At 42.3% G+C, this 206,589-nt stretch overlaps 1 protein-coding gene across 2 annotated transcripts; it reads right to left on the bottom strand.

Annotated features, from left to right (window-relative positions):
* Window positions 1–43,585: 43,585 nt before the first annotated feature.
* On the bottom strand, window positions 43,586–172,545 carry RASAL2 (RAS protein activator like 2). 2 transcript variants are annotated; one of them, XM_050900562.1, is made up of 19 exons: window positions 171,906–172,545; window positions 148,023–148,150; window positions 138,818–138,944; window positions 98,815–98,921; window positions 85,877–85,986; window positions 75,519–75,672; window positions 73,845–73,943; window positions 72,483–73,037; window positions 69,980–70,124; window positions 66,535–66,679; window positions 65,410–65,646; window positions 64,500–64,701; window positions 61,584–61,783; window positions 59,752–60,613; window positions 55,262–55,396; window positions 53,687–53,889; window positions 53,102–53,189; window positions 50,334–50,364; window positions 43,586–48,288 (listed from the first exon to the last, which is right to left on the bottom strand). In XM_050900562.1, the coding sequence occupies exons 1-19, from the start codon at window positions 172,543–172,545 to the stop codon at window positions 48,146–48,148; spliced, it is 4,311 nt and encodes a 1,436-aa protein (XP_050756519.1). In that variant the 3' UTR covers window positions 43,586–48,145. The 2 variants fall into 2 exon arrangements, with proteins under 2 accessions (XP_050756519.1, XP_050756520.1); XM_050900563.1 differs by lacking the exons at window positions 138,818–138,944; window positions 148,023–148,150; window positions 171,906–172,545 and having other exon boundaries at window positions 61,584–61,762; window positions 98,815–98,905.
* Between the last annotated feature and the right edge of the window lie 34,044 nt (window positions 172,546–206,589).

Below are 206,589 nucleotides of genomic sequence, written 5' to 3'. Positions count from 1 at the left end.
TCCTTATCAATTCAACTCTTTTAATATTCAAAGATACATCAAGCAGAACATTAGCACACTAAGACTTCATTAGCTTTCTGAAGTCTTAAACACATTTATTACAAACACAGCCAATTTTAAAATCAAAGTTTACACAAGTAACTGAAGTTAACGAATTAGCCCTGTATCTTCATTCTTGTTCACTGGTGCTGAGCAGCATCAAGATCAATAAAATATCTAAACATTGGGATTTTCAATCTACACAGTCACCAGCAAGATACAAGTGTGGAAGGGAAAAGATATCTCAAAAAATTCTGCACAAAGGCAGGTTTCAGAGGGGAAAAAAAAACCCGATAGTAAACAGGATAACCTCATGAAGAGGTTTTGGGGTTTTTTTCCCCCATCAGACTGCGGAATCAAACGTTTCTCATCAAAAACCAGCAAACTAACTTACAAGGTAGAATATTTCACAAGGGGGCTAACAGACTCCAAGTGACTGCTGTACATCTTCCACATGTATTTGCAAGTGACTGTTTGTCCCCCATCTCAGCCATGCCACACTAGCACTTCAGTGCAGAACACATCTCCAGCCTTGTTGGGAGGAATATTTAATTTCAGACTAGCAGGAGTGCTTCTTTACATACAGTCCAAACTCTAAATACAAATGTCACCAGAGGGCACTCTTTCAATTCAAGTGACCTCGCTTTAGCAAACTTCTGAGCAAGACTGCAGACAACCCACACGCAGGGATGCGTAGAGGCTGTACAAAGCAGTAATAGTTTTGCTTCTGCAAGAGATTTCCCTTTAAAAAACCAAACAAACAAAAAAAAACCCCTACCAAACACTAAATGAAATTTAATTACTTATCCCAGAAACGTGAAATATTTTTCAGAGTAACCAGAGGCACCACTAGTAAAGACCACAAGCAAGTATCAACTTCTGTACTGTGTTATACTGTGGTACTTGATGGTACCAATTCACTCAAGCAGTTCTGGCATCCATGTGGATCATATCAATTTACAGAAGCAGGGCCCAAGCCAGTACAGCTCATGTAGAGGTGCTTATGGAAGTCCTCTAGCTATATTATCACAGATACTAAACCTCACAATAATACATGAAAAAAATGCATCTATGTTGTCAAGAGAAAGCTCTAGAAAACTATATTTTTCTACTCCTCACTGTTCTGTATTTCATGTTGTTTAAGAAGGCCAAAAATTAAACCATTTGCATGAAGATAATACAAAAGTATCAGCAGTGTCAGTAATTTTCAACCTTTGGTCCATGCATTATTTCTAATGGTCTGCTGAGACCTAACAAGGATTAAAAAAAAAAACAACTGGCAAGTTGAAGTTCATTAAACAAGAATGTGCACAACCACTAAAAAACACAATAGGTCTATATATCAAAAAAGGTCACAAACCACTGTTTTATGTGAATAGAAAGTTAAGCCCATTTTGCTTAGAAACAAAACACCACCACAATACTACTAAAACCAAGTCAGCTGCAGAGGCAGGCAGCAATAAAAAAAAAGAGAAAATAATCATTGCGCATCCTATGACATTTTCCAGTCTTGAAACTCAAAAATCATAGGCATACAAAACGTTTGATTGCCTGCTTATCCACCTATCCCTTTTGAAAAGAAATAGCCTCCATCTCTTCCAGCTATCTGTGACAGCAAAGCCCCTTAGTTTAGCATAGGAACAGAAGGGGGATGGGGTCGCAAATAAGACCTGTGCAAAGGCACCTTTTGTCAGTATAGGGATCTCTCAAACAGATAAACATACCCACAGAATTTCACCAGGCCAGTAACTACTATTAAACACACAGGGACAAGTTACTTCAAACTCTTACCTATCATCACCACTCATTTTGGTTTAAAATATATCTATATAATTGCTTTTCCAGCACCTGCCGCCAGAAAAGAAATATGCCAAACACTCCTGATGTCAAATAAACAGCATCTATTTGTCCACACTCTAAAGCAGATCCCTGTCTACTGCAAGGCAATGCACTCTTGGTGCTCTGAACTTACCCCGTTTTACGTAAAAGAAACGCTATGTCGTGTTGATACCCTGAATACCCCTCCCCCCGCCCGTGTGCTCTGACCCAGCCCGCGGTCGTGCTGCCCTACACCTCATGTCAAGGTAACCTGGCCCCACTCCACGGGAAGGTGCCGCAGCCCCCCCGGGGAAGGGCTGACTGGATAGCGGTATCTCACAGCTACAGCCACCGCACCACCCACCTCCGCCCCGGCCTCCTTCAGGCCCCACCGCGGCGCAGAACCCGGTGACCCACGCGGCAACACGGCTCTGCCCATCCACACACACACACAAACAACCCCCTCGCCGGGTCTGCGACTACTCCCCCGTACCCCCGGGGCCTCTCCAGACAGCAGAGGGGGACAGCTTCCCCCCCCCATCCAGGCCACAACCTGCTCTCCGACCCCTCACGCAGGTAGCGGGCGGGGGGGTCGGAGTAAACGAACGGAGGCGCGCTCCGGGCTCGCTCCACAGCCACGCATCCCTCCATCTTGCAGCAAGGCCAGGGGGCCCCGGGCAGCGCCGTCGCCCTACACACGCACACACCCCGCACACACTGACGGGGGAGAGGGCGCTACCGAGGCGCCGGCCCGGGTCCGCGGCGGGAGGGCGCCCCGTTCCCCGCCGCCACGGCCTCAGCCGCCCCCCGCGGCGCCCGTATGAGGAGGCGGGCGACAGGTGGCCGGCGGAGCGCGCGGCTCCGTGAGGAGCCGGCCCGCGGCGGGGTGACGGGTGGGGGCCGGGACCCTCCCCGGATCTGGGAGGGGACCGGGCGCCTCCAATCCCCGGCCGGCAGCCCTTCAGGGCCCGGCGTGCGAGCCGGGGTTAAGCCTCCTTTCTCTCCTCCTCCGAGGAGCCGGACAATAAGCCCCGCCGCGGCTCCCGCGGAGGCGGGCGCCGGCCGCGCGGCTCCCTCCTCCTCCTCCTCCTCCTCTTCTTCTTCCGCGCGACAGCCCGGCTCACCTGCGAGACGGGGGGGGGAGGACACACGGATGAGCGGGGGCGGGCAAGGACGGGGAAGCCGCTCCAGCTGACTGGAGGGGCTGCCGGGCTCCCCTCCGCCGGCGGCCGCTCAGCGCCGCTCACCGCCTCCGGGCTGCGCTGGCGCGGGGGAGCCGGCAGCGCCGCCACACGCACGCACACACTCACTCACACACACACACATACACGCGGAGGGGGGGGGGGGGGGGGGGGTGGGAGGACGAGGAGGGGGTCGCCCGCCGCCACCACCTGCGCATGCGCACCGACCCCCCCGCCTTGGCGCGCCGCCTCCTCTGTGGCGGAGCGCCAGTGCTGGGCGCGGACTGCGCAAGCGCCGCCCGACTGGTGTGCTGCGCTGGGCCGGGCGCGCGCCGCGCCCCCTCACCCGCCGCCGCGCGACGCCGCCCAGCCGTCCAACGGCCGCCCGAGGCGCGCGGAGGGGGCGTGCCCCAACGCCCGCGCGGGTTGCCCTAGCGACGAGGCGGGCGCGCGGGGCGGCCTCGCTCTGAGGAGCTCCCCTCCCTCTCTCCCTCCCTCACCTCAGCCCGGCGCCAGGGGACGGCGCTGCCTCTCGGCGGGCGGCGGCCCCGGGCTCTGCCCCCCTCACGGGGCCTCTCGAGGCGCGGGCGGCCCCGCTGCGCCCTCGTCCTGCCGGCTCACCGGCCCCCTCCCCCGCTTCCCCTTGCCGACGGCTGTCCCAAGCGCTGGGGGCGGGCGGCACCCATCCGCCCCCACCGCCGGTGACAACGAGGGGGAATCGGAGGCACGGAAAGACGAACAGCTCTCCGGGAGGCGCCGCTCCCCTTCTTAGGAAGGACGATTGGGGCAAGGAAAGGGACTGGCTCAAAAAAAAAAAAAAAAAGCGTTACGTTGGTAAGAAATCCATTCACTTAGAAGGAACGCAGTGCAAGGACTTTTCTAGATTTTTCTCTGCTCCCACAGTCGTTAGGAAATGATTAGCTTACAAGAGGAAAGCAAGGCCTTCAAGGTGTTTGCATCACTTCAGGAGTGAAAGCTCTCAGAAAACCACCAGATTTTGCAAGAATTGCCATGAAGTCGCAAGAGTTGGCAATGCTGCTGTCATGGAGACAGGACTTGGCATCGCCCGCTTTTCCATTTACACCCCCTGCCAGGGAGGCTCCAGCCCGAGTGAGTTATTACAATAATTAATAGCTAGCATTTAAACATATTCAGAATGCTTTACAAATAATACCTAAGCTCATTAACTTGTGAATTGGCTTGTTTTCATCCTGTCATGGAATTAAGATAGTTACTGCTTCCTTCACATCCTTGGGAGATGGAGTCAGTCATTTGTTTGTATACTGGATAACCCATTGCTGCCATCCAATATATAGCCACCTGCTATGTATTTTTAATGCAATATATAGCCACCTGCTAGGCATAGTGCCTGATTTTTAATAGAGTTGCAGACTGGTGAGAATATAGGTACCAGGATCCAGAGCATATTTAAGAGGCCCAGATTAAATGAGTACAGCAGGGTGGAAAGATGGTACTAGCTTTAAAAACCGTGACAGGGAAATAAGGCAGGAAGGATTTGAGAAACCGTAGGCACAAGTTTGACAGTGAAGCAGAAAGGCATTACCTTTAGGTACAGTGCCATTTTCCCAATTTTAATAAAGCTTTGTGCCTAGAAAGAGAACATTCTTTCCTCTTGTTTTCTTTACCACAGTAATCTGGCATAGTGTCAAACTCATTCTGAACCAGGATAAATGAAAACAGAATGCCAAATGCCACCCTTCTGCAAGGGTTTCAGCAGGTGAGTCAGTGAATGGAAAGAATGTTTCACCAGATTTGGAACCACAACAACTTTTAACACAGAAATAAGAAAATATAGGAAGAAGAGAAAAAAAAAAGGAAGTAAAGACACCTCAGAAGGGGGAAGCAAAGGTAAATTTTTTGTAAGCTACTCTTCACTAAAGCAGGAGACAAAGTACTTTATCTCATAAAACAAGCTTCTCAGCATTAGTTAAGTGGTGGATATAAGGGTTAGGTGACAAATTTTGAAAGACATTTTACAATTCTCTCGTTAAATGCTTCCAGAAAAACTACATAGTGGGTTGTGAGGAAGAAGCAATGTCATGGACCAAAAACTAAGAGAGATGAAACAGGAGAACACCTAGTCATTCATAATCACGGTGAAAAGCCAAGAGAGTAAGCTCCTTTTAAGCTTCTGTTGTAAAGACACTTAAAAATAATCTAGAAAAAGGGCTGTACAGAAGGAGACAACATTTGTAGAGGACACAAAATTACTCACAATTGTGGGGCAGATTGTGAAGATACTCAGAGTGACCCAGCTGTGTAGGAAGACAATATAGCAACATTCAATATTGATAAATAGTCATCAATACAACACAGTACATACTGGAGGAAAGAAATCTGGTTATACATTGTAGAGGGGTCTAAAACAAAGCTAGTAGTCTAAGAAATACGCAGGCATCCTAGGCAGTAGTTCAGTAGAAATCTCTCCTCGGTATATGAACACAGTCATGCACGCAACATGTCAAGATACAAAATGGAGAAACCCAGAAAATGTTGGCTGTCTTGCCATCATTTCATATCAAAAAGAGTTTTAAAGAATGAGTGGGAAGGAGAATGTACATTAAACTGTGAAACTGAAATGCCCAATTCCACTTAAGTGCTGAAATGCCACAGTTTTACACTAGAGCCCCATGTTTAGTTGCTTTTCCCCTATGATTCTGAAATCTTTTCCAAGATACCACCTTCCAATATTCAGTTGCCCACTCTATACACATAGCTGATGTTCCTTCCTATTTTATAGGTACAGATTTTCCCCATTATCCTAAATATTCAATTTAAAATTCGTTATTAGTTCAATATTGCAGCTGTGCTGTTAAATATTCAAATCACAGGAAGCATCAAAAAGGGAGGAAATGACTAGATGAAATTATGTGGCAAAATAGTTGGTTATAATGAAGAAAGCTGCTGTCAAAAGTAACAGGAAACCGCTGTCACTTGTGAGTGGCAGACTGCGAGGGAATGGGTGCAGAGGGCCAAACCTGAACAAACATGGTTACATGAATCATTCCAAATGAGCGTGGCTGAAAATCTTACAGCCCACAGGACATCACGCTTGCCATCACCACTTTGACCTGAGAGAACAAATTTAGAAATGGTATTCATCTAGCCATCCTGCAGATAAGTATGCTTCTGAATAATTATTTACTATGGATCTCAGAAGTTATTTTTCAGACATACTTATCCCAGATTTTAGTAGCAACCATTATTTGTGTAATTCGCTGCCCAACAAAGAAGCTACACTTCTCTGCAAGAGTGTAACTAGCTTCACCGTACATAGGAACCCCTCAGACTATACAGGATATAACATTTCCTTTTGAAAGCAACAGCTTGCATCTTCAGCATTATCTACCAACTGAGAGGATGGAAATTTATCCGTATATTTCTAATTTCACAGATCAAAAACTCTTTTCCATGAGGCAACATAAAATGTGTATGCTTCCATAGACAAACTGCAATGTGTTTGCAGGAGTAGCTATAATGAAATGTTGAGACTGCAATCCAAAGCACTTGCTATTGTAAAATCTAAGTCTATAAAAATGCCAGCAGAGTACAGTCACTGTTTATTATACTTTCATTAACAGAAGATAGCATAAGCATTTTAGATTTAAAAAATTTATAATGTAAGTTACTTTAAAGTAATCAGCTTTGCTTGCAGAGATTACAATACAAATTATTCTAAAAATTTTAAGGAAAAAAGAGAAATAGTATTTGATTATGACTGAACATATCAAGCTGCATACAAAGCTCTGGGATTAAAACTATACATTAGTTTTAATGTAAAATTTTAAAATCAAATTAGTTTTGTTGCCTTTCAGCCAAGCTTCCTGAGTACTGCAGAAAAGATACTTCTTAATCTTGTTTTGGTAATGATCTGAAAGAGTATAGCTTACATTTTGGTACCTAGGTAGCACTTCATTAATTACTAATTACTTGGCACAAAGTAAAGTTCTTCTAACATTTCCTGAATCTAGAAACAGTTATTATCATAAAAAGTCATTAGTTAAAATCAGTTTGATATGAGATGTCCCAACTGGATAACTGCTAAAGCTTATAGTTCCCTAAGGAATGAGACTATAGTAGAAAATATTTTCTTTATGTAATCTGTAAGAGCTATTTTCTATTCTTACTCTTTGACTAAGTTATTCTGTGAGTCTAGCTGCACTTAATTCACACAGTACATCAGGGTGAGAGACACTAAAGAAATGTAAAGTATTGCTAAATTTACTTGTCAATTTATGAGAATAAAATTGTATAATTTTTTGTTGAAACTGTAATCATATCTCAAGACTGCATCACAGTGCTGAAGCACAGTTGCGGTACCTGCCACCTTAATTTTGTTATTTCTTGATTTTGGAGTGCTTACCTGTACAGGTCTGACTTTATAAATGCAGTGCTTTACATTGTGCAATTAATATCCGGGTTCTAGTAAGGTAAGTAGTCTGTGACATTTGCACCTACATATTCCTGCATTTTTGATCTGTGATTCTCTGTGGTGTCCTTGCCTTTGTTATAAGTAAAATAGGAGTCAGAACCGGATAAATATAACATTGCTGTAACTATCACCATCTTCCTCTTTCCTTTTGGAGGATGTTTATGCTTAATACATAATACACACATACTATCTTCTGCCCTTTAATAAGGCGGATGAGCTTCCTGCTTCAATCATAACAAAATGGAATTTTCAGTTGGTTCAGTTAAACTTGAAACTAAGCATAAAAAATATTCTAATGGATAAAAATGTCCGTACCAGAGAAATCTAGTTCAAATAGACACTAGACACCCTACATGTTTAGAGTTTACAGTTGGAGGAAGAAAACGTTACCAAGAATGTGGTACTGAAGAGTGGATGTATGCTTCACAGCTGCTCTAATTCAATATGTTCAACTGATGTGCTAATATTTGCTCCTAAAGGTATTGTGATTAATGCTAGAACACCTCCTTAGGTATACACATCTACTTGTTTCTCAGTTCCAGTAACAATGAAGGGGTGAGTTGGAATTACAACAACATAATAGCAGTCTGAACTGGTTCTGGGTTTTTCTTAATATTTTTAAGATCACAACTATTTAAAGAGTGTATCCAAGCAGCAGCTTCTGAATTCATCCAAACATACATGTAAATATATATATACACACATATAAATAAAGTGTGTGTGTGTGTGTATATACACACACACACACACACACACTTTAAGAGGACTTCCTCTTTACATCTTCAAAGCTTTGTTTCCCCAAGGTCAACAAAGGTTCTTCCACATGTCTCAGCAGCGAGGAAGCTGCGCACAGATAACATGTTATTTCCTCACTGTCTCTCACGCAACCTACAGATTTTTCCACAGGAAGAGAATACTGTTCTTTACTGTGTTGCCTTCCTACGTTCCAGATGTACGAAAGTCAGAAACATGCTTTATGTTAGAGCCCTAAGAGGAGCCGTTTGTGACAGGGACAATGCTGATAGTACCGGGGAGGGAGCTAGAGGCGAAGAACGGATTGGCAGCACGGAGGCTGAATACAGATGTCCTTCTTTTTCTGCTTTCCTAGTACCCCTGTACATCACAGGAGACAGTACATCATTAGAGACAGTACTTGTAAACTGCTTAATAGAAAGCAAACACCATTTTTTATGCTGTATAAATATCTATCTACTTTGGAAGATATCTTTATTTTCCATAAAGAATGGAGATGCTGGGATGCCTACATGATTTATGCACAGTATGGAAGTAGCACAAACGTGATGATTTACAACAGCTTTTAATGACCATCTGAAGGGGAAAGATCCCAAATATGGACAACAGCAACTGTTAATTGAAACTAGTAATATTTCATCTATGTAAACAAAGTAATGATCACGTCTGCCACAAGACTTCAAGAGATTTATCTTCCAGGCTCCCTAATATGGTTACATCTGTCCCCTGCTTAAATCCTATGTTCTTGCCATCTGCTCCAACACGCTTTTTTCAACCTCAAGCAGTGATTAAACAGCTATTTGGAGAATAAAAAAAGTCTTTTTCAATTTTTGAGCAAAATGTTTAACAACTGGAAAAAAGTTAAAAAAACAGAACCACACCCCCCTTGGCTCTCCATTGTTTCTGTGATATGAAATGTTACTAGTGAGATGCTCAACTTAAGTTTCCAGGAAACTTTACATTTGACCATACAACAGGGAACATTGCACCCACAGATTCAATGTAGTTTCATTATAGAGTGTAATAAATTGGGAGCAGATTAAGTTAATACCATTCAGTTAATCAGTCAAATTGTCATTAAGAGGTAACGTTATATGGGCATATCAGGAAGCGTTGTGCTTTAAAAAGGAAACTTCCTGGAATTCTGTAGTTGCGCCGCGGGAAGCCTAGCCAGTTATACTCCTTTGAGATGTGCTGTGTACTTACCTCTCCATGTCCAGACATGGAGGAGGGGGAAGGACAGAGCCATAGCTTGCTCTCTTTTCTGTATGAAGAGAACCAAAGAAGAGCAACTTTGCAGATCCTGTGCTCCTGCTTTCTGGGCAAGACTACAGCCTGCCTGGTCTTCATGTGGGTCACATTAATTAGGGAAGCACTTTACTCTGCATCCATCATTCACTGTAGTCACAGAATGGTCAGTCACAATCCATCTCTTAGTGCTTATTGGGAGCCTTGAAATCCTTGAAAGGTATTAAGAGATGTACTGAGCATCTTGTTACTTGCTACGTTAGAGGTACAATGCAATGATAATACTGTCATAAACATGCTAAAAAATTACCTCATCCCTTCTCTAGGAGTTTCCTCAAAAAAAAATTTTTTTTTTTAGACTGTTTCTTCCTCCTATATAGAAGAAATTATGGATTTCACCTCATCATTCCTCTGAGCTTCATAGGAAGTAACTGGACTTGGTACCTATGCTTTTTAGTCTTTGCTCTTTTGGCTGGTTTACTATGCTTCTGCAATACTCTGCAATTATAATTGCTACTGCTTGCAAAGATGGGAAAACAGAATTTTTTGCACTGCTTGTAAAACACTATGAAGTATTTTCAGAAATAATGCAGAACAAAGTAAATCTATGATGTCTTTTTTATCCACAGCTAATAATCCTTGTCTGAAAATAATGTCTACTAGTATAAATAGGTGCAGCTCCATTGAAGGCCTTGCCATCCATTACTGAAGAGCTTTCCTATGAAGGATGTGGATAGTCAGACGGTTCAGCTTTAGATTTAATAAATACCATTGCTTAAATTACTAAAACAGATAAAATACATTGTTTTATAGCCAGTATTTTCAGAATCATTTATATAAGTGCCTTGGGAATACTTTTGGGATAAGCAGAGCAGCAAGCCATCATCTGTTGTAGTCTATATGTCTTGCTCTGTAAGTCTTATCTGCTGGTAATCTCTTTGGTATCATGCTACTGCATGTAAAGTGGCTTGTCGGGAGCTGGAATTAGCTGGAATAAGTACTCTGATGTTACGCTCCATACCTGCTTAAATGAAAATTAGGAAGCCAAGTTATAATATAGTTTTAGTTACTCATTTAGTTACTCATTTTGAAGTGAACAGAAAAGACAGAGATAACGTCTCAGGTACTCCATGTTTTCCAGGTACTGCATTTTTTCCTGTGTATCTCAAGCATTATCAGGATGGTTGAGTTCAGTTACAGAGACAGGACATCTAGAAAATGCTGAATGTTAGGACTTAGCAAACACTATTCAAGATCATTTACATTAAAAGAGACAAAACAACATTTAGAACAACATCTACATAAGGTTTCAATAGTCTCTACTAGAACTGAGAAACCCATGTATGAAATTAATCCAGGTTTCTAGATCCAAATTCTCTCTTAAGCTGTGAAACAGTTTTCATACCAATATAAATATTATGGGGAATTTAGAGACTTTTCAAAATTTCATTTTAAACAGAAAAGATAATCATGACATTTTCACAGCCTTATAATATCCATGCTGAAAAATCACTTCAGCTTTCATCAGAATAGCTTCTGTTAAATGAAAAAAGAAAAAAAAAAAAGTATTTTTAAAGTAAATAAGAAGTCAGTCTGTATGGAGGCAAGGCCTGTTTCTTGATAAAAATCATCTGACGTGGAGCACTTAGACTGGAAGGTCTAGTGTTTATAAATGTGTCTCAGCTGGAGACAGCTGCTGAACTTCTGAAATTTTAAAGAGATTTTTCCTGTATACTCTGGAAAGGCTTCAAAGTACACTCAGCAAGCAAATTCCAAAAATACAATGGGTGTATTTCAGCCAGTGTTCACCTAAACTTTTACTGCAGTCTGATTGATTCTGTGGCCAAAACTGACATCTATAAGCTAATTTTCATTTGCATATCATCCTTTCCCACTGATATTCTTGGGAAGTTGTCATTTAAAGATTGAAATCTGAGTCTTACACATTTAAACCAGATGCATGCTAAATATGTGAGAGGATGAAATCTCTGTTTCCAGAGTTTTCTTTTATTTTTCAAAAGAGGAGCCATATATCATGAGGACAAGGAACCCAATCCATGATACTATTTTATAAAGAGAGCTTCTGACTGTTAGGATTAAGTTTGTGCTTAATACTTTCTATAAATATGTAGTGGTAAATTCTAAAAAGGTAAAAACATTAGGGGCAAACGTTCAACACTGCTAAAAGCTAGAAGTTTGTCGCTTTACAGTATCCTCTCCAGCTACTGCTCTATGCCACATAAGATCAGAAAAAACACATACACGAGACTCAGAGGAGTATTATACCTTGAAAATTACTCATCCATTATAAATTATCCTTTGGGCTGCATGAGAAAATACTTTGCCACCGATGATTCTAACATAATGTAGAATTGGAGTATTTTATTCTATACTACAGTTTATGACATCGCTTTTGCCAACACACTATCTGAACGCTTCTCAGCACATTACGAACAGCAACTAAAATTGGACAGATTTATTGTGTTGTTCTCTCCCTGGAGGAGAAGTGTAAATAAGCTATATTGTTTTGCTACACTTTGTGTTTTAGATATATCTACAGATACTTTTAGTTTTCACTGGACAAGACAAAATTGAAGAGGTACATATTGAACTTGAGTCAGAAATCAGAGAATTTCCCAATGGTCTTTAATTCTTACAGGGAGCCTTTCCAAGGTCTCACCCTGGCTGCCTCTGTCTCCTGCATAGAGGAAATGTACCTATATAGCAGAAAGCTCCTTTGCGTCTAATGAGCGTGGTACATTTTGCTTCCAGGACTGAGGTTCTCACACAGAAATACTGAGCTTAGATCACTGAGTAACCTCAGCTAAGGACTAATACTTTGAACATGATGTAATACTCTGCAGAAAGGCAATGCAGAAAAAGTTTGATGTGCTCCTCAGTGCTTACTTTGCCCATGTCACATCTTTTTTTTTTTAAATAGTTCACATTTAAGAGCCACTATTCATTACAATGTTGCTTGTCGTAAGTAACAGTCCCCATTCTCTCAGCCTGATAATTTACAAGATAAGGTTCAAGTCTCCCTCGCAGAAAGAAGGCTGCCAGAATTGAATGCATGTTATTCCCAAATAGTTATACACATATGATAATTTATGAACCCTGGATAGCATTTGGATACCAATTAGCCAATGGGGCTAGAAATAGCCGGGTAAAGAGATGAGTTTGGGACTGTCCATGCAGGTCAAGGCATGATGTTGAGGACAAAAAGAGGTACCAGAAAACAGCGCAAGAGCCAAGACAGGGATACTGCTTTGGCAAATGTGTTTGTATAACGATAGGGGAATAAAGGTGAAGGAACAGGAGATGCCTTCGCCTGCATGGAAACCACTACAGTTGCTCATACCAGGACAATCATGACTTCTGCGTACTATCCAAACAAACTGAATTTGGGAACGTCTGTCTAAATCAACAGCAGCTCAGGTGGGTTTTATGGAGATAAAAGAAATATGATGAAATGCAGAATTGGTGGCAGGAGCGGATTTTAGAAGACGGACTTAAAATCAAGCAATTTGCTCAATTATGGGCATATTCCAATACAAGTAGAATAGGATACTAGCACTATATAACTAAACAAAGCATATGGAAAACACAGAAAATATAGTATTTTCAGCAACAGGTCCTTAGCTTAAATTCTATTTTGCATTTTGGCTTCTGGCTTAAAAAAAGAGGATTAGGAAGAACCACCTAAAAGAACCAGAAGAGAAGACTCTAAAACAAGAGAAACTAAAAATAGTGTGTTTAAGTACTTTGATCTACAGATGAGAATTAGAGACAGATTTCTTATCTGCATTATCATCATCACCCAGTGAAACCAGTAGGCCAAGGCACTCGTACGTACATAAATTTATAGAGAGTGACAGTTTCTGCTCCAAAGATCAAAAAGTGCACAATGTTTTCAACAGCACACAGTATTACAGATCTCCTGTAGCAGCATAGTGGCCTTGCTGAGGGAAGAGGGGGCACCAAGGCCTTCGGGCAGAATTTACTCCCCAGCCTGGCACACCATCACAATTCCCTCAATCAGGGCCGTGTTCTCCTGGCTCCAGCTTTGCTCTGCTCTCTGCAGGTAAGCATGGGAGCACAGCTCCCGGCACGACCTCTGCTTCTGTGGCAGCTTCCCAGCTTGACTGAGGCTGAGACCAGCAGCTGGGTGAAGACTTCTGTCCTACCTCTTGGGAAGAGAGGGGCCAGGCAGTGCAAGTCCTAAGGAAACTTCTCTACATCTTTACACAGCAGGGAGGCTTAGCTGAAGCTGGGAAGCAAATGAAACATATCTTACACCCTGTGACATACTATGAGAAAGAGAGAACACCTTGTCAAATGAAGAGACAGTAGAAGTTTGCATTAACTCTCTTTAGCTGCATATTAATGCAATGTGCTACTTTGGCTCTGGAACTCTGTGCTAGAGAACAAATGCTTCAGCAAATGAAACAAATAGCTTAGAAGATTTTTTTAAGGATTAGACATGTACATGTATAATAGCAACATGCTGACAGGGAGAACAACTGCAAGCATTAGTGTTGGTGATGCTTCACAGCATAAAAACTGATCACTGGAGAAATTTCTCTCCATCTATTTTGCATAAAGTTCAGGTACATTATGCCTTCTGCTGTAGCAGTTAATATAGGCTACTGTTGGAGGTAGAGAAGATCCTCAAGACCAACAGTCCTTGGTTCTATTCTTTGGTTTTTTATTACCAGTTATTTATAATATATTATTAAAAAGTCAGACTGTACCAATTTTGTTTTGAGGCAGAGGGAACAAGCACATGCATATGTGAAATTTATGTCACTGTATTTGGAAAAAGAACATTAAGAAAGGATCTTAAGAAAAAGGTCTTCTGTTTCTCCCTTGTATCCTCTAATTCCATTTGAATTAAGTGCTTATGGTTTGGATGCATACAGGTAGGAAACATCTGTCAAGACTTTTCCATTTCAATCTAATCAATTTCTTCTGTTGGTTTCTTTCTATTAAGTAACTGGAGACAGGTATGTAAACCAATTGCTGCACAATGAGCCATGAGAAAAGGCAGCAGGTTGGATGGATGCTTGTAAGGCAGGAGGTTTGAAGTATACTGCCAAGATACTACCCAGTTTACAGCTCTTATCTGTCAAAAGCAGCAGAACAGAATGAGGGCAATTAGACTTACTAGCTGGTCTACAGATCTGTAAGAATAAAGGGAATAAAAACGCCAGTGTGCGATAAAGCAGGCAACACTTGCAAAAAAATAACAGAATATGCACAATAGCTCAAGAAACATCCTTAAGAAAAAAAGTAATTAACTTTATAATTCTGTTTTTATTAGGAAGAATGTAAAGGGAGAGAACCACCAGCAGCTGTGTGGAATAGAGCTAGCTTTTCAGGAAAATACACAGGGCCAGATCTTGTCTTCTCCCTTCTTCACATGTTTTCTGCTCTTCAGGCCCATGGAAATACGCCAGGAAAAATTAATCGGCAGAGGACTGTATTATCTCTTCTGCATAGTTCCCATGTCGTGTCTCAGAGAAAGACCATGCAGCTAGGGAGCTGGCTGGAAAACCTGCCTGCCTGGGGAAAACTGTCCTTGACTCCCACAGATCCCAGAGGATATGCCACATTTCAGTGGGACATCTCTTTCTTGTTGATCTGAGACCGTCTGAAGAATTCTGTCACTGAGATTTCCTTCTATAGATGAAAAGCAGGGGCTGATTTGGGTGTCAGGGTTTTTACATACTGTGGAAGTTCTGGGCAGAAGGATGAATGCTGATATAACAACAGCTTGCTTAAACTGAGAAGTACTGATGGGTCACTGATTGAATGCTAGGTCATTAAGTCTGCAGCTGCCTCAGAAATATTGTAGAAGAGGATTTGATCTTGGAAAAAGGAAACAGAGACAGTATAAAGTCCTGGCTTGCTCCCACACAACCCACCCCCTCCCCTACCACTTACCCTTCCCCTACCTTTCATTTTAGAGATTCCAGGCTCTTGGTACCCAGGGACGACGAATGATGTCTTTAAAAGTAGCTGATCCCCTGCTTTAATATATTATGAACATAAAGCTATGATCCAGCCTGCTGATTTACAGAAGAAATATCAAACAACCAACCTTCATTTCAGTTTCCCATTAAGTAATGCACATCCTTCTCCTTCTTGTCCAGTGGAAAATCCCATGAAGCAGGAAAAAACCATTTGGTCTGGAGTTTGCACAGATAAATTACTTAAAGTGCCTCTCCAGTTGGGGTCTGTGAGGCATGTGGAAGGGTCATAGCCTTCGTGTCCTCAGCCCCTCGAGTCCTCGGGGGAATTCTGCATCACTTCCATTAAGTGTCATTGGAGTCCTCTCCCCTCCTCCATCATTTCCTGCTCCCTTTGCTCTCTCTACCACTCCTGCAGCAGGGCTCACTAAGAAACTGTTCTGCCGTTAGCTCCCTCCCATATGGCTACGCACTAATCCCCCCTTCCCACACACATTCATGCAAAGAGGGGAGAAACTATAGATGTGGAAGAAATGCTTCACTGAGCAGCAGTGTCTGCTATCCAGATTATGTGTGGCAATTAAAAGGTGCAAAAGAATCACGGTAAACAGTATTGCTGTTTTCCTCCCCATTCTTTGCAACATCTGCAGAGCTCCCAAATATCCTGAATTTGCAAAGAAAGAGTTTTTTGGGGAGCCTTAGAATTGGGAGACAGCTTGCAATCACCTTTCCTCTCCACTTACAATGTCAAGGTATTTTCCACAGGATTTTTAATTATTATTTTTGCTCCCTTGTCTATTCTGTTTGGTCAAAAGAAAAATCAACCCTGGAACTTACGGAAGAGCAAGAGAGGATAGGAAAGAAAAAACCACATTGAAATTGAATGAGATTTGGGAGACAAACTTTTTGAAAAAGCTCTGCTCCTGTCTATTTACATTGAAGCTTTTTTTTGCATCCTAAGAAACCACGTCAAGAAACATACCATTTGTCAGGTGCTTGCGATAGCGGGCTGTCAGCTCACTGCCTAGCAACTCACTCACACTGTGTAGGGATATCTTGGCATTACATACACTGCCACATCTCATTGCCTAATACTTGCCTCGATGCCGTCTCACTTGCTAAGAGCATGGTACCTGAGGTTCCTCACTTGGGAAATACCGAGCTGCCCTTCTGTGTCACCTGGCCCAGTGAGCTCACCTAATGACACCAATAGGAAAAGCAATATAATGGTTTATCTAGGTAGCAGATTTACTATACTACAGAAGTCACAATGTATTTACACAGAATTTTATGTTAAGTAGAAACTCAGCATTGGTGTAGCATGAACATCAGGCTCCTTGAAATGTCAATAGGCATTTTACAACTTATTTCTCAAAACCAGTTAGTGATTCCCTGTGAAAGAAAGCTATAGTCTTTAAACTAGGGAAAACCCCCAAGCATATAAATAGAAACCTTTTGCTTGACCTACACAACAGCAGCTTGGTAGTGTGATTTGGTGATTAAATGAGCTGAGTAACATTTAGACTCAAGAGTTCCTGGGTAGGAAATCTGAGGTTCCAGCCTCATCAGTGACAGCATGTCACATAGGGGATTTGGGGCCTCAAATGACTGTCAGATGCTATTGATTGTCATCTTGCAGGTCATGGCTTCCCCCTCCCAGGGCATCCGGTTCTCCAGAACCTCTGTTGTAATACAGTGGAATAGGAGGAACAAAACTGAGGATCAGAATCCTGTATTAAAAACCTTTAGGAACACATAAGAAAACCTTGACTTGAACTCAGTAAATAACAGCCAGATCTCAGAGGTCACGAGAATGCCGATTTTGCAGGTGAAGGTCTTTGAAAAACCCACTGTGCTGTTTTCAACACAGCTGTGTTAGGGCCTTTTATTCCCAGAATACAAGCATCTCAGTGAGATTTGTAACTGTGACAGACACCTAATGCTTTTTTACTTAGGTCAAGAGTTTTGAACCACAGGCTTTAATATAATACTGAAGAGATTACTTTAATAAAAAGCGTACTAAGTGAAATAGAGGTCTTCTCTCAACTGCCTCTTTCACCAAACATAAAAATCAAGAAATATACTCTAAGCTTGTGGATTTTATGTATGTATACAACTTGGAATTGTCTCAGTGCATGTACATTTTTAATTGACTACACATTTCTATACAACTGTATGGGAAACAGACAAAAATACAGAACCTTTCGAAAATGTAGGTCTTAATGCAGACCGTACCTAGGGGTGGTATTGCATACAAAAAAATGGGAAACAAAATCTCTGGTTAAATGAGTCTGACGGAAAAAAGCATCACAGAGAGTTAAAAATGATAAATGATTATGGAGGTAGAGTAGTCCTGACACACAGGAGGTGAGTCCGTTCAGAGCCAAAGAGCCTAGCAATCCCTGAAACCTCTCTGCTGTTCACCTCAGTCACAAGCACAGTGGTTTTGCTGCTACGGCACAACTGGCTCCACACACATACTAGACAAAAGAGGCAAACTGATGTAGTTAATGCCCGCAAAGTTCTATACACGACCCTCAGACGTGATCAATAACTTTTCATCAATCAAAAAATTAAAACTCCTCCCAAAGAACACATGAAATCATTCTCAGTGATTTTTCTGCTAGTTTGCGTATCGGGAACAGTAGCAGTAGTGATCAGGACATAAAGTATCTCTGACTAAGAGACAAATCTTGCACATCAGAGCAGAAGACTGTCTGAAATAAGTTCCTCCGTTGTAGCCAACATACTGTATACTGCAATGGGACATGGAAAGCTAGATAATTTTTTAGGAAGCCAAAATCTATAGAATCTTAATTAGAAGGAATCTTCCTCCCCATTAATTCTTTTGGAATTACCCAAATATGTGCATAAATTCTTATTTATTTTCTCAATAAGCTGTCTTTAATACAAGTATTCTGATGAATGCCATGTGCACAAACAGATTTTCCATAGGAAAACTATGTTATTGATAATTATAACTTTTGTATTAATCAATACAGTAAAACAAGTTAGTCAGTGAAGGTGGTTTAATCTAAACCATTTCATTTAAGTTTGTAACAAGGCAAGTGCGTGTGCTTGGCTAGTTATCATGTCTTAGCTGAGGCTATGGTAACAGTTTAAAAAAAAATACTAACAGGACCCTTGTGAGTATGACTCTGGAAATCAGTACCCTAATTCTGTTAGAAAATGTACATAAATACCTTCTGATCAAAAAATAAAGCCAGATAATATAAGAATTTTCATTTTTAAACAGAGAAGAAACTTGCTATGATGCTATTTTTATCAGCATGACCCTTCACTTGCCTCAGGAAGGTTTCAGTAAGAACCAAAACACTGTCAGAAGTGCATACCTTACCGCATTTGATGTACTCGGCACATTAGCAGCTCTGTAAACTCTAACTTCTGCATCATTTTCCTGAAGCCTACTTATCCCAGAGTGTGTTAAAAGCATTTGAAGGGATGCAGGAAATGATTACAATAAGTGTGATTCTTACGCTTAACTACATACTAAATGTAGTAGTGCATATTTTATAGTCTTTGGAGTGTGCTGCATTTAATACTTAAGTTACTTACTTGCTTTTTTATTGCAATACTTCTAGACATAAACTAATGTTAATCATTGCATCTTTCAATACGTTATAAGTACATTCGTATAGACGGCAGCTGTATAGTATGTATTGTATTCTGGAAGACACGTGGACATATGCATCACCATTTGCAGTTCGCTCTGTAAGCCATCACCAATATGTTATTTTTTATCAGCTTTATTTTCAACTAGGGATTCGGTGGTACAAATAAGGGAGGGAGACAGACAGACATACTTGAAACACTCAAATAAAGGCTGAAGAATTATCCATGAAAATGTATAACATTTGCCAGAGAATAAATGCAGATGGTACTTGGACTCCAAACAACAAAACTGTCTCACAGATCATCATCGTTGTGCTGACCCAATTAATTTTCCAATTCCATAGAAGTTGATAGTTTTTGAGCTTGTTAGTTAAAGGCCATCAGAGTTGGTACGTCTCAAATCTGACCCAGCAACTGCATTTCAGCGGGCAGCCCATCATGCTGTCCCTTCAGTGTCCCTCTTCTCTCCGCTCAGAGGAGTGGGCTGGGCATTGAGGAAGAATTTTCCACCTCAGAACCCTTTGGCATTGCAGTGCCTTGCTGCTGAGCAAAATCAGAGCACAGCAAAGTCCAGTGGCAGCTCAGCGTGCTTGTCTAGACACCCCAGGCTCATCACCCAGACCCTGCCATGCTGCCCAGTCTATCCCCACAGAGAACAGATAGGTCTCTCAGCGATTACTTGATTCCTTGTGTCCCAGACAGCAGATGGGACCCAAGGAGCAAATTAAAGTTGCTTTAGCTGCAGTGGCCCCAGGGGATCTGCAGAACACAGCAGTGCTCCAGCCATGCCCTTTTCTGTGTCCGAGGAGAAATGAGGGTAATTCCCAGCTGTCTACACAGCTGTACCCTTTCCAGGGCTCTCCTGACACCTGGGAAATCTTTCTACAGCCAAACAGCTTTAGAACTGCTTGGCTTTGTCCTGTAACACGAGAGGGTCTCAGGGCAGGATTACCCCCGCTGAGCTCTACGTCCCACGTGTCATCTTTGCATGTGGCCAGCTGCTAGCCTGGCTGAAGTGGAAATGGAAAACATCTACACATGCTGACAAAGAATCAAGGCTGGGATGTCTGCTGTGGTCTGGACAGCAGTGTCAGCGTGACTCTACTTAGGACTGGCAGAGGAGTGATAGCCCAGGCCTGTGCTAAAATGCTGTGCTAGTGTGTAAGAGATCAGACAAAGGTTTATTCCTGAGCACAGGCTAATGTGTAAACACCAAGCTTCGGAGGCGAGTCTGGGCTTAAATGCAGGCCCAGACCTGTGCTTGGCAGAGTGTAAACCCAGTTACGTGACTTCAGCAGGGCCAGGATGTGGCCATTAAGGCTACAAAAAAACCCTGTAAAAATACCCGGCAACCTCTGGCTTCTTATTTTAGCATTACCAAAAAGAAAGAGGCAGTACATGTCTTTGACAGCTTTTGTAGCTTTTGTTTTGTGAAGCTGTAAAATTTTCCAAGATTTCCACAAAACGGTATCAAGAAAGAGGAATATGAATATTCTTAAGTCATGCAACAGTAAGGACCCATACTCCTTGCAGTTTTACCAAGTAAGCTCGCAACTGAAGTCCAGTGCCCTTGCCTACTCCGATTGCTAACACAGCTAACAGTTCAAATTTGGAAGGAATTTCCTACTGGTTTTATCTTCCAAACTCTGAGTCCTCATGTAGGTTACTATGCTTCATCTAGCTCAGGTTTCAGAGATAATTGACTCTTAAAGATTTCCCAGGATCCACTCAGTTCTTGAAGAATCCACACAACTGGGACTACATCACGTTTAACTTACAGGGAAGGGTACAGAGGGGATTTTCTACTATGTGGGTCACTCCTGTGAGTTTTCCAGTTTGGGTTACCCCAGATTTCAATGATTGCTTGCTTATTATAGAGAAAAGTGCAATCATGAATAATAGTTACAAAAAGTTCCTTTATCTAGTTTCTCCTGTATTTTTAAATCAAAATAAAAGCTTCACAAAGTTCAGATTCAAATAGCTGGAATCTATAAAAACAGAAAAATGTCAGAGCATCTCTAAACCTGATCCAGAAGTGGTCTTCCCTGGAATTTTGGCCATGACCACTTGGCTCAAAATCATGACAGGTGGTGGATCTGATGGCTTCTGACAGTGGATAATCTCTAACTCTTAAAAGGACAAGGATTTCTTAATTGCATAAATCTTTTTTTGAAAAATAAACTATAAATGTTTTAAACAAAAGTTAGATGAAACAAAGCAACGAAGAAGGAAATACAGAATCATAACACAGCAAGATTAGGCCTTCAGATGATCTTAAAGCTGTATGGTAATACAAGGGCTTTAACCCGGCTGTATCATATTAGCCCCTTTTTAACTCTGCTACGCAATTGCAGTTACAAATAGCCTTAGAAGACGTGCTGATGCTCAAGGAACAAACTGGATTTTTGATTCGTAAAAAAGGATGTTTGTTTGGCTAGTTCTGTATTTGCCATGCACTCTAATCTGGACCCGTTGCTTACAGGAGATAAAAATAATTTCAGATAAAAGTTGCATAACCCAAAAAGGTCTGTGTTTGCATAGAGGAATTATCAGTTCACTAATGTGAAGTGAAATTAACAATTTGTCTTAATTATTTGCTGGCTTTTTTACATTTTAGAACATGTGAACAGAGCGCGCTTGTTTATCCAACCTGAGGTAACGCCAGCAGTCACCTCCTGAATATAAGAGGTCTAAACTGCTGGCTGCATGCCCTTTATGTGACAGAGAGAAGTCTGACACCAGAAAAATATCACAGGAGAGATGAAAGAGGAATTTGATAAGACGGGTTATCTAGAAGTAATGAGACTTTAAGATGGATAATACCTCAGTCCAATTTTCTCATTTATAGAAGTTATTGTGCAATTTTAAAAGCATACATTTATGTTCCTTATACATTCATATCTTACAACTACTCACTTTTTCACTTTTCTTAATAAAAAGGGTTAAGGTTGCCAGGGATGTTTAAAGTACCACGTACAATGCCACATTTCCTGTTGACTCACATCCTGCCACATACAGACATAAGGACAAACTGTTACTGCGGCTGCAAGCTGGACACGGCTAAGAACAGAGCACATTTGGTAGCTGCGGCAATCCCATACAGAAGTATTTAACAAGAACTAAGAGAACGACAGCGTTTCTGGTTAAAAACACATACCAGAGTACGAAGGCAGAATGTAAGGGTAGCTAAACAGAGTGAAAAAGTTTTCTTTGCAATGGAAGTAAAAAAAAAATCGTAACACATGGAAAGGGATCAGTACAAGGGGTTCAGTGTCACGCCTGCCAAAAGTAAGCAATTTGCAGTAATGCATTGCACTCACTACAAATTGGAAAGGAATTTAAGACCAAAACAAATGCATGAACATACAGTCAGAAAATGCTCTATTTATGGTAGATAGATAGCATTTTTTTCTTGGGTATCCTAAAATGTTTACAAAGTAGAAGAGTAAAAAAAAAAAAAGCTTTACAACCATGTAAATAAATGAACAGGAATGAACTGAAATACAGCTACTGTAATGGAATGCAGAGTAATTATATCAAGGGTATAAAAATATTACTGGGGGCCTACTTTAAAACAAAAGAAGCCCTAATACTCTTGCAAATGTGAGCGTGTGGCAAGCCGCGCTCCTAAGAGCAGATGTACCTCCACAGGATCTGTAACAGCAGAACAAAAACTCCCATAAGGGCTCAAGTTAAAAAGCACTCCCCAGATAAATATGATCAAATTGGTATACAAACCTACCTACAGAAGAGGATGCAGAAGATAATCCTAAGGAATTTGATTAAGTGCTTAAGAGCCTATAATGCATTCAGGAAGTAATACACTACATTATTACAGGTACCAGTGTATTTATGTGTTATGTAAACCCTGTCGGCACTGAAAGTTAACTGAAGGAGTGAGGGTGACCAAACGCTAAAATGAGACTTTATTGAGACAATACTGATATGGACTGGATGAATTAACTGTTTGGTTCCTGTAATAAAACATATAAAAAATGTTCATAGTTCCACTACGATAAAACCAGCCAGTACTGAGTGTTCCTTCATGGGGCCAATTGAGAATACTGATATTTCTAGATGGAGTGTCATTCTGGTACATCCTTCTTGACAGAGAAGCTATAAAAGTAACTTTCTAGAAACTTTAAAAAAGGCATCTCAGAATCATAAATTGCATACAATAGTTCTGAAATAACAGTATGGTTTAAAAAATAAAAACAACCCTAAGATCTCTAGCAATGTAAACACACACGTGTTGGGAACCATCCAGCAGGACTCCTGCCCACCAGCATCTGTGTAAAACTGAGGTTTCTATAACGTAGAAGACGACTTCCTACTGTTCAGAAGAACTGAGGCTGTAAAAGCACATATCAGCTGTGAAATACAGGAGCTTCTAATGGCTTATACTTCCCCATACTAAAATCCAAAAGCTGCAGGAAAAGATGGTTTTTTTAGAAATATGACTCAATACTATTATATCTTTCCGGAACAGAAGGCGATATGATGAACTCAAATATGAAATATAGAATGACTCAAGCTTATCAGAGCCGGGGAAGATAACTCCTGATGCAGTTATGGATTGCACTATTTTAGGTGATGGGGTAGAGGGAAAACCCTCCATGGTGTGCTCTTTTATGCCAGGAAAAATGTCCCCTCCCCTGTAAGGGAAAGACGATAGGAGTTGGCCTACCTTCTTAACTTGGTCTGTCTCCACACTCCATTTGCATTTGAGATCTCTAGTTACAGTCATTGTACCATCCTCTTTTTATTTAAAAAATAAAAATTCACTACACTTGTACCACTCCCAACACCAGCCTTTGTTTGGCTAAATATTCACCCTGCACGCACTCAAATACATACAAACTTCACCTTGCTGGGATACTTTGGGATTAAAAAAAAAATGTGACTCATCAACACCTGATGTCCGTAAAAACTAATCCAACTGATCAGAAGATGAGTCTACTGTGTCCTGTAAGGTGCTCCCAAATACTCTTCCAGAGATGGACATGCTGCTCTTGTTGTAGAGATGAATGCAGAGTGAGGAAGGCATGCGGCTTCTATTTTGGTAATAAGTGGTTTGGTAATACGTGGTTTGACGGCTTATTTTTCAGACCACAAGAGCCCCACTGGCCACAAAGCTCGAAAGGAACAGTTGCAAAGGTCCTTGAGCTATCCAGGAAAAAAGAAAAAAAAAAAAAAAAGACATAAGGCAGAGCAATTAATTGGCTGCTATATACATATTGTACTGCTATAGCCTGAAAAGTAATTGAGCAGTTTGACTTAAGAACATAGGTGTTTAATTTTAAAAGCGGTCTTTCCTTGGCTAGAATTGTAATGGCATATTTTTACAAATAGAAGTTTTGCCTTTTAACATTATTACCGTTGAGAGATGCCAAACACACACACCCTATGTCACAACTCTTCTTTTCAACTTGGCTTCAAATTTTAAATAGTATTCTTAAATATCAACAGTAATAATGCTCCGTTGAAAGCAATTTTAGAGACCCATGAGCCACATTGTCAGCCTGAAGGGAGATGAGGGAATTAAAAACTGAAAGAGAGAAATATTCCAGTAATAAAAGCTACAGTAGAATAGACAGCACAGAGCGCAGCGCTCCAACTCTTTGTAGAGCTGTATCTGTCATAGCCTATTCAATTGTATATCAGCACAAACTCTCTGTAGCGCTAACACACCCTTGTTGTCTCACAGAGTATGTGAGTATGTCTCTCACATACTTTCTTTTTCTTCAGTACTGAAAGTGCAGAAAAACAAATTTTGAGAAATAGTGTTTTAGGATGCTGGCTCTGGAAAATTACTGTCAGAAACTAAACAAATCCATGCCAGAACACAGCCCTGTGGAATTACAATACCTCTCAGCCAAAAGGAGAGAATAAAGACGACCCTTCAAATCACCGCAGAAAGATTGCCAGCACAGGTACTCACCAACCAATTGACACTCCTGCGGAGTGTTTGTGGAAAGCATCAGTGATCTGTCGGGCCTAGAGCAATCATCTGTAATAAAGCTCATCTGTTATGGGTACCTACTTGTGTTGCATAGCTAGGCAGAGAGAGCATTTTCTTCTTGCTAAAAATACTTCCTTCCCCTCTCTAAAATGACAAAAGTATAACTTTGCCTGACCTATTTTTCGTCCTTATTCATTCTGTGGAAATCTTGCAAAATTGACACCTAATTTCCAGGTGCTGTTGCTTAGCTTCCTAAATTATTAACGAGTGTAATAATTATCCCTTTTCATCATCACATGGGACAGGGAATAGATACAAAGATTACAATCACATCACCACCCTCATATCTGAGCATGTTTACGATATCAGAAGATCCCTCTACCAGTTGCAATCAATAAGCTGTATTACACATGCATTTTATGTCATGGTCTAACGATATATTATGCTGGTCTACTGTAATTACATCAGCAGCGCCCCAGGGTAGAGCACAAAAAGTACAGGGGAAATACGGACCAAAATCAGGGATGTCCGACTTGTTCACTGTATTCAAGAGTGGTGCCAGGTGGAGCCAGAAGCCTTCAGTGGTTGGGGTACACTGTGTGTGCTGGTTCTGACATGGGTTTTCAAAGAAGAGAAGAAATGAGAGGAGCAGAGAGGAGGTGAGACTGGCAGTGGGGTGTGTCAGGGAACTACTGAATGACAGGAAAACTTCAGACATCTTGAAAATGTTCAGAATGACTTCAAAAGTGAAAACAAGGGATATTTCTATGCCACAGCATCTTCACAGCTGTACCTGTACCAGCAGAGCTGTGTCAGCAGGGCTTCCTGTTAGCAACATGGCCAACAGGAAGAGCTTTTCTGCCAAATGAGCTGTCCCATCTCCCAAGGCCAATGACAGACAGCCTCATCTAGCCCTTCTGGCTGAGCCGACTGAAGATGTTCCGCTTCACCGTTGTCCATCCTGGGAGTTACCGCCCCGCAGCTGGGCCCACAAAAGAAATCCTGTGAGCATTCTCTCACACTTTGGACAAAGCTGGATGAGTTAGCACTAACCACTTTCATCAGTGCTTTAAATCACTCCACGGACCTCGCCTGAAGTGGGTAGGGCACAATCCCTTCTGCCCGCACATAAAGGGGGCTGCAGCCTCCCTCCAGGAGAAGAGCAGTAACAAGCCACAAGAGGAGAGTAAGGTCTTCCATGGTCACAGCTGTTTGCAGTGTGAATGTCTCTTCATGGCCTGAACAACGTAAATCCAGGTAACAAAAGCACATGCTGGTCAACAGTGGTACCTCTACACCTATAACTTTTTCTGGCACAGCTATATCAGCAGACCTACATAGTGCTAGAGCTTGAAGCCACAGCCACTGGAGCGGGTTTTGCTCTCAGAGCTGTGAGGCATAGAGACGTCCAGCCACCATAGCTAAATCCAACAGGGATCATTAAATGGAGCTCCTGACCACCAGGATTCACATCTCGGGAAGCTCAGCTCGCTAGCGTTATAAGCTGCTTGTCTAGGTGGTGATCTGTGGCACGCACAGAACAGAGACACAGCCCACCGTGCCGCCTTTGCTGTACATGGGCCACCCTCCAGGAGAGGGGCACGGAGGGCAGGTCGGGGCAAAAAGCTCTTAAACGGCCATCACACAGATGGCCAGACTTCAAGAGACTAGGCGCTGGTCTGAGCCAGCTGTGGGAAAACAGGGCAGTTAGCAAAACACTGAGAAGAGAAACAGCATGAGATAAGGGGAGTCTGGTTGCAGGTGGAAAACAGGGAACTGGAGCCCAACTAAGGAGGACGGGACAGAGAACGAGTAATGAGCACCAAGTGATCTGGACAACTGCTTGCACCCTCCTGCTGCCCTACCCATCTGCTTGGAATTTGCTTTCAAAACAAGTCCTGTTTTCCTTATGTCTGTCCTGATCCAAGCTCCCATCTTGTCCTTTAGGGATCCGGTGCTGTCACTCAAAATCATTTAGAGCAGAAAAGCCGAACTGAGAAACAAAGAAAACTTATTGTTTATCATACACATTCTTCACCCTGATAAGTTTCTTTCAGCTGTAGTTTCCCATCACTTATTCAGGTCAGAGCCTTCTGGCTGGTTTATTACAGGCATTTAAAGACAACAATGATTTTATATGACTGTCTGACTGCGTTACAAATTCATCACAAGTCCTGGCTGTGTCTGACATTTAGGTCCAAACAACTGCATACTGTTGGAGAACCCCCACCCCCCATGAAATACATTCACCGACCTCCCCTTCCAGAAGAATGAGGTCATCAGTATAATGAGCTCTCCAAATCGATCTGTAAACAGCCTGGTTCACGATTTTTCTCTACGAAAGAGAAGTTACGAAAGGAGCCGTTTGAACAAAAAGGGCTTCAGCTCCACCCAGTGGTACTGAGAAGATTTCCAAACCATTCCTCTGCCCATGCGCTGGGTACCTCGTACCAGGCAGGTACACACCACTATTTTTTTTTTAAGCTGAGGCACTAGAGACGTCTGCTTGGACACTGCTGTCTTACAGCTCGAGCTGTTACAGGTCTGAACAGTGTTGTTTCCTTAGTAGGCTGTGCCTTCAAAAGCTGGGGATTAATCGTTACTCTGAGATTATAGACATCAGCCGTCACCATCCTCTTTGGCATTTGCAAATTTTGAACATTTCACTAACCGTCTTCCAAATGACCAGCTGGCTGGGCATAGCACCATGACCTCTTCTCTCTCTGCAGTGATTCTGGGAGTGATTAAGATGTAAAACTGCTCTTTTCTAACGCCTGTGCCTGCCTTTTAACCAATTTTTTTATTTCTCTGATGAGGCACCACTTTCTGACGTAACTCTTGAAACTACTTTTAGGATTGGGGATGCTTTTAAGGAAGGTTTTTCTTGTCCAAGTTTTCAAGAACAGAATGGCTCTCTAAATGAACTTTCCAGTTGGAATGACAAGGACCTTGAGAAATTCAAAGCCAGCTCCAGCTCTGTCGGTTGGCCAATAATTAAATAGTTCACATCTGACCTAATTAATGCTCAAATACACATCAGCAAACTCTCAGGCTCTAAGGCATAACTTTGTGACAAGTGAGGGTCAGGCAGATACCATCACCTCACCCACCCCCAAAAAAACCCTCATTATCACCATCAGTTAGATGGGTTACGCTTTTTGGGTGGCACTGAAACTCCACTTTGTGACTCTCTGGGGAGCAGGTTCTGGATTAGATGGACTCAAGTCCTGTGTATAACTGTAAAACGTTAGAAACCTTTATTCTATTTCCCATCGCTGTTCCTGTCCTTCCTACCTGCCCCAGGTGCTCTTTCTTAACTTTTTGGAAGGCGTGTCTCATTTTTACCTCTTTATTACCCCCATGTCAGTATCATTGTTGTGGTTATATTTACATTTCAAAGTGTTGAGCCTGTAGCATTTGTGCATGGGTTTTGAGATTATAATTAGATGCAGCACCTCATTTTCAGCTAAATGGTCCAAAACAGATGCAAAGTCTGAAATATATTTTAAACCAACGTGTGCTGCGTGTAAGCAAAACTGGTTTTTTTTTCTGTCTGAAAAGCTTCCAGACCTATTCACTTCAAGCATTCCCTTGTGTGCTTTGTCTCTCACCTACGTACAGAGGCCCGTGTTTATTTTCATTTTAATAACATTTTCACCACAAAACTGGTATGAGATGTTTAGCTATCAAACTATATCTCATTCATCAATTAAGGTTTGAAAATTATACACGAACAACATGAAGAAAATTCAGCCGGCCTTTCTTCTCCCACGCAAAATCTAACTTGTAAAACCAGTATTTCACAACGTTTTACAGCAGCTCATCAGTGACAAAACCAGATAAAGCTAGTTTTATATGCAATAACAATTGGTACAATGCATTGAGTAAAGCACTATGACGGTTTTACTTACAGGAGAAAGGGAAGTAGCCAATTCAGGCAGGCTCTAGCACACACGTATGAACGCCAGTCTGTGAAGCGGCAGGGAGGTGGAGAAAAGGGGGGTTGTGCAGGACAGGCGAAACGAGGCTTCCTGAGGGAACCTAAAAGAGAAGGCTGTGCTCCGGCTGCAGCCATGCCCCCCATCCCCATGTTGCTTCTGCTACCAGGAACACCAGAGGGAAGAGGCAGAACTGCCTTGATTTGAATTCAGCAGGCATTTTATCATCAAAATTACTCAAAATTTGACCCCTTGCTAGCACAAACCTGTAATGCCAAGGGAGTTTGGGAACCCTGCCCTTTGAAATAACACTCGATCGTCAAAGAAATCCATTTTCTTTGCCCAAGCAGCCTGACTTCTTCAGCTCTCACACTTGCACTCTGAGGCCCAGCTATGTGACACCATGCTGTCAACAGTGCCTTCTGCCCTCGTGCAAAGCCTTCTTTCATTCCTAACAGCTACATTCACGTGTGCAATAAAGCCAGGAGAGTTAGCTTAGGTGTACCTTTCCTGAGCAATTCGGTACGTCTTCTTTCGAACCTCTGCCCCGGCTGAATCCAATAACCAGCTGCATGGGTGTGACTTCCAACACCTGACCTAACCGGGTAGCCGGGCAAGCAGCTGCTCGAATATTGCTTGGGGGAATCGAATGTGTGCCTTCTCACTGATCTCTCCCTTCTGCATAATTTAGAGAGGCAGCGTCCCTAACCCTAACCCTTCTCTGCAGATACAATCAGTTGCCCATCAGTTTGGGGATAAAGAAAAACCAAGATCACTTTCTGCATGTTAATCGGATGCCTCGAGTGTACTGTGCACAAAGCCAGCAGCATCTCTGATGAAATGTAACCCCGTCCTGCCTCCGTCTGTGCCCACCTCCCTACCTTTTGAGCAGTGCTGTTGGTGGTTTAGGAGATTCCTGTGAATTTAGAGTATTTTTATAATGCAGGAATTTTATTTTTATGGAAGGTTTTTTTCCCCCCATGTTGTGTAAGGAAAACAAAACCTAGAAGAGATACGGCAGGCAAATTTCTAAGAAAAAGGATTCTCTTTACAGCCAGAACAGTTATTATTTCAGTCTTCCCTTTTCTGTGTCATATAGCAAAGCCAGAAGATAAATATTTTGGTTTTTGCCCTTCTGTCACTAGCACAAGCACCTTGTTTCTCACCTTTGAGTAAATCTTTGGCCAAATACAGCCTGATGACACAGCTCCAAATATTCCTTTAACACTCGGGAGAATTTTCAGGGAGAAAAAGACATTCAGAGCCCCTCACCTTCCAAAGATGACCAAAACCACAGTTCATATTTTACTTAAGTTCTATCAGGTAGATTAAACCCTGGATAGAAACAAGCATCAAGCTGCCAAGCAGATTACTATTAGACCACAACAAACAAACAAGGAAAAAAACCAAACCTCCGGCTTTTACCAAAGTCAGCAGTAAAGCTGAGGGGCAGAAATGCTTTGATACTTTCATGAAACATTAACCTTCAAACATAATTACTACAGGCACTGAGATTGCACCTGAAGGCTGCACTGTTGGGGAGAATTGCTGTAAAACTGGCCTGCAGGGCAAGAACGTGGCAGGTAAACAAAAAGTAATGTCTGTGCAGAGATAATGGGATACAGGTCAGCGCATAAAAAGCGTAGCTGTAGGGGATGGAAGTGTTGGTACTGACAGGAGATTTTTGCCACTCTCCACGTACCAGCAAAGGTGACGGTGACTTGTTTGACATTGCGTGAACAGTAATCTTTGAAAACAGACACTACTGAAGCATAATAAGCTGGACGGGGGAGCATGAAACCAATGCTGTTCCCGCTAAAATCTTGTTGTAATGTTGAAACCATTTTAATATCTGGGGGGGGGGGGGGGGGGGAAATTAAGCTAGATTTACTCTGAACAGTTAAACATCTACATTCTACCTTGAGATCTGAGATAAAAGGAGCAGACATCTCAGTCTGCAAGATTTCCAGCCCTATTTTGCAGATCCATGAGTTAAGGAAGAGACAAAAGGTAGGCATCCAAAATCTTGTGTGGTTATATGGTGCCAATCTCCTGCCTGTATTATCCGGTGTCTGTAAAAGACACTGACGGAGATTGTGTGCTGTTTCTTCTGAAAATACGACATGGGGAGGACAAGAGAGGACAACAGAAGCTAAACATCACCTTTGGGTGGCTCTGATTTCTGGACCACTGCATTATTCAGTGTGATGCCCTTCCCGATGCTGGTATACTTCTATGTGTATCAGGTCAGTATCTAGCCCAAAGTGATTTCTCCTCCTTCAAGTGTCTGGGGCAGAGAGATCTATTTAAAGTCCCTGCACTTCCCTACTCAGCCTGACCTTTAAAATAACTCTATCAATCAGCTCAAGTGTGTCCAGAAGGTGTATGCAAATATAAAAGATGTAATTGTTAAAGCTCACATTTCAGGGAATGCAAATGAGAGAGGTGGAAGGGGGCCAGGTCTGTTTGGGGTGTGATTTGCAGAAGCAACTGAACTGGAAGATGCCAGTGTTGGCAGGCACAGGAGATACGGTACAGAACAAGTTCTGAACTGCAGCGATTTCCACCAGAGCTCTTCTTGGCCTTCCAACCTTTCTCTGCCTGGGCTAAGTTTTGGGGTGTGTGTCAGGGATTAAGGGCCCTGGCCCATACCACTTAAGAGCACAATCTATTTAAAAATTCAGTTCCTAAATCTTCTTAGCGAAAAATCACAACTTACGGTGCATCATCTCTTCCCCAGCTTACATTATTTGAATCAGTTTCTAAATACAGGAAGGGAAGAAGCAGTAATTTAACCAGTGCTGATGATTTCTAACCTGCTGTAAGGAAAGACGCAGCGTGGGCCGAACCTTCCCTCCCAACTGCCAGCAGTCCCACTATCCCATTTGGAATTTGCTGCCCTCTACATTGTCTTTACTGCCCCAGAGCGGAAACACGCGTGGAGGGCCAGGCCGTAAGGTCGCTGCACTCCATACAGAGCAAGGAGAGCTGCGAGACACCAGAGCACCATCTCTGAAAATAAGCCTTGGGCCAGGCCAGAGAGTCTGACACAGAGGGACTTCAGCTTGTAGCTGGGATGTCTGAGGACACGGATGCAGCACCGGACAAATAAAAGTGTCGGGAAACACTGACCTGCTGTGCAATCTTGAGCAGGTCACGTTGCCTCCTTGACTCGGTTTCCCCCACTGTAAAAGAGAAGCAGTGTGGCTAGCTAAAGCTCCTTCCCAGATTACCTGGTGAATACATTGCTCTGGAAACGGGAAGACTATATGAGCACACAGAACTGCTTTTAGTGTTTTAGAGATAACGTTACAAAACCAGCTTTCTCCAATGCTCCATTGAACTAAACATAAAGGATTTCTGCTCATGACAGCCGAAGCTGTGTGTTCAAGGCTGCAAGGATATCACTTTGGATTTGCTTACGTCATCTCAGAAATCTGCATGCTCTGGTGACTATGATAAATTTGTGCTTTAAAACCACTAATGCTCCAGTCAGAGCTGAGCTCAGGGGATTTTACAGCACTATTCTTGTCTGCCTTCATCTCTTCCGGCTCCAGATACCCGTGCTCGACAAGAGAGGCACCAGCAGGAAAGACTGCGACTCAGGAAGGTGCATGTCTTACCTGATTTCTTACCTCCACAATTTGCAGCATACAATCATGAACAAAAGTTTTGCTTCTGTGTTGATTTTCTGTTCCTGGCAAACTGGGTGCCTCAGGAGGGAGCGAATATGCCAGATTCTGAAGTGGACGTCATTGCATTGTACCTTAGCATAAAGTAAAGGTAAGCCCCACAAAGCCTCTGCTGGGAACATACTATTAAAATCCTCAGACGCAGATAAACTTCCTTCATTTGGGATTGGATTTGTCCTGCTTGCCTAGCACACATTTTGGACTGAGCTTCACAGGATCCTGCCCTCTTTGAATAACGCACTGAAATGTGCCGATGACGTTCCCAGGGCAATTAGCACCCTCCAAAATGTTGCTCGAGGTGGGACAAAAGCCACAAAAGTCTCTTTTTAGCCCTGTTTCCAGCGAGCAAAAATGTGACTGCGTAGTTCATTCTCCTCAGGATTTCTGTTGACTTGGAGCACATCGGAGAAATTAAAATACCCGATATGGGTAACAAATTTCCGTCCCTGCAAAGGAGATGCAAATTGCATAGTGTTCCCATGGCTCCAGTATGGTTTGCATGGTTGCATGCAGAACAGCCTTGCTATGCCTACTGTTTGGCTGGCTGATAGGCCAGGTGGGATTCCATCATGCATTTCTACACAGTGAATCATTAATTATAACATCCAAACCCAATCACAGTATTCTTACGGTATGTACTTTCAATAGTTTCCTTCCTTTTCCCCCACCTGAAGCCCTGTTCTTTTTTATCCAGCCCATTCAGTTAATTTTGCAAGATCTTCTGGTCCTCCCATGTCTGAAGATGGCTCCCAAATTTGCATCCTAAGCAGTCTTGTTAGCGCATTCGTGCTGTTCATCCCGAGGTCAAAATAAATGCTAAACAAGATCTCGGAACTGCAGTTCACGACAATTTACTACCCTCCTTTTTAGGCAGATTCTTACTCACCTTCCAGTCTGGTAGTAATCTTCTGACCTCCATTTTAAGCACCAGCTTTCCATGTGTTACCCAATATTTGTCCAAAGCTCAGATCGGTAGATCTGCTGCATACCCCTTATGGGGAAAGCCCCCAACTTCCGAACAAGAGGTATTACCGCCCCTCGTTCACAGAAACACATGGTTCTTTACTCATAGGCTCAACGTTTAGTCTTAACGTGTTTGTTGGGTTGAAAATTTGTCATAGGAAAGTAGGTTACATGGTGAAGAACCTTCAGAAATAGTGTGCGGAGGCTACAGACACAAATATTATCGCCTCTTCTACCTCCCAGTTCTTGAAAATTTTTCCTGAGTTCCAGAGTGATGGCCCTAAGGGCCCAGTAGAGGAGGTAGGCTTTCTCAAAGCAAAAGAGGAAGAGTTTGCATTTATCACTAGTCTATTAATGTGGATCCTTCACATTATCATCTCAGTTGCTGAGATCTGCAGTCTTGGTTTAGTCAGTCAAAGCAAGAGAAGTCAATGTAGGCCAAAAGTTAATTAAAAAAAAGAAAGAAAAAAAGACATGTATAGCCCAGTATTTACAAGGCATTCTAGAAATGCAATGCTACTCGTGTGCACTGAACAGCAAACCCTCATGTTTTTTATGACAGCGGTGTGAGGGTGGGAGGGGTGAAGCGGAGAGGGTCAGGCAAAGCAGTTGCCTGCATTTCACTACAACAACGTGCTTCTGTGTGGAAGGCAGCAGCAGCCAACTTACCAAACCTGTAGGATTACAGCGGGATCTAGGCACACACCTTGGGAGTCCAGTACAACTTCTGCAGTGTCAGCAAGAAAGGAGGATACCGAGCAGCCAGGGCAAACATGCTGCGTCCCTGGGACAAATACTGGTACACTTTGTGGGTCAGCTCTCCAGCCCAGCAAGCATGCCTGGGAGGTGCTGCATCATCCAGGAGACCATCTAAACAGAAATTTTCAAGCCCATTCAAAATTCCTCCCCAGTGATATGAAGCAGAAATTAAAGACTGCTGTTGCTCTCTCTGCAGCCTGCAGCAGTACGGCCTTTTATTGCGCTTGGATTCTGGACTTTGGCATTGGGAAGATCTTCTGCAAGCATCACTCCCCCTCATCTCCCAACAGCAAGAAAATCTTTCTTCCTTATGTACCCACTGTCTGCACAGTTTTTCTAGGAGATCTGGTAACACGTTTGTTCTTTGCGCAGATGCACCGCTGGGAAGCTCTATTTCTTTGGATCTTTTTCCCTAACAGTTTCACACAGGTCCTGTTCACATTTTTCCATTTGTCCTTATTCCTGAGAGATCTCCTCACTGAAAAGAGGACTTTTCAGGACAAACGTCACTGAAGAGCTGGGGAGTAGAAGTGAAGTGGGAGGAAAGGTGTGGGAAAAGGGAGGTCAATTTGAATATCGGGTATCTATTGACTCCTAAACAGCCCAAGCTGAGAGTGACTGGAAACCACAGCATTATATGGTGGTTGTTTGACAGCCCAAGAACAATCCTTCACCATGGTTCCTACTAGATGGACCTCCCCTACACAAAGGCCTGCTGCTGCTGTGGGCTATTTTGCTCTCCATAAGAGCAAGGATTGAAATGCCCTTTAATTCTCAGCATGGTTGGTCCAACTCATCCACACTGATATGAGGAAAGCCTATTATTATTGCTGTGCATGCAGTCCTCGTTTTAAGCTATTTATTTACAACATCAGTGCATTATTGCACAGCTATTAATCATTAGCTAATTTTTCCTAATAAATATCACTTCTGTAAGAGAGAAATATTTCAGACCAGTCTGCGGCTAGGAAGGCCAGATTTGTTATTTAGCTAGCCAGCATCTGCTTTGTCCTCCTTTTTATGTTCCTAGTACTTCAGTAGGACATAAACTAGAGGGCAGTGTGTGTGGGAAGTCTACGTGGACTTTGTCACAGTGACAGATGCGGTCTCAGAGAGGACGGGAGTGAGTTAGCAGGGATGGCCTAAGGCTTTCAGGAAAGATGAGCATTTTACAGACAGCAGTTCCAAGCGTATTGAATTGCAAATGTTATCCCTGAACCAGTTTGCTGGTAACGCTTGTAGCTCTCGTAGCATCTGCACAAGTGTATTTGCCCAAGATACTCAACATACTTGTTTTTCATGCTGATAAGGGAGCAGTGGTTAAAGAAACACTTGTAGCAATGTGTGTTCGTGTCATGCATGAGTAGGATTCATTTATCAAATTCATTCCAGTCTCACTCTAGTAGAGGCCCATCCGATAGCTGTGGCCCTTGTAAGCCAAAAAACGCAGTGGGAACCTGGAGAAATGAGGAAAGAATGCCCATACAGCCTGGTACCAGTGTGGTATGTACTCAGCCAGCCACTTACCTGTGTATTAAAGAGACTAAAATGAAATTAAAAACTTGCAAGTTGCATGCGGAGTCTTGACAACGAAAATGCCAATCCTCACATGGAGGAACTACAGTTAGGTTGATATAACAACTCCAAGACTCCTGACTCACCAGATTTTCTCCCTCCAGCTGCTGGGGTGACCTTTCCCACGGGGAAGGCAGCCAGCTTGCCACAAACCGGGCTGGGGCCACTTGTAAGTTAAGCAGATCCACATCATTGGACTCCTCCATGTTCGTTATCAGCTGATACAAGACTTTCGGGCTGCCATTCTGATAAGCCCACCAGAATGGGCTCTTTATGATGACGCACATCCCATCTCTGACCAAAGTCAACTGCAAATGTTGTACTGGAAGGTATAAAAACTTCACTGTCAATATACATTTTCAAACTATTTAATTGCATCCTGCTTTGTGTTTGTGGGGTCAGCACCCAAAGTACTGATTTGCTGATGCCCCGAAGACTGTGGGACAATAAAAGCCCTTTCCCCTTATGCCAAAAAGCATAATGAACATATCTGGAGCAAAAGCTGCTTTTACTGTTTAGGATCAGGAAGAGGCTAGGTTAGCATTTATTTCCCCAACCTGGAAGGGCATGTTTTGATGGGGAGCAGGAGCATGACATATTGCCCTGGTTTCGGCTGGGATAGAGTTAATGCTCTTCTTAGTAGCTGGTGCAGTGCTGTGTTTTGGATTTAGTGTGAGAATGATGTTGATAACACGCTAATGTTTTAGTTGTTGCTAAGTAGCGCTTATCTTAAGCCAAGGACTTTTCAGTTTCCCATGCTCTGCCAGCAAGCAGGTGTGCAAGAAGCTGGGAGGGAGCAGAGCCGGGGCAGCTGACCCAAACTAGCCAAAGGGATATTCCATACCATAGAGTGTCATGCCCAGTATATAAACTGGGGGGAGTTGGCTGGGAGGCGCGGATCGTGGCTCTGGCATTGGTCAGCACGTGGTGAGCAACTGCATTGTGCATCACTTTTTTTTTCTTTCCTTTTTTTCCCCTCTTCTTTTTTTTGTTATATTCCTTTTCATTATTATTATATTTCATTATTGTTAGTATTATATTTTACTTTAGTTATTAAACCGTTCTTATCTCAACCCACGAGTTTTACCTTTTTTCCCCGATTCTCCTCCCCATCCCAGTGGGAGTGGGGGGGAGTGAGGGAGTGGCTGTGTGGTGCTTAGCTGCTGGCTGGGGTTAAACCATGACACATACATACCACAGGCTTGTCCCAGTTAGAGAGAATAAATCTCTATCAGCATAGTCCTGCATCTGGGCAAACTGCAGGGAAAGGTGTGAATACAGGAAAGCTGCACAGAGCAAAATCACCAAGGAAACACCCGTCCAAGTCTTAGTCTCCAGAACAGTGAGACTGAAACCAGCCAAATACTCAGATCCTAAAGAGACTTAAATCCATCTGAAATCAGATGCCTGAGTATTTTTTACCTAAGGACTAGCCAAGCTCCTTACCAAGGGGACAAACCTCAGTGGCCCTATGGGCACAATCTCATTTCTGATCTTTCGTCTTTGAACACAAGAGCTGCTACCGGGGGCAAGCAGACACCCTCAGTGTGAGGGGCCTGCCCGTAGCTGCCAGGGCAGGCAGCGTGTGGGTCCCCGAATGATGGGGCATACGTGTTCCCGTCAGCTCACTTCTATTCTGGGCAGCCACAAACGGCTCTTCCTTCTTCACCCAGCTCCTTTACTCCTCCTCTCGGCACCTCTGTGACTGACTGCAGCTCCCTGCTGCAGACGCAAGCAGCTGAAGAGCATGGCATCTGGGAGGGAGGCAGCTGACTTCCACCCCACTCTGCCAGTGCAGCTCATTCCTGGCCCACGGCATTGCAGCCACTCCTGGCCCGGGCTGAGCCGGCAGAGATCACAGCAGCCGTGCTAGCCACTGAAGCTGGGTGACATGACACAAACATCTATGTAAGACAGGTCTGGGACTGCCACTCAGCTTCTTTTAGGAATGGCTGTAATCTGCATTCAGGGTCCCAGCAGTTAGTGGCTAATACGATAATTTCAGTAGTTTGAATGGCATTTGAAAAGCCACTATCAGCACTATAGGCATAAATGGCTCTTTTTACCCAGGATTTCTGATCTCGAGATAACTGATACTTGCTCTTCATAGACTCCTCTGGTGCTGATCCGTCTGAGCAGCTAACACAGGCGTTCCAGCCAACGCTCACCTTCTGTCCCTAACCAGAACAGGAAATGCTTCGCATACAGGTGGGAGCATTAACGCCTGTGATATAACGCTAACTCTCTAGAGGACAGTCGTTACGGCAAAAAACCCGAGTCTAGCCCTTCAGGAAAATTTCCCAGCAGCTGTTAGACCACCAACGCATCGGCAGAAATCTCATAAAAACACGTCAGCCGTGACTGAACAGAGCATTGCTGTGCACGCAACAGCGAACTGCGAGAGGGACCAAGGATACTGCCTCCTAGGTCTGTCCATCTTTCCCTTTTAGACACACAGCTTATTCCAGCATCACAGTTGTCAAGTCAGCAGTTGGGGCAGATGGACTTTCTGTTTTAAGCTCCCTATTTTGCCAAAGCCACAATCTGGAATCTGCCCGCAGGGAATGCATTTCTTTCAAGACAAAAAAAAAAAACGTTACTGAGGGAGTAGAAATCTCTCTGCCCTTCAGTCAACCCCAGAGAAGATGCTACGTATTTTATCAGCTTTTTTAGCCTTATTAGGTGCTGCAAGCAATGGCTTTCTAAATGCACCCCAGCAGAGCACAGATCCTGGCATAGCAGGGAGCTACCAGTCACAGTTTCCCAATGACGGAGAAAAATCTGAAAGGCGGTGCTCCACTTAATCCCAATTATAAGAGTCTTGATCAGGTTTAAGTTCTTCAGTGATTCCTGATCCTGAAAAACACCCAACAATATAAAATAAAATTTTGCAATGGCTTCTGGTACTAACAGGGAAAGGGAAGTCAGTCCTCCTCTTTCATTGCCTTCCCACCAGGGAAGTCCCGAGTCCTGAAAAGAGTCCTTTGAACGTGCTGAAGGAACTAGTGCACACAGAGGTATTACTGGAGAGCAAAGCTTTGAACAGTGAAACACAGACTATGTAACCACACCTGCAGTAAAGGGAAGAAGAGACACACATTCTAGGTGCGAGCCCAAGGGCAAAGCCCTGTGTCCAAAGGGGATGTACGCTCCCATGCATTTCAGCGAATTTGGAGGCCAAAGTAAATTCTCTGACTGTCATGAGAACTGAAATCCACCCAGCACCTTTTCAAGGCCTTTAGAAAGTAGGTTTTTAGTGGCCGTTGCTAGTTAGTGTCTCCAGTAAGGACAACTCCTCCTTACAGAGACAATGCTGGCTCTGCAAAACGACGTTCTGCACAGAAGTCAGCTGCTGAATGCGCACAGGGTGTCACAGTCAGGCTACCTGCCAGAGCAGGGGAGCGGCGCCTGCGGCTCTGTCAGGGAAGGCTTGCCCTCTAAGGAAGAAAGGGGAAAACAGCAGCCAGCGGCTTTCTCTTCCCTCCTTCCCAAATGCCGGGTCCCAGATCCGGAGAGGCTGACCCAAGTGCCCAGCCATGCTACTTCTACACAGACCTTTTCATGGAGACAAAAGCAGCTTCTCCGGATGGAAACTGCTTCTGCAGCCGCTGCTTCCTGGGTGGGGAAGAGTCAGTTGTTCTCCCCCATCTTGCCAAGGGCTCACAGAAATGTCTTAACCTTTAATGAGCTCTTGCCACCCTGTTATCCACACTGTGCGCTTGTATATGGGGTCTTGTTCAACCTCCCCTTTTCTACATCTCCCGAAGAGATGAACCTTGCCTTCTACCTCAGCTGACACAAAGAAGGGCTGTAACATCAGAAGCAGCACCGATGCTGAGCCTCCAGCCAGGAGTTTGCAGAGGTGCTAGGCTGTTTCAAGGCAACCATCTCCCAGGCAGGTATCTACCACAGCTCTACTCCGTTCAGCTTCCTTCCCCAACAAGTTTAGTTTGCACCTATAAATACAAAGCCAATATGTTTGCACAGACAGCCACCTCCGGGAGCCTTCTAGTGATTAACAAGTTACACGCTGGCATTGCACGTACTCCCAGGAGGAGAGTGGTCTTGTCCCTGCAAGATACCACATGCTGTGTGGTACTCTGCATTTGATTATGTTCATTAGTACTCATATTTGCTTGTCAATATACTGGGCCCATAATTCTGAAAATGGATTTTCTCTCATGTGACTCTGAAGACCAGGAGAATATAAAACAATAGTTAATTTCGGGAGGCAAGATGTAGCTCCCATCAACAGCACAGCCACTCCTACAGTAATAGTTCATAAATTGATAGATTCAGGTAGCGTCCAGCACAGCACCTGCACGTTGTCTGACTTACATGAGCTAAGTGAAGGGAGAGAAGCAACAAAAGGTAGGGATGAATAAGTGCAGCCTGCAACTTAGCTGTAACTCTTTCTCCTTCACTGCATGCAGGAATTCCTCCTTGCCAAGGAAAATAGGAACTGCCCTCAACATCTGTATCCTGCTGCAAATAGAAGCCTGGACAGCAGAGAAAAGGGGGTGAGAAATGTCATTCATCTCTGTGCAGATCACATTTCATTCTGCATCAGATTCTGTCATGGCTGTATCATCCTTCACTCCTGCTGTCAACACGAGGTATTTCTCCCTCATGACCCCTCTCTCCCCAATAGTAACACAACGGCCCTTGGGGTCATATTATAGCCTGAAAGCTGGAAGAACCTGGAGGGTGCGGGGAACATCGATCCCGAGCGCCCTGCTCCTGCCAGCTACCCTGAAGCCTGCAACATTGGTAACAATTTCCTCTATTTCAGCCAAGGCTGCTCTGCTACTGAGCTGGGCTAAGCGGGTGTACTGAAAAGTGGGTTCAGGTCCACAGAACTCACGTTTCCAGTCGCATCAGCAGGACTACACGTTCCCATGGAGCTGAGTAAGGACAAGGTATTCATACTCACTGCAGGAAGAACCAACGGGTAGCCAGGTTTCATGCCTACAACCAAGATATCTGATCTACCTCTCACAGCAAAAAGCTGGAATTTAATACATCTTCTGGAGACATAAGGATATTTAATCTGTGGGACCAGGGGAAAGGTGAAGGACAGCAACGTGAGATGGGTTCTAGTAAGAGCAAGGGCTCTCTTCTCATGAGACTCATATCTCAGCGTCAGCAAATTGGTATTCCACCTGCTAATGGATTTAAAGCAGCAGCTGCTGCTTACTTGAAGCAGCAGCACCCATTCTTGCACATAAGAAATCATTAAAGGTTTTACACTTGCATCCTTTGGGCAGGAGGACTCTTGGAGGGGAGCTTCTCCAAAGGAATTTCCCAGCTGGAGAGCGTGAACTGCAAGAGCGATGAGGACAGGCTCCAGAGCCCTGTGCGTTTTGTCCAGAATGGCTAGAAACGGCAGAAGAATTTGCACATTCACATACAGGAGTTTAACACAGTGGAAGTAAGGAGCACATCCAAGGTAAAGTGGAATTTAACATCCGCAGTAGGATAGAACACTGGAGTACCAGTTGCTTTGGAACAGTCACAGAAAAGCCCAGGCTTCCCAGGGTTTTAATTGTATTATCCCAGTGCCATCCTAACTGGCGTTTGTGCAGTGCTCCTGCTCTACCTCACTTTCCTCCCTCTGCTTCACTCAGCACAGCCTCCGGCTGTCTCCTGCTTCCCCCCAACCCTGCCTTCCCCTGCCCATCCCTCCCCTGTTTCGATTTCCCCCGTCTCCCCTTCCCAAAACCACGACAGCAAACTCGATGCTGAGATCGCTTTGCCCGCTAGGTCTACATCCCATCCTCTCCCTCTTCTCACCTGCCTCTGCCTTGCCTGTTCACATCTGGGCCGCTGGGCCTGCCCCCTGCCCCGGGCAGCGCTCAGCGTTGCCGCAGAGGAGCGGGCGACTCTGCTGGGCGAGCGCTCGGAACGGACGGGACACGGGTGTGGGAATTTACAGATCCGCCTCCTTCAGAGACGCCGCTTGCGCTGCCCTCGTGCCCAGAAGCATCAGGCACCCGCTGTTTTGGGTTCTGTACAAACATGCAGGAAGACAACTCTTGGCATGAAAAACTTACAGCCTAAGCAAGAACAAGGCGGAACACGCAGGGGACTTGAGCAGAACAAAGCGTAGGGCCAGGGTGGAGGCACTCAGCAACAACTAAAAGTTTGCTGTGTGTATTTTGCAGGCTTCAAAGCTATGGAAAAAAATAATCATGTGAAATGAAAATAAAAGGACTTTTAGCAAAACATCGCCTTGAGTATAGATTTTACACTCAGTAAGTTCAATATGAGAGGTTTTCCCACTCATTATATACAAGATTTCATACACATAATGAAGAATAAATATAAATTGCTTAGAATCCAGCACTTTATGTGAACCTGTAAATAAATGTTCCTCTGTATGTCCATGCCTCAAACACTGCAGCTTTGGGCTGGTGCATGACAACCTGTAAACTAGGAACTGACTGAACAAGAAAACTGGGCTGATCACATTCACCGGTCCGGCATGAGAGGAATAAACACATTACTTAATACAAGGTAACTCTCTTTTCACCGTGTCAGATGTTATTGTTATCGAAAAAAACCCATGCCTAAAAGAAGCAGAGAGCAATTCTCCATGTCTCCACAGCTTGTCGCTCTCTCACTCCACAACGCCAGATATTTCCCAGAGAGCGGACAGCTTCAGAAAGCGCAAGAGAGGTCACGGGGAGGCAGAGCTCCGGGACGCAGCCCCGGGAGCTGGGCTGGACACCCCAGCAAAACACCCAGCCACAGGAACAGGAGAAAGGAATTAATTCTGCTGCTCTGCTCGGCCACGGACCCCCTGGTTTCCTCAGGTAGCTCCAGGTGTCAAACGGGAGCTACTCTGTCCCAAACATTAAGTTACGCCGTGTAAGTTTCCCTCCACCCTCTGAAGTTACACAAAACACAAGTACAACCTGAGAGCAGAAAGAGCAGAATTTTAAATCAGCATAGGTTTACCGAGTCCAAACTGTTTAAAGTTAAAGTTTATTTGTATTCTGTGTAGGAATATCAATAAAAGACCTCAAATGTATCTATATCTGTACATATTACAAGAACCTTCAAAAATTATTCACAGAACAAAAATAAATCTTCTTTAGAACAAACCCAGGCAATGAAATGCAGAAATGGATCTCCGAGACCAAACAGTCCAGTGCTACTAGCATAAAAATACGCCTTGAAAGACAAGTTTATTACTTTTTAAGGTGTACTTTGTTGAAATAAAAAATAAATTATTTAGAGCTATCATTGTAAAACAGTTCTGTGTAGTAACACTCTTATTAAGGCCCTTGAGACAGAAAATCTATTTTTACAGGTAGGATTCCTGGCAGGCATGATCTGTAATGACATGCTCGCTCTCATGGGAGTCAACTTACTGTGGAGAAGGAAATACCTAAAAGCATCAGCCGAAATTTAACCCTTTTTGCTCTGTCACACCCAGCTGGATACCCGCGGCTGACCACGCTAAACACTGATGGAAATACATTTAATGGTTCAAGCCGGACGGGAATTGTTCACCAGGAACGACACAGACATTTTTGCAGAACACAAACAGAATTCATACATACACGGTGACCTTAGCAGATAAGTATTGCTGACACATTCCACAGGCACTGCTGTAAAACTGACAGACTTCATTCATTGAGTTTTCAGATGAAGTGAAAAGCTGGTGGGTTTAAGCAAGCATTAAAACATGAAATTAATATATCATGTAAAAAAAAAAAAAAAGCCTAAGCCAACCCAAAGCAATTGCAGGAACATAAAATAAAACCCATTTCTTGGACGACTTATTAGATGGATACAGAATTTATTACTGGATACACCTCATATTCTCTAACTAGCAAACATACGCATCCCTTTCCACGCTCCTCTGGATCCCCTGAGTTATGCCACTGGAGAGGAATGTTGCAAAATGTGTAGCTGTATGAATCTGTGCTTTTATGCATAGCTGCCCATTTCTGATACACCAGGGAAACAACAGCTGGTAATTCCTGGATGTGAAATCTGTCTGTTTCCCTTAAAAAAAGAAAAAGGGTCTGAATTCCTAGAGTTGCAAAGAATGGGCATTTACAGGCTGCCACTCCTAGGCCGTGCTCCCTCTCGTCTCCGTTAGTGCCTATCCCGTGTCATTCTTGTCACCTCTCTTCTTCACACACTCCGCAGACACCACGTGCAACATGGCAAAAGGCCACAGCCCTACAAAACGCTGCTCCATTTTCCTGCCCCGCCGTGCTGGCTGGGAGCTTTTGCTGAGAACTCGGAAGCCGAGGCTTTGCGGTTTGGGAAGAATCATCCTAGAACAGCGTTGAGTAATGTGGCCAGCAAGGACTGAGATGCCAGGATGGGGCAACTTTTCTGTTTCAGTCTTAGGAGTACAGGAGTATTACTCCCTACAGGCTATTAAATTTTTCCTGCACTACTTCAGCTGTTTCCAAATGAGAGCAGCAGTTCTTGCAAGAGCATTAGACACAGCATTTGCTGAAAGTACGAACCAAAACCTAATGTCTATAACGCTCATCATCAGACTTCGCACTATTTACTACTTCTCTCATTGCTGCAGAAACCCACTGGCTAACTAGTCTTAAACCAAATGTGATCAGGCCCAGTTAGAGCTCTTGCTCCAAAACAAGACAGACCTTTTGGCTGCCACGTGGTTTAGTGCCGCTTGAATTTTATCAGACTGGACAAAACAGAAGCTGGCATTTTCACATGTTGTCAGCTTGAGGCGGCTTGAAATTTCTCTAGAAAGCTGCCTGGTAACAAACTAGGAGAGACAGCTGCCTGCAGACCTCGGGAGCATAACGTTTTGTTCTGCAGCTCATCAATTTTAGTCTTGCAGCATTGTGAGTCTGCAACCTTCACCCCCTTTTGGGTCAACAGGCAGCTTCTCCTCTATGGCGGGAGTTAAGAGGAGTACACTTTGCACTTTAGGGTAGACACTGAAACAGAAGAGAAACAACCAGCCTAGCAACAAGCTGTGAGGATGATACTGATAGGTCAGACTCTTTTAGAACAGCAACTTTTTCCTACAAGCGTTCTACAAGCTTAAGAAATACAGAGGAGGAGGTACATTACTAGAATGATACATTACTGAAGACCTCACCAAAACATACCGATCTTGGGGGCAGGTATTATTTCCCCTCTAAAAATCAGGGCTGAAATGTTGCCCCTATTGCATTTCTCTGCAGAAACCAACGTGGACGTCTCGGAGTCTTCAGCATCAAAGCACAGCTCAGCCAGTGATCTTTGATAGATGACCAGAAAGCTGGGGAGCTCCGGTGAAATGCGTTTCCCGAATGAACGCTAGACTAATGCTACCAGAATGAGATACCTGCTTCTGCCTTGTTCTAGTCAATGTAATCCTACCACCACTTGCTCTCACGTCTCAGTCACAGAACACCCATCCTAGTTGGACTGTGTAGTAAGTGAGCAATGCACAAGCCCATCTGAAAAGGCTACTTCTGGGAAAAAATTTCCCACCATGCAGCTGCGTAATTACAGTACACGGCAAAGGGGAGATGCAGATCACACAAAAATACTCAACAAAAAGGGGGTTGCAAAGGTTTCTTGTAAAAGAGAGCTACTCACAAGACAGATTAATACAAACTCGATAAGACTGCCTACGGCTGTGATGCATGAGGGAAGAAGGAAAGAAGAAAGAACTTAAAGGCACAGTTTGAGGAAGAAAATATCAGAGGTCAGCAATGACCCAGAGCTGGAAGACGGTTTGGAAAGTATTGAAAAGAAACCAGTACTGAGCAAATGGAGAGGACAACCCTACGTGTGTCAGACAGTGCTGACTTCGCTATGGATACTCTGAGAATACAACAGGGATGCTCCTTGGCCTGTAGTACCAAGTCACATTTGAGCAGCCAGAGAAGCTTTGATCTGAAAGAACTAAGCATAAATATAAATTCCAACTCGCTGCAGACAAATCTTCTCTAGATGTAAATTAACAGCCAAGGCCTTGCTAGGAGAGATTCATACACATTTTTCTTATACATCCTACAGTGCAGGAGATGTGGTCTCTGTATTTATGCATAGTTAGTCATGTAACATACTTGTGTGATGATGTCTAACTGAAGTATCGTAACACAACAGTCGGGCAGAACAGTTAACATACTGCGCTCTGTCACAAGCTGCATTTGCCCACGGAGGCAAGATTAATTCATTTCCAAAGAACAAACAAACTTGACAACAGACACTGAATTTGGGTCCTCAGTATTGCCGATCCTTCATGTTCAAGGCAACATGGGTCACTTTCAGGAGGTCAAGAAATTGGCTTAGAAGCACCTACATTTTTAATGTAGTACAATTTTAGAGACTCAGAAACTAAGGCCAGAAAGGATAACTGGATCAGCTCTGACCTTCTCCATATCACAGGCTATACGGTTTCAGCCAGGTACCCCCATAGCCACCTCATTAACTTGTTCCTAGTTGCAGCCTGAACTGTTCGCTGAACACATCCCGCACCGAGGCACCCTCCCGAGGTTTTGTCTCGTTTTGAAGTCAACTCTTCCAATTTCTAATTTCCATAACATGTTTGAATGGTTAATCACACTCACTGTTATTAGTGTATTTCTGTAATTCAAAATTTCAATTGCTGTTGCAATAGTTTTATTTACTTTGAGAGTTTGGGGGCTAGAAACGTATACCAAAAAGTGACAGCAAAGATTCACACACTATTACTTGACTCTAGAATCTGGGGCTTTAAAAAAAACCTCTCAGACTAAATATGGTGGCATTTGATGAAATCATGAGAATTGACAATACTGTGTCATTTATTGTTAATCTTTTACAGTTTGTGAATGTCATTATCTTCCACGAGAAGGTCACTTTGTAATTATATACGCATTCACATACAGCCTGTAAGTATGCTTCTATGAAATGCAACTGAAAGTAATTGGAGATGAAAGCTTAGTCAAAACTCCTTAAGAAAAAACCAGTGTGTACACAACTTCAAAAAAACCCCTTTAAAGTATCCAGAGAAAGGAAAATTTCAGTGGTAATGGAAGATCTTTTAACACAAATGTGCAGAAAGCCTCTTTCATTGGAACTAGACTGGCTACGCTAGCGGCTGAAATAGTGAAATTGAACAAGAGTTAAAAAGTAGAAATCCTCTAGGAAAAAGGAAAGTTTGCATACGGAAGTCTACTTTGCTGGGCATGGGCACCCTTCGGTTAGCCCTTTCCTCAGAGCATTAACCTGACTGTTCCTGGTGGAGTGCAGAGAATGAATTCAGGGTGCCACTGCATGGTGCATGAAATAGGGACTGGATAGAAATCTTTTAAAAAAAAAGAAGTATTTACAGGTCTGTAAATTCTCAAAACAGAAAATATAAAACTGCATTAGAACCAGGGTAAAAAAGAAAGAATCCTACCTTGAAAAACTGCAGATTCCCTCTGTCTGTCTGATGGGAAGCCTGACTGTGTGCAAATGCAAGGGAACAAGCTTGCCGCTCCAAGTTTTTACCTTGCTCAAAACAAGGGACAGTTTTTTGCCGGAGTCCTACCGAAAGTAAGTACAGGATCCAGCAAGAGCCAATTTTCTTGCTAAAATGTTTGCTATCGAGTTTGCATTCAGTTAAAGAACAGCTAGAGAAGAGGGGAATAAAACCAGCAGATGAGTTTTCTTACAGAATTCATTTCACTACTATTTCACTCCACTCATGTACTTGTATCAGTCAGCCTGATATATACAGCTGCTGTCTAATGTAACCCACTGCTCATCTCTCTCTCTCTCACCCACAACACACATGCACTCACATTCCCCTCTTCCTCCTCCAAGGACTGCAGTGCTTTCAACAAGAGAAAAAAAAAAAAAAAAATAAAAATAGCAATAATTAAAAAAATCTACAGTATTCACTTCCTTTTGGTATATTACATCGGCATTTTCTGTACATGACCCAAGAGCTCCCTCTATTTACACAGTGATATGGAAGGACTTGTTCTCGGGAGCCCGGTTCTCCTGGCCTTGAGTGGGGAATTAAAGCCCACCTTTCAGAGTTCTTTCTCTTTTCCTTTTTATTAGCAGCATCATGTAAACCTGTAAGGGGAAGGGGGGGCTATTTTGAAGGTTTCTCGAGTCTGCTCCCTCTTGCCCTTCTCCTGGGGAGATGGCCGGCAGCATCCGCCCATTTAGCAGCTGCTGTTTTTGAATTCACCATTCTCCGTGATGGAAAGCTTGGTGGGATTGGTGGGGGAGATGCCATTGCGGACTTGCATGCTGTAGCGCTCCTTCACCTGCGTCAGGGCACTCATCAGCCGCGTGTTGGCAGAGTCCAGGGACACGATCCGCTTCTCCTGCAACAAACACCCCACAAAGTCAGAGCTCCTTCACAAGTGAAATGCCTTTGCCCCACAAGCCTGCTTTACGGGGAACTTCCAGGACGCGGGGCTGTGACTGCGTCTTCAGGTGATTTCTAGGCAGAGGCAGCTTGGCTAACATTCTCTGGTAAGATGGGATGTCTGCCTCTTTCTGTTTTCTCGGGGTAACGTGGCCCCTGCGTGCCACGGGCTTTTCACAGGCTGGTCTGGCCCTCCTGGCCTTTTTGCATGATGGAAGGTGACAGTGAGTCAAAGTTACATTGCTGAACTGGTCCAGTCACGGTGGCTTTATCCAGACAGCCTCCAACCCAGGCAGATGGAAATGCAGTATTTTGCCATGGGAGGCGGGGAAGGGTGTTGGTGTTAATAACAACAATAGCCAATTTATTTTTTAAAAAAAAATATAGTCAGAAAAACAGAAACAGGCAGCAGAAAATAAAAGTGGTGGAGGTTTCATCTGGCAGAGAAAAGTGCAAGTGGTATCTAACGGCCACTGTCTCTGTATTTTGGATGGAGTGTGCTCAGAATAAACTCATGGTATGCTTGAAATAAATAAAAAAAAGCAGATAATGGCAGCCTGCAGTCACCAGCAGGAGTGAGGGTGCAACAGCAACATAGAGAAGAAGCAGCCAAAAGCTAAAACTAAGGGGTTATTTGAGGTGAAGGGGAAGAGGGCAGTGTGGGTGGAGGGGGAGATGCCATCGACAGAACACAAAGAACAAACACTGAACACACTGCTCCTAGACCCATTCCAGCTCAGAGGGGCTCCCGGGCTCCGCCGAATCCAGGGTTCCCACATCCCAGTTTTGATTCTTCTGGCACAGAAAGTGCTAGCCTCCACTTTTAGCAGAAAGCTAAAGGATGTGTACTAAATTTATAAAAAATAAAAACCCCATCAACAAAACCCAGCCTACTAACAGCTAGATTATCTGCAGTGGGATAAAGCACTGGAGGGTCAAGCCAAAGAGTTGGTGGCACAATTAGAAATGACAATTTTCATCTTCCCTCAAGAAAAAATAATAATGTAGCCATACAAAACAGCAACAGAGATGGCAAAAGGTAAATAAGCTCTCCATGCTACCAGCTGATTGGCTTTTTTTTCTTTGAGAAGGAAAAATGTCTAATTTACTTGAATGAAAAAAGCTGCATGCAGGAACTCTTCCCAGTCCAGCCCACTGAGGAACAAAATGGAAGGAAAAATGATGCACAGAAGGCACAAACATTAAGGGATAGTTCAGACGTACTGCTCAGGAGACCTAAGTGCTACAACAGCCCCTTGAGATTTTGATCCCAGCACATCAGCTGTGTGGTACATCAGTAACCAAGTAATGTTTGCTTTTCTCAGTGGGTTTCCCCACAGGGATAAGTGTTAGGGTGCAAAAACAAAGCAGAATTTAAGTACTGCTTGTATCACAGCCCTGAAGAGACCAAGCTCTGTACAGCAGAGCAAATGGAGGAGGAGGAGGAGGCAGCACGAGAAATCAACAAACAGCAAGGCAGGCTATAGCCTGCCCTAGCACTTGCCCTGATCCAGTCAACGTAAGTAAGGAGAACGGACGATGGAGGAGTTAAAGGCCTTAGCCGTTCCTCCCATGCTGAAATAAATCCTGCAAAACACAACTGCCTTAGCCGAAATGTGTTCTTCAGCAAGTTAAAGCTCCTCCTCCTCGGACTAAATTTCACCTGGAATATATAATTTAAAATTCAAATTTCTTTCCAAAGAATATAGCTTTCCAAAGAGTTAAAAATGAAAGGCTGGTTATTTCCTGGCACTGATGAGTGCTCACTATGCCAGTTTGCAAAACAGCTGGAAATCTACACTTGGAAAATCAATCTTAAAAGCGTGAGCTTGGCAAGTAGAGGCACCTTCTCACTCAAAGGAAAATACAGTGTAACAAACATGTCTCTTAACACAGGTGAACTGGGCACAGGGAGTGGGAGGAGCTGGAATGGGTAGGAGGTCAGTGCACTGGGCCAGGACTGGGTACTGCTCAGCTAGAGAACTGATTGGGTTTACTTGCCTGTTTGAATTATCTCATCCCCATTTATGACCTGTAATTTAACACAGCGGAGACGTCACTTGCAATAGCAACTGGGCTAGTACTCTTTGCAGCTCCGCTGCTCCAAGGAGAGAGTTTAGCCAGACCTAGCCCCTGCTCAGCCAGGGAGGCTCAGAGCCAGCCTCTGGAACCACGGCGCACACGAGGCGCAGCCCAGAGCCAGCGCGAACAGCACGTATACTGAGAACAAGGCTGTCCTTGTGCATCGGTGCAGCATTGGGTGCTGCACCTGACCACAAGACAAAAGAGCAAATCCCGAAAAGCACCTTGTGCCGATGTAACTAAGCAGAAGAAGCCCGGGTTACTGCTGCTTCCTAGCAGCCATTTAACTCTTCAAACAGGTGTGATAAGCCAGGTTCCAACTCCACTCCATAAATCTCACATAAAAAAGACCTTTTCTTTTCTAGCCACTGCTATATCCCTTTGCCAAATGAATCCCAGACTAAGAAAAATCTTCCAAGCGCAACTTAGAGGGATTGCTACAGAACCCAGGAAACACTTGGGCTCCTCTGGTGTGACTGTTCTGAATCTTTCATCAGTGTCCTCTTCTGCTCAGGTACCCATGAAAGGGCAATGGCAACTAAGCTTCCCCCATGAACTGGTTGACACTGAAGCAGTTAAGGTTTGCTGATGACCTTGCTTGCCCAAGTAGCCAACAGCACTTCAGAAGAAAAAAACGTCAGATTAAAAGAGGAATCGTTAATGCTACTCTCTTGCTACTGTTTTTTCAACAATTTCCACTGCAGGTGATAAATGATGCATCATCCGATCAAGTGTGATCAAGGACCACACCTTTCCAGCCCTGAGGGTTTGAAGCTTCCACAAGTCAGCAGCAGTCTCTCCTGCCAGCTGGTGACACTGAGGGAATCAGACTGGTCCACCCTCCGCCTTGCTAGTCCATAACCTCACACCGAGGCTGAGAGCCTCCTGGCACAGACAGGTAACAAAGGGAAGGGCAAGTTTCTTATTCAGTCACAACCTCTCAAATCCTCCCCTCCAAAAATCGCTTTTTATGAGTTTGCTTAGTGCCCCTTTCACCTCCTTGAGGCAGATGAAAAAGGCATCACCTCCTTCAAAGACCAGGCTGCTGTTTGGATGAGCTGCCATTCCATCAGGGTGTAACAGCAAGATGCCCTGACTGTGCCTATCTCCAAAAAATGGCCCAGCATGTTCAACTTCTACTCCAGCTTCCACTTGCCATACTCCTTGATCAGACTGGAGGCTGCTGTACTGTTCCCGCACGACCAAGAAAATAAAAAAATACAGTGACTGACTACATTCCTGTTCATTCTCCAGCACTGCACTCTCCCACTTGGCATTTTGAGTGCAAGTCCTCACAGAAAGGATTTAATCTTGAGCTGTATCTAGAAGGGGTGACTACACTGATAACTCCATGTAAAGCACCTCGCACAATAGCTAGGAACTATATATGGTGTAATTCCAGTAGGATTTTCTTTTTATTCTGCAAGGCTAGGTAACAGAAGTGCCGTGCTATTGTACACAAGTGATTTGTTCAGATTAGATGGCACGGATCCAAAAATCCAGCTTTCATGAACAGTCTTTCTGAAGAACTGTGGGAAAACGGGCAGGGGCAGCAGGAAAAACAGAACTTTTCACATTATCAAAAAGAAATCGGCTATAAATATGCTCTTCGTGTTACCAGCCTTTTAAAAACACAGCTTTTTTCTACTTTATATTTTCCCTACAGCTCCCTGTGAGCTCAAACATTTCTATTATCGCTGGCCATTCAACAGGAAAAAAATGGGCAGGGTATGCCCTTTTGTGCTTACTTATGCCTATATTCTAATACACCAGTACCATCTTTAGCAACGTTCAACTGAGGCTCGCCCCTCTCGCCACTTTTTGTGTAGGGAAACAACTTTCTGAAATAACTTGGGTTATTCCTGAAACGGGTCATCTTCTTAAGATGATCTATTAAGGAAAGTTTACAGTTGGAACTACTGAAAAGCCCAGAGGCAGGAAAAATGTCCTCCAAATGCAAATATCACAAACATTAACACGGCAGGCAGATACCAAACCAGTCTCAGGTTCTGTTGTACAAGCTTTGCTCTCTGGGATCAGCACAGACACAGAAGAAAAGCTGAAATGATCCCACACAATACACCCCCATGCATCGCCCACTGGGTCCCACTTCCCACAGCTAACTTGTGCTGACTGAGGCAAGCACTGCAGGTTTGTGGCAAAGTGGGCATTTCTCCGGGACTGACGTGGACAGTCAGATGGGGTGAAATGCCACATACGACATTATACAGGGCAATGCTCCATTGCAAGCATTCTCTTTTCTGGACTCGAACGTTCAAAGCCATGCTTTCAGCTTGCATAGCTAAGATGCATGCACATGGCAATTAAACTATGCTGGTATCAGGCACAGCTCTTCCAGAGTTCCCAGGCCCACACTTGGAACAATGTCTACACAATGCACCCCTATTCCTTTACCCCCTTGGGATCTCACGAAGTAGAAAAGGTTTTGGAGAAGTGATCAGTCGTGTGATTTGTTGTCAGGCTATCTCAAAGCCTAATGTCAGACAGTACAGTCTTGATTAATTAAAAAACCCAATTCTCTCCTAGAAGGCAGTAAGTGACATGTGCAACACCATGCGCCAATACTGGCTTGGGAGTTAGATAACTATGCTGGGGCGGGAGGATAGGGGAGAATAATGGGTTCTACGCACAGAACACTTGGTTCTTGGAGATCCTGAGCTCCTTACCTGTGCATCAATAATCTTCTGCTTTGCATCGATGACAGCTTGCATCTCTGCATGATCCTTCTTCAGCTCCTCTTCAACTGCCATGAGTCTGATGAGCAAAGAGAGGTACAGATTAGGACTGTTTGATACTATTCCAGAGTGTTTCAGGTACTCTGGCCTGTTGGCTTGACTTCTCTGATTGTCCTGGCTCTGCAAGAGAAGAATTCTGCTGCACTCGGAAAAGCTTATCTATCCATCTGACACTCTCAACTGCCTAACCTTGTTATTCTCCAAATGGACGTTGCCAAAAATGCAACTGCTCGGAAAAACTACTGCCTTGAGTACAGATTCCAAACAAAGCAAAAAGACCTGTTATAAGTACAACAGAGACCAGGGTTAAAAATTCCTAAATCTTTTCCTTCACTCTCCTGGTAATCTGAGGCAAGTTTCCACGTCTGCATCCCTGTTTCTTCATCTCTAAGGCAGGATGGTATCAGTCCAGAGATGTCAAGAAGCCCATGCGACCACCTTCTTTAGTATCAAAGAGAACACATGACACAGGGGAGCTGCTTGTTCCACACAGTCCCAAACTTTCCAAAGCCTCACCTGCTGATGATACTTTTCATCTGGCTGTCCTTCTCCTCCTGTTGCCTGCGCAGTCTCTCCTCACTGTCTTCCAGCCTAGACTTGTACTCCATCAGCAGCTTCTGCATTTGCTGCTCTTGCACCAGCAGCCGCCGCTCATACTCCTCCAGCCGGCGACTTGACACCTTCAGGCGCTCCTTCAGCTTTGCTATCTCTTGTTCATACTGCAGGTAGAAGAAAAGAAGGAAAGAATCAGATGCAAAGGAAAAAAGGAACAGATCAGATCATTATAATCTGCTGCTGCTGTTCAGAGAAGGACATTGGTTTTTTCATGAAAAACAAATTGATAGAAGTAAAGCAAATGACAAGCAAACAACTGTGGGCAACCATAGACAAGGAGCACGTAGGCTCCCATTGAGCATTAAGCTATTCCCACACTGTAGGATGTCATTCTGTAGCAATTTAAGCAGTCAGAGGGCTCCAACGTGGCTCCTCAGCCCTGACCGGTAACATCCCCAGTTACTCCAGACTCAGGCAGTTCCCAGACAGAAGCCGCTAATAGTGCTCAACTGTAAAAATGTCCTGGGGTGACCACACTTACAAAACAGACCAGTATGGGACCCAAATAACTCATTCTTCAGGACGTAATCAAGGCCTGAAACTACATGTGAAGACAGAGCAAATCATTCACTACAGAACAGAGCCTGTAAGTTTACTCGGCTGAGATTTTGTTCTTCTGCTTACTGTCTCTGTGGACAATCACTTCTGCGATAGTGCAATGAATCTCAACATACCCACTTTGTTTTGGGTTCATTCACCTTTCCTAGTAATCCTATGTTCTTGCTTCTTGTCCACCAAATGTTCTCCTCCTCACTCCCTGCCTTCTCAAAATACCAAACCTCTTGCCAAACTTCATCATCATAGCAGCATATAGATGTAACTGTATTTGGAAAAATGGTATCTACCCCTGAAAATAAATATGCTTTAAAAAAAAGATCATGGACATTTCTGTGTAGCCCAGAAACACTGTACTACCTAGATGACAGGCATTTGCCTCAGGTGAAGCCCAAGACAAAATTTGAATGCAACTACTGATGAAGATTGAATTGCATTTACAGAGCCTTGTACAATCACTTAGCATATCCTAAGCTATACTCAGTTGGGTTAACTGGTTTTTTTAAACGGAGTTTAATGATCACTAAAAAGTTTTGCAAGCATAGAAAAATGGCAGTATGCTGTGGCTATAATGTTGTCATAAAAAATAGTGACTTGAGCAGGATCTAATACACTTAAGGCAGCGTGACTCACGATGCACGTAAGTGCCAAATACCAGCCTGTGATGTACAAACTCTTGGCTATGTCAGTTTGCACCCATTTGACATGCTACAGCCTGTACGTGGGTTAATCTATAGTACGCGATACTGTACTACGGATGTGTGTGACAGCATGTACAGCAGAAAGTTATGCCAATACAACCTGTGTTTGAAAGCATGACTCTGTCACAGCAGCGCCTGAAAGCCGTTCTGAACTCGGCTGTGAGGTGGACAGGACTCACTGGCAGCCCTACGAGTCGGCTGCATGCGGAATAAAATCTACCTTCTCAGCATGCTTGACTTCATCTGGATTCTGCTCTGCATCCTCCTCTACTTCTTCATACTGTCCGTTATTGAGAACCCATGCAGCTGTCCTTTCCACTGGTGACATTGTGGCAGAGTCCACAGGCGACTGAACCTGGAGCAGAGATACCGGTAAGCATTTTTCAGAGAAACTACATACAAAATGCAGTTTATTTGGAGGAGAAAAATGACCACGAATCTGTCGGTCTCAAAGGATCCCCAAAACCTCTCTTGCAGAGATACTTCATCCTCCCTTGACTTTGGACCCACAGCACTTACTTGAGTCCCTGTAACACCAAGGTACTTGAAAAATTTTTCTTCCCCTCCAAGTGAGCTTCTCTCTGGAAGAGTTCTTGTTTCCAAATGCTGTTCACATCCACCTTTCCCCTTTGCCAGATTTTCAGTAAGGCTTTCTCAACCTGTGATTTCTCTCACAAAGAAAACAGAGCGACGAAGCTCCGCTTGCAGCCTGTTCAGGTAAGACAGATTGGTTTCTTTGGAGTACTGAGGAGCTTAACTTGGGAGCAGCTTGCTCAGCCAGGCTGCAGACAGACTTTGCAACGGAGGATGGGGCTGCACGGCTTGGACACGAGACAGCACAGCAGTACTTAAAAGTGGCAAAGAGGTGTAACGTTATCACTGCAGTGATAGATTTAGATGGTCTATTGTAGCATACACACCCGACAAGGCTGTGAAAGGAAGCCAGGGCCAGCAGTGCTTACTAGGAGAACTGAAAAACATCATCAGAGGCTATCCCCTCTTTAAGGGAATTCGAAAAGGAAGCCAAGAAAAGAAACAAGAAACTCTCCGCCTGGCTGGGGAAAATACGACTTGCTACAAATTCCAAGCAATTTTCATGGACAAAGACAAGTTTATAAGCACAGGAATTAGCATAATTACCCCTGAAAGAGCAACACTGTCTTAACTTTTTGAGAAATGTGAAAGATCAACTCCTTCCCCGCCCCCAACTGTAGCTTCTTTTTGTGCTCAAGCAGCTCCTCAGCTCACTGCCTCGTTTCAGTATTGTACCAAAGTGAAATGTGCTCCCTGGCAGGGGGATTTTGAAGTCTCAGTTTCAGCAAGGAGCTCTTTATGGGGGAGTAACAGCTTCTTTACGTGAGTCAGGCGAGGGATCATGTCAACCTCCATTTGTTTCTCCTGTTCACGAGGACAGGGCTGGTGAGCGCTGCATACGTCCTACGCCAGCTCTGGCAAAAGGATCTGCCTTTAACGGCTCAGCTGTCCTGAGCAGCGATGAAGACTCCAGCACTGGAAGAAGCATCAGCAAGGATGGGTATGAAGGCAAAGGAAAGGAGCAGGAATTAGGCAAAAATCCCTGGATTTAGGCAGAGGCCTTTTCGCTAAAAGGAAGTCCTCACAGCAGAAAGGCTAATAGCCCCTTTCAAGTGCAGTGTGACAGCTTGGCAAAGCTCCTTAGTTAGATATTTTTGATGGTATTTGCTGTCAGGCAGCCATAGCAAGGGAGACTATGAACTGTGAGTGGCTCTGCCATCAACAGGCTCTTCTCAGAGATAAATACTTTGGCTCTAGGAATTGCTGGAGGAATTAGGAATAGCTATGGACGAACAGTGTCATGGTTCATTGGAGTTATGGACGACTAAGATAGCAGAAAAGTGACTATAAACTACATCACCAGCCTTGTAACAGGCTGCTGATCAGCAGCAAACCTTGCCAAACAACCTTGCAAGCTGTAGGACAGAATATTTTCAGCAGCCAAGCTCAGAAAGCCTACAAAGACGAAGTGGATGGCAAGCACTTCACATGCTAATGGGTTATGAGTTATACTCTAATACAGGGGAAAAAAGAAAAAGCCTGCTAGGAGCGTGTATTAATTCCCTCCCCTCTTTGCCTCTCTTCCAGAGGAACACACTGACATTTCTGTTCCCACCTACCTACTAAATGGAAATGGAAGGCAAAAAGTGACCTCTCCCACCAAACAAAGGGCCCAGCTCTATATTCAGAAACAAATGGGACTTGTAGAGAACAGAGTCTAATAATTATAACGCCCACAAAGCATGCCTAGAAAGAACATGCCCAGAAAGAACATGCCCAGCTTCTCTTTTCTCTTTTTCTTTTTTAAATAAGAACAGAATTCCACAACATGATTTGCAATTAAAAGGACACAATGGAATTTGCCTCAAAAAAATTTTGGCCACTTGATTTGGCACACTTCAAGACATTTCTCAAGGATGTGGGGAAGGAAAGAACAAATTGATTTCTCTGAATGAAGTAGGAGCAAGTACTCTAATGAATCCAGTGGAAACAATTAGTATGGAAAGTAGAGTGGAAAAATAAGTAGATGCATGTCGCCTACAAGAGAGGGGAAGGAGACTGCCCTGAAGCCAGTCATAGTCACAGGCATCTGTGAAGCTGAATATAAAAAGGAACTGGAGAAGAGGGAAAACTGAGACAGTCACTTCGATGCTAAACAAGCAAAGGGAACTGATTTACTCGGGGGCAGTCAGGTAATCAGCAATTTAAGATGAGAAGAGCCAGGGATTTGCAAACAGCTAACTGAACGTTTCTTCTTCTAACCCGTGTAAGGTGTATGCACAAAGACTGGAGACACATCATCTGTACTTCCTCCTCCTTATCCTAACACCTTCAAAGTAAAGCCTTCTTTGTGTATTTGTGTAGGCACTTCCCGTAACAAGCCCTGAGGAAAGGCACCAGCTCCCCAGGGATTTTGGCTAGGACGCTGCACAGAACCATATAACTCAGCAGGTCATACAATACAGGTTCACACTGAATGCCTGAGAACTGCAAAGGGAGTTTATCCTTCAAATTTTCCTTGTTACTGGCCTAAAAATTTCCTACCACCTCCACACTAGGCTTGGTTGTATTCAATATACCTGACCTATCAACCCCTCTATGCCCAAATGTAAAACACACACTCCAAAGGAGGACACAAACATATGCACTTCAAATAATATGCAATTACTTTTTTTGGTATTACTAACTTGGCATATTAAGCTTTGCTTTGTGATTCAGTGTTTCTGATCTCCTTGTACTTTAATGAACTTGAGGTATCAAAGTAGTTTTGAAGCCCTGATTGCTCCTGGGTTCCCAGGCATCATCCAGATTTTCCTCCTTTCAACTGCAACATTCAGGAGTTTGCCAAGAAAGCTACACCAACAGGGATACCAGTAAAACCTTTGGCAGAGTAGGAGCTCGGGCTGGCAACTAAGTTCTTCTGCCAACTTTACCTTACAAGCCAAAAGCCCTCCCCTGCACAACCGTGTCTTCACCAGCACTTTTGCCAACAGGGCTACGTCAGCAAGGAGGATCATAACCTCCTGCTCCTTGCGGATGTAGCTTCACCAGCAGCACGGTGCAGCCTCAGCCTCAGGGGCTGCAACTTTCTGGAGTGAAAGTCCTCACTCATGCCTGTATGCAGAGTAGCATCCTTCCTCGAAGGTCTTGTGGAAAGCAGGAGCTTCAAAAATTTCCTTCTCTACTAGGTAAAGTAAATCAAACATGACCATGTTTACCCTCACAGTGACCACAGAAGAAAACACTTAACCCCAAGGAATACTGCAGGTGTTGCCTTCAAGAGCCTCACCCTGCCCAGCTGATAAGACTGTATGCACTAATATGACATTTCTAAAACCAACCACCTTCCCTCTGACCTGCAGATCGAGACATTTTCTACCTTCGCTGTAGTGCCAAGAATTTAAATACTCATTTTCTCTTTAACATTAAACTAATTTAGGAAAAGATTTTCATACACAGCAAATCACAACAGGATTTTTTTTTTTTTTTTTTTAAGGTAAAGGAATGTTGGCTTTTTGACAGGAAAATCTTGATTTACAGTTGCCTATGAACAACTGATTAAGTGCACCAGGAGTTGGTACATATAAGCACTCCTTTCCAGAAAGTGTTTGCATTATTCATAGTTTGGGAAGATTAATGAAAAAGCAGTATTTATTTGGGGATCAGCAATAGGTTGTTGCATCATGGTGAAATATAGATTTCTCCACACTTAAGACAACTGTACTTATTTATGATTTTGGCAGCAGTTTATTCTATGATACTTTATCTTTGTTTATTTCTCTGTTTTAAGGTAGCTACGCTTTTAAATTAGCACCACAGGGCAAATGCAGTCTCACGTGGCAATCTTAACTACGATTTGGAACAGAGCTGCTTCTATTTTTTTTATTCAGGGAAATTTTCAAGTTTTGTTTCTTTCAGCAGGCTTGCTGCCACCTTAGTAAATGGGAAACATTTTTTTTTTTTAATTTAGTACAAAAGCATCCAAAAGTAATAGGTAAGCTAGGCTTGCCAAGCTTGTAAGGGTAACAAGCATGACTATTCCTTACATTTGCTAGTGGCCACTTGCTTAAGTGCCAGTACTCTTGATTCAACTCAATGGTCAAAAAGCTTTGAAGGTCAATGCAGCAATCAGCTAAACAGCAAAGCAGAAAGCGCCTGAAAAAAGGCTTTCCTTACCTGTTGCGTTTGTTGCCTCTGAATCGCCCTCACCTTTGGGACAGGGCTCTCCCTAGAGGACGAGGACTGCTGCCGGGACCGGCTCCCATTCTGAATGGGTTCAGTCACCATGGCCCCCGACACTCCCGACATGCTGCCCGTGCTCCGCAAGGAAGCGCTGTGCGGCAAGGACTGCGGTGCTTTGGCCCTGGCGCCCAGGCCAGCTTGGTCCATTTTGCGGATCTGTGCTTGGCTGCTGCTGTTCTGGCGGGGCAGCGCGATGGGGACATGCTTGTCTGGGACCGTGTGGCGTCGGGAGAAGTCCTCGCTCTGCGTGCTGCGCTTGGTGAAGTCCTCCATGCTGCTGTTGCTGGGTCCGCTAAGTTTGAAGTCTTCACTGTTGCTTCGGCTCCGGGAGCTGGCAGTGCTCAGGTTCTCCAGGCTGGAGTCCACAGAGGCCTTCGGCATCGGCGGGGTTGGGTTGTTGAGATGGTAAACCGGGTTCTGGAACGACAGAGGCTGGAGGCTGCCCTGTTGGTTCAAAGCTGGGTGCAGAGGCCTTCTCACCTGGGGAGCACTTTGGGGTGTGCTCTGAGTTTCCCACAGCTGTTTGATGTTTGCCACCTGTGTGATAGAGAGCTGGCTGCCGGCCAAGCGCAAAGGCACTTCGTGCATAATAGAAGCATGGTCACTGTGAGCCGTGTGAGGATCTTGGAGGTCCATGAGAGAGATGCTACGTCCATTGGGCAAGACACTTTCCCTTTCATCCTTATCCGAGTAAGTCATGCTCTGGGTGGATGCCTGCTGAACCAACAGTAAGGTCTTGCCCCTAAAATATCCATCTACGTTTTCCTGGGTTGGAGATTTCAGCTTATGCAAGTCACTGTGGAGTGGAAAGGAATTTGGTTAATTTTTAAGCAGCCAAAACCGTGAGAGATCTGTCCCAGAGAAGTCTTTCTACTTCATTTAACCTCCCCCCCAACTGAAAGCTTCAAGGAACCAGCTTTCCTTTTATGAGCTCTGTGTTCAAGTCAGAACACACTCTTCCTTAATTACCACTTATCTTTGAGAATTACGTTTGATTCAAGAAGTGCTTCATCTTTATTTTTTTCACAGGTGAAAAGCAAACCATTCCCGCCAAATCCTCCTCCCCCTAGATACTTCTGTCTCCAGCAAGACTTCAGAGCAGTTCAGATCCCATTTAACCCTTCGCCAGCATTATGTACTGTGGGGGTCTGAAAATTCAACAGGAGTTGTGTGAAGGCTCCTGTAGATCTAGATGTAAGCTCAGAGGGCAGACACTTCCACGTGACAAAACTGGCCCTCATACCTGACAGCACAGAAACTACTCTGAGACCACAGTATCCAAGCTCTTTGGCAGTCCGGCCCTGTCACAGCTTTTTGCTTCAGATTAACAGCTATTACAGTGTGAGAAATGCTGCACTAAACAGAGGAGGGACTGGTTTTGTTATTCCACTGGTAACAAGTTCCACCTACAGCCCAGTTTTTTCATTACCAGTAAATAAGCAGCCTGATGGCCAGAAGCAAACATTATGGCTGACTACGCATCCGGACACTCAGACTGGCAGTAAATTGCAAAACTGGTTTTTAGCAGCTGAAGTCATTGACTCCCAGAGACATGTTTGAGTCCTGGGTAAGTCAAGAGCTTCAGGTCTCCATTGCCACCTTGTGCACCTCTTACTGGGACTGTGTATTCCCCGTGACAGAGGCCCAAGCTCCCTGCTCCTACAGCTGGCCTGGGCAGACAGTTCAGGTAATGAAGCACTCTACTCTCAACAGGCTTAACCACCCCCTTATCCCACATCTTCCCTTGAGCTCAGGCTGTTACATACCCATCAGTGGGGTCCTCAAATATCTTCTGAAGCCCTGAGGAGAGACTGCCACTGACGTTTGGACTAGAGCTGTGCTCAGTGAAACGCCTCAGCTGCTGCTGTATCGGCGTAGGGTTGGTCATTGATTTGGTGATATCAGCAAGAATACGAGGAAGAGGTCCCAGTTTTGCCACGGTCGCCTGTAGGAAGGAATTTTCACCCTAATTGGACAACAAGCACCGCGACATCCGCCAGTTTTTTGATAACGATGCACAGAGGCGGAGGGGTGGAGGTGGAAGGAAGGAGGGTGGGTGGTTGTGTGCGGGTGTGCCAGGACCGTAATGCAGTGTTACGGAGCAGCGTAACCACGGCGACGAGATGGATGGAGGAGACGAAACGGGGTGCAGCAGACATTGAGGAAAGAAAAGGAAATAGAAAAGAAATTAGGATTGACCCCCAAAAATAAAAATCATGCTCAATAAAACAAAACTATTGCCATTCCAATGCAAAACTATCATGCAAAGCAAACTAAGTCCAGAGTGGGTGAGGTCACAGTGAAAACTACGGTATCTACTCATTAAAGGGCATTCAAAGACTACAGATTCAGCTAGTTGGGGGAACTTTCCAGGCAAAGGGTGTCATGTGGTAAAGGAAATGCATGCCAACAGACAAGGGGATGCGGCATTCAGGGGGATCATGAGAGAATCGCAAGGGTCAAGGCAGATGGGGAAAGGGAAGGTTTTCATTTCATAAGCCTTTGGCTTTTGGCATCCTACACTGACGCCATCTTCTGTAGCACCCTGTTATCAAAAATTAAGGTATTCTTCCCTACCTAAAAGTGAAAAAGAGCTGCATGAAAACATTAATGATCCTCATCCCAACATTATTACATCAGCCTGGGATTAAATGTGTAGCTTCTTGTTCAATTACATGTTAGGTCAGTGTTGGCCAGGCCTAGGATAAGAGCAGCTGACCTTCCAGCAAGGAAGGCTGCTCGTTCAGGCTCTTTCTCTTTCCCCCCCTATGGGTCACTGCTGGTTATATCATCTACAGGGCATCTTCAGGCTCTTGGGACTGCAGGAAGAAGGTGAAAGTGCTGGAGGTTCATAAGAAAGTAAAACTCCGCTACAAAGACAATGCTCTTTGCAAAGATATCCTTATTTTTCCTGTAAGCAGGTATTCAGTCAGTTTGGCTCCAGAGAAAGGTCTCTTTACAGACACTTTCGTATAGCACTTCTTCTGTGTCTGTTAAAATCTCTGAGGTGACTTCGCTCATCATTTCCCAGTCATTACCTACAGTAAAGCAGTATTGCATGTAACTTTACCCCTTAATTCTCTTTTTAGCAAACCACTATACCAGCTCCCAAGGGCCTTTTAGGATATATCCATGCATCTAACCTACAGAAAGGGCAAAGCAGATCTGCTTTGACAGTTTATCCAAGTCTGGCTCCTCCCTTTCCTCGCTGCCCAAGACATTTATGACTGTCGCATTCAGAGAGCAGCTCACAGTAACTAACACCAAGTCCAAAGATCCATTTGCAGTTCTAAAGACTGGAGCTGGGTTTCTCTTGACCTGACGCCTGACCAGCTTGGAGGGAGATGGCAGTGTTCCCTGCCCTGGTGGGTTTAGCCCAATTTGTAGAAATGGAGGATCTGGTCTTTTGAGTGCTCACTTTGCCTGTTTTCCTGAGGCTGCTGAACCGTCTGTACAGCTGACTTTGCTGCCTCCGACATTTTGAATGTACACTGTGTGCATGTATGAGGGAAATGGAAAAATAAGATCATAAATTATCATCAAACTAAGATTAACTAAGATTAATATGTACTGCCTTTTGAGTCAAGGACATTTCAATTTACTCTGATGCAACAAGCTCAGTTTTTTGTTTTCTGTTTTAAATAATGTACTGTGAGAAAATAGATGCCCAACAAATAACTATTTTGGCAAACCTTAATGCAATAAAAATATTAAGAGTGCATTGCAATTCACCTCACCTCTCCAGTTTCAAAAGAAAGAATAATATAAATGGAATATGGATAAAATAATGCACCTCTAAAAGTTGAAATATGGAACCGTTCCAAGCACTTGCAAAAAAACCATAATGACTCCCAGCTCAGCTTTTCTGGGTCTTCTCAACTACCTTTGCTATCAAGGTTTTAATGATTTTGGATCCTGCAAAGCCACATAACTAAGGAAGAGCAAACTACTGCCTTTTCTCCTTCTACAGCTAAATGGAAGCAATGCTTGCTGTCGGCGATATCTATTGCAATCAGCAGGACAGAACCTGGACAGTGCCTATGACCCCAGCACAATACATGGCAGAAAGCATCTTGCTTTTGTTACAGGATAAAACTGAGGGTGGATCCAGGTTTTTACATGGCATCCTCTTGTATACTAAAAACTAATCCAGAGACTACAGAAATGAGAACATCTCAGCAAGCTTTGGGTCAGGTCTTTAATGAGAAGAGTTCCGCCTGGCCAACACGTTACTCCATCAGAGCTGGGCAGGGTAGGGCCTGGTGTGCAGCAAAGCACCTCCATTAGCATCAGAAAGGGCACTGCAACATTTTCATTTTCTGCCCAAACACCCTCCCTTTTTTCCAGCTCACTTATGAGAAAGGACCGGCTGCTCAGGGAATTCCAGGTCTACTTTTAAGCGCTGCCCTCTCCACCACTGAACACCAGGCCTTACTTGAGGCTCTGCAAAGTGTTTGCACTACTGCTGAAGCCCAACCACTTCACATGCCCGGCTTCAGACCTTGCTCTGAAATCACGGAAAGAACAATTGTGAAATACCACTATCAAACATTCCTCTCAAAAGCTGTTGAATAAGTTCTCCCCAAAGCAGGCTTCAGCTGCTCCCTTGATGTTTCCTAGTGTTTACTGTTGCTACGATACAATCACCGGATTCACCCTCCCGGGCCTCCAGCCTGCTTTACCTTATCAAGTTGGGACACAACCTCCCATAAGAGGGAATGCAAAACTGAGAGCTCCCTGCCCAGGTCGATGTAGCCCTCAAATCCAGGCATGTTTGAGATGGTATCTGGATTAGAGATCTCCAGGAGAAAACGCTTCATTCCTCCCCACTCATGTTCCAAAAAGTCATTCATGAAGGCCATATACTCTTCCTTATTACCAAACCTGCAAGAAAGGGGAGGGGGGGAAACCCAGTCAATAACCTCCACACAAAATACCAGTACAAGTGCTTACAGACAATTACTTAAACGCTTAACTTTAGACCTGCCTTTCTGAAGATTTGGTCTGGGAGAAAAAAAAAAATAGACAATTTAAGAGATTCATTGCTTTCTTGGACTTGTTTAAAAACTAGTAATTCACTGTTCATATTATGATCAAGGGCTCAACACATCTCTCCCCCCTCCCTCCCACAGACACCCTTTCTCTTCTCCCCTTCTCTGCATCCCCTCCCCTGTAAGAGACATGCCGTGCTCTTTGTATCATTCAGCTGGGAATTTTGGAGGAAGAAAGGAGGAAAAATCACGATCCTTGGTGGGAAGAGGCTTTTTTTTTCTTTTGAAATAGCATACACACTGACATGCTAATGCATGGCTCTTCTCGGTTTTATACTGTGTCCCCTCTACTGAATTCAACACAGCCCAAATCTGCATGTGAAAAGGAGAATTTATCTAGCTCAACACTGAGGTGTCTCAAGGGGAACAGCGTTCACATATAAGTGAGAAGTTTCCTCCTTTTCTAAAGCTGACTTCAATTTGACAGAGAATCAGCTGCCTGCAAACATGACTACCAAGCAGGGCTCTCCTTGCTCCATAGTAACCTGCAGTGACTTGCACCCCTAGAGGCACAGATTTCAGTTTTATTGTCACCACCTACTTAGCAAAATTGGCGAGATTCTGAATGACTTTAGCTATAAGTGTGAGTGTGCGAGATGTCCGGTCATCAGGATACTCTTGCATGAGGCTAAAGAGGCTGGGGGACATGATAGCGGGGCACAGGAAGCGGAGGAAGAGGGAGGCACTGATCAGGCGTTCACTGATGTCCTGCTTGCCCCTGCTCAGGCACTGCTGCTTCCAAGATGCAAATACCTCCTTCAGCTCACGAGGGAATACACTGAAAAACAATAAACCAGGAAATAAAATCGCATAGGCAATGAGATGCAACAAGTTGAACTGGTGACCAATCGCCTGAAATAATTATCTATGAGAAAACATCATCAGCTCTTTTTTTCCCCCCTCCTTTTCTCTCTCTAGGCTAGGAGATGTCATTAGGCATCTATTCTTAGATCCCCATTTAATCTGGTGATGCTTAAGTAGTCTTTAAAGCATCCCTTGTTCATATATGTTAAGTGAAGCCATTTTCAGACACACTGATTTGCGAGCTAAGAACTACTTATCCATCGCTACCCTGGAGCAAACAGGGTGTTAGAATACTAAAAACAAACTGAACCGAACTGAACTCATCACCATAACTGAAATTTTTACTTTGCTTGTTAAGGTCTCTCAATATTTTCCACGTACTTCATCCTGAAGCAGAAGGGCCCTTCTTCTTTCGCTGCTACTCAGAAACCGAGATTAATAGAAATCTCTCTGCCAACGTTTCCTCCCTGTGATTTCCTGTTCAATTCTACAGATCTAAAGGGTCTGAAAGTTTTCTATAGACATCAAAACTTTCAGCTTTTTATTCCAAGTCCAAGCTAAGCTGTTATCTTCTCACTTTATTCAGCCACAGCTCAGTATGTGTTCCCCTGGCAGAGTATTTCAGCAGAAGCTCCTGTCAGGTATGGTGCGTGGGACTGGAACCCCTCAATTTGGGCACAAGTTCCACCTGCAATATGGTGTCACACGTAGGAAGGTAGTGAGGAAAGGAAACGAAGGCAGTCTCAGCAGATAGATGGGTCTATGCTATTTCCCTGTACAACTGCTGTTTTCTCATCTTCAGAGGAGGAATGGGCACCCTCTAAGCAAATGACCTAACAGGGGAGGAGGGGAGATGCCTCACCAGTAAGAATTGATAATCTTGCAGAAGGCCAGCTCACAACACATTTTCAGGTTGCTCTGATGATCTGTTAATTCACTGGATGAACATTTGCTGGGATCCACTTCACAGTTTTCATCTGACTCATACAAAGCCTTGATAAACTCCCCTGGACAAAGGGAAGAGGATGACAAACCAGGGTAGTTACATGAAAAGCCTCCTTGACACACCTTTAAATCCTGCTTATGTCTTTCCTTGGCAACTGCCTCTTCTGCTCCCTGTGTCTGCAATACAGCCTCCAGACACCAGATGTTGGGGACATGACTCCTCCCAGCTCTTTCAGAACAGAGTACTTGCTGTACCAGAGCAGGCGGCTGGTGCTCTGATGCTTCAGCCTTCCGTGCCCTCGCTGCCCCCAAAGATAGGTGCAGTAACAAGATGGCTTTGCTTGTAAACCCTGCAGACATTTCACTTATAGCCTAAAGAATAGGATTTGACTTTGTATTCAAATTGTATTATCAACTATAAAATTATCCAGAGTCTTAGAAATGAAGCTGTGCTATTTGTCTTCATAATTTCCCCAGGAAATGCACTTGACAATGCTATTTATTCTTATTATTTCTAAATTTACCATTTTTTTAAATTTTAAAAAGTGTCCACCTTGCTCTTGAATAAGAGTAATACCTGAGTGCTAGTTAGATACTGCTAATTTTCTCAACCTCTTTTATCAATACCTTACAACATTTTTATAGCCTGCATCTTTCAAAATCCTTTGCATTTCTGTCATCCTTCTCTTACGGCTTCACGACAGAAACTGGACACTTACAAAACGAGACGAAGTCTCTTTGTTTGACATATTGGAATGCCCTACTTACTAGTTTTCCTCCTATATATGCTAGCACACCAAGTGATTTTTAAACTGTTGTTGTTCACTAGGAAAAACTCTTTATTCACTGATTTAATGATTCAATGTCTTTTAAGTTCATCTCCTCAGATGATCTTGCTGGCTCTGAGCTAATGCCACAAGGCTTGTTTGCGCAAAACGGTTTTGGTTTTTTGTCTTTGTTTTTATAAAAACCCTTAAACACCTCCCAACCCCCCTCCCCAAATCTCAAGTCAGCAGTGTTCTTGCAAGCAAAGCAGGCAGCACATTTTCTTAAGCTTTTTTTTTTTGTTGGGGTCCAAAAAATTTCTGCTGAGGGCATCTAGATCACTTATTTGCAAAACTCTCGGCACCACTTCTGTTGAGCCAATTATCTTTTAACTGTTGTTTACTGGATAATATTTTTTTTTTCCTTAAACACATTTGAAACTTATTCTTCGTGGTCCACAAGACCCTGCCTTAATCATATATTAAGATGCTCTTACAGATGTATTAAATAGCTAACACCAAGCATAATGTTGTTAATCCTTTCAAAGAACATGGCATCTGAGCAAAATGACATTTAAAACTTGACAAAGAATTAGACGTGTATATTGTCAGGAGCAACCTTGCCCTGAGCTACAGACAAGCTGGATGACCTTAGGGGGATTTTCCATCTCTCATGTCTATGATTTACAATCTTATCACTCAGCTCTAAATGATGTATTAGAAGTCATTAATTTTAAAATATTTTTATGTAATTACTGCACATTAAGGGGCTTACAGTCAAATGTGATATACTGGTCCCACAGCTGATAGTTAATTCTGCTGAAAAGCATAGCACAAAGTAACATGCTGCTCATTTCTCCATACCAGGCGAGAGCCTAGGACTGTGACTTATGCTCAGTAGTTCCACCCATGAGAATAAGACTACCAGAACCGGCTCATTACACTTAAGAAATGCCCAAAATGCTTATAATCACAGACCTGACTATACTGACCCTTGGAGCACTAATTTAGCCAACTATCTCCTTGATGACTTGCCAGCGTCTGGGATTGCTGAGAACAAGCGAGTTGCTGGGAAAGCAAGCTGCTTTTTTTTTTTTTTTTTTCTTTTTTTTTTGTGAAAGGATGTGGTGTGGGACTTGGCTTTGGCCTGGTCTTGTTTCTCTTGTATCAATTTCCAAAGCTTTCTTCATCCAAGAAACAACAGGGGGATGGGTGGCTCATTGTGCAATCGTGGATAACAAAGACTGTGTGGAGTTGGCAAAAGCTAACTGTAGCAAGGCTGTGAGTTTCTTCGGAAGAGAGCATGCATGTTTTTGGTCCTCTTTATTGCAATATTAGTTGCGTGGACAGTAATTCCCAATGCAGCAGCTTATGACTAGACCAGAACCTTTTGATGGAGAGGTGACAATAATACAATTATCAGAATCCACTCTGGCACATAACTGTGGACATTAAGACCCCGCGGGGGGAATGGAGTAGGACATCACAGGTCGGCCAGGAAGTTTTAATGAGGTGGTGAATAAAGAGCATTTTGGATAAACACAGGCAGGAGGCTCCCTCGACAGTCTGCATCTTGATCTCCTGCCCTGTGCTGCTCAATAGCCCTGCAGCCTCAGTCCCCCCAGCCATGTTTGTCTAAGGATTTTTGTTGGGGCATGGTACCAGTTTAAAAGGTTAACACAAATGTTTATGAATTAATTGCTCATGGCAAAGATAAGGGCTGAGCAAGACCAAGGGTCGCTCTGGAATGTGCCAGCATTACTAATAGTTGCAGCTGAAGCATCTGGAAATGAATTTTCTTGTACTACCTGCAGTCAACCCAGGCACTAGGGTGGGCATCTCACGCTTACACTTGTTAACACCATAGCTAACATTTGCCATTAACTACAACGGCAAGAGAAAGAGACTGACTGGAGATACCCCAGCAATATGCACTCGTGGGTGAGAACTTTGGTTGTGAACCAGATACCCCTGAGTATATCTAACGCCCTAGGGTGGTGGCACTTCAGCCTAAAGTGAGTGCAGAAGCTTCTTTAGCATAAAAGTAGATTAGTGAAATATATGCTTCACATTCATAACCCTTTCTGAAATCTCCACCTAATTGTATTGCACATGATACCAGATTCACTCCTGGCACCACAACACAAGGTATTTGTCTCAATTTCTGCTGTTAAACTATGTGTCAAAATCCCTTTTTTAAGCCTGTTCGTATACCAGATGGAACAATCAACGTTGCCCACAAATAAACTGCAGTATTATACCTCTTCATCACAACTAGAGACACAAAAGACAGTTACCCAGAAAAACATAACGTGGTGATACAAACTTTAAGAGGGACTCAGCTATATCAAATCAAGTTTGCCTTGCCTTGGGTGCTACTCCTGCAGGCACCAAAGAGCATCTTCCTCTGTGTGGAGGATGCGCATCAAGAGTAAGACAGCATGTATTTTGCTATCTGAATACTAGGCACCTGGGCTCAGTGCTGAGGCAGTTCCTTCCCATCCCACATTCCTAGGTGCACGAGGCTTCAGTCACGTTGCAGACAGTTCAGGGTTAGCCCTTGCAATGAAAACAGGTGACATACAGGCACTTTCTTACCTAGTGCATCGTGAAGATACTTCTGCCCTACCAACTTTAGGTATTCCTCAATAGCTTTGGTAGCAAGTGTGTTCTCCCTGAAGATCAAGACATCGTGTTCCCCACAACGATCTACCTCAGACATCACCAAATCCGTTAAGAAGTCCTGAAGAAAAAGGTCAAATGGCAAGAGGTTATTTTAACCAGACTCAGTCATGCCAGGCTAACGGCAGAAGCCAAGAAGGAAGGATAAACAGAGGAGCCAGAGGATTACTGAAATCATTGCTCAGCTTGGGACAAGGGGTGCAGATGCTGCATGTAGTACGGGCTAAGGAGCTAGGGCTCCTCTTGGGTTTATTATACTTATAAAATGATATAGGTCACAAATTATAAAGGGAGAAGCAAAAGTCTCTAAAAGAAAACCTTTACAGCCAAGCTTGTGTTTCAGTTTAGATCCTGAACAGAACCTCTCACCGGTTTGTTTATCAGTGGCTTTGTCTGCTGAAAGAAACTGTGATATTATATTTATCTTTTAATACTGAATATTGCATACAAACTTGGATTTAAAAATCCAAAATGGAAGTTAGGCACAAGCTCTTACAGCTTGGTGAAATTTAAATAAGGAGAATGGCTTATATAAATTAAATTGACAAACCAAAAGTGGTTCAGGATTTGGGAAGAAAGTTAACATACTTGCTGTGGATCTATATGGCTTAACTTGAACTGTATTCAAATGCCCAGGCAGGAACTATCAGCAAGTCTTGATACAGTGAATAACCTCTTGATATAGGGTCTAATTCTACAGTAATACTTATTTCCTGAAGTGATAACTTTATGTGAGTCAAGGACACTCGGCATTTCACAAGAAAAACTCAGTATTTTGCAAGATCCAATTTCAGCCACCATAAAGTTCTCCAGGAAAGGAAGCATACTACTTTTTTTTTTTAACTGTTCAAAAAAAAAAAAAAAAAAAAAACAACCCCAAAACAAAACACCACCCTGAATAGGGCTGAGCAATAACTGTGACTTGCTGATTATGCTGCAAACAGCAGCATCCTCCAAACAGTTCGAAGACTGCTGTAGTAAGGTTTCATAACCCTATTGACTACAGAAGCCACAATGCACTGCTAGCATGAGTGTAAAATACATGGAACAAATTATATGTGATAAATACAGATCAAAAACACATTTAGTACTCTTGGTTTTCCGTCCATTATTGCTGTTTCTTTTCAGCAAAATCTGAGAGAATTATTTTCACCTGGTGCAAACACCCAGCTGCATCACCACCAACAGAGCGTGAACTGGAAACGTACCCTCTTGGCAGCTCTAGGTTATGGCAGCCTAAGCTGCTCAATGCTTCCAGTAAACAGAGGTTCAAATGTTCAGGCACTAGGAAGGCAAACTCGTAACAATAATTTATCTACCTGTTGCAGCTAGCACTGCAGGAATTCAGAGCCTGCTTTCCAGCAGGATTTCAACACAACAGGAGCTATCCCAGCTACCAGCTTCTCTGGATCAGACAACTTGCTAAGGAATGAGTTCCTATCACACACCGTCTCAGAGCACCAGTCTTTCAGAGACGTATGTCAAGGGGAGAACAGTAGAGAGTAGCATACGGTTATGCAAACATAAAAGGATCTTTTGGGAGCAGTTAAATTAAGCTGTCCCTTGGATGTCCCCGTTGCTTACGGCCGTCCTTCCACATCTCCAACCCTCTAACTTGTGTTTGGTTGTGCTTAACTTGCTCTAGCCGGCATTACTGGAAGATGCTGGCTACAGCTTGGTACTACTCACACACCCACTTGGCAGGCAGCATCCGGATAAATCAATGCTTGTTAATGCTTCTCAGAATTTCCCAAGACCTACAGGATATTCTCCTAAAATCTATTTGAAGAAACCAAGGCTTGCTCCAATTGCTGCCTCGCAGAGAACCATCAGCGTGCACCCAGAAGTCCTAATAACATCCTTGGGGCAGGTGGGATCACCATTAACTGAGTATAGATTCTCCAAATGGCTGTTCAAACACTGACCAAATCAATGTTAGCATTGATTAGCTGACTTAACACTGAATCATCAATGGCACCCTGCTGCTCATTGTATCAGAGACCTATTTATAGAAGCAATTCTCCTGTTTACTAGTCTCTTGCTTACTTATTTCTTATCCTGTATCATGATTTTAGAAATACAGAAAAGGCTCCTGAACACTCAAGTGCAGGCCCTAACTTTTCAGAGTAACATGAAGTTATATAGTCCTCCCGCTTATACTTTGTACACAGCATCTTTAATCTTTTTATCAGCGCTTAATCATTGTTGGTATCGTGCCTATCTACACACCTTCCTGGGAGATGCAATTGCCCAAGTCTTTTCAAATGCTTTTGAGACACTTTTCTCAGCCTTACCTCATCAGGCACTTTCTGCTGTTGCTTATGGTCATGCCAGCCCAGGCTTCCTACTTTCTAGCTGAAAAGATATCACCTATCAGCAGTGAGACAGAGCTGTTTTGACAGGAGCTGCCTGTTCTTACCTTAGCTCTCCCAGTGCTCTGAAGAATGTGCACCAAAGCACAAGCCATCTCTTCCTTATTCCTTACGCTGATCACAGGTTCCAGCACAGAGCACAGCATAGTGTAGTTGCTGGTAACAAACTCTGCAAATTCTTTGTATTGCTCCATGGGCAAGATGGTGATGGTCTGATAACGGGACTTTATCCGAATGGAAGGTCCCCCTGATTTCCCTTTGTTGGGTGTAGGTGTGCTAACTGGGTACCATTTTTCCACAAACTGGCGACCGGTTACACTGGCCATGGGAATGTTGACCAGGCCTACGTAATTGTTCTTGTCCTTTTTCTTCTTCTTCTCCACATCCTTGTAGATGTGAACTGTGATGCTGTGAAGAGGTGGGAGACCGTAGAACTCAAAGTGCTCTCCCCAGAAAATGTTATCTGCTTTTGTTTTGCTGGTGGTGCGGGCAAAGAGAGTGTCATCAAGGCACAGCTCACAGAAGTATTTCTTCTTGGGGGCCAGGTCCTTTGCCTCAATGATCCAGAGACGGAGCACATTTTCAGCTCGACGGCAGTTGTCCTGTGCAGAAGAAAGAGCTCAGCTTTGATTCAGAATCCCTAAAAATTGAACATTTTGTCTTCTAAAGCAGCAGCAAAGGGCTGCCTTTGGTGTCCAAGGCAGGGACAGAATCAGAATTCAGAATCAGATTCTCTGATCTTCAGAATCGATCTCTAGAAAATTGGACGTTTTCTAAAGTAGAGGCAAAGGGCTGTCTTTTGTATGTCAAAGGTGGGGACTAGAATATTTTTCTCTCCAAAAAGCTATATTTGAAATGGGTTAGAAAACAAACACTCTGCACAGGAGCCACTCAAAAGCCGCTAGACTGGCCTAACACACTGCATTGTTTACTCTTGTGAATAACTCCAAGAGCACTATTAGCCTGTCCCTCAAAGGTGGTATGCCAACTATGGATGTGACTTATCAGGTATTTCCAGCTGATCAATAACTTGACTCCCCTTCTCACTTTGGCTCAAATTTCTTTTGTTTTTTTTTCCCCAAACTGTGCCTCCACAGTAAAACATGAAACCTATGAAGCCATGTCCCATCCTTCTGAGGTGCATGGTATCAGAAAGATGTCTGAAACATCATAAGCAGGCACTGGGGCAGGGATCAGGAAGCATGCCGACATGTATTTATTCATTAAAGGTTTGACCTACTGCACTCACTAGAATAGTACACAGCAGCTTTTGATACACTGATGAGCGGACTTCTCCCCAGACTAAATTAATTGAGTATGCATCTGTGGGAAGCCCTGGTACACTGGCCTAAAATCCAATCATACCACCTCCATTCCCCTGGTAATCTTATTTCCGCAGTTCCTATTACCTTATTCGGCTGCACTGTTCTGCGTAGGTTTTCCATCCACTTGTCCCTCTCTGCTGCAGAGGAACAACTGAAGCATTTACTGCCACTGGAGTAGGTTACCTGGAACATATAAGCAACAAGCTGAGTTCAGGCAAGCCTAGGAGACACGTAAGAGGCTGCAAAAAGCAAGGAAGAAGATAAGCAATGCTTGAGCAACAAAGTAAATATGAAAAAGGCAGGAAAACAATATGGAAGCCTAGAAGGCAGAGAGATTAAAAGGCCCACAAAATGTAGAGAGGAAAAAAAAAAGTCAGTTCAAATTAATATAAAACTAAAGAAACATATGAGGAGCACCAGAGGCTCCTCTTAAATACTTTTAAACAAGGCTTTAATCAACTAGTTAATTTATTTTTTTTAAAAGACTTGTTAATTGATCCATAGTTATTAAATGCTTGCAGTTTTCCCTGTTAAGTCCCAGAGGCAGATGATTTGGTCACTAACAGCATAAAGACAGACAGAAGTAACAATGTATTAAAATAAGGCAAAACACACTGGAAATGGTGTCTTCAGTAAACACAAAATATTTCCAAGGGTCCATATATACAGCAACAGTCTAAAACAAACCGAAGGAGTTGTGCTCTGATCCGGCCCTGACACTCGATGCCATACACAACTCTGCTTTCACGCAGGAGGGAACCACTTTGGTTTTTTTCACTTTTACGTGGCCTGACAAGCTTCATTTACTGTTTCCATTCATTTGTGCACACAATTAAAAAGCAGTTTGAGGCAACAGCCTCAGCGCTAAGTTGTTGCCAGTTTTTTCACTCAACTCCCCAAACTTAAGCAAGCTGGAAAGTGCTTCCAACCAGAAGAACGAGACTGAAGTGAACAGGAGCAGTTCCTGGATACATCCCGTGGGAGAAGGGCCCGATATGCTGGTTTTCTGGCAGAGCAGTTTTCCAGGTTGTCAACAGATCTTTGTTCCAGAAGTTTAGACACATCTGACTAATCCTGCCGAAGACAGACTGTCACCCACCCCTGCCACGACAGATTACGATGGCCTTAGATGCATCCAAATAGCACACATGAATACGCTGTTGGTCCTGCAAGGTAAGGACTCTGCTCACACAACAGCCTGTTTCTGAAGCAAAGCTAGGAGCCATGTAGTGCTGTGCTGCAGCCTGTGCTGAAACAGCAAGAGGATCTTTGCATCCTGCTCCATGGTGCAACGGACATGTCCGCAGTTACTGAAGCTTCTCCTTTAGCAACTGGAGAACGGGCCGAGCTAATGGAAGGGGGCTCTGACTGGAAATCACATTTCTCAGTTACGGTATATTTTCTAAATTTAATTTTGGGTGAATTCGGAGAGGATGAATACACAGCTTATGAACAATAGTATGTTTCAACCATACATTTGCATGCAACCTACAAATGCCTAGATATTTATCAAATTAAAGAGATTTTTCAATTAAAAGATGCTGTAACTGAAAAAGATTTCTCTCCATTGAGTGATTGATGCCATTAGCCTCAAGGACTTTAAAATCGCATGCTGGTTAGACAGCCCCCACCCAAACCTCAGGATAGCAGCAGCTGCTGATCTGTTCTCCAATTACAAAGTCACAGAACAGCGTACTGCAAGGGTTCAGACCGACTGACAGCATATAATTGGTTGCGTGTTTGGAGAGCGTTCTTTACCTCAAAGCAGAAGTCTTGTCCAAGGATACTGCTGTGAAGTGGTTTGACAAAGACTTTTTCTTCTGACCCAAGATCCAGGGCCTCCACGGCGCTGCCTGGGCTCAGTAAAGACTCATGGGAACGGGACTCTTTCAGCTTTGGCAATCCACGTGACCTGTAGGAGAACAAGGGGGAAAGGAAACATTATTTTTCTCACAATTACCAAAAGAGTTGGCAAGATCCCAGAGAAAGCTGCAACTTGTTGGTGTTTATTCAGAACAACTTCTACAATTAGTCTGTAAACCTTATGAAAATAACATTAGGCCAGTAATCCCAGACTCCTAAAGAAATACCCAGCTACAGAAGCCTAAGAAATCCATTCCCACTGACGTAGAAATTGTAGCTGCTGAGCAATCAGTGAAAGAACAACAGCAAAACAAAAAGTTCAGAACTTAACTGCTGAAATTTAAGGAAAACCCATAGATAGGTTTGGATGTATTACTGAAAATATTTACTACTATCTAGATTACTAGATAAATGTTATGTATTAACAGCAAAAAGCACACCAATCTCTAAATCTCTAAAGCAATGCAGAATGATAGCTACTCTCATTAGAGCAGACGACCCTCCCGCAGTACACTTGATTTTTCTCAATATACAAAGCTTTTACACTAAAGTAAAATATGCAAATGCTCAAGTCAGTCACCTACATTTAAATTTTGCATTTTCTTCTTCAGCTGCTTCTTCCAGTTTTAACGGTTTCCAATTTTTTTGATACCTCCATTCTCTTTTAACTTCCCCTCGCTAACACATACTGTTTCTCTTTTTCAGTTTACTGTCCTGTAAATCCCTGAGCTCTACCAGAGCTGGCACCTCCCAAATTCACAGTACCTTTTTATCAAGGCAGTCTTCTCTCTGCCCCCACCAGTTCTTGAATACTTCTCAAAGACATATCCCTCCCTTCACTATGCCGTAGCTTTTTGCAACCAACAGCAGCATTATAAAATGTGCTCTAACACTTTCTGTATTCTCCCAATTCGATTTAATGCAACATTCGTGCATAGTAGGGAGCTCTGCTGTCAAACAGCACTGTAAAATGTGCTCCATTTATAGGTGACAGTGGCTTCACCTGTGCTCCTTCTGACTCCAAACTGACACCTGGACTATAAGCTTCTGCAATAAAGTCATACAATACTTTACACACAACTAGCATTTCTGCTTCAAAAGGTAAACACTACACGCACGTACATTTTTCCTCTAGCTGGAACTCAGTCAAAGCCTTCACAGATGACCAACAAGGAGGAAGAGCACAGAGTCCCAGCTTAGCAGAAAAGGAGCTGTTTACCTAGCAGGTCTAGATTTTGTTAAGATATTGAAGCTTGTGCTGGTCCCTATGTCTGTTCAGTGATCCATGAAAGTGTGTCCATAAATATGGCTCCACATCCAGCAAGTGTGACTGAGCACAAAGAACAGATGTGAAAATAGAAAGGCATCAGTTGTCTACACATTATGCAGAGAAAAGCAATGCTCTGAAATGATGCGTTCTCACCTGTGTTTGTCCTCACAGCATTTTCTCTTTTATTCAATTCCCAGTATCAAGGCTCAGTATCAAATGGAAAATGTTTAAAAAATGTATTTACGGAGGAGTGAAAAGCACAGCTACCTCTAACAGTTTCCTTAATTTTGAAAAATAAGTAGTTATTATACACTTCCCTCACATATCTTATACAAAAAAATCCTCATATTTTGTAACCTTAGCAAAATCAAATTCCTCCTACCCTTGAGCAATTCTATGGGGAAACAGGAGAAAACCCAAACATTTGGAAAAGGTGTCTTCAGTACTTCTAAGGCTGCTTAACAAAAACTTGGGTATCACGAAGGATCCATGTAAAGCAACAAGCAGAGTTCATCCGACTGCTCTTTTGTACAAAATCAAATGCTGAAGGTATTCTAGCAGATTCATGTACGATAAGATTTATTAAACAGTAAGGGAGAACTTTGTTCCCATTTAATATATTGAATGACCTAAGTGCAGGCAGCCAAACCCTTTCATCAGAGGGATATTACAAAGACACTGATTTCAAATGCAAAACAGCAGCACTGGTACAAATGCGTTGGCTGCACTGTGCATGCTTTGTTATAACAGGTTACAGCAGCAGCTGTACCAACACAAACCTAAAACCTCAGCCATGTATAATTGAACACTTGCTGCAGTTAAGGTAGGGCAAGTCTAAAATAAACACACCACAATACACCACTTTAATATCATCTCTGCAAAATCCTCTCTAATTTCTCCTCTCAAGAAAGCACTGCTGAGGTCACTTGGCTTCTGTCCCTATCCCAAACTCTCAGCAATTCCAGTCCTAACAAAGTACTTCGGTGCATGATGCAGGGGAGCTGGCTGAGAGCCTGCAGCCAACTCCCGCCTTAGCTCCTTGTCAGAGAAGGAAAGCACGGAGTGGTCACAAAGAGGGGGAAGAGGAGGGAAAGAAAAATAATTACCAAAGAAAGGAGAAAGAAAAAGAGATTTTACAAATCCCAGTTAAGCGGAGGCTGCACTTGGAGTAAGACAAACCAAGCACACCTACATGAAACAATTGTACAGCCACTTAGCAGTGCATCCCCAAATCATAGCGGTGCCACATGTCACAGCCCTTCCTTTCAAACTTCGTTCTCTGGGCTACATCTCGGACAATAAATCCTGCTGGAAGAGGAAAACAGGCATAAAAATCCAGGAGGAGTTCTTCCTCAAGCCTTAGGTTACAAATTTCAGACGAGCATCATGCCAGGCAGATACGCTGGGCCAAGCAGAAAAGTCACGGCCGCACCGGTAAAGAAATCTTTCTCCTCGTCAGCTGTGCTCCCACCCGGCCCCATGGGTGACACGAAGAGGCTCCCGGGTGCGCGTTGCCATGGTGCGGCCTCCTGTAAGGAGATTAGGGGGGGCCGGCAGCCGGGAGAGGCAGCAGGCACAGGGACGCTGCTCCGCAGACGTAGCAAAGGTGACCTTTCCAGAAAGAAAGAAGTCCCTCCTCTTCCTTCCCTACAACGAGTTTAATGAGACCCGGACAGTTAAAGATGGCGGGAGAGAGTAAAGCATCTTCCAAGAATGCCTCTGACCAGCCTTTGAGGACAGGGTGGGAGCAAAGGCAGGTACACACAGAAATTGTACTCCATGCCTCCGCATCCCATCTTGCGAGTTAAATCTTTTAGTAGCATCTATTCTGCTTCATTGCTCTTCTAACTAGTTTGCTTTGAACATTTTGTTTTGTTGCAGATCAGCTAGAGCATGGTTAGTTTTGTTCACTTGGGGTCCTGGGGCAGAGGAACGCCTATCTGTTCGAGCAATCCCTTGAAGTTACCATATTTAAAACAGCTCAATAAAATGATTAAGTGGCTTAGAATTGGCACTTTATCTTCCATAAACACCACAGCAATGTCGTAAAGTTGTTGGTTAGATGCAACCACACACATTTACAAACTCAAGTACGTGCATATGTAAGCACCATGGTATATATTTCATCTATTGATAGATCTGCAAAGCACATCATTGACTTGTGCCTAAATCAGCAGCATCCCAATCAATATAGGCCATAATTATATGGCAATAATAGTTCTCTGCTGCTGTAAAGCCTCATTTGATATTCTGAAGCTGTAAGTAACAATGAAGGAAAATTGCTCACTGACTTCCCTTTTGCACAGAGGCACAGTTAACAAAGCGATGCCACTAACTTACTTCCCAATGTCCAGCAAAGGGGCTGGATTAACAGGGTCTTTCCTGTATTAGGTAGGAAGCTACTGGTAAAATGAGTGTTGCTCACAGTCTCTGTTAAGAGAGAGGTAATCCCAGAGAAGCAGATTACTGTAAACAGGAAGATCGCACATGCAAAGGGTGGGGGAAGGGTTGTTTGTACAAATCTGTTTCTGTTAAACAGCTCCATTAACAACACAAATCCTGTTTTAAATTACAATTAACCTCCAATGATCAGCTTTTTTTTTTCCCTGTGCTGCTTTTTCTATCTACTTCTGCACACAACAAAAAAAATTGCAAAGGACAAAATATGAGTTCAGAGCAAATAGTGACCAACAGCATCGAACAATTCTCACATAGGTATTCTCCATAATTTCTTTCCAACAGGAAAAGCAGGTGGAGGAGGAGCATGTCAGGGAACATTTTAAACTTCTCGCCTCTTTTCACATGTTTTGGAGTACTGGTCTTCAGAGCTGCATAATTTCCTTCTAAATCAGAGCCCAGCCAATGCCCCAAACCACTGACCTGGCAGCAGCATGCGACTGCTACCGAAAAAGATCTCTTCAACAACACTATCTTGCTGGCCCAACCCCAAGCTGACCCTCTCTCCTTGCACACCATAATTCAGTAATTTTCCACCACAGGAACATCTCGGTTGTCAGCCGGGAACTAGAAAACTCTGGCTTTCAGTGGCCGCCCATGGCACACAGCAGCCTATTAGCCGACTTCTATTATATTCTACTGTCTCTAAGGCACGTAGGATAAAGGGTTAAAATCCTAATTGCTCTGGTTATGAAGCTCTCCTGCTGATTTTGACCTATTTAAAAGCCAACCTACAAAGCACAAAAGACTTTCAATTACTGAACTTACCAGGGAGAGCACTATATTGCTTGGAAAACAAGCCTGTGGACATCAATAATCCAAAAGAGAAAAAAAAAAAAAAGTATAGAAATGAACTATCAAGGAACAGAATCCCATAATCTGTTTCCTTTACCAAACTGATGTGAAGGCAAAGAATTCTGAAAAGCGTTTTTTGTTCAGCCCGAGCACCTGGCTAAAGCCATGTTTCCACTGGTCTTACGTGAAACCGTACGTCCGCATGCTTCAAATAATTCCAGCACAATACCCGTGTGTTTAGAGACACTCCCCAAGATCAGAAAGTTGAATTCAATACTTAGCCACTCGCAAAGTCACAGCAGAGAGCTTGGACTGTACTGCAGTGAACTTTCTGCTAAGCGCTGCTATTCGAAATCCCAGCCCTGCTGAACTGGACCCTAACGTCGGCAACATCATCTGCAATACAGGTGCGCTCTACCAGTGCTGCAGCATCAGGTTTCCCCGTGCAAGCGTTCATTTTGTAGGCACCACACCCCGCTTCGTGTTCCAACTGCCAATTAGCAGAACATCCTATTACTTGGTCAACAATTCTACAAGTCTAACCAGTTTCATTATTAATATTTTTTTTAAAATCAGAAACTTAGGGTACCTTATTTAGATGCAAGTTCTACTCAGCTGCAATTAAACGCTGGCTTTTTCTGAGCATATTGCTTTAGCCTTCCATTGAGATTCTGGTCTTTTCTTGCAAGGCCCTACCCAAAGCCTCATTGTTTGAATCCTGGCTTTGCGAAGCCCTTCCCTGCCTGCCTGCCCTCCCTACAGATCACAGCTTGTCTAACAGACACCTCATACGGTGCAGCCAAACAAGCTGCTGAATTTCACAGTGGTAGCGTTCTCCTCACTCTACTGTAACCGTGGTCTCTGCTATCAACATTTCAAATTCTTTTGTTTTGCTGGACCAGAGATGCTTAACCGATTCAGTTTCATTTCACCGCTAAGTCATTTATAGGGGAATGCTATGCGGAGGAGCCCGGGGTTTACAGAAAAGCATCAGCCATTAAGAAGTATGTTTTTATAAAGGGGTCAAGTGAGCTTGCAGGTGGGACAGAGCAGTCTAGCACCAAGGTGAAGGTTTCCGACAATACGCTTAACATTGAGATCTTGTTCAGTTTTCACTCAAAAACAAACAACTGCATGAGGATTGAAAAAACTGGCTGAAAGAAGTATGTTCACCAAAACAGGAGTGAGACATCTCTCCGGAAACAAACCGCTCCTCCCCTTTCCCCATACTCCAGTATGCAGATAGAAACACATACGCTGAATGAATACAAGCTCTGAGTGAGTCAAGCCTTAATAATGCATTGTGTAACACAGATTTTTATCCTTACATCTAAATCAGGACAAAAATCACCCACCTTTTTTTGAAAACCAGCATTAAATTAGAATGAACGAATACAAAAAACACGGCTAGATTTGCTTCTATTATTTATACGATCCGTGCTATTTTCATACTGTAAAGAAACCAGGAGGGAGGAGCAAGAACTTACCGAAAGTAGAAAAAGCTGTCGTTTGAGCAGCGATACCGTTTCACCATGAACCCCAGAGCCATGGCTACCCACTTCCCTGCAACCTGCCGGAGCCCATTCTGAGCAAGCACACAACGGATGCTGCGCTCGTCTACGACTATCTGATAATGCCATAAAATGACTTTTAGTAAAGCAGGAGGATTCCCACGTGGCAGTAAATCCCAACAGGGCAAAACCCTCCCAGCTGTCCGCAGAGCTTTATTGCAGTCGCTGAGACCATATGCAGCCAGTCTCAACCATCTTCGCTCCCTCACCATAAACAAAACTGAGGCGAGAACTGTCAGTCCATTTGGAAATACTCTCAAATTCCTGGCCGCAAACTGAAAATATTAATTTGGTCTCTCCTTTCAAATGTAATTTTCCTTAAGTCTTTTCTCATGCTTTTTTACATGCTTTATGTATTACTGACACTGAGAAAATGTTAGAGACAAATGTGTGGGTTGAAGAGCTCAAAGAATGCAGTGGGAAACAGGCTAGAAAAGCTGTGAAAGACGATATGGTAACATGGTGCCAGATAGCCTCATGGTGAGAGCTGTTGATAACCCGGAAAGATGCTGTCCTGGCCACACCTCTGAAGAGCTTCATTCACATCTGGCGTGTGTCACAACCGAGCAGAGTCTAAGCGTTCTCACATTAGTGCCGTGTGAAGACAAACCATGAGTTTTCAAGTAAAACAGACCGCCCAGCAAACAACCTGAACCTGGAGATGTATACAGATATATATGTGTGTGTGTATATATATGGTATATACAGGTATATAGGCATATATACTCCTGTATACAGGAGTATCAGAAGTGATACAGACTGAGAGGTTGTGGATTTCTGCAGGACACCTGGATGCTGACCCACGGTGGGCTCGTTTGTGGAGGGGCACTGCAGCTCTCTCCTCTCCCCATCCACTAACCCAGTCACGCTGAAACAAAGTTAAAAGCCAGAAAAAATAGGTTGGCCAGTTGCTTTCTGCTGAAACAGAAAATCTGATTACGAAAAAATCTGCAACTTATCTCCATCACTCCTTCCTACAGCATTCCTGAATCCTTTCTATTTTAAATCAACTCTGAACAGACAGCATCCATCCTCTGTCACCATCTGGCACAGCATGCAGTGTTACAGTATCCCAAATCTTGATGTACACCAGGATAACTAATCTTTCTTACTCCAGAATTTTATAGGTATTTATCTATAAACATCTCCTGTTTCTTAACAGGACCCAAACACCTCAAAAGCATGAGAAAGCAACATGACAGCAGCCTCTGTTTCCTTCTAATCCTTGCAGGGTTTTAATTTATAAAGCTATATAATACTTTCTTTGAAGGCAGGGCTCTTGTATTTGTCAGAGCAAGAAAAGGTAGATGCTATCAGTCAACCTGGCCCTGAAAACTTGTATAACACCATGACATCACCTCACATCACCTGCTTAAAATGGGAAAGGGCTGACTCACCAGGGTAGGACAAGAAAGTTTTTACTGCAACAGATCGAGACTCATACAGAAAGCAGGGAGAGCAGAAGGTGAGAGAATGGCAATTCCCTCTCATGAATTAAGAGTCAGCTGCTATGTGTTATCTTCTTTCAGGCAGAAACAGTTGTCGCTGATTTGTCCCATTGGAAAAAATCCCAAACAACAGCATAATTCTACACGCAAATCAATCTTTTTAGCCTCCTCTTTCCTCCAGCCCATCTCCTCCCAGTATATTAATCTGTTCCTCATCTTCAGTGCTTCATTCCCACATGGTTTCTGAGTTGTTTTTCCTGCTCTTCTGCCCACCAATTGCATTTTTCAGGCACCCTTAGATACAGAGTGAAACACATGGGAGGGAAGGGAGAAAATATTGGCAAGTTTCACTTTACAGTGGAACTGAATTTCCTTTATGGTTTTATTTATAAAATACCATTAGAAAAGTAATAGCTCTAACCGTAAACTTTCAAAGTCGGTATATTCAATTGGTGCACTGTCTGATTAGACCACAAATACAAAGAGAACTCCATTAAACCTTCAATCTTTCCAACAAAAGGTAACTACAAGGTTGAGTAGTGCTGTTACGCTTCCCTTCCAAAAAGAACTTATCAGCAATTTGTGACCCTCACCTGCAGCACAAGGCTTCCAACAGAGCTTGAGGTGAGGCTCATGCTTTTGAACAGCAATACTCATTTGTGCAAAGATTTATCTCCAAATAAGCTTAATCTCAGCTTGCTTTCCACATAGCTTGGCTACTCTCAGATGATCTCCCTTGCCTCCAAACTGTGCCCTCTGTTCACTTCAGCACATGTACCTCTGAAAGGAGGAAGATCACACAGACTGGTATCAAAAATGCTTTGTTCCACTAGTAGCAAATGATTGTATCAGGTCACAAAAACCCCCAAACACTGTCCCATCTCCTGCCCTACAGATGCAGGATGCATTGCTATAAGGCTAGTGTAGAAGGCCAAAGGAGGAGGGCGACCGGATGGAAAGTAAAGAGCAACCACTGGCTAGTCCCTGTCTAACATCCTGCACATCACTGGCTTTCCAGGGCTCTGTCCCCCAAACCTCTGCGTGGACTCTGCCACTGGAACTTCTCAGTTCATTTGCTCCTGGATCCTCCTTTTTAAATCCATGCCAAGGAGACTTAAGAGGACTGACAGAACAGACCAGCTGTGCCTAATGCCATCACCGCATGCAATGGATTTTATGCTTTGCAAGCCATCACAGAAAATCCACGTTTCATTCAAGTCTAGTTGACAATTGGTGCCCACACTGGCACGGAGTAGAGGGGGATCCGGTTTTAAAGAGAAGGCGGCTTTGGTGTGTATAATATCATGTCTTAAACCAAAGTTGTAGGGATTAATTATAGCTAAATTTATTGGCTTTCCCACAACGATAGCAATTCCCTTACACTGCAAAAGGAAGTATCATTCAGCATGCATATCAAGTTAGGGAAAGACAAATATATTATTTACGGCAAAGAGGTTTTTGCATTACAAAACTTCAAGCAAAGCTGGTTACAAATCAATGGCAAAAATAACAGGTACTTTATCACATGGTGGCATTATTTAACGTGCTTATGCTCACCGAGTTGCTTTTTATAGCCATGTTGCAACTCCCCGAAAATAGGGATTTATAACAAAACTTGACTCAAAAGAGACTGGGTGGACATTACTATGACTATGGGAACAACATCATCCAAATCGTTAGTCACATTTGGTAAGCAGCAGTCTTTTCTGTAATGCGTGAAGTTAACAAGACCTCTAACATCCGAAGCCTTGCTATCTCCATGATTTTATGGTGCTGCCTTTCAGATGGAGAAGATAGCACCATTGATTGAAGCAGCACAGCATGACAGATACAACTAATGAATTCAACTCAGCTAAAGGAGAAGGGAAAATGCACTAAACAATGTAAAAATCACAGAAGCCTGCCGTGGCCTTAAGTACAGGGCAACCTATTTTTCACTCAGTCTAGTTCTCCTGCTGGGCTACTGTGGAATGTAACACAGAGTAATGTTTAATAAAAACAATCAAGAGACTTTACAAGTAGTTAGGAAAAACTGTGTGTAAGAGCCTTTGCTTGCCTCATATACAATCCATTCCCAGCCTGAATCGCCAGCCAAAAACTAAACAAGCAAGAATATACCAAATGGAGCACTAAGATGGTCAGAAGTTACTGAGTTTTCTAGTTTTCTGAAAAACAGACCGTCTGTTCATTGTAGTAACACTGCAGTAACTACACAATCGACTGACATTAGCAAGGATTCTTAATGTTCCTGAACTACACCGCACATCTCTGGGCTTTGCCAGTGCTAGCTGAACTGATCTGCTCGCACCAACGCAATTCCTCGTATCAGCCACTGCACTGATCTGCAGATAAGTACTGCATGCATCAAGGCAAGTTTCTCTAAAGCTGATCAATCCAATGGTTTTGTATCATGAAATTTAAAGTCTGCAGCTGATTTGAACAGATGCAGAAAAAGGTATTTGAGTCCATATGCTTAACCTGAACTTTTCATCAGCTATTAAGAGCAGTGAAAGTTTTCAGTCCTGCGTCAGCAGTACATTGCATACTGACTTCTAACATACCAGAGTCAGCCCAAAAACCCACCCATCTGCCAGTTTAACAATAAATCCCCTTCCTTGCTCTCATTCTGAGCGCATACGCACGCTGCATCTAGATTTTGCGAAGTGCATCTGGAGGAGGAGAGATTGTTTTGGGAGATGCATTGAACCTTACCTGTCATCAGCACTGCGGAGAGATGGGAGACGGAAACTTGTGTTCCTGTCCAACTTTGACTGACTCTTTGTCCTCTTGATGGACCCTTTCAGACGTTTACTGAAGAAGCCCTAAAATGAGAAGTCGCAGAAGTGAAACAGGGAAACTGATGCCAGTAATAAATCAATCAATGCACTGTCAATGAGTCCAAACTCCACAGTGATTCCCGCTGACAATGATTACAGAACGTGATGTACTGGGATTCCTCTGAGCAGGAAGAAAGGCAGGGCTAGATTGTCAATGACAGTTCCAGTATGTGATAGTTTCAGATTGCAGTAATTAGCACTACTCACATTACAGGTGCACTTCAATGAATTCCAACTATTATACAAGAGACCCAAAGCCCACAATTATCATTTAATAAGGAGTAGTCTTAGATATCAGTATTTGTTCCTACTTCCCCTTTACATGCTATGTTTTTAATCCTTGGTCAGATTAAGAGTACAAGATGTCTTTTATTATGAGCTTCTACTGCACCCACAGTTGCACCCAAGTTTTCCTTTTTAATTTAGATATAGCACATTAAGCCTTACAATAATTTGTAATTTCAATAGTCTCACTAGCCAGAATTGAAAATTTCAAAAGATTTCACATACTAGTGACTTCAGATACCAGTTCTGGTATTGCTTTGAAGCAAAGCTCAACTCAAAAATCTACTTATGATCTAAAAATACTAAATCTTCAAGTAATCTGTCTTCTGAACTTCAATTGTTCACCAAACAATCGCTGACCAAAGACATGTTAGTTGGAGGGAGCCTCTGGGGATCATCTAGCCAGCCTCCTGCTCGATGTGGGTGTACTGCCAACACTAGGTCAGCCTAACTTTGACTTTGTCTAGCTAAGTCTTGAAAATCTCTGGTGATGGAGATTTTACCACCTCTCTGGGCAACTCAGTCCAGTGCTGCCTGACCCAGTGTGAAAAATTTTCCTTGTGTTCAACAAAAACCTCCCACGCAGCGATCTGCAGCTGCTGCCTCACTACAGCATCTGCCACTATGGGGAAAAGTTTGGCTCCATAGTCTTTTTAATTCCCCTCTCCATTGCAGGCGGCTGCCTTATATCACCCCTTAGCCTTTTCTTTCCCAGATAAACAAGTCCTCAACCTCTCCTCATAGTTCTCTCCTTGTTGATATCATCAAGAGCTACTGCTGTGTTACCAGTAGTGAAACACGAGCACATCTGACCACTGATACACAAAGCGGTGTGTGCATCTGTACTTGTGGGGAAATCACAGAAATATTTCAAGACCTGCACGTTTGATTTTCTCCTACAGGCCTTTAAATTACTTTGAGCATAATATGCATTTTAAATAAACAATATTCTGTCAAAATATTTCCAGGGCTTGCAGACATACGTGCACACACATTCTTTGGCATGATCAAAGCAAATACAGAGGTTCTTAATCCAATAGGATTAAGCAACATTTTACTGGCTGAATCTGTTCTGCTCCTTCATAGAACAGCTGCACAGAGCCACTGTACCCTGTGCACTGCTGTCGGGAGAGTTACCAAACACACATTCTTTCACCTCTTCAGGAAGAAAATGAGGTTCATCTACGATCAGACAGGGTGCTACATAATTTCATCTAGGCTCCCTTTCCCACAAAAGGTTGGATCTTTCGAGGTCCGTTCCAACCTGGGCTGCTCTATGATTCCACAGCATTCAAAGGAAAGGGCTATCACCCTCTTCTCATCAGTGGATGCCAGGTTAATTGTTGGAAAAGAAGTTGCTTCCAAACAGCAAAGCCCACATTTGGTCAGGTTCAAGACATACACTGCAAGCATCTCTCAATCAATTTTCCAGTCTCATATTTGCCTTTATCTTCCCATACTTTCAGTGCTCCTTTTGAAACAAAATGTATTCTCTTCCCTTTAAACGAGCACACCCTTCAACCTCCCTCTACTTTTCCTCATTCTGTTATTTTTGGTCCCTGTAGGCTCAGTTTGTCCCTCTTCTTCCACACAATTCACTGTATCCTAACCCTTCTTGAAACCACACCATTCCCCTCTCTGTACACACTGGTTAGGTGGGTTCTCTCTCTCCTCGCACTTGTTCTCACTCTGCTTCTTTCAATGAACGACCAAGTGAGTCCTGATCAGTTGTCACGTGTAAAAAAAAAAAAACAACAAAACACCAAATCCACACTTCCTCAGGCCCACGCCCATGACATCTTCAGCAAATACAGCAAGATGGCCTGTCTCCTCTCTTCCACTGAGATTCAGATGGTGATATATTACTGAAAGCCTATCCATACCTAATGCTGGCTGTAGGATCTTTCCAGCACATGCAGATCATCCTCTCCCAAATACTTGTGTAGGAAACAACCTGCTCACACACACAAGAGCCTGACACGTGCCTGTCCACAGGCAGCACAGAGAAATTGAGATGCCCTGTGGGATGGTGCTGCAGGGGACAAAGGAAGAGGGAATCTGTTTTCTGCATCTGAAGGTAGTGCTACCTTTAAGGCTGCCCTTCAATTTCTGAGGCTTACCAGCCAGCAGGCTCCTCAGGGGTGAAAGCTGCTATATTCTCCTGAAATAGGAAATTAAGTGAAAAAGAAAAGGCCTGATACCTAGATACTGCAAAAAAACCCCCACAAATCTACACAGCATGCTGGGGGAAAAGGTACTGTCAAAAGGGAAGAAGTGTTTTTAGCTGCGTGTGCCACAAACTCTACCCATGTTCCTGTACTTTTCTTGGTCCTGGTATTGAAAAAAGTGCCTTTGAAAAAACCCTGCAATCAATAGATGCTCTTGGGGTTCCCTTGGGGCCATTGCTGGAATTCAAGTAGAGGATGTATAGCACTTTCAAAGGTACTTTCATATTTTCTGACCTCTCAGCATAAAAGGTAACAAACCCAACTACAGGGATTCAGATCTGGTGGACCCTGGCTTCGTTCCAATACCTCTCAGGCTACTCAAATTGCAAACATGAAATAACGTGTTTTCCTCCCCTTAAGGGCAAATAAGACAAAGCTGACCCAATTCAGCAAGGGTCCAAAAGTATTTATATTGAATCATTCCAAATCTCACTCACAGAGGGATGGTGAATATTCATTTTCGTGTGCATGCACAGTTTTAAATTGGCATTGCTTTAACATTAGTGAAACATGTTCTTGGTTTAAATGAACATAATCTATTCCCTAATGAAATAAATATGCTATCTGAGGTTGAATAAGGCTATCCAGAGTTGACTATACAAAAAAAAACCCCAAAAACCTAGGGTAAGAACATACTTAAGGATAAAAATTATTCAAAAAAAGAGTGTACTTATTGGTCATCCTCAAAAGACTTGAAAACATTTGCAATATTTGCTCTCTGCACCTTGCTGGCAGTTCATGCAGGGCCAGTGCTTACAGATGGACAACCTGGGAGCAGCATGAAAAATTCACATGTGCCAGAACTGAGCAGTTTTTCGCCTTCCATTTGCCAAAGGAAATGCTTTTAAATACTGAATGCAGATATGAAAAAGATGTAGTGATGAAAAATAAACTTCTATCTGCAACAATACCATCTAACTGAAAGGTTTTTTTTTTCCTTTTCCTTCTATAAAGAAGAAATCCCTGCCAATGCTAATAACTGTAGCTTGTACCATTAAAAAAGACAAAACCACCCTTACTTCCTTTCTTCTTGTCTAGATATTTCTCTTAACTATGTATTTCAACACAAAGTACACTGCTGTTTGGTTCTTATACCTAAATGTAATGAAGCGTCTGAGCTTTGAGAACCATCATGGAACATTTTTAAAAACAGTGGTAAGTTTACTGCTTAAACAAACACCCTCAGACAAAAAGATGGAAACTTATTACCCAAACTGCCAGAAATTATGAGACTATGTTCTTAATAAAAAAAGTACAAAATAATTGGTAGGATAAATTAGCTAGGATGCAATTTGAAAAGATCAGTACCGAGTAAACGCAGTATTTTAAGAGGGGTTCAGTGAGAGAATAACGGTAGAAGAATTGTGCCTTAATCTCAGAGACAGATTTGATGGGCCACACCTAATAGGACAAAGCTCAGTACAAATTCCCTTCAGAACTACAGATTTAGGGGAACAGGGATGGAACAGAGATGGGGGGCGGGGGACAGCGTGTGTGCGCACAAGCACATACTCCATCAGGCATGTGGAAGAGGTTCAGAGAGGTTCATCATCTCAGCCAAAAGCATCAAACAGCGGGGTAAGAAATCCCAATTTCTAAAAATTATCTAAAAATAATTCAATCCCACTGAGAATTCTATTCATCTCATTTGGAAGTTAAGCAACTCATCTCTCTCACTCTGCCAAGAAGAAATCACTACAGGAGAAGTGATAAATTCAGCAGGCGCTTGTAACTTCCCTCCATAGCTCCACAGGGAAGGTATAGAAACTCTGACCCCCAAGTATTGTAGACTCAGGGACGGTTGTTGTTCAGGGCAGCTTTGGCTTTAGGAAACGCTCACTCCGTGCCAAAGATAATAACTGTCTGTCTGTCCTTAACCTCAGTAGGGCAGCACATGAACTGCCCAATAAATTCAAAGACAGTCCAAGTATGAACTACTCAACTCTTTAACTATTGCTCCCTATAGACGCACTGATTCTTCACTTTCGAGAGAACAGTCCATGCATAATAAATAATTATTGTCTTTGTTGTTTTGAAAGTGAAAAGTTAATTCAGCCATGAACTAATAAAACTATAACTGTAACACGAATTATCCATCAATAAAATGCAACGGTATTACTGGAAGTTTCAAAGCACAAAAACCAGGGTAAAATGGGCGACAATAAAGGTTCATCTTATATACAGTGCTGTGGTTTGCAGGACCGTTACCTACAGTAGGTATTTCTGGGGACAAACACATTGCCTTTTGGAGGCTTGCAATGCATCTTGAACATTTATAATTCTCGATGAGGAGCACTAATGCATTATTAATAACAGCAGGTGGGTAACTTCATTTACAGAGCGATGAGACCTGTTCTCTCTGAGGGGAAGGATTGGATGGGTACAAAGATAACACTCAAGTGACTACGGATGATAGCAGAACTGCCTCCCAACTACTGCCCGTTGTTATTACACGAAGCATTTTGTTTCTTAAGTTGCTCACAAGCAGCTATCAAGAAAAAAAATCATAGCCAAGTGAAAATGCTCTCCTGTGCCAGTAACGTTGTAAAGCTATGGCAAGCAAAGAAGCAGGGGAAGATAGCCAGGTCATAAAATGGAAAGATACAACTAGCAGGATATTCCAGGGATTAGGAGCAAACATGGCGAAGCTTACTATCCCCTACAGAACAACAACAAAACGCCAATATAACTGGCAAGGAGGTGGAGAAGTTTGCTTATGAGTCCAGTAACACTCATTATTAAAATATTAGCAGTGACTACCTTTGAAAAGGCTCTCAGCCACTCACCCAGTAGAAAAGCAGATTAAAAGAACTATACATACACCTTGGTGGTAATATAAAGAACAAGACAGTGACTTGCAACAGTCAGATTCCACCATCCACTCATCCACAAAGCCTGGCACTATGTCACTGAAAAGGTGGTTTGTGCACAGGCAGAGAACAATAAAAAACATGTTTGAATGTATAAACAAAAGATAAAGCACAATAAAAGTAAAGTGGTATTATGTAAATCTGCCATAGCTTTCACACTAATGCACCACTCTTCTGATCTTCTCATCTCAGCAAGAAAACTAGAACAAAACTAAACTCCAGAAGTATAAACTGATTAAAGGCAGACAAGAGGGGGATTTACAAATTATATGTTTTAAAGACAGACTATTTATTTTAGAAACAAAAGCAGGAAGGGATTATAGATGTATAAAACAAATAGAATGGAAATTAACTAAGCTCCTCATGCATGCTGTTACATAAGAAAACCAAGGGGCAATTTAACATAAGAGGCAGCACATTTAACTGATTGTCAGGAGACCTTTTCTACTGCTATCTATAAATCAGCCAGTAGAATTCTGTACCACAAGATATTATACAGACAAATTTTTTCAGCAAGATTAAAAAAGGATTATGTGTTTATATAAGGAAGAATAACATATGTAGCTGCATTAGTCAGGTTTAAAAATAACAAAGAGTGAGCAATTATCATGCTTCAGGACACAAGCTGATCAACAGCAAGGATCAGGAAGATATTTTTCCCCTGATGGGACAGCACTGCAGATCTGGCCAGATAACAATTTCAACTTTCCAATGAAATATTGTCTACAGTCACAGGAGGGATGCAGAATAGAATGAACAAGTTTAAGAACAGTAATAAGAAAACCAAGGAAATGGAGAGGATACCACAACAGGGATACATTGATAATACATCTATTAATAAAACGTATCATAAGATTGCATGTACTCTGCGTGATATGCAGTCAAAAGTACTAAAGGAATAAAATTTCAAGTCACTGGGAATCATAGTAAAAAATTCATGAAGAAACAAGAGCTACCCGATAGCTGGGGAGAGCTACATCAGCTTTTCAGATCCCAATTCAGCAAGGTGTTTAGCATGGACGCAACCGGCAGCAGAGCCTGGCTGCCGAGCCTGGCTGCCTTCATGGGAGCTGTCCACATCAGGCACTAGCATAAGAAAAGAGCATCCTTAAAAGCCTCTATCCAGGAATTAAGGAATAAAGGTCAGAAGTCTGTCTAGAGAACAACAAAACAACGGTGATAAACAATAAATATGATAAGAAACAGGTCACCTGAGTCTATCAGAGTGTTTAATCAAACAAGAGTTATCGGCTGCAGCCGGTGAAGTACGTGGAGAAGGGATGGCCTACAGCCTACCTCACATGATTCAAGTGGCTGCATTTTTGTCTTTTCCTTGCGTCAGGAAGGAGGCAATAATTTTCGTGACCCTGGCTCTTTAGTCCCCTGGCACACAGCCAGTAATCAGCCCAACACTTCAGAATACCTTTTGATAATACAAGATACATACTAATTAGAAAAATTAATGGAAATGAGCTTTGTCAAAGCTAGTAACACAAACCTGAGAACTGGCTGCAGGAATATCTAAAAAGAGTAATTATGACAAGTGATAAGGTATCAAGGTAGAAGAAAGGGTTCAATGGGATGCGGTGGGGATAGTGGCATGACTGCTTCTGTTTAACATCTTTGTTAATGACCTGGAAGAAAAGTTAAACAGCACATTAATTACACTGAGCTATATTAAATTAGGAGGTGAAGCGAGGGCCAGGGAGGACAGAGAAATAACACAAAGGGTTGTGAGCAATTAGAAACTGATAACACACATTCCTGTGAACTTTAGTACCAGAACTTGGAGAATCAATTGAAGGGAATTAAAAACAGAAGAGCAAGAAAAGTGATAAAAGGGCCAGAAGGACTGATTTGCAGAGGATGCATTAATTAAACTCTGCATAACTTGACTAAGCCATGATTTGGAGGTGAAGAATAGAACGAGCTGGTACACATTTAAATACTATTAAACCAAGGACAACTGGAATGTGACCAGTGTTTAAAGCTATATACATTCATAGTTCCCCTACTTTAATTGCAGGGGAATTAGATAAAGTCAAGTTTACACTAAACATGAGAAAAATGTTCCTGCTGTTGATGTCCACCAGACAGCGTCACAGACCGGATACACCCATCATCTGACTCAACGCTACAGTCTGATGCAATGAACAAATCCACTTTGGCAGAAAGATATTATGAAGGTTATAGAGCCTACGAACAGTATTATCTCAGAATAAAGATATGGATGAGAACTTGGTGAGCATCCTGGAGATAGCGAATCACCCATTTATGCCTTCTGACACAAAATCTGCGGAATAATAGCCAGCATACCTAAGCCATCACATCACAGGCAACTGATAAAAAATTAAAGCAGATTCAAACAAACGTGTTACGGTAAGAAAAGAGTGGAAAGTGGAAGGAAAAATGTTAATCTTACAATAGGGAGGACAGATTTGAGCACAGCCAATTTTTCATGAAGGATGCCACGATGCCTCACACTAACATAAATCAACAATTCCATCTCTGCATTGGCACTGACGCAGAATTAAAAATATGTACTTGTATGCCGTCAGGTCACATGGCCAGAAAAGATCAGACTTGTCCTAACCTGGCAGCATGACGGTAGCGGAGCAGTGCTCTGGAGAAGCAACAATCTTGCTGACTGCATAAAAGATGAGGCTGGGCAGCCGTGAGATCTCATCAAGCTTTGACCTTCACTTAGGCTGGCTGCATTGTCTTCTGTTCCATTTAGCAGTACTCTTAAAGAGCAAACAGGCAGACAGTATTTCTATAGATCCAATTATACTCTCGACTAGAAACAAACCAAGGAAGGCAATCTGTAAGTATCAGTCTTCCCATCATATGCACACAGGGTTCCTATAAAAATAATTTTATTTACTTCAAAGATTGTGTTCTGGTTTTCCTATCTCATTTGCACTTGTTTCTTTGCCTCATTCTCGTCTTTTTTTTCTAATAGCCAGCAGACATGGATGAATCATATATTATTCGTAATAACAACTCACTAACAACCCTACCCCAAAGAAGCAAAGATTGGAGAGCGCAATGCAAGTCTGAAGAGTGGTTTAGCAATTCCTCTTTGCCACTGCAGGAGGTTTGAAGATTTTGATAATCTCATATTTACCCTGGTCCCTCAATTCCAATGGCAGAGCAATGAGAGAATATGGTAGGATTGCCGCAGTGCTACCGGGGCTCAACGGTGCAACAGTAGGGAACGGGATGCACTGAGACTGAGACACTCTGCCAGGACATAGTGTGTGTGGGAAGGGAAAAGCTGGTTTCTCGCCCACCTATGCGTCACGATGCCTACTTCTAGCCAGTTCCGTCTGCCTTCCTATTTGTTCAGTCAAATAATATTCATTATTAAAAATATGACTTTTCCTATATATGTGTATCTATAAACAGCACACATCTGTCTATATGTGAGAAGACACACTTACACACTTCCTCATCTCAATTTTCCTACCTTTCGTGCCCTTCCGTTCTCTCTCAATATTCCTCCCAGATATGCTTGGAAATTGTCAAATGGCAATTAACACAACTGAACCTTAGATGGAGACTAATGTTTTAACTGCAGACAAGAATATTTGGGGAAATGGGGAAGAAAAAGAAAGGACAAGCACCGAGAGCTCTTATCCCTGTATGTATGCCTTGTGCTGTGCAATGTCAGCATTAGCAGAATCCACTTTATTCCCCTTGGTGGGAGATAACCAGAACAAACACGTTGCACATGCTGGCCCATGTAGTGGTTAGTCCTGAGAAAGAGTATGTTTATAACTACTGAAATTCTACTTTTCACACAACAGTAAATTTAAACATACATCTTTTCCTCCAGTGCACAAGCAGGAGGTAGGAAGGCAAATTTCCTGAACTTTACAAGTCAGCCCCTTAAAATCAATCCTTCATTGACCACTGCCACTGAAGAGACTACTTAAAAAATGTTTCGTCAAGGAAATGTTCACTTAAAGGCCATTATGCTGTTATGAATCAAAATTCCAGATGCTAAACAAATGCCAATTAGCAGTATTAAAAAAACAGATGCCTTGTTCTGAGTGAGTACCACTGCCTGGCGTTTGAAAGGAAAAAAAACTGCACAGAACATGCTGGAAGCCACTGTCCTATTGAGAAGACAGATTTTAAATAGCTTTTCTGAGAGGCAACCTTAAAAAGCTGTAAAAGCAACTTATTATGAAAGTCTCAGCATAATTTTCCATCAGTATGGAAGAAGGTTAAGCTGTCCCCTGCCTTAAGCTGCTTTCTGTTAGAAATCCAAGCAGTGAGTAGAAGAGGTATGGCACAGAGTCAGGTCCACGGAAAGAATAACTGAGACAGCACTACACTGCAGCTGCCTATAGCCCTCCAACCTATACTGTAGGTGTCAATGTTTGGAACAACAAAAACGCAAGTTTTCTTATTATTAATCTTCTTTATATGTACAAAATCGCTGTCAAATAAAGATGACCTCACACACACACACAAATTTAAAGCCATTATGGGCACCCCTTATATCCTTCACTTGAAGCTTTTCTCAGACCACTGATCTGAGACTTCCACGGGGACACCCAAGTCATCTTACCTACTTCTGAGAGCTGGGAAATTCTTAATATAAAATAAAAGGAAGAAACATGATTCCTCCCCATCTTATCATCCACCTATTAGATGTGTGCCAATCCACAAAGTTAACAGGGTATTTTATTTCAGTAGTTTTGGCTGGAGCTCATCTGTATTCTTAAGCAATCTGACTTCTAATTGCAGCTTGCTCTTTTAAACAGATCAGAAGTTGGCATGTTTTAAAACAGGGTGATCTCAGCCCCCACCTGCACCGCAACCTGCTAAGGAGTAACAGCATATAAATGGGTTATTCAGAGCAAAGCCGACAAAGCCAGAAGCCTTGTCCCTATGAGAAAGACAGGAGGGTGCATTATGCTCCTGGGTATACAGGTGGCCAGGCAGACAAAGAAGCATAATACCAGCTACACGTGGCACAAATAGCTTCTAGTTTTTTTGCTGGTTCATGCCCAAGAGAGGCAGCCATGTTCTGCTTCCTGAGTCTATGTGCCAGAGTCCTAAAAGCCCAATACACTGCCAGGGGAAATGACAAACATTCTGCAAGGTTCTTGTTTTGAAAGGGAGCAGGAGCTAAGAAGTATTAGAGAACTATTAGAGAAGAATTAGAGAAACATTAAAACATTACTTAAAAGATAGGATCAACATTAAAAAAATTGTACAAAAATGAGGAACAAAGAAAAAAGGAGGCATATAAAATAAACAATACAGATTGTAATCAAACACTTCTGATACGTAGCTTGCAGTTGTTAGACAAAGACTACGACAACGCATGTCTACATCTAAAGGCTAGGGCAATTACTTATAGACGAAGACAAAGAAAACAGAGAATTTCTTATAAATGAAGACAAGAATAGCTAAGACTTTTGAAGGCTCTCAGACTTCAGAAATCCTCCTGGAACTGTGTGGACCATGGGCTCAGCATAAAAATCTCAAACTTGACATAACAGAATATTCCTGTGATAACTTCACATGCAACTAGACCAAGACCCTTTTCTCCCCAAGTACCACTCAGAAAACAGGTCACTGAAGTGACAGAGGATCGTTCATAGAATCACAGAATAGCTGAGGTGGGAAGGCACCTCTGGAGGCTGTCTAGTCCAACCCCCCTGCTCAAAGCAGGGTAAACTAGAGCAAGATGCTTAGGACCGTGTGTCCAGTCTGTTTTTGAATGTATCTCCAAGGATGGAGACTCTACAACCTCTTCAGGCAACCTGTTCCTGTGTTTGATCACCCTCACAGTGAAAAAAAGTTTTTCTTTCTTATTTAAATGGAATTTCTTATATTTCAGTTTGTGCTCACTGCCTCTTGTTCAAAGAGCCTGGCTCCGTCGTCTTTATTCCCTTCCATCAGGTATTTATACACATTGCTAAGATTTCCCTCTGAGCTTTCTCTTCTCAAGGCTAAGCAATATATTCTGCTTTAACTGCTACTTCAGATATTTTTTGAACTAGAGGAAAATGTGATTCACGGTCTTTCAATAGACATTAGAAGTTCAAGATTTGTTCTGACAAGAAATCCTTTACAAAAGAATTATTCTTCAGGATGAGGATAGTCAAACATCAGAACAGGTTGTCCAGCAAGGCTGTGCAATCTGCATCCTTGGAAGTTTTCAACACCTGACTGGAGAACGCCCTGAGCAACCGGATAGAAGTTAGCCCAGCTTTGAAGAGGGGGATAGATCAGAGACTTCTGGAGGTCCCTTCCAATCTATATTACTCTATGACTCTGAAAAGGGACCAAGTATGGATACCCAGGATATTCACTGCTTCCTTGGTCCCTTTTTCAATTCCAATAAATCACGAGTTTACAGGTTGCTTTAAACACCATATATTCTATATACTCTGACCAACCTTAATCCTTTTATAATTTAAATAGCTCTCATTAAATCCTTGGCTGTTTTTTTTAATTTTATTTTTAAAATGACACAACGTAGGATTTAATCAAAAACCAAATTTCACACGCATTTGGATCTAAAGTGAGCTAGAAAGTGTGCTTAAAAGGGATGAGTGCTATGTAAAGCCAAGCAAGAACATACACACTAAGGTACAGAAATGGTACTCATGTCCATAGGGAATATACAAAACCCCCAATGTTCACTAGATAATTCTTCTCCTGTTTTTCCTCAGGTTTTAAAGTAGGCAGATTACTTGCCAAAAATAAAGGGGGGTATGAAAATATTTGCAATATTCAAGTTAGATATTTTAAAACACGAACACATAGTGTTAAAAAATTACTGAGCACCTCATTTTAACTTGAAGCATTTGCCCTCAGTCTAATAATAGAAAGGCCTTTGTGCTCTTGGATACACTGACCAAAGACTGACACAAGCAAGAAAATCCGGACTCTAGCTGGAAAAGTCTCATGGAGACTCAGAGCCAACCAAACTCACAACAAAAACTGAAGAGCTAAAGAGCAATTAACACACCTGCAGAAATTTCATCAGCTTCCAAATAAACTATAAAGCCATTTCCATTTTCTATGTACTTCAGTAGCATGAGGGAGAAATAACATGCTATCACCAACCTAAAGGAACTTTTTTCCCAGTCAAAATTGAATATGTAATGCAATCCCTGGCGGCGACTTCAAAAGTATTTATATAGGTCGCTGCCCACATTAACACTGATGTTTCACTATTTGCAACCTTAGATCAAGGCAATGAAAATAAGCAAGTTACAGATCTACCAGAAATCTCATTGATAATACATGACAGTTGATAGCAATACCTCTTGGTCAACTGGAAATATTAACTAAATACTTCCCCCCCCCCCCCCCCAAGCTTAGTTGTACACTGTGATATTGTAATCTCCTCCTCCTATTCAATGAGAAAAATTCCTCCTTTGCAGGAAAGGCATACTTACTGGCACTTTGAAAGGAGAAGTATTCGAAGCATCCATGGAGTTGGTTTTCTCAGAGGTGCTGGTCCCGGAGATGCTCCGTCTGCGAGGAGACCTCTCTGCTGGGACCTCTAAGGAAGAGAAGAAAAAGAAGGTGAATGGGTGCCGGGGGGTGGGGAATAGTCAGGTTTTATGCTCTATAGGACAGACGCCTCAGCAAAGTTTCAAGTGCATTACTAAACTGCTGAATTACACTCACCTATTTTTCTATATCTTATTTACTTACTAAATTACAATGGTATTTCCACTGACAGATTCAAGGTTGTGAATCTGACTTGACTGTAGGCAACAGGCAATTAAAATAAAAAATGCTGGTAAAGATCAATACCCAAACATATTTAGTATTCTATTACTGTTTGTGAGACAGTGTTCAGAGAACTTTAAATTTTTTAATTTAAAAAATTTTTTTTTTTTTTTTTTAAAACATAAGCAATGCAGTAATTAACAGATAACTAAAATCAAGACACAGGGAAGCTCAATTTTAGTCACAGCTGAACACAATTTGACAAAGGTCAAAGTTCGGTCTTACACGATCACACTACTTGCTCAAACCATGCAGCCAGCAGAAGACTCATAACTGCCCAGGTAATATGACACATATATCTCTGCAGATAAAAAAAATAGGTCAACTTCTCATTCTGGCAATATGACCTTACTAAGATACGACTTTGGCATCTTAAATCCATGCAGGCTGATCTGACGAGCACAAATATTCATAAAAGACGCACTTACATCTTTTTCTAGTATAAAAACTAGAATAATAGCATAATAAAGTATACACACTATTAAAAATCTCTACACAAACACACATAATGCTCTACATATATGCATTTTTATATATAGCTAGATACACATACATATACATACAGATACCTTTATCACAACTGCTGCCCATCTCCAGCTCAATTGCCAGACTTAAAGGAATCCAGCTTCACAAAACATCCCCCAACACACGGAGGGAAAAAATCACTTCCTAGCAGAAAGTCCATTGTTATCTTCTGAATCTTAAAGAAAAGGAGTAAGCCGTGACTCCAGACAGTGACATTTTGACTCCTGCCGTTTTCCTTTCAAGAGACAGATGCAGCTTAAACTTCCATTTCTGGCCGCCTGGCCCTGGGGATCCGTGCTACTTCCACTTAAGAGAATGCTGGGTCTCTCCGTTCCCCCTCCCTTCCCACAGCTTGCAGAGAGCAAGCAAGCGAGCGAGCGAAAAAGAAACACACAGGACTGCAGCTATTCAATCAATCGCTCCGACTGCACATCCTCATTAGTTACTTTCAGGCTATTAACAGACGCCCAACTGCCGGCTTCCCTCCGCTACAGAAAATTTCACTATATATCCTGATTCACAGCAGCAAGAAAGGTTTACAGAGATAGACTGCCAGCTGGTGCCACGAGAGCAGTGTTTTCCTCAAAATAACTGAAGAAAAAATGAGAAAAGCCTTCTTCAGGGATAACATTACTTGTGATGTCTTTGCATACCGGATTTTGATTTCACCAGAGTTATAATATGTATCTCCCATGGATGCTTGAAGAATGACAAAATGGAGCATACTGAATAAGAGGCTAAGAAATCTGGACCCTGCAGTATTAGTGTCTCACACTGTAGATACTTATCTTTTAAAAAACCAAATGGCTAACATTCAGCCTCTCAATCTGCTTGTAACCGTCAATGGGGAAAGAACTGCTAAGAGGAAGAACAGCCTCCTAAACTGGGCAAACAAAGTCTAGCACACAATGTAGCTACCACTGGAAAACGGGCAGGGCACAGCCGCTCGCTGCCGACCACGAGGACGATGCACAAGCCCTCCTTGCACCGACCAAGTAAATCACGGTCTGTCAAAGCTCGCAATAACTGCGATAGAGCAATACCATTTTCGGGGAGATTTCTGCTTTGGCTGATGAGCAGCATCGGGCACTTTCTCTTACACCTAAGGAGGCATTGCCTGTTCCAGTGCTGGAGGGTAAGTCCCCATCAGGGCACCTTTAGAGAACAAAGTGCTTGGAGCAGGGCCAGTGCTAGACCAAGGTTTTTGAATAACGGTCAATCCTACTGTCTCAGGAGCCTTTGCAGAGGTTGCTAGTTTTATCTGAAGATGTGCTCTTTTATACCACCAGCCTCCTGCCTCTACGAAGGGAAACTTATTTTCTGCAGCACCTGTAAGTACTGCTCTCCCAAAGACAGCTGGATTTCGTAGGATTTAAATGATTGCTTCTGCTGTTCTCCCTGTAAATGTAATGAAAGCAAATGGGAGTGATATATTCACTTGGAGCTGGGGACTAAAGCGAGCACCTTTTATTTTACATCGAATAGCAATGCGTAACGTAGTAAGTTTGGCTTTCTCTACTTCTCACACACAGGAAATCACATCAAAGCTGCTTCAGTAATTTAACACAGTCTGTTAACTTTGCTGAGTCATAAATGAAAACAGGAGCTGAACTCCCCACTATTTTCAACAATAGGTTCTGCAGGAGGGGCAGTTTAGGAAAAAGTTTAAGTTTAAACCAAATGGAGTTGAAAAGCTACAACAAGGAACATGCCTGGCTCTCCTTGCCTTCCCTCTTCTCCCCACATCCACCCAGCAGCAATTTAAGTTCTCTGCAAATAAAACACTGAGATTCCATGGGTAAAATGAGTTTCTTCCATTCTCAGACCATCACAGAAATGTACCAAATGGGGAAGGGAAAATGAAATATTCACGAGGTGCCTGCAATGAACTAAAAATAAAACTACCTTTCCCTCTCTTCTCCTTCCAAAAAACAAGAGCAAATAAACAACATGCTCGGTTGCCAGGAAAAAGAAGACCTAGATATAGCAAAATTGTCGAGATATGTTAACTGGAAATCAAAAGCTAAAGCAACCTGCTATGATGCCCGTAGAACAGTATTTTTGCTGAGTCGTGGAAAAAAAATCTATACTGTCACCACCAGGCAAAAAATTAGACAGTTCCCTCCCCTGCTCCACAAGTAATGCTAGAGGCTACTCTTGCATAATCTTCACCTGCTGTAAAAATCGATGCACCTCTCATCGGCTTAGTATTAAATTACAACTGCTTTCTGCATTGCTCACTCTCAGGGACCAAGATCACAGATAAATCACGTTGTTTCTATGGATAAACAATCTGAAACCCTTTTCATCCACTCTCAATTTCTGGGAAGGGGGGGGGGGGGGGGGGGAGAAAAAAGGTAGATAGATCTTTCCCTTTTCAACCTTAAAAAAAAAAAGATCCATCAAACAAATGAGTTGTAGACATCCCTATGGGACGCTTTTAATTTCTCACCTCATATATTGGTGATATGCAGTAATATTTATGCAAATAAATATTTACACACTATATAGAAATAGTCAGTTACAAATTAGCTGAGCCAATTACTCAGCAATGGCAGATGCCTCTGAAGAGGGAACTGCCCAAGGATACAATGAAGGTAGGTCTCTCTTTCACATCTTCATATTGCGCCGCTCTCTACCCTCTGCAACACCAAAGCTTGTTTTGTTGGCCAGAAGGCACGTTTGTGTAAGACAGGTGCCACTTACTACTATGAGTAGTGGTGATTGACCTCCTTTGAAGGCAACTGTCTTGGCCGTGGCCACAGCGGCGTAGCCTCAATGACCTCCAGTCAGGAAGCGGCACTCGGACTCGGTCTGAATTTCCTATTGCTGGGTGCTCTGGCCACTTGAAATCCAAAACCTTGGGAATTTGTATTCTACTGTGAAGAGCTTTTTCTCAGGGTGGGAGAAGTAGAGATTAAACAAACCTCCCAGCTTTGCAGGACAGTGCTTGCTACTCTAGCTCCATTTTTCTGAATTAGAAATGGATTGGAAAAGGGCAGGAAAAACAATCAGGAACAACAAAACATCCTCAGGGGTTAGAGTGAAAAGAATTAAGTTACTGAACTTGCAAATAAGGTCACAGAAACGAAGATTACAGGGGTGTCCGTGATTTTGCAAAGGACAATTCAATGAAACTACTGCATGGTCTCAGTGGAACTTGCGTCAAGACTGCGGCACCTTCCAGACTGGGCTTGTGTCCTCCCAGGACTGGCAAGAACATCTCCAGATCTGAGTTCCTGCTTATGAAGTCCAGGAGGTGACTCTAAAGCAGTCCCAAAGACCTACCTGGAGATGCAAGAAAGGGATAAGCACACTGGCAAGCATAACTCTTGTCTGTCATTACTCATAAGGGGCTGCTATTGGTCTCTGTCACAGCGAACAACAGATCAGACCATCTACTCCAGGCTGGCAGGTCCTATATTTCTATAATAAAGTTCTCAGCCTGGTCACGTTCTGCACACCAGCCTTTTATCAACTGTGACTTTTAGCAGCTCATAATAAGCAGTCAATCAAAAGTCACAATCAATAATCAAAGCCACAATTTTGCCAGTTGTGACTTTTAGCAGTTCATAATAACACATGGCTTAACACTGACCAATTAATTACCTGCTACAACATCCTTCGCTCTGATGTGCAAGAAAGATTTGGATTTGTGAAAGGCTACGTTTACCATCCACTGAAAAAAAAAAATCGTACTACTGACAAAAAAATTAATTAATATTTCTTTCCCAAGACATAGATTCCGTTGAGAAGGGAAAAAAAAAAAATCCATCCTCAAATTCATTCTCCAAATATCTTTATTTGATATCTTTGTGTTGTCTTTACTAGGAAGGGAGCAGACTGCTAGTGTATATTATCTACTGGTTAGGAAAAGAAAAGAAAGATATAATAAGATTTCAGGGATTGGGACTTCCTTTTGTTTTGTCTGCACGCATCCTGATATGATGGTACTTTGGTCTGCGACTAGAGGGAATAGAGAATATGATTCATAAAAAGAATCAATTCATTCTGCCTCTCAAGTCTAGCTTAATTACAGGCATTTGAAAAATACAAAACCAGCTCAATACGACCAATTACCTATCTGGAACCAAGCGTTCCCAAAGATTGCCTCTCAGGTGCACTTGTATCAAAATGTCCCTAGCTGAAACAAAACAAAACCCCACCCAAATATTTTCACCCCCTTTATATAGCTACCTTGGCACTCCCCATGAGAAAATGGTAATTGCTGCTGGTCAGAGCATTAGCCGAACAATAAAACAATCCCGCAATTAGCCTCTTGTCTGAAGGAAGGATCAATAAGCTACACATACTATACCCCTTTTTTTAAGCAAAATTTGGTATTGTTTTCAATGTTGTAGCACTCATGCAGCAATAGTTACCACAGTGGACAAACAATCTAAGTATTTACCTTCCATCTATGCCATTTTAGAAATTCATCTGCCTGGACAGGTTATTGTACATTTCAAATATGGTAATACCTAGAGGCCTCTTACCAGGATGAAGCATGGCTAGACCAAGTACTGAATAGGCACCATCTCTGCTCCCAAAAGTTTACAGTCTTAAGTTGAAACAAGGCACTATTAGAGTGTGATAAACCCTACATGGGAAGCAGGAGGGAAGAAGTACGTTAAGAAAATAAGACATGCAAATTAAGTAATTTATCCTTTATGGGCCTCTGGGTAATTATTTATTTTTAAAATAAACTTATACTAAAGTCATTATCCTCAGATCAATAACCAAATCCTAGGGGGTGAAAATAAAAGAGTAGCTTGAGGAAAGATTTGGGGGAAAAAAAAAATCTTAGTTATTGAAGATTTGTAAGAATGAGAGAAAGACAAGTGTCACTCTCAAAGAGGACAGACAGAAGAGACCCTACTGGAGATGTGGCAATGGACTAGAAAGGACTAAAGGATTTCAAGGCCTCTTTCAGCACTATGATATACTCTATCAAAAGGCCAATTAGTCTTATGGATTAACTACAAAAGAAATACAGAATAAAAACCTGCAGCACTTGAGTTTTTGTGACTTAGTATTTCTTTTACAAACACACTTAAAGAAATAATAGGCTCAAATCTAAGCTTGGAAGAGTTGGAGCACTTATGGGTTTGCTGTTGGCAGATAGTTTTTGAAGATGTTATTCATAGATGTAACCACCAGTTGAGTGGTTTACTACAGAGACAAACAAACAGAGATTCAATGTTTGTTTCACTGACAACAGGAACTACAGAGCTTGTTTCTTACTTCACAAAGACAGTACACTAAAACTTTTAACTTGTAGGGCAGGAAAACAAACCAAAACAGTGATACTGCCTTTCTACTCTGCTACATTTTTATTAACTATTTTCATTGTGAGTTGCGGATCACCTACCACATGGCATAAATAATGAAGGTGCTTGTTTGACCCTGATGATTTGGTCTCCTCCTATATGCACATATTAAAAAAAAAATTTGAAAACCAACATACATATATATGTCATTAAAAAAAAAATGTTTTATATGCATGAATGAATGTTCATCAAGTGGGGATATTCAGCTGGGCTGCTAATTCAAGTACTTTCATTCCAGATAAACTACTGTGTTGAGCCTATTAAAAAGGGAGTGTCTAATTCACTTTTAGAGCCTTTTAAAAATAAATAAGCATTTCAACAAGTACAAAAATTCAACATGCTCCAAGGCAGTTTATGATGTATCAGTACAGCATATACATTCAGTAACATTATGGCATTCACAACTTGGTTAAAACAGAAGAGACTACTTTTGTCTCACTGTCTCTTTAGGGTTGTTTCAGAGTGCTCATGTGACAGCACTAATGAGAAAGAGATCTTGTTGGGTGCAGTCAGTATTTACTTATGGTTTCTTCTACCCTGGTGAAAATACATACCAGCTGACAAAATTAGAGACAGTAATAAAAACCAGAAAGATAGAAAGCATTAGGATATATATAAGAAGGAACAAGAAGAAGAAATGTCTGAATGGCATCTTTCAGATGAGTATTACCTAATGAAATAGGAAGCCTCATATAAAAATAAATAAAAATGTGAATGTTTTATCTTGGAGTAAGCGTTCTCTTTCGTTTTGCTCACTTGGGGAGAATTCAGACTTGGGCCCAATTCACAGACTGTCATAAAAATTTAACTAAATGCCTACGTAAGAAGCTTAGGGTAAAAGCAAACTCAAAACCCCCGATCTGTTTTAAGTCCCCAAGTCCAAGTTCGTGTTCTGACTAAAATACATTATGCAAATTCTACAAGGTATAACTTAAAGGAGAAAATTGAAATTTGCAGCAATAGCTTTTCCACATTTATCAAGACAACTAGATGGGGGGGAAAAAGTCGCAAGAAGATACATCAGAGAACGCAACCAAGTCACAATATACTAAAGTGCACAAAAGCTGCAAAGCCTGGAAAGGGAAATAAAAAGGAAACTCTGCAAAGCTCACTTGCTATAGAACTCCATCATCAAACAACTGCTAGATACCAATTATGATCAAAAACTCTCCCAGTCCATTAGCAGGGATTTTAAAAGAAGATACTGTGCTTTATACTAGGGATTGAGTCAATCAGACAAGTCTTGCAAGATGATCCAGGTAAATATCAAAGATTTTTAATTTACAGACAGGTATTCTGTCGGTGTTAGACACTTGCATTGTGCTGGCATATAAAAAAAAAGTGTAATTGAATTAGTACCCAGTTCAGAAGGTGCATAGCAAGCAACCTAAATGACAGTTTAAGTCACTTAAAAGACATTTAAGTCATTGATTCCTAAAGGATTGACAGTCTGAAAGACAAGACCTAACATGCAAAGCAGATGAATACACAGAGGAGGCTGGAAGAAAGGGCAAGAATATCATAGGAGATAATAATTTTTGGCTTTCAAGTATTGACTCTCACAATTTCTTTTTGCAGAATGTTCTGAGGAAACTGTACGTGGCATTTAGTGAGTACAACATCAGCTGTTATTAGACTGATGCATTCGCTTTGAGGCAGAGCAACGAATCCTCCAGCTCTGCAAACGTGAGTCAGAAATGAAACAGATGCACGTCCCTAAACCGTTCAACATATCCTCTGCATGATGTGCGTGGCCATACAAAATTTGGAATAGTTGCCCCTTTTCAACCGCCTCATACATCAGCCTCTAAAGCCTCCTTTAATGGTTGACTCTACACACAGCAATACAAATTGCCTGGACAACTGTGCCAACACAAAAGCAGACACAAGGAGCTACTGCACATGACCTGGAGATGCTGATGTCCTCGTTAGTTCCTAATGATCTTGGACTGCCCCTGCTAATTCAAATTACCTTGTGTTTGCTGCAGAGCGATTGCACACAGACAATTAACGCAGATCAGCTGATGCATGGTAACTTGGTCCCACAATGTAATTTGTTTAGAGGCTTATGACTTAGACACACATTAGTATGATATCAATATTTATTATCCTCATTATTAAACAACAGCCTTGAGCCACAGCTTTCAAAACCAATCTTTTTTACTCTCTGCAAAAGGGCTGTGAATCGAGGCATTCTCTAAAAAGCTATCCTTTGCTCTGGTTATTGGGATATTCTCACAAGTGACTGGCTCTTGGACGCATCAAGACTCGACAGCTCTTCCTCGTTCCTCTCAATGGGCCAGAAGGCTGCTCTAAGCTTCAGTACCTCTTGCTCACTATGGCAGGATTTTGCCCCTGAGCAATAAGAATTATTGTTATGGACACACAAAAAGAAAAAGTCCCAGTGTACTGTAGACATCCAAGGGATGTCACTGAACCTTAAATATGGCCCCAGAGTTAAGACACCATTTGGGAATTGGTACCTCTTTAAGATAAAAAAGATAATTTAAGTACTTAGAGGCAAAAAATGCTACCTTAAACAGCTCAGCTTTGCGACACTCTTCAGATTCCAGTCTGAATAAATAATTCCTGGTGCTTCTGGGGTGAGATTTAGGAGACATCTTGAGGATCTCTTGGTTTGGAAAAAAATGTGAATGCAGGCATACGTGTAAGGGGGGAAAAATGGCAGTCTCTTGAAGAGCAGCACCGGTGCCCAGCCCATGCATACTCTTGTCCCTGTTCACATCTGGTGTGATATTCCCAAAGAAGGCCACAGCACATAGTGATGAAGTGTTAGCAAATCAAAACAGACTCTGTGGGAGTCCCTTATTTTCCTCCCACATTCTGTACTGTTCTGGACCTGCTAAGTAAGAGAACTGCTTACCATAGAGAGACTAGTGTAAACTCTGTCTACTGAAAAGAGTACAACCACACCAGGTACCTGCCTGTGGTCTGGATGGAGGACAACAAAACTGGGGGAAAAATAGCATCTGGATTAGCTGTCACCTACTTGACTGATAGACAAAGATCCATAATGGTGACTACTGTATCTTGGGGGGGGGGGGGAGATATTATAGCAGATATTACAACAAACATTATTTTAAAAAGTCCATGGAAAGAAAAAGGGGCACACATATCAAGCAGCCTGTCTGAGCAACTGCGTACCTGGAAATTATCAAAATAGAAAGAAAAGAGATTGCATCCTGAGAACAACAGAAACCATTAAGGAGAGAGATGGAATGATTTGTGGAGATGGGATTAAAAGAACAAAAACAAATAACAACAGTTTCAGATAGCAACAGCTCGAAGGGAAAGACAAAACAATAATCAGTTTCTATGTGTGAATTATGTTTAAAACATTTTCAACCTCTTAGTGGTATTTACTCTGGACTATAAATAAAATAGTTTCAATTTTCTACCTGAATGCCTTTAAACTAATGTGTAAGTATCCAGAAACAGAGCACAGGATTGTTTGACTGCTTCCTAGATTTAATTTCTAGGCTAGAGAAGTAACCAATCCCTTGGCTGAAATTTTTGTTCTAAATGCATCTAAACATTTCTCTTAAGAAGAAAAACTTTCAGCAGTCTCCTCTGATTTATCTTACCACCATCACACAGTTGAGAAGTTAAGTTGTAGGCAAGCTGACAGAAATGAGTGGAAGTAGACCGAACACAGTGATCAGCTGGTCAAATGGCACAGAGAAGAAAAACAGACCAGTAAGTAACATTGTTTAGTCCAGAAACGATTTTCTGCATGGCACATGCCCATTTATAACTTGACCTTTGCCCAGTGTGTTTGCAACGGTTTCAAACAGATTGTAACCAAGTTTAACTAACAATTGCATACCACTTAAAAGCTTTTCAAAAGAAATAACATCAGGTAACTGAAGGACTGAAGAAATTAAGTGCCAGTGAAAGCAGTAAAGGCTTCCCAGTAAAGTGTTAAAAAAAATAGTTAGTACCCTACCGTACCAAGAAACGAGAGAAGGCTTTTCTCATCTTCTGTGCTGCTATCCAGCCATTCAGCCACATCACCAGGAGAAAGAAGACTCATTCTCCAGCCCGAAAACTTTTCCATACAGAAAACAGTAAGTGAACGAAGCAGGGTAGGAAGGGTGGGGAGGAGCTGATGGTCTTGGGATTCCAGTACTCCAGTTATTGTCTACACTGACAACATGAGAGCGTGATCCTGCCCTGTTCTCTCAACCCTACATCTGACAGCCTGTACTGACAAAGCAGGCATGGGTGGGAGCAGTAAGAGGGATCTGTACTTGTTGTCCCTTTGTGACAAGGTTTCAGTCCAAGCAGGAACAGAAAGAAGGCAAAAAAGGGGAGCAGGGGGAACTAAGGTTTTAAAATCCAAAAGAGGTAGCAGGTTATGACAGAATCAGTTCAAGTAAAAAGAAGAAATAGGTCTCAGCGCTAAAGAAGCTCAAATAAGTCAGCACAATAGCTCATCAGCTAAGTGTAATATATCCCTATCATTCCTTATAGTGTTGGCTTTGTTTGAAGGCTCAGGTATTATGCTTTATGCTAAAAGAAAAAACAGCAAGCTTAGAGGTAATTTAAATACCCTCCCCATGACTGAAGAGCCTGCAGTCCCCTGTTTACAAGCCCCTTCCTGCTCCAGCTATTATAACAGCATCCCAGCCTTTCTTACAATGAATTTGTTCATGCAATGGCAGGTTGATCAATCTGTGAATAGGAAGCTCCCACCCCTCCTTCTCCCCTCCTCCTGCATGGCGGCGGCATTGATCGGCAATAATGGAATCTGCTCCTGACTGCCAACAGCAGCATTAGAGAGAGGGGAACTGCTCCTCTTCATCAGCATGAAGCAGCAGTCACAGCCCTGCTGGGCTTCAGCCTCGACTGCAACAGGGCAAATGAGGAAGAGGTAAGGAGAGAGCAGCGTTCTTGGGGGTTCAAAGAAGTCATCAATGCTAACAGTCGGCTATTTATTTAACCAAAAAAAAAAAAAAGATAAATAGGAAATAATTCTGCTCTGTCTAGACAGCAAGCTTGCTCTGCACAGCTTTGCAATGAAGACTTGTCATTGTGACTTTATGAAGGGTCACATTTAATTGTACAGGATTTATAGCATATGATTTATTCTACACAAAAGAGCATTTTACAGGTTTACACATGCACGAGCAGAGACGAATCCCGGTAAGTGAGGGACTCCTGGGCCCCACAAATCAAAATTGCCTTTGTCCTCAGGGGATGGAGCTGATGCTCTGATCAAACTGCACTCTTTAAAGAGACAGCCGCCTTTTGTTCACCATTTTCTGAACCTGTCTTTATTTTAAATAATTTATACAGTTGCCAATCCCTATTACAAACTAGGACACTTGCTGACCACTGACTAAAACCCAAGCCAGAACAGCAACAACAAAAAGCCATTAGATCAGCAAAGCGAAGAATTAGATACCAACCAACAAATGAAGAAAAAAAAGAGCTATCAAGTCCCAGCAGGGAAGAAAATTCCAATTACTAAGACAAACTGTAGCAAGTATTGTTAGTGCAGGACAGCTATTTTCATAAAACACCTGCCAAGCAGGGCAGTTGCTATACAGAATTCACAATTAATGAGGGAACATGGGACAGACAGTTCAGGAGTGAGATACCACAGCAGCATGGAAGACTTAGCCGAGCAGTCCTCCTGTTCACACTGAAAAAGTACACACCTCCACCCCCAATATGAACAGAGGGATAAAAAGCCAGAAACATTTCCTACATAATATAAAATCCAACGATAGAAAGACATCAGATACATTTCCCATCTATGCAAAAAATAGCTGATTTTTTTTGACAAAATGAGCTTTTCCAACAAATTTTACTGTGCGTGTAGGAGGATCACATTTTGTCCAACTTCTACAAGTAGAATCTTCTTTGAGTTAAGACTGTGCAAACTGATGACATAAATATACTTGCAATAAGATGGAATTAAAAAAATGTTAGAGAAAGGATTAGATAGCTATTTTCTTCTATATGGTTCGTCAATATGAAACAAAAATTTCACCTCCTTCCTTCTAGTTTTCTGTGAAACAAATACTGTGCCCACAACCACCTGACTGTCCTTCCATTAAAAACTGGTTTAATTTGCAATAGTAACTATCAACTCCATAAATAATAGGTTCGAGAGAAAACAAAGTTAAGAGTATTGATTTCCCATGAATGCTTACCAATTTTGCATCCTTTCTATGAGTACAGATTGTGTACAGATCCTGTTTTCCTCCCTAGCTGCCTCATCTTGTATCATAATTTAGCTTTATTCATCCCTTTCAATGTTTTATAATGTTCATGATAACAGGGGAATATATTAAATATCAAATATGAAACTGGCTTATTGGCGTATTTTAAAGTATGGGAACATTAAAAACTTTGTAAAAAAGGAGGCAGAACTGGCAAAGACGTCAGTCAGGAGGATGTAACTAGGAACTGAAAGGGCATTAAAGTTTTTCGTATGCAGACCTCTCCTGTGCATTAACATTCCAGGGGCAACACAGAGGGGAAAAACCCTGCATAAATACTTCCCTACTATTTATCTCCTTTTTTTGTGGTTTAACAGGTCACAATATCATGCAGGAAGCCTGTCTGCAATGGACTGTCAGAAGGGGGAGATATGCATCAGAACAAAAGCATGAATTGAAAAGTCCTTGTAAGAAAGTAAGTCACGAACACACCCCCATTAGAAATCCAGGAAATTTAAAGTAATAGATAGATGTAGAACCACCACTGACATTTAGAAACACCAAATCCACCAAATTTAGAAGTAGAAAAAATGATTACAATCATCTAACCTGACTTAAAACACATTTAGAACATCACCCAGTGACTCTCATCCATTCATTGCATTATTTCTAGTTGAACAAAGACACATCTTCCAGAAAAAAGGACATCCGATGGTAAACAGACACTGCAAAGACATAAAAAGAGCCAGTCTGTTCCCTTGGTAAGCTGTTCCAACAGTTAACTCCACTCGTGCTTAGCAATTTGCTCCTTAGTTCCAAGAATTAATGTATCCAGCCTCATCTCCCAACCACTGGGCACTGGTTGACATTTGTATGCTTTGATACCAGAGTTTGATAATGGAAAGTATCAGAAATGTTTACATTTCTGTTTACATCCTTTGAATACCTAGTTTCAAACAATCACTTCAAAAATATCTTGAAACTCCTCTGTAGCATTGATTTTAATTTTTAAACCTTTTGCTGTGCAAGAAAAAAAGAGACTAAACTTGCTCCACAACTGCAGGAGGGATATAGTGCTGGTCTCCCACTAAAGCTTGCCACAGGCAGAAGAAACACTGTGAATAGCTTCTTAAATTTGTCTTTCTCCATCTTAAAGCAGATCTTGTGCTCTAGAGCTTACCAAAAGCTTTCAAAAAATCTTGCCCAAATTTTCCAGGACAGCCATTTTTTTGAGATAAGCTGCAAATAAGCATGAGAGGAATATTCAAAACATGACTAACTTATTTTCATGCTGTGAGACCTACCTACACTGGAAAAGTTTGTCGAACCAATGCAAATAAGGACACAAATTGTTCTACCGACCAGAGTGGAAGTATGCAAAATGTGAAAATATCCTGTACTGGAAAGATATAGAAAAGTGGGAGAGATCCGCAAAGCCGTAATAAAACCCCCCAAAAACCAGGAGTAAGAAGCAGCTAATCTCTACCTTGAGAGACTGCTGTCTTCCAAAATTAGCACCAGTAGCCATACAGAATAGCAGGTGAAAACATGAGAAAACTCCTTCAAAGTGCTGGGGTTCATCTCCCTCATCCCTGAGTTCCAAAAGCAGATGAGTCCACAAGGCTGAAAATTAAACCAAGCCCTTATGTTTTGGAACCTCTTATATAAACTAATTGTTTAAAACTTGTATATATCCCCAACTGGTAATTCTTTGCATTACCATCGGCAAATGAGCTTGTGCTCCTTTCTGCAGTTGTCAGAAACGTCACCCTCCTACAGTTATGATTTTGATACCTATGAAGCTAAGCAGCTTTGCCATCCCGTGGATTTAAAAATGAGCATTCTTGATAAGTGAAACTACACAGAAGCATGAGTGCTCAGATATTTCTACAGGAATTTTAGTAAATGATAATTCATAATATATGCAAATAATAGAGCACAGATGCGTTCTGATGCAGATGCTTTGTAAGCACAAAGTCACGGTAGTATTATAAATCATAACGTATTAATGTTCTCTGTTTGAGGCACTTACAAGAAGAGGAAAAATGGATCTTACTTGCACTAGGGACAGACTCTGACGGACTGATTGATGGATATTGCTATAGTCAGTAGATGATGTCTTCACACCAATATACATCAGACATTGTACACCCAAGTCATTCTTATTAAAATGTTTTACAGTTCATTTAGGAATGAATAAAGACAGGATATTTGCACACTTGAAAAATGAAATGCTCCCTTCAGAACGGGCACAGTGGATAGGGAGAGGGCAAATTTTTTCACAAAAAGCAGGCAGGCAGAGACATATAAAATAGCTTGCTGAGGTTGCAGCAGTAGTTAATCCACAAGAAACAATAAACATCCGCTTCTCCAACTCCTGGATCAATGTCATATGTACCAGACAAAACTACTCACCTCTATACCTGTCCATTAGGAAATAAGAAAAGTTATGTGAGTCATTTTGCCCCAGAAAAATGCAAAGCAGTAATAACTTTCCAATCCTATTCAATGCCACAGCACGGAACAAGCAAGCTAGCTTGAAAATAAGTTTCCCAGACATCTAAAAATGTCAATTCTATATGCAAAAGGCTCTGTTTCCTGCATTAAATCATTTTAAATGCCCATCTGTAATGAAAGTCATTTTGCTTTGAGAAGCAGTATTACAATATAACAGCCTTCTAACCACGCCATAATCTAGTTCAAGTGCATCCGGATGGACAAGGCCGAGTAACTCATTGTGTATTATGGAATGATGGTGGAAGGATTCACAATTATTTTTTGACATGGATAAATTTTTGGCTTAAGCTACATAAGCAAAACCAGTGTGTAATACCGTAACACAATCCTACGAACAAACTATGAGCAGCAGAACAGAATCATTCTGTTGCAATGTAAATCAATAGCAGACTTACGTCAGACATGAGAAGACGTTGATAGCCCTGTTGGAGCATGGCAAAGTACACAGAAAGCCCTTTTTATCAGGAAAAAAATTGATGGACACTCAGGTTCCTCTTTAAGCCAGTCCATTCTATTGTGGAAAGTGAAACCGCGCTGATGAAGTACTAGCCCACACATACACATTATCGTCTAGCATTTTATCCTTTCAGATTGCTTAATGAAGTGATTTTAGCACAGTCAGTGATCTTTAGCACTCACACTCAACAGCTCTCATCCAGCTGAAGATGACAACCTCTACGTGCCACAGCACTGATGCAATATTATCTTTTACCAGCGTAACAGTTCCCCTTACTTTCCAGAGTGAACACCACTAGCCTTCCAAACCCAGCTGAGATCAGAGACATTAACCTAGTGGTTACTCAGGAGGGAGGCAGAGCAAAGAATTTCCCAAATAACAACTGCTGGAGCAGTGAGGAATCCAGGGGCAGCAAAAGCTGTGCCTTCTGACAGCCTGTAAAGATAAACAGGGACAGAATGGCTCAAAATTAAGGTGAGAAAACCAACAAGCCTTGAAGTTCTCTAGTATATAATAATACAGGCAAGAGCTCCCTTGTACAAGTGACACTTTAAATAACGTCAGGAAGCTATTTCCACGTTTAGTTTTGACAGGGTATTGGAGACAAACAGGTCAGCAACTGAAATGAAAATTTAAACTAAACCCAAAGGAGCTAGCCTTTATAAAGCTCTTTCAAGCCCACTGAGCGTCCCTAGCAAAAGCAACTGGCCTCTTGGCTGGCTATTCATACTTCACCTTTATGGAAACTGAGCAGCAAGTCCTCACCACAAACACTTCAAAAATGGCTAAATATGCAAGTCTAGTCACGGGCCTCTCAGACAAAAGTCACTTAAGTCAGTTTACTTGAACACAAAGAACGACACTTACCAGCACAGAAGTTGGCTTATACTTCCCTTGCAATATAAAGATACATCTAACTGCCTATATGAATCTAATCAATGCTTCCAAATCTTTTCCATAATAGCAAGCTATGTCTTAAGAGACCTCCCATTACATTGTGTTTCCTTGGTGCATACGAACTACTTTGAGTATACACAATATCTTAGAATTATAGACATGCTTTTCAGGTTAAAGAAAAAAAGCTGTCAGAAGCCTATGAAGCTACTTGCTAAGGAGCTGAATTTTAAACTACTTTTAAAACACGTCTTCAATTTTTCCATAATATTTTCCTCCTGAACATTTTAACACAACATAAACAAGGTGGCTTTTTTTAGAAGGATGTCTGCCCCAGTTCCTTCTCTAGATCCCAGTATTGTGTTTTCCTGGCAAAAGTGATGCAAGACTGTAATGCTGTAGGGGCTGGAGATGAATCCTTCATGCTGCTGACTCTACCTGCCCACAAAATTAAGTTTTGCTGAGTCTAAGACTATACACCCCTATACTTTTTTCCTCCAGGATGTATTAATAAAGAGATGCTTGAGGAGAGCAGGAAGACTGGGAGTCAAACCATCAGCTGAAGATCAACAGAGTGAGCGAGACATGTACCTGCACCCACATGACAGAGAACGTCGAACCTTGTATAAGGAAAGAAACTTGGCTCTATCTAGAGGCCGAGGAGGTAAGCACAGAAGGAACCATGATGCTGCTCACGTACAGCAAAAAAGATGCATTCTTAAATGATCTTTAAAAAATTACTGTAATTGAAGAATAGGCAAATTACTGTGATTTTGGTTCTTGGGCATGTTAACCCTAAGTAAGCCAGTTCCAAAAATCAGAAGAACTAGCAATAGGGAAGTTTTACTACTACAGGTCGAATCGTCCTTATTGTTGTCCACTTTCCCATGGAAAAGCACTTCGCCAACGTTACAAAACAGTGACCTCACCAAAAGCACTAAGAGCTCTGACACAAGTATTTCTGCTGGGGAGGACTGCTGGATTTTCAGAACTTCACTGATGAAGCAACCATATTTTTTTTTTTTCCCCATTTCCACACCAACTTAGTTAAATTTGTGTACTCAATCCAACCTCAGGTATCCTCAGCATAGCCAAGGGATTCAGCTAAGTTATGCTGCTAGCAGCATGGTAGTTTGTAAGTATCTATTAATGACTACTCTAAAAACATTAAGCTAATTTAATTCCAAATTAGGGCCAAGACATTATTTACAGAGTCATCCACTCTGGAGTGCCTTTCCAAACTGTGAGCCATATGCCTCTTGTAAACAGACATCTTGTATTAAAGTATGAATACATCCAGCTATATATTTAACAAGCAGTATGTAAAGACTACTTAATTTCTGATGCTGGTATCCACGCGATGACTTTTTTCCCAAGAATGTGTTCATGAAGAACACCTTCTATATTCTTTCCCTCCAACCAAAAACATTGGGTGTTCAAAACAAAGAGCAGACTGAAAATGTCCTGAAAACATGGAGCTGTAAAAACAAAACAAACCCCACACTTTCCCAGATTTGCCAAGCACAAAGATTGATATGGAAGCCCTTGCTCAGTAACACTGTGAAAGCAACAGCTTGAAATGAATTGAGTCTCAAGCACTTCAATTTAAAAAAGGATTTCTGAGCTAGCATCTTCGCTAGAAATGTTATGTTAGTTCTAAAGTTATTTAGCATTAGAAATGTTACTTTAATGCTAAGATTGAAAGAAAAATTAAGAAGCCCCAAGAGGTGCCAAATATCCAAGAATGGATGAAGAACATGAAAAAGATCAACATTCAGGGTCTGACTCCCTGCCCACTGAGCCCAGTTATATCACCTACTTCACATATCTGAAGATCCAGCCCAGAACCCCAAGAGCTCTTCTATCTTTTAAAGTAGTATGAAAGAGGACTGGGCAGTGATTTTTTGTTTGATACTGTGAGGACTGAAATCGCCAGTGTCTCAAGTGATATCAACATCACATTGTTTTTCTAAACAAGAATGTACAAGAAATGCAAACTTCAAATGTAAGTGCAGCTTAAACATGACCAAGACAAAAGTTAACACGAAAAAACATTTTTGTAGAGCTACTGGAAGGAACATAGTGTAGAGCTACTAGAAGGAAAACAGCAAAAAACAAATACAAATATTTGCTGACAAAAACAAACAAACAACCCCCCCCCCAAAACAAACAAACAAAAGGAGCGCAGCTTCCTTCCTTCAATCCCCCAGACCTGCATCACCTAGTAGTAGTCCTAGAAAAATCAACCTTTCCAAGCAAGAAAGCTTTGCTGGCTGTACTTCCAAGTCTCCCAGGTATTAAGAAGAAGAAGAAAAAAAAGTAACTGCCCAGAAACCACACTGCAGGCAGGCAGTAAGGTGAAGCACCCGCTCCTCCCTGCCCTGTCTCTAAAGGCACAAGTCTTGCTTAAGCAGTTCAGGTACAGCACCACTGCTATTTTACAGACGATCTTAAAGGTCTTTCACATTTTATCTGTTCTATATCATTATAAAGGAGCTTTATTAGAAAGACAGACAAGGAGAAGCACTTAACATATGATGGATTTATCAGAAATTATATTGTAACACCATAGAAAAAGTATCTTTTAAATAATTCTTCCCAGTCCTTCTAATGTAACTGATAGGGACAAGTACAGTACAAAGGGTCGGTAATCTGACAGGTTATTACTATCCTCGAGGACTCAACTGCTTGATCCTTTGCACTTCAAGATGCTGACGTGCTATGAATTGTCAGAAACAGAAAACAAGCAGGCAGGTTTTTAGGGAAAGGGGACATCTTGCACTAAGCTGTCCTCCAAGTTGCTATTGGGACAGCAAAGCACTTCCCCATGAATGCTGCAGTCAGGCATGGAAAAGGAAAACAATTTTTCTTGTTCACCCTGCAGGCCACATAGTTTGCACAACTCATGTCTTTACAAGTGCTGAATTTTGCTCAAATTCAGAAAAAAATGCAAGTGAAAATAATTGATTAAGGCAGTTTTGTGGGAATACTACCATCATTCATGTTGGTCTCTACGATTACTTTCTGACCTACTGTTTTTCCTTGGGCATATACTCTCAACCAGAGCAGGGAAACAGCCAGGAATGATTTTTCTTATTTAGACTAAGTTATTGGGATGACATCTCCAACAAGCAAACAAATGAAAGAACAACTTAGTGAGGGCTGGGGTTTGGGCAGTGGTTGGTTTGGTTGGGGGTTTTTTTGCCTTCTATGACTAGACATGATCACATAGATAAATAGAGAACTACAATTTTGAGAAAAACAGTTTCAGATGAGAGAACTAAATGTCTTATCATTTAGTCTACAACATTCTGGTGCCATCAGAATGCGTAAGACCCACACAGATGGCTTCAAAGTATTTTGGGAAGTGATTCAACATGATCAATATATGATATTCTACTGACCATAAGACCTCTTAAGCTTCTGGTCAGATCACATAGGAATTGCCACACCATCCCATCAACTTAAGCATTATTTACCTCCTTCCTACAAGGTTTAGTACAAAGTAACAGCTTTAGGTAGCACTCCCACGAGTTCAACTTGCTTGTTTTCAGCACAAACTAAATACCAGCGATTCTTGCAGAGCAGGGTTGAGGGTGCTGTGCCAATAGGGAGCTTTACTCCACCCTGAGGTCACTGCTTGCTCCCTTTGTATGTCAAGAAACCGCAGCTTGGCCGACATCATCAGGTGGGAGTTGAACTCTCCTTGATTGGCACAGACAAAAAAAAAAAACCTAATTCACAATAACTTGCACTTCTAACACCAGATAATGAGATAGAAAACCACCACCAAAAAACTGTTAAGTGTCTAGTAGCCCAAAAGCATGCAGCTTGCACTTACCAGGTATGCAGCAGAAAAGCAGGAGCATTCTGGAGAATGAGTGGTTATGACCAGCAATATGATTTCCTACCCTTGCCTATGAATCATGTGGTCTCCCTCCCTCTTACTACTCAGTTCCACCTGTGTTTATAGGAATACTATGTTAATCTCTATGTAAGCATCAAAATAAGGCAACTGCCAAAGCCCAAGGCCTTTCCAAACACTAGAGATCAGTACAAGAAAGGCAGTACGTGGAGGGTTTTTTTAATCTGTTTCCAAATTAGGGACCAAGTGAAGCAAGGAAACACAGCAAGGTAAGAGACTGTATAGTTTAGGGAATTTTTACAAGGACATACCAAGTCCTCCATCTTGTGGACATGGACTTAATTTCTGACTGACGCAATATCTTTAAGATTCTTCTTGGACACTCTGGCGAGAGTTCTGCTGGAAAATATAGCTGACATTTTAGAGTGACCTTAGGACATACCAGGACAGGGCTTTAAGAGCATGAATGCTGTGAAAGCTGGCATTAGAATTACGCTGTATTTTGTATATTTGGCATTTTTTCTGTAGCCATTACCCCTGGAAGCAAACAAATGTGGAGACAATTACAGCCTCTATTCTAGAAAAAGGACCTGGCCTTCACAGTTTGAGTGCGACTGAGCTTGAAAATCTGACTGAAGCCTACTCCAAAAAGGATCAAAACAGGCAGGAAAATTAATGTTAAAAAAAGTATTTTCAACCTCCTCTTTTCTAAGCCAGACTTGCATTTTTGAATGCTTGTGGTTGGCGCCACTTCTGAAGGTTGCCCAGAGGCCTACTCTAAGCAAATGCATCAGCGGAGCTGTTTCACTTCTCTGGCAGGCATCCACGTCACAACATTGCCCTCCTAAAGACCCTGCCCAGCATGCTGCAGGTGCAAGAGAAGAAAAATGCAATGTTGTGTGTCATCACAGCAGATCCACTGCCTGACTAAGGAGCAGCACTGTTCAGCTATGGAAGGAATCTCCGTCCAGGCTCACCATAGCTATTCGTAGCTGCCGTCATCTGCTCAGATAACCAGCTATTACACTACTCTGCAACCCAATTTTTGCAGTTATGTTTACCACGACAATTTCGGCACCGTTTCCCATTACATCCATATCATATATAGTTGAAGTCTGTTGACCATTTAACATGTGGAGATGATACTGTTGAAACTGTAAGTGCTGACTGTAGTTGCATCATTTGCTTGCTGACTTCTTGTGCAGATTTCCCTCTCACTTACTAGAAGCAGTCACCCATATATGTAGAAAATTAAATGGAAGTGGATCATTAGGTCTCCCTTCTGCCATTGGCCCAGTTTCAAATCCCACCATTATTAGCTCTCCTAAAAAACATTTGTGCTGTCTGATGCCAATTAGCCAAGAAATCTAGATAAAAGGAAGTATTCCCTTTGTGGAGAATTAAAGCTTTGAAAAGGTACGTACCTCTACAGGCTGGAAAATGAATCTGTCTCTTGATGCCAACGAGCCATTTACAAATGCCGTCCATACCCTGTATTTTGCTGCATCACAGAATTCTCTGACTTCCAGTATTACATAGCTGGTGCAATACTCACTCCCAGGTATCAGAAAATGGCAAGGAGCAGGTCAAGCCTCAGTATACCAGAATGCCCCTTCCTCCTGCTTATATACAAATGAAGCTGATTTGTTCCCATGAGCTTTAAAGAGCCATGACAGATCTTTCTGACAGAAGTCACCTCAAGTATTCGTTACAATTACACCGTTTTCCCCTCCCCACAGATTTTAGAGAGAGAAAGAGCGAGAGCACCCACAGACTATCAGACAAAGCTAGACACAACATGAAGAATTTGCAGGAATGTAAGTTGCTAATCACGTCTGCCTTCCAGAACTCTGCAGTATTGTACTTTTAATTCACTACCCTATTAACAAGTTAATCGTATGAAAGAGCCCCAAAAAGAGACAGGAAATTCTACAGGGTACCTCCTGGTAACCACCCCAAAATCACCTAAATGAAACTTGGAAGGGACCGGGATTGCGTTGCCTTGAGCTTTTCTGATTAGTTTGCCAAAAGTTTGCTTGTTTTTGAAAGAAACATGTTTGTCCAAAAAAAGCTAAGGCAGAAGGTTTTCATTTTCTGATCATGTAATTCAAAACCAGCTGCAGAACAACCTCATTGGTTCAGGCTAACAAAAACAGTCTCTCCAAGTTAGCAAATTAGTATTCTCCCTGGTCTACAGATGAGGAGGAAAATGACTGAGAAGGACTTCATAATCAGTACCTATTAAAGGATATTTCCAAGGTAGAAAAAAATTTAACTCAGGAGATTCCATTCCCGGTTTCCTTAGACAACATTTACTGCTTTTGTAGCTACTGAAGAATGTTTAACTATATCAAAAGGCATGAAGTTTAAATGCTTTCCAGCTTGCTATCACTTAACAGTACATTTTAAGACAAAAGCTGCTGGAAAAGCAAGTAGCATTACTAAGGCAGTGCCCTTTATATTGAAAAGGAAACAAATCCTCTTGTTTTTATGAGCAACCTGTAGGATTCCCTGAACTGCTTTGATTTACCATCACTTGCTGGAGGACAGGAAGCAAGGTTGGCAATATCATATGCTGAAAACGTCACGCAATGCCAGCCACAAGTAAACACTGAAAAATATCCCCACAGTGTGCCCCTGAAGAATGACGTCTGGCCTTATCCAGAAATCCAATGTCATATAAAAACGTACTGACTTATGGTAGGTAAGTAAAGGCTTTCGGGGAGAGGGAGAAAAGTAAACCTAATGATTTAAGTAGCAATAAACTAGATTTTTAACTTTGAAAGCCATTATAAAAACTTGTTTTTCATCTTCATATCTACATGATGTTTGAATACTAACATGTGATTTCCGTACTAGTGAGGAGAAAAGTACCAATAATCCACTTTTCCATTCATCACATTCAATCCATGTAAATATCTCTTTAAAAACCTGTGTATAAAACTGAAATAATGAAGAAAAGAGTTGATACATATATCCACGCAACACAGAAAAAAAAAAAAACCCTTAAAGTTTCCAGTTGCTTTAAGTCTAGTCACTTTAAATTTCCAGCAAAATACCTATGTGCCTCCTACCCAATCCCGCCTCACTGGAAATACTGCAGCAATACAGTCCCCTATTTGCATGGACCGTGTCAGGAGGGATCTCACCTGTGAATTGCATTCTGCGGTAATCCTAATACCTCTACCATGGTCCTGCCACCATGCCAACCAGAAAGTCAGCGTAGCCTCTGCACAGTTCTCTCCTGCGCTCTGTTTTCTCTGCCTCAGACTGTTTGGAATGCAGAAAAGCCAGAGTCGAAGCCCGTCAAGCGCAAGCCTCTCTATTCAGCTCCTTGGCTCGAGTTGAACAATAGCCGCCCTTCGGTCGCTCGCCTTCCCTCGCAGCGTATGGGATGCACGCCGTCCTCCCTGCGAACAGCGACATAATCTACCCGGGATGGGTAGACACTTCATTTTTCCTGTCCCAAGGGAGGGTGGGGGAGCTGAGAGACAGCGCAAGCACTCAGGGTGGGGTGGAAGGGGGTGTGGGCAGGAGGAGACTCCTGTTAAGCAAAAACACGTCTGATGCTGAGAAAATTCGGGGATTTCAGGCAGCTGACTCCAAGTCTAAAATCAGCTACAGGGAAGCTTAAGAGGCTGATATCACTGCATACACTGTCCGGACTACAAGCAGCCGGTCAAGATGAAAACATGGTTTTGTCAGCTGAACAAGGAACTACGTCTGAACGTGTCTGACAAAACTGCACTTTATTTGAAGATGTTACCCCACTTCAAATGTTTCTACAGCTTAGGAAATACACAGTACCAAAAAAGCCCTGGAGAGTCATTTAAACAAACAATGAACTTCCCCCCCCCCCCGCCTTTGCTTCCTGCACTGCTTTCCCTCCCCCCCCCCCGCCTTTAAATTCAATCTAAGATCTATGGCTTTGAAAGTGAAATGGTGAAGTCTGATACCAAAAGCCTTTTCCTGAGCTCTGTTCTTTTTTGATTTTAGAAGTGCTGAGAGCTGAACTTCCAGGTATAGCATTGCTCTAAAATAAAAAGACAAAAGCTGCTTTTTAAGGCACGGAAGAAAAACCTACGCAGTTTCGTTACTGCTGCCATCATAATGTCCCTTATACATTATAATACCCCTGCTGAGAATAGCGTGTCAAGTTGGATCAGTTTAAAAGTCCACGGTTTGATTCCCAGCAGATCCCATCTGCCAGTCGGGGACCAGAGCAGACAAGCACACACACAAGAGGAATGCAAAGTTGTTCAGCCTGTTGCTAAATAGGCTAAAATTGCTCACGAAGAGCTAAGAGGCTGCACGCTCTCTCCTACCTTCTGCAGTTCTTGAGAGAGCGTGTGTGTGTGTGTGGAGGGGGTTGAACATACCTATTTTACTCTAATTTTGCGACTTGTTTGCAACACAATATTCTCCTCTGATTCAGTCCTTTTTTCCACTAATGCTACCCATCTCCTTTTTTCTCACTGGATTACTTAAGATGAGCTTCTGTACGTTCTCTTAGGCAACAACCTCCCACACTCTCACAGTGTTTCCCCTGGAAGAAACAGTAACTTCGGTCACCCTACGCCCTGCCAAGGCTCATGTGAGAAATCTGCGTGAAAAGCACAGCGTAGCCCTTGGGAAAGAAACTTGTTGAATGCATGCTTAAACAATACCGACTGCAAAATAAATAACAGAAAATTATAATTGCTCCCTCACCCTCTAAAGCCAATCACTAAACTACACCCAGGGATCTTGCACCAAGATTAGCACCAGAACAGAACAGCAGCTCAAAAAACAGACACCCCCCAAAAAACCCTGTCACTAACAGCAGTAGAACAAAATAAACAGTCCCTCTAAAAGACAAATTGGTTTGACCTGCTGCTTAGAAATGCCTAATTACCGGAAACGGTAGGGCAAAACGGTCTCATGATCTTAGTTGAGCCAGATTCTGTGAAAAAAGCAGTAACAGCTTACAAGCGATTGCAATCTCCTCTCTCTCACCACCCTTGCTCTGCAAAAAACCAAATACTATGGTAATTATATAGAACACTTCATTCCAGAGCACCATACCAACTACATTCACAGCACCACAGAAAAGCATCTTTCTGGAGGGTGGAGCAACATCAGACAATTCATGTATACCACAGGGCATGATAGAAAAGATGGAAAAATTAAGGACTGGGACATTAAAGCTAGTCTGTACATTTCTTCAAAGAGTTCTAATGCTTTTATGGGCAAATCCTGGCTTTTTTCTTTCTTTTTTTTTTTTTTTTTTAAAGTTTGTCTGATTACATTTCTGGGTTTTGTTTCCGTGTTTTGCTTTTTCATTTCACATCATTTAGGAATCCTCTGTTTTTAAATCAGGTTCAAACAGAAAGGTTAAAACTTTGGATCCAGCTCTGAAATAAGGCCATAATCTGCCTATTTCTTCCAACGAAGCCAATTTTTAGTTATGTGGGAAGGTTCAGTCCTGGCATCTATTTTTGTCAACCCTAAAACTTGCTGTACCGACCTCAAAAAAAGATTTCTGATATGACGAAGGAGCTGTCCGACTCAAGCAAATATACCTGCTGAAGACTTAGGAAGAGACAGTGAATTAGGAAGATATTTAAAGAAAAAAAAAATATGGGGGGCGGGGAAAGGCAAACCATACAAGTACTTTGAAGTAGTCTAGAAATCTACCCAGTTTTAGGAATTTGAAATGCAATTTGCAAAGTCTAGGAATAAAAGTTGTTTCCAAAAGACTGTGACACTGTATAAAGGTTATAAAAAAACCCCTGATAATATTACCTGTGCTTCACCACGTGACTTTTGTTCAAACAACCAATCTTCTGACAAATGTAACATTCTACTTCTCATAAAAAAAGGCCTGCTGAATTGGAAGAACAGGAGGTTGCCTCCCAGTATCTCAAGAAAAATGTCAGTGCAATGACTTAACTCGTTCCTGGCCAGCTCTGCTGCCTCTGTTCAGACCAGGCACATTTACAGCTTCTGACTCTGAAGGCGACTGCTGCAGAAACCTATTAGCAGAGCAGAAGCACTAGAGCAGAACAGATAAAAAGAAAATAACTGAGAGTTGGACCTTTTTAAAAAAAAAAAAAAAGAATTCTAAATTTTAAATGTAAATCCATTTCTTGTAGTATAAATCATTTACACTTAAAGGTGAGATGTCGATTTAAGGTCTATCTTCCTATGATCTATCTGAACTACTTAAAATTAGAAATACGTATGGGAACACTCAGCTCGGAGAAGATTTTTAAAATGCCAAATTACACAGGGAGAGGAGCTACTAGAAAAACGTTTTAATAAACATTCTCTTCATATATCCAGCATATTCCAGACTAATTTATCTAAAAAACCAGTTGTCTCTATTCAGCAAAGTTTCCATTACTTAGTCTGACGCAAAGGACCCAGAAATTGATTTAAAAACTAAGAAACATCATTAGGTTTTCTAACATCTTAGAGCGCTGATAATCTGAATAAATTTACGTTATTGTAATGTGTGCTGAGTATAGCGTCTTTATCAGGAAAAAGTACTGAATTCAGCTCATACGCCTGTACTGATCACGTTACCACCAAGACCATGAGGGAGAAGCGACGTGACAAGAGGACAGTATTTCAGTGCGGATCCTCTTTTTCCCCCACAAATACCCGGACTGACGGCAGCGCAGAGGAAAGCGGTGCTTTCCCTACCTGCCCACGTATCCAGAAACACCACACCGAGCCCCGGCTGCCTCTGAGGTACCTGTGCGGGGTGCTGGCGGCAAGGTGCTGGCAGCCGGAGGCTCTCTGTGAGGAGAGGTCACGGCTGCCCCGCGCCGGTTCCAGCCGGTGCCAACAGACCCCGGCGCGGGGCGGTCGAGGGGTCGGGAAGGAAGGCGTGAAGTTGGAAAAAGGGGTGGAGGAAGGTGGTGTTTTTAGTTTTGTTCCTCCAAACTTATTCTAATTGGCAATAAATTAAATTAATTTTCCCCAAGTCAAGCCTGGTTTGCCCGCGACAGTGATTGGTAAGTGGTTTCCCTGTCGCTCTCTCGACCCACAAGCTTATCCATCTTATTTTCTCCCCCTGTCTTGTTGAGGAGGGGGGTGAGAGCGCCTGGGTGGGCAGCCAGCAACTGGCCAAGGTCAACCCACCACCACATGCTTTACCAGGAGCAGGAATAAAACATCTCTTCCAAAATTCAGTCTCTGAAATCCAACAAAAACCGTTCCTTAAATCCTTCCTGTTTGCTCCTGGATGGAACTGTTAACCCCTTACCCTCACTGTCAAAGCAAGACCAGAGCACTAATCCAACGATGATCAAAAGCGACCAGCCTCTGGAGGCTCCATTAGGGTTTCCCAGCCTTTAGACCAGCAATCCCTAATACCACCTGCAGGCAAATGGTAACGAAGTCGACTGCAAATGCAAAGCACTCGTTTGCACAATGCTGGTATCTTTGGGTCAGCAAGGTTGGTGACCACTGCTCTCGATGTTCCTGCTATCATTTTAGCCCATACATGCCTCATAACAGTGGGGAAAAGACCATCGGTGAGGAACAAGTCAGATGACTGGAGTTTTCAATGGTCAGATTCTCACCTAAACTACATCCAACTTGCTGAAAAAAAGGTTGGTACTCAAGCAAATATTTGCAGTTTCATCCGAGATGAAAAAAAAAACCAAACAGAAAAACCTTCAATTCTTCACTGGGTAATGCACAAGATAAAGCAATCTCAAATATGCATCAAGAATTATTAGCTTGTAGACAAAAGCACTTTACTGGACACCGAGTTGAATCTTAATGGACACTAATCACTGCTAGAACATATAGTTCTCTCCATCTCCAAGGCTTCTTTTGGGAATCAGGGATTTGCTTGCGACATAGAGGTGCCTGTTAGAACAGTTTCTGATGAACGCCAGCAGAGTTCAATAGCCCACTTTTCCTCTGTGGCTTTATTATTTTTGTTTTACGTAAATTATCTCTCTGCTGCGTTGCCGAAACATTTTTGTCTGTTTTGCAGATAAAAATCATGGTTATAATTCTTTCCTCCCCTTGTGCTATGAAAGAGTGATCACTGACAAAAGGGGTAGCAGGTTAGCAAAATATCCAGTACTTGCCTGAATAAGTCTAATTTAATACCTAAGCCACCTCATATATTACGAACCTTTTTATTTATGCATTGATAAAAAGTAGTTCACCCACAGGAGGTGTGTCACTGCCCCAGTGTAAATATCACAAGATGGCACAGGAAATACTGAAAACTCCGCTTCTTTTGTTTATTTTTTTAAAAACTCTACTTATCTACTTCCCAGAGGTATCGTGGAGATTAATTAGCTCATGTTCACAGACTATTTTGAAGATGTAAGAATATTATTGCCTGATGGAAAACAAATCTCCTGAGGTCTTGCATGGAAAAACCCAATATATAACTGACAATGGATTTCTTGCCTCACTATAGCTTTCTTAGCAAGTTCTGCCATCCTCAACCAGAACTAATTATAAGGAAGAAAATCCCCCAAAACTTTGGATCTTAGGGCAGCAATGACAAAGAGTTCTTCAGCACTTTTTATGCAGATGTATGAAAGCCTTTCACTGAATACCTTCAGAGACATTTCAGCACAGGCAGCTCAGACGCACAGATGGAAATCTGCCAAAGGCCACAACAACAATCCATAATGCCAAAACAAAAATACAAGGTTTCACAGGTTTTCAGCACTCTAAGATAAGATACAGGGCAGCTCACCAATCATTACAGTACAATACCAGCCAACCCTACTTGTCCATATTCGCTTGTTATGAGAACATCCAACGTAGCATGACATGGAGAAAGTACGCTGAGGAAAGGGGGAGGTATGAGAGAAGAAAAGACTGGTTCAAACCTCCTAGAAACAACACAAAACCAAGGGGGGGGAAGCAGAAGTGACAGTCCCAAGCTTCATTAAAATTAAAAAAATGTGATGGTTTTACTACTCAGCATAGTGCACTTATTACAAATCTATTTCTTTAAAGTTCCTGGAAGCATGACTTGAATGGTCCTCCAGAAGGACTCCATGTTTTTCCCACTGTTTGTAGAGGCTTGTCCATCAAATATTGTGTGCGTATTTTTCTTGTTTTGAAGTTTGGACTATAAAAAGATTACAGAAACACATGAATGCTATAGAAGTGGATGAACTTGTAACACAATGTATGCATAGCTAGCATGAGATAGGGAACTTGAGGCTGTGCCTAGGACAGAAAAATGTGCAACCCTAATGAAATAGTTTTTAAAAGCGAGGCATGACTGTGCTGCAACTATGAGCCCTAACTGCAATGCACAAAGACATACCAGAAGTAGTTCAAGTAACAGTAGCTGTAAGAATGTGAGAGCACAGACTTCAGCGGTGGCAGAAGTGGGCAGTAACACAAGCTCTTCTGAAAATCTTGCACAGCCCTTGTTCAAATCTCTGCTGCCTTGGCTCCACTCTTACTGTAAGTGCACTGGCTAGATCAAAGCTAACACAGAGAGCAGCTTCATATTACACCCAAGCCACTATAACTCCAGGCTGCTACTAGGGGTGAGCGCAGAACTCGAAACAATTTGGCTCTCCTACTGTCCTTAAGCAACACGGTCCCGCCATCTCCTTTGTGTTGGAGCCACCACATGGCTCCAGGGTTATTTGGAACATCTACCAGATCAGATTCAAAGATAACCCATCAACACAACACGTATGTGAACATGATTTCACTGCGTGAAGTTGAATCGATTCATCTGGCAGGCATGTGATAGAACCTGCACCAAAGAGGGTGGTAAAGCAGGGACATAGGAGTGTGCACACCCCTGCGCAGTGGAGAGAACTTTGTACATTTAATTTCATACAAACTTCAAACTAGATGCACTTAATCCAATTTCATAGACATTTGCATTGTCGAGTATCAATTTATGCTAAAGCAATAAACTGATCGGCAACTAATTCCGTAACTAATACCGAAATCTGAACGAGATTTAATTACATCAACATTTTTAAATTTAGTTCACCAGTTCAAATTAACTCTAGACAAGACTTAAGATAAGGAAATTCAGGCTGTAGGAAGGAAGGTTAATTTTCCATTAAGTGTTAAGCCAGTTGTTACTGAAGGAAAAAAGGCAAGTATACATGGTTGGGTGAAGTGTAATTACTTTTTGCCACAAGATCAAACAACTACAAAAGAGAACCTACAAAATTTAACAATCCACAGTAAGTTCATGCATGATTTAAGGTAGATTTCTCTAAAGAATTTCATAAATAACTTTTTATTGTTGTTGTTGAGAAAACTAAGGAAAATGATAGCTTCCTTCATAATAAACCGAGGTTTGGCTAGAACACAGTCAACAAATCTGCCCCAGATGGTCCAAGAGCTACCAGTTCTTAGCAATTACTACATTGCACAACATGCTCTACTTATAAAGTGTTCTTTATGCTCACATAACAAAATTTTAAAATCTCTAAAGCGATTTTTTGTGTGTGCTGGAAGTAGTGGGCAGGGATGTAATAATACATTTCCAAGGGAAAAAAAAGCCCTAATGGATTATGTGTCAATACTAGAAAGTTAAGATTATGTGTTCATATCCCTGTTAATCTCTGCTCTAAAAAGGTTTAAGATCTAAACAGATAAAATTTGCTTCATGACGAAACTTGGCTTTCAGCACAGATGATCTGTGTGCAAGGGAATAAAGTTTCAGCAGCATTCAGAACAAAACAAAATCCTTTGGCTTCGCTTGTGTCATAGAAGAAGAAAAAGATAGCAGTTTGGCAATTTTCTGTATACAAACAACTCCAATTGCCCAGGGGGAATGTCACTGAGATCCAGGCATCCTGTTTGTTACATCTAGCCTCCCTGGAGTCAGTTTTAATTTCGAGCAGAGTTGTCTAAGTTCTTCATCCTTCCAAGGCAGGCAAATTGCACTGTACATTGTCCAAATTTCAGATTACTTCAGGGCTTTTCCCAACATTTCCTAACCTCTTTTGTGGATGGAGAAGATAGCAGGACACTTCTCGCACAGTAGGTGTTTCCCTTGTTTCTTTAACAATGCCCCAAAGCAGCTGTATTTCACAGGAGATTTTTAAAAATGCAACTCACAGTTTGCATGTATTTGCATTTTGGGATAGAACATGATGGGTAAACTATGTCATCTAAAGACAGTTAAAGTTTTAGAATTTCAATTGATCTTGGCATAGCTACAATCTCTACTAATCATACCCGACAGTCACAGCACTAGGAGATCGTGACCCGATGCACTAGACAGTGAAGCAGGCAAAGGATAAAGTGTTTAGCAAACCCTCGTTTGTGCTATTACGTGAGCCAAAGGCTTCAGATCTCAGCTCACAAAAGGCCCCCACGCACGGGTTCTGGCAACACTGTCAGGTCAGGGCTGAAGTGCAGTGAAGAACAGAGCCGTGCGGCTAAGCGTGCACGGTACCCGCCAGCAGCCTACAGAAACACAGCCAGTTCTCCGGCCACCACCCAGCAGCGTCAAACCACACAAGTGCAGAATGGTGCTTTCTGTACTGATCTCATTAGAGTATCACCTTTCAGCTGTTGGGGACCTTTCAATTTAGATTTTTGGTACAAAGCACTTACAGGTCAAAAAGAAAAAAAAAAATTCCCAAACCACTCATGGAGGGTTGCTAATTTAAACGAAAAAGGCAACAGACAGTAACGCATCTGATGCTTTAGACTCCTGGGTTTGCATAAAGGAGGATGTGAATCTCACTCACATGTATATTTGTACACGAATATACAAACACGCTCGTGCAAGCCCAAATCGGGCAAACCCAAAGAGCTGCAAACAAGTAAAGTCAGCACATCTGAATCCATCTTCCTGCCAGAGATACTGCTATACAACACACCCCTCAATTTGAGGGCTAAACCCAAAGCCCTATTTTGCATCCCTGCTATGCATAATAGTTGACAGGAGATGGATATTTTGCAGATAGCAACACGGTGAAAAAGCAGACAGTGCTATTGGGAAAATTATTTCATCAAGACACATCATAAATCCCTACAGCTGAGATACAGGGAGCTGTAAACTGCATTTTTTCATCCTCATTTCCTAACAGATACTCTTTGTAGGCAAAGTTGAGTGGTGGAAGGTGAAGGGACAGCCCTCTTTTCAGCACATAGTTTTGTTAGAAGTTACAAGTGGTCCATATTTCTAATTCCTGCTTCTTTCCTAAGTAAATCTTTACTGAATATGTAAAGATTGGTGCATTGCAGATTCTTTCATTGACCAGGTCACAATCAATCTCTCTTCTTCCAAACCAGACTGTCTCCCTCTCCCTGCCAGTGCCACTCCCCCCGCACCCCCCCCCCCCCCCCCCAAGTAGTAACCCTTTTCAGGTACTCATCCTAAACCTTAGTGCACAAGGATCATAATTACATGGTGAGCACAGAGTAAATCTATTTATTCTTTCATCACAAAGTACTCATTCCAACTGGAATATACAGAAAGCAAGGTTCAGGTTTGATTGTTTTAGTTGCAAACAACCTTGTCTCAGAACAAGCAGTTATTGAAATAACCCTAGAAATCTTTTTAGCTAATGTCTGTTCTCTCCTGCCAAGTTTTTACCTGAAGGAAGAGCACGGGCTGTGTATTTTCTTGGTGCAATCATCCCCATGTGGGAGGGCTCAGCAGCCGCTTGCAGGAACTGTTGTAAGAGGTACATACCAGGCAGCAATGAAACCAGATGTCACTTAACTAATCTTCTGTTGCTCGCTCCATTTCCAAGCCTCTGGACATAACCTTTTAAAACAGTACGGAGGCAGGATTTCTGCACAGCTAACTGGTCACCTGATAGCAATGCAGTACAGATCTGGCACCAAAACAGATTGATGCTTCATTTTTATCACTTCTTCCCTTGTTTGCGTGATCAGAGAATTTTCTGAATTCAGTGGAATTTTTACTGTAAAAAATGAGCTTGGGGGAATGCAAAGGGGGTGATCACTAAGATGAAAATCTATCAACTGTGCAACTAAGCCAGAGGATCAGGAAGCTAAAAGTAATATTTGAAACTCAAAATTCCATCTTCACCAATTTTCAAAATTGTACATGTAATTCACCACAGTACAGAAGGTAGATTTTATTAGCTCTAAAGTACACTCCTGAAGTTGTTTAGAGATCTAAAATTAATTTTAGCAGCCTCAACCTTTCTGTAAAAGGTAGTGATAGCTGCAGTTGCTTTGAAACTCAGCCCACTCACTCACGCGCTTAACTTGAGGAAATTCAGGTTTGAAAAAATCCAACTCGGGTGATTTATCACCGAGCTAGAATTCCACATTAGGTGCCCACTATGTAACAGTTGTGTGATCAGGAAAGTAAGGGTGCCTAGTTTCCTATCTATCTGCATTTTAGTGCTTATCTCCCAACCAGAGCACACATTGCAATACTGTTTTCATCAGAAGTTGTCCAGTCTCCTTCCCATATCATCACTAGCCATGTATTTTTATGAAAGCTGTAGGAACTTAGTAGCTCTGAGACCTTTATCCCTCTCTCAAATTCAGTATTTGTTGGCCGGGAGACACAAATTATTGGAGAAAGGGGGACACACAGATACAGCATCAGTTTTACTTCATTCAAAAAACCAGGCTGAAAACAATCGGAGAAGTGTCTGCACAAGACAAGTTACAGTTGCTTTGTGACAACAGGCAGATACACACATGCTAGGAAAAGAAAGCCAAAAAGGGATAGAAAGTCAAACAGAGAACCAGTGAAACACTGGTTGTAAGGAACCCCTGGAAGTTATCTAGTCCTATTTTGCACCCAGAGCAGGGCCTTGCCAACACCCGATAAGGTCAGCTGTGGCTTTGTCCAGGTGAGCCATGAAAGCCTTGAAGGATGAAGTTTCTACAACCTTGCTGGGCAACTTGTTTTAGTGCTGCACTGCCCTCCTGGTGCCAAACTTTCTCTTAATCTCTCAATCTGAATCTCCCAAAGCTCAACTTGTGGCCATTCCCCCTTGTTTTATCATCTACCACTATTGAGAAGGGTTTGGCTCCATTACCGCTAACTCTCAAGTAGCCATAGGCTATCAGATCAACCCCTTAGCCTCTTTTTTTTGCCAGTCTAAACAAGTCCAGCTCTCTCAGCCCCTTTTCATGGGTCACACACTCCTGAGCAAAGTGACCTTGACAGATCTCTGCTGGACCGTCTCCAGATTCTTAACATCGTTCTTCAAGTGGTGGGCCCAACACAGGACCCAGTATTCTCAGTATGTCAGCAGCACTGAGTACAGGGCATCAGCACGGCTGCTCTTCCATTGCTGTGGTAGTGGTTGCAAAGGCAACCGTTACGGAGACACTCAGAGAACAGCAACTCATCAGGGCATGGGAGATTCCTCCCAAGGAGGAAGAATAGATGGTAACAGTAGGTTGCATGGATAGAACTGTAGCAAAGGACAGGGAGAAGAGCTGCAGAGCCGAGAGGGGAATCAGCAGCTGAGTAACAGCTATTAATGCTCTACAGAGAGGGCTAAGGCACTAAAGGCCAGCTGGTTCTCTGTTGAAGTGAAGGTGACTCCAGCACAAAAGTTTGGAAGATGAGTTAGAGAGCTATGCAAGGGTAAATAGACATTGACATGCAGTAGACACTGTATACGCAGAGCTGACTGTGTAGAAGCTCCTAAAAGGTGTAAGGCTTGCTTACCCAGATTGTCCTCAATCTTGGTGGCTATTCTCTCTCCAGCCAAGAAACTGGAGTATATTTTGGGGGGGGGGGGGGAGGAAAAAAGAAAAGGAAAAAAAAGAAAAGGAAAAAAAGAAAAGGAAAAAAAGAAAAGGAAAAAAAGAAAAGGAAAAAAAGAAAAGGAAAAAAGAAAAGGAAAAAAAGAAAAGGAAAAAAAGAAAAGGAAAAAAGAAAAGGAAAAAAAAGAAAAGGAAAAAAAAAAAAAGAAAAGGAAAAAAAGAAAAGGAAAAAAAGAAAAGGAAAAAAAGAAAAGGAAAAAAAGAAAAGGAAAAAAGAAAAGGAAAAAAAAAAAAGAAAAGGAAAAAAAAAGAAAAGGAAAAAAAGAAAAGGAAAAAAGAAAAGGAAAAAAAGAAAAGGAAAAAAAAAAAAAAAAAAAAGAAAAGGAAAAAAGAAAAGGAAAAAAGAAAAGGAAAAAAAAAAAAAAAAAAAAAAAAAAAAAAAAAAAAAAAAAAAAAAAAAAAAGAAAAGGAAAAAAAGAAAAGGAAAAAAAGAAAAGGAAAAAAAGAAAAGGAAAAAAAGAAAAGGAAAAGCTGCTTTAATTTTGTGGTTCCACACACTTTTGTCAGCAACAAAGGTTGTTTAAGGAGTCCCTGCCTCCTCTCCCCTCACCTTTGGCTGCTTGCTTATATTGTAGAACCATTCCACCAGAGCTCCTCATCTACATGCCATGTTAATACTGTTTAGAACAATTAGATCAGTGAAGGCAACAACCAGCAAGCACACTAGCATTTAGTGTGGGTGGAGGGTACAAACTATGTTTTCCCATTGACTAGACCAAGTGACTGGACACAAAACAAAATTTCTCAATGCTAGTGACTCAAAGTGAGGACAAAACAAAAATTTGCACAGAGCATCTTCACTTCTGACCTGCTTTCAGCAATCTTTTCTCAAGAGCCTTCATATTCAGCAGCCATAGATGTGACTGAGAAAAAACAGGGTTAACTTGTTTCAACAAGTGAAACAGTCTTCATTTTCTTCTCAGATGACTTCATCTCCAAATATAAAAAGAAAATCTATTTGCATCAACACTAGCCTTTCTAAGCATCAGAGAACATAAAAAACTCTCTCCCTGACGATGCTCTTTCCTAATAATTTAAAAATAAATTAAAAAACCAAGAACCAAACCCCAAACCATTTCCTCACTTTCAATCCCTCCTGACATTTTCACATATGCAGGCAAAAAAATCTCTTATTAATGCCACAAAGATGCACCCAGATGCCAGAATCATAACTTTCGCTACGTATTCTCCTTAACAACTCTCATTTAGTGTGAGCAGGTGGTGAGAAGGAAGCAGAGTAAGACGGAAGAGGATTATTTTGGGAAAGGAAGCGGTAACTGTCACTAGTCTGTCAAACAGTATGAATGGTGGAAATCTGAATCATGCTTTTCCTGTATGAATGGTTAATTCCAATACGCTATTATAAACAATGATCCTTTACAAAGGATGTAATCTCCCTAACAGCAAAAAATACACCTGTTAGAAAAAGAGCAGGATCTGAAGCAGAAATGGAGGCACTACAGAGATGGATCAGCTTGAGTTTTCTTCATCTTACCTCTTCCTATAACGTTTAGGTGCTGGTCTCCAGGGCCTATATCACACTTCATAACAGAATTAGCCCATTGAAAGTAACGCTTGAAAGAAGAAGGAAAGAGGCTGTCAAGCTGGAGTTAGGGAGAAATTACAGCTACATTTTTAGCTTCCCTGAATGGAAGCACCTCTGCATAAGTGCTGCCAAGATGAAGTCCTAGGAAGTAAATGACGTATTTAGAGTGTGCTTATTCACTCACAGAGAGGTATTACTACAATGATACAGATTACATACCAAGGAAATTTCATGGCATATATTTAACGGATGGCTTGCTGACACAACTGTGTGTACAGTGTACCTTCCAGATAGGAATTAAGAATTTCAACATGAGAAACAACCTCTCCACCGTCTGCAAGTAGAGGGCAAGCTCCTAAGCTAGCAGTAGATGGTGAGTGTCCTCTGGAGTTACAGTTTTTAAATGATCTTATTAGTTTTCACTGTTTAAACAAGTCACTTTCTATCTTGTGTTTTATCTTTGTGTCCGCCCCTCTGGCTCTCATTCGAGGGTGACCACAGTGGTTTCTGCCTGCACAGAAGGGATGGCTCAGCTGCTCTTCTAGCAGCTGCTGAACCATCACAAATTACAGCTTACTGTACTGAAGTATGTGGAAATTGGTGTCTATCTTAGTACACGGGACTGTAAACCATGGTGGTTCAGCAGCTGCCTCACGAACAGCTGAGCCAACCCTGCAGCAACGGTAAAAATGAAAGAGACGGCAAGAATGACTACAACAGCCCTTGGGTAAAGTACACTTGACTTAATGTTGACCTTTGGCAAGTTACACTTCTCTTGCTTCAACTTCTCAGCTGTAACGTGGGTAGTTTCTCTCCCACACACTTCCTAGGAATGGTGCTACAAGGATGTGTGCACAATGCTACAAAGAATGCCACAAAAATTTGCAGAATGGGTACTACTGCTGATTATGCAGAGCCCCTGAAGAACACGCACTGTTCCAGTTGCTCTATTAACAAAAAGAATGACCTCATATGATACTCTTGACATTTCATACAAGGTGTAACTGTAGTGCTACAGATGAAAAAGTTCCATCACCTGATTTTCCCTCCCCCTCCCTTTTTTTTTTTTTTTTTAATAAATCAATCAGTCAATAAATCACAAGAGGTATGGCAACCTTACTTAGGGAAAAAAGCAAATGCCATTGCTATGCCTTAACCTCTGCACTAGAGCCAGCCCTAAGGAGCTCTTCTGCAAGTAGTAATTTCAGGTATCATCATAAGATGCAATGCCTGCTGTTGCCATGTTATGCACATGCTTGCCTAGGAGAAGCGAGATATCAGCTCTGCATAGCAATTTCTCTACTAGATATTTTAGCTGCCTCTGCTGCACTTTTCAGCTTTTGGTGTCCATTCCAAATCTATTTTAGTCCAGTTGTTATCTGTACTGCTGGTGATACGTTCTGGTTGCCATTTCTTTCTCTTTATGAAGATGTTCGATAGTTTCCTTCACTGGTTTGTCCTCCGGCTCAACATCTTGACACAAAGCTATTCCCACTGCATGCTATCAACCCACTTTTTTCCATTAGCAGGAATTCTGTAATCATGTAAGAGACATTTCTAACCGGGATGTGAAAATGAGGGAACTACCTAGGGCGCTGCAATCAGAGATTATATATAACCTTCCCTCCCACTTACCCTCATCCTTCCTCACAGTATGGACACCGCTCAATTTTTCTCCAGCTCATGTCTTTCTCCTTCCCCTCCCACTGCATGCCCACTTCCTTCAGCTACACACTTTGTGACATGTATATTCACTACAGTTACAGCTCTCATATGGAGAAGTCCATGTGGATATGAGTTTCTGTCGTACTTTTAATATATCCTTGTCAGGCGTACATCAAGTAGCATGCTACAAGTTGCCACAGGCATCTAAAATTGTAGCAAAATACATAGTAAGGTATATACCCAAACAGCACAGTCATCCATTCTGTATGGCAATTCAAGAAAAATTAAGAAGGCTACAAGGTTACATTTAAAAACATAACACTGGGATTTCCAGCTATTCAGATGCTCAGTGAAGTCTAGAAATTCTTCTACATGTTTTTTGCACATGGTATAGAAAAAGAAGGCATTTAAATCCTAGATTTTAAAGGTCTTTCTAGCTTGCAAAGCTGCAAATAATATTCATTGCCTAGCGCAGACTGGTTGCAATATGATTCTTCATTCAATCTCACTAGCCACAGAGCTGGAGTAAGTACTTTGCCTTTAACACTGTATAAACATGTCTAATACTGGTTTTAGTTCCAAACAAGAACGAATATGTGTTCATATGGCAAAACAAGATGATCATGTAGAGCTGCGTTTGAAATGCCACAAACAAATCTAACAGTGGTTTTGTTTATGTCACTCATCCCCAAGTATTTTGCAGTTTTCCCTCCTAAATCCCCAATCTGCCCTGTTTCTTTTCAGACTTCTAATCCAGGAATCAAACAAATCCAAAAAAAGAACCCTATCTGCCTTCCTCAAATAAGGAAGAGTTAAATAGTGTTATTGGCAAGTATAAATAAATAAGTACTACAGTTGCAATGTGTTAATTAACTATCTAGAAGAGTGGGATTTTAATGACTTGTGTGCGATATACTCACAGAATAAATTTCTCTGGCATAAAAAACAGCTGAGCCTGTGAAATGAAAAATACCTTACCTGCTCTTCACCTTTGATAACAATGCTATCAAGGCTGCTTTACTGTTTAGAGATGCATGTTACTTTTTTCCTCATAGCTCACTCTCTCCCGGGATTGATATTTTTTACAGCTGAACTAAGGAAGAATTGCTCCTAGATCCTATCAGCCTACACCAAGGAAAGCTTCTTGCATAGATTGGGAATAGAAAGAAGAGTTCACTTGTGTGTGGTTGCTGCCTCCCTTCACTCTTCCTTTCTTCTGGAAAGAGTCAGAATGATGCTCTTCATACAGCCACAGGTAGGGTGGAATAAAGAAGGGGAACTGGGCCAAATCTGGCCTTGGGAAACTACTGCAACAGAGCTTTTGTCTGTCATTTTTAATACCTGCCCTTTCTTTTGCTTTCCCTAGATTTCAACATGTATAATTATAGCCAACAGCAGCAGGCAGTTGGTTGGTTCTTTTAGGAACTGCACTCTGAACAGGCATGAGGTAAGTTATAGAAAAACCTGTTATCCCGTACTTGTTATGAAAATATGAAGCAAAGGAAATTCCAGAGAGACTCAAAGTGAGGTAAAACATAACCACCTAACAGTTCTAAAAACCAGCAGGAACCACTTACAGCTATCTGCAAAAGCTCCATTTCTATTGACCTGCATTGAGCAGGTCTCAGTTGTAAATCCCAGGGCTGTCTAGTAATCTTACAAACACAGCTACAAACCCTCCCGTGTGCAGCAACAGCCCAGCTTCTCTGGTACCCCATAATAACCTCACTGATGTTTGGATACATCCTGGTGTTTGGAAGTCATTTTGCCGGAGGCATTTACATACAACGCCACGGTCGCACGACCTCCGCCACCATCTCGCTGCGACGCTACCCACCTCAGCAAGCTCCTTTGCAAGGATGCTGCCCGGGTAGCAGTGCCCTCTGATACAGCTTGCAGCTATAAATTAAAATCAATTTGTTGCGGCCAAGATTTCCACTTACCTAGTTTGGCGGCCCCCTCTGGCGGGTACTCGGGGAATTGGCCCTCGGAGGGGACGCTCACCGTCCGGCGCAGGCAGCGCCCTTTGGTAGCATCTGCCTGCGGCTCCTGGACCCCATCGATGGGCACCTGCATAAAAAGGATGCCGACAGCTGTTAATTTGCCACTGGGCCACACGCTGTTAATATGCCATCTTGATAAGAACTTAATTTTCTACTCATCTGGTCATAAATTTCAGATGCAGCTCGGCATGCCTGGCCTGACCACGAAATTCCGGAGGTTCACCGGGAAAGCACTGCAGCGGTGAGGAGCATTAGTGCACCCGCAGCCCGGAGAGGGCTGCATGCAGGTGTGCAGCAACCTGCGCTCCACAGGTATCAAGTCACAATACAGCCAACCCATCTGACTAACAAGGCAGTCCTGCCTTTTGAAACTGGTTCTCCAATGCCGGACCCATTGCTACCCAGTCTTGCCTGCTTTCACGCTGGGAAAGTCAGGCAGAGGCTGCTGGTCAGATGGCTACATGCGAAACTGAGATTACAAAAGCATTTTTGCAGTCTCAGCACATATTCAGTGATCAGCTACAGCATGTCAGAAAAAAATGGACATTCTGCTGATCATATTGGGCACATGGAGAAAGGGGATATCTTCCACGATTAAGTCAAACTTATCCTAAAAGTGGGACCTCAGAAGGCTCTACGAAAGGCTTGGGGTTCTCACTATTTCATAGTAATAAAATTCTGTATGCTATTTCTCTTTAAAAGTACTGAATTTATAAAGATTTTGTTTCTCTTCGGAAATTTTGGCAAAACTTGACCCCTCAGGGTTTGCTCCCCCTCTAACCTTGCCTTTAAACACCTGCCTGGACGGCTGTATTTTGCTAGAGAGGTGCTTATGCTGGAAAAAAAAAGTGGTAAATTATGCTACCTATCACTACAGCTGGGCATTTAGACAACAGCCAGGAGCTCTAAAAGAGCCTAAGCGATACAATCTCTTTGTCCCACAGCACATACGTCTGGGAACAAGAAACAAGCCTGATGTAATCCTAATCCAATCCCAAAAAACATACAAAGGGATCTGGAGGATAAGGAAGAGAACCCAACTATTTTAGGAATTTATACGGACACCTGTGTGCATCCTGATTTTGTTTACATGATCAGCACAGGTTAATTCGAGCATCAGTTACTTTGCATATAGAAAGGCAGACAGACAAAAACTTCAGACAGCTACCTGCTCGCCAGAGGTGCAATCCAGATTGCCCCAGCCTGCAGAAAACATCCTTCCAACAGGAAGGAGACATTGCTCCCAGCAGGAGGAAGACATCCTTCACTCTACCCTTCTGAAGAACACAGACATTGTTCTGAAGAGGTTCAAAAGACAAAAGACAGCAAAGATCCTTCAAGCTGGTGAAAGGCTGGTCACCAAAGATGGAGACTGCATGGGAAAAACAAATCTCTGGAACCGAGCTAAACAGGTTCTTAGCCCATGGTAACCATTGTTTCCTCGACTGAGTCACTACCAAGGGGTGGGCACCTGGGGCCAGTACTGCCTTACACAGTATTTCTGGGCCCCGTGAGCCCCAAAGAACTGGCACAGAGCGGGGCCAGAGATGGGATGTGACAGTTGATTAACAAGCCCAGATAAGCGCTTCCATATCTCAACAAGAGGACACCCCAAACGGGGAACTGCGAATTCCCTGAGCCTGCTGGCTGGTCCGAGTTGCTTGTCTGAGGAAGCCATGCCCTGCTTCCTGCTGGCCTGCCTGATAATCATGGTTATGACTATGGTTTTGCAGGTCTTTGCATGCTCAGATAGTAAGTTTAGCTCAGTACTAGTGAATTACTGGATTTGCTGTCTTTTCGACCTGGATAATTGTGCTACTGAGTTACTGCATTTCTTGTTGTAACCACCTGGATAATCATACTCCTGATCTGTATTTGTTACCGCAATGTTATTTAGAGATAACTTGTTTATCCCTAAAGCTGTTGGAACCTGTAACTCAGTGGGGCCACCTTAAACCCTTATATTCAGTTGGAAGAAATCCCTCATAGATGAGGGAGAGATGCAGCATCCAGGGGCCGGAAGCCGGCACAAGCCCTCAGTGCCCAAAACATCTGCGCACACTTTCGATGAGGACACTGGCTTCAACAGTACAACTGCGATACATGCAATATGGCAATTTATTTTCGTATAGCTACGTAAAAGACTGCTTGCAGCTAAAGAAGCCCCTGTCATATTTCCTGTGCTGCTTATCCTTTCATATCTTCAATGATCTCTGAAAACTGAGTATTAATAGCAAACAAAAAGATATTATTCATTTGTACTGAAGGTTGTAAAAGATGTACAAGATACTGTACTATTTTAGAAACAGCCTGCGCTACAATGGCTCTCAAAAACTAGTTCTGGCATTTCCTGACTTTTAAGCACTTAGCATTCTCTTAAGGTCATTTTTTAATGCTATTTATTACTACGCTAGTCTATTTGTCTCCTTCAAACAGTGCTCATTTTTCAAAACAAGTTTCCCAAATCCCTAGTGGTTATTCTGTTAAGGCTACTTTCTTTGCGGGTAGATTTTTACAGCAGCTCCTTTGCCGAATGATTTCCATGCAAGAGCACATTAGGAAGTTAAGCAGAGACTAATTTTGTTAGTTTATGCCACATTCATTCAATCAAGATCACATATTAGATTTTCAGTTTTCATCTGGAGGCTCCATTTAGTCTTATTCCCTTCTAAATACTCTTCTGCTCCACCGCCTCTTCTGCCTCTCCTGATTTCCTTCAGAGCATTTTTTGGCGGGATGCTGCAAGCAGTATTTCCAGAGCAGTTATTACCAGTCATACCACACACGTGCTTCAGCACACCTTAAAAGCATCAAGCTACCACCCTGTGATCCTCTCTTCTCAGTGAACTTGTTGCACCTACACCTAACTGCCAGCTCTATACCAATACAGCTCCTGCAGGGTAGATTTCTCCACTATTAGACTTTTTTTAACTGAGAAATTCATATAGTCCCTTTTCTTTCAAGTATACTTCCCCAGTACCTGTGTGTGTTTTTGGACACGGGATGACAGAAACATTCTTTCAATCCACTGACACACGCACAAAAAAAAAAAAGCACTACTACCACGCTGATAACAGCGCATATAAGAACAGCGACGATAGCCAAGAGGATGCTATGGATGTACTGACTTGCTGCTGAGGGTGAGAAGGAGAATGGTGATTGAGGCCACGCTGTCCTTTGTGTCCTTGGGAAAAGCAAACAGGCTGCAGCACACCGGAGTCGGTGTCAAAAACAACTCTACTTCTGCATACCAGAGATAGGATTTATCTTCAAAGAGGAACTGAGCCATTAACAGGAAGACTGTCTGAGAGCTCAGGTCCTAATTCTGGGTCACTTAGCCTTTTGTACTTAACATTTGCCCAGACTACGAAAACATGGTTAAGCTGCACACTAAAAAAGGTTCATTGGTGTAGTTACGTTCATCTAGTGCAGAACAGTCCACACAGCAAAAAAACCTGCTTTTGTTAGCGTATTTATAGTGGCTGAAGAAAAACCTGATACTGTTTATTTCACTCAATAATTCTATAGACTGTTTAGGGAACAACATTTTAATGCTACATAGCTTGATCTACACCAGAGAATATACAAACATCCCACAATTTCATGGACAAGATTAAAGTAGTAAAGTAGCTAAAAAAGATCCCCCCTTAAGTCTGACTTAAAAGTGCTGTGTTATTTTAAGTAACACTCCTCCAAAACCATAGTCTCAGTCTATATTGACAAAAAAGAACTAACTCCAAGACTGCAGGACCAGTATTTATTGCTTAGCATAAGATCAGCCTGCTCTTAAAAATACAGCTTCATGAACATGCAAAATGGGCTTGGTCAGCAGCTCTGCATCTCGGAGCTGGACATGCTTTTAAACAGGTATATAAACTGCTCTGTAGTAGGTCAAACAGATTCACAGATCTGGTGGCACCGAAACACAAGTGCACAACTAAATACCATGTAAACACCAAGGCAGACATCTGCAACCTTCCCGACCCTCCTCCAGCCCCTGCCATTCCAGCAAGCAGTTCAGCAAAGGATCGAAGAGAATGACAAAGTCTTGCAGAGTCAGGACTCTAATGGCAATTTAGGCTTTCAGCTGCTTTTTTTTTTTTTCCATCCAGCTTTGTCATTCTATTCTTTGCCCTCCTGAGACTTCACCAACCTGGGAATTGTCTGTCCCTGAGCCGACATGCTGAAGCTGCTGGTTCAGGGCTGGACTCCAAGCAGCGTAACTCTGGGACAAGAAGGTACGTAGGGACAGTCCAAATGCTGATAATTTTGGCAATCTTGACAATTTTGGTCACAGGCCACGTTTCCCTGGCAAATTTCACAATTTAACGAGGTCAGGTTCAGAGCTCGGACTCTAAACTCTTGAACAGCATCACAGCTCACCTGCCACTGAACATGCTTTTTAAGTATAAAAAGCCTATATTTGGAGTTTCTAGTAGTTTGATAATGAAGAGATTTCATAAGAAATAGGAGTAAGAGCTTTACGAGCATTTAATGCCTCTTAAAGGCAAACTGAGCTAGCTTCTTAAAAAAAAAAAGTAGGAAAAAAGTTTCTTCATTGCAGATAGATTTTTCAAGATTGGAAAGACTGATTCAAGACAAAAACTTGAGAACTTGCAACCTCTTCTGCACTAATAGTCAGGAAGTTTGGAATCATGTCAACAAAACAGTTAAATAATTCATTTTAATTTTTACTTTCCTCCAGAAAGTTATAAGCTGGCTAAAATTTTGACATAGAAATCCACTTTGAAAATGCTGACAACAAACATTTCTTTGGGCTTTTGGAAAATAAATAATTAATTAAATTCATTTGGGAATTGAAGCAAATCTTTTCTTACGACTGGGCTCAGCTTTAACAAACTCCTATTTGCAGGTAAAACGTATTTGCTGTAAGATACCAATGTGACAAGTCTTTTGAGAATGGCAGTGGGCATTTCTGAAGAATCTCCCCTGGGGCCCCATGCCTCAGTGTTTGCTCTTGCTATTTTCTCTTGGGATCACCGCTGTCGCTCCACTACTGGTGTCAGTCACAGGAGACGGAAGAGCAGGAAAATACATCAGAGATGTCCTGCTGCTGGTCTCTGTCACCAGCACCAATAAATAGTAGATCTTGTCACAGTGAATGTAGGTCTTTACTATCCTTTGCCCTTGATTAAAACCACCTCTAAATCCAAGAAGAAAGATGCGGTTTTGGGTGCAGGGAGGAAAAAGGAAGAGTCTGACACAGTGAAAAGTGTTGTTCATCTTCATTTCCAACTGAACACAAAATGAAAAGATTCTGCAGGACAGCAGCCAAGTTACAGACAAAGACTAACTAAAAAGCAGCCCAAAACCAGATGCAGCCATTTGTCACATCCCTCATGAAAGTGCTGTGCAATGGATTATCTCTCTGAAACCGCTCTTCATAAACACTCACTCCCTTTCCCTGTTTAAATGGCACTGATTTTGCAGACACTTTTACTGTGCCCGCGCAGCTCTTACTCTATGGAACAGTTTCACAAACGATGAAAATATCTACACCTTCCTGACAGTGGGAAACTGTCTTCCTCGCAGAAAAAATACCTGATTTGTAAGTGAATCAATCTAGACCTGTTCGCCTAGTCTTGGAAGATGCTGCAAGATATTACCACACCATGATATGTTGCAGTAATTGCACATCTCCTGTCACTCATGACTCCTTATTTGCTAAGTCGTCTCTCATGTCCCTACAGGGATTCATTTTCTTTCTACTTACTTTTTGGGCATCAATCTTTTCCCTTCATTAATAATCTTCATTCTTCAGTCTCACCTATTTTCATTTTATAAAGTTGACAAGGTGTCAAGTAATTAATATTTTTCTACACTGCACAAGGTGATACCATCAGACTATTTTTGTGTAAGTAATTACAGATATTTTTGGATCAAATTGTACCTCGAAATTTCTATTTCCAACCTACTCTTGTGCTTGCACAGTGCGAAATCTCTCTTGCACATACTCTATCCAAACTGCCTTGACAATAAATTCATAGTGGTGGGATGTTATAAAAAAAAGAGTTTTCTTACTACTCTGTTTATTTCTGTACTGTTCGCTCAGTCTTAAAAATCTGTGCAATTCATAATGCTGTATTTTAACAGCATTAACTGAAAGAAACCAAACTTAGCATTATACCTGAAACAATTAAGACATCTTTCATTTACCTGTTTGCATTCTGTGTATGTTTTCCTACTTTTTGGCTTTGACATACATACTTGCATAAAGATTTTACAAAGTATTATAAACATCAAACATTTCTGTGCCCTTTCAATTTCACACGGGCTAAGCTTCTTGGATTTTTATTCCATGAAGTAACAAAGCAGATGCAGAGAGAATAAAATGAGATGCTTCAGACTTACAGTTTTCAAATTACACCAGCCTTGTGATGATGCAAGGGCTCCCTTTCGGCTGCAAGAGCACGCTGCTGTTAACATCTCTTCCTTCTTCCCCCACACCCACCCCCTTACTGATGGGTATCATTCTGTCCCTCACATTGTTTCTAAGATCCTCTTCAGCAGTCCAAAGAAATTCTGACCTACTCACCCTATCAGCAATTTCCACGTTGAGAGCAGGAACTTCTCCATCTTCAGTTCCTGTTGCCTACCTCACCTCATTTCAGGTTAACAAAAAACCTCCTCCAGCATCACCTTTCCAATAATTTTACTCTAAACATAATCTTCAATTTTCTTCTTTAAGGAACCTCCCTCTTCCTCATTCACCTGGTCTTTTGCTTAGGCTCCCTGTACCTGTGGTCCCACCCATGGGCTTTTTTTGATTCCCCTCCTACATACTTTTCAGTCATTATGCTCTTCCCAAGCATCTCTCCCCATTGCTGCCTTAGGCCTTTGTTCACTCTTACTTCTAGATCACATTTCACAGAGCCTCTTTCAACTCTGAATGACTTGCCAAGTAAAATTTAACCAAGTCACCTCCCCTTCCCATGAAAGTTATAAGGGATACTTCTATTTCAGAAAAATCAGAAGAAGGTGCAAATCCAGAGTATCAGCTCTGTGTCTCTCTCAACTAGCAGTTCTACTATATGTTTTGTGTTTCTATAAGGGATTGTATGTACACTGCTGTGTGTACAGACTCAGAAACTAGATTAAAACAACCTTTATTTTCCTACAGAGTACTCATGACTCTGTAAGGAGTTTCCTTTTTCCTTTCACTTAACAGTAGTCCCAAATTACTTGAAAATCAGAATGGCAAATCTGACTCCAGCTACTAGCTTCTGAAACAAATCACATTATCAGCATGTGGAGTTACACCTGCACCGAAGGCATGTCTGCTTGGCCCATCTGCATGCAGCATTTCCCAAAACAAGTTATTTCTCATTGTGATAGTGCGGGCAGGCTCCTTTGAGAGCATGCTGCAAAGACTTACTCTACTGCTCGATTTTTTGGGGTTACTGCTGTACTTAAAACCCAGGCTCTGCATAGCCTGATACTGAATTTCTCCAGCTTCTGACAAAAAACAGAGTGTATTTAAACATAGTATATAATGACTTAATACACCAGTGACACATCAGACTTCCCATATTTAGTCCTCAGGAGCTAAGCAAAAGGCTCATCTTACTCCCAGCAAAATGCTTTTAACTGTATGTGGTAGGAGAAATGAAGAACCCGTAAGTGCCACCTGAAGATTACCACCTTCAGATAATTATTTGTGATATGAGACAGTGTTGTTTTCAATTACATTTCTTTAATGAGATGCATCCTTTCAGCCCAGCTGTGCTGGTGCAGTACAGTGTCCTTAAGTTTCTTCAGTATATACTTTAATTCCTTAGGTGACAGTCCTGTCAGACTAGACAAAGAATTACATAGTAAACAAACATCATGATATGGGCCTTCCATTTTCCCTGCGTTTGATCACCTCTCCTACGCATTAGCATTGATGTTGTTCCCTTCTGATAACTCAAGTCCTTCTCTAAACCATTTCCTCCTACTCTCCCTATGCAAGGAAATATTTCAGCCCTTGTAAATAAACCTGATCATGGCTGAAGATGAATAATATTTAGTGCTACACCAGAAACAGGTCTCATACTCTCAGCCTGTACACAGCCATACACAGAAGCTTCAAAAGAATCAAGAAAAAACACAAGAAGTCAGGTCATCTCCAAATGTAGGAAACCATGGTATTAGACTCAAACTCATGGGCATTTATATGTAATAAAAATCTATCTCAGTAATTTGAAAACATTCCTATTTTGTAGCTCCTCCAGAAATATTTATTTTTACGCAGCGTAAATCTACAGCAGAATAATTAAACAAACAAACTCTGGAGCATTATCAAATGCTTCTAAAGCTCATATATTCGTGACAGTCTGTAGACATCAAATATCGCAAGAAAAAACACATCATGGCGTAGTCTAGGAGAAAGGAATTATCAGCATTTGTTTGCTCAGTGGTTCAATCAACTAAAACATGCCTATTCTTTAACCATATTGACATTACCTTCACAGCAAGACACAATGCCAAGTACTACATGCTATATATACACACACACCACACACACAGTAATTTTATAATTAAAGCAAAGATGTTTACAATAGCTTTGAGTATCCATGCCAAGGGGCACTCAATCCTCCTTGCTGCATTTAGCAAGAGAGGGCAAACCTCTGTCTCAAACAATTTACCTTGTGACTGCAGCAAGGATGACTGTACAGTGTGAAGGTTGCACACACCTTCTCTGCCCAGCACTCCAATACAGACACAAACAAACCCCTTTCTCCCTACCTTTACTGCACTTTTCCCTAACTTTATGTCTGCGCTGACGTGAGGAGGTAGGTTTACATAGCTTTGGTGGCTTTAACTACCATTAAAAGCAGCAATAACATAGGAAGATGTAGTGGCACACTTAAATGCAGGCTGTTAAAACTCCAGGAGGGAGTTTTGGATGCACACAGTTTGCTGTCACCTCTTCCATGCAACCGGCATCTGGGCGAGCTGGATTATAACTGTGCACGCCGTGCCATCCACACGCAAAATAGGTTAGCTCCCCTTTTCCCCCCTTTCACACATTTCACTAGACTTGTGAACAAAATAAAGGGGAGATGAAAAAAAATCTGCCTTCTCATTTTACCAATAAAGGCCAAAAGGTAAATCCTGAGTGGTCAACACGAGCTTCTCTCACCTCTTTCTCCCTGTTGAGCAGCACCAGCTGGCTGTCCGTCAGGATGCAGTATTTCCTCTCCCATGTCGTCGTTTCAGTGTAGGGGGACTGGCCGCAGGACAGTCTGTGTGTAGGTGGTCCTTTCACATCTGCGAACAGAAAACCGCAACGCCAGACTCATTAGCATGTGTCATTAACCACCTTCTTTGCTTTTGTGGTTCTGCAGCTAGATGCGAACCGAAACTGCAATCTGCACTTAGCAGTGCCTGTTTCAGCATATTAAAAGGCAAAATGCTAATCTTGGGAGGCACCCATGGGGAACACTACGTAAGGTACACTATGAATACTTATTTATCTATAGCATGACTTACAAAAATGGCAATACCTGAGACGAATATAAATGTCTTTGTCAAAGACTGAAATATATTCAAAAGAAAAGACCAAGAGCTCTCACGCAAACTTCATCTTCCCTCTAATCCCATCTCAAAAACATGGGTAAATGGGTAGGGCCCTGAATGTACTCTAAATCTTAATAAACCAGATTATTTGAGACTAAGGATAGAGAGACATAGGAAGGAAGATGCGGATCAAGGAAGGCAGGCTTGAAGAAGGAAGAGAAAAATTCAAAGGGATGGGCATTTAATTAAGAAGGGCTTACTAGCATCTTTTGGTAGGGAAGCTATTTGATTAAGTTGTGACAGATAGGAGTCTTCCAGCATTTTCATTTAGCCACAGCCACTATAGTGACAAAAACTCAAACAAAAAACCCAAAGAAAACCCCAAAACCAAACCAAAACAAAATCCAACTTGTTTGGCTCCCAGTGCTGATCTTTTAAAATTTATTTTAAAATCAATTTCCCTTCAGTCTCTCAGGCTTGAGCCACATATCACATTGTGCCTCTCACTACTAAGAAGTTTTCTCCAAGACTAGGAAAGGAAAGCACACGAACAAGCACAGCAGACAGACAGACGTCACTGCCAAGCAGCCAAGCTCAAAATCAGAGAAAGCTGTGGAGCAGCAAGGTATGCTGTCAGTGCTACGAGAAGACTGGGTGCAAAGAAGGCCACCCTAGGAATTCAAGTGTGCAGTCAACTTATAAAAACCTCCTTAGAGGAGACATAAATGCTATATGAATAATAGAAAAAAGCATGTATGCAACAGAGCCATGGGTAGCATCATTTATGTAAATTTAGAAAAAAGTTTCAAATCATCTCTTTCTGAAGTTTTGTGATTAAGTTCTGGTTGCATTGTAACATGAAGTTTCGGTTTTATCTTGCACTCTAGCTTTATACAACTTTACCTGCATTGATCTAAAAATCAGCCATTCTCAATGTATATACTGTAGATTCCTGAAGTCCCTCAACTACCTCTAAGGGGCTTGAAACAGACACTGCAAAAATCACGATATTATCAGGGGCTTGCTGCATAGGAGTCCAGAACCACCCCCAACTATTTCAGGAGCCCATTAGGCAAAATGAGTGTTCAAAACCAAAGTGTTTTGTAATGTTAGCTTCCTTTTAGTATACATACTAACCCAGTGCTTGCACAGAGCTAAGCACAGATGCTTCTTGTAGCTTCTACCCAGCTTCACCACTAGAGGCCAGCGAATCCTCAAACACCCAGCACATTCCCAGCTGCAAGGAAAAGTGCAAGTCCAAACACAAGCATTGAACGTTGAGTAATGAACCCCTCCAACTGACTTCACTCCTTGCAGACCCTGTGTATGCCAAATCCCACCTAATTATTAAAAAAGCTGCAACATCTTCATGCTCTTTTCCTGCATATAATAGCAACTTCGCCTCTGCATTGAAAGGAATGTGTCAACTTCTAAAGGCGGAGAATTAACTTGAAAGACTGCTTTCAGTACCTAGTTCAACTTCATGATGCATTAGGATTTTTGTGATCATTCAGAAGAATGCTTGAAACAGGCAATCTGATACCTTTAAGCAAGAAACAGAAGAGGACTGCATGGCTCCTACTGCTCTGAATAATAAAGAAATGCACCTTTGCTCCCGTAATTTCAGGTGAGATAATTCAGGGAAGAAGCTGAGATTCAGAATCAGGCTCCACACCATTACCTCTCCTAACAAAGCTCGGTTTCCAATAGTGACAAACAATGCTGTGTCTCTCGAAATTGCCCAAAACTCTACTTAGGCATAAGCATAATTAAGGGAACGCACCACAGTCTCTGTGAAGCAAAAGTGCATTTGTGCAAACTCCTAGAGCACAAGAGACTCTCTCACAAATTACGTATTTGTCCATCTTACAGACATTAACCCCCAGGCAGATTTTTGGCACAACTTCAACTCACATTTATCATGGCATCCAACCAAAAACCTAACCAGATGCAAAATAAAACCACTGTTGCCCCTGCTTAGACCTTGGTTTCCCAAACAGCAGCATATGAACCCTACCGTGCCTAAGCAAGACAAACCTATAAGCAACGGGCTGACAGAGGGAAGATGAGTGAGAAGGATGAGTGTGCAACAGAAATGTGAAGACCAGAGCTCTAGGGATCTAGTCTCTTGGGTAATGAAAGCACATGATAAATCACCAAGGGAAAAAAAGGATGAAGGCGTGCCCCGTCCTGCTCATGTGGGTGGGCTAGCAGCGAGAGAGTGCCTCCAGCTGCTACACTGAGCGATAACCAAGTAAACTATATTTTGAACTGCTGGTAGACTTTCTCATGGCAAAAGAAAACCCTTCTGCATTGGAGCTAATGGTCCAGAATCTACAGTTGCGACTCACCCAGCCCCAAAAGAGTTTTGCATTATAATTTCTACTAACTACAGGCCTTGGCAGGATACCATCCAACTGATCTATGGGCTGCACAAAGGAATTAAAGAACAGAACGACTTCTTCCACTGCAATAACAACTCCAGGACTTAACTGAGTCATCAGGCGCTGCAGGCCAGCCACGGCTCTGCTGCCAAGTGGGTTGGCTATGTCAGAACAGCTTTCCACAGGCTGCTGGCAGAGTAACGTGCCATCTCAGTGTCTGGAGCTGTCAATCACCACTAGAGAACACCACAGCATTAATATTTTGTGTTTGTATTGGTATCCTTTTGAACACGTCGGGACACAGCCCCACCACCCCTGCAGGCTGACCAAGCGCTCTCTTCAACAAAGAGGAGAGGTTGCAAGCTGGTTTTCCGATGTATCTGATCCCATAACTTCAGTCCTCTCCCGGAGGCTGATGCTGCAAGCCCATCTCACAAACTAGATGGATGCTGAACACATGTTACAAGAAAACTCGCTGCAACAAAAATCGCAGCGTAGCTTTGGTGCATTTGTCCCACCTATTTAATTATTTCTCAGCTAGCCTTCCTGCATAGTTGACCTCTTCGGAGCCTCTCACAATAGCTGTAACTTCAAAACTTATTCTGAAGTATGTTACCAGTTTAGACTGAAGACTCTTTGGGACTTTACACAGTATCACATATACACTTGGTCGCTTCACAAACCCTGTTCTGCTTTCCGGTACTCTTCATCTTCAGTTTTCATTTTACATTCTTGGCTCCAACTTCTCACGTGAATGTAATAAAACCCACCGACCTCTTCCACTAATGCCCCATAAAACTAATTTACTACCACTGTTTGAATCGCTATGGAAGTGAATGGCAAAAAGTCTATGTGTAACTAGGACCTCTTACACTTTTGGGAAAGACCAAAAGTCAGGGCTGTCCTTTCTCACTTTGGGGCTACTATCTATCAGCTCATACAGGAAGGCTTGTGCTTTGGAGGGTAACTCACTGATGAATGCAATTACAGACAGGAGTTGGAGGAGAGATCAGGGAGGTGCATCTGAAAGCTCTGAGTTTGCAGATGTTATGTGTGGGATGGGCTCATGCAGCCGCACACCTAAATATGCAAGTTCTGGTGACAGAAGATTTCTTTCTCTGGTCTGATGCAATCCTTTCCATTTTGCATCATTACAATGAGGCATTCAAGCAAGCAGATCAGTTAGTCTACACACAGGATTAAAGGTCATGCCTTGTGTGCCTTCAAATGCTAATATCAGTTAAGTAACAGCTTGGAAAAAATCCCCTTCTTGGTACATCCTCCCCTGCTGAACTGAGAAGAGCATCACTGCCCGCCTGCCACATCTGACACAGCTGAAGATTGGAAACTGCGTTGTTTTTCCTCAGGGCTCTGAAATGCCATTAGGCATGTTATAAATATCCACAAAGCTCCCTTTCTCTCAGCCAAATGACAACTTGTACCTTATTATTCTTTAAGTACAGAGCTTATTTAAAAAAAAGGGGGGGGGGGGAAAGGAACAGTTGTGCCATAACCACGTAACAACAACAAAAAAAGTGTTGACTGGTGCAGGGCGAGGGAACAAGGAAAGAGGCAGCCAGTGCCAAGCTGATCCCCACAGAAATGGTAAGACATTTTATGAAAACTGACGGCAGTTTAGTAATATTTAGGGAGTAGTACTAGTGCTATCAGATGGGAACATTTCTGAATCTTCCATTGCAAGTATGCAAAAATTCTTTTTTTTAAATTCCAAATGCATTCGCAAGTGGAGAATACTTTCCAAAAAGCAGGCAATGGGCAGAATCAGAAAATTATTTCCAAGAGATGATGGGCATTCCAGTGTCATTTAGTCCCCAACAGCTCTTCTACAACCAGAAGAGCAGCATCTTCTCTCCTCTTCAGAGCTAGCAAAAAGGACAGAATTAGCAGAAATCAGGCCAACAAAACTACATTAAAGGTAAATTCATGCCTTCAGCCTTTTTGCCAAAAAGCACTCTCTACCTACCATCAATAAAAACACAGAAATAAACCTCCATCCCAGTGATGACAGGAGCAACCCTGGCATGTTTCAAAGCTCCTTTTTTGAACCACACTCTTCCTATGGTGAAATCAAGGGCTTACTGAAGTACTTGCCAAATTTTCATCGACTTTATTAGGGTCCGTATTCTATTCCTAGTATTTCCAATAAGGAGCTGCCAAGCAGCTGAGTAACTAATGTAGTGGCCAAATTTGTATGCAGAGAGGATTTTTTTCCCCCTGAAGAGAGATTAGTAGGAGCCCTAACACCTTTTGACAACAGGTCTACTTGCCCAATGTCAATGTTTCCATGGTGTTTTATGTACTTACCATAGAGACAGAACTCAGAGAACTTTAGGTAAGTGCTGCCATCTGAGAGCTTGTCAGTACCCCAGCCTACCCAGCTATGCACGAGCATGCAGTCCAGTTTGAATAATCATCAGTTTGAACCTTTATCAAGCAGCTGAATAGAAGCTGAAACAAGTCTTACTATTGACATGAAGCTTCAAAGACAAATAGCAATTAAAAGTCCTTCACTAATCTTACACCGCCTCTAAAAGCTGATGAAGCTCATGATTCAAGGGAAAGATATGGCAGAAAGGGAAATACACTATGTCTCAACACGTTTCGTTCCCTTAAACCTGCATCTTGTAATAAGGCAGGATTTCCGCAAAAGAAGTCACTAATGCGAGTGAAAATAAACAGCAATAGCACAGTTATGCGACATACAGCTATGTGTGTATATGCAACTATTTCGGACAGCTGTGTGACGCTCAGATGAAGATCTACAGGCTCTGGATTTAAAACAGAAGAGAATTCAAGTGCCGCTGCCCTGAGAGCAGACACAGGCGTCGGAGCAACCCTGGCTCAGCTAAGAGGGACAATCTCTCAACATTTACACAGAGCAGATGACGACAGAGGTCAGTTACTGAGGGTCTGCTAGGAAAAGCACAATCAAGACGACTTCCACTTTCTCTCATGCTGATATATATAGCTTTTGTTTACATTTCTTATTTCTCAAACCAACTCCCAGCCATATGCAATGGTTTCTGATCCAAGCAGGACTGCAGACAGACACTATCAGAAACAACAGTTCAAAGAAAACCTATCATGATGCACAAATTCACTTGGGAGAACGAGGGGACACTCATCCTCCAAGTTTGTATGGACAACCACCACAATGTCCAACACAGAACATACAACACTCATGACTAATCGTATAATATGATAAGGAAAATTCAGCCCATACCGTGTGTGGTAATGCAGAGACTCACATGCTACAGAGAAAACATGACGCTTTTAGGGTTGATTAATTCTTCTCTGAATCACAACACACTTAGAGATATGACCAGTACACGTTATAGAAATAAAACCATTAATCCTGCCATTTTATTTCAAATCACAACATGGGCAATGCCTGTAGGGTTTCTAGGAAGCTACTTGTAGCTACTGCGAGATATGGCATTGCTCACTTGCCCCTCTAAATCACTCTGTGGCATGGCTCCATTTCAGTTAAGAGGTACCTACATTTTCATGGTCAGCAACAGATCTCTCTGGTGAAGTAGGTGTTATTTTAAGTGTAGAAAGCATGAGCAGATCCTTTGGGATGAGAGGCACGCTATTTATGTAGGATGTTATTACAGAGGTAAGTATCTAGTGTGAATTCTTTCTGTTATATTTAATAGCCGCACTCAACAAACTTCATTACACGTGCAACGATTAGCTCTCAATTCAGCTGAATCCAGTTGCTCTCTTCCGGCAGCTGCATGCAACGATAACCAAATTCTTGTATGGAAACCTAATATCGTGGGTAGGAGGTAAAGAAAGCTCAGTCAAACCATCAGATTTCAGAGATCTCAAAAGCTGTCACGCCAACTGGTTACAGCCAAAACACTACCTGGAAAATCCATTCTGCACAGAATAAAGCCATAAAAGGTTTAAGTAGGTGAAAATGGTATTTAGAAGCTGGCAGAAGCCATGACCAGAGCCATGACTTTCTCAGATTCCAACGCATTTGGCACTGCAACACAAATTCTTCACAGGATCTTTAATTTTTCTAGTATAGGCCAATCTTGCCAATCTAACCTATTAACTTTCCACTACTCCTTTATTGAGTGGCAGCAACCAGGCACAGCCTAAAAACTGGTTTTCCGTTATCCCAGTGGAGAACCTCATAAGCCACAGACAGATTCACGTGAAAACTTTTTGGTCAGGTGCAGTTTTCATGCCCTGTACCCTCACAGAAATATCACCGTGGCAATTTTTACACTTATTGCGTGTGCTTCCATTTCCCTACCATCAGTATGCCGACTCTGGGTGAAGGAATCTCTTAAAATTTAGAGACGATAAGTCTGAAGGTATCTGCTGCTCACTGCTTATGGGTAAGGTTTTGAGGTTTTCCCTCCTCTGAATGAGGACTGTGCATCTCTTCTGCAAACGGATAAGGGCACAGCTTTTTTCCACCAGCTGCTGGAAAGCTTTGATGAGATCTGTGATGGAGCGGGAGAAGGGTCGCCTTTCTGCTCTGAATTTCTCACGTGAAGCAGTCTCACCTCAACACAGAGAAAACAAGATTAACCTTTAAAGCTCAAAGAGTGAGCATCAACATTTTGTCCACTACCAGAGCTACCAGCCAGATTCTTAAATTTCCTACAGATCTTCTGCATTAAAAAAAAACCACGTAAGGAGCAATTTTTACGTAGGAAGGGCTAAGCCATCAGATGAGTGAATACCTAATAGCCAGCTAAGGGCTGTCTCCTTTGCAACCAGCAGGAGACAAAATACAGAATGCCACTGTTCAACGAGCCTGGCATCTCCCAGAAGGATGAGCTCTTGCTGCCTCTCCTCTCAGTTGCTGACATCATTCCCACCCCTTCATTCCTTCCCTAGGAGAGATTTGACTTGTTTGTACAAGAGACGGCCGGCAGTGAGCAAGGTACAGCAAGCTCACTCCCCCAGCTGAGCTCCCAGACGGCTCTGCCAATTTAACTTGGTCCTGAGTCAGTACATCTGCCCTACACTTGCAACGTCGCCACTTTGCCTATCAAAAGCTCGGTAGTTTTCACACCAAGGCTGAGACTACGGTAGAGATCAGCCAAGATTTCCCTTCTCATTTCCCCGTAACACATGCAATTCAAAAACCAAACCCTTCCCAAGACCTGTGCTAACACATTTACCACCCTCAGCCCCTAGTATTTGCTAAAAGCGTTCAGTGTTCCCCGGTACCCGAGTGCCCAAATTCAGTTAGGCCACAACCATGCGAGCAGTTTCACTGAGATTTTCTTTTCAAAAGGGAAAATCATGGAGCCGTTCCAAAAAAGAAACCGCAAGTCTTAAAATCTTACGAGTAGTTTAGCGAGCAGATGCTGAGTGTGCCAACAGTCTCGAGCTTTCTTGCAAAGTCCTAAAAAATGAGAGCTAAGGAGCTAGCGGCAGAAGCAAAAATTAGGCATAAAGCTAAAATCGGCCTGGCAGGGTAATTCTGATTAGAAAGCAGTAAGTTGCACCAGCTCGCTGTCACCATGCAGCTTCTTTGAGCAAAAGGTGTGGGAGCTCTTAATAGCAATTTAAAGCTGCCAATTAGCTTGAACATTGCTGAGCTCCTCTAAGCTTCTTATGTGCCGCATAGCCGATTGCTAAACTTACAAAGGGTAATTGATCCTCGCTTCCCTCGGCTGCACCTCTCTCTCCTTTCCTGTTCTCATGGTCTATACCCAGCCAGGTTCATGAGAGACAGCGTGAAAGATGTGTCTATCGGGAGACATCAGCACCTTCTTGAATGGATCGGTGCCAGCAACCTCAAATCACGCAATCATCTGTGCACTTCATAGCTCAACAAGTGGAACTAGAAAACACAACCCAATCAAGGTGGGGACCTTACAAAACATGCAGGTGCGCTTCATGCTTAGCCCAGCCTCCCGTGCGCGCCTGCAAACAAGCAGCTCATTGTGCAGCCTTGTAAATCTCATGACATCACCACAACAGAAGCTGCTATCTGTGTAAAAAACAATTTGGTTCCCAGGATACCTAGGATTGCAAATAACCCGCAGTTGCTCAAAGCCATCGCTGTGACCCTTCCTATAATACTAAGCAGGTTTTTCTTCCTTCTTATTCAGTTCTTGTTCCCTGCCCAGGACCACTCATCTTTGCTCCTGAATATTAAGTACATTTTTCTCTCACAGTTAAATTCCCACTTGGCCTACAAAACGCTTTGGAATCTCAAAACAGAAATGGTTATTACAAACTTGTAGAGAGGATTATAAAAGATTACATGCCCCTATTACATAGCTGCCAAGTTCTGAGAAGATTCTCAAGTGACACTTCTCCCCACAGCAAGGAGAGGCTTTCGTGAGAGGTTTAGGAAGTGGAAAATAGAGAATAGCAGAAAAGTTAATTATTCGTGGGAGAAAAAAATCTGCAGTTTTTCCTCTTAATTTATGCATGGTCCTTTTCTTACCCAGCTCTATACCCTTCCCCCTGTTCTTTTCTCTGTAATGCTTGCTCTCACCAACCCCTAATCTCCATCTTACAGCCTCTTCAGCACCAAGCATCCAGACTGGGCTGTTCCCTCTTAATTCTTTATTCTTTGCAGCAGTGCAGGAAGAAGACGAAAGGAAAAGGCATCCTGAACTTAAAGAGGACCTTGGTTCAAGGCAGCTGTGAAAAAAAACCAAACCAAAACAATTTAAAAACAAATGCTGCTCAGTTCCTGCACATTTTTTGTGTGCACAAAAAATGTACCAGTGTACTTGTGGTCAAAGCTAAACATACGTGTACCACAAGCAGCGCACGGATCTTGGCAAAAGCACCCTTACCAAAGGTTCACAGACAGCTTTACCCCACCCACCCTTGCCAACAAGGCATCAACCAGCTGACATTCATCTGTCACAGACCAGTTTCAAGAGAGGAAGACCCTTTGCTTTCTTCTGCCAAGGAGGGAGGTATGGGAAGAGCAAAGGTAGAGAAGCATTTCTGCGGAGACAAGAACGAGCCACAGGAACAGACAAGCTGATGAGATAGTGACCACAACAAGTTCAAGCTGAACAACTGAAAAACAAACACACCGTCTTTCAGGCTTTCACGTGCAGTTTGAATTACACCATGCAGGCTCTTTCTTTTAGAAGCTTTCATGTTTGGCTTTCCTTCAAGAAAACTGATATATTCATTGTCACTGATCTGAACAATCTCAGCCATAAACTTAATTTCTCAGAGCAATGGCAGGATTGCTGAATTCCCCTCCCCTTAAACCTACCACTACAGAAACACAGCCTCGGTGGTCTCAAAAAACAACCCTCCCCATGTGTGGTGGTTTTCATGGTGAGAGAGAAGAAGAAAGGAAAAATAAAGAAATAAAAAATAATAATTAAAAAAAAAAAATCACAAAGCTCTCACGTGATGCTTTCCCATACCTAGGAGTTTTAAATGCTCGGTCACCCTGCCATCACTGCACAGCCTGTTGCTGCTGTACTCTTTTAGCTATTTTCAACCTGAATGTTTCTTGAAGCCTGAGTATACATGAGTGATTAGGGGCTTCTTTTGGGTCGTTTTTTTTGCCTCAACTGACTTTTGGGAAAAGAGAATACAGGAGTTCCAACCACCGCTGATGTCTCAGACAGATGAGTTTATTTCCCTTGTCGAAGGGAGAGTTCACAGGACACTAAAATCTACTACAACGATGTGCATTTTTTTTGCATATTATCCAGGTCATTCAGGCATATAGGCTAAACTTAGCTTTCTCATTTTAACCACTTAAAACAAATGACTTAGTAAAGGACCACCTCAAGGGATTCAAATATAATGTAAAAGAAGCCCTCCAGTACTCCCCATGCTATTTAAAAAGACCCACTCTGCTTCCTTCTGGCATCTTCAAAATGTTTTCAGAAGAACCTGGAACCAGCTATTATACACCAATTCGCTGATTTGACCTACTTAAAAACAAAACCCCATACAAAAGCACCAGAACGCTCCTCATTCCATTTTTCTGCCTAACGTCTGAAAAGTCTTCATGCATCTCAGTAATGCAGTGCTAATATACAAAGGCCTGGACTTTTTTCATCCTTTAAAGATGGTTCAGACACAAAACTTTAGAGGAAAGAGACCAGATCTTACATAAATGCAATGGGGATTCTGAGCCATATTTAGATTTATGCAAAGAGATGTCTTATTGCAAATAATCTGAATCCCACATTTAATCCAGTACAGCGAGGTAATGACCTGTAATACCTCTTTTATCAGCTCTACCCTTTATCCTTTAGTTAGAGGTTATATGAGGTTAGTTTCCCTTTGTAATTTAACCCAGCTATTGTACCTGTTTTTAGGGAGGGAAAGCTGGCTTCGGGAGAAAAATCCACTTTGATTAAGCATAAGGAGGTCACCACCAATCTGGTCAAGGCAGGGCACTGAGCTGCTGGCTCTGATCAAGGCTCAGGAGCCTCCTGACTCAGAGCACTTTGCTCTCCTTATTGCCACATGATGTCAATATTTGCAAATGAAAGCTCAATTTTGTTCTGAAATTTCAGACTATAGCAGGTGATTTCTTTCTTCTTGCCTACTCTATATGATGTTGAGGGAAACTAACTGTGAAAGAAAGAGGCAACATAGGAAGAAATAACAGTGCCAGGGCAGAGAAATTGCAAGTGCTGAGCTAACACTGTGTCAGGGGAAATACATTCTTGTAGGCCAGCTCAGTTTGGTCATCTCAGCCATGCTGAGATCAAGGCTCCCGAGGTACCACCAAAACAGGTGGAGCAGGTTTACTATGCTTTTGGCAAACCCAAATAAGCATGATTAATGTACCCTTTGATGCTGGGCTAGCTAATTAAAAGGATCTGTAGCTAGGGTGCAGTATTTCAGGTATTCTTCAACTGGGTTTTCCCTCTACTTAATGTTTCCTTCTCTCTCCAGTAGGCTAGGCTACAAAGAATAAAGGCAACCCCACATTCTCACCCCAAACACCCTCTACCCTAGAGCCCATGCCTACTTAGTTTTTCCTCCTTACTCCTGCTACGTTCCCCAAAACCTGCAAAATGTAACGCTTGTGAGGACCAAACCTTTCACTATTCACTATGCTGCATTTTAGCTGATTTATCTGATACTTAGTGTAATGCCACAAATACCTTAAGCGCAAATATGCACTTGTTCCCAAATGTTTTCCCTGCCATATGTTTTGCAAACTGACGTCATGAAGCCCCCACAGCGAATCCAAACCCCCTTCTATCAGAAGGGTAAAGCCATAGGCGTTCATCTCCAAAATCCTAGACGGAGAACAAATGAACCCAATAAGGGTAAATAACCAGTGGAGAGAAAATGTCTTTCCTACAGCAATGCTATACAGAAATTTATAGGTCACAACCTTGCAGAAACAGGCCTGATAACATCTAATTAGCAGTCCCGCTGCGCAACCGCATTTTGTAACAGTAAATCCAACCAGACTGGGAAGAAAGGGAGAGAGGAATCTTTATATAAATATAATAATTCTCATCCAGTTTGAAGAGATTTGCTTTATGTTACTGTTTCGTGGGGTTCCCCCCAGTAGGGATAATCAACGCACACAAGTGATTTTATGAGTTATTACTGAAATTCATTTCACTCCTATGGGGAAACAATTTACAAGGGCGGCACAGATTTTTATTAATTAATTAATTTTTAAATCGAAATACTAAGAATTCTGTTTGCTGCCAGAAGATGGGTGGAGAAGGTAAGGAAAGTTCACATACCCAAGAGACTATTAACTAGAACCAACTTGGACAATACATTCAAGAAGCATTTCCTTCCAGCTACTGTAGATAGCTGTCCTTAACATGCCTTTACTTAAGCAGCCAATTTTCCACCGAGTACAATGAGATTTCAAAACACACACGAAATCAGAGTATAAACAGAGACAAACATCCACTTAGTGATACAACAAAAGAAAATACGGGGCAAAAAACTTGAGTTTCTCTATTTTCTGCCCGGTATAAAATATCTCAGCATTTTAAACGTACTGCGCTCTCCCCACCTCCCTTTTTTTAAGTGACAGTATTATCACAAAATACCCTGCTTAGCTGTCTTTGCAATGGTGTTCTTGAACAAAAATTATTTCTGGGGGTCGAGGGATAAATTCCACCCAATATTATCGTGCAGGGAATCGAGTTTCAGATGAAACAAGCAGCAGCCGACAAAGCATGAATGAGGCTGCAGCAGCAGAGACAGCAGGAGGGAGTGGTGAAATCAGGCAGAGCTAGTCCACCCTAGCAGTACAAAGCAAGAACATTTAAAATACGTATGAAGATCTTGTCACAGACAGCAGAAATGACAAACAGATGAGAGGCAGCACCAAAGAGTGAAAGATTAAGGAACAACTCCCTTTCTTCAAGAGTTCTAGTTTGTTAAAGACAGACTGTGCTGCTTCCATCATTAGAGCAGGATGGCACCCTATTCACCAACTCCTGACGGATGTCAAACTTATTTTTGTAAATCTCTGGCGATAAAAACCATGCATGGCATCTTGTTCATTTCCTCCTTACTACTTAGTTTGCCAAAAACTTTAAGCTCTGCTTTCCCTGCCACATCTACAGACCAGTACTATTTGTTCTGCTCTCAGTGACTAATGATGATCATGCATATCCCTTGTCTTTGTAAAAGCCTCTTTTAACAACAGTACAAGAACTGAAAATGATATCTTGGTACCTGGGACCAGTTTTGCTAGCCCTGAAGCAATCACACGCGATGATGAAAAGAAAAAAAAAAAAAAAATTTAAAAAAAAAATCTATTTTTTCTTTCCCAAACTCTCATGTGATTAAAATCCATTAAAATGCAAACAGGCTTGAATTTTATTTTATCCATCAGTGACTACACTTCACTGTCCCTGGGCTATGACTGTCTCTTTGTGAATTCTCTGCACATAAGAGGAGTCAAGCTCTAGGTTTAGGAGCAATCAATCTAGTAAACCTTGCTAAATATATATGTGTGTATATATTTTATAATGATCTCCATTTTTCACGTTGATTAACATTGATCATTGAAAAGTACATTCAGCTTCATGTTTGCTCACCTCTGAATAAACAAAGCGAAGGCTGTTGGGTATCCAAAGACAAATGAGACATTACAGATGTAGACAAAACCTATCATCACCCTGAAAGCATTTCTCTTTGAAATTATATAGCCATGCAGAAGTTATTCAGAGCCGAGATTGCTATATGTGTTTTCAATTCAGCCTGGGCCTGTTGGGGGCAGGGAGGGAGTCTGATGAAACACAGAAACATAGAATATTTCAATTGGAAGGAACCTACAATGATCATCTAGTACAACTGATGAGGCTCCACGCTGTCACTTTTCTCCCTTCCACACACTTGACGATTCAGAAACATATGACTCAGCAAGGATGTTTTTCTTCCCCTTGCATTCTATAGTTTCCGCTTCTCAGGATAGGGCTTCCTTAGGTTCACGTATATAAATTCATATACAGCATGACTACCTGCCGTTTCACCATTAAAATAAATGTATCTACATCCATTTGAACATGCGATTCCCCATCAAGCACAACCATGTAAATCGAATAAAGTCAGTGCACCAGGTGGGTTCATACTGCACAGGAATATTTCTTTCTCATCTGCAGACTTTGTCCCCTTTTGCCTCAGCAGAAAAAAAAAAACCTGTTTGAGGGACATACAAGTCTGGAGTTAGAAATTATAGTTTCCACAGTAACAGTAGGAAGGTGTCAGAAGTCTGGGCACATATGCTGCACAGCACAGCTAGGCTGTTGTAGAGCTAGCATCCACCAAATTCAAGATGCTACATATGCACACAATAAATTGTTCTGGTTGCTGTGCAAACACAAATTTCTCAATTAGTACATTTGAGCCATTCATGTCTTTTGTTAAAGTAACTCAAAACTCCTGCTCTACACATATAATTCCCCCCAGACAAACCCAATGGCATTTTACAATTATATTTAAGGGCCTTCACTTCTGTTTATAGACATGTAGCATTCACAGAAAGCTCAGAAGAAACTCCACAATGAAGAAGGAAAAATGTATTTCCTGGAAAGAAGTTTTCCCCTTTTGCAGCTATTAGAGTGTATCTAAGCAGGAGCTAACAATTTGTCATTATAACAAGCTCCTCAGGCAGGTTTTGTGGCAACACGCATTGAGCTCCCTGCTGCTGCAGATAAGCCAGCTAAAAACTACCTTGTTAGCACAGCTAAAATAGTGGCTGCAGCAGTCACATATCTCTATGAGGAGGGGAAAAAAAAAAGTCATTAGCAGTGCTGCATCGTATATGGTTAGACCTAAGAGCCAGCTCAGCCTGGAAGCAGCATGGGGCAGTGCCCGAGCAGAGATGCCTGGTTATGGGCAGTGCAGGGCTGCCCGTCTCAGCTCCCCCCCTCCGCTGCCGAACCCTGACTTGTGCTCACCCCCACCCAAGGAGCATGTAGGAGGGCATCAGCCTGATTTTGGACACATACAAAGTTGTCTCTGCAGGACCAAGATAAAGAAAATTTTCCATCATCTTTTACTGAAATACGTTTGCTCTTTATTATTAATGTACACTGCTATCCCACTGACTTTTCTGAAGTACCAGGGCGACTAGCTCAGCCACTTCCTTGAGATTATGTATTAATAGTAAAAGATACCTAAAACTCTTCACACCTAACCCCACAAAGTCACAAGGGCCTCACCTCCCACCCTGCCAGAGTATTCAACACTTTCCTAGGTGCCCCATGCTTTCTACAAGTCTTCTGGATTAAAAGGCTTTTACTGACACAGGTCATCTCTAACATTGAGACATCGTAAATAAGAGTCAAATCTTCACATGACAGTTACACATGCAAGTTCGGGTGGAAGTCACAGTCAGAAATCATGAAAACCAACGTCGAGACAAATGATTCAGCACCGTCACAGCAGACTCTGAACGATTATCCCTTCCTCTCCCATTCCTTTTCAAAACTTCATCCTATTTTTGATAAGTCTCAGTATCATTTAGTACTACCTCAGTAAAGGAAAGGACTGTCATTTCAAGACATTGGTGGCTTGAACCATACTCGTCTCATCAAGCTACAGGAGGGCTCACCGGAAACCTACCGCCAACCACACCGCAGCCAGAAGCCTGCCCTTGCGAAGCACCATGCACTCAGCAACCTCAGCCTGAAAACGCTAGCGTCTTAGTATATTAAGCACGTAAGTCTTCATTGCTTAATAAAGCACACAGAGGAACCGGTTACTAAGACAGGCTATTTATACAGGACACAGCCAATACACTTGATCAGTAATGTAAAAAAAGCGTTGCTTGAGTGGAGATCACTGTAGGCAACTGGGTGCTATTCAGATCTGTGTATTCACCTTCTCCCCCTCACATGCAGCTCACTCAGTGGCACTACCTGGAGCGGTGTCACTGACAAAGCCTCTTCTCACGTACAAGTGCAGCCAGAGCTAATAGGAGTGATAAGGTAGATGGAGACACACTGCAAGAATTTAAAGTTTGGCAGATTTTTTTGTAGTAATTTATCAAAAACGCTTGCCAAAGCACCTGTGTCACTAAATGACTGTTAGAGGAAAATTGCTCTTAAGAGTGACTACATTAAAAGGGCTTTTATTTTTTCTACGAACATGCATTGTAAACTCATAGATGTAAGCAGAAGAAAATCTACAGCAACTCAGCTTAGGATGAGTGAGATGCAGCTAGAAGTCTGACCATACCATCATTACAGAAGTATGCAATAATCTCAGAAGATTTTAAGGTTTTACTCAGGAGTAGTCAGAGTATGGGATGCAGGAAAGTGCTTCAGTTCCTATAAAACATGCAAAAGCAGCTAAAATCAGACATAAAATGATTAAGCAGGTCTGCTTACAACTTGCCATTGGACTTGGCAGTGAACTTTCTTGCATTTCGCTTTTTAGAAAGAGGGATTGTCTGTGACGAGGGGAGAGGGAGGATGAGGAGACTCAGGGAGCTTTGCAAAATAAACAAATGTCAAGAATTAGAATTCAAACCTCATACAAAACCAAGAAACTACTAAACCAACACATAACTCTGATCCCCTAGGTCTCAACCCTATAGACAGCATCAATAGCGATGTGTGGTGATAGCTGACAGAAATACATGCATCTGAGCCGGGAAAGTGCGTTTGCTCACTACCTGTTCTCACACACCACTGTCAATAATCTGTCTCCCCTCTGCATCAGTTTTCAGACAAGTGGTTTTTGAGAAGGATGCTCTTGTACCAAATGCACACATTAAAATGACCAGCATATTCCCCATAAGGAATAAAGACAGAGACTGCTTGCTCTCTAAAACATAAGCTTCTTTGAGAAACTAGCTATTTCAGTAATTTTTTTTCACCTTCTCTGTGCAAAGTATTTTTTAACTTCACAGAAGACCAGGTGTCTAGCTTCAACTTTCCTCATAGTAAGAACAAAACCATTCAGGGGACAGTTGGTTTCAATGCTAACATGTCAAGAGTTTCATGCATTAGCCTGTTGTTTACATAAACAGCTTCCTTTAAACAAGTGATGTTTTACAGGATTATGAAGTATTTATTTCAGAAGAGTCTAAAGAGTCTCTTGAGTAACTACCACAGAGAAAGTATCACCACAGAAAGCATAAGGCTAAGCAACAATAGAAGTTAATTAGTTAAAGCAAGCAATCGAGTAACCCTATAGTAGAGCAATGGTATAAATAAGGGCACAGAGATAATCTTGTGCATGTTTGTTTACTTCTAAAATGCCACTGCTTTGAGTCCTAAATCACATACTGTTAGCATTACAAATCTACACCATTCATTATTTGGGAAAAAAACAAAGACGTAAAAACCAAATACTTTCCTTTGGGTTTGTTATTTTAAGGGGAAAAGGGTCAACATGCCTAGGAAGCGCTCGTTGTGTAAGCATGCAGGCAATTTTCATCTTGTGCCAAGTTCCATTACAGGCAGCATTTGTGGAAATGCAAACCAGGGAGCTTTGCCTGAAGAAAATTTTACCACGGCAGAACTTACCCTCTCGCTACAGGCTCTAAATGTACGCATCTACAAGAGTTAAGGTTCCCATTTCCAGTGACGAATAAGCTTAGCAGGGACTGAGTCTTCCAGGATAGCTGAACCACTGGGTACAGTTCCCCTTTCTGCACGCTCCGACAGCTGCGTTTTAGGCCTATCTTTAAGAAGAATACAGAATTTTGAGAAGAGTCTAACACAAGTTTCTTTCATACTTCCTAAAACTGGGCAAACGGCAAGGACCAGCTGCCCCCCCGGGCTGCGGGGTAGGTGCCGACATGCCGCAGACACCCTCTAGACCATGAGCATCTCCCGCTGCCCTCCCAGGGATCCTGCCGTTGGGTCTCGCAGCTGAAGTTTCTCTTTCCGGAGGCTCAACAGTCGAAAACATGAAGCTTTGCCAAAGACTCCAAAACCAACTGCTCCAGACATAGCTCCTCCTCTGGAAAGCAAAGACTGTTTTTCCTCCTCCAGCCACTTCCATTCGACGCTGTCTGGCCTGTTATCAAAGGAAAAACTTCTCCCACCAAAACCCCAAATCTGTACTTCACCAGTAGCCCTTTCTCCTAATCTCCACACTTCCACTCTTCGGCTGCCTCTAAGAAAGCTGCATCTCTTCAAACCCCTATCTCCCTGCAAAGAAAATACAGGAGACAAGACGTCTCTAGGACACAATTACCCTCTCCTCAGATAATTCCCACGCAATAATTTCTCATGATCAAGGTAATCACTGATAATATTCTTGCATACACCAGCTGTCAGCCTCCTCTGCACAAGCAGCATAACGTACAACATCCCAACAGTCCCACAGATATGGACCACAAAAACAACAAAAAACAACCTGGAATGCAAGACACTGCCATTCACTTGCCATGATTTCATGAGTCAGAAATAGCTCTTACAAATATAAATGTCCTCATTCATCCCACTGAATGTCAATTTTTGGATTCAGACAAAATGGTCTGGGGATTAAAAAAAATGAAAATCAACAGTCAACGCTGAAATGAGCACAACTACCTGCTTAGAGACACCATTTGTTAAATGTAATTAAAACCAGGTAAGCATAATTTTATTAGCTTCAGATATTATGGTTAATTATTTTGTGTTGTGTTCATAAATATTCAGCTGAATACTATTAGCCTATTGCCCACGTTAAATGTTACAATGCTTGGGATGAACGAGGCATGGCTCACCAGCAAAAGGAAATACTTCGGGGTGCAGGGTGGTGGTGGTGGTGGGGTGTTTAAGTGATACTCAAAGCTGTCAAATGCCAGAAACGCTCCCCTGTGCATCCCCATCCCCCTATAATTTTCAATATACCATGTAACACAATATTTACTACCACAAAGCCACACTACAGTTTAAAAAAAGACAGACCAATACTGGACTGCAACGTGTTATTTTCATAGTTATAACTCTACCAAAAAACTACAGTCATTTTAATGCAACATAGGGATTAGGTAGAAGAACCTATCTTGAATCTGTTCTGACAATTAAAGGTGAATGGGTTTTAACATTAAGACTACACCTTGCAATGAAACATAGGGGAACGTAGCAGAAGGCATATAAACTGACATTTGCACAGCACTTAAACGAACACATGAATTACAGAATAAGCTCAACTGTGTAAAAGTTCCCTAATAAAAACCCCACCAAAAATAAACTACTTAAGAGCAAAAGAGATTTGGGAGTGGAGGAACATGAGTCAGTAGAAGGACTTCTAAAATGAGAGAGTGGTTTTAAAAACATGAAAATAGAAAAGCTGCTCCAATGAGTAATAAATACTAAATTCCCATCTCAGACAGGAAGAAACAGTTTTGTATTTTGGGAATCCATGAAAGAAACTGAACGTGGAACTGCCTCGGCTTTAATTTGAATTATAAATGTGAAAATACAAATCTCTAAATAAGTTTATATGGAAAGATATAAGAAATAGAATTTAATGAATCTAGACTGTCAAGATATTAGAAAGAGCACAGAGTTTGAATAACTTTAGTGAATTATAAAAAAAACCAAAATCAATTCCAGAAAAGCAAGGATATAAAATGTTCTCTCTCACTCTAGGCACAAAAAACTCTATAAAATTAATTAAAGCATTAAATCAAAATTAAAAGACTGAAGAAACATATCTTTACCCAGGTGAAGAAAGAGAAGGCGATAATTCTGAAGAAGCGTCTCTCTAAAAATCGTAACTAGAGAGCGACTGTGAAAGCTAAATGCACACTAAATAAAAGAAATCAGTGTTTACCCTCTCCCCCAAAACCAAAACAGAGATACCCAGGGAAGATATAAGTAATTGATTCTACTGAAGAATTATTTTGTCATCAATCTACAATTAAACTCGCACTGCCCTGAGATCCAGATAAGAAGGAACAGTGAAATAAACGTTATCCGAGAACTCTCTCACAAACCCATTCTCAACAGTGTTAAAGGGTCACTAGTAATACTCAGAAATAATAAAAAAAGGTGCAGCAGCTCACCTACAACCCTTGGATCCAAGGCTTTGTCTGCATAGCTCCTCCCTCATCTTGGTTCTACCGAAATCATGGTATGTTCACAACCAACAAGTTTATCAGAATGACACTTCTCCTTCCTCAAGCTGATACATTTACTAGAAATTAAAATGTTCTTAGATTTCTTAAGTTAGAAATAATAACTTAATACCGAGTGTAAATCCTTTTACTTTCAGGCTTTGCATACGCTAATGTAAATGCTGGTTCAAAATGCCTGGCTCTAGAAATGGTTAGAAGTCAGCACATATGCACCAAAAGCACTTCATTCACACCCAAACCCGGCCCAGGCTTCTCCTGTGAAGACTCCACAGCACACCAGGAAACAGCTCTGCTCTTCCCACCAACCGTCCACTCTGTCTGTCCTCTTCCTCCTAAAACCTACTCTGTAGTGTGCTGCAAGAAAGCATGCCACACGCGTCGGGGAGCCTCTGCATCTCGCCAAAGCTCTGGGCAGCGCCAAAGGAGGCAGCTGCTCCGGAGGTTCAGCATCCTTTCATCACCGAAGAGGAGGAGTGAGTCCATCCAGTAGGGATTTCTACAGCCAAGAACCGATGAAGCAGTGTCTGAACATGCTTCCTAGACTGTGAGACCAACTGGAAAATATTTATCCAGATTTGTTTTTTCCTTTTCTTTTTAAATCCCACTTCCCTCTTCAAGTTGCCAAAAAACCAACTGATCCTCTTTTGGGAGGTAACCACTTCTTGAAGAAGGGAACTGCTGTTCCCTAGGCTTACAAAGGTCAGTAGCAAACTCCACCAATTGCTACACAAACCCACGCAGATGACCCAGCCTCTGAGATTCTGGTGCAGAGATGAAGCAAAAACACAAGAGGCCAGGCGAGCACTGGAAGGAAGATAATCTTTTAAAAAGTTGATAATCTGCAAGTATTTCAGAGGAAAGTGGAAACACTTTTAATGAAGTGAGCTGCTGGAAGTAAAAGGCTTGGCTCCTTGGACAGAAGAGAAACAGAAAGCATGCCTCCAGGTTCTCTTGGTTGAACTCCAAAGCACGCCTCTCCCACTGTGTATTTAACAACACAGAAAAGGTCCTCTTGGGTTTGGGTCACAGTGACAAGAATTTCTGTCCAAACAGATGTTTCCTGGGAGACTTTTGATCAAGCTTTTCCAAGTTAAACTGTTTGCATACTTTGGAGAAACCCCATGTCTCACACCATCTCTTGGCTAGTAAAGCGCCTGAGCACTTTTACCACAAACTTCAGTTGCCTGAGGATTCCCAAATTCTGCCTCTCTCAGAGAGGAAAACAGAATCTATTTTCTGGATTTTTCCTTGAACAGTAGACAGAACTGTAGGCATTGGAAGACACCTTCTGCCCACCCAAGCACCAAAACTGTCAGTGGACAATTCGGTGACCCCCCACGGAACTAAACTCGTGGTATTTGGAAGGAGAACAGAAGATTTGATCACTTCTGAGCATCTAGACTGTGGTTGAAGAACATGACAGATGAGGTATATTTCTCTCACCCCTTTTGTCTCCAAGTTACCTCCCTCAGACCTGAGATCTAAACCCCAGGAACTCACAAGTTTTGCCACTGTCTTATCAGGTCTCAGCCTACAGTGCTGTGTGGGGCAGGAGACTCCACGCAGCAGCTCAAGCTAATTCTGGCAAGAGCAGCTCTTCTTTACGGAAAAATAAAACCAGTGGTAAGCAATTAGTTGTCCTATGGCTATATATGTCTTACCAGGTGAACTAGTTCTCTTAAACCTAAGCTGTTGTCTACTTGAAGATTGGAGGCTGGACCTTTGAGAAGGCAAAGGCTGAAAAGAAACTCCACGGAGGTGTCCGTCCCACCAAAACCACTGTGGTCCCGCGACAGCAGCCCAAGCAGGACCTGGCTGTTTCAGGCGATTTTGTGGGTGACTGCATCAACCTCGTTTCCCCAAACACCTTCCCGGCTACGACGTCCTCCCTTGAGAGAGTATGACTTTTAATCTAGAGTCCCATTGTTTTTCTCTCAGTTCCTGAACTGTGACTGTCTTTGCAAAACCAGTTTTGGCAGGCTGAGACAGAGGTTTGTCCGACCCGAAAGAGCCGAAAGGCTCTGTCATTGTCCCATAACTGACAGGAAGTATTTACCAAGTGGTGCTTCTCACAAATAATCCTTTTCCTCTGTGTACTTTTCACACTACTAAAAGCAAAACATCCCAATAACCTAGTTGACTGACAATACTTATGAATTATGAGAGAACCATTTGGTATCAAACTGCATCAGAACAGAGGAAAAAGAGGAACTACAGCATGCTCTGCCCTTTATATACTGCGAAATTTTGATCCAAAACACTTATGTAACACAGAATACCTTCCCAATACAGCTTGCTGATGTATATTGGTGGGCAGAAAAGACCAAACAGAAAAACTGTCCCAAGCAGTCTGCAATATAAGTTCAGTCTCCAGGAGGTCTCAACAACAGTGGGAGCCTGCAGTAGAAATCTTTGTTTCTAATGTGAATGACCAGAGAGGAGAGAAAAAACCAAACCAACCAACCCCTTAACAAGAAGCCTTCAACAGGGGGCAGGGGGAAGTAGTTCTATTACTTCTTTTTTTTCCCCCCATGTATTCCATGCAATTTAACAAGCACCATCAAGCCAAATTCCAATTGAGAAACCTCTCGGAGAAACACAAATCAGTGACTGCACGTAACTAGGTTTGAACAGATATAGTCCTTCTTAGTTATTTCTTCTTTTTGGCCATTTGTTTTTGTTTTAAAGCAATGTGACTGCTTCCAGTAGCAAACATAAGCCTGTCAGGGACATTCCACTGTGACTGAAAGACTGAATACCCCTGCAGACAGAGTATATTCTTCTTTCACTACTACTACTACTAAGCTGAGGGTTTTTTGAATACTGATGACTTGTCCAGCAGTCTCAACTGGATCCAGATGTTATCGGGCTTTTAATACAATAATCTGGAGGACTCTGGAAAGTGCTGAGGTTTTGGGGAGAAGGAAGGTTTATTTTTGGTTTTATTACAAATTTAAACTCTTGGTTTTTTCAAAGCATCATCAGTTACCTGGTTCAGGCTGAGTAGCCCACTAGAAAGTTACAGGTAAGACTGAGAGAACAGAAGGCAAATTTCTCCCCTTCCCCCCCCCCTTTTTTTTCTGTTTTATGAGTGTTATCATCAACAGGGTAGATTTAAATGAAATCTTGGACTGGCATCTTGCTGACCTCAATCCCAGCTGGCTACGCTTTTGCAACACTGCTGTCCTTGGCATCTACCAGAGAGCAGACATCAATTTAGCTGGTTGATTACAAAACGGTGAATCTGGTATGAGGAACTAGATCCGTTCCACTGTCTTGAACACTGTTTAAAAAGACAGCTTAATTTCTCTCTCTCCCTAGTACTTCATTTACGGTAGCAGGCTTGATACCTCAACCAGGGCACTAGAACACCGCAGAGGCTACCATGCTTGCAGGACTGCATACACCACACACACACAGGGTGCATTTGAGAGAAAATGCTACTGCTTCCACCAGATGATGCTTGTCTTAAAGGGACCTCCAAGTTTTTAAGCACACACCAAAACATCTCACACCACTTCCTTATCAGGAAAGGCCCTTTTTCAGTTGCTTTTCTTAAATTCAGATAGACTATCATATGTCCCAAAGAATGTCTCACTACACTCACCTGTTACACAAACAAAGTAGAACAAAACAAAAATGAGTTCATTACCTGTACTGAAATCAATTTGATTATCGTCTGTCTTCTCTTCATTTACTGACTCACTGCCAGGCTCCCCTTTTCGACTCATTATCTTTGAAAAGCCACTTGAGAGAGAGGAGAAAACGCCACGGATGAAATAGCCCTGCCGTTCAGAGTCCACGGAATGCACGGCTTGCAGAAATGGCTTTGCATTCCTGTTTCCAACATGTGGCACGGGTTCAGACAGTGAGCGGTTGAAGGGAACCCGAAACGGTCTAGTCCTTGCCTGGAAAAGTGTCTCTGTTGGGTCTTCGTGGAGATCATCAGCACTGGTAGCATCCACGCTTGTACAACTTTTGGCAAGACTTGGGTCATTGCATTCCCCTTTCAGGCTGCATGAGCCCTCTCTTCTGCTTATCCTCCAGGGAAGCCGAGGATGTGTCTGCCACCTGTACGCTCTGAGAGGTTTCTCTGGGTCAGAACTCATTTGTTTATTCATCTTCTTGCTTTTCATTTGGTGGTACCAATGATAGTCCTTCAAGGCAGCAGTGCCAGCATCTTGTTCTGACAACGATCTTCTGAAGGTCCTGGGAGAGAGACTATAGCGCTTTTTGAAAGCACTCATTTTCCACCCCTTGAATTTCAGCTCTTAACTTATATTCCTTGTTGCTTAATAGTCATATAGCTGTAGTTCCTCACTCACCATTTTAAAGCCCCAGTCACTTTGTTCACCGCTGTGAACTGCGAGACAGCGGAGGTTCTTCCTGAAGACCTTGAGCATCAATCCCAGAACCAGGTATTTCTACATCTCGGCAAGAAGGACGTGCCCTCACCTATAGCAAGCCAACTTCTAACAGCACACAAAGCCTTGCTAAGCTTGCTGCCGCTTCCTGCGCTGTCACATTTCTGCACCAAGCTTTCAGGAAATGACTAAAAGAGCCCAGCCATGAAAACCCACAGTGGTGTTCTGCGCCAATCACACTTCACTTTTTTCAGTCTGCATTAAAGATTTGGTTTTAAAAAAAAAAAAAAAAAAAAAATGCGAAAGTACTTCACTCTAGAGTCACAGCAAAGTCTCAAAAAGCGTTAAAAAATTGCAATATTCAGCTGAGAATCATGCACGTTATGTTCTTCAGTTAAGCAGTAAAGTATATAACTATATATATATATAGTTAAGTAATATACAACATAAAGACGATTCCTAGAGTGTATATTTACCTATCGTATCACTCAAGAATACCTCACAGTTGCCTTTTAGAGAGCGCTAAAATAGGCAGACTCATCAGAATCGAGCACTGGAAGCCCCAGAGGGGAGGCAAAGGGGAGGAATAGAGTAAGGAGAAGAAATGCTGCAACTTAATGTAGTGAGAGTGTAAATATACTGAAGGGAAATAAGTAAAAGGGGGGAGAAAAGGGACAGAGAGGATGGGTGGGACTTCACCAAACATAGACCAAAGCTAAAGGCAAGGTTTTGAGGCATGATCCTCTGGCAAACAGAACAGCAGGCAGATTTTCCTTTTTCTCTCCCCCCCCCTTTTTTTAAACAACAGAATAGGGTTTTATTTTTATAAATCTAGTTGGAATAAGCAAGATGGAAAAAATAGTCCTATCTGTTTAACCAAGAGGAAAAAAAAAACCCTTGTCTTCTCTACAATTTAAGAAACAGCTGACTATTTTAAAATCTCATAAAGAAAATATCTGCTGGTGAACTCAGATCATGCTTGCCAAGTTTTAGACCAGAACACTTAAATCTCAAGTCTACTCAAATCCCTGAAAATAGGGGGTTTATAATGGAAACGCTGACAGACCCTTGGCAATCAAGTGACAATGAAAATTACTTCTCTGGTTAAATAAAATGATAATCTCGTCTGGCAGACCAGTAAAGCTTAATTGACCCACTATGCGATCTTGCCTTTAAACTAGGCTGCATCTGTGAGGCAAAGTACATTCCTGACAGTTGCAGATGCAAAAACTTCCTTACTTATGTGTATATATGGAAAAGGGTATCACGGCTCCCTAGAACAGGGATGGAGTTACCCAAAGACCTCCATCACATCAAGAAATAATTTCTCTATTCAGTAGCAAGTTACATTTTTCAATTAGAAGCACAGAAGCGACTACCTAAAATCACCATTTTAGAGTGTGCAAGAAGTCACAACAAATAACCTCAGAAGCAAGAACAGCTCAGACATTGCAATGCAAATTCTGCATCAAATATAATGATGCTGACTCTCGTGCTTTGTAGGAAGTCATGCTGCTCAGAGCACGAGTCTAAAATGACAAAATATACCTAAAACAAGAACTCTGCTACAATTTCCATCCAGAGCAATGATCTCTCAAGGAAGCACGAGGAGCAGTGAATATGTGCAAAGATACAAGTACTCCCATCGTGAAAATGAGACAGAGAATTCACAACGAAAAAGTTAGCTGGCTCTTGCCTTCTGTTTCTTATCCCAGGGGTTGCTGATCGCCCTTTGATACAGCCCATCTGGTCCCATGGACTTGCATGGGTTGAGTTCTTATAACCGGACTTGACCCTCTGTCCTGGTTTTGGCTGGGATAGAGTTAATTCTCTTCTTACTAGCTGGTGCAGTGCTGCGTTTTGGATTTAGTGTAAGAATAACATTGATATTGGGGGGAGTGAGGGAGCGGCTGCGTGGTGCTTAGCTGCTGGCTGGGGTTAAACCATGACACCCTCATCCACTGCTGGTAGTTTTTCTCCTCCTTGATCCCTTTCATCAAGCACAGAGGCCTGGGAGTCCTTGTTTCTGAAGGCCGAGGCAAATAGAGCATTGAGGACCCCAACTTTAACTGGGTCTGCTGTTACTGGATCACCCACCCCTTTCAGCAACAGGTCCTCGTTTTCCTTGTTGAGCCTTTCACTACTAATGTGCCAGTAGTGCCTTGAACAAATGCTTTGAATTAGCCAGTCTGGTAAAGTAGGCTTTATGGAACTTCAGAAATAAGTATGAATAAATAAGACAGATGACGATGTGGTTCACTCTAATGGCACAAGCCATAATCAGCAGAGAAAACTGAGAATGTGAGGTAGGTTTCTGGTCAGCTCTGCAAGCCTTGCTTGTACAAGTTTCCGCTAGCACATCTACATCTACTTTTGGTTTGGGAACGCAGAAGGGCAGGAGGGGACAGAAAACAGAGACAGACAGTGTAGTAGCTGAAGTCCTCCTGGGATTTGCTTGCTGTAGATTTCTAGCACGCTTTCTAACTCCTGCTGAAATGTAACAACCAAGCTGAGCACCCATACAAACCATGTTTTGAAATAGCGTTTTGAAAGCACTTATCTGCCGTATCAGAGGACTCGGTATGACCAACAGGAATGACTCACCTCAGACAATATGACACCAGCTGCGTCAACGTTATTCTGAAGCAGGGATTTAGCACAACAGCACTTTGGACAGAATGAAACTTTAGGCAAGACACTGGTCTTTGCATGAGGACAGAGGTGATCACCAGGACTGCTCTTATCCTAGTTCTCTTTCACCACCATCCTGTGGACACCTGACCATATGGAAAGATCATTTCATCTCCTTCCCAATACAGCTTGCGTTACATCAGTCGCTGACTTCCACAGACCACCCATTTCAGCAAGGGAATGCACAGAAAGCTTAACCATGTATCGAGTTACAGCATGAAGCAACGTGCAAAACCAGTTATGGGTTAACTTCTACTTAAAAATATTTTTATTGGTGTGGCCAGGGGTTGGACCACAGTTCTGTACAGAACTAACAATACAGAAAAAGACAGGCTTCAATAAGCACTCAACATGAAGCCCAGGAACATCAAAGTCAGAGTTTAGTTTAAGTTTGAATAATGTTAAGAAGGGTCTTTACTTTTGACTTCTGATTTCACTTTTGATTTTATGTTACCACTGCTCAGACGAATGCATTTCGTGATCAAAGAAAACAGTTATCCAGCTGCCTTCACTTAGATGAGATTTCACAGTGTACTGTACAGAGGGTAAAACGGTCTGTCTCAAAGTGCTTCTAAAAAGGCATACAAGGCTTAACATGTTTATTGACATAAAAATCACTGATACACAAGTTTGCTTAGTCTACAAATAAGACAATTCTTTTAAATGGCTAGCTCAAAAATTTTAGCCTGGGCTTTGAATCAAACTGGACTCTCTTCCTTATACACATCGTCAGTAGCAAAGATGATGCCCAAACAAACCCTGCATCTATACTAATCCAATGCCACCGAGTTAAAATTGGTCTCACTCGGCTCCAGCATTTCTTGTGTACATAACACGCAAGAAAGTAATTCACGTAGCAGAACTTTCTCCTTGATCTGCAGTCCAGTTACTCATGCGAAAACTCAAAAGTTGTTTCAGAGCAGCAGTTTATCTTGGGAAGCATTTACACGGTCTCACTATCACAAAGAAATCAGTTTACAGCAGTGACTGCGAACATATTGGTTACGCGAGATCCCTAACCGTACAGAGCCACCCACTCAGCTGTCAGCAGGTAAAATAATTTCAGTGGAAGAAAGGAGCTTGTCAATTAACTTGAGAAAAATCTGGAATATTTTCACTTATACGTCATTTTTAATACCTACTGCATAAAAATGTGATCCTCAGCTAGCAAATTTTCCTCAGAAGTAGTTTTTTTTGGTAATGTTTGCAGTTCATTGTGCCAAATCATTCATTTAGCTTTTTCAGAAAATTACTATTTTCTTCCTAACAATCCAGTCATTTAATCATCCAATTTGACATGTTTAACAGCATGTATTTCACTACTTCTAGATATTTAAGTAATTTATGCACAAAATGCAGATTTGCTATGTTGGAATATAGCTGTATTTCAGCTTTAGGATTATATTGGGAAAACAATCTTTCTTAACTTTGTAACAACATTTCACAGAAAATGTACACAAGAAGCATTACATTTTCACCGAGCATATGAAGATAATTCTTTGGCAATGGCCTCCTGCGTGGGCGGGCCACTCTCTACCATTTGGCTTTCCAAAGAACCTACCCAGCTCTGCTGCATGAAGCTTCAGAAATTCCTCAGAGTATCTGTTGTTTAATAAATACTACCAGCCAATTAAAAAAAAAAAAAAAAAAAAAAAAGCAACACCACAAAAAACCAAATGCATCATTGCCAAGCAGCTGGAGGGAGAACCTGTCTCTGATGATAAAAATTAATGTTTAATGCTTGCTCACTCCCTGAAAGCTGTCTAGTGCTTGAGTAAAAGCACTACAACATGTAAAATTTTAGTTCATCTCTAGCATAGCTTATATTGAGAAAAACATGAATTAAAAAACCTCCCGTGACTGAACTACTCCATTTTAAATTAGTTTTGGATCAAGCACAAACTTACCAGCTTCTCATTTTTTAAAACATTTGCCAAGACATGGAGGGGGAGGGGGGAAAGAGAACAGAGTTAAAAAAAACCAAAACAAAACAAACCACAACCCACACAACCACCAAAACCCATGACAAACCCTGAACATTTATTCACCACACTTGGGTTTTCAACAAAGTCCTCTCTTTCAAATCATAAAGACAGCAGGTTAAGAAAACACCACTTCTGAGAAGATCCCAGATTAAGTCCCCAACTACCAGCCATCAAATGAATTCTTTAACATGTAGAAAAGTAAAATAAATCGTACCCTGCACCCTCCCCAGACAGGGGATGCAGTGAGGCAGGGATCCTCGATTTTGCAGTCTAGCTCCCCTTAGCTCTTTTCCCCTTCAAAACTAGTCCAATGCTCACTGCACTGGAACAGTTCATGGAGGAGTAATCAATATATAAAGCAGAAACCATCACAAAAGTCTTCCAATTGACCCAACTTGACATGTAGCTAAATAGCATAGAAGATGAAAGATTTTTCCTTCCCTTCAAATTAGAGACTTTTCAAAATATTAAGTTTTGTTTATGCAAGGCTAAGTAATTAATGACCTAACATCCCCTTCCCATCTCCTATCACCGAGATGCATCTGTTTCCCCCTGCAACATTTCCTGCAGGTGGATATCACTTCTCCTCGGCTCAGCGCAGACCAGTGCACCTGACTTACTCGACCGCTTAATATTTAGTGCACGAAGTTATGCAGAGGACAAATGAAATAGCACCTTAAAAATTGTTGCATTTGGGATTAGAGTGACTGGAAGAGCAAGGCTTGCTGGAGTTTGGAATCGGCATGGCTGGAACACAGATAACTTACCGAGCCCAAATTAGAGTTCCTGAGAGCAAAGCTGCCATGTGTTTATCTCACAAGCTTTGAGTGGCAATGCCTATCAGTGACCACACGGAAAGCTCATCTGTCCCAGATAAATCAACAAGGTATGCTCTTTTCACTATCACTATGCTGAGAATGAACTGCATCTACGAACAAGCGAAATGGTGATACCAACACATTTAAATGCCAGAGAGCACCTCATTTTCCTGATCTGAAATTTCCACGCCAAGGCATGCTGTAACTGTTGTGCTGTCATTGCCCTGCGTTTCCAAACCCTTTACCTTTCACTATAGCCAAAGCTGCAGTGATGCAGACTGACTCAGCTCTGCATTTGCGGTGGTCTAGTTTCTGACGGCAGGTACTGAAAAACTCTTTGTGATTTCTGCCCTCTAATTCTTCTCCTACAATTTCTCTGCTGATACAAACTCCCCACTTGAAAGTCTCCTGGCTTCATTTTTCCATGCTGTTCCCATGATCTGCATGAGAAGCTGCTGCAGCCCTCTCAACTGAGCAGAGCACAGAGAGATAATATAAATTTATGAGATGCTGGGTTTTGGATGGATGCCAGGAAAAGTTAGCAAGAAAATCCCATTTCAATACTTCGTGAATAGATCTGTAGAACAGCGATGCCAGAGTTTAATTTCACTAGCAATCTTTTGTTGTTGTTGTTGATGACAAAACACAGCTCATGCCAAGTTTCAAGGGCCATAAAAACGTACATTTAGAAGCTAGTCAAGCGCGCACAGCGGCTAAGCGAGCCCACACACAGCTGCGAGCAACGCCACCCTGAGCCAGCCAAGTATTTTAGCAACATGCACTGGTGCAAATAAACAAATGTATAACCTGAAGGTAAACACTCTGGCAACTACTATGTAGCACGGAAAGTCATAACAGTAAAAAGACCCATCTGTAGTGAGTGGCGGCACTTGCCTCAGAAATTTGTAGAGATTTACAGGCTTCCGTAAGGCAGGCAAGCCCTCAGCCCTGACCTGCGACACAGCTGCTGCCGCAGGTCTGGCTCCTTGGTGGGCTTACCGCCGTGCCGAGCTGTGAAGCCACTGACACGTACAGGGGGCTCAAGCTGAGAGGAAACCCTCTGGAGCCACAGATCACCAACTTCAGCCCCTGAAGAAAGACAAGTGCACCGACCTACTTCACTGACAACTTTTGCAAGACCGTCCTTCAACTATATAAATAAAAAAGTGCTTATCCCCACTCTGACATCCATTTCTTCATGATTACAGGTTGGGCTTGGTGCCATCTGAAATATCATACGCAAGCTACTGATTTAGGTTTTTAATGACGTAGTTTTTCGGCAGGCAAAAGTACCTTTCTGTCACCCCACTCCTTTTCCAATTGAAGTGTTTTCGATTGGGGGGGGGGGGGGGGGGGGGGGGGGGGGCACGGAGCATTATTCCTGCAATCTTAAAGCAGGGGTTTACCAGCAGAACACAGTTTTATTGCTAGATGTGACCCCTGCGTGCATCAAACCAACTTAAACATTACTAAGAGAGGAAAAATAGTCATAGTATACAGGCATGTTAATGGATAAACATCTCGAAAATGGTCTTGGTAACTATGCCTAAATAGCAAGTGCATATGTTCAAACTTTCCAGCCTTTATTTTTATGTAACTGTAAAGGAGCACATCCTCAGTGCAGACTGTTGCAAAAAGAAGACCTACCAACTCTAGTCTCCCCCAAGGATATTAGGAATTGGGTTTATAATTTTGTTCCATACATTTTTTTAAAAATTAATTGCTCTAACTCTGTTGGCCTTATTTTGTCCTGCTCTTCCCTATGACAGAGTGAATAAACTATCTTTATTTCAGCAACTCCTTCACGCAATACTAGCTTTGTATTTTTTAAAATGTAGCTTCTCAAACACTGGAAATGCCGCTGTAAAGCCAACTAGCAGCAAAAGATAACTAGCAACTAATTGACAATACTCTCCAAAATCATTGTGTATCAGTGTACTCTTACAGTATAAACAAGGAACAAACTTGAGCAACGTCCATAATTATAATTTTTGCATTTACCATATAAACACCACAAGTAATAGAAATACTCTATCTGCTGTCATGACTCTTACCCTGCATTGGTGTTAGACGTTGTGGTAGCTCAGGTAGAAAGATGGGTAGCAACAGGACATCAGCAGAGAGGTTTTTCCAGTGCCCTGTGCCAAGCACTTACCCGTTCTGGAGTCCGATTTACCGCTAGAAAATGCCAACAGGCAGACTTGGGCATTTCCACAGCCAAACTAGCCATGGAACTTTTAAAAAGTCCAGTCCATAACAAGTGAACAATTAGCTCACACAAACCGAAACATACTTCTGAAGTATCTAACACCCAAGACGTTCGACACATACGGAATCTGTGCGTGAACTGAAGGAACATGACCAAACAAACTTAATTTTTGAAATCACCAAAGACACACTTGAGTTGCTGGTTAGTTTTACATCCAGTCTGCACAGGGGTTCACGACAGCTTTGATATCCAGTGGTGTTTCTGCCAGCTAGACCGGACTACAAACAGCAACTATTTGAGAACCTGCATACATGACAGTGTTAAAGCGTTAGCCATGGAGATAGGCACTGGGAGCTGGGCATACAATCAACCAGGAGGAAGAATTTACAAATCCAGAATTAATTTAGGCAGGGAAATTCCTTGAGCTGTATGAGAACTAGCCTAACACCCACCTCACAGCCTCTCCAGAATGTTGTATTAATATCAGCAAATTAAAGAGCAACAACTGACAATAAATCAGTGATGTGTAGGAGTTTAATATTAAACCTTCGTCTAAACGGAGAAACGGATCATGGGGAGGAAAGATGGAACATGCCAGTATCTCAAAATGCCCAAAGCGTGGAATTAAAACATTTAGCACCAGCTTGGAAAGACGGTCTGTGTAAAATTCCAGTTGCTGCAGCACTAACTACTATGCACTGCATGGAGAAAGTAGTAAAAGAAACAACCAAAAGAGAAGGAAAAAGAGATGGGGGGGAGAAAAAAGAGCAGTTATTAAATTTAAATGACCTTCTAACCAGAAGAGTTCTTTCTCCACAGGTTGTCTGTCAGGAACAGTCTTGAATCAGTGCAAAAGCCAGAAGTCAGGGACAGTGATAAAGCGCTGAAATGAAGACGTACCTTCTGCCAGCCTGAGCCAGCTGCGAGCCCGGCGCCAGGGCTGGAGGAGATTTCACAACTGGCAACAGCTTGCAGAGCCAAAAGATGAAGCAAGGTGACCTGCGGGCACTGAAACAGCACAAGACTGGGGGAAAGAAAGGAGCACATCCTCTTTGACTAAATCTAAGTCTGTGTTTGTAATTTAAAGAATGGTTAAAGACGTCCAGTACAGGACACTGCTTGGGATAACGCCGTGTGATCTCCGAGAGATAAACCTGTACATCCTAACACCAAGCCTGAACTGAGAATTTAAATGAAACCCCTTAAAAGTTAATATTATAACATGCCTGATGGTAACATGCACAAAAGAGGCTCTCTCAAAAGGAGAAAGATACAGAATAATTTCAACCTTTGAAGAGACAGGAAGCAGGGAAGGAGAGAGGGAAGGAAGATAATTTCTCTTTCAGAGACTATTTAGGGAATAAATTTGTGACACATGCACACATATTCTCACTACAAGACAAAAAAAAAAGAACTGGACATTGTGGAAAAGGATTTGCACAAAGTACAAGTCATTGCATCCCAGGCAGAGACCCCAGCCATTAAAACTGTCCTTCTGAGGACTGCTGTCTGTGTCAGCTGGGCAGGGAGGCCAAAGCCCCGTCCTCAGACAACTGCGCTCAACAGTGAGCCATGCCCACGACACAAGCACTTCATTTCTTTTGTGTCTTTTCATTCATTATTACTGTAGCAGAGACTACTTCTCTTTCAAGTTCCAAAATGACTTTTTGTTTCATTAGGTGTGAATGCTGGATTACCAAATGACAAAACTGCCTATTTCTGAGGTCAACCCTTTCCAAATTGAGCGTGCGAAGTCCCATTTGTAAGTCTGCACAAGCAGCAACTTCCAGCGGACAGCCACTGTTCACCAAGCTCTTTAAAGGAATATTCTCAATTATTTCCATTGCAAAAATGGAAATTTTAACCAAAAGGTTTAACAGGACTGGGGGGGGGGTGGGGGCACGGGACGGGACGGGGGACGGGACAAAAACAAAAAAACCCACACTGCATGCTCTTGCTTAGAGCAAAATCCGCTCCAGTTGATATTTCTTAAATGTTTTGTAAAAGCCTCTTTAGGGTACTACTACCCCAGCAATCACACCAACAAAGAAACTAGCTTTCAGAAAGAAGCCACTAATTGTCCACAAAACAAATTACTGCCAGCCCTATGAAATGACCTGCCAATACCCAGCTGTGACCAAGGTCACGGGAGGCAGCAGTTTCAGTAAAAATACTTTTGTCCCACCCTCTCTTGATGTGCAACTATTGTCAAAAAAGTTACTTGATTAAAACATTCCTCCTCAAGGCCTTTGTGTTTACTCACTTCATCAGTAAAAGGGAAAATGAGCTGTTATTTGCTATTTTTACTTTGTCCACCCTGGCACTGTTAGTAAACTGTGCTCCATCCTCACCCAGCGGTGCAGAACTGCTGTGAACAATAAAGTCCGACTTTGAAATTGTATCTTGAAGTTTCAAACCAACCTGCCAACAAGTCAAAAGTATTTGCTCTAAACACAAAACACAAAGCCACGCTGGGTTTTATAAATACATAAGCAACCACCAAAGCTAGACTAAATTAATGAACATGTGTATTCCAATTCCACTGGACAGGGCAGCACTCGTATGGCTTCACTTAGTAACTTATTATAATCTATGCCTTATAAAAAGCTTTTTACACATATGAAACACTCATATACCAGTGAGACATAAAATCAGGATGTAATCAAATGTCCACAGTTTTATGTACAAATCCCTCAGGACTTCAAGCTGCAAAACCAAACGTGAATAATTGCATCTATTTTCTAATAAAGACCATGTGCCTCAGGAGTCGAGTACGCAAGTTTTCAAGAGGTCTGCATAGTATTTTTGGAGGTATTTCTACTTCAAATAAGCAATCCAGTAAAGCAGAGATAAACATGCACACACATCAGTGACCTTGTTTAAACAATGCACCAATTATTGTGATAAATCTGGCTGCCAAATCTAAATATAGACTTTTAGGAAAAAACAATGGAGTTCGAGTAGGAGACAGACTTCTCATATTTACTGTTTACCTAATTATCCAAATGAATGTGCAATTTGGCCTCTCTCCCCTTTTCAGGCTGCATGACCACTTTCCCACTCGGAGCCAAGAGAGCTCTGGCTGTTACTGGAAACGCCGCGTGATCCGGCACATTTGATGCTACGAGTGCACTTGGTGCAATTTCAAAGGTTGCATCACGGTTTGGATATGTGCGTACTCTGCTTCCCCCAGACAGCCCCATGCCTGACACAAGGCAGATAGGCACCGCAGGACTGAGTCACAGCTACAGAAACAGGGAAATTTTTTTTTTTTTTTTTTTAAATGAAGGCATAGGGGGAAAAAGAAAAATCCCATTCAAAACCCACTCTAAGTTTCCAACTTCGGGTGCCCAAGCAGGAAATGAGGGGAGGAGGGGGAGCGAGGAGGAGGAGAAAGATCTTTTATTCAGGGTTATATTTTTAGACTATTACTAGATTTCTTTTGTCATTGTGCTACAGAAACTAGACCTGTGTGAATTAATGCAGCATTATCCTTTCTAATTTTTGCTAAGTCCATGCTGCAGTATTAACCTAATCTTCTTACATGGGACATGGCAGGGCATTCGCTCCCCCCGCCCTGCTGTGGCTGATGTTTTTCCACCACAGATATTCCTGACTGCAGCGTACATCCAGCCATACATTCCTTCTTTCCCCAAACCATGTAGGAACAAGTAGAATTCACCTCTTGTGTTGGGAAACAAAATGTACATACTGAGGACACCGAACCTGAAATCTTCATTTGTTTTGAAGCATACCAAGGTAATGCGATTTATAACCATAACGTATGGGAATGAACACTGCTGAAATGCTTTTCCTTCTTGCTAAAAATACTCGTGACTTAAAGTGCCTTCGCCCTTCTTGATCTATTGATATTTATAAAAGTAAAGCTTAATTTTGCCGGGCAGGCTGAGGCTAGAGGAGAGAAATCTGTGCCCACTATTCCCCGCTCTATTTTAGTTCATAACAGTTATGTAGCACATTTATTCTTATTGTTTCAAAACAAGTTAAAACTAACTTGTATTTTTTTTAACAAGTTTCTCTCCCCGGCTGTCATTGCTAGGGTTATTGTCAAACTATTTTTTTATTTCCTTTCTCCATGCTTGCACAGCACAAGGCCAAACCCATTTGCGACTTCCCTCCCTAGATGCAAGTTGCCATGCATAGATCAATTATACAGAAATACAATGACTTACAGTAAAGAAATCATTTGGGAAAAAAACCAAGCATATGGAGCTCAACTTATTTATAAATATCTTCAAAAAGGAGCCTGGAAACATTCCACCCCGGGCTGGCGATGCACGAGGCAGAAGTGGTGGGGAGTGGCAAGGGAAGAGGCAGACAGAACAAGGATTTTTTTTTTTGCCTTAAAGTTTTGTTTTCTTCTTTCCAAAAAAACAAGAAAGGCCAGGAAATCCTCCCAATTCGGCATGCCCAACACCACCACGTTAGATGAATACAAGGCCTTCGCTTCCTGTTCCCTCCCCACTTCACAGCAAGCGAGGATGGAGCAGGACAATGCCGACGTCAGATCTCACAGGAACGCTACAACAGAGAGAAAGCCCCGTAGGTCAACTCTGCACAAGCTTGGGGTTATATATTTGTTTAGGTAGTGTGCAACTTCTTATCCCATACCACTGCGTCCATTTTTTTAACTATGAAAATTCAGATCTGGTCTTAGGGTCAATAAAGCTCCTCCTACACTTCTCATCTCTAAAATAAAGATTAACTAGCCAGGCCTCCTGCAAAAGCCAACGAGGCTCTCCTCTGCCCATCACCAGCCGGAAGAATTTTGGGGTAGAGATGATTAAAAGGGAAGGAATGGCAGAAGGAAAAGACCCCAAAGCTCAGAACAAGTCTCTCCCCACTTGGAACCCTGCTGTAGGCGGGGGCAAGGAGGACAGGGACCCAGTTAGCTCTGCTCCTACTCACACCAGACGTGGAAAAGTAGGAAAGGTAGCGGAGCACACTTAAAAGTCTCCTTTCCAACCCATACCTTGGGCTCCCACTTCAGAGCGGCTGTGCCCTCCTGTATCCCAACGGCAGAGCAAGGCACAAATAGCTTCACACTAAAATGTGCTGGTGGGACAGGATTAACACACAATTTTGAGACTTGAGGAGAAGTCGTGTGGTTTTACCATCATGCAGTTGGCATGATTCCAGCAACAGAGGCCAAAAATCATCTCCCTGTATAAATACACACATAGGGACATGAGGAAAACTGAAACCAAATTAAAACCAAGTTTCTCCTCTCTGAAATGCTGTCAAGCTATCGAGTCCTTCTTTTATCTTGCTGACTGTCTAAAAAACTGACAGAAGAAAACTGAGTATTACTCTGGAATAAACTGGAACAGAGAAAAAAAAAAAAAAACAGGGATAAATCAGAGCTTATCTTCTTAAAATATAAACCCCTCAAGGAATATAATTTGCTGCAATTAAATATAAAAAGACAATCCTCAAGATAATCCTTAACAAATCATCTGAAGAGTTTAGTAAGTTGTGGTTTGGTTTGGGGGATTTTTTAACGCATGTATTAGTGTTTTAAACTGACCTGTCAAACCTACTTCTGAACTTCTCACAAGTGATGAATATGGGAGCCAGAATAGAAAGTGTGCAAGACAGGTTAGTTTCTAGGACCACTGAGATAAGTATTTTAAACCTCTTCGTTGAAAAAGTTAATTCTTAAACTAGCAAGAAGTCTCAGGTCTCACCTTGTATCATTCATAACGTCAATGAACTTCTGCAGAGCACGATATATTCATCTGGCAGACACAGCAACGCCACCATGGGAAGCTGAGTATCCTGCCATCCAACTTTTTGACTCAGGCTCTCACAGATCAATAAGAAATTCTTGATACCAAAGTGCTTGAAAAGAGCTGATAATGCTATAGATATTTACTGCAGACTAGAGAATATAGACATTACTGCAGATAATGCAGAGAAATACCTCTTAAACTGACTTTGTTACTGAAATCAGTCTACAGTGGAATTTCAAGTCTACAAAAAGTTTTCCAGAAATAGTGCAAGATTTATAGAGATGATTGCACATCAATTCCTTATTCAGAATTTTTTTGTCACATTCACTGGAAAAAAAGTTGGTTTTATTGCTGTCCTTCATTCTTCTGCCCTACTGGGTTTTTTTTTTCAGTTACTTTTTCCACTCACTCTCCTCTCTGCTCTTCCCATGTAACAACTATCAAACACAATCACTGGATTAACTCACACGAGCTTTCCTGTTGTATTCACTGTATTTTTCACAGCTGAATAGTCCATATCCATTCCATTCCAATCTATAGGGATTTTAAGAGACTGCATATCACTAACAGGAGAGCTCACCCACCTGCACCTCTGCTTTCAGTCCATTTTTGAAAGTCCTTCTTATAATCACAACTCTAGACTATCACATGAATTACAGTTCAATAGATTTAACAATGCAAAAAATATCTATTCCAACACTAATTTAAATTTTCTCTTTTTAACACTTTTTAATATTCCTCTCATTGCCAACTTTAAAATGACAGCTTCAGCTCCTTTACCATTAAGATCTCTAAATTTTGTACTAGATAGTTAAGGGAATTTCTGAATGAACCAGAAGGGGGCAATTTCTGGGTAATCCCACCAAAGCTGAGAGGGGAGGGGAAATCACTGCTCTCACATTCTTTTTGTATTATTAAATACAATATAATTAAATGCAAGGATTCCTAGTACAATAACTGAAGCCAATCACCACAAACTACACTACTGGGAAAATTAAGCAGAATGAAAAACCAATGCAGCAATACAAAAGAGATTAGTGAACACACAACACAATTTCTCACTAAAGAAAAAGGAGGAATAAATGTATATTTAAAGCTCAGAAATTTAGAGCCAGCAATAAGGGGGGAAACACGACATAGAGAGGAAGGGAGGGAAGAGAAGGAAGAAACATGTATTTATTATCTCAAGATCTTAACTTCAGGGATTCCTGAAGGAGTAAAGAAGCAGCAAAGAAATTCCACCGCAGCTTCTTCTGACATAGATAGGTCTAATGCTGCCATTACCTGGCCATATGAATTTGACGATTGATGTAGAGCTCTTGAAATCTGACAGCTAGAAAGCTGGAATTTAGCAAGGGTAGTTATTTTTGAGCACTTACTCAGGAAAAAGCTGAATTTAGCTCAGAGAAGAACTAGCCGCTGCCTGTGATTGTCCCAGAAAGCAACTGGCAATGTCAAAAGATTCATACAGGGACTTTTAAAGCTTTAAAATCTACAGACGCAAGCAGGAAATTAATGTTTGTACTCTTTCTGACTAGCCTAATTATAACTGTCAGCCCCAAAGCAACTTTCAGTATTAACTGAACTCAAAGTTCAAATTCACTCTTCCTTCTACCCAAACTATCATCCAATTTGCTATCTCCTCTCAGGCCTGACTAAGACTGGAGATCTCATTTTCAAAACTAATTCTCTCCCTTACTGTTAACAACCCTCAGGATTGCAAATTTAATCATGATAATAGCAGAATATACTGACAAGTGAACCCAAATGCTTTAAGTGTTTACACCATCAGCAATAATTGGTGTTTATTTACATAGTGGTAGTAGTGGAGAGCTGGTTGGCAAAAGGCAAAAGAGCTTCATGTCACAGCTGATATTACAACCACCCTCTGCGAACTTTAAGTGGATAAACGCAGGGATATTAAAAAAACTGATTATGTTCAGCAATTAAGATAATTTAACATGGATAATGAAACATTTTAAAAACTTTTCCCATTCAGAATTACAGTAGCTTTCCTCTGGTATGGCTTAATTCCATTTGGAATTAATTCTTCGGAAAAATTCTATCGATCACTAAAAAAGCCTGTCCCAAAACAGTCGGGATATCTACAGCGTGTGATGGAGGGGAATGCACAGATCTCCAAAACTCAGAAATACCCTCGACAGCATGTTCTGTCTATTGAACTCTCAAAGCAAAACCACAGGGAGAATACTAAAGAGTATTATTAGTCCGGTTTTTGAAGCTGGAAAGACTATAACATGGAACTCTTAATTATCTTTTGGAGAATCTACGCCCGAATCTATTGCAGAGCTAGAAAGGAAAGCCTGGTCTGCAGAATTGTTAAAGAGTATGACTTCCACTCCGGGAATAAAGAAATACCCTATTTTGTCATGTCAGAAAGGGACTGCAAATTTACTTTCACAAAGAAAAGCGACTATGGAGCAACACAAGTAGCCTTGTTGCAGTCTCTTGGTTATTTGTAGTGAAGAGGAGATACAGAGATACAAAGAACAGGAAAAAGTTTACTTTTAACATAAGGTATCTTCAGAGATAATATTAAGTGATTTATTACTAATGACAATTTTGCATTTTAGAGGCTGAAATGTTCTCATTATTTCAAAAAATTAAAAAGAAAAGCTATATTAAGTTCACTGTAAACAGAAATAGGAACTTATACACACTATTTAAGCTTTTGTACTTTACACTGCTCAATTTCCTCTCCCTACTGCAATTATCTGTCTGCAGAGGAAATAACGCACAACATTCTGCGCTTAGCTAGAAGGTTTATAAGAACAATGAATATACAAAGTAATGCCACATTATTTTTAAACAGATTTTTTTCCCCCTTTTTTTTTTTTAAGAACATTAAAAGACTTTCTGAAGACAGGATTCTGATGGCTCCATGACAGAAGAATACAGCATTACTAAATCCAAAGCAGACTTAGAATATTTCTGACAGCTGTACTGCAAGATTTTCATTAAGCAAGATGCTTTTGTTAGTAAATATGTTCTATAGCACGCTCACTTGAACTGGCAGCATAAATGTCACTGCACTCAGGTGATTAAATTAATACTGAAGCTCCCTTAGCCATGACGTTCTGATATGACAGCTTAGCGGCTATTACCTTTAAAAGCTATACTATTTTATGTATGGCCATTTACTGTAAAGGTCCCCAATGTATCATCCTCAACAGTCTCAGAGAGAAGATATTCCTCATGCTTAAAAAAAAAAAAAAATCCTCTGAGGTACCGGAGATTCCTGCTAGACTACCGTTATTTACCTGCCAAAAGAAAGTAATGTTAAGATGGTGCAACGATTAAGGCTGTTACTTTTCTGCTAACTGAAAGCTTTGATGTGACAACTTTAACTTCCATTTAACAGCTTCTTGCCTCCAACATCATCTTGCACAACCTTCAGATAATATGGCAGCATCCTTTGTGGCGATGCAGCTGAAATAATAGGTGTCATTTCAAATGTTAACTAAAAGGAAATGCAGCATATAGTTAGAAAACAAAGGATACTGCTTAGCTAAGTCCTTCTTTATAAATTTTGCTACTTTGCTGTTCTTTTAATGCATTGAGTTTTCCATACATTTTGTATTTTTCTATTTTATAAGGCAAACAATGATGTCAAAGAACAGCCAATTTCAGTTGACTTAAATGTCTCTTCAGCTAGGGCATGGCTCAAGCTAATTTCAGTTTATCTCAAATCCAAAAAACAATTTGCATTTTCTCCTGCAGTTGTAGACCAGCAGACAGGCAAACAGCATTTTAAAAGTAACAGGGATCTCAGGAGGGAGAGATAAATACAATAGCATTTGTTAAGCTGGCAAAATGCCATTTGCCTACTTTGACCTTGACTTTTTATAACCTTTTTGTTTTAAATAAAGATCGAAACCTTAGGATGTTCAGTTCCACCACCACTTCATGAAGTGTTCACAAGTTCTCTACCATAACCAACCTTAAACATATTTATACAGAGGGGTCATTAAAAAAACAACTGTCTCAAAGTAAGTGGAATATAACTCCTGCTGAAATAGCCTCTGACCACGTCTATTCTTATACAGAAGTCACCACTTAGAAGGCCCTATTAAGGACTGATGTTCTTTCATGTTCATTTGATGTTCATTAATCCTGCAGTCTCTGAAAGCTGCTGCGAGTTTTTGGTGGCTAAGCAAATGCATGAATTTGGAACACGCAAACCCAAAATCACTTTCAGATATCCTATAAGTAAATCTCTCACTAGGAATTAAGAATGAAAGAAAAGATTTTTTTTAATGGCATGAGAAGAGTTAAATAAAGAAGAGTGCTAATCAGACACAGGCCCTACATAGTAAAGACGAAATGCTCATCAGCCTATTTTGCTGCAGACTTTTCTTGTGCCAGAATTACATGTGATAACACAGAAAAACGTGTAGATCTATATTCTTGCTCCTCCCCATACTTTAAACACCGGAAAATAAATACTGTAAGTGTCCTTTATGCTTCTTTATAATGTTTCCTTCCTGTGCCATTTCTTTTTCCACCTGACCACTCACTGCAGCGTTCCTTTTATCCACGCACTAGTATGAAGATCTGGGCAGTAGGCTGGGATTATAGAACTGAGGTCTCAGCACCCAGCCTCCCCAAATGAAGAAACCCAACTGGCTTCAAGCACACACTTTCCGTGGGGCAGAATGAGTGCTTGTATTTATACACCCTATCCAAATAGTTTTTCAATGGGTATGCCTCCTCTGGGGTCACCTTCCCACCAGCTGTATTTCATACCATTCTCCTAGCATTCTGAACTTCCTAACATCCTGCAGGTATTTAAAAAAATGCATTTAACACACATCCCCACGGTGTAAATAATGAGATTTAAGTCTAAAAAAACCTCTCCAGAGATTCTGAAATCATGCTGAAAGTTATCAAGCCAATGCTTATTACATGTTTCCCTGTTGGCTATGTTTCCCTCATCGAAGAATTGGGCTTTCAAACATTGATGGGCTAAAACTTCTCTGAAGAAATCTATGCAAGGTAAATGTATGCTCTAGCCATTTCATACCTCCTAGACTTCTCTACAAAAAAACCCCTCTATGTTACTTCTCAGACTGCCTTTTTTCCAAGTGAAATTTCAACTAGAATCATTCCAACCTCCTTATCTCTGAAGCAAGGAAATACATATTTATTTATTTTCACTCAGTTTCTTTTTGTAAAGACTGGTTAATTTACCCAAAGTCCCAAGTTATTTACAGAGAGATCAGGGAGATCTCTTCAGTCTCCTATATTTGTCACGACACGTCTGTCACAACGTAATCAAGGAGATAACTCTGTTTCAAGTGATACCTCTGTTTTTCCTAGAGGCAGAAATTCATGGTTTCTGAGAAGTCTTGAGTGAGCAAAGAGAGGCTAGTAAGTTTGGGCTAGAAGGGAATAGCATTTGCCAACAAGATCTCTATGCCAGCAAAGGCCAAAGCAATACTTTGCACATCCAGTCCATAAATTCTATGCAAGAGACACTGCTTACATCTGTGTCTGAACCGTCCCCTCCACAAATACAGGCTCAGTTGCAGCCTCGGGAAGAGATTAGCAGCAGCCAGTAACTCACACAGAAGTCCTATTTTCCAAGAACAACCTTTCATTAAACATCGATAAAATTGGCACTTGCACAAACCTTACCACACGTGGCTCAAGTTGTGCCCTCCTGTCCTTAACAAACCCTGGAGCGGAGAGAAGTTGCTCTCCTTGGGGAAGGTTCTTTCAGTCTCCGCTAACTCACCAAATCAGTCCTAATTAGCCCGAGTTATTGAAGAGCCTTCTGCCCTATATAAAGATTGATTCAGTCAGATATGCCGCTGCAAAAATTGTTTCCTGCTGTGGCAGTTTATGATGTTTGCTTTGCAGAACAGCAGCATGAAGAAAGGACGCTTGCACCAGAAAGACACACGGCTAATAAAATAAATTCCTGAAATTTGAGCCAGCCTCTTAAAAACACTCACCAGGTATGCGTATAATCACGTTCCATAATTATTCTAATTTGCACAATTAAGAGCTGAATAAACACCATAAATTTAAATGAAAAACCCCAGGCACAGGCTGGTGCTGCTACTGAAGTATTTTAAAATCCAAAATATACAACACTGCTGATGACGATTTCTGTAACCACTGCAACACAAGAGCACCTTACTGAAATCCAGTTAGGTACTTACCACCAAATCAAAAGAATAAAAATAAAGCAATAAAATTGTTTCTCCTACAGCTTATTAGCATTGTTTTCTTCTCAATCCTATCTTTTGGTACAGTCACAGCTGACAAAACAGTTTATATGCTCCCAAGAGGCCTGTCTCCTGCAAGCTCCCCACTCCCCCCAAAGTCTCCCAAATTAAAAGCCATCCTACTTATATGGACTGCTGCTGTTATTTAGCCAAGCTAAGGCAGAAATCCCGGGGCAGGCTAAGGAACAGACTTTAAAAGCGACCATGCCCCATAACTAGCGCAGTCCTCTGGATAACCATCTTCTCCATGGACAAAGGTTTTGGCATTTCCAGGTAGCCATCTCACACTGGAAATGGCAGATGAAAACAATACCCAACAGCTCTCTGCCCGCTGCTGCGTTTCTCCTCCTAGGCACCTAAATCAACATTTTCTGATCAGTTATCTTTCCCATCAGGCAAGATGTTTCTCATACTCACCGCTCAATGGCTTTGTCTGCACTAGCACCTTCCTCACCAGGCTTGCCATACTGGAATTTTTACCCGCTTTGTCTAAACCTGCTCAGGACCAAACCGGGTGGAAGACTTTAAAAAAAAAAAAAAAAAAAAAAATTAACCAAACCGCCTGCATCTAGTCCTTGCGTCTCCACCGGCCCCTTGGCTGCTTCTACTGAGGCTGCACAGCGTCTGGATGAACAAGGCTGAAAACACACACACACACACACACACGTGTGCACGCACACGCACAGGAAGCTTGGAACCGAATCAGTATTAAACATACCAACTTCCTTCTTCATGCTCCAGTATCTCTGCTGTAAACAAGCACTGCATATTAGCTAAGGAAAGCCGAAAGGTCCAGCAGAGAAGGACAAAAGAAGGGAGCGGCTCCAGCAAGGAATAACTATTTTAAATACACAAACATCTTCCCATCAGATTAAAACTAGCTTTTAAATTAGGCAAATTCTGAAGCCATTGTTGTGACAGAATAACTCAAGACAAACAGGAGACACTGCTTCCTCCTCTGGAGAGGTCTCCTGGATTTCCAGTACGAAGCATCCCGTAAGCTTTCCAAGTGCCTGGACGAAAGACTTGAGAAGTGTTCGTGTCGCTCCAGGGACAGAAGGCAAAGAAGGGGGAGGCAGATGCAGAAACAAGCCCCAGAACAGGCATCACCAGCTACAACTGCTGCACCTTGCAGCATAGGGGCCATGAACAAGGAGGGGAGGGATGCTTAGCTTGTGTCTGGGTCAGGCCACGTAGCCGGGGCTACCAGCCCTGCCCCACAAGCCAGCCACCAGCTCTTGGGAACAAGGTCTGCCTGGCAGGAGTATGTGTGTGTGCAGGGATTAGGCAGGAGTCAACTGCATCCTCTCTGATGGTGTTTCATAAACAGCCTGCTTGTGTTTTGAGAGATCTCCACCTCACCTCACACAGCTTCAGGCTCGTTTAGTCTTCAACGGGTTTTCTCCATCATTTTGAGGCATTTCAGTCATGGCAGCTCCACCTCTGATCCTTCGATGTCGGCTCTTCCTATCATTGTGAAGCAGAATTCACCAAGCGTTGGATTGTTCACCCACTAATAGTGAACGTGAGCTGGGATTAGACCGTCATGAGACAGGTTAGTTTTACCCTACTGATGATGTGTTGTTGCAATAGTGGAGAACACACCACCAGCGTGCATCAGACACGCCACCAAACCCTTTCGCACAGACCCAGTGGGCTCTAACATTTGCCCCACTGCTGGCAACAAACGCTCTCTTGATGGATAAGAGAGCAGGCAGGTCAAGCTCTCCTGACCCAAAGTGCTCCAAAGGAAGACAACAATGGCTTTGACCACTCCACTGGATCTCCAGCAGGCCCACGTGCTTGGCAGTCACAATGAGCAAGGGCAACAGAGCCCACGAGAGAGACGGCAGCAGCCGCTTCTGCCTACCGCTGCCCTCACAGATGTCCTGCTGCAGACTGTGCCAAGCTGGGTGGCTCTGGAGGGTGTCCTACCCGGTCTGCGGAGGGAGCGAGCCAGACACAGACCACTGCCCATGCTCTCCTCTTTCAACACACTGCAGCAGCAGCCCTCCAAACCTGCAAGCCTGCTGCCATCAGGGAGGCCTGCTGCATCCAAGCATCCTTGGAAGAAGAGAAAAGGGAGGATGGACAGGGCAGCTTTGGTCCATCACCAAGGATCAGCCAAACAGTGACCATCCTCACCCTTGGCCAGGACACAGCCATAGCAGCCTTTCTGCTCGCAGCAGCCCGGCTGCTGGAAAATGCAAGTCTGGTGGACTTCTTCCCAACCACCTACGGCGGGAAAGGCTGAGATGCACGTGGCTTCACAGCACTAGGAACTTTTCCTTGTCTCTGAAAGTATACCAAAGTTATAATAGTTCTTGGTCTGGGATCTTCAGCAGCCAGTATCTTTATTGACAACACTAATAAAATAGTGCCTGACCACTGTGTGGTTTCTCAAACTAAAGTCACACAGTGGCCAGCACAAAAGGCTGAGTGAAGAGAAGCTGGCAGCTTGGCAATACTTAGCCCCAAGATGATAAGAAGTGCCTGTCTGAAAAAGCTGCCATCTTATGCCTTTTCAGACAGATGCATGTTATTTATCTTTCTATCAAAGACCACTTATCTCATAAAAGAACTTTATTACATCTAAGCTGAAACACTGAAAGATCTGTGACTATTCAACAAACGTCCTTTTTATTACCACCTTGCAAAGTTGGCTACTAAAAGATCCCCCATTTTTTCTTACCCTCTTAATACTGCAACAGCAGATTCCACGGTCCATCTCTTCCCCTCCTCTTTCCACCCTGTCTTTCAAGACAAACCAAATTCTCATAAAAGTAAAGTAAAATTAAATTGCTGCTATCCCTTAAGACATGTAACTGCGAGATCAAGGGGTTGGGGTCAAAAGAGAGATAGAGCTGTTCCTAAAATCAGAGACTTCACATGAATCTTCCCAGGGTACATGGAAGAAGTTTCACAACAACCCTCCACATAAGAGAGGGAAGTCCAATTACAGAGAAGCAGGGGAGCACAGGGCAAGCAGTGTGCAAGCCCATCAGTCTTCTGCCAAAGGGCTGCTTTTCCTTGTTCCACTGTCCAAGCTTAAAAAGCAACACTTCATTATGGAAGAACTGGACAGTTTCAAACCTTCATTTCCATTTAACCATAAACAACATGCAGGCATGTAAGAGTTTGACTGAGAAAGCGTCCCTCCACGCTTGCTCCCCTTCGCTTGAGCAGCAGCAGCCGGCCCATGTGCCACAGCCGGCCTGCACCCTGCCAGAACTCTTCATCCAGACGTTGGCTCATCTCTCAGTCTTCTCTCCTGACAGCTTCTGAGATACAGGCAGGGAACTGGTCATGCAAGTTGTAATTCTGGCAAACTCTTCCCAGCTAATCTTTCAAGTGGGCCCTATGATCAACCTCTATCTGTAACATGATGATTCAAAAAAAAAAAAAAAACAACCAAACCCCAAACCAAACAAAAACCCCAAAACATTAACTGTCTCCAACAACAAAATGTGAGTCCACATCAATTGGACGTAAGACTGCCCAGCCACATAGACATATACCATGCCACAGGACTGTGCCTGGATACATACGTGCATATATATGTGCACATCCAGGGACAGTGCAGGACCATCCCCAATCTCTTGGGTAATACTTGAGAGGTCAGGAAGCTCACCTTGTGACCAGCACCAACACCATCCAAGTCTCTCTTGGGAAACTGATCTGTACACAAGATAATGCGAGGTTCATGTAGTCCAATATGCCAGCTAACTGCCTTAATACAAGTGTTTATGTGCACATCTACCAAAAGACATCCAGAATTTCATTGTTCAAGTGTAATGAAATCACTGCTCCAGCACAAAACACAAATCATTTCTTTAATATGTGTCAGCCGAAGAAGGCTTCACATTAACGCCCTCATCCCTGCCAAGTACTGAAACAATTACCACATGAATATTAACAGGGGTTCCTTGGCAGGATGATGAGATTATCACGGGGAATCTCAGGAGACACTGCAAGACTCTGCATGATTCCTCAAATTTGTATCAATTTAAAGAGCGATTACTTCAGGCAGCAGAGGCTCCTCAGCTTGGTTACAGAGGGGGTTCCACGTAATAAAAATAACAAGCCCCAGGATGAGACTGCTTGGGAGCGAGGGAAAGAAAACATTGCTGCTTCGACCAACTGCACTCCGAAGAGTCACAGCCCTTCATGTTTTCAGAAAGCGAAAAATACGATAGCAGCTCTGCTGCTTCTCACACCCCATAAGGAGAAGAAAAATGGTCTTGAATGTGGTATCTATTTAAGGTCAAATAAAAAGACGAGTCTGGTCAGTTAACCCCTTGAAGAGGTTTTCTGGGATAAACCAACACCGTAACATACAGAGATGGGAATGGGGAGAACAAAGAGCAGCACGCAGGCTTCAGACCAGCAAAATCGTGCTCAAACTCTTCCACTCCCTTTGATTTTCAACCCTGCTTCCCCAGTATGAGGGGCTTTCACCTGTTACACACCAAATTGAATGGGATGTTTTACACTTCTATGGTGCAAGCCGATTACAGCTCCTCACCTGGTTCCAGAAACACAAGGAGTCGTGCAGTTTCCCGAGCTGAGCCTGACCAGGTTTATGGCTCTCTTGGCAGCTAGGACTTTGAAATGATCTTCAGAAGTTTAATGCTTTAGTCTAAAGCTTCACAAGCAGTACCTTAAACCTGGGCATCTCCCCTTTGTTTGCCATGTGATTATGGAAAGTTATAGTACAAGTTTGTTCCTAACAAAAATATACAGTCAATCGTATTTTTAATATTACATCTAAAAACAGTAATCAGAATTTTTGCTTCAATTACAAATATACTCAAAACCAGGAAATTATCACCTTGGGTAGCCAGGATTGCAGGATATATTCCAAGCTTGGGATCTCGTATTTATGATACGCAATTCTGGATCAAGACATAAAGAGGGTGTTGTGATTTCAGGTCACATTTGTACGAAGGATCCACTAGCACCTCCAATTTTACAGGCTTTACCAAAAAGGAAGGACATCCTCTCCCTACCCTTGAATACCCCTCCTTCTACAGACTCTTAAAAAAAAAAAAAAAGAAAAAAGAAACAAGTTAACACCCAGCACAGTGACCTGATGTTTTCCATGCATTTGCCCTCTGATAAGCACAAAAATGCCTTCTGCTGGGCGTTTTCCCTGTTAACCTTCCTGACCAAAAACATTAATGCTCAGAAGAAAACGGAACCTAATGCAGTAGGTAATGATACTAAATATAAGCAATGAGTCAAATCACTTTGTTTCTCAGGCGTTCAACTTAACAAGTTGTTTCAGAAGTTCAAAAACACAGTCCCTGTGCAGACCCTAGAACAGCTGAGCTTTTCTCATTTTTGTTGGTTTTTTTTTTTTTTTAAGTGAAATGTATTCTTAAAAACAGGATTATTACAGAACTCTGTGAAACAGATGCAGTTCAGGCAATTTTTTATAGCAGCTGTTACTATGAACAAACCTCATCACCAGTGACCATCTAAAAAACATTATTACAACTGGCATAAGCAAAGAGAAATGAGGTACAGAAAAAAGCATGCAGGACAGGGAGTATCCAGGAGACCGCTGTGATTCCTTTCAGAGAGCTCCTGCCATGGGTTTGGCAACGAAGCCACGGGATCGTAGCGTGCACTCTTCAGACAAGACAGATCAAATTGGCTCGGATGGCCACAGCCAGGCACAAAGCTGAGCATGCAATGGGGGAGTCTGCTCCCCAACTCCACCAACTCCAGCAGAAGGACAGGAAAAGTCCAAAGCATTCAACCGCCCTTGAAAGCAAAGTCTCAAGGCTGGCAAAGAGACAGAAAGCCAGCAGGAGATGCTTCCCGCTATGCAAAGGACAGTGGGAGGCTGCTTTTGAAACAGAAAAATACATGCTTTTTTACAAAGAAGAGATTAAATATCTAACGGACAAGTCAATGGAGGAAATCAATGATGCATTAATAGTTTTGATCATTCTCAAAGTATTTACACAGTCTGCATTCAAAGACTTTCTTTAAAAAAAACAACAACAAGAAAACAGATAAAAGACCTGCTGGATTATTAAAAAAAAAAAAAAAAAAAAAAAATTCACATTCACATGTTCTTTTTTTTTTTTTAAAGTTTACCTCTACAGATATTCACCAATTCCCCACCTCCTACCCCTGCAAATTGTGTCCAATCTGGAAAAAAGCATTTAATTGAAAAATTCAACTTTTTAAGCCTCTTCAGTACCATGTCTTTCTGCACATTAACTAGGAATCAAGATAGCCAGGGAAAACAGCACTGAGGCTACATGGGAGATCACTATAAATTTGTCTCCAGAGACAGTCTTTATTTGAGAGCAGAAGTATATTTATTTTCTACATCTAAATGCCAACAGCAGCTCTGTGTCTCTGGTTTGCTTTAGCAAAATTTGAAACACAGGGAAATTATCAGTAACCGCAGGCATTATTAATGCTGCTGTGACTGATACAACAATAATGCTCTACAAGATATCTATAGCAAAGGGGGGGGGGGTGTATGGAGAACCATATACACTTCCAGAAATGTGCTGATAAAATGACGTATTGTCTTCTTGAATCCAAGATGTCAAAACCAAATGTCTCTAATAACATTTCACAGGGCAAAAAAACACTGTAAAAAAGTTGCAAACATGGAGTCACCCTTTTCTGCATGCAGTATGAATTCTCTAAAATAGAGCCCATTATTTTGTCTACATTTTACTGTCTGCAAAATCGAACTTTCCACCAGCAGCTCAGCAAGTTCTCAGTACGGGGCTGAGGTTCATCCTCCCCTCAACAATCAAGTTCACCATGGCTGTGGAGGTCTGAATGCGTGTGGTACAGTCCTCACTGAAGTTTCCAAGAGCTGTTTTGTCTCCATTTTTTCAAACCTCAGGCTCCTTCCCTGAAACAGGTCTCCCTTTCTTCCCCAGCAATCTACCTCCTCTGGAAGAAGTCCCCTTCTCCCTGCAGCTTCTCTTACCCATGCTTGCACACTTCATAGTAGAAAAGAGGAGAAGGAAAAAAAGAAGAGGACAGGAAGAAGATGAGGCCAGGTTCTCCGATAGAGGGATGTGGAGGTCAAGTACAGTGAGTCTAGAAGACGGGATCTCGTGTCTGTCCTTAGAGAAGCAGTTGTTGGGATCTGCAGGGCAACCTCAGCAGCTACAGGTGGTCGCAAAGCAAAACAGGCAGTCTGCTACTGCGCCCAATTGGCCTGTTCTGCCTACACACAAAACCTGCAAGGATAAGGCAAAAAATTCCCCACAAAATATAAGCTACGCTGTGACAAGTGTTTCTCATCTCTACCACAACATCCTTGATGAACAAATTAGCTTTGCTGGAGTTTATCCAGTATTTTAAGGTGCACTAAACAAAAAGTCTACAAAGAGTGAGGTTTTAAATTCTGTCAACGAAAGGTTTTGATAAGGAAGAATTTGCAGATTGTTCTGTCCTCTCTCACTGCCCTCCCTCCCCCGGGAGACAGACAATTTTCTGCATAAACTTGCACAGAAAGACACGCTAAAGATTGCTTTTGAGCTGCAATTTGAGCCGGGGGGGGGGAGGGAATCCAAGAAGCTAAATTCAGAAGATGGGAAATCTGAAACGAAAGATGAAAAATCTGCACAAATTATGCCATTGCCAGTAAAGGGGGAAAGCCTTTGTGGCGGACACACAGCCGTGTGTGCCAGCCTGGCAGATCTCAGCAGCAGCAAGGGGTTTTCAGCGGCCTAATCGCCTCCGTTAACTGTTAAGTGAATAACCCAGATTCCAGACAAACAGGAAATTTATTGGAAACTGAACAAGAAACAGCCAGTGGTTCATTCTGCAGGTTAAGGTGCTTTTAAATTAAATGAGCAATAAAGAGATTACAGCTTTCTAATCAAACCACACATTTGAAAGATGCAATGGAGGAAAGAAGGGAAGAGGCAAGTCAGGGAGACTGAGGATGGGAAGCTAAAAAAAGATCAGATATCTACAACAGATTAAATGGGGAGAAAACAGAAGAAATGTGCACTTAGGTTTTGCCTTTACATACTCTCCTGGTCCTCACGCAGGATTTTGCAGCCCTTAGCCCAGTGTAAACAGATGTACATAGGCTGGAAATGGACATGGCATCTCTCTAGAAAAATAATTTTGCGGTGCATATAGGAGACAGAAGTGTATTTCTATAACCCTACATTCAGCACAGGGAGGAAATGCTGTTTGCACCTGCAGAACATCCATCTCACTTCTGATTGCTGTTACCGCAGGACTGTTCCCAGTTCTTGCCACTGGCTCTGCTGGGAGGCAAGATGAACGATTTTGTTGTCAGCACCGATGCAAAGAAAAACGCGTCAGACCTTGCCTTACCCTGCGCCCCTTGTTTCAGAGGAGGATCTCCAGGCAAAGGATGCTAAAAAGACAAAAGAACAAGTACCTCCTCACCTACCTTACTTATTGGTGCTCCGCATAAAGAGTACATAATTCACTAGTATGCTAATAAGTTACCTATTTTATTGTAGGATATTGCCAAGCTAAAATAACAAAACAGTGCTATTACTGTGTTAGTAAACTACCTTATCTTTATAAATAACAAAACATGCAGTTACGAAAGTAACCAACAGTAATTGGAGCTTTGTCTACTCTGCAAGGTAGAAGAGACTCAAAGGTATCCATCCTCCTCATTCTCAGTCACCCCTCACTAATATCAAACTTAGTCATTTGCAGCTTTACTGATTACTCTTAAAGTCTAAAATAGGTTTACTGCAGGTGTCAATATCTTAAGAGGAGGATGCAGATACTAATCTTTAACATAAAGGTTTTCTTTACCAAGGTCAGCCAACCAAAACAACCATTTTTTAAAAACCTTTCTCAACACATGACAATTTGTCTCCCTCTCACCTGTTTAAAATAATTCTCATGGCTCTTAAAATATTAAGATACTCCCCTAAGTCTTAACCTTAAGTTCTAAAAAATGCACGAGGTACAAGTCCCTTTTGCCTCCCCAGCTCCCACGCTTGTCACCTCTCCAGGCAACTGCATCCTTGAGACAGCTCGCGGCCACCAAACAGCTTGCCTCCTCCAAAAGAAAAGAGTCTTACACTCCGTGCACCCCACCAGCTGACTCAAGTCACTCCTCAGTACTGGAGCATCCCTTTACCCTCCCATCCCCAAACCTTCAATAAAAGGGACTACTGAGCTCTGGAGCCAGTATAAGAGGGGAAAAAATCCTGGTGGCAGCGAGTTGTGATACAGGTTTAGATGTATTATGAACCGCTCCAGCACATCATAACCAGAACCATGCTCAGGATGTGGTCCCCAAAAGGGACTGTGGGCTTGCAGGAGAGGACAGTGCGGAGCCACCCTCTACTCGGAGCGATCCTCCCAGCGGGAATTTGGCAGCGTGAGAGGGGCCAGGCTGCTTGGGTGCTCCTCCAAGACAGCAGAAGAAACTGGCCAGTCTCTGCCTTTCTCCTCCCGGGATCTCCCTCTTCTCCCACCGCAGACCAGATATTTTTAATTGCTGTGACTACATACGAGATCGTACACTTTTGCAGTTGGCAGACAGCTGCCAGAAACCCACTCTTAATCCCTAAACTTGAGCACATTCATAAGGAAAACAGAAGAGTTCAGAACCACATGAGAATCTTGTAATTTGCTCTCCGAAATAACCCTAAATGCCCAGGGCAATCCACGTGCAAAGGAATGTATTTTTCCTCACAAAACCTCAAATGAGCATTTCAGTCCCATGTCATCATGGGAATCAAAACTGCCATTTTTGAAAATTCATGGATTCATACCTTGGCTGTGTGAAAGTCCAAATGTGTAGTTTAATGAAGCAACTGTTTTTCCATTAGTGGAATAGAAAGGCAGTTGTTTTCAATTGTTTTGCACAACTCTTCCTCATCTGCTTTCCCGAAGAGATCTTTACGTGAGCATATGCATGCCTCTGCCATGGGGCAAGCACTTGTATCTTAGAGCTGGTGAGCAGAAAAAAGCTACAAGATATTGTAGCCCAAAAAAGCAAATCACATCCTCACACCAGATTCCAGCTGTGTTACTAAATGAAAATTAGTGAATTTTCCCCTCCTATGTGCTTGTAGTCCTGGGCTTTTGCTTGAACTACAATTAGTGGCTACCTAGAAAGAAGAAAACCCACCAACCTTCCTCTCATTCCTCCTCTTCAAAAGTTTGTCTGGAGAGGGTGAAAGCATGAAGCAGGGGTAGCATTTATGAGACGCTCATTTTACTGAAGGAATTAGGAATATCTTTATGCATGAGCAACAGTTGCCTTGTTTGTTGAAGCAGAGTTGACTCGACCACTCATTGCTTTCTTGTGAGTGTGACTGAGTCAGTCGGCTGAAAAACTTCAGGGTGTAGCTGAGAGTTATGCCAAAGTTGCTCAAGTTTTTCTAAGAGAGGGTAAGTCAGATATTTGACAGCCTGTTGGACCGCAACCAGTGGAAGCAATACGCAGCCAAAAATTTACTTACCAAGAGAGAAGCCTTCCCCACAAGTGTAAAACAGCTCTGGGATACCATTCTCATGAAAGGCAAATGGCACTCCGGACTCCCAAAGCATGGTTCCAAATGCTAATTCACCACTGACATGTCAATAACCAGCTAGAATAATTTGTGCAAAATGGTTTTATGTAAAACTATCGTTTTAGGGGAGCAGGGGCAGGGCGAGTGAAAACCACAAATGGCGGTAGGTTGACACCAGGTGCCCATCAAAGCCGCTCTATCACTCCCCCTCCTCAGCTGGACAGGCGAGAGAAAATATAACGAAAGGCTTGTGGGTCGAGATAAGGACAGGGAGATCACTCAGCAATTACTGTCACGGGCAAAACTTGGGGAAATTAGTTTAATTCATTACCAGTCAAATCAGAGTAGGATAATGAGAAATAAAACCAAATCTTACAAACACCTTCCCCCCACCCCTCCCTGCATCCCGGGCTTAACTTTACTCCCGAGTTCTCTACCTCCTCCCCCTGCAGCAGCGCAGGAGGACAGGGAATGGGGGTTTCGGTCAGTTCATCACATGTCATTTCTGCCGCTCCTTCCTCCTCAGAGGGAGGACTCCTCACACTCTTGCCCTGCCCCAGCGTGGGGTCCCTCCCACGGGAGACAGTCCTCCATGACCTTCTCCAACGTGAGTCCTTCCCACGGGCTGCAGTTCTTCATTAACTGCTCCAGCGTGGGTCCCTTCCATGGGGTGCAGTCCTTCAGGAACAGACTGCTCCAGCATGGGTCCCCTGCAGGGTCACAAGCCCTGCCAGCAAACCTGCTCCAGCATGGGCTCCTCTCTCCATGGGTCCACAGGTCCTGCCAGGAGCCTGCTCCAGCGCAGGCTTCCCACGGGGTCACAGCCTCCTTCGGGCATCCCCCTGCTCCGGTGTGGGGTCATCCATGGGCTGCAGGTGGAGATCTGCTCCACCATGGACCTCCATGGGCTGCAGGGGGACAGCCTGCCTCACCATGGTCTTCACCATGGGCTGCAGGGGAATCTCTGCTCCGGCGCCTGGAGCACCTCCTCCCCCTCCTTCTTCCCTGACCTTGGTGTCTGCAGAGTTGTTCCTCTCACATATTCTCACTCCTCTCTCTGGCTGCAATTGCTACTGCCCCATAACTTCTTTCCCCTTTCTTAAATACATTATTGCAGAGGCGCTGCCACTGTCGCTGATGGGCTCAGCCTTGGCCAGCGGCGGGTCCGTCTTGAAGCCGGCTGGCATTGGCTCCATTGGACACAGGGGAAGCTTCTAGCAGCTTCTCACAGAAGCCACCCCTGTAGACCCCTCGCTACCAAAACCTTGCCACACAAACTCAATACACCATTGTGCATTTATTCCCCTGAATAAAGTACAAACTTGGAAGTTGAGTGAGGGGACAGGAGAGGTTGTCCCCTTGGCACAGAGAGAAGAGAAGGCTTGGCTTCTTAGTGGCAGCTGCTGAAAAACATCTCTAATTCTCCCATGGACTGAAAAAGAGCGCAGGTAAGAGACATCCCAAAGAACATTACTGTCGAAAGGATATGAATTTTGGTAGAAAATCAGCAAGATGGCACACCACTCCATGTGGGACAGTGGTAAGCAAGGGAAGCACACAGACAAGAGAGACAGGATGAGATATACCATGAACCATATAGAAGAAGGAAACGAGAGAGGAGGAAGAAGACAAAGAATAAAGCCAGACTGGTTGTTTTGGAGGTGGGAGAAGAGATGAAATACAGGAAATGTAATAAGTGAAGTGTATATAACTGTTTCTTTCCTATAAAACCATATGGTACAAGATCATACAGGTATTTTTCACCTCAGCTAATAAGCACATATCCTCAGGCTACTAAGTGCCAAGTATATTTTTCCAAGGACTTGAGGAAATACTTGTATTAAAATTAAAAATAAAAGGGAATGCTCACTTAATCTGCTATGCAATCTGAATCCCCACTTATAAATGGCAGGGACTGGAAACAATGAGAAATTGCTAGATTACAGAGTCCTCTGCAATGCAGTTAGCAACAGCTGAGGGGTAAAGTTGGAAAAACACCAACGGACTTCAGAATGCCAAATTAAGTTTGCTTGCACAGTTGCTGCTAATAAAAACCACAAAGCTTTTCTCTCGGTCTCCGCACCGCCTCATTCGTACTGCTCCGTAACGCTGAAACAGAACTAAAGTCATAGAAAAAGCCTCAGAAAAAAATCCTGCCTCTAACACCATCAGCCTGGGAAGTTGAGCGAACGGAGCGGCTGCAAAGCCGGGTACAGCTTCATGTATGATCCTTCACTGAGGATTTTCGGTGAAGCCCGTTCCTGACGCAGGCTTACTCTCAGTTACTCCAAGTGCCAAAGACAGCAACGCACGCATCCCAGCAGGAGAGGCACTTCAGCTTACAGCAAAACGTGTAATTTCAAGCCAATGAAGTCATGACACAGAATCAGACAGGAAAATATTTTCCTATCATCTCACGGATAAACGGAACTTGCTACAACTTATTAAAAGGTCTGTTGGGAGCTACAAAACCGTTTCTTCATTTTCTGGAGCTGTAAACTCCTTGCCAAGCATGAAGGGTTGTCCTGCGATTCACAGAGAGCAAATGTAAAGCGATAATGTGCACTGAGCTACAGAAGCTACTCTGTCGGAGCTCGGTAATTACATGAACGAACTGATCTATTAACAGCGAGTCTAAATACAGCCCCCCAAGGGGCTACAACTCAATCAATGGTATTTTGAAAGGAAACGTTGCTATTGCAAGGGAACTGTGATGGCAGAAGGGAAGACTAGCCATGTGGTTATCAGCAACGAGAAATTACCTACTTATGGAATAATAAATCATGCAATTTAAAAAAAATAATTACACTACAAAGAACTTCATTTCACACAGGCCGCATTTAGAAGTACATCAGTTAACTCTAATTTGCCTTTCTACAGCAGATTAGTGATAGAAATTCTCAGCTTGCATCTAAATCGAAGGGTTTCCTAACTGCATTAGCAAAGTAAAAATCACAGCGCTGCACTTCTTAACAGTTTTATTGCTGTGAAAATCATTCTGACTTCAGACGGCAGCTTCTCCTGCGGTAAGGAAGATGTGTCAGTGAATTACTCAGACCAACAGCCCTTCGACAGTTAACCCTACCAGCCATCCTCCTCAGCGGAGAGAATTACTACTGGAGCGCAATGCATTTTGTAGAGCAAACGAATCCCAAGAGCCCCCTAATAAAATTCTGTTGTAGCCTAAAGAGTCATCCTTCAAAGAAACACATGTTCCTGACTGTTTTCTTGTGTAAATAACACTATAAAACAGATATTTACCTTCTCAGGTCAAGCTTACCAAAATTAGTCACATAAAATATTCGTATGTTTTTTTCAACTTTAGATTAATTCAATTTTATCCTAGTCCTACACTTAAAGACCATGATTCTGGAGAATAGAAAATATTTGGGGAAATATTTAACTCTTCTAAAGAATATCACGATTTCTTCTTTTTATGAGTAGCCAGTATGTAGATATCATCAAATCCATCTATGGCTATCATCCCTGTTTAAGCACTCTATGGCACAACATACTGATCTTTCACAAACAGCAGTCCTACTTGCATGCTGGACATGTTACGGATTGCTCTGTTTTTCTAACAGTGGTTAGAAAAAAGGAAATGCTTCTCCATTACTCACCTCTCCCCATTACAACAGGGAGAAAGAAAAAAAGCACCTATCAGGAGCTGCTGTATCTATATTACATGCAATTCAACACAGGAAAA

Source organism: Gymnogyps californianus, chromosome 8 (assembly GCF_018139145.2).
Source record: "Gymnogyps californianus isolate 813 chromosome 8, ASM1813914v2, whole genome shotgun sequence".
Lineage (NCBI taxonomy): Eukaryota > Metazoa > Chordata > Aves > Accipitriformes > Cathartidae > Gymnogyps > Gymnogyps californianus.
The sequence above is the reverse complement of the archived record's forward strand: the minus strand, read 5'-3'. Positions and strand labels throughout refer to the sequence as shown.

Coding starts and splice junctions, on each gene's coding strand:
- RASAL2 (XM_050900562.1), bottom strand. CDS start 172,545: ATGAGTGCTTTCAAAAAGCGCTATAGTCTCTCTCCCAGGACCTTCAGA. Junction 73,038..73,844: donor GAACAGTGCAGCCGAATAAG/GTAATAGGAACT, acceptor TCTTCTGCACAG/GACAACTGCCGTCGAGCTGA. Junction 70,125..72,482: donor AGAGCACTGGGAGAGCTAAG/GTAAGAACAGGC, acceptor CTTTTTCTTCAG/GACTTCTTAACGGATTTGGT.